The sequence below is a fragment of the Mesoplodon bidens genome (genome assembly GCF_964165515.1).
Source record: "Mesoplodon bidens genome assembly, chromosome: 2".
In the NCBI taxonomy this organism is placed as follows: domain Eukaryota; kingdom Metazoa; phylum Chordata; class Mammalia; order Artiodactyla; family Ziphiidae; genus Mesoplodon; species Mesoplodon bidens.
Genome location: NC_138177.1, coordinates 2109295 through 2349558, shown reverse-complemented (window position 1 = coordinate 2349558; position 240264 = coordinate 2109295). Strand labels below are relative to the sequence as shown.

The 240264-nt window shown below is 59.1% G+C and overlaps 5 protein-coding genes across 10 annotated transcripts; 2 read left to right on the top strand and 3 right to left on the bottom strand.

Annotated features, from left to right (window-relative positions):
- Nucleotides 1–6021: 6021 nt before the first annotated feature.
- GPR25 (G protein-coupled receptor 25) lies at nt 6022–7170 on the top strand (the record flags this gene model as incomplete). The annotated part of the gene is made up of 1 exon (XM_081224975.1): nt 6022–7170. The coding sequence occupies one exon, from the start codon at nt 6022–6024 to the stop codon at nt 7141–7143; it is 1122 nt and encodes a 373-aa protein (XP_081081101.1). The 3' UTR covers nt 7144–7170.
- Nucleotides 7171–22656: 15486 nt separating this feature from the next.
- INAVA (innate immunity activator) lies at nt 22657–43632 on the top strand. 4 transcript variants are annotated; one of them, XM_081225419.1, is made up of 10 exons: nt 22657–22896; nt 30147–30295; nt 31101–31225; nt 31616–31732; nt 32306–32522; nt 36686–36739; nt 37596–37776; nt 37954–38112; nt 39930–40530; nt 41983–43632. In XM_081225419.1, exons 1-10 carry the CDS (start codon nt 22736–22738, stop codon nt 42073–42075), a joined length of 1857 nt encoding a protein of 618 aa, XP_081081545.1. In that variant the 5' UTR covers nt 22657–22735; the 3' UTR covers nt 42076–43632. The 4 variants fall into 4 exon arrangements, with proteins under 4 accessions (XP_081081545.1, XP_081081546.1, XP_081081547.1 ...); XM_081225420.1 differs by lacking the exon at nt 22657–22896 and adding an exon at nt 28155–28234; XM_081225421.1 differs by lacking the exon at nt 22657–22896 and adding an exon at nt 28160–28229.
- A 30977-nt stretch (nt 43633–74609) lies between these two features.
- Nucleotides 74610–118775, bottom strand: KIF21B (kinesin family member 21B). Of its 2 annotated transcripts, XM_081224614.1 has the most exons (35): nt 118445–118775; nt 106165–106387; nt 105716–105898; nt 103301–103450; nt 103082–103216; nt 102656–102829; nt 102286–102401; nt 101620–101815; nt 100337–100526; nt 99404–99467; nt 99124–99324; nt 98696–98777; nt 98344–98443; nt 97109–97300; nt 95262–95461; nt 91964–92071; nt 91482–91550; nt 90874–91106; nt 90593–90740; nt 90287–90481; nt 90100–90201; nt 88741–88906; nt 88510–88561; nt 88283–88340; nt 87369–87574; nt 87216–87290; nt 85543–85656; nt 84010–84048; nt 82210–82346; nt 81265–81445; nt 80981–81145; nt 80665–80782; nt 79860–80030; nt 79222–79421; nt 74610–78202 (listed from the first exon to the last, which is right to left on the bottom strand). In XM_081224614.1, exons 1-35 carry the CDS (start codon nt 118483–118485, stop codon nt 78145–78147), a joined length of 4842 nt encoding a protein of 1613 aa, XP_081080740.1. In that variant the 5' UTR covers nt 118486–118775; the 3' UTR covers nt 74610–78144. The 2 variants fall into 2 exon arrangements, with proteins under 2 accessions (XP_081080740.1, XP_081080741.1); XM_081224615.1 differs by lacking the exon at nt 84010–84048.
- Nucleotides 118776–131176: 12401 nt separating this feature from the next.
- Nucleotides 131177–190862, bottom strand: CACNA1S (calcium voltage-gated channel subunit alpha1 S; the record flags this gene model as incomplete). Its single annotated transcript, XM_081225318.1, has 44 exons — nt 131177–131428; nt 131546–131674; nt 131853–131944; nt 132680–132765; nt 133890–134140; nt 134808–134936; nt 136270–136394; nt 136642–136743; nt 137494–137596; nt 137918–138014; nt 139011–139138; nt 140128–140287; nt 140886–140977; nt 141669–141734; nt 141869–141997; nt 142817–142873; nt 148581–148664; nt 149316–149426; nt 150706–150864; nt 151272–151473; nt 151892–152038; nt 152255–152307; nt 154340–154447; nt 154707–154794; nt 155206–155312; nt 156558–156617; nt 157389–157518; nt 158125–158257; nt 160994–161063; nt 161754–161847; nt 162332–162446; nt 162767–162887; nt 163789–163996; nt 164468–164693; nt 166650–166810; nt 168580–168661; nt 169088–169233; nt 170914–171017; nt 172264–172469; nt 173823–173975; nt 174100–174242; nt 176301–176440; nt 189027–189132; nt 190711–190862. 44 exons carry the CDS (start codon nt 190860–190862, stop codon nt 131177–131179), a joined length of 5607 nt encoding a protein of 1868 aa, XP_081081444.1.
- Nucleotides 190863–208695: 17833 nt separating this feature from the next.
- Nucleotides 208696–220745, bottom strand: TMEM9 (transmembrane protein 9). 2 transcript variants are annotated; one of them, XM_081225862.1, is made up of 6 exons: nt 220695–220745; nt 220148–220249; nt 219015–219106; nt 216147–216255; nt 213667–213798; nt 208696–209596 (listed from the first exon to the last, which is right to left on the bottom strand). In XM_081225862.1, exons 2-6 carry the CDS (start codon nt 220211–220213, stop codon nt 209450–209452), a joined length of 546 nt encoding a protein of 181 aa, XP_081081988.1. In that variant the 5' UTR covers nt 220214–220249; nt 220695–220745; the 3' UTR covers nt 208696–209449. The 2 variants fall into 2 exon arrangements, with proteins under 2 accessions (XP_081081988.1, XP_081081987.1); XM_081225861.1 differs by lacking the exon at nt 220695–220745 and adding an exon at nt 220432–220663.
- Nucleotides 220746–240264: the final 19519 nt, after the last annotated feature.

Here is a 240264-nt window from a genome sequence, read left to right as displayed (position 1 = left end):
GCTGCGGGGAGGATGGTGCTCGGGTGACTGACCCCTCGGCGCTGAGGCCACTCAGGACATCACCCCGCTTATCACGTTGCCCCGCGACACAGTCCTCTTCTCTGCGAGGCCGCCCCGCTGCCCGCACCCGGGACAGGATGCCACGGTGCCTCAGGTCATGCTGGTTCGTGTGGTAGAATTCATCCTCTCTGGTAACGTGAGGGCGGTTCTCAAGGAAGCAGTGCGTCATTTTCTTCTTGTCTTTTGTTACCTGACAGGTGGGGCATCCACCCCGTGGTAGGAGGGGCAGGATGGGGTGGGAAGGGCAGGTGGGAAGGGCAGGACGGGGTCGACAGGGCAGGGCCAGGGGCAGGACGGGGTGGGAAGGGCAGGGTCAAGGGCAGGATGGGGTGGGAAGGGCAGGGTCGAGGGCAGGACGGGGTGGGAAGGGCAGGGTCACAGCACCAGGAGAGCCGCCCCCCCACCCCCACCCCGCTCCAGTTCCTACTGAAATGACTAGAAATGTGCACCCACTTTCCCACCCCAGCTTTCAGTGAAATCACTGGAAAGTAATGGCAGGTCCTAGCGAGCAGCCTGCGTGGGCTGAGTAATCGCTACCAACAGCTGTGACTTCCTTTCCAAACACGTTCTGGGGTCCTGGTCCTGCCGAGGGACTTCCCTGCCGCCCACTGTCAGGTTCCTGCTGCCTTGTGTGCGCCCCGGCCGTGGAGGGGATGGAGTCTCCCTTTCCTTGAAAGCCACCCTCTGCCCCCGACCCCCCCACCCTCACCCCCAGGCCGGCAGTAAGGTCGCAGCCCTGAGGCGCTTTCACTCTGAGTCACCTCGGCGCACCTGGGGTACACTGATGCCCCTTCCCAGCCACCCAGGTTTAGTTCCCGAGAGTGTCTGAAACAGTCGAGCATGTGACACACTGCTCGCCCTGGCAGCCAGGGTGGGGCCCCACCCCTCGGCTGGGCAGGCTGCAGGGCAGGGGCAGGACCGCCGCCTTCCTTCCCTGGACACCCCTCCCTGCCCTGCACACGCACACAGGCACACATGCTCGGATGCACACACGCCCACGCACAATGCATACACAGGTGCACACACGGGCCGTTAACCCGTCGACCACACAACTGGCAAAATGCCACCTGTCTGTGCCTCAGACCTGTCAGCATCTGCAGCAGAAGCCCCCTCACCCCGTGGAGTTCACCACCCATGAGCCCAGGCCCAGGGACCTGTGGTGGTCGGGTCTAGAAGCCCCCAGATGGGGATGATCCCTTGGTAGTTTCCCAGAGCAATTCCAAATCATTACCCACCACCCACTGTGTGCACAGAAAGCAAAGAGGGGCTGGGGCTGGGGGGCAGCTGAGCCTGGCAGCTCCGGGTGGCGGGGAGCCCTTGACCCCCCTGCTCAGACCCTGCTGGAGCGGGGGCCTTCCCCAGGGCTCTCTAATGTAATCCTCACCCGCTCAGGGAGACCCTCTCCCACCCGCTCTAAGACACGGGAACTGGAGCCCAGCTGCACACAGCTGTCAAGTTATAAAACTGACGTGGGAGCCAAACTCAGGTCAGTAACAGCCTGACCTGTTTGTTCACTGGCCAGAAGCAGACACTCGGACACAGCATGTGAGGCGTGTACATAATGAACTTGACATCACAACACAGCAGGGTTTTAAAAAATATTTTTAATTTAATGGTGTTGGGAAAGTTCAACAGAAATCTAAAAAGAATGATTACACTCTAGGTGGATTTTAAAAGGTACAAAATTTTAACAAGAATAGAATTGAATGTTTTTAGATCATCAGAGAGAAAATAACATCCTAAACTCTGAAACTGCTAAAAGCAACACATGACTATGGAAATGTAAAACAAAAAATTAAAAATCGCTAAGAAAAAGGTCTGGAAAAATATTTGAACCAAATGGGACAACGGTTTATCCTAAATAAATAGTTCATACACATTAATAAGAAATACAAAAGATTATAATACATGTCTGAAAGACGTAATTAGGCAGTTCACATAAGAGGAATTACATCTAGAAAGATTTTCAGTCTTGTTGTTTTCAAAAAAATGTAGATTAAAATGAGGTACCATTTGACCTCATTACCTATTAAAGTGGAAAAATATATTTTACTGATGAATATCTCTAACAAGATTGCACTGAACCCGTACCCTCCTACAATGCCAGATAATGACTGATCACTGCAAGCATTTGTATCAAGCCAAGAAAATGCTCATAGCCTTTGACGTTCACGAGGGCATTTATACCCTGAAAACAGTGTGAAAGGAGAACAAAGCCCTAAGTGCAGTTATTCATTACAAATCTCTATAACAGCAAAAATGACTGCAAACAACCTAAATGTCCAAAATTAAGGGATTAGAAAATTCAGCAACATAGAAAAATGTGAATTTGCATGAATTGAGAAAAGCAGACTATAGAACAGGGCACATTGTGATTACATACATGCCTCTGAAACAGTTGTGTAAAATATATGTACGTGGAGAGCATCTGAAATGGAAGGTTGACAAAATAGAAAACCCAAGAACAATGGGATTACAGACGAATTCTCCACTTCTGAAAATGTCTTTCACTGGTAGGAAAGAAATGCACCACCACGTCACGCTTCACGGGGGCTGGGACGCCTTTTCTTATTCCACGTTCTGCGACGTGACTGTGGTTTTTATGATGAAAAAGGCGAGATAACTTTCAAAATTTTTCTGAAAGAGTTAAGATGATTATTTGTACAGAAAATTTAACATTGAGGGGGAAAGTGGTAAGAACTTAAATATACAGCCCATAAAGGGCCAGAAATAAAATAAAAATACTCCTGGAAGCCATCTAGTTCAAAGCATTGGATATTTTACTTATTAAGTATCTCCTCTGATCTCAGGCTTGTACCAGTCGCGGTGATGGCGAGCCTCCCTCACCCCGGGAGCTGATAATCCCACGGGCAGGGTGAGGCTGACCCAGGTGACCAGGCCACCCGGGCTCCAGCCGTGCAGAGGGAGGAGGGCCCGTTGGTGTAGGAAGGCCCCCGGGTGGGATGGAGAGAGGGAGGACCATTTCCTCTCTGCTGTGTTGACACCCATCAGCAGTGGCCTGGATTCTCAGCTGACCGCGATGAGTTTCCATTAATGGACTGTTTCTAACCCTGCGGGGGGTCCCCTGAGTGGGGGAGGAGAGACCAGTGTCATGGAGTTGGCCTTAGTCACTGAAGCCAGGCTGGACACGTGGCAGGCCAGGCCCAGAGCGGCGCACCCAGCTCTGGCCTGAGCTGCTTCCTGCCACCAAGAGACGTGCGGAAAGGCCCAACGCCCAGGCCCTGGCAGAGAAAATACGCCATGTGCTCGGGACCACAAGGCCACAGCCCAGGAAACAAGAATCTCTGTGTTTTTAATAAACAACCCACTGTGCCTCCCCTCCACCCCCTGCCTCCATGCCCCTCTTGGTCCCCTTGCCCTATTCTCTTTCACCTGGAGGTTTCCGGCCGTTCATCTCGAGCTTTCAGAATCATGCCCCATCTATGCCCCAGGCTGAGAGGCGCCCGGGCAGCTCTGGGCCTGTCCCTGACTGTCCCGGGCTCCTGCAAGGCAGCACCACCTCTGCTGGCCTTCTGGGGAAGGAGGCTGTGGCCCCCAGCCACCCCAGGACGAGAGCGTCCCTCGCCAGCAACCACATGAAAAAACATCAGAAAAACCGCTCCACATCTCCCGTGGCCCCTCAGGTGTCCACGCTGTATGTGGGTCTTCAGGAAAAACCCAGGCTTGGGGGCTGGGATGCTGTGGAGGGCTGGGCCAGAGCCATCCATTCCCCGGCCTCTTCCCTTGCTTGCCTTTCCCGTCTTGTAACTGGCCCAGGAGAGAAATTCCTGACCAGAACGGCGTGGACACGCACGCCCACCCCTCCTTAGGCTTTGCCGCCCCAGGGATCTCCATGGACCAGAGGGGCCACAGCTAGGATGACCTCATGTCCCCATTTGTGCAGAACGGGCCAGGTTGATGGCCCAGGTTGATCGTGATAATGCTTCTTTCACTCTCAGAAGTGCCTGTTGTGGATCAAGAATTATTCCATCACCCCACCTCAAATCAACATGAAACGGAATGCACACACAAGCCTCCCCGTGGCCCCGACCTCAGTGGACGGGCAGCGCCCGTGGCGCTCCCCACTGGCTGTCCAGGCCCAGCCGGCTCCTCTGCGCTGAGGTCCTCGATGCCACAGTTTTCTTGAACGGATCCTCTCCTTTCTGTCCCCTCCTCCAGTTCCCAATGTCTGACCCTCCCTCTCCCCAACACAAACAATGACAACAGCCCACGGTGGGGTCCCCCGGCTGGAGCTTCCCCCCGTCCAGTCCACCGTTCTGCACTGACCTGTGCAAAGCAGATGGGGGGACTGCCCTCCTCAACATGTCCGGTGGCTCCTACGGGTGACATCCAAGTCCCCTGCTGCTTCTCCTGCGTCCCCTCCTGCCACCCCCCTCCCACCTGGGCTCTGCTGCTCGAAGAATTCACCTTTCAGCTCCTTTCTGGAACTGACCTCACTCACTCTTCCCATCAGAGGCCGCTGCTCCCTCCCTCGTCTGGGCTCCAGGGGGACTTTACCATTCCCTCCAGGCCATCTGACCTCTAGCACGCTGGCCACTGCACGTCCTGCACATGGATCTGTCTCCCTTGCCTCCTAATCAGTGACCCTCCAAGGTCAAGAACGGCATCTCTGCGACGCCCAAACAGGGCCTTGCACACGGAGGAGCTCGCTGTAACGGGACGGCAGGCTATAAAATGCATAAATAATCCACCTCAAAGTTTTAACGCCACATGGCCCAACAGTTCATTCATTCCTGGTGACGATGGGGCGGGAGCTCTGGGGGGACACACACACTGTGACATCAGTTGCTACACAGCAGCTCATGGGAGGAAGTCTGCTAAGAAGAGTTGGGGCCTAACGAGTCGTCAGCATCCCCGCGCACCCTTCCCCATCCCCTCCCTGGCCCCACCACCTCCTTCAAGGCCAGGCTTCACGCCCACCCTTCTCCGTGTATCCTTCCCCACCTCTCTCAGTCCACGAGGGATCTCGGGATCTCGCCCTCCTTCTAAGCTCCTGACTCCTGATTTAGGACAACTAATCTGCTGCTGAGTCAGGTACCATCTCGTGTCATCTTTTGTACTGAACTTACATCTGTGTCTGGCTTAACAGGTAGGTTTTGCCGATGCAGGAAGGTGGGGGGGAGACCTGGGATTTGGATTCCAGGCTCTGCTGCTTTCATCTGGACAGTCTGACCCTCCCTCTCCAGGGTCAAACCCTCCCTTGTGGCTCCCTGGGAGCCTGAGTTGGTCAGAAAAGCCACTCTTTGGGCTAAGGCACGCGGCCCAGCATCTCGGGGAGCTAACACCATTTGAGGGCCTGGTGGCCAGTCCCTGATAGTAGGTAGGCCCCCCAAGGGCAGGCTCCCCGCAACATGCCCGCTGTGCACAGATGGCAGAACCCCTCTTTCCTAGAAGGCAGGGGAACCGCGGCGGGAGACTCCTCCCCAGATAAAATCCTCACCCCTGGTCCTGTCTCCTCACAGAGACAGACAGCAGCGGGGAGCAGGGGCCAAGCGGGGATGAGGACCGCCTGGGGCTCTGAGCGCCCCTTCACCCGGCCGCCAGACCCCTGAGACGGTTGCCGGTCTTGGCTCATGAACAAAGAAACCGAGCGACTTATGGAGTGGGGCAGGCTAGGCTCCCAAGGGAGGCAGGGCGGTGTCCCAGCCCTGGGGGCTTTTCCTCCAAGGACCCAGCTGGGAAGCCCCCCGCCCCCAATCATCGGCCACCGTCTCCTCCCCAGGAGCCTGCCTCTCGCCCCTCCCTCCCCTCCCCTCCCCGTCCCCCCTGCTCCCCTCCCCTCCCCTCCCCTCTTCCTCCCCCTCCTCCCCCCTCCTCCCCCACCCCTTCCTGCCCACCCAGTCGCCTCGGCCCGGGGGTGACAGGAAGGGAGGTGCTGGGCACCGGCCGTGAAGAGCCACCTTCCCTCTCGACGCCGCGTCCGCCTGGGCCTCGCCGGCCATGCGCCCCACCGAGCCCTGGAGCCCCAGCCCGGGGACGGCGTCCTGGGACTACTCAGGGTCGGGCGCCCCGGAGGAGCTGGCGCTGGAGGAGGAGCTGTGCGCGGCCCGGGACCTGCCCTACGGCTACGCCTACATCCCCGCGCTCTACCTGGCGGCCTTCGCCGTGGGCCTGCCGGGCAACGCCTTCGTGCTTTGGCTGCTGGTCGGGCGGCGCGGCCCGCGGCGGCTCGTGGACACCTTCGTGCAGCACCTGGCGGCCGCCGACCTGGGCTTCGTGCTCACGCTGCCGCTGTGGGCCGCGGCGGCGGCGCGGGATGGCCTCTGGCCCTTCGGCGAGGGCCTGTGCAAGCTCAGCAGCTTCGCCATAGCCGGCACGCGCTGCGCGGGAGCCCTGCTGCTCGCCGGCCTCAGCGTGGACCGCTACCTGGCCGTGGGCCGCCCGCTGGCCGCGCGCGCCCGCTGCACCCGGCGCTGCGCTCTGGCCGTGTGCGCGGGTGTGTGGGCCACGGCGCTGGCGGCCGGCCTGCCCTCGCTGGCCTTCCGCCGCCTGCGGCCGCTCCCCGGGGGCCGCGGCAGCCAGTGCGCCGAGGAGCCGTCCGACGCCTTCCAGGTCCTGAGCCTGCTGTCGCTGCTGCTGACCCTGGCGCTGCCCCTGGCCGTCACCGTCGTCTGCTACTGCCGCGTGTCGCGCCGCCTGCGCGGGCCGGCGCACCTGGGCCGCGCCCGGAGCCGCTCGCTGCGCATCATCTTCGCCGTCGAGGGCGCCTTCGTGGGCTCCTGGCTGCCCTTCTGCGCGCTGCGCGCCGTCTTCCACCTGGCGAGCCTGCGCGCGCTGCCGCTGCCCTGCCGCCTGCTGCTGGCGCTGCGCTGGGGCCTCTCCGTCGCCACCTGCCTGGCCTTCGTCAACAGCTGCGCCAACCCGCTCATCTACCTGCTGCTCGACCGCTCGTTCCGCGCGCAGCTGCGGCGGCGCGGGGCCTGCTGGCGCGCGGAGCGCGCGGCGCGCGGGGGCAGCTCGGCGTCCTCGCTCTCCCAGGACTACGGCTCCCCGTTCCGGAGCCCGGCCCGCAGTGCGGGCCGAGCCCAGACGACGAACGCCTCCTCGGCCGTGGGCCCATAGCTGGCCAGCCCGGAGGAGCGCGCGGAGAGGGGCAGGAGGCATAGCGAGGTGGGCCGCCCCCAACACCCTACCTGCCTTCCCCGGACCTGCCTTCCCGAGCGAGCGCGGAGAGCGGCTCCGCCGGCACCGCCTAGACCCCCCGGGTCTCCTTCACCAGCTTTTCCAGAACCTCAGCGTTTCGAACTCCCCCCACGCCAGGCCTCTGAGACCAACTCTTCTCCCGCTCGGCCCCGTGGGCACCTGGGCTCTTTGTCTCCAGCCCAAGAAAAGTCCTGAGAGATGGAGCCGACGGCAGCCCGGACACCGCAGGGTCCGCCAAGTAGGGGGAAGGGAAGTGGGCCTCCCTTCTCTGCCCCGTGGGTGGGAGCACTGGCCAGGGCCCCCAGAAGCCATTCTTGTCTTGGGCTCTGTTACCTTTGGTCCCTGCAATCGCCATTGCCTTCTGAGAAATACCTCCTCCAAGCCAGACCCTCTCGCCCCTCACTTTCCAAAAACTCCTACAGACTGTGAAACCGACAGCCCTTTATACTCAGCGGTCTTGGTGCAGAGTTTGCTGAATCATTAGTCACCATCAGTTCAGATCTTCATTTTCGAAGCTCGCCCAAGCGTGGGAGCCAGCCCTGCTGTCGGCCCCCCCAGCCATTCCTCCTGAGTTTCCCCAGGAGCCCGGGCCTGCCCCGGTTCTGTATCTTCTCCCCACTCCCAGCAAGCAGCAGGACTCACCCTGGAAGTTATCCTGGACCTTCCCTCTGGACACAAGGTTCCGGCATCTCTCGTCAGGTGTTTGGATTCTCTCTCCCCCAGCCCGGACACCAGGCCCTTCAGTGTGAGTTCCCCTTTCTCAATAAACGTTCTCGCTGGCCTCGCCTGACAGCTGTGTCTGTCTCTACTTGAGCAGAGGCGAACGGAACACTGGGTCAGACAAAACTCAACCCAGGAGTTGAGGTTGACCTCAAAGTGATCGGGATTTGGAGTGAAGTCAGGGACCGAGAGAGTTGATCTCACCGTGGGCACAGCAGTCCCCCAGGAGGGCGGCGTCTCTTTTTATTCTCATTATTTTAAAGGATGCTTCACAGTTTGAAGGTTTCAGAGAGAGAAGAGAAAAAATAAAAAATAAAAGATTTAAGGTCATCTGCCAGCCAGGTGGCACTTCAAAGAGGAAATGTGTCATTGTGATTCTCAGATCAGCACAGGGCTTTTTTTCCTACCCCTTTTGAGACCATCCAGTACAAATGTTGAGGGTGTCCATTTTCTGACTCTGTGACATCGTTTGAGGTTTCTGGAGGGGTTGAAATTTCAGTGTTTCTACTTTTAAGAGGATTTGGCCTGAAGAAGTGTCAGTCGTTGCGGAAAGGAGCTCAGAACTTCTCTCTGAGGGCCCCCCTCTCTGCCAGACCCCCGGGCAGGCGTGGAGTCCAGTCTTCGGGGCTCATGGGTTAGAGCAGTTCAAACCCGCCTGTCAGCGGCCCTGGGAGGCCAAGCTGGGAAGAAGCTCACCTGGGCACGTCCTCCCCATGCACCCGAGGGAGGCAGGCCTTGCAGCCTGTGGGGTCGCCGGGCTGGCAGGACCGAGTCCAGACACTTTAACCTTGAAGCCCTCGGTACATCGGGGCTCCCCCCATCCTCACCCCATCGCCCTCCGAGGCAAGAGATGACCGTTTCATATGATGAGACCTCAGCTTACAGCAGAAGCACTTTTCTGGGCTGTTCTGACGGAGCCCCTACCTGGACCCCTGTCACCCTGCTTCTCCCGACTTGCTGATGAACTGAGTTCCCTGAAGACAGACAGACAGACAGAAAACTCCTCCATCTCCCCCCAGCACAGCGGTTATCAAAACTCAGCATTTCCCTCCCGCTGCTGGGAGATTGGAAAATGCTGATAAGTGAAAAGAAAAAAGGGGTAACAGAGTTGCTTGTGTTAAATAAACACCCACACACTTCAAGGCTGGAGGATATAAAATAATTGTTAGCCTTGGTGTTGTTGAAGCAAAACATTAGGAACCACAGAGTGCTTTGGGTAAAAACTACCTTCTGTGCTTTGCTTTCTCTAGCCCCAGTTAAACGCCACAGGCGTCTCTTCTCAACTAACGGGAAGCCGTCCGGTTTCTCCCTGTTTTTGTTGTCCCTTCCTTGAGAATGCGAGCTCCATAAGCCAAGGGGGTATGTCTGTTTGGTTTGAGGCTGTGTCCCCAGTGCCTGGTGGGGAAGGGGACACGCATGAACCCCCTGTGGAGGGAATGATCATCGGGACCCCATCGTCATCCGAGATAAGAAATAACGCGAAGGGTAAAAGCGGGGTCTGTTGCATGGTATTAATGATCTACAAAAAGGGCACACAGGAAAGGGCTGTAGGAGTGAGGGAGTGGTAGCCCCTTCCCCTCCATTTCTGTGTCATGAAATTTTCTGTGAGCTTCTTTTAAGGTCAGTGAACAAAGAGCAGTCACAGTGCCCAGTGCTGGAGGTGAAGACGGAGCCGGTCCTGACCTGGCTCAGTCCCGGCGGGGCCTTCCTTGGGCATCTCTGCCAGCTCCCTCCAGCCTCTGGTTCTTCATCTGAAGGATGGAGGTGGTTCTATCTATTTTGCTCAGGCACCTCACAGATCAAGGGAAATCACATTCTTTTCTTTAAACTATTCTGTATTGGAGGATAGCCGATTAACGACATGGTAGTTTCAGGTGCCCAGCGAAGGGACTCAGCCGTCCAAGAGAAATCACGGGAGACCCACCCTCAGGATTAGCTGGGTCCAGGCCTGGCTCCCCTCGCCCCTCCCCTTCCGAGGCTGCCCCCTCCCCTTGCCCGAGTCAGTGGCCTGAAGAGGAGGACGGGGTGGAGCTGCTCTGCGTTGTTTAAAGGTCAACATCTGGGCAAAGGCTGGGCACATCGGCCTGTGTGACTCTGATTTGAACTTGTGACTAATTCTGGGCTTTCTTGGGCCCTTTCTCAGGGCACCGTGTTGTCACCCAGGCCCCTGGGTGAGTGATCTGGGGAGTTCATGGGAATGGCAGAGCGGGTGAAGCCATGCTTAGTGAGATGACTCAGCCCCACTGTCACTCTGGACATGGGGAGGACATCTCGTTTGTCAGAGCTCATGGGGTCTAAATGGTGCCCTGCCTTGGCTGGGTGGCCTGCAGGAAGCTACTCACCACCCCCGCCCCCATCAAGACCCCCGCTCAGTCCAGTGGGGCAAAGGATGGAAAGACCCGGGAGCCAAAGGGCAGGGACGCTGGGCTCGCGGGAGGGAAGGAGGAAGCGAGGAGGTGAAACCACTCTCCTCCTGTTGTCACCAGAGTGTTGGCTGAGTGTGCCATTGCATCTCTCACGAGAGTGGGCGCCGTGTGAGACCCCTATGTACGTCCATCACAGGCCTGCAGAGCTGGAGGCCCGTTTTGCTCATTCCAAGAGGAGGACAGGGAGGACCAGACCCAGGAAGTCACCTGCTTAAGGTAACAGCGACCGCTTGCATCTCTGCAGCACAGCACACGTTTGTAAAAGGCACATAGACATGCTTTCCTTGGTCCTCATGACCCTGGGGCAGGCAGGAATGATCCGTTCATTTTATTGATGATGGGGCTGGGCTTGGAAGCAGCCTGGTCAGGGTCGCAGACCAGCAACAGTGCAGCTTAAGCCTCTGTCTCTCCCTCCCGACTTCTCTGGACCCTGTCACCCACTCCCGTGTGACACCCAGCTCATGCCCAGGGATGCCGAGGCCCAGGCTCTCTCTTACAAATTGTAAGTTTCCCCCCCTGATTGTTTAAGTAATGCAGGTTCTTTGTTTTTTTAAAAAAAGGAAATTACAGGAAAATATAAAGAAAAATATGGAAAACATCCGTTATTCCACCGTGAAGATACCTTCTTTTTCTGTGTATATAATAATACACACGTACATTGTTTCCCAGCTAAATTGGGGTCTTCCCTGGTGGTCCAGGGTTAAGACTCTGCGCTTCCACTGCAGGGGGCATGGGTTCAACCCCTGGTCAGGGAACTAAGATCCTGCCTGCCACATGGCCAAAAATAAATGAGTAAGTAAATAAAGTAAATCAAATTAAAATAAATAAACAAGTAAATTGGGGTCAATCTGTATGAGACCAAAAACTGAGTCTGTTGTGTTCCCAAGTGTGTACCCAGTGCCTGGCACAAACTTGGCATTCAGTAACAGTTTGTTGAATATATGTTATATACGTTATTTTGTGGCCTGCTTCCTTCCCTTGCAAAATGCCATATTTTATCAGGTCGTTAAATATTATTCTAAACATCTTTTTAAGGTTACATTACATCATTATATGAAATGTAACCGCATTTATTTAACTAAGCCCCTAAACTTTTTTTTCAGGTTTTCATTCTTTTACGTAATTCTGTGATGAACATCCTTGGACAAAAATCTTTATATTCACTTCTGATTCTTTGTTCAGGACAAATTCCTAGAAGTGAAATTATTCTTCAGAGATTATGAACAATTTAAGACTTTGGTACACTGTGCCAAAAATGTTGAAAAATTTACATTCTCTCTGGAGGTATGCGGGTGCCCGTTCACCACACACTGAAAAAACACCAGGCGTTATTATCGTAAAAAAATATTTGCCAATTTGGTATCTGCCCAAGTTTAAAAGAATACAATATTACCATCTTATTATGTTATTTCAAATACCTTTTTTATACAACATATTATTACAATATCTCTCTGAAGTAGGTGTTAAAATAATGGCTAATATTTATTGAGCACATACTATATGAGAGGTGCTGACCTAAGGGTTTTATATCTACTATCTTATTAATCCTCACAACAACTTTATGGCATGTATATTATTCTCCCTGTTCACCAGATGAAAAACTTGAGCCTTGAGAGTTCATGTAACTTGCCTTAAAGACTTGTGTTATTACCCCCACTTGATAGATGGGAACTCAAACACCAAGGTCTGTTGACTTGCCGAGGTCACGCACAGGGCAGGACTTAGAAAAGCCCATATCCTGGTCCACAGCTCAAGCCATCCTCCACCTCCTCTAGTTTGCTAGTGCCTGGCTTACCCTGTTTCTCACCAATTAGCCCTAAACCAAAGGGCGCCCTGGGGTGAAGGCCACCATCACTGGCCCTGCTTCTGTTCTCAAAAGATCAGGGCGATGCTTAACTTCATGTGTCAGCTTGACTGGGCCACCGGGCGCCTGGGTGCTCGGTCAAATATTATTCTGGGTGTTTGGGGATGAGATTAACATTTGAATCAGACACTGAGCAGAGCAGACGGCCCTCCCTCACAGAGGTAGCCTCGTGCTTCCACTCAAGGCCTCACTAGAGCACAAAGGCAGAGTCAGGGAGAACCCACTCTCCACCGACCAGCTGAGCGGGGACGTCAGGCTTCTCCTCCCTTCGGACTCAGACTGGCACTGGGACCCCTAACATCGGCTCTCCGGGGCCTCCAGCTTGCCTAGTGCAGATCCGGGACCTCTCAACCTCCATAACCACGGGGGCCAGTTTCTTTGTTTTGTTGTGTTTGGGGTGGGGGGCAGTGGCTGTGATGAGCATGTGGGATCTTAGTTCCCTGACCAGGGGTCAAACCCGTGCCCCCTGCATTGGGAGCACAGAGTCTTAACAACCGGACTGCCAAGGAAGGCTGGGCCAATTTCTTATAATAAACGTCTTTATATATATTCTGTTTCTCTGAAGAACCCAAACTAATACAACCAGGGTCCCCTCAGGAGATGAAGTTCGGGCATCCGGTTAAGAGGGGGAAGGGGGCTCTTCCCAGGCGTGCTGGGCTCGGGGCCAGGATGGGGAGAAGCAGTGCTAAAGCCCACCCCCAGGGCTGCCTGGGCAACCCCACAGGCGGGTGGAAGGTGCTGGGCTCTGCTGGGCAGAAGCCTCAGGCACTGGCCCGCGAAGCAACTGAAGCAGCTGCAGTGTCTGGGAAGCTGTGGATTGCCCAGGAAGAGGTGCCAGACGAGGGGTGATTAATCTAGCTCGCCCTGCTCTGAAAATGACTGTCTTCGGGTGTGCATCCTCCCCGTTTCCCCTGCCACACAGATACCCTAAAACAAGCAGCTCACGCCCGGGCTGTCCCTACACCAGATCCCGTGCCCGCAAAGTCACAGCCCCGGGTAGGGTCGCAAGTTCGCCCAATTCTTTCTATCTTTTCAAACAAAGTTTCGGTTTTTATGTAAGCCACTGCCTCGGACCTTCTCGGGTCTCATTTTCTAAAACTGTGATTACTATAAAGAGAGACAAGGCCCCATTCAGAGTAGAACAGCTCCGGATCCTGCAGCCTAAGTGCACTCATTTTCCTTTTCTGACCTCCTCTCCCCAGCCCTTCTCCTGTCATGGTCCCGTGTTCCGTTACTGCAATCACAAGGTACTCTGCTTTTTTTCCCCGGAAGGTATTAGAAGCACTTTTCTTGGCCACCACGTAGATGTCACAGTGGTCCTTTTGAAGGCTCCGTCCGGGGCCAGGCTGCGTGTAACTAGCGGGGCTCCGCTGTCAAGACCTTGCACCCCCACTCTGGTCGGTGTGTGCGGTGATCACCTCCTCCTCCTGGTACAGGGCTGGTTTGAACGTGGGTCCCAAACCCCCTGCCAGCCGGCCCTCCTCGGGGCTCCCCGCCCTCGGGCCCTGTGTGACCCATGGCCTCTGGGGGCTGCCTCACCTTCTCAGGGAGCATCAGCTTCGGGGACAAAGCACTTTGAAAAGTAGCACAACAACTATGTAACCAGGTTTTTGACAGAATTACCATGATTCTTTTAGACCCTAGGCGCTGATTGTGAAACACGCCAACAGCTCTCAGCTGCTTTCTCCCCGTCTTTGCCCTGTTATTCACCTCAAAATCCTCATCCTAAAATGGGAATCATGCTTCTTATCACAAAGGGAATGTGAAAGAGTGAGATGTGGTAATATGTGAAGTGCTCGGGACTATCTGACACATATTAAAAAAGCAGTGTATGTTTGCTGTAATTATTGGGAGTAAAAAACCCAAGAAAGACATTCGTTAAATGGAATTGAGTCATACCATCGTTTTGGATTTCTCTTCTCAAAATCACTGATTCAACTCATTTTCATTTTGAGTTTACTGTGTGCCAGTCAGTGTGCAAGGCCACAGGACTACAGAAATGAAAAAGACTACCAGCTTGCCTTCATCCGCGACATAAAAAGCAGCCGCATAGCACAGGGAGATCAGCTCGGTGCTGTGTGACCACCTAGAGGGGTGGGATAGGGAGGGTGGGAGGGAGAGAGACGCAAGAGGGAGGAGATATGGGCACAGATGTATATGTATAACTGATTCACTTTGTTATAAAGCAGAAACTAACACACCATTGTAAAGCAATTATACTCCAATAAAGATGTAAAAAAAAAAAAAGATGGGGATGGTAGCCTCACTGGCATCAAAGAAGGAAATAAAGCCATGTGGACCTTTAATTTCGGTAAAGCTTTATTTTTCTTTTCCTAGTTCTATTTTCTTGAAACTGAAAATCACACACAGCGTTCTGTCTTGTGACTGAGTCGCTTTTGCACATCACTGATTTCCAGGGTGTCAGTTAATCCCATGGACCCTTCAGTGAAAGCCTATGAGTAGACCCAGGACATTTGGTCCCTCCGTCCGGGGAATGTCCTGCAGAGGCCAGAGCATTCCCTGCAGTGGGAGGGGCTGAGAGCCTCACCCACGGTCACCACTCTGCTGAGGCGCTGTATCCAGTGCTGGACAGTCGGGCAGCTGCAGGCAAGACCCCAGCACTGGGTGGGCTTGGGAGACGGGGCCTCTCTGGCCCCTGTCAGTCCAAAGAGTCCACAACCCCATGATTGGGGGCCCAGCCTGTTCTCCAGAGACTAATCTAGTTTATTGCTTTTTAAAAATATTTAAAATATCTTATAAAATGCACCCATCAAAGGCTAGAAGCATGTATCCATCAATTAAAAATTAAAGTCAAGGCAAAACCATCCACATACACACAAACTCAACCATGCCATCCGTTGCTATACGAACAAACCCATCAACAGGAGGCCAAAGACAAACGACTGACATCAAATCTGCAAGTAAAATTCATTTGTCAGCCACTTCATAAATGCTTTTTGTAAGAGCCTGTTTCTCTGGGTCCTACATGGAGAGAGCCACATATACTCTGTGCTCTCCGACGTTCTACCAGGAAAGACACGTGAGCAGAGCCTGCCGAGGGCTCCGCAGCATGTGGTATAAATAGGGAGGTTATTGTAAAATCTAATAAACCAGTGTGGACGTCTTCTGGGGGTTTTCTTGTGTCACAATCTGAGTTGGGAAAATGGATCACTAAGAAGTAAATTGCTCACATCATATGAAATGTATTGCTTTTTAAGAGAAAAAAATATTTTAATTAGACATAGAAAATCTCCTTTTGCAGCCTCAGTACAATAACTGACTCAGGCCACAGTGATGGGCGTTTGTTAGATAAAAAGATACTAGAACCACTGGAATGGGAGCTGATGGGGGCTGGACATGTCACCTCACAGATTATCTCCTAGTGCCAAGGGGAAAACACAGTCTGATGGTGGAGGATCGCTGTCACCCGGAATCCCATGTCAGCTCCATATCATTGCTGTAAGAGAGGCAACCAGAGGTTACCTGCCTCTGGGAGAGGAGGGGGATGGAGCATCCGACACCATCTGTGAAGTGTTCTCACCCAAAACAGAAGCCAGAATCCCAATCAAGGCTTTGCCGATAACTTCCAGGTTGCAGGAAATGTGGGGTTAGGAGCAAGTTAAACGCAGCAGATGAAACACAGAATGTAGGCCATTTCACGAGGCAACTAACCCAATTTCAAAAAGTCACTGACACAATTAAAAAAAAAATCAGGGTGGGGAGGGGACCCACACAAGATTAAAAGAGCAGAATGCAACGTGTAGGCCTTACTGGATCCAGATACAAACAGACTGACTTTAAAAGACAGTGTTGGGACAACGGGAGGACTCTGAAGGGACTTGGTATTAGGTAATATTAAGGAATTATTGTGATAACGGCCACATGTTTATATAAGAAAAAGGTGCAGTTTTTTTTTGTTTTTCTGAGATGCGTTCTGAAACATTTAGAAGTGATAGGTTACCAGGCCTGGGATTTTTCTTTAAAATATTTCACTAAAGAAAAAATAAACTATGGAAATACAGGGAAATGTTGATAATTACTAAGTCTAGGTGATGGATAAAATGGGAGTTCACTATACTAGACTCTGCTTTTACTAATGTTGGAAAGTCTTCATATTACGTTTTACACTATTTTAGTGACAGAAATTGCACATACACAGGGAATGCATTTTCACAACGAAAAGCTCACAGAGAAGTGGTAAAGCTTACGTCCCTCTGTTCTCTCACCGTCCCCCCCGCCCTGTTACCCTGTGGGTGCATATTAATGGCTTCTCAATTTCTTACCTACTCCTGCTGGAAATCCCAGCTCTTAACAGTGGGTAACATTATGGAAATCACCCAATTTCCAGCCTCCAAGACAACAGTGAAGTTTTGACGTTCCTTGAACAAACCAGGTGGCATCTCCCCCCGATTCCAGCCTGGGACCTTCTGCCCGTCCCGTCACAAGGGCCCAGCCAGCCTGAGCTCCCCCTGGGGCCTCTCGGCCACTCCACGGAACCCACCCACCCCCTACAGAGTGCTCAGAGCACCTAGAACACTTTGGTGAGTGCATTTATGAACAAATCAGTGGAAATGCATTGACCTAAGTCGCCAGGTCACAGGGGGTGGGGGCAGGAGTGGCTGGAACCAGTGCTCTGAGGCAGGTGCCGAAAGGTCACACGCAGCGGCGTTTATGGACCATTTCGGCAGCATCTGACCTCAATTTAAACCAACTTCCCTTCAAAACACTCCCTTCCCTTCCATGCTCATCACTGAGGAGTTTAAGAGATGCCAAAGATGTGAGGCACTAGTTTGTTTTCAGTTAACCAGTGCCCAGGCCGCAGGCCCGGCGGCCTGGTCACAGGAGGAGGTTTGCCTTCTGAAGCCTAAAGCTGCTGAACCACAGGAAGTGGAACTTGGTCACCGGTAACAGGTTTGGAACATGAAAGATGCAATTATCGTGCAGAAATATTATTATTTTTTCCTGAGAATTGAGTGTGAGAAAGAAGAAAACCTTTTTTTTTTTTTAAGACGAGGAATGTCGAAAAACATCTTCTAACAAATCACCGCCTTCCTGAGAGCTCACTCTGTGCAGAGGACATTCTACCTGCGCGGTTTCATTAGCCTCATCACGGCCACACGCGTGATCCCATCACCACCATTTTACAGATGAAGAAACCGAGGCTGTTTGACTCCAAAACACATGTGTTTTAACATCTCTCCTAAATGATGAACCTGAGCCACTCTGCACGCTCGCACCTGCCAGGTAAAGGGATGCAAGGGCCCCGGGGGCCTCCAGCGCTATTTCAGAAGCACCTCCAGCCCAGGCCTTTGAAAAGGGCAGGGGTTACTGGAGTACTGGCGATAAGCCAGCCCTGGGCAGGGCACACCACCCCCAGCTGCCCAGTTCTCAGCCTTTTCCGGGGGCAGCACCATGGGGTCCTGCGGGTGGGTCTGCTCCCGGGGCCTGGGATTCTCCATCACACCTGCCCACCCAGGGGCCACATGGGTGGGGGCCGGGTGGACAGTGACCACTACTTGCCATCTGACAAGCAGACATGCTTTCCGGGTGGGGAGCTTGGGGCAGAGCCGCCCTCTGGACCCACCCTCAGGACCCGGGTGTCTTCTGGTCTGGATGCTGGTCTCTGCCACGGTGGAAAGCTCCCAAAATGCCTGTCTCCCCTTGTTCTGGTATTTAGCTTTATCTCTGCAGTTGTATTATGTTTAACACCATTCACTACCTTTTCTTAAGTTCCCAGTTCTCTTTGCGTCTCCAGAAAGGAAAGGGGGTCCGGCCAGAGAGGCCAGGGCGGTGGGGCAGGCTGGACACGTGGTCCCACGGCGGACGCAGGGGAAGCGGGGCCAGGGGCCTCGCGGGCGGGAGGCGAGGCAGAGACCCTGATGGATTAGAGCCCCAGGCCCCGGCTGGCTCTCCATCCCTGTCCCCCAGCCGGCGCACGGAGACCGGAGGCTCCGCCGGGAACTGTCGCCCCCTGGTGGTCGCGGCGGGGGGAGCAGGGCCGGGGATCCTGGTCCAGGCAGTGCGCAGGCCGGGATGGAGGGGCTGGAGATGAAGCAGAGAAGGAAGAGAGAAGGCACAGGAAAAATGAAAGAGGAGAGAGAGGGCAGGCGGGGAGGGTGCGGGGCGGGACCCTAAACTCTGGAGAGAAACCAGCGAGAGCCGCCGGCCTGGAGGATGCCGGCCTCTTGGGCGGTGGGTCCTTTCCCCGCCCTGAGCCTGAGCCCCAGGCAGCAGAGCTGCCCTGCACTGCAAGCAGCTGTGACTCCTGTCTGTCCCCAGTGTCGGGGTTCCCTTCCCTTGAGAAGAAGTGGAATGAAGTCCCCTGGCTTGGCCCCAAAGTCAGTTGTCTGCGTTTCGCAGAGCTACTCACCAGTCTGCGGTCGTCCGGACTGTTCTAGCTTCTGGCAACCAAGACAGAGGCCCGGGGCAGTGCCTCCCCTGCACCTGCCCCCGCTGCGAGCTGCAGGATGCGGTCAGGAGAGGAAGCAGGGCCTCAGCTCCGAGTCATCCTGGAGTCTCCAAAGTGCTTCTGGCCGAGGGCGCCGACAGGGCACCGTCTGGGCCACAGAGCAGGGGGAGGGGTGGGCAAGGGGAGCCGCATCCTTTCTGCCGGGCCTGTGGCCCCAGGGGACGAGTCAGCGGGACCAGGGCAGCTCCCACTGGGCAGGGAGAGGTCTGGGTGAGCCCCCTCCACTGGGGCAGGGGTGTGAGTGGGTGGGTTCAGGGTGCAGAGAGGCCGCTGCCCAGCCACCAAAAGCCCCTCTGATGGCTGATGGAGGCACGCCCTTGCCCCCTTCAGCCAAAGTGCGCAGGAGGGAAGGCTGATCCGGGCTTGGTGGTCTCTCCCAAACTGCACCCACCCCTCCCTCCACGGTCTGAGCCAGTCAGTCCCCAGTGAGGGCCCGGCTTCTGTTTCCAAGCCCAGCAACTTCCAGTGCCCCGGGCCTCCTGTCCAAACCAGTTTCCGACTCGGGCTCTTAGAGGTGGCGGGTCCTGGAGCAGCACCTTGCACTACAGCCCAACGCACGTAGACATGGTTTGCTTGACCCCTCTGAATTTTTTTTTAACTATATCTTTTTAAAAAATTTTATATTAAATTCATTTATTTTTGGCTACGTTGGGTCTTCGTTGCTGCATGCGGGCTTTCTCTAGTTGCAGCGAGAGGGGGCTACTCTTTGTTGCGGTGCAGAGGCTTCTCACTGCGGTGGCTTCTCTTGTTGCGAGCACGGGCTCTAGGCGTGAGGGCTTCAGTCGTTGTGGCACGCGGGCTCAGTAGTTGTGGCTCGTGGGCTCTAGAGTGCAGGCTCCGTAGTTGTGGCACAGGCTTAGTTGCTCCGCGGCATGTGGGATCTTCCCGGACCAGGGATCAAACCCGTGTCCCCTGCATTGGCAGGCAGATTCTTAACCACTGCGCCACCAGGGAAGCCCAGGCGCTTCTGAATTTTTAACAAGAAAATCGAAGGTGTACCAATCTGATTTCACATAGAAAATGTGGATTTCCAGCTTCGTCTTTGAAACAGACGCCTTTTTCTTATGACCACATTTGCAGTGATGGCCCCTTGAGACAGAGCCTGAGTGTGTGAACTTTGCCTCCATCAAGCCCTCCACAGCTGCCCCGCCCCTGCCATACACAGCAAGGCCGGGTGAGAGCTGCAGTGACTAGAACTCTTGTCCCTGACATGCTTCATCCCTTCACCGTGTCCGTCTGGTCCCTTTACGTGTCTGGAGTTTTTCGGCCACAGGTTAGGGCTATGGAATCAGAAAGGTCTACCTCGCAAAAGCACATCAGTCCCTTACTGGTTGTGTGCCTTTAACCCAGCTTGAGCTTCTCTGGGCCTCAGTTTCCTTACCTGTAAATGAAGGTAACAGTGTTGCTGCAAATCTCAACCTACAAGCTCAGGCTTGCAAGACACATATATTACTTAATTTATTTTAAATCAGTTTGATTCTGTCCTGGGCCTGCTGGGATGGCAAAAAATTGCATTTTCTCATGCAGTATCCTTGAAGGCTTAAAGGAGGCCGGAAGGCAGCCATCCTAGTTGCTCTGGCCCCCGGGGGTCTCTTGTCGCCAGGGCTCCTGCCCCCTGGACGCATGCAGTGAAAGAATCTGTCAAGGCCAGAAATGTGGGGCCCCGCATCCCAACCCCCATCCCTACTGAGGTCTCATCACCTCCCGAGTCACCTCGGGTCGTCTTCTTTCCCGTTCCCAGTCTATCTCCCCTCTGTGTCCGGGCCCTCAAAGCCACATCCCTACCCTTGCTCCTCAGGCCCCCTGGCATTGTCTCAGTGGGCCCAGGGCTGAGGACTTCAGGAAGCCACTGCCTCCCATCCAGAGAAAAGGCAGGGGTGACTGGGAGGGGGAGGGGCTACAAATCAACATTTCAACAAATTATTCCATCGCATGAGTAATAATAATAATGCTTACCTTTGGAGGTACTTTACGACCTGTCCACCCCTTAAGTGCTCCCAGAATTTCCTCTCCCCGCCCCCATCCTTTCTCATCCTGCACACCCTTCCCGGATCTCACCGGGTCCCGGAGCTGCGGCCCTGCCGCGGCTCCCGAGCCCTCCCTGCAGCCTGGCTGTTCTCAGGACATTATAATCCATGCCCTAAAATGAACACACGTTACCCTGAACTCAAGCAGACCCGGGAACCCCCGGGTCCTCCCCTTCCTCTCTGCCAACACTTTAGTCAATCACTTACAGAGTCGGACTAGGTCTTGCTCCCAAATAGCTCTTGACTCCCCCGGTCCCCCCAATGCCACAGCGTGAATTCACCCCTTGTCTGGATGCCGTCTCTCCACGGTTCCCCTGTTTTGCAACTCTCCCCGCGCCAATGGCTCACACACCAAAGTGACGGGAACGTGAGTCTGCCCAGCTTGTCCTCGGATGGACGGTCTTCGGTAGTGTGATGGCTAAGTGTATGTGTCAACTTGGCTAGGCCACGGTACCCAGCTATTTGGTCAAACATTATTCCAGATGTTTCTGCGAAAGTATTTTTTTTTAGATGAGATGAACATTGAAATAAACAGTAGACTCTGAGTGAAGCAGATGGCCTGCCATAATGGCGGTGGGCCGCACCCACTCAGGTGAAGGCCTGAATAGCAAAAAGACTGACTTTAATAAAGAGGGAGCTGGGCAAGCAGACGGCCTCTGGGCTCGGACTGCAACTCCGCCGGGTCTCCAGACTGCCAGCCCCACCCTGCAGGTTGCGGACCTGTCAGCCTTTGGAATAGGAATAGCGTGGACCAATTCCCCTCTCTTTGTGTGTACACACACACACACACACACACACACACACACACACACACATGGGGGATCCCCTATTGGTTCTGTTTCCTGGGAGCTCTTCCTCAATTTCAAGATAAAAATCTGAAATCCTTAGTCAGCCCACATGACTCTTCAGCCAACTTAGCTCACCTAGCGCCTCAGTACAAATTGGAAAAAGCCACCGCCTCTGGGCAGATGCGGCTCTGGCCAAGGCCCACGGCTTGGTGGGTGGAGCCTGGGTGAGCTTTCCCTCTTAGTTTGGTGCACAACCTGGACAACCACACGGGGCGGCCTTGCTTCCTGCCGGCCCCCTGCCTGCGGCTCCAGTCTTCTAGTCCCTTGCCCCTCCTCGCCCCACACCCCAAGTCCCCTCAGCGCCTAGACCCTCCTGAGCTCCTTTGCCATTTTGCTTTTGCGCATCCCGTCGCTGCTGCCTTGGGCTCCTCCTCGCGCCCCGACCCCCAGTTTCCCCGGCATGGCCTCCTCGGGCAGGCTGTGCGGTCCTCAGCTCGGTCAGGCCCCCCCACCCCGCCCCCGCCTGGGTGCTGTCGGCCTTCTCTCTCTGACCCTCTTGCCAAGTGGTTGCTCGGCTATCTTGGGGATCCCCGAGGCCCTTTAACTTTGATCCGCCGGGACGGGCACAGTAGGTGCTCAGTGTGTTCCCTGAACCAGCGGGTGAGTGAATGAATGACGGGCGGGGCGCCGGCTCGCGGTTCGCTGCAGGAGGCGCCCCCTCGGAGCGCGCGCCTCCCTCTCCCGCCGCGGCCGCGAGCGGCGGGAGGGGGCCCGGTCGGGGCCGCAGGGGGGCCGGGAGGCGGCGGGGCCTCGGCAAGGTGGGGGTGGGGGTGCGGAGAGCGCCCTTGGGGGTGGGCGCGGCACCCCCTCCGCTCAGTCCGGGTCTCCAGGCGCGGAAGCCGCCGGGCCGGCCGGAGCGCGCGGAGGGAAGGCGGCCCGGGTCCGGGAGGAGCCTCCCCCGCCGGGCCGCGGGAAGTGGCGGCGCGGGGGGGGTCCCGCCGCGCGCGCGTCCGGAAGCGGGAAGAGGGGGCCGGCCTCGCCCCGCGCCCGGGTCCCCGCGGGACGCCCACCCCCGCGGGCACCTCCCCGCCCCGACGCGCGGCCCCGCCCCGGCTCCCGGATCGGACTCCCGGGTCCCTTCCTGCGTCTTTCCCCTCTTTCCTCTGGGCCTTGGTACGCCCCAGGGGACAGATGTCTTGGGATCTTTAACATTTGGGATGCTGCAAATGCCGAAGTTAAATGAAATACCTCCGGGGAGGGGAGGCCGGGAGGAGTCGTGGGGGGAGGAGAGCTGGCCTGGACGAGCAGGTCCCGAGGCTGCGAGGCGCGCGCTGGGGGCGCGGGGGCAGGCGGGCGGCGAGGGATCTCCATGGGACAGGTAAGGGGGAGCGCCGGGGCGCGACGCGGGAGCCGGGGGGATCGAGCCCCTAACCCACGGTCTTCCGCCTTAGAGGAGGGGGCCCCTGCGGGGAATGGGGGGAATTTGCCGGGGGGTGGGAATTCCGAGTTCCTACCGAAAATGCATGTTTCCGTCTCCTCGACCTTTCTCCTCCGACCTTCCCCACGCCTGTGGATCCCCTGGCAGGTTCCGGGAAGGCAGACAAAAGGAGCCGAGTCTCGGGCCGCCTGGACGCGGAGGGCGCGGTGGGGGAGGGGAGCAGGGTGGACCGGACAAAGGGGCTTTTTGAGGAGAGCCTAGAGGTCTGATTCCAGGGCGCATTCCAGGCCGTCGCGGAGTCCCCTGTCCCAGCCCGCTCCACCATCGCTCGCTGGAGGCGAGCACCTTTCCCACTGGGAAGGGAGGAGAGGGGAAAGAAAACAGTTTAAGGAACCATCTCCCGCCCCCCTCGCCTGGAGGGTCCCGGGGTATTTCCCTCCTTTCTCTTTTCACTGTTTTGGCTCGAGCAGCCGACCATTGGCTCCTTAATTGTTTAAGTGAAATTGTAGGAGCGCCTGAGACTCTTCTTTGCTGGGTGCTGGTTGGGGCGTCAGGTCGGGCCCTTGCTTTGACTTCCGATCTCATGTATCACAGGAAACTTAAAGGAGGAACTTAAAAAAAAAATAATGGAGAGTGGATGGATGCAGGAGGTGCAAGAGTTCTCTGATTCAGGACTTTTCCTTAGGAGATGAAAACCCTAAAGAGATGCAGTGTTTTTCCTTCTTTCAAAGGTCAGATTCCAAGTGTGTGGGGAAACCCCACTTCCTCACCAACTGGTGGTCTTGGTGATGATGCTGTGGAGTTGGGGTTTGGGGCACTGGCTGGGAGCAGGGGGCGGAACCCCACCTTCTCAGCAGGCCTCTGGAATGCCCACTCTGGATAGTTTGAATTGAAGGGCATGGCGGCCAGGGAGATCCATGGCCTTGGGGTTCTTGGGAGAGTTGGTTGGCTGGTCCCACTCCAAGCCTCAGATTCTGCTGGGCTGGGAAAAGCTGCATGTGAAATTGAGGGAGCAAGGGGTCTTTCAGGATCCCAGAGGATCAACGCGGAGATTGGTCGGTCCTCCGTCCTTCTCTCCCTGAGCTCAGAGATGGGGGTGGTTACCTGAGGGCGGGATTCTTAACGGGGTCCATGGGCACCCAAGCATCTGTGGATAGCATTCAGAGGGTCGTGTACTCGGATGGGAAGGGTTTATTTTTCACTAACCTTTACTGAAATTTAGCATTGCCTTGAAACCATTGGTAGTACCTGTGATTTGCCATTAATAGACACCACAGAGGGCTTCATATCACAGTGCAGTTGTGATAGCTGTCTTGAAACCTGGTTTACCATCGGTCATGAAACATCGTTTACCATCGTCATTGCCACGGAATTGCCCACTACTAGATCCTGTTTAATGTTAATTAAGATACATATATAGATTACTATGTTTTACTGTTTTTAGAACTGTATTTAATATAATCCATTATCTTAGTGATTCTCTTCATCTTATTTTATGCATTAAAACATATGCTATGAGTTGATTCTAGAAACTTCCATCACTCCCCCACCCCTGGAGCTGGGGGATGGGCAAGGTGGAGGCTGGGTGCCAGCTTCAGAGTCAACTCCTCTGTTTGTTGTGGGAAGACTGGGACAAACCTGTAGGGGGGAAGGGAAGGGCTGCCGGCTCTTTGGGAGACCCAGAGTAGGCCCTCCAGCACAGGGGGGCTGTCCCCTGTTGGGGCCCCTCAGCCTCAGCCTAGGGAAAGAAGGGGGTGGTCAGCCTGGAGGGCTCAGGGCTCACATTGTTTGGACAGAGGGTGTGCACAGGAATGTGAGGGGAGATGGGTGTGTGTGCAGGGGGAGTGAGGAGACTGCCTGTCTTGGTGACACAGCTCCACAGAAGGTGGTTGAGGGGGGTGACTTCCTCTGTCATCCCTGCCCCGGGGGCTGGGGCTGAGGAGGTGATCTAGGGGCTGGGGAGGTGGTCTTTGGGGCTGGGGAAGTGGTCTTTGGGGCTGGGGAGGTGATCCAGGGGCTGGGGACGTGGACTAGGGGCTGGGAAGGTGGTCTACGGGCTGGGGAGGTGGTCTAGGGGCTTGGGAGGTGGATTAGGGGCTGGCGAAGTGGTCTTTGGGGCTGGGGATGTGTTCCAGGGGCTGGGGAAGTGGTCTTTGGGGCTGGGGACGTGGACTAGGGGCTGGGGAGGTGGTCTTTGGGGCTGGGGAGGTGACAAAGGGCTGGGGAGGTGGTCTTGGGGCTGGGGAAGTGGTCTTGGGGCTGGGGAGGTGGTCTTGTTGATGGAGAGGTGGTCTTTGGGGCTGGGGATGTGGTCTAGGGGCTGGGGAGGTGGTCTTTGGGGTTGGGAAGTGGTCTAGGGGCTGGGGAGGTTGTCTTTTTGCTGGAGGGGTGGTCTTTGGGGCTGGGGAGGTGGTCTTTGGGGTTGGGAAGTGGTGTAGGGGCTGGGGAGGTTGTCTTTTTGCTGGGGGGTGGTCTAGGGTCTGGGGAAGTGGTCTTGGGGCTCGGGATGTGGTCTAGTGGCTGGGGAGGTGGGCCTGGGGCTGAGGGGTGGTCTAGGGGCTGGGGAGGTGGTCTAGGGGCTGGGGAGTTGGTCTTGGGGCTGGGGAGGTGGTCTAGGGGCTCAGGATGTGATCTAGGGGCTGGGGAGGTGGGCCTGGGGCTGGGGGTGGTCTAGGGGCTGGGGAGGTGGTCTAGGGGCTGGGGAGTTGGTCTTGGGGCTGGGGAGGTGGTCTAGGGGCTGCGGATGTGGATTAGGGGCTGAGGAGGTGGTCCTGTGGCTGGGGAGGTTGTCTAGGGGCTGGGGAGTTGGTCTAGGGGCTGGGGGTGGTCTAGGGGCTGGGGAGGTGGTCTAGGGGCTGGGGAGTTGGTCCAGGGGCTGGAGAGGTGGTCTAGGGGCCTGGGAGGTGGTCTAGGGGCCTGGGAGATGGTCTTGGGGATGGGGAGGTGGTCTAGGGCCTGGGGAGGTGGTCTAGAGGCTGGGGAGGTGGTCTTTGGGGCTGGGGAAGTGGTCTTGGGGCTGGTGAGGTGGTCTAGGGGCTGGGGACGTGGTCTTGGTGCTGGGGAGGTGGACTAGGGGCTGCGGAGGTGGTCTTGCAGCTCAGGATGTGGTCTAGGGGCTGCGGAGGTGGTCTTGGGGCTCGGGATGTGGTCTAGAGGCAGGGGAGGTGGTCTTTGGACCTGTGGAGGTCGTCTTTGGGGCTGGGGATGTTGTCTAGTTGCTGGGGAGGGGGTCTTTGGGGATGGGGTGGTGGACTAGGAGCTGGGGAGGTGGTCTAGGGGCTGCGGAGGTGGTTTTGCATCTGGGGAGGTGGTGTTTGGGGATGGGGTGGTGGTCTTGGGGCTGGGGAGGTAGTCTTTTGGGCTGTGGAGGTGATCTTTGGGGCTGGGGAGGTGGTCTACAGCCTCAGGAGGTGGTCTTGGGGCTGGGGAGGTGGTCTTGGGGATGGGCAGGTGGTCTAGGGGCTGGCGAGGTCATCTTGGGCTTGGGGGAGGGGAGCAATTGGAGACTTGTGAATGCTGGAATCCCAAGGTGAGGGGCGTGGTGAGAAAAGGAGGTGGCGTTAAGCCTTGAGTGGTCTCCTTTGTGTGCAGCACTGTCTGTTTTCTTGCATCCTGGTGATGGGTACCAGTGTCTTTGGCCCTTGCTTCCCCCAGTGAAACAGGCTGAATTGCAAACTGTTGGTTTTGCTTGGAGGTCAGTGGCGCGGAGACCCAGAGGCTCATTTCTTGTAGGGAACAAGTTCCAATTTGGTCTCTGGCCCCCGGTGGTTGGCGAGTGAGCTTAGACCCCGGGGTCCCAGTGGCCCTCCTGCGGACTAGGGAGAGGACTGGGGTCCAGGTCAATGCGCCCTGGGCCCTGTGGAGGGATGGTTGTAAATGATAAACAGGGAGGTGGCGGCCATTATGGTCCTGGAGGGAAATGTGTGTGATCACAGCAGCCTGGCCTGTTCTGGGCCCCCAGAGCCGCCCCGTGTGGAGCTCTGGGGTCACAGCCCGGCCCGGGAGTTTCTAATCTGATCTGGCCTTGGCCCCGCTTCAGGGTCTGGGGAGCAGGGACCCTCCTTGTCAGCGTCTAGGTTTCTCACTGGACCCTCCTTGTCAGCATGTAGGTTTCTCGCTGGTGCTCCCCACGCGCCAGAACCTTCGCCCGCTCTGGGCGCTGCGCGGAGCCGGAATCTGGGGCGTTGGGCGGCTCAGCACAGGGCACGGGGGCCCTTGAGGCCGTGAAGCCCTGATCCCCGCTGCCTTCTTCTGAGGTTCCTACAAGGGGAGCCCCTTTCTCCCGCCCCCTGCGGCCCCCGGAAGTGCAGAGGCCCGGGCTGCCTGTGGGGCAGGATTTGTTCTGGGAAGGGCTTGCTCACCCGCTCCGCCCTCTGACTCAAGTCGGAACAAGTAACCTGGCTCCCCTGGCCGGGCAGCCTGGGAGGGACACAGGCGGGACCAGGGGAGGGACAGCCACCGGCCCTCGGCGTGAGGGGCGGAACCTGGTCAGAGAGCACAGGGTGGCCTGGGACACCCTGAGGAGACATGCCAGGCCCCTCGGTCCCCTGACTTGGGACCAGGGGGCGTTTCCCGGACTCCTGGACTAAGAGCTGGAAGCAGGTGAGGGCGGGGCAGCTGGAGCGGGTCTTTGGGTCGAGGGCAAGCCGGCCTAGGGGTGGGGGGCCCAGCAGTGGCCGTCAGCCGCAGGGCACAGGGGTGATGGGGGGTGATGGTGGGCTCGGATGAGGACCCGGCGCTGTAGTTCCGAGGCTGCAGTTTCCACGGGCGCGGGGAAGGCTGGGACGAGAGAGTCCCAGGGCCTCTCTTTGGGGCCACACTTGTGACGGGACAGGGTCCCCGTGGCTCAGCCGGAGGGAAAGTGCACGGCGCTCTCCTTCCTCCCCTCCTGTCCTCCTCTGCCTTTTCCTGGGGACGTCGTTGCATTCGTTCGCTTGTTCTCTGTTCTCTGGGGTGGAGGGACGGGGCTTGCCACCTGGGGCTGCGGGTCTGGAGGGCACGGAGGGGTTCCCATGCGGAGGGGCGGGGATGTTCCCGGAACTGCCTTTATCTGAAAGCCATGCCTTCAACACCCACGGGAGCCTGCGGCCCCTGGGACAGGGTCCCCGACGCCGGAGGGCCACCTCCGGAGGGGCAGACGCGCGGGCTGCACATGTGTGGGTCCTTCCTGCTCAGCCTGGCGCTCTCCAGATTCAGTATGGGGACTGGCCGGGGCCCCAGGTACCGTCCAGTTTTCACCGTGCCTGTGAGGACGGGAGGCCCAGCCAGCTGAGGTGAGGTGAGCTCCCCTAAGATCATACAGGTGACGGCAGGATCCAGGCTGGGATCTGGGGCCTCCAACCTCCGGTCCGCGCCCTCTGCCCTACTTGGAGCAGGCCTGCCCCCGAGCCTGGCCAGAGGGAGGAAGGAGCTGAGGGGGCCGTTCTGCCGGGCCACCCCTCGGTCCCCGCAATTCCTGCTCACTCTGCAACAGGCATGAGAGCAGGGCTGAGTTGTCAGAGCTTCCCAAGGCAACTCCTTAATGGTTAATAATTAATTAGTAAGTGTGAGTAATTGATGGCTCCCCTCCCACGTCACCCCCTCCCTCGTCCAAGCAGACGTGCTAGGACGGCCTTGCTTCCTGGCTCTGGCGGGGCCCTGCCCCTGGCTGCTGGGGGTGCCCACAGGCTGCCCAGGGCTCTGCAGCAGGCGGCGGGGGAGCTGCCTGTCCTCTGTCCGGCTCCATCCCCGGGAGGGATGAGGGTTTGGGAGGGTGGACCAGGCAGAGCTAACTCACACCAAGTACCCTGGTCTCGGTTCCCAGAACATGTGGCCAGGCTCTCTCCTTGGCATCTTTGCAAAGGCCCCATATAAACTGTAAAAAAAAAAAAAAAAATCCTACCCTCCACTCCCTAGACTTCCTTGGAGAACTGAAACTCCAAAGTGCAGGTACCTATTGTTTTCAGGGCGAGGTTTTTAACTGAGGCCCAAGGTGCTCTGATAGGCTGTGCTGTTTATGGAGGTCTGTAAAGCTGTCCATGGGCAGAGAGGTGCTCCTGGGGCCTGGCCGTCAGCGGTCCCTCCGCCAGGGGCCTGGCTGCGGGCTCAGCTTCTCTCCCACTGGCTGAGGAGCCCACCTCCCCCACCCAGCAGTGGTGCCCTGAGGAGAAGCAGGATAAGCTCCAGACAGAGACTCCGAAGGACTTTTGGCTGACTCAGGGAGGAGGTGGCTGGGCTTTCCTTCCAGGCCTCCTGCCTGGGCCCCGCCCGCGCTCCCCACTCTGGTTCTAGCCAGCCGCCGCCAGGCCCCGGCCAGTTGGGACCCTGAGCAGGGGTGCAGACTTGGCGAGGAGAGAGGGGGCGCCAGCGGGTGCGGCTGGGGTGACTGCTGCCGGCAGACGCACACCTGGAACTCTACCTGAGCTGCACACGTGCGCCCAGCCCGGGCAAGCAGAGTGGCCGTGGTCTCCTTCCCACCTTCGGGCAGCTTCGGCTCTGGTCACCCCTCCAGGCCCGGCAGCACGCGCCCAACACACACGCACGTGCGCGCCGCCTCGCTCCCGGCTATGGGGTGTGGGGTCCGGGCCCCCTCCCCTTCGAGGGGCCTCCCAGGCATAGCTGGTGGCCCGGGAGTTGGCTCACGGCTTTGGGCACCTGCCCTCGGGTGGACCGCCTGGTGCAGACAGACAGCAGGCAGCCTGGGCTGTGGGCCTCGGGACAGGGCCTGGCTGAGTGCCCAGTGCCCTCACCCACGGGGGGCGGCGGGATGGGTCTCGGGCTGAGGACCGTCAGCCGCGCCTCCCTCCTGGCACAGACGTTTCCCCTCCCTCCTCTCCTTCCCTTCCTCCTTGACTTGTCCTCCCACCTTTTTCTTGTCCCCTCCTTTTCATCCTCTCTTTGCTCCTGTCCTCATGGTCTTTCTCCCCAGTGTCGTGGTCCCTGTGGCCACCACTGCTGTCAACCCCTGGGCTTGGAGGCCTCTCTGGGAAGGAGGCGGCAGGGGGCCAGGCTGGGCCCAGGGCAGGTGTGCTGGAGAGGCCCACAGAGCCTTCTGTCCGCAGCGCCCCTAGCACTGACACCCCCATCCCAGACTCACTCCCTTGGAAGCACGGGCCTCACGCCACATCTCCCGCCCTCACCCTCCTGACTCAACAGCTCTGTTTGGAGGCAAGGGGATTTACATGTATCATTTTTTGTTGTTCTTTTAACAGCTGGGGAAACTCCAGGCCACCTGCACATCCTGGCCCAGGCTGGGAAGGGTGTCGGCCCCTCCTCCTCTGTGGCCCCTCCTCCCAGAAGTCCACCATGGACAGCAAGGATGAGGTCAGCGACACCGACAGCGGCGTCATCCTGCAGTCTGGTGAGGGCTTCGGGCCCCCTGACCCCACCAACTCCTCGAGCCCCAGGCTCCAGGCCCAGCCAGGCTGAGGGGCCCAAGCGGGGCGCGGGAGGGAGGCCACTGTGCGGCGAAGGGGGGTGCAGACCCTGGAAGGGCTGAGAGTTTTCCTCCCGGGGTGGGGGTCTGGCCTGGAGTGTCGATCCTATCTGAACAGCTACCTGCCGTGTTCAGCTCTGGCCCCATGATTCCTAAGAAGCTGAAAACTCTTACCTGGTTCCCGTAAAGGGGCTGTGGCTCAGGTTGGCCCGAGCTGGTGGGCTGGTTTGGACAGAGGGAGAAGAGGCACGTGCAGTGTGTGTGTGTGTGTGTGAGTATGTGTATGTGTGCATGTGTGTGTATATGTGTGTGTGTGAGAGTGCATGTGTGAGTGTATGTGAGTGTATGTGTGTGTATGTTTGTGTGTGTGTGTGTGTGTGTGAGAGAGAGAGAGAGAGAGAAGGAGGAAGAGGAGGAGCAGACAAGGAAGAAGGCACCTGCCGCGGGTGGCGGCTGGGAAGGGACGGGCGGGGAGGACGGGGCTCTGACCGCAGCCTGGCCCCCACCGCACACGGCCGAGGGGCAGCCCGTTCCTCCGAGCCGTAACGGTGCCGTCGGGCCGCCGGGGGACATGCCGTCTTTCGGGTGTGACACGGCCTGCTGTGGCAGCCGGCCTGCAGCCTGAGCGGGCGTGAGGCCGTCTGAGCGCGCGTGTGCACCATCAGCCCAGGGAGCGTCCTGCGGCGCCCGGGACAGGCTCCCCTGAGCGTGCGCCCCTGCCCCGCCGCAGGCCCCGACAGCCCGGTGGCCCCCGCGAAGGAGCTGACCCACGCTGTGCGCAAGCAGCAGAGGGCCCTGGAGGAGCGGCTGGAGGCCTGCCTGGAGGAGCTGAGGAGGATCTGCCTGCGGGAAGCGGTGAGGCTGGGCCCCTGCTGCACACAAGCGCGGGCTTAACCCCAGGGGCTGGAGCCGCGTGCTGGGCTGTGGGTGCCGAGGAATGGGAGCCCCAGTCCTGAGAGACTTCCGGGGGTCAGACGGGGCACCGGGTGGCACAGCAAGGGGACAGCTCTCCCTGGCAGGGCCCAGGCATATGGCCGGGCAGAGGAGGGGCTGCAGGGAGGTGCCAGGCCAGGGCAGATCCCCAGACGAGGGACAGCCCTGGACGCTGGGACGCGCGGAGGTGGTCAGGGGCCTCTGGGGAAGGGCGGACACAGGTCACCCAGGGCCCGCCGGACGGGCTGTTCCTGCTCGGCCAAGGGCTGGGTAGGTGGAGAGCGGCTTGGCATGAACTCACTTCCCCCGCAGGAGCTGACGGGCATCTTGCCCGCAGAGTACCCCTTCAGGCCGGGGGAGAAGGCCCCCAAGGTCCGCCGCAGGATCGGAGCCGCTTACAAACTGGACGAGTGGGCCTTGCACAGAGAGGTGAGGCGCTGCAGGGCGCCGTCCCTGCTCCCCGAGGCTGGCGGCCGCGGTCCCCAGGCCTTGCTTCTCCTCTGCAGGGGTCTCTGCTCTAGCATCACACAGCTCGGGCCGCTTGGCCCCGCGTGGACGAGGGGCACCCGCCAACGTGTAGCCCACGTGGCCTCAGGGAAGCCGTGCCAGCGCCGGAACCGGGAGGGCTGGGCCCTCAAGGGAGGCCATGGGGCTCAGTCCCCTGTGGGCAGAAGGCCAGCCGAGAGCGCAGCTGGCCCGGAGAGGCAGTGGCCTGTGCGGACAGGTCACTCCGGCTCCTGGGACCGTCCTCCCCTTTCTCAGCACGGGAGGGGGGCCGTGGGGTGGCTTGGGCCCTTGGGTCCCTCCCCGTGGTGTGACGGGTGGCTCGTCTGCCCGGTCCCCCCGGTGGGGGGGAAGTGTCCACCTCAGTCCCTCCCCGCCTGGCTCGGGGTCAGGCTGCTGCGTGGGTCCCGGGCCAGTGGCTCGGGGGCCTGGGCCCTGGACGCCGCCGTCTGCTGGGGGTCTGGGCCGTTCGGTGTCGCTCACTGCATCCTCCCCCAGGACCCACTGAGCAGCCTGGAGAGGGAGCTGGCCCTGCAGCTGCAGATTGCGGAGGCCGCGCGGCGCCTGTGCCGGGAGGGGAACCTGGGCCGCCAGGCACGCCGGCAGCGGAAGCACGCGGTGCAGCAGGAAGAGAAGAAGCTGCGGGACCTGCAGCGCTGCCTGGGGGAGTGGCAGCGAGGCAACGGGGCCCCTGCCGCCCTGGCCCCAGGCCCAGGTGAGCAGCAGCTGGTCCCAGACCCATCTGGTCCCAGACCCATCCGTCCCGTCGTAGGGGGAAACCTGCTTCCCTGGTCCGCCCCACCCCATCCTGACCCGTGGCAACCCCACAAGCCTCAGCCCAGTCATCGCCCTTCCCCTGAGACCCTCCCCATTTCCTTAGAAAACAACCCACTCCTCCCTCGAAATCCACGCCCTGCAGGAGACCTCCCGGACCCCAGGCTGACCTCAGCTTATCTCGAGGGCTTGTCCAGCCCTTCTGATCCCAGGCCCACAGGGCAGGTGGTCCTGTGAGCTCAGCCGAGGGCCCGCATTCTGTGCATATCTGCTCGCTGAACTGCTGCAGGGCCCATGGCTGCCGGTGGATGCTCTGGTGAAGTCCACACCCATCGTCCCTGAAGTATCTAGAACCACCCAGTTAGGACTAGGGCCCCGCGCTCTGTTCTCTAGTTACTGTGCCTCTTAGTCTAGTCCCTGAGCCCGGGGGCCAGCGCCCACTGACTGTGCGGCATCTAATGAGTCGTCCAGGCCCAGGTATCAGTGGACATCATGCGTCCAGGCCGGTTCCTCTTCCAGCAAGTGGTTCTGGGCCCTTGCGTGTGGCTTTTTCTTTCTCCTGACCCGAGCCCAACTTGTCAGGTCAGTCCTTGGAGGCCTCCCTTCAGTTCTGGTCCCAGGGCATGGGGCTCGCCCTCCCCCAGGCCTCTCCTGGGTCCCAGGCCTCCCGTGCATGTGAGGGAGCTGGCACAGGGAGTTGGGCCCTGGGCTGAGCTGGATTTGGGGCCTCCACCTGGGCTGCCCAGCTCCCACCCCTACCCCTCAGGTCAGTTTTGTGCCAAGGCCGCCTCCTGCCCCGGTTGGGCACGTGGCCTCTAATTTAGGGTGAGTCCAGACGCCTCCCAGGTCCTCCCCGGCAGCCAGCAGTGAAGGATGAGGGAGGAGCTGACCCAGTAACCCCGGGCGACAGGGGGACCCAGGCAGGACGGCCGACCCCCTGGCCGACCGGCTCCAGTGGAGAGGGGCCTCCGTCCCCCTCCGTTCCTGACAGGGCCCAGGATGCCACCTCCCCTTGAAAGGCAGCTGCTGACTTGGACACGGAAGCCCCTGAGGGCTCGTTGCTGTCCTGGTGTCAGGGGGCCGGGGGACTGTGCCCCATCTGTGTGTCTCAGCCGCTCTTGTGTCCCGTCTGGCCTCACACCGCCCTGTGGGCTCCTCTGACTACAGGCCTGCGGTGTGGGGTGGTGGACGGTGTGGGGCTGTGGCTCTGCTGCTATCATTGCGACGATGAGGCTGCTTGTTGGTAGTGGGGAGCAAGCCAGGACACGCCTGGGGCTTGGCCAACCATCCCCGGGACGGGGCACGTAGTCCAGGGGAAATAGAGCTGTGGGGAAGGGGCCTGGCCATGCGACTGCTTTCACCCTCCTGATCAGAGAGGCAGGCTTGCTCTCCACCTGCAGCCCTGGCCTGACCAGGCGAGGTCCTGGGTCTAATGTCCTGTCCTGACCAGGCGAGGTCCTGGGTCTGATGTCTTGTGTTGATGAGGACTGAGGTCCTGCGTCTAGTGTCCTGTGTCGATGAGGCCTGAGGTCCTGGTTGCAATGTCTTCTCCTGGGAGCCCAGGAGGAGGTGGCTCTAGACGGGTAATTCCTGCTCTTGGCTCATCTGCCCAGCTGGGCTCGCCCTGAGAGCAGGAAGTAGAGAGGGATTAATAATTAACTAGCAATAAAGATGTATGAAAAAATAATTAGTAGCTGAAAGGTGTTTTGAATTAAAGAGGAAAAAAAAAGCAAACAAACTAACCAAAAAAAAGTTAGAAAAATCCACCCACCCTCTTGGTCTCCGCCCAAAGGTTACTCAATTTGGAACCTAATTATACCAGGTGACAAGTCATTAGCTTGTCCTCTGCAGGTGGTGGGGAGCGGTCAGCTGCGGGACTAATTGACCACAGGGAGCCTGATGAGAAATGTCCCCCAGCACCGAGCTGATGTAACAGGTGCTCAGGACGTATTTGTTGATTAAGCAGCACCCGTGCTGGCAACGCTGGTAGAAGTTCTTCCATGATGAAATGTTCCAGATCTGTGCTGTCCAATATGGCAGGCACTCACTGCATGGGACTGTTGAGCACTTGGATTGTGACCCGTGTGGCTGAGGAACTAAAGTTTTAATTTAATTTAATTTAAAATAGCCACATGCGGCTAGTGGCTGCCGCACTGGATGGTGCAGCCTTTGAGGATGCCCAGCGTTTGTGAGTATGGCCTCTGCCTGGGGTGTCCCCCTGCCGCTGCTGGGCCGAGGGCCGGGCGGAGTTCAGCAGGGCTGTGGGGCAGCGTGGCCAAGACAGTGAGCAGCCCTCATGAACCACCTGTGATTAAACAGCCGGGGGTGATGGCTGTCTTCCCAGACCACATATTCAAACCCAAAACACATGACTATACCCAGCCCCCGACCCCGGCATCCCTGGACCGTGACAGTAACAGTCCCACAATTTCTTCAAGTTGACATTTGTGAAAAATAAACATCTCGGTTCCCCAGCTTTTTGTAAAAGATCAGAGGCTGGGAACCAGCATTAGGTAAGAGTCTCCCCAGTTGAACCTTAAAGCACAGGCTGGTGTGAGCTGAGCGAAGCCCGGGCTGCTCCGTGGGCAGCTGACCCTGCATGGTTTACAAACTGCTCCGTCTGTGTAAAGGTTCTGTTTCATTTAAATTGAGCAAGCGTTGACAAAATTCTGTAAAGGTCCAGGGAGTAAATGTTTTAGGCTCGTGGGCCATGTGGTCTCAGTCATTACTACTCAGCTTGGCCATCGTATCATGAAAGCAGCCAGACATTACGTAAACAAACCCATAGTTGTGTTTCAATACAACTTTATTTATAAAAGCAGCCAGGAAAAAAAAAATGTTTTAAAGGGACTTCGCTGGTGATCCAGTGGTTAAGACTCTGCTTCAACTGCAGGGGGCACGGGTCAGGGAACTAAGATACTGCATGCCTCGCGGTGTGGCCAAAAAAAAAAGGCAGCCAGTTAACTGGATTTGTCCCACAGGCCTGCCACCAGCCAATCCCTGTTATAGAGGATTTTCGGATGGCTGGAATCTGAATCTACTTTTCTTAGAATTTTCTGGTTAATGACCTCTGCATGAAAGGCCAGCTAACAGGAGAGCCCATAAATGGTGGTGGTGAAGAGTCAGGCTCTGGTCGGACTGTCTGGGAGTGAACCTGACTCAGCCACCTTCCGGCGGTTTGACCTAAGCTATGTTACCAGCTCCTCCAAGCCTCTGTGTCCTGAGCTGCTACATGGAGATGGTAATCTTACCTTACACGGTTGTTATGAGGGTCACGTGAATTCATGTATATAAGGCACTTAGAAAAGCCCGAGAGAAATGATTAGCTATTGTTAGTTTGCCCTCATCCGTGTTCTCAAATGTAGTTGAAAATGCTTTGTGAGTTCCATCCGGGTCATGTTAGGTGTAGACCGAGTATCTGAGGTTTCAGTGTTTTAAGGACAATGGCAAATCTGAGTCCTCCGACTTCCTGGGTCCCGGCGCAGACTGCTGCTGCCCGTGCAGAAGGGCCACCCGCCACGGCCTCAGGTGGCTGTCCTGTCACCAGGGAAGGACCTTCCCGACCCAGACGGCCAGACTCTCACTCGAGTTGTGAGACCCCACGACCCCACAGCTGCGGTTCCCAGTCTCACTGCTCTTGATGCTGGGAATGCAGGGGTTCTCAGATCTGGGGGGCTTGAGTTGTATTTATGGTATCAGAAGACTATACAAAAGTGAGCAAAAATCTCTTTACCCCAGGGGCCTTCCGAAGTGACTCTTTGCCTTCCCCTCCACTGCCTGGAAACCCTGCCAGAGGAAGGCCTGCCTTTTTTTTTTTTTTTTTAAATAGATGGGGAAACAGAGGCCCAGAGCATTAAAATGGCTTATTCGAGGTTACAAAGCTAATGGCAGAGCCAGGATTAAAATGGAGTTTCCTGTCTCCTCACTCCTATTTACTGATTTTTATTTTCTCCTTCCAAGTGATAAATTCACACCTAGCACAGTACTGGACACACGGTTAGGGATGCCGTCTGGAAGGGGGCGGGGCAGCTGCTCAGCACTGCGGATGCCCCAGCTCTGCGGGGGCATCTCCTCACCTCCTCCTCTCTCCTTTGGCCTCCCCAGAGCTCGGCGCCTCAGATGACAGCTCCCTGTTGGACGGGCTGCTCCGTGAGGAAGGTGAGAGGGCGGTTTAGGGGCTGTTGTGAGCGCTGGGCTCCTCCGCGAAAACTCGGGGCTTGGGCGGCGTTTGCTGTGAGTTCTCAGCAAGCTAAAGGAGGTGGGAGCCGGGCTGGGCTCAGCGTCCGCTCCGCCGGGGATGCCGATGCCTGTGCGCCCTGTGCATGGGTGAGAGGGGGGATGTGCTGACGCTTTGCTGGTCCAGGTGCTCAGTCATCGTGACCGGGAGGGGAAGGTGAATCCAGCAGAGCCTTGGGCCCCGGGCCTCCCTGCCTCTGCCTGGGACTTAGCCTTTACTTCAATACCCACCCGTCAGAGCCTCAGCCATCGGGCCACGGTCATTGCCCTTTGTGAAAACAGGGTAGCACTGAGGGAGAAACCACAAGTTCATAGATTGAGAACCCTGGTGACAAACCCTAACGATGCTGAGGGGTCAAGGTGGACCAAGAGGGTGGTGAGGTCCTGCCCAGGGGAAGGCCCAGGCCAGTAAGGAAACAGCACACGTGGGCACAGCGTGAGAGGAAAAATAGGGAAACAGGAGGTTAGCTGCAGACCTGGCATCAGGAGTAAAGGTTAGAAAGGGGAGTCATGTGAGCCAGGAGAGTCAATCTGGGGAGGCTTCCTGTAGGAGGCAGGTATAAAATGGAGCTGTAAGGTGTAAGTCTGAAAGGAGAATAAAGTGTTTAGAAGCATCTGGGCCCAGAGCCATGGCCTGGCACAGCCGGACCAGCAGCCACGGGAGGGCGAGCCAGGCGCAGGCCACGGAGGTTCTAGTTGGGCGGGTTCCCCCCACCCCACTGCCCTCCCGGGCTTCCTTCACCTGCAGAGGCATCTCAAGTGCCAAAACCTCCCCCAGAGTCCCCAGATGCGCCTTCCCGCCCTCTCCCGCCCCAAACCCTCGAGGGGCTGCAGCCAGCAGGCCTTGACACGGGGGGCCTGGAGCGGGCGCCCATCCAGAACAGCCCCTGGAAGGAGACAAGCCTGGACCACCCCTACGAGAAGCCCAGGAAGTCTTCCGATCCCGGAAGCGAGTCCAGGTCAGGAGGGGGAAAGGGAGGGCCAGGAGCAGGCGGGATATGGGGGGGGTGCACAGCGCAGGAGACCCCCATCCTGCGTGTGATGGTGGGAGGCGTGAGTCCAACCCTCTGCACACCGGAGCCCCTGGATGGAGGCATTCCTGCTGCTGACCTGTCTCCAATCCCTCCAATCTCCAGCAGCCCAGCCAGCACCCCGCAGGATGGGCCCAGCACCCCCAGCCCTGCCTCCTGCTACGTGGTCCCCATCCGCAATGTTCCCGAGCAGCGGCAGGGCCGCATCAGTGCCCCGGCCACCCCTGAGATGCAGGGCAGGAGGGGCCAGTCACAGCCCCTGAGGTAAGAGACAGGCCACCCCAGTAATGCAGGGGGTGAGACCCACCATTGAGAATTTACGTTCGGAGGGTGGTGGCTTCCAGAATTATGTGGGACACCCGTGGGTGACACATGGCTTGTGCAGTGGCTTCTCCTTGGGATCTTTTCTTAAGCACCTCTCAATAGAGGCTGCGCCCCAACCAGCAAAGCCAAGGGCGAGTCACTTGTGAAGCAAGGTGTTTTCTTCCAAAGACTCTGGTTTTGTCTCTGCACAACCGGATTCCACTTTTCTCCCTGTCCCTGCAGACTCTCCTGCGGGAGCAGGAGTGTATCTTAGAAGATACTTTTGCAGTTGTCTGTGATTGTTTTATTATTGGTCTCTTGACGATGGACGGGTCACGTTTTCAACTGACATATAGTTGATTCTCATTACTTGGGTAGTTATGTCCTGTGAAGTGCAAACGCTGAACCACTGCTCCTGGGGACACACAGGGTTACAGCTTCTGGTCACAACGTGTCTGTAAACTGATCAATACGTAACCTTGTTTTATGGGGTTTCTGTTTAAAGACACCTTATCTAATACGTACCATCGACTCATTAACATTGAACTCAGGGCCAACAGCCCTAGATCTCACGCCTGAACGAAGCTCATCTAACACGTTATTTTCTCCGTAAATCACGTCCCAGCTTCCTTGAGCTCAGGACACCAGACGGTCCTGCAGCACCAGCTTTGGGGCCATTTTAAACACTGAAATCACCAACAAAACGCACAAAAATATGAAAAGCATGATACTAAATAGACTGTGGGAATAGTATGAGAGCTGAACCCAGAACTCAGAGCCTCAGCTGGGAAAGCCTGCTGGGCAACTCAGAATTTTCACCTGCGTGTGTCCACACATGACCACAAAAGCGCCGGGAGTGTTGATTTTGAGGCCACAAATCAATTTGAGCAGCAGGTGAATCTGCAAATACAGAACCCATGAATAATGAGAATCCACTAAATGCTCCTTTCCAAGTTCCCTGTTTGGTGCTTGTTTCGGTGACCGAGTTATGACAGGCAGTGTCGGCCACACCGTCCGACAGCCCAGGGTACCTTCAGGACGTTGCTGGGTTCTTCCGTCAGGTTAACTTTGCTTCTGGGCAGCGCTGGGCTGGAGTCCAGCAATGCATTTTATAGTTTACATACTGGGGGGCCTTTTTTACACACAGGGCCTTTGTGCAGATTAGTGAAAGGCGCCCCCTCTGGACGGACAGGCCCGCTCCCGGGGTGCTGGCAGAGGGAGGCTGGATTCCAGCCCCGCTGGCTGTCCGGAGCTGGTGCCCTGGGCAGGGCCACCTGCGTGCGGCCACCCTGTCCTAGTCGGCTGGGGCTGCCGTACAGAGCAGCGCAGCTGGACAGAAACCACCGCCTCCAGACTGAGAGGCGGCAAGTCCAGGATGCAGGTGCCCCAGGGCGGTTTCTCCTGAGGCCTCTGCCCTTGGCTGTAGAGGGGCCCGCCCTCTCCTCCCTTCATGTGGTTGTGACCTCGGGGCGGGCCACACGCCAGCTTCACGCCTTCACCTCGGATGCTTGATGGTGTCGCCCGTTCAGATTGTGTGGATGAAATGCCACTGGACGCCCCGCACCTGAGATGGCTAAGAACAGGAGCCAGCTGTGGCCTCCGTGACCCAAACCCCAGCGTGCAGTGGAGCAGTGGTGTGGGGTGCAGGAGGGGCGTGTAGGGTGCGCCGGGCCAGGAGGCGGTGCGCACGTGGGGAGGCGTGGCCGAGGCCGCGCATGCGCAATGCATTCCCCGCGGCCCAGGCAGGGCTGGCTCAGCGCCCCCTCTTCTCTCCATAGGACCGACCACTTCCGCACAGGCCCCGACGGTAGGGGTCGCAGCGCCCTCCCACGCCGCCGCCCCACTTACTACACGGTGACGGCACCCGCGCCCATGCCGTGCCCCGCCTGCCACTCGTGCTCCGAGGACAGCGGCTCCGACGCCTCCAGCCTGTCGCACCCGACGCCGCCCGGCAGCAGCAGCCCCGACATCTCCTTCCTGCGGCCACTGTCCCCGCCCGCGCCGCCCCGGCCGCGCGTGCCCCGCGGCCCCCGACTCCGGCCTCCCCCCGCCTGCCTGAGGGCCGCGCGCTACCTGGTGCTGGCCGAGGGCCGCCCGCCGCCCGGCCAGTGGGGCGAGTGGGGCCCGGGCCGTGGCGAGGACGCGGCCGCCCCGCGCTGGCAGCGCCCACTGCCCGCCCACGGCCGCGTGGCCCGGACGCCCTCGCTGCGCGACAGCCCCGCGGGCCGCGGGCTCAGCAAGGCGGCCGTGTCCGAGGAGCTCAAGTCGTGGCACGAGCGGGCCCGGCTCCGGAGCTCACGCCCCCACTCGCTGGACCGCCAGGGGGCTTTCCGCGTGCGCAGCCTGCCGCCTGGCGCCGAAAGCTTCGCACGCACACAGGTACGCGCACGGGTCCGGCCCTCCCAGGTCCCGTGATCCGGCAGCGGGGCGCAGGCGCAGATCCTGCAGTACGGTGGCCGGGCAGCTTTCAGCTCGGAGAAATGGGCCCCAGAGCGTTTCCTCGCGGCTCTGGAAGGCTACCAGGAAGACTCCCCTGGGGGCCTCCTAAGTTGGCCTGCATGTTTTGTTCTAGAGCGCGTGTCCACGTGCGCCAGTGGAGGTGACCCTCCCAGACACCTAAGACCTTTTTTCCTAATGGCTCCACCGATGATCTACAAAACAGATAGGCCTCTATTTATAACCATAAGGCCAATCCACATCACCCCCCAGTCTCCCGACTTGAGCGCCCAGGACTGAGGGAGAGTCTGGCAGTGTGTATGCAGGAGCCAGAACCTGTGACTGCCTGTCAGCCAGCTCCCGCCCCCCACCCAGCTGAGAAACAGGGTGGCTGATGGCTAAGTGCGCAGGCCCCGGTTCAAGTCTCAGCCCTGCCAGCGCTGGGCAGGTTTATTAACTCCTCTGATCCTCTGTCACTCTTTCTGTAAAATGGGAGTCTTAAAGGACCCATCACAGAGGGGCAGTAAGAACTTTAAATGAGTTACTAGGTGTGAAATGATTAGCGCAATGCATAGTAAGTACTAATACGTAGTGTTATTATCACCTGGGGCCCCCGAGGTCAGGGACCGAGTTGGTGGGCAGCATATAGGTGGAGCGCCCCGACACGAGGTAGCACGGCCACCCTGATTTCTGTGCCCAGTTTTTTCTTTCTGGAAGAGGGGGACCGTGCCTGAGCTTTTTTTTTTTTTTGGCTGCATGGCATGTGTGATCTTGGTTTCCCGACCAGGGATCGGACCCATGCCCCCTGCATTGGGAGCGCTGAGTCTTAACCGCTGGACCACCAGGGAAGTGCTGAGTGAGCCTTTCTTTACTCTTGCTCCCTGGTAAGGAGGCCTCTGCAGGGGGTGTGCTCCAGGAGTCCCCAACAGGCTGCCTCTTTGAGACCCAAGATTCTGGCAGGGCCCAGCTGCACCTCCCTCCCCCGCCCCCAGTTCTCTGGGCTGCAGCTGGCATCCTGGGCCTGGCAGCACCCTGGCCGCAGTCCCAGGCCGCACCCTCCAGCTGACGTGCCTTTCCATGCCTGCGAGATTGGACCTGTCCTTGGCCCGGGCCCAGCCCAGCCCAACCTGCCAGACGGGGAGGGTGATGAGAAGTGAGCTGGGTGGGGGTGGGGGTGGAGCAAAGGTCAGGGTGCCTGTCACACCCCAAAGAAAGCTGGAGTGGAAATGGACAAGGGCACAGAGAGCCTGCTGGGGAGGCAAGGGCTGAGTGGCTGTGCCGGTGCTGCCACTGGTCAGCGTCCTTAAGGGACAAGGATGGTGTGGCCGGGCTTGCTGTCCTGATGTCTCTACCTGCTTTGTTCACCCACCTCTCCTTTACCCCTGGCCCGGGCAGGTGCCCACCGTGTGTGTGCTCCGGAGATCGCCTGAGGGGGCCCCCGTGCAAGTGTTTGTACCTGAGAATGGGGAGATCATCAGCCAGGTGTGACCCTGGGCTCCGGACACCGCAGCCGGCTGGCCGAAGAGACTGCTTCCCAGCGGGGCTGGGGCTGAGACCGCCCACCCTTGAAGCCCTCTTCGGCACCCCTCCCCCATCGCAGGTCGATGACCTGGAGCTGAGACTTTTTTTTTTTACCAGTTTTTGTTCAGAAGCTCTGGCCTAAGGATTTATATTTGTGGTTTGTCCCCAAGATCCCTGTAATATGACAATGCTTTATTCCCCAGAGACAGGCCTACCGGACTTGAGGCCTTGCCTCTGACTAACAGCATCTGTCTCCGTGTGCAAGACATGTGGTAGGGGACACATCCCCAGAGAACAGCCCCTGGCCCTCCTGCCCCACTGCTGCTGGGGGCTGCACCTCTATGCCCCATTTCCCAGCTCTCAGGCTGCAGGGGTGCCCGGGCTGGGGGCGAGTCCTCCCCTCTATAATGTGCTCTGTGATGCACGCACCAAGAGCTAGGTTAAAGGTCAGTGTGTCCTGGCGGAGTCTTGTCTTCCTGGGCCCTGCTCTTTTCCTGACTCCGTGACTTCCTTGTAGGGGCCCCTGTCACTGTGTGCGCCCTTGTCCTGAGGCTCCCAGCATCGACCCAGACCCAGGAGCCTTGGGTTGGAGGCCTCCAGATTGGAGCATCAGGAGGCCCTGGCCAGGAGCTGACCACCTTCTCTGGGCCTCTTGAGGGCTTGCAGGCCACCCCCCGTTCTTCTGATGTCTTTTCGTCATCATCCTAAAAACGAGCGCTTTACACGTGCTTTTGGGGGCGCCCCCTGCGGCGCGTTCCCAGGGCCAGGGGTGTCAGTGCTCCTTCCCGCACTCGGCTGTGCTTCTGCCCTGAGACCGGATTTCCTTGAAGGAGGGCAAGTCCTTGTTTTTACAGGCATGGGGACACCCGCCTTGCAGGGTGTTAATGAATCATCCTAGTGCTGAGACTTGAGGCCTGGAAGCTGGCCGTGCTAAGACCGTCCGTGGTCCCGGGCTGTCATCCTTGGGCCTTTGCTGCCGGGTCAGATCCCCGAATAGGGGTCCTGCTCCCAGGAGAGAGCGGCTGAGCTGAGGCTGGGAGGGGCTGGACGCACCAAGCGCTGATCTTCCCCACGTGGCGCCCTCTGTCTGTAGGACAGGGGCTACAGAGACAGCTCGAGGCTCTGAGAACTTTGAAGCCTGACCCAGACGAGGCACAGTTCTCCCACTGCCCGGGGCAGGGGGGCCCGGCTGAGGGGTCGCGAGAGGGAGGGGCCTGAGGGGAAGCCTGCATCTCTGTGCTCCTGGCCCGCAGCATCCTGGCTCTGGGTGCACCTGCCCCGTCGTGTTGACTTTGGGCGCTGTTCCGTTGCGGTGGGTGTCTGAGCCCGTTGCCCGCGGGCACAGCCTCTGCCCCCCGCCTCCCCGGGTCCTCGCGGAGTGCGCCCTCCATGCCTGCGAGTCCTTCGCGTTAACTTACTGGTCCTGTGTGATGCCTGGTGCACCTGAGAAGTGGCTGTGTCCTCGGCTGTGGGGCTGGAGCGGTGGGGTTTCCGTCCCAGATAGTCCAATAAAGTTTGTCTTTGTGAGGCCGAGCTGGTGAGGAAGGTTCTTTTGTGCTGAATTTCCCGAGCAGAGGGTCTGGCCAGGTCCCTGGGGGGCGGTGGCAGGGAGGTCTGGCTGTGGTGGGGGGAAGCTTTCTGCATCCCCGGGCAGGATGGAAGCAGGAGTTGAAGCTCCTTGGTCCCCCTACGCCCAGGGCCCGAGGAGCTGGGCTCTGGGGGTCCCTCCCTGAGAAGGACCCAGGGCCGCGGCAGCCCCTGGGGGTCCTGAGACTGTGCTCAGTGATGGGAGGGGCTGAGCCGCCTCGGAGGCGTTCTGGGGGGAGAAACCCCCTCTTCTCCAAAGCTGGATGAGGTCAGGGGCCGGGGGGCACTGCCCAGGCCACCACCGGGTGGGGCGGGCAGCTCGCATGGGCTACCTCCATGCCTGCCCTGCAGGGGCCGCTCTGGAACCCAGCGCGGCGCCCCCTGGAACCTCGATGCCCAGGACGGGCGTGGGCCCCAGAGCTGAGGCACCAAGTGTCAGGTGAGGCGTCCAGCAGCCCCGGGGCAGGGTGTGAGGCTGGGCAGATGCCCATGGGTGGGCTGGCCGCACTGTGTCCTCTGCCTGCCCTGGGCTCCAGGGACTGCGGCTTTGGGGGCCAGGGTGCTCCATTCTGGGGTGGGCTCTGAGGGGACACAGCCCAGGGTCTCTGGAAAAGTGTGAGCATCCTGATCTCAGACCTGAACTTCTTCCACCAAACTGAGTCGTGGATCACGGCCCAGATTTTGTGGATTCGGTGTTTTAGATGATTATAAGGAGTGAGGCCCAGGGAAACCGTAACCAGTGTCCCCAGGGTGCATGCCGAGGGCGAAGCTCCCCAGCAAAGGGAGCAACCAAGTCCAGCGAGCAGGACGGTGCGGCAGGAGGAGACGGGTCCCTGGAGGGTCCTATGGGGGCAGGGGCAGTGGGCACCCCAGCTGGGGACCCTGTGTCCAGCGTGGGAGATGCGGCCAGGCAGCGCCTTCCTCCTGCTCCCAGGCAGGACCTGGGCAGACACCTGGGGGCTGTTAGCCCCCCAGCCGCAGGGCAGAATGGGATTATGTATTGGACAAAGGGTTGGGGGCTTCAGGATTTCAGCAGTGAGCCTCCCAAGGCAGAGGGATGGGAGGCCACCTCTGAGTCTGAACCATCCCCATGCAGAGAGGTGGGGAGGAAGCAGGGACCTTCAGAGGGTCCCCACTTCCCAGGGGGAGGGAGCGGGGAGCCGGCAGTGGGACCGGAGCTGGCACCGCTCAGCCAGTTGCCTTTCCTTTTCCGCAGCCTGCCCTGGCTGCCACCCCGAGTGTGCAGATGGATTCACCTCCCAACAAGCGAAAATTAAAGGTCACCTTTTCACCATTGGCTGACCGTGTCTCTTGGAACCCTAACTTGGCAGGTGAGTTAGCCCAGGAAGGGGCTGTGTCTCAGCTCCCAGCGGCTCAGACGTGACGGTGCTTGGTTGCCCATCCCTCACTGGGGACTCATTCATCGGCATGAGTCTGCCCACTTCTGGCTGCCCAGTCGCAGCTCTGGTCTCTGAATGCCTGTCCCTTTTGAGACCTGCCTCCCTGAGGGGCCTGGAGCTGGATGGGGACCAGGACATTGTCTGGGGCTCTTGGCCGTTCAGGAGAGCCACGGCAGACCTCTGGACCCACCGGTGTCAGCAAGTCCCAGGTCCCACCCCTGAATTCCCGACTCTTAAATCCAGCTACCCTGTGATATTTCCACTTTGATGCCTCGTAGGCGTCCCAGCTGCGCTCCCTCTGGACTCCGCTGCCAGCCAGCCCCAGACTTGCCCCGCCCACTAGTGCAGTCCCTCAGGCTCCACATCTGCACTTCTGTTTTCTCTCACACCCAGCTCACTGCTCACCCTTCTTGGTCCTGCCTTCCACATACATACAGAGTCTGAGCGCTTTCTCCTGCCCTGGTCCCAGCCCCCATCACCCCTCCCTTGGGTTACTACCGTGCACCCCCAGCCACACTCCACACCATCCCCCCATCTCTCTAGTCTCAACCCAACGGCCAGGGTGATTCTGTTAAACAAAGCAGACCACCTGCCACTGTTTTACCGGGAACCTACCCAGGGCTCCGTCCCTTATAGAGCAAAAGCCAGGGTCCCTACAGCCATCCTTACAGTGGCCTCACGAGGCCCTTCTGACCTGTGCCCTGACCGCTCTGCCTTCATGGCTGGCCACTCTCCCTGCTCCCCCAGCTCCAGGCTCCAGGCCTCCGGGCTGTTCCAGGAACATATCAGGCGTGGTCCTGCCCCAGGGCCTTTGCAAGGGCTGCTCTTCTAGCCTAGGGCTTGCTCCTCATGGCCTCCAGGGCCGCTCAGATTCAGTCAATGAGATTTTCTCTGACCTCCTGTGTGTACATACATATACATATATGTGTGTATATGCATACACACAAAACTGTACGAGCAGATGCAAAAGTAACTCCTTCACAAGGACACGAAACAATGTCCCGTGAAGGGACCTGTTGGTATGTCCACACTATGTCTGTAAGCTCTGCCTGAAAGCGCGCATTTCACATAAAAGCTGCTCAATGAAACGTGTGAAGAAGAAGGCACTTATTGAGTTCCTGCTGTGGGCCAGGGGTCATTCTAAATTTTTTATGTGAATGAATTAATTTAAACATCATAACAGTGATAGACACTGATGATCATCCCCGAGTTAAAGGAGAATTTAATTTGCTCAAGGTTTCTCCTTTATTTATCATTGTCATGTGCTAATTATTATCATCATTTATTATTTATCATTATCATGCTTTCGTTCATTTAATCCTCACAACAATGATAGGGACGGTCATCCTCCCCACTGTACAGACGGGGAAACGAGCTGAGGGGCTTTAGCTCAGGAAGGTCACGGGGCTCGTAGAGCACAGGAGCAGGGCCCCGAATTCAGGCACTTGAAATGTAACGGCTGTGCTGTGCCTTTAACCCCACCCGCACGCCCAGGGCGCTCTGCGGCAGGGCAGTGAGAAATGGCCTGACCTCAGGCTTAGTGGCCAGTGTTGCTTCGGGTCCCAGGGCTGCCCCCACCTCCGTCCTCTTGCTTCACCCGCTCCCGACGGCCGTGGGTGGACAGGCCTATTCTTAGCCTCACCCCCCCACCCCCGGTCTCTGTGTCCACACCTGGGTCCCTGCTCAGAGAGACTCTCCCGAGGGTCACGCCAGCCCAGTCGTCAAGGGAGACGCTGAGGCTGATTTGGGGTTTCCAGTTCCCTCCCGTTCAGGGCTTTCTATCTGTGGCCCCTGGGGGCAACTTAAAGGACTCTCTATTTCCTTGCTGTCCTATCTCGGCCGTAAATCTCTTAACCAAGTCCCCATGTAGTTGTCTTTCCACGGAGGCTCCTGAGGTCCACCCTCGGCCACAGGCCTGGAGAAGCTAGTTCTTGGAGCTGGGGCACCCACCCTGGACCCCGACGGCTGCTGAGCCCTCTTGGCCGAGGGTGGGGGGAAGGGGGTTTCTGCTTTCCTGTTGCACCGAGAGAATCAGCCAGACCTCCCAACTGCAGGATTGCGCCAGTCGGAAAGAGAAGCCTATGAGTGTATTCTGGAATTTCTGGGACAAGAAGAGGTGGTAAGGAAATTCTCTGGAGCTTTTTGAGAGCTGCGGAGGAAAGCAGGGAGAAACGAGGGCTCACGCTTCCTTGGGTTTTGGATATTAGCCCTGGCTTGGAAGCTGCCTGACTGGGCCTCTTAGGCGGCCAGGCCACCGGACAGGTGCCGGACGAAAGTATCTGCCTCATGGGCCCCCATCCCCGGACGCCTACAGAGGGGCCGGGCCACGGTGAACACCAGGGCAGGGCCTGGGCCCGGCGTGGGGCAGGGTCTGGGGGCAGGCGGCAGGGGGGCCGCGGGCAGAGGTTTGCATGTCCCTCCATCCTAGTTCGACGTCGACAAGCTGAAGTTCCTGAGGGCGGTGGACACCATGAGTGGCGTTGTCCACGCCCAGGCAAATGACAACATGGACGATTACTTTCCCCTAACCGTCCTGGCCAAGAAAATTGAGGTGAAACAAGCCCACTCTTTCTCGGCTTTGGTCCTTCGGGGATGAGGAGGATGAGTCCCAGCCCCGGGGCCGGCGTCCCTCTCTCCGGGGAATTCTCCTGGCCCTTCCAGACATTAATCCTTGAAGAATCCACGGAGGCCTTGGTCAGCACCGTGCATCTGCAAGCCATGCTCTGCATCGCGGCCCTGAGGTTCCCCAGGCCGTTCCCTCCCCCGAGCCCCAGGGTCTCTGCTGCGGGAGCATTGGGGCTGGGAGGAGGGCAAGGCTTGGGGACTTGAGTTCTGGGTTGTGGGTAGCAGGGCCCATGACCGCCACCTGGTCTCCCAGCCTCCTGGGGTGGGATGCCCCCCAGCTTTCACTGTTAGAAAGCTGTTAGGACATCAGTGTGGGGAAGGCTCCCCAAGAAGCCGGGGCCCCCTTCCCTGGAAGGGAAGTGTGCGGGACTCAGGTCCCACTGTTTCCCGTGCCTCAGGGAGAGGGCAGAGCAGAGTCTCCCCCGGGGCCCTCGACACTAACCTGTCCTCCAAGGCCCTCCCGTGGCTCCCTCCCTCCCCTCCAGCCAGGTGAACCCGCCGCTCCACCTGTCCCAGAAGCTCGACCTGGCCAAGGCCGGCCTCTCCAGCATCATACCCCTGCCACCCATCACGCCCAGTCTGGACCGCAAGGACAGTGCTAGTCTCTACATGCAGGTAGGTACCCACCTTGGCCCATCTGCAGGGGCTGGTCTGCCCCCGAGGAGCCCACCCACCCACCGTCCTCTTTTCTCCAGGCCTCCCTCCCCTCCTCCCTGGGCTGCTCAGCGTCCCCATCTCCCCCGGGGTTGGTTCCTGCTCGCACGCAGCCCACGTCCTCCTCTCACGAGGGCTACGTTTCTTTAGTTCCGTGACAGCCCCAGTCTCAGGAGGAGACAGTCTGGCGATAAACCCACAGATTCTATGGAATTACTGGCCAATAGACTTGGCCAAATCTTCCTGAGAATTTTCAGTTTTAAAGCTGGAAGTTTCCTTGATCGAAAACGTTAGAGAACGAATCTCTGACGGTGAGGGCCCCATGGGGCTGTGTTTGTTGGCGAGAACTGCCCAGTGCCTACTGCTGCTCTCTGGCCTGCCAGTGGAGTAGGTCCGGGCTTCAGTGAGGTCAAGAAAGGCCAGCGCTTGGGAAGATGGGAATGTGGCGGCAGAGCTGGCCTGGCTCCCTTCCCCGTGGGGAGGGGTCTGAGGGGGACAGGGTGCCCCAGGGGGCTGTCCATCCTCTGACACCCCACGTCCCCCACTTGCCAGACCATCCAGGCCTTAGATGATATGTTACAGGCTCTTGTGCTGGAGCGTCTGGAGCCCAGCATGGTCATCCTGCAGAGCTTCCTGGAGGTGAGTGTCCACAGCAGTCAGGGAAATTGAAGTCCTGTGTTAAATCTGGTGTGTTGGGGGGAGGAAAGGAACGTTAGGACAGTCTGGGGGCCGCTCCAGCCAAAGGCCATCGGTCCTCAAATCTCCGCAGGTGTGACTGTCACCCGGAGACAGGTTCCTGTATCTCCCACTGTCTTCATAGAGTCTCTGGAATATTCTCAGTTACGATAAATTGTCACCCGTAGGGGTGAGTGTGAATTTGAGAAATAGCCCGGAGTCACTTGAAGCCAACTTTCATGAGCAAGATGGGAATTAATTAGGATAATATAATTTTGGATATAATATTAGGTGTGACTAAAGATAAGGAGACAAGATTGCCCAGATATCTGATTTTTTTAATTAATTAATTTTGGTTGCACTGGGTCTTTGTTGCAGCGCCCGTGCTTCTCTAGTTGCGGCACGTGGGCTCAGCAGTTGCAGTGCGCGGGTTTAGTTGTGGCATGTGGGATCTAAGTTTCCCGACCAGGGATCGAACCTGGGCCCCCTGCATTGGGAGTGCGGAGTCTTACCCCCTGGACCGCCAGGGAAGTCCCTGCCCAGATATCTTACTAAAGAACTGTGACGAGGGCCGTATCTAGAGAGGAACTGTGTCCACGTTGGGACATCGTTCTTTTGGAATGTATCATTTCTTGTATTTTTTTCATTTTTAATGATGTTTATTGTTTTCTTTCAATTTTACAAGCAAAGCATGTTCATTACAGAAAACTAGAAAGACATAAATTGCTGCCAGCTGAGGCCTCCCTCCCTGTCGTTTCTCTGGCCTCCATGCTGCGGCAGGAGGCTCCTGTTTGTCTTTAAGGGGGTCGGGGGTGTGGACTCAAGACTAAGAAGGGAGGGACTTCCCTGGTGGCGCAGTGGTTAAGAATCCGCCTGCAAAGTCAGGGGACACGGGTTCGAGCCCTGGTCTGGGAAGATCCCACATGCCGCGGAGCAGCTAAGCCCGTGAGCCACAGCTACTGAGCCTGTGCTCTAGAGCCCATAAAGCTCAACTACTGAGCCCGCGCGGCACATGTGCCTAGAGCCCGTGCTCCGCAACAAGAGAAGCCACCGCAATAGGCCCGCACACCGCAATGGAGAGTGGTCCCCGCTCACTAAAAAGACTAAGAAGGGAGGGGGCGGTGCTCCCATGTGTGTGGATGGGGTTTCCTCGCTCTCTTTCCAGATCATCCTGCCTTGCTTGGTACAGTCGGAGAAAGTGCACGAACAGTCCCGGGCCTTGGGGGCCATTTCCCACCTGCTGAGGTTTATCTGCAATTTCCCTGAGCTGTCGGTGAGTGCCTGAGGCGGCGGAAGGCTGACCCCTGCCTCTGTGCACATGGCACACCGACTGGGGCTCTGCAGGGGGCCCTGGAGGGTGGTCAGAGCACCTTTTTCTCCCCCACCCCGGCTCCTGTGAGCTCCGATCGGGCACACACACCTCAGCCCTGGTGGGGGACCTTGGCCTAGAGAGCCGGGCTGGGTCCACAGCTCCCGTTGGCTAGCGTGTCTCAGGGTTCTGGCCGCTCCTCTCCCCTGGGTGCTGACTTGGAAGGTCTCCTTTGCCAGTACAGTGCGGAGCTGGTGGGCGGGCACCTACAGCAGATGTTGAGCGATATGGGCGGGGAGGGACTGGTGGCCCCGGGGGGTGGGGGGAGGAACCCCCTTGTGGACGGCTGGGTGCAGCCAGTGTCCTCTTCCTGCAGCACATGGCAGAGTTCTCGATGGCCGGGCAGCTCATGGGCACCCTAGGCCTCTTCTGCATGAACCCCAACCAGGAGATCAGCATGGGGGCCTCAGAGGCCCTGCACTACCTGTCCAAAATCCTCGTGCTTCATAGAAGTAAGTGTTATGGGCCTGGATTGCCTCGTGGCCGTGGCCGTGGGACCCTCTGGTTCGTAGGAGTGACAAGGACGACCGTGGAGACCCCATGTGGTGCTGGGGGCATCAAGGGGCCTGCGTCCCTCGCAGCTGCAGTGCTGTACATGTGCTTTATCTGGATGAACCCGAAGTGCAGTGCTGATGCAGTGCCCTCTTTTCAGAGGTTCCAGGAGATTCTTGGGAGAACAGGGAGCTAGGCTTGCAGCCACCTGTGAGATCAGCTTGAATCCTCAGTGTTTCCTAGCTATCCCACGGCTGCTGTGACGTGTGAAGCTGGGAAAAGGAGGCTCCTTTCTCACAGAACAAACTTGGATGTCCCTGAACTAGGCTTTCTCTGCCCCAGGAAAACCAAAGATGCAGACCACCACACACACTTACAGAGGTGCCAGAGGAACTTGCAAGTCTCCCGCAAAGGGAGTTTCCGAAACTTGACTTTCTTTTTTTTTTTTGCTGTACGCGGGCCTCTCACTGCTGTGGCCTCTCCCGTTGTGGAGCACAGTCTCCGGACGCGCAGGCTCAGCCGCCGTGGCTCACGGGCCCAGCCGCTCCGCGGCACGTGGGATCTTCCTGGACCGGGACACGAACCCACGTCCCCTGCATTGGCAGGCGGACTCTCAACCACTGCGCCACCAGGGAAGCCCTAGAAACTTGACTTTTTGTGATTGAATAGGGTGTATTTCCCGGTTGCTTAGCAGCGGGTTGGGGGGGAACGCGGTACAGGAGCAGCAGCGGCTAGAGGACCAGGCACCTCACCGCCACACTCCCCCTCCACGCATTGGCCTGGCACTAGGGACCAGGGAACCCTCCCTGTTCTGCTGGGCAAACGTCATTCCACCTATAAACCCTCTTGATCTTCTGTGACGTTTGCAGGGGAAGAGGGCAGGGCGTGTTCCTTTTCCCCTGTTAAGGCCCTGCCCCTAACTGTTGGTTTTGGATCCGAGGTATGAAACACGAGACAGAGAACATCCTGAAGGGTCTGCAGAAGCATTTCCGAGCGGAATGGTTTGCCAACATACAGGATCTCACAATGGTAACCCTCGGCCTCCACCGAGTATGGGATGCCCAGATGAGGAGCCTTGGCAGGGGAGGAAGAGGGCTGGGGCGCAGAGGGGTAATCCCCGGTGCGGGGAAGGGCCCCCAAAGTTCACGGTCTCACGGACAGAATGCTGGAGGGGAACGCCCATCTCCCTCGCTGCACCTGGGTGGGTTGAAGTTTGAGGTCACTGAGAGGGTTTTTAAAATAAGGTGCAGTCCACCCTCTTCTCCACGCGCCTCTCTTTGCAGCCCGGCTTTCCCTCTGTTCACTCAGCTTGGCCTCACGCCATGGGGTAGCCAGGTGCTGGCCGGGGCCGCCTGCACTGGGCCCTGGCTGGCTGGCCTCTCCGGGGTCCAGAGACTGTGGGGACACCCAGGGTGGTACCTGACGCTGCGGAGATAGCGCTGGTTCCTCTGTCCGCAGTTCTTCAGGAAGTACCTGACCCCCCAGGAGAGGGCGGATGTGATGATGTTGTCGATGGAGGCCATGACCAACACCAGCAGGCACGACGTCCGGGCGGCTTCCAGGATGTTGAGGATGATCCTCAAGTTCTCTCTGCCTGACATTGGGAAGGTAGCCTTTCTGGGGGACTTCATGGTTCAAGGGCAATTTCGGGATTCTTCCTTTTTGTTCTGTTGTGGAACTTGCTCTCTTTCACTTCCTACTGGTTGGGGTTAAGGAATTGCAATCCTTTAATCCAGAGGAGAAAAAGTTAAAGGAGATGTGGTTTGCAATTGGGTGGAGGGCCCCACCTTGGGGAGGGGTGACCACCTGGCCTCCATATCCACTGGGAAGGGAAGAATAGGGTCAGAGCTACAGCAGGAGCCTCCCGTGGGCTCCCAGGACCAGGAGAGACCTCAGACATCCCTCCTGTGTCCAGACACTCTGTCAGGCCTGTGAGTGCTTCTTCACACAGGTGGAAGAATGCACAGCAAGACAAGGATATATCTGTATCTATATCTATATCTATATCTGTACGCATATGTGTATCTGTATATCTATATACGTAAACCTAGGAGACACTGACGTGAACTAGAGATGGAATACAGACCCTTTGTCGGAGGTGGGACTGGTTCTCGGTAAAATTAAGCCAGCATGGTGTCTCTGTACCTGTCCTTTCTATTACACCACTTTGAAAGCTCTTATGGACCGATGGATGGATTCACTGTCATTTTAATGGCCTAACCTGATCCCCTCTCTCACCCCTGACACCAACAGCAGGCCCTCTGAGCAGTTCCTGGACTCTCCTTTTTTCCCTGGCCTGGAGCGCCATCTGAATGCTCTTAGGGTCAAAGGGCTCCCCAGAGGCCAGCCCCCCAACTCCCACACATGCGAGGAATCCCTGCTGGCGCCCCTGACCCCTGGGCAGCCAGACTCTGCTGGAAGCACCGTTAGGAAGCTCACGACCCTACACGTAGCTCATGTTCCTTCCTGCACCCTGTTCGTTATTAGAACCTTGTCCCTGCAGTGAACTGGAACCCGCATCCCCATGGCTTCCAGGCCCTGACGCAAGTTGGCTTGCTGGGGTTATGCAGAATTCAATAACTATTCAGGTATTACCAGTACCAGGTGCCACGCCCTGGGCTGGCCTCAGCCACATGTTATTTTATTTAGCTCTTACAGCAAGTCTGCAGGGAAGTCACTGTTTTCTTTTTGAAGATGGAGAAAAGCTCAAGGAGGGCGTGGCCTGGATAACTGGTGTTTATTGAGCACGAGTGTGACACACCCTACACGTGTTCACTCGGACCCGTGAGGAGGGTAAACTTGTTCTCATTTTCTGTATGAAGGAATAGAGCTCAGAGAGGCTGGAACACTTGCCAAGGCCACACAGCCCGTCGGTAGGGAGGAGAGATTTGAATCCAGGCAGAGCAACTCCAGGGCCCGCACTGCCTGCTGTCCACGCGGCCAGTGGGCGGGGACGACCGGCCCGCCCTCCCTCTGTAACAGTCTCTCTGTCCCGTCCTCCCTGCTCCGTCCCTCACCCCCAGATTCCTGATCTGATCGTTATCACGCTTCCAGACACGACTCCACTCTCCCTTCCCTGCTGCCCTCTCCTCTGTGCCTCTTAAACCAGGGGGGCAGCACAGCCGCCAGCCTTGCATCCGTGTGTGGCCGCAGCTTGATGTGGGCGCCTGGATCTGACACTTCTGCCGAGCTGGTGTTGAACATCCAGAAAGCAGCGCCCCCCACCCTCCCCTGCAGGTGGCCGAGCTCACTGAGTACATTTACCACAATACGGACAGCATCACGGAAGCCATGGCCCAGGAGACCATAAAGAAGGTCCTTCACCTGCTGGCCCAGACCTACCCCGACGAGGTTATCCTGACGCTGTTCAAGATAGACGACCAGTCCCAGAGGTAGGTGAGGCTCTCGGTGCCAGACGGACAAGGCCCCAGCACTCTCTTGATCTGCTTATTCTTAAAATATACCCAATTTTTAGCACAAGTAAGTTGCATACTTACTTGGGGCAAAGTGATTGTAAAGGTAATATGGGCTTATTGCAGAAAGTTTGGAAAGCATATACATTTTTGAAAAAGACAAAAAATTAAATCTCACCCCAAGGCAACCTCTGCTATCTCTTAGGTATAATTTATAACTTGTCTACCTTTTAAAAATGATTTTTTTCAATTTTTACAAACAAAACGAAAAACACACATAAAAAAGGTTTAAAAAAATGTACGGTCACACTCATACCGTACATACCAATTTGCACACTTTTTCATTTAACACTTTATCATAGGGTTTTCCCAAATTAAAACCCTTTTGTAAACATAATTTTAATGGCCGCCTGGTATTATATTCTATGGATGTACTATGCTATAATTTTTTTTTAACTTAAAAAATGTAAAAATTTACATGCGGTAAAATTCACCCTTTGGCTACACAGTGCTACCAGTTTTCTCAAATGTATAATCACAATCATCACCACCACAATCAAGGTACAAATTATTTCCATCACTCCCCAAAATCCCCTCGTGCTGGAGTCAACTCCACTCCCCACCCCAAGCCCTGGCAGCCCCTGATCTCTTCTCCACCCCTATTGTTTTGCCTTTCCCAGAACGTCCGAGAAGTAGAATCACGCAGAACCAGTCATACTGTACAAAACAGAATCGTACTTTGAGTCTGGCTTCTCTCACTTACTTGGGGCTTTTGGGATTCATCCAGGTGGCTGTGTGTGTCAGCAGTGCGTCCCTTCCCATTGTGTGCATAGACCACAGTTTGTTTATCAGTCACCTTCTGTGTTCTTTCCAGTTCTGGGTCATTACAAATAATACCACCATAAATATTTGTGCATAGGTGTTTGTGTAAATATTAGCTTTCATCTTTCTTGGATAAATTCCTAAGGGTTGCATTTCTGGGCAATATGGGAGCTGTGTACTTAACTTTGAAAGAAACCACCAAACTTTTCCACCATGGCTGTAGCATCTACATTACTACCAGCAGCATATGAAAGTTCTGGTGGCTTAAATCCTTGTCCACACTTGGTATTGTCATTAAGAAAGATTTAGCCATTCTAACAAGTGTGCAGTGGCATCTCAGTGTCGTTTTTATTTGCGTTTCCCTCATTTAATTACAACTGATGGTGCTAGCATGGGTTCATGTATTTATTTGCCATCCATGTATCTGCTTTGGTCAAGTGTCCAAATCTTCTACCCATTTCTTGATTGGGTTGTTGCTCTTCTCGTTGAATTTTGAGAGTTCTTTATGTATTCTGAATACAAGTCGTTTTCCAGACATATGATTTTCAAATATTTCTCCCGTGTTGTGGATTATCTTTTCATTCTCTTAAGATTATCTTTTGCAGAACAAAGTTTTTAATTTGATGAAGTCCAATTTATCTTTTTTTTTTCTCTCATGGTGTCTAAGTTCACAGGTTTACCACTCATGTTTTCCTCCAGAAGTGTTATACTTTTATGTTTTATATTTAAGTGTATGACTTACTTTTATTAACTTTACCAGGTCTGATGGACGAGTCTAGGCTCAGCTTGTTGCATACAGACACCTGTTCCCAGCACCATTTGTTGAACAGACTCGCCTTTCTCCATTGAATTGCCGTTGCACCTTTATCAAAACTCAGTTGACCATTTTTGTGTGTATCTATTTATGGGCTCTCTATTCTGCTCTACTGATCTATTTTCAATTCTTTCACCATTACCACACTGTCTTGAATAGTGTAACTTTATATTAAGTCTCGAAAGCACATAGTATGTCCTCCAATTTTTTTTTTTTTGCAGTACGCGGGCTTCTCACTGTTGTGGCCTCTCCCGCCGTGGAGCACAGGCTCCAGACGCACAGGCCCAGCGGCCATGGCTCACAGGCCCAGCCGCTCTGTGGCATGTGGGATCCTCCCGGACCAGGGCACGAACCCGTATCCCCTGCATCGGCAGGCGGACTCCCAACCACTGCGCCACCAGGGAAGCCCTGTCCTCCAATTTTTAAAATCCTGTTTCAAAATTGCTTTGGCTATTCTATTTCCTTTGCTTCACCATATAAAAATTTATATGGCATTCTTATTTCTTTCTTTATTGAATTATAGTTGATTACAATATTGTGTTAGTTTCAGGTGTACAGCAAAGTGATTCAGTATCCTGAAAAGAATACGTTTTCTGCTGTTATTGGGTGGAGGGTTCTATAGATTGTCAAGTTGATTGATAGTGTTGTTTAAGACTTCTGTATTCTTGCTGATTTTCTGTCTACTTAGCATATCAATCACTGAAAGAAAAGTGCTGAAGCCTTCAAGTGTAATTATGGATTTGTTTATTTTGTCCTTCAGTTCTAACTCTTCTTGCTTCATTGTTTTGTTAGGTGGATACACATTAAGGATGACTGCATCTCATCAGTGAACTGACTTTTTTTTTTATCATCGGTTAATTCCCTCTTCGTACTTGTTAATATTCTTTGTCCTGAAGTTTACTTTGTCTAATATTAATATGTCCACTTTTTCTTTCCTTTGATTTGTGTTGGCATGGTATATCTTTTTTTCATTCTTTTAAACTATTCTGTATCATTATATTTAAAACGGGATTCTTGTATACAGCATAAAGTTGGGTTTTGTATTTTTATCCGATTTGACAATCTCTAGCTTTCAGTAGGTACATTTAGGCTATTTACATTTAATGTAATTAATGATGTGGTTGGATTTTTCCCGAGTTTTATTGAGATATAATTGACGTACATCACTGTATAAGTTGAAGGTGTGTAGAATAGTGGTTTGACTTACAAGTATTGTGAAATGATTGCTGCAATAAGTTTAGTTAGCATCCATCATCTCATATAGATACAATAAAAAGAGAAAGCAAAAAAAGAAAAAAGTTTTTATCACTGTGATGAGAACTCAGGATTTACTCCTAACAACTTTCATGTACATATATGTATATCATATAGCAGTGGTAACTATAGAGTCATCATGTTGTACATTATACCCATAGTACTTACTTATCTTCTAACTGGAAGTGTGTACCTTTTGACCACCTTTCTCCAATTTTGCTCCCATCCACCATCTTTGGTAACCACCACTCTGATCTCTTTTTCTTGGAGGTTTTCTGTTTTTGTTTTTGTTTTTAGATTCTGTGTATAAGTGAGATCATACAGTATTTGTCTTTCTCTGTGTGACTTATTTCACTTAGCACAGCGCCCTCAAGGTCCATCTATGTTGTCACAAATGTTAGAATATCCTTTTTTTATTGCTGAATAATATTTCATTGTATATGTATGTGTGTGTACGTGTATAGATATATAGATGACATAGATATGGTTGGATTTAAGTCTGTCGTTTCATGACTTGTTTTCTGTTTGTCTCCTCCATTGTTTGCTCCTATGTTTCCAATTTCCTGAATTATTTTGGATTGTTTGAGGTTTTTTAGGCATTCCATGTTAATTTATCCACTGGATTTCGACTCTGTATCAATTTTTAGTGGGTTCTTAGGGACTTACAACCTAAATTTTTGTAGTATACTGACATACCTAAACTGTCATAGTCTAAGTAGAATTAATATTTTACAACCTCAAGAAAGTGCAGATGCTTTCAACGCGTAGCTTCCTTTATCTTCCTTACTTCGTGGTATAGTTGCCACATGTATTATGTCTATACACACTGAAGAAACACCACCAAAAAAGTTATAATTTTTACTTTAACAGTTATACATGTTTTTAAACGTATCATTGGAAGCTGTCAAGGAATTTGGTAAAAGAATTCAAAAGTTATTACTAATTTAAAGAAAACCTCAGCAAATATAGAATGGGAAAAAAACCTTCCTTATCGTGATGAAGAGTATTTATCAGAAATTAACAAGCAGTCTTCATTTTCCTATCGAGAAATGATGTACTTGCAGTGCTGTGATGGCCAGAACAGAGCAAGCCCACTGCAGTCTCTCTCTTCCACTGATTAACACTCAAAACCCTGGTCAAGCACCCACTTTTTTCTCTTTGGGTTCTTCCCTTCGTCTTTGTCCCCCAAGATGCCACGTTGCCAGCAGGGACAGTGTCTTCATCTTCGCCTTTCATCTGTCCTTCATGTCCTCTTTGCTCTCTCCTGTTTCACAAAGGTCATGGCTTCTTGAGGACACCAAGCGGATTCTCCTGAAATTGCATTATGTTATTTGTAGAAGATAATTTGCAGATCTCTCCTTTTCCTCTGAGTGTGAATTTGTCAGGTCAAGAGGAGTAGGGAAGATACTCCAGGCAAAGGACAAACATAAGTCAGCGCATCAGGCAAGGCTGGAAGGGCCTTGTCGGGGGAGGTGGCCAGACCGGGCCTGGAGAGTGACGAGCTGGCTCGTGGATTACGGACTGGACATGACATCTGAGGTCCGGGGGCTGAGTGCATAATGAGAGCTTGGACACGGCCACAGAGAAGAGGGTCTTCTGACTGATCGGACACGTTGAAGTCGGGCCCAAAAGCTCTGGCCTCAGATATTTTCTCATGTCAAGTTCCTAGGTCGTGTGAACATTTTCAGAGTCGCCTCTGTGTGAGATGGCAGAGAAGAGGGAGGTCTGGAGGTGATGCAAAGATGAAAGGCATAGAAGGAGGGAGAGACGGGAGAAGGGAGAGAGACAGGTGGGGAGAAGGGAAGGAGGAAGGGGGCTGGGGAGCTGGGCGAAGCAGCCCCGAGCTCTTCCCCAGACCGTGACCTTGTGGGTGGGCTTCCCCTCTGCAGGGGGGCTCGCAAGCCCTGGGAAGTCCTGGCATCGTTCCCCAAAGGCTACGAAGTGATCATGGAGCATCTCCTGCAGAGGCTGACTCCACAGCAGAAGTCAAGGGGCCAGGAGCCCAGCTGCAGAACAGAGATCTCTCCGCTGATCGTAAGAGGGCCCGAGGAGGGGGCCGGGGGCTGGGAGGGCACGCCCTGGTGCCCATCCTAGGCTGTCCTGAGCTCTCGGGCCTCTGCCTTTTACAGAGGAGGTTGAATGTCCTCACGGCAGAGTCTCGGGAGGGCTGGGAGGGAGGGTTCTCCCCGGGACTCTGCCTTGTAGGGAAACAGAAGGACTGGCTTCTAGTTCTCCTGGGTGGGATTGGGTGAGACCAGCCCCCCAGCCCCCCTGACCTCTCAAGGGTGGCGAGAGAAGAGAACCACCAGCGCAGTTACAAGAGCACTTTAGACGGGTGACAGCCCAGACGTCGCCCTCTGCTTTCCTGGCTCACGCTGACTCATCCTCCACGCTCAGAGGCGTGGGGTTCCCGGCCAGCCCGACCGGGTGGCTGCTTGTGCTCCGAGGCTGCCTGGCATCAGGGCCCGAGGGTTGGAGATGTAGGTGACGATGGCCCCGCCTTCCTCCCACTGCAGGCCACCAGGGCCCTCCACGAGCTGCTGCTGGAGCCGAGCTGGAGGCTGGAGGCGCAGGCCTTCTTCCCCGCCCTGTTCACGGCCCTGCTGTTCCAGATCCCCCTCCTCACAGTGGAAGGGGCCACGGAGGCCGCCCAGGAGCAGCACCACGTGACCCAGTGGACGGACCCCGTCAGGTACCCTGGGCCTCGGCCGGGGCTGCGAGGAACGGTGCTCCGGGGCCGTCTCTCGGGGCCCTTGTCCGTCGCCCCCCTGACCCCCGGCGCCCGACCCGGCCCCTTCTCCCCTCTGCCGGGCCCGGGTGTGCTCCGCACGCATCCTTCAACAGCTCTTGCTGGGCTTTTTAGAAAAGACTCTTTCTTAAGTCTGGCTTTCTTGGCTGACGCAGGAATCCTGTCCCACCGCGAAATCAGTGCAGCAGGTGACACAGTGCACCTGCATCCGTAGACCTGGGCCCCGCCCCGTGCCGTCACAGCCTCCCGTGTCCCCTGGGTGCCACGTCTGTCTCGGCCTTGGGTGCCTCGTTTGTGAAATGTCGCCGGGGTCTCTGAGGGCTGCCCCGTCACCAGCAGACCGTGGCCGTGAGTGAGGTTGGGTGGACAAGCAGGTCGCAGGTGAGGGAGAGGACGACCTCCCCTCCTGCTCTCTGTCCCCCTCCCCCAGCTCCACCATGGAGGCCCTGAAGACCTTGATGAGGAGCACGGGGTACAGCGACCACGTGTCTTATGTTCAGGAACTGGGTGGCTGGGAGCTGCTCACCAGGCCTGAAAGATACCACGAGGGTGTGGCCCTGCTGGCCAGGTGAGACTGGGCCGCACCTGGCTGGGGACCCACCTGTCCTGGGGCCCCTCCACACTCAGGCCTGACCCTGGGCGCTGTGCTCCCCCCGCAGGGCCACGATCATCAAGACCTGCTGGCACGTCTGCGCCGTCTTCAGCCTCACCGTCAGGATCCTCCAGGAACCGGACCAAGACACTCACTTGACGGCCCTCGTGTTCATCACCGAGGTGAGTGGCTGGCGGGCAGGTGAGGGCGGCCCCTCCGGGAACAGTCACTCCAGGGGGCCGTGGCCTCACATTGGGCTGGGGGACATTGCTCAGGACGCCTGGTTGGTTATCTGGAGTCACAGGCCTTGAGTTTACCGGGTGCGATTGAATCTCGGCTCCGCTCTGACTTTATGGGACAAGCCGGCTCCTCCCTGCAGCCACCTCCGCCTTTTAAAGTCACTCTCGGGACTTCCCTGCTGGTGCAGTGGTTAAGACTCTGTGCTTCCAATGCAGGGGCCCAGGTCAGGGAACTAGATCTCACACGCATGCCGCAACTAAGAGTTTGCATGCCGCAACTAAGACCCGGTGCCACCAAATAAAAACGTTAAACTAAATAAAAAGCAGAAATAAATAAAGTCACTCTCTGCTCAGCTCCACTGACTGGCTCAACGTATTTCAGCCACCTGGCAGAAAAAAGGCATAAAAATTTAGAAAAAATGGAAAAGAATCTTAAAAATGACAAAACCATGAAGAATCGTGATGCCTGCAGGAAACCACTTTTTGGTCTGAGTGGAGGGGGCGTGTGTGTGCTTATCATGGTTGAAATCATTCTCTATTCATATTCTGTATCCTGTTCTCTTTAAGCATCTTCTACGTCATTACGTGGTGTTTTTGGTAAACATAAATTTTAATGGGGATGTAATATTTCATCACGAAGATGTTTTATAATTGGACATTCAGTTTCGAATTTTACACTATTGTAAATAACACTGTAATGAACATCTCTGTGTGAAAGACTTTGCCCATATTCCGGATTATTTCCTTAAATACTGAATATAATAAGTGAAGTCTTGGTTCAAAAAATATGAGTGTCTTCTATAACTTTTGAGACTAATGCCAAATTGCATTCCAGTAAAGTTGTACCAATTTACATTGATACTTCCACAGGCAGTGTCCAAAAGGAGTTTCAGGATTTCTGACTCACCACAGCTTTAAATAAGCTCCTTTTAAAATTTCAAGCCACCTGATTTTTTTTTAATATGAGTGGATTACTTGTGAAATAGCAGAGATAGAAGATTACACAGTGCTAATCCTAGAATATAAACAGATATTATCCTAGTGTGTAGCGGTGTGTTTTTGTGTAGGTTCCAGGGCATTGGTGTCTTGTCTGAGGGTGCCTCCACCTTGAACCAAGAGCTAATGTGTGCACGTCGGGGTGGCGTGCTGATCCATGCATTCAGGGACGTATGTTGTGTTGGCAGAACTCCTGCTAAGGATGGGGAGTGTGGACATGTAGGACCAGAACCCTGAACAGAAGGGGACTCCTAGCTCAGTGACAGGCAAGCATTAGAGCACCTAGTTTCTTTGGGGAAGCTGCTTCCATGCAGGTTCCTGGGCCCTGTCTGCAGAGACTTGGACTCCACGGCCCTCGGGGAAAGCCTGGAGTCGTTCTTTTTTGGAAATACCCCAGTGGTTGTTGTCCAGGTAGTCCTTGGACCCAGCTTTGAGAACCGGTACAAGGCACATGCTGGGTGGCAGGGGGGACCACCCTGGATGGAGGCTGCTCTCCTGAGGGCAGGAGTTCTGGACTCTGGCTGCATCTTAGAATCCTCTGGGGAGCTTTGAAAAATGCTGATGCCAGACCACCACTTCACCCCTCTCCCTGCTCCCTGCCTGTACGTTCTTTTTGAATTGGTCTGGGATGGGGTACAGGTATCAGTTTGTTTGAGAAGTTCCCAAGTTTAAAGCTGTCTTCTAAAAACACAGCTACGATTGAGAACCTCTTTAGAATTTCCCCAAAATGTGTAATATCCGTTGAAAACAGTGGGAATGGGCCTTCACTCATCTGCCTCCCTTTTTGGACTTTCAGGCTGAGAAGGGGGAAGGGAGGGGTCAGCATGCTGGGGAAAAGGTTAGGGGTATGGACGGACCTCACTCCCAGCAATTAAAGGGAGACCCAGTTGATTTAAACTCGAAAACCAGTGGGGATTTAGGTGCCAGCTAAGAGAGTGGGTCAAGGTCTATGACAGAGAGTGAATGGCTGTGGACGTTTCTAATGCTTCACAGCACTTTGCACCTGCCCTGTCTGTTGTTTGGTTATCCTCATCCGTTGCCCGGGCATGACCACAGCAGAAATATGTAAAACCGTCAGGGCCGTGAGCTTTTGTTCAGGGTTCTTAGAGAACAGGATGCTCAGTTATTTTAGTTCTCCCTGTAACTCTGTGAAAAAGGTGTTATTACCTCTATTTTGCAGAGGATGAAACTGAGGTTCAAAGAATCTAAGAAACCTGCTCGGCTAGTAAGTCCGGGGGGGTGGGTCTGCGTGGCCGCCTGTTGGAGATGGTGGGAAGTGCCGAGGACCACACGTGGGGACATAGATACGCATACCTCACACGTGCATGCACGCAAAGCAAGCCCATAGTGGTTAAATGCATCTGATTAGCTTTTGTCTTCTTCAATTCTATTTTAAATAACAAAGATACACATATAATTCACATAAATATGTGAATAAAATCATCTTTGCTATTTTCTTTTAATTGTAGCCTTTTTTCTTTCCCATTTTTGCCTCTCCTTCTGACCTCACCAGTCCTGGACCCACGCGTCTCATACGTGAACAGCCAAATATGCGCTCCTTCCATGTATACATATCTATATGCACATCGGTGCATTTCTTACTTTTATCCCCTGCAGTTCCCCTTGTCAAAGATGCCTCAGGGGCTTCCCTGGTGGCGCAGTGGTTGGGGGTCCGCCTGCCGATGCAGGGGACACGGGTTCGTGCCCCGGTCTGGGAAGATCCCACATGCCGCTGAGCGGCTGGGCCCGTGAGCCATGGCTGCTGAGCCTGCACGTCCGGAGCCTGTGCTCGGCAACGGGAAAGGCCACAACAGTGAGAGGCCCGCGTACCGCAAAAAAAAAAAAAAAAAAAAAAAGCGTCAGGAAGACTTGCAGGATGGCGGGACGCCTTCTGGAATCACAGCGTGTGACGTGACCCTTCAGCTGGGCGTTGGCCTCTTCAGGCCCTTCTTCCAAATCCTGAAGAGCGTATCTTTACTCACGAGCAGGAGCCTGGATGCAAGGTCGTTGAGGACTTTTCCTCCCGGCCCGTGGTTTCTGACCCTCTTCGTGTCCTCGTGCAGCTGCTGCGGTCCCCGGTCGTGGCGGCCGTCGTGGACGAGGTCACGGTCGGGACTCTGGCCAGCTGGTTCCAGCGCGAGGAGCTGGCCTCTGTGAAGCTGCTCCTGCGGGCGGTGGAGGTCCTCGCGAGGCACGAGCACACGGTGAGCCGGCCGGGCCGCGGGCGGGACCCCAGGAGACCTGGAGGCCCAGAGTGTCCAGTTGTGGACGGGGTGGGCCCCACTCTCAGGGTCAGACCGAGGAGGCCCTCGTGAAGCCTCCCGCTGAGGACAGGGGTCGGGACGTGCGCCCCTGCCGCTCCCACCCTGCCAGGGAAGGAAACAGGAGACCCTCCTGAGCCAGCCCCAGGGTCGCCCCAGCCAGCTGCGTCTCCTGGAGTTGGGCGTCCTTACCAGGGATGAGAAGGAGGTGCAGATGGGGCCTTGGGGGAGGCGGTGGTGAGGGGCTGTCCTCTGTCTTCTCCCTTCCCCACGAGGACAGGGGTGCTGCCCGACGCCTTCCGGGGAGGCCCCCTCTGCCGGCACCACCTCCGCCGCTGCCCCAGGTCCAGGGCAGGAGGGGGTGTGCCGGCACCGCTGTCGTGCGCGGTGGTAAGACTGTCCCCCTGTCGCCTGGCCCCGCAGGGGAAGCAGCTCCGGGCCCTGCAGCCCTACGTGCTCAACTGCTGCTACTCGGCGGACGGCGGCGGCGTGGCCGAGACCCTCCAGGTGCTGCAGGGCCTGGTGGAACAGCTGAGTTGGCGGCACGCCGCCGCCTTCCTCATCCAGCTTTGCCTTCACGCTCGGGCCCTTCCTGGAGGAGGTGAGTCTCCTGAGGGCCCGTCTCCCTTCTGGGCTGTCGGTCACGTAAGAGAGCTGCCAGAACCGTCTCCAAGGCCCCCGACTGGGAGGTGGAACCTGCTGTGGGGCTGCCTGCCGCGTCCCCCGGCCTGGGGAGGGTCCAGGGGGCACTGGCAGAGTCGTGACGCCACGGGGCCGGGGCACATCGTCGGGGGCCTGCGGATGGTGGGGGGCTCGGGGCTGCGTGCCCCACGCGTGCGCATGCATGTGCGTGTGTTCTCACCCAGGAGACCGAGAGTCTGCGCTTGCCGGCCTTTGAGATCTATGGGGCCCTCCTGGCCAAGGTCAACAGGCGCTTCCTCGTCTTCCCCTTGAGGCACCAGGTGCTCAACTTGCTCGTCCACCTGGTGCTCCACCTGGAGGATGTGAATGTCAGCGTGGCTCAGGTGAGAGGCCGTGGGGCAGAGGTGGGGGGATGCTAGCAGGGTGTGAGCGGGCGCTGGGGGGGGCGCTGAAGGAGGCTCCCGTCTCTGACCTTGGAGGGTGGCACTTAGAGGCTTGAGGTGACCCGACGCTTGCACCGGGCTTTTCTGCAGCCCCGGCTCCCTGGCCAGCCACCAGTGCACGGTGGAAAGCTGTGGGTGTGACACTTCCTTTCCCAGGAGGGCCCCGTGGTTCCCTGCCCCGGGCATCACTGGCCTTCTCTCCAAGCCGCTCTCTGCCCTTTGCCACTGACCAGAGATGGGCTCCCAGGGCGGGGAGGCCCCCATTGGAGGCGGCACGGCGTCCAGTGCAGAGAGGGCCCTGGACGGCTCCATGTTCTGCAGTGGGTATCCTGGCTCCGAGCCCGGGAGCCTGGGCGTGTGAACTGCAGCTGAGAAGTGCTGACACCGGCTTGCACGCACCCGGCTCCTTTGCCCGGCGAGGCTCTGACAGGCGCGTGTGAGGATGCGCTGAACCAGCACCTGAGCTGGGACGTTATCTTTGTCGGGGGCGGGGGGGCGCCTTCCCAGGGAACTCCGCGTGGAGTTTCTGGCAGAGCCGACCCTGATGAGAGGAGTGACCACCCACTTGGAGGATCCAGACTTCAGGGAAAACTCTTCTCTGAGAAACTGTTTTGGGGGCTGGGTGGGTCTCCGTACAGTAACATAGCAACTGGGAAAATCATTACCACCCTGATTTTTCAACTTCTTATTGGTAGGAGAAAGGGTGCAGGTACAGCCAAAGGACGGCCCGGCTTCCCTCCCACCCTGGGTCCCTCGGGGTTCGCTGAGTCCCGTGCCCCCAGGGCTGACCTCACCGCCGTCCGTCTCCTCTCTCCATGCCCCTTGGGGTCTCCTCCCTGCCCTGCCCTGTAACACCTTGCACTGAGCCTCCCCGTCTCTCCAGATTGCCCGGCCCGCCCTCTGCTGTACGGCCACCTTGATGGGCTGGTCAAAGCTCAAAGCAATATTTGCCGGGAAAGACGTCTGGACCATCCTCAGAGCCCTGGTAAGTCGTGGCTCGCGCGGCGCCTGCTCCTGGGCAGGGAGGCCGGGGCACCCAGCCGTGTGGGTGTTTTTCCTGCAGCTTCTGGGTTTGCAGTGGTGCGGTGATGAGATGCCCACTGGCCGTCCACTCTGTGCCCAGCACCTACATGTGGCTCCTGCCCCACGCCGCTCCCATTTCTTCCTGTCTTAGTTGGGGAACTAGGCACACAAATGGATCATTTTTGAGCAGTCAAGTAAAGGCTGAAAGAGAGGAATGTACTTCGTAGTGCAAGGGGGCGCGCTCAGCCCAGTCTGGGAGTTGAAGGAAGGCTTCCTGCAGAGGTGTTCCCTGGGGGCAGTGGGGAGTGGAGGGCGAGGTAACACTGCGGCAAAGGGCTGGGCTCAGGAGTGCAGGTGAGGTGCCGCCCTACAGGGGGGCGTGCAGCAGTGGGGCAGGGCTCCCACTCTGTCCCCAGGGCCTGGTCCACCTCATCTGATAGGATTTGCTAATGGGAAATAAGGGCAGGAGAGCCCAGCATGTGGGGAGCTGCAAGTGGCTGGAATCATTAAAGCAGGAGCAGAAAACTCAAATGCCTCCGGGCCACACAGGGAACATCAACCAGAGAAGCAGGCCGGGCGGGTCTGGAGGGGCTGAGGGTTGTGGTCCAGCTCCGGCAGTGCTTCTCCGCCTCGTTAGAGCACGTGTTCGATAACAGCCCCTTACTATCCTGAAGTGAAATGTGTGGGTAACATCACCGCCTATACAGATTCCCAAAGTAAAGAGATATAAAACCCTAGCTCCAGAGGAGAAATGAAAGTACTTTTTCATAGAATGTAACATAACACGACGTGATAACGTGGCAGGATGTGACCGTGATATAAGCATGGCCGTGCCCGGCCCAGCGCCTCTAGGAGACGTGATGTGGGGCCTCCTGCCTGTGGATGGACCGGCTACAAATGCAGGTCGTGTGTTGGGGACGCAAATAGAGACCCAACAAGTGTTGCCGCTGGTGATGTGACTTCCAAAGTGATGGACAATTTTTGGTGAAGTTCTGAAAATGTGAATTACAGTCTTGCTTTGATCTATATTGTACCTGCGTCCCTAGAAAATCCAGTGTGTATCTGAACCATAAAAAGTACTCTGTGTTTCTATAAAAGACAGAGTCAAGTTCTGGGCACAGATGATTAGAAAGAAGGTTTTGATTGCACAGGTATCAATGGGACATGAGGAACTGTGTCCTTCCCCTCATCCTCTCAATAGTTCCATCCATCCCTCTGGGGATGGCACAGCCCCCAGCTGAGAAGGCTGAGACCCGCTGATTGCGTCCATGAGAAAACGTGGGCTCAGGGTCGCTCCATCTTCCACTTCGCTGTAGGAAGTGGAAATCCTGATTTTAGGTGCAATTTCCCACGTTTATATTGGCAACTAAGTAAGAATGTTTGAAACAGTGTGCGGAGCAGATGGAAACATCTGCGGGCTGGCTTGGCTCATGGCTGCCGGGGTGCCGTCCTGGTACAGGACCACAGAGCAGGAAGCAGGAGGCTGGGTCATACGGTTTGGTGGAGGTTGGGACACAAGAGCAGGACTTGACGCTGTAGGAAACGGGGAACCATCGAAGCACTAAGCAAGGGTCACGTGGTCGAATGGCCGCGCATTTTTGACAGACCGCCTGGCAGCAGGTCGGAGGATAAGTTCCCGGGACACGACTGGGTCTGGGCCGGGGGCCAGGGAGAGGGGATGGGGTCATGGAGACGAAGACGGGCGGGTTAGCCAGTCTTGGAGGCTGATTTGATGTGGAGCGTGCAGGTAAGGGTGGACCCCCGGGCTCCTAACACAGGTGAGTGCTGGCGTTGGAGGCTGAGGGGAGAATCCAGAGGTAGGAGCAGGTGTGGAGGGGACTCCAGTGGCTCGACTTGTACACGTGGAGTCAGTAAGGCCTGTGGGGTCTGTCCCACTGGACGTCAGACATGGGTCACTGACGCAGGGAGAGCGGGCTGGGCCGTGGGCAGGGACGTGCACTTGAACGGCAGGTGGAAGCTGCAGCCCTGAGCCTGGACTCGCACAGCGGGACAGGCACGTAGTCAGCATCGGGCTTCCAGGACCCAGGCAGAGTCTAGGAAAGAGAATCCGGCAGAGGAGTGGAAGAGGGACGAGAAGGGAGGAGCGTCACGGTCCCCCAAGAGGAGAAGCTTCAGGGAGTGATGGTGACCGCAGCACGAGTGTAGGAAGAGAGCCGCTGCGGGGGCCCGTTGGGTTTGGACCACAGGGGATGCTGTGACCTTCGCAGGTGCAGGGTCAGTGGGGGGCGTGGTGGAGGGAGGGGCCCAGGGAGCAGGAACCCAAGGGTTCCTTGGGGCGGCTCAGCTTCACCACACCTTCAACCAGTGCGGTCCCACCTTTGTCGGTTTGGGATGTAGGATTTCCAGTTAGGGTTTTTATTTGAAGAAAAGGTTCTACTGCCAAAAAAATCTGAAAAACCATGGATGTAGCCTCCTCGTTTAAGAACTTGGATGCAGAGTACAGAGTGAAAAAGAGCGTCGGGTGTAGCCAGGAAGGAAAAGCAGGAGACGGGGTCGGGGCTGGTGGTCTTTGCAAAGGGAAGACGCGTCACCCTCGCAACCTTCAAGGGAGGATACACACAGAGGTGGCGCCTTCCCAGGCGCGGAAGGAAGATAGTGAAACCCTTAACTGCACACGGCACTGTGGGGCCCTGTTTAAACAGTGGTGTAGACACCATGGGTTCTCTTGCCTCCTGAGGCAGGTGACGTGGAGATTGAAGCTTTTAAGCCGAGATGTAAATAAACGATATAGAAACAATGGAATTGGAGGGGAAAATGTGTGAGCCAGAGATTGGGGTGATTCTGTGTGAGTTTCATGCCTCCTCCAGGGAAAGTGGTCGCCGGGGCTCCATCCGTCCGGGAAGCCTTCACCGAGTAGATCAGTCCTTAGGAGCTGGGCGGGAGGGGATGCAGGTTAGAATGTTGTCACAGATGTTACACTGAGAGGATGACTCCACTGTACTCAAGACTGTCGGGGGTGGGGGAAGGGGGCGGGGCCACAGAACCAGCAGTGGGCACGTTGCCCACGCCGGCACCTCTTCCTACAGCTGAAGCAGGAGGAAAGCAAAGCCCTGTGGTTCCTGAAGCAGAGTGTGATGCTTTTCAAGAGCCCGCAGGCCCACATCCGCCAGGCAGCCGTGTGGTTTGCAGGTATGGTGGGCCTTCCCTCTTCCTGGAGCCACCGTGTCCCTGTCCTGGGGTCCTTCAAACAGCCCGAGGAGCCGGGACAGCGGGCAGATAGGGCCTGGGGTTGTGACCTTGGGGGGCGGAGGACTGTCTGCCCCTGACCCCCACCCCCTGTAGGAAGCTCCTGCCTGGGCTAAGCCACGTACTTGTGGCCGGGCAGGGAGGCTCAGAGACTGGAGGGGTCAGTTCGATCACCCGAGGAAAAGCATCTTCAAGGCAGAGGCTCCCCTCCCCCTCCCCAGCCCCATCTGCTTGGGACCCTTCAGAGAAGCAGGGACGAGGTCACTTCGACTTCAGGGGGAAAGTCTGGACCCGAGGCCAGTTGTGGGAGGGCCAGACAAACAGAAGGCGGGAATGCCGGCGGTTTGGGGCAGAGGCATGGAGCAGGTGCAGCCGGGGCCCCATCGGTCCTCTGTGCCCCCCGCAGGCCAGATCATCCAGACCCTGAGCGAGGAGGAGGCCAGCGAGGTGGAGGAAACCTACGCAGGTCAGTGCGGCCCCGCGGCACACCGCCCCTGGCTGTCAGATGTGGAGCTGGGGTTGGTGGGGTAGGCTCAGAAATGAGGGAAAATGGGCAGACGGGCTCACAGAACTCACCACTGGGGAGGACTGAGGAAGGAGCTTGTCTCCGAGGCATTAGCTTTGGGGCTCTGGTTGGGGCCCTCCCATCCCCCAGGTCACTCACCGTCCCTCACCCCGCTGAGCTCCAGCTGAGCTCCAGCCGTTCATCGGCCGGGACGGTTCCTGGACCTCTTTGCGGGAGGGACACCGGCCTCTTCTCACGTGGGGCCACGCGGGGGCTCTCAGCGCCTCCCTCCTGCCCGGGTCACCACCCTGTGTCCCCCGCCCATCCATGGAGACACCCCTCCCTCCCGCCCTCCCCTCTCCCAAGCACCGCATCCCTGCCTGGCGGGGCTCCCGGCCGCTGGCTGAGTCCCTGTAGTCAGAGAACATCGCTCACAGCTATGCTCTGGGGCGAGCAGGGCAGAGCCGGGGAGGGGAAAGTGGGCAGGACCTCCAGGGCTGGTCCCGGGCTGGACGGGGAGCCTCAGACGCGTCTCCTGGAGCCCGGCAGGTGTGGTCCTGCTTGTGACCGGGGTGTGTGCACCCTCAGGAGGAACTCTTGCTTACATTCTACAAGCTGTCCTGCCCCTTGCTGCACAGCACCGCCCCCCTGCCCACGAGCCCCCGTCCCCCAGGCCCAGGCCCTCCTGCTCAGCACCTCTGTGTCTGTGTTACAGCCCTGAAGTGCATGCAGGAAGACCCCGACCCCGCGGTCAGCTGCCTGGCCGCGCAGACCTCCTACGTCCTGGAAGCCAAGGAGAAGATGAAGGTCACCACCCCCAGCTCCTGCTTCTGTTGCAGGAAGCCGAGAAAGGCCCGTTGCTGAGCCTGCGTCCAGGGCAGACAAGATGGTGGCGGCAGTGACTGCGGCTGGGCTTCTGAGCCCTGCTCTAGACGGGGGGGGGGGGGGCGTCCCTGCAAAGCCTCTATAATAAAGGGAGAGGGACCGCTGGTGACCTAGTGGCTAGGATTCCGGCCTCTCACTGCCATGGCCTGGGTTCAGTCCCTGGTTGGGGAACTGAGATCCCATAAGCCGTGCAGCATGGTCAAAAACAAATTTTTTTTTTTAATTAAAAATAAAAGGAGAAAGAGGGAACGTCCGAGCAGGAGGTGTTTCCTTGTCTTTCCCCTGGAGCCCATTCCCGCCCGTGGGGTAGAGCTGCCTTCTCTGCAGCGAACCTCTGGGTCCAGGCCCCTCCCAGCCCCGCCCTCACTCAGCCAGGGTCCTGAGGCCAGAGTGCGGGGACTCCGGAACCTCAGCTTGAACTGTGAACTGGGAGGAAAGCGGTGTTGGGATACAGGGGGTGTGGGCAGGGCTCCTGGCCGTAGGCAACAGAGTGCACTCTGGCTGGTTTACGCCGGAAAGCCGCTTATTAAAGGGCATCCGTCAGCTCCGGGCACAAGGCGGCTCCACAGAGCACCACTGTGGCGGTCCCTTGGCTCAGCACACCCCGGCCCAGGTGACAGCGCTCAGGCCTGGGCATGGAAAACTTGGCCACTGTCCCTCCTGCCACGCCGACGGGTCAGCGGGGTGAGCACCTACCATCTGCCACTGCCCTGCTGGAACCGGCCCTGCGGGGGGCCGTCCCACCGTCCCGGGGCAGGTCTCCGTCCACGCGGGGCCACTGGCTGTTCCCATCGCCACCACCCCGCCACCCCTCGGAGCTGGGGTGTCACCTGTTACCCCCGACCTCAGTCAGCTGGGCCCTGGGCAGAGCTCTGGATACAGGGACAGTGACCCCATGTCCTACAGAGCAGGGACCCCACGGCCCAAACTCTGGCCACAGCGAGGCGGACGCCCGGCCTGGCTCTGGCTCTGGCCCTGCAGCGTCTGGCCTCTGTCACCCACACCCCAGCCCCCGGGGACGTGTGGAGCTCCTGCTCAGTGGCCGTCTCCACCTTCCACGCCTCCCTCTCAGCAGTGGCCATGCTCCCTGGGTTATCTGGGCCTGGGGAGCGGCGGGAGTCACTGCCATGGTTGCAAACAGACCTCAGAGGCAGCGCTGAATCTCGCGCTAACCCGGCACTGGCCAGAAGCCTCTTCCACCCACCGCCTTTGTCACCAGCTGGCACTGGGGGCCTTTCCGGCCGCACCTGTTATATAGGTGGTGGTGCTCGGGGAGAGTCACAAGACTCAGTATACATTCATGGTCCCTGCCTCGCCCTCCAAAGCACAATCCTGCTTTGCTACAAGCAATGACAAAGGATTTATCGTATTATAACCTATCAGCAGGTCGAGTGCATTGGTATAGGAGCCGCTTCAGAGACAATCACGCTCCTTGCCTTGGTCAAGCCAAGTTAAGGGACTCAATAGGCAGAGACCAGCCCAGGAAATGGATTCTAGGGCCCTCTTGTCCTGGGATGATCTTGGCCACATCTGTCGGCGTCTGGGCCTCAGTTCCTTTCATCTGTAAATTGAGAGGTTTGGAAAAAACTATCTTTTAAGATGCCACCCAGCCCTGGCAATGAATGGCTCATGCCAGATTCCAAGAAGTGCAAATTTCTTGCCTGGGAAAGCCGCCTGGGAACTTATATCCTAAACGGAATTTCTCTTCTTCATCCTCATTTGTTTTCCAAGTTTTCCATAATAAACAGTTATTGGACTTCCACGGCCGTCCAGTGGTTAAGACTCTGCCTTCCAGGGCAGGGGGCATGGGTTCGATCCCTGGTCGGGGAACTAAGGTCCCACATGCCGTGGGGTGTGGCCAAAAATTTTTTAAAAAGAGGCCATAATAAGCAGTTATTACTCTTATAATCTGGAGAGAAAAATCCCACATTAAAAGAATAAAAAGCAATGTCCCTTAACTCGCTATTCCTGCCTCCCCACCCCTAAGTGCCTTGGCTTCGTCAAGACTTGAATTTGGAAAAACCACCTTTTGGAGCCAAAGTCGGGGGCCGAGGGGGAGTCCGCTGGGTGCAGTCAGCTCCAGGCCCTCCGTCTTCTGGTTTCATCCACACGTTTCCCCGCTGGTCCACAGCTGGCGATGCCCCGTTGTCACTTCCCGCAGTCGACAGCAGGCTCTGTCCTGAATGGCACAATCCTATGTGAAAGATGGCCTGTGGGAGGCAAGGGTGGGGTGAGACCGGGTGGGAGGTGGCGTGGGTGGGGCTCGGTCAACCAGCCAAAAACAACCGGGCTCAGGACCCACCGCTGCTCCCCAGGGCTGGGAGGCTCCCGTGCCCACTGCGGGGCTGGGGGGATGCATCTCCGTCACTGGCTCAGGGTCCCCCAACTTGCCAAGCCCCTTGTGAGGACCGGGACGCTCTGGGGAGGACCCTTCCTCTGCCCATGGCAACCCCACCGGTGCCATCACCTGTCACCAGCTGTGGGTCCAGATCAGCAGTAGGGCCTGTGCAGGCTGACGAAGCAGCTTGCTTTTGTATTAGGAAAACAAAGCGAAGAGAGACCCAATTGTCTTCTTAATATGGACATCAGAAAGGAAAGCTTCAGAGTGGTCGGGGGAGGCAAGAAGGTGCAGGCTGGCCCCCGAGGTGGTGGTGCAGGGGCGGGGGTGGGGGGGGGTTTCAAAAGGCAAAGGCAGGTTTAGATAGTTGCTGACAGCTCATCACTCGACCCGCCAGGATTGCTGTTCTTTCTTTCTTCATTCACTCCCACTCTCCCTCTTTAAGTGTTTGCTCAGCATCTGTGGCCACAAGGCACTGAGGGAATACAGAAAGAAACAAAATGAAGTCAGTACCCACCCCCCCCACACCCCGCCAAAAGAGGGTAAATTGTATGGTATGGGAATTACATCTCAATAAAACTGTTATGAAAATGTTTTCTTTGATAGAGCTAAACCCGACAAAGTGGAGATTTGCACACACAGCTGGTGCAGAGCATCGGGACGCTACGGACCCTGAAGTGCATACAACCCTAAGTTATATGAGCATCACTGATGCCTGGAAAACCGCGGTAACGAACAGGATCTAGTGAGTTACAAGCACAAGAGCAGCTCCGTTTTACAGTAACAACTCTGTGTCTTCCGGGCTGAAGAGCACGTTACAGGGTCGCTCGGCATCTCGGAGACGTTTTTATGTTAAAATGGGTCTTTTATGTTCAAAATAATGGGACGTATAGGCAGAGCACAGGATTTTTAAGGCGGTGGGAAAAAGAAAAGGGAATACGAGTTTTTAAGACTGAGAAGCCGTGATCTGGAACCAAACATCACGCCTTCGGTGGAGCCGTTGGCACGTGTGACCGTTTGTGTTTCTGTACCCTCCTCCTAAGCCACGAGGAACAGAACCGCATCTGGGGGGCGTAACCCGAACGGCGCCTGATGGAGTGACAGGAACGGGTGTCAACCGTGACTCCGCCCTTAGCAGCTGGGATGCTGGAAAGCCGCTTCCTCTGAGATGTTTCTCATTTCAGAAAATGCAAACACCGCCTGTCACACAGGTAGTGAAAACCCGATGGACGCCGCCTGGAACAGTGTCTGGAATGGAGCAGGCGCTCGGGAGACACTGGTGCCCTCGCCTCCAGCTGCGTACGTGTCCCAGGAGGGGACGCAGGGAGGCTGGAGGGAACTCGGCTCCCTCAGTGAGTAGGCCTGCTCCCAACTTACGGCCTGTATTGACCCTCATGCTGGGCCTGGCCCAGATGCCTGCCCCTGCCCGCCACCAGCCCCTTCCCCCCACCCCTGCCCCAGGGAGGACCGCCAGCCCAACATCTGCAGCCCTCAGGGTCACACCACACACCACAGACAAGGGTCATTCGCGTTTTATTTATGACAGCTTCTTAGAACACTCACATCCGGTCCGGGAACAGAAATGTACAGCATGAGGCTTAAATAACTTTCATACACTATGTACAGTCATCGGCAGACATACAAAACATATATACACCTGTGCTACCACCCAGCAGAGGAGCTGAACCAAATGCAACCCTGCGCCCAGGCAGGGGATAGCTAGAAAAGAGCTGGTGGGCAGGGCAGGGCTTCACAGCAGGGGTCTTCTCTGACCCCCGGCTCTTCCCGGAACTGTCCCTGCTTCCCTGCAAGGCCCTCGGGACAGGAGTTCCAAGGGCTGGACTGGGCTGTGGTGCAGCTGGGAGCTCCTCTGAGCACTGGGGAAGGGGGAGTGGAACAAAGATGCCTTAGAATCAGAACTTTCCCTGTCAACTCTATCTTTGCACATCAGAGGGTTGGGAAGGGGTTGGGAGCCAAAAGAGGAGGGGTTGTGGGGGGCAGCAGCCAAGCCCTGGCTGCTTGGGGTGCAAAGGGGCGGATGTGCTGGGTTTGGGCCACTTGGTGGGAAGGAGCTCAGCGCTCTGGCAGGGCAGGCCCTGGCCACACAACACGGTGGTGAGCGCACCGGGCGACGTGGGGAAGAACGACCAGGGGGTGTGCCCGCACCCAGCCCAGACCGCTTCAGAGGATGCCCGGGAGCCAGGCCCCGCAACGGTGGGAGAGGCCAGGAATCCCCGGCCGTACAGCAGGCTGCCAGCGTCTCCGCCACACCGGGTGGCGTGAGCAGGTCCTGGTGACAGTCCTCCCTCCAGTGGTTTGTGCTTTAAACTCCCTCCGCCCAAGCCACCCGGCCCCTGGCGGGCAGCAGGGCCGGACCATGCCTGGACCCACAGATGGCCCCCCAAGGGGTGGAAGGCGGCACCCTGACCGCCTCAAAGGCTCGGGCGTGCTGGCCTCTCTCAGCCTTCCTCTCTCCTTGGCAAGCTCCAGAGTCAACTCCAGGTGCCTCGGAGGAGCCAGCCCTGCAGATGGAAGCAAACACTGGCCTGGCTAATGCTGAGAGCAGAGGCCTGGCCCCGGACCGCGCCGAGAAGGCCACGGGCAGTGGCCGGAAGATGGTCCCGTCAGGGGAGCTTGCCAGCCAGCTTGAGAGCCTTCCCGGGGCTCAGCCCCGGAACAGGATATGGGTCAGTGGGGCTGGGATGGACCTGGGATCGAGCACTCAACAATTTGGGATGTCGGGGGAAAAGGGTGCCACTCCGGGGCCCCCAGCCCTCCAATGTGGCCTGCCTGCAGGGCCAGCCTCAAGCCTTTGGGTGGGCACAGCAGGGCAGAAGTAGTAGGACGAGTCCCGGAATTAGGACAGGCTGCGGGCCGAGCCCTGTCGGAGCGAGGGCGGCCCCTGAAGTGGGCGTCCTCGGTCTCCCGCTGGGCAGAGCCTCCTGGCCGGGTTTGCCCAGGCCGCCTGCCACCAGCCCTGCCTTGTGCTCAAATCACAACCATTTTGTGCTTCCACATTGAGGACGCTTGTGCATCGAGGGGCGCTGGGGGCCCCCTAACCATGGACCCAACCCATTCCCGAAGGAGCAGGCAGACTTCAGTGCTCTGGAGCACAGCTGGGAAAGGCTCCAGAGACCTCAAGTTGAGAGTCAGTGCTTCCCGCCAGGACAGCAGAGCCAGCCTGCCATGAGGTAGCTGACCCATAAGAAACAGCAGAAAAGGGGCAGGGACGCTGAGCACCTCTCGCGGGCCAAAGGGCCCATCTTGTGCAAGGACAGGCCTGCAGCCGCTGCCCAGTGGCCCCAGGCTGAGGCCTCCAGTCTTTTGTGTTTCTACAGTTTGTAAACAGTCATGCAGATTCTTTCTTACAGGAGGCAAGGTTGAAGATTTCTGTTGAGGTGGGTGGAGGGCTGGGGCCCAAGAAGAGAATTGTACCCACTTCGAGTGGCTGAGGGGGCTCCTGGCACCCCTGGGATGGCCCAGCAGGAGGGATTTCCAGTCCTGAAGACACTGTCCCGGCTCTGGGCGTGTCCCTGCTGCACGTCTGCTCCCCCAGTGTCGACCCCAAGTCCAGCAGGGGCCCTCACAGCAGGACGGCTTTCTGAGCTGGGGGGCAGCTCGGAGCAGTGGGGAGGGGCACCGAGGGGAGAGCACAGGGCCACCTCCGGAAGATCCAAAAGTCACTGCGTCCTCTGAACAGAGCTGGGGCTCCCGGCGCTCAGACTGAGTGAGGCCAGGAAGCACAAGACCAGTTAAGCATCAGAGAAAGTGTATAAAAAGAAAAAGAAAAAGAATGCCGATTTAACAGCATCCTGGGAGCGGGGAGTCCACGGCCCCAAGGAAAGGAGAAACTCAGTGGAGTCCATCCTCACCGCTGGCCCTACAGGGAGAGACCCTGGCCCGTGCCAGTTAAGGCTTGAACGCAAGTCTCCTGAATAACCAGGGAAAGACGCCGGGGGCTCTGCCTGGCCGGGGTGAGATGCAGGGGGACTGGGGAGGGGCCCGGCCGGGCGTGCCGTCCAAGCCCCTTCATGGTGGACAGTCTTCCGAGCTGCTTCCTACGTGGCCCACCCGGGGCTCTGGGAGTGGGGACAGCGGGCAGGAGACCCCGCGGGTGAGAAGACACATGTGGCTCTGCGGGCATGGCTGGTGTAAGGCTGCCCGGGGCGGGTGCCAGGCCCCGGCGTAGGAAGGCACTGACGCGCCAAGCGGCCGGAGGCGGGGGCACTAGAGCGGCCCCCGGGTGAGGTCGGGGACGGGCCCAGGCTGCAGAGTCAAAGGGGCGCCACCCTCCTCTGCAAAGCAAATGGGGGGGCGGCCCTGGAGGGCGGGGGGTGGATCCCCCCTCCGGGACCCCTGGCCCCTAAGAGCTGAAGGAACAAGCTTGTGGGAAGAAACTTCAAGTCAGTTTCCAGGAGGCAACAGCAAAAATAAAAATAAAAAATAAATAACTGAAGGACACTGACCATCTCCCCAAAGGAATCTTTCTAGCAGCTCCACCGTGGCCCCGTCAGAAAGGGACCCAAGGAATTACTGGGGTCCACGAGGAGTGGCCACTGGTGGCCGCGGGGCTAAGGTCAGCTGCAGGGCCAGCTGCCTACACCTGGTTTCCATGGTTACCTGAGGGCTATCTTTCTGGGCTCAGAGGCAGGTGCAGTGGCTGGGCCAGAGGATGTAGGGGAGGCCTGCTGGCCAGACGGGCATGGCGAGGGCTGCCCCACCTCCAGGACAGGCCCCCCGGGCCAAGGCTGGAGGAAGGGCGTGGCCAGCTCGGCAAGAGAACACAGGGACAGGTTGGGGGGGGGGCAGGCTGCAGGGAGAGAAAGGAGGGGAAACGCCCTTTGGCTTCACAGCTTAATTAACTCCCCGACCTCCCTGTCCCCAAGAGGGGGGAGGGGGAGGGGGCAGTATCCCGTGGGAAGGTCAGGGAGAGGAAGGCGGGCAGGAGGGCCACAGCCTCTGGCCCCCGGGCGCCGCCCCGCTGGCCCCAGCTTCCCCTCTGTGCATCCCGGCTGCTGGGCCGAGGGCCAGGCTGTCCTCTGAGCTCACTCCTAGTGGGGGCCGCTGGGTACCAGGCGCCGGGCACTCCAGAACTTCACTGTCCGGTCACTGGGCGGAGCAAGAGAGGACGGGTCAATTCTTGAAGAGGGCACGGCTGGCCACCCCCGAATGAAGCATGGGCCAGATTCCCCAACTTGCCAGGCAGGGCTGGGGCCCAGGGGCAAGCACTGCTTAGGCCGAGGGCGGCTGCGGGGGTGGAGGGGTGCTGGGCAGAGGGAGAGGCCTGTGGTCACCAAGGCCCCCCAGGATTCTTAGCACGGGTTCTCTCCGTTGCTGCTATTTTGTTTTGTCTTGTCCAGGCCTGAATGCTCCCCCTCTGCTCTCTGCCACCTGGCACCCCTCTCCTGGGGGTCTGTCCCCCGTCCATGCTCGGAAGAAGAGGGCAGGCGGGGCACTCTCGGGGCAGGCGGGATACGGGGAGGGAGAGGAGGGAGGAGGAGTAAAATAATCTCGTACCGTTAAGAAGCAGCTCAGATCGAAGTGGAGAAAGAGGGGAGAGGAAAGGGGGAGGATGAGAGAGGAGATGGGGGCGGGGAGGGTGGGGGGCGGAGAGGAGAGCGGAGGGGGCGCGGGGGTCAGGGCAGGGTGGTGGCTCGGCCCTTTATGGCCAGGACTCGGCGAGGAAGGCAGGGGGTGAGTCCAGGAACGTAATTCCACACCTTTACCCGGCAGTCACTGCGTGGGGAGAGGCAGGGGGAGGCGGAGAGAGGGGAGGCGGAGACAGGGAGCGAGGTCGGAACAAGAAGGAAAAAGAAGAGGCCGTCTGAGCAGCTGCCCCTGGGACAGAGGGCCTGGGCGTCCCCGGATGGGACCGGAGCTGGGGCTGAGGGAGGCGGGCTGCTCTGTGGTCTGAGATACCTGCACAGGGGTCAGGGCTGCTGTGTCGGGGCAGGAGGGGCTGGGACACAGCGGGTGGTCCCAGCCTGGGGCCCAGCATCCCCCGTGGGCGCTCCGTGAAGGCGGGCTCAGGCCAGGGGCGCAGTGGGGTCTGCTCCACGCCCTGGCCGCGGGGACAGTGCCCGGGACAGGGTGGGGAACAGGAGCGGAGCTCTCTGCCCGGCACCCACCTGGAGGCGCTGAAGATGTGCCTGGTGTTGGTACACATGGCATTGATGGGGCTGTCGTGGCCCTTGATCTCGCCAATGGGCGTGAAGTTGTCGACGTTCCAGACCTTGATGACGCCTGCGCGGCAGGCGCTCAGCAGCATGGGGCGGCCCGGGACGAAGGCCAGGGCGCACACCCAGTCCTTGTGCGCCGTAGGGATTTGCTGCGGGAGGAGCGAGCCGTGAGGGCGGGAAGCGGGGGCCCTGCCCCAGGCTCTAGAGATGAGTCCCTCATTCCTGCTCCCATGCTCCACCCTGAGACCCTACACTGGTACAGAGCCCTTCAGCCCTCAGAGGGGTCGGAAGAGAAGGGGGCGACTGGTCAGACCGGGGGCTGAGAGCAGACCCTTCCTGAGAGCTGCTGCCTGAAGGCAGATGGTGGAGGCAGGAGAGGGTGCCGGCTGGGGTGGGGAACAGGGGGGAAGAGGGTGCCGGCTGGGGGGGCACGTGGGGGAAGAGGGTGCCGGCCAGGGGCATAAACACAGGTGGGGAAGAGGCTGCAGAACTGGCAGGCTTGGGGAGCTCTGGCCCAGGACACAGGGCCCCCAAGCCCTGCCCAGGGACCGCCTCTCCGCAGCCCACCCCTCCCGCCCCCTCTGCACCTGCATGAGCTCCTGCTGCGCCAGGTCCCACTTCTTGATGCCATTATCCCGGGAGCCGCTGAACAGGACGTCCCCCTGGATGGCCAGACACTCGATGCCATCGTAGTGCGGGGGTTCGAAGTTGTGGGTGGGGCTGACGGTGCCCGTCACACACTCACCCAACTGAAACATCTGCGGAAGAGGGGCAGGAGGGAGGCCGGGCGCCTCACCAGGCTGGGGGTGAGCTTCCCGGGGGACAGGAACTAGGGGCAGGGAGGCTGACTCAAGGTGGGTTTGGGGTGTGAGCCTCCTATTAAAATTTTTTAATTTTTTAATAAATAAATATAACACTACTTGTACTTTAAATAAAAACATTCATCATAACCCCACTACCCTCTTTCCCTTTTTTTATCCACTGCTTCCCAGCCTCCGACCCTGTACCTACACTTGCAATGACACAACCAGGGAGCAAACAGCATCAGTGCTGACTTGTGCTTTGTGGTTTTTTTTCATATTTATTGTGTAATCACTTGTACTGCATCCCATCCTATGGGTTTTCCCTAATTTACTTGACTGTTTTTTACTACCCGTAGACATTTAGGTTCTTTCTGATTTTTCAGCATGTACAAAATCACGCTGCAATCTTGACCTTCTGCACAGACCTGGCTCCTTGGGGGTGATTTTTCAGCATAAATCCCCAGGGGTCTCATTATTTTCCATGAGTCCCAAGGCAGTGGAGGGAGAGGGCCAAGGTAAGGAGAGTAGGAGGAGAACAGAGCCGCCACCGAGCCCGGCCTCAAGGTCAAGGTCAAGGACTTGTCCATACCTTAACGTAGTGGTCCTTGGAGCCGGTCACCACCAGGTCGTGCTGGCTGGTGGTCTGGGCGACCGTCAGGCACATCACAGGGCCGATGTGGCCAGTCAGCTTGCCGACCGGCTGGAACCTGTAGGGGAGGAGAGGCCCAGGCGGGGGGGTGTTGGATCGGGGGGACCCTGGGGTGGGGTTGGGGGTCCACCCTGGGGTGAATACGCCAGCCAGGGGACTATCCCCCCTCAGAGCAAGATCGAGACCCAGGCACGAGCCGCCTGCAGCCCGGGGCCGCCCCGGGGGTCCCCCGCCCCTGCCCGGGCCCCTCCCCGACCTGTTGAGCTCCCAGATGCGGACGGCGTTGCCCGAGGCGGCATACAGCATGCTGCCCGAGGGGCTGAGGGCAATCTGGTTGATCTGGTGCTCTCCCTGGGCGCTGGTGATGGTGCGGGTGGACGCAGCCGCACAGGCGTCCCCTGAGACCACCTGGCCTGAGGACCTGCCCGTGAGGGAGAGAGGCAGGGTCAGAGGTAAGGGCTGGGCTGTCGCTCGCGGGTCTCCTGAGCTGGGTCCCGGCTCCTGCCCTGCCACCAGTGCGAGCCGGGCGGGACGACTCACGTGAGGGTCCGGACGCACTTGGCCGAGTCTCGGATGTCCCACACCTTGATGTAGGAGGTGGACACGGAGAACACGAGCCCAGACAGGCTGCAGTACTTGATGGAGACCACGTTGCTGGGGTGACCCTTCAGAGCCGCGATCTCCTGCCCCGTCACCAAGTTCCACATCTTACAGCTGCGGTCTGCGAGAAAGCGGGCATGAGCAGGGGACGGTCGTCATGGCCGGGGCCCGGGGAACTCCCGTCCCCACAGCCACCGGGGCCGCCAAGGCCAGGGGAGGTGGTCCAGGGTTGCCCAGGGGACGGGGTCTGGGGGCGAAAACGTGCTCCTGCCCGCTCCCGTGGTGCACGGACGAGCCCGGCACTTCCCACCAGGGCTTCTCGGGCAAACGCCCACCAACGCCAGGTTCCCGGAGCATCGCCAGGGCGCAGGGGCTGGAGTAAAGCTCCCGTGCCTGCCCATCGCTGACCAAATGAACAAGCGATGGCAAGCAAGTCTCGGGGGAAAACCTGGACCCAGTCAACCTCACCTAGATTCACAGCCCTCTCCCTCCTGCCTCGCAGGTATGTGTACACACATTTCCCGTTTCTCTATTAGCTGTGCCTCCTGCACAGCTGCTCTCCCTGACGGAAGGTAACGTTTTCTGGCTGTCGCTGGGATTAAGGAATCGTAGGAAGTGCACAGTCCTAAGTGCTGGGGTCGGGGAGGGGCTGAGATGAGCAAAGGCGGGGCACCTGACACGCTTCCTGGAGTTCCAGAGGCAGGTCTGGAAGGAGGTACTGGATGGAGACCCCAGAGCCAGCTAGGAGGAGAGGCCCGGGGTGGGGAGCCCTGAGCCCCGGCAGGAGACCCCACCTCCTCAACCTGGCGGCTTTGCCCGCTCTGGCAAAGGGAGCGGGAGGGCGGGAGGCCCTGACCCCACCTGGCCGGTGCGGGTTCCGCCCACCTTTGGACCCTGTGAAGAGCAGCTCATCCGTGGCGTCCAGGCAGAGGATGGGCTTGGTGTGGCCCTCGGCCATGGAGACACACTGCAGCGGGGCCGTCCGCGCGCCCCTGGCTCCTCCGACTGGGGTGATGATGCCCCTTCCCGGGAGAGAGGGAGAGAGGCGCCCGTCAGCCCGGGACCGCGGCCAGGCTGAGCGAGGCTCCCGGGTGAGGGACAGGCACAGGGGCACTCGGGCTGTGGCAGGGGCTCCAGCCACAGCCCCCCAGGTCCGAGAGCCGCGCAGACAGGGGCCTGTGGTGCAGCCTCTCCGTCGCCATCCTGAGCACTTCTGGGGAGCAAGCCCGGCCAGGTACGGCCGGGGGCCCAGAACACGCGGGAGTCCCCTCTGACGCCTGCCTGACCCAGAACCCAAGACGCACACGCCCCCAGGCCCCAGCCGGGCGGGGCAGAGGCCCCAGAGCTGGATGGGCTCCTCCGGCACCTCGGTGTCCACAGGGAGGGTGGAGGAGTGCAGAGAGGGAGGGCGCCCAGGCCGCCACGCCGGGGCAGAGACGCGCGCATGCAGGCGTGCACGTCACCTCCACCTGGGCCCCTTTGGACCAGTGTGGTCAGATCTGTGACTGCCATCTACAAAGGACTAAGTCCCTCTGGGGAGCCCTGCTCAGCTCTGTGGGAAGAAAGTGCAGGCCCCTGTGGGGAGTGGAGCTGGTATGGCCCCCCCCACTCCGCACGAACACTCAGAGACCAAGGACGCCTGTCCTGAGCGGACCTGAGGACTTCGCTACACACCAGCCTCCTGGAGGGCCTGAGGATGAGGATTTTTTCCCCACTGAGGGTCTCTGGGAACGAGCCCCTGGCCAAGCCACGTGCACGTCTGAAACATGGCCGATTCTTTCCAAAGATAGCGCCGCCCCCGTGGTCGAGAGCGTCTGACGTGACCAATGTCCTGCCCTGCCCGCAGCTGCTCAAGAGCCCCCGGACTCCACCGGCATCCCCAAGGACGGCGGTGGGACAGGCCCAGCTGTCCCCGGTGTCGCAGGCACACAAACAGCCCCACTCCCCAGCTCCCCGCTTCTGACGATGGCTTGGGCCCAGGGGAAGGAGCCGGGGAAGGAGCCCAAGACAGCAGTGGGAAGACCCCAAGTTAAAAGGATAACCCTCCGCCCATGGGAGGGGCCAGGGGGTGGGGGCGTGGCTGGCAGCCTTGCAGCCAGGGGCGTCACCCCCGGGGACAGGGACAGTGAGTGGCGGTCGCCCCGGAAGAGCAGGGGGAGCCCTCAGCCCAGGGTGGCCCTTTCCCAGCCAGGGCTCAGGCCCACCAGGTCCTGGGACTTGCCCCTTGTTATGGGCAGCGGGAGGGGTGTGTGTGTGCATGCGCGTGTGCGCGGGGCTGGCTGAGGGGAGAGAGGTCTCCTGGTACTCCTGGCCTTCGGGCCAGGAGACGTGGGCAGGGCCACTTCTCGTTCAGAGCCAAGGTCGGTGAGGGAGCCCCCGACACAGCTGAGTAAAAGCCGGGACACTGAGCACGCGCGACCCTCCAGCAGCCTTTCTCCAGGGGTCCGGGCCCCCAGGCTCCCGTGCCCCCCACTCCCACCCAGTGACAAGCCACCAGCAGCCATACCCTCCCGAGCCCCCAGCTCCAGCCTGGCGCAGTCAGAGGCCACGAAGCACCCACGAGAGAGGAACCAGGGGTGAGAGGGCAGGACGGGGTCTGGGGGAGCCACGGAGAGGAGGGGCCGCATGCTGAGGCCAGGGTGTGGGGAGGGGGACAGACAGGGAGCAGCGAGCCGTTCTGTGTACCTCAGGACCTCCGACAAAGAGGAGTCGCTGTCATCAGACCTGGGGGCAGAAAATTAGCTGGATTAGGGGGAGAGAGGGACACACACGAGGGAGCAGAGGCGGCAGCGGCGTGGGGAGGTCAGAGGGCGGTTATGCTCTGCAGGGGAGCGGAGAGAGGAGAGGGTGGCGGAGAGGAGGCGGGCGGGCCGGGGAGCTCGGGGCGGGGAGGGGGACGGGCAGGGCAGGGGGGAGACGGGCCTGGCTGGTCCCAGGATCTGGGCTGCCTCACTGCACAAGCTGGGGGCCCCCTGCCCCCTGAGCGACGCTGTGCCTCCTCCCACCCCTCCCAGGAGCAGGCCTCTCCCAGCAGTGCTTCAGGGACCTGCTGATCCCCAAGCACTGGCCCCACGAGCCGCTGGACGGTGCCCGGGAGCTGCCTCTGCACACACATGGGCCCGACACCCCGGCCACCGGGCAGGACCGGGGTCTGGAAGCCCCCGGGGCTGGGATACCAGGGCCCCACCCAGAGCTGCTGAGAGGGACCTGTGACTGTCAAGGTGTGAAGGGCCCCTGGCTGGCAAGGGGGTCCCCTGGCTGGCATAGGGGGCACCCTGGCTGGTGTGAAGGGCCCCTGGCTGGCATGGGCCGGGCTCAGTGCTGTCCTCCCACAAGGGGGGCCACGGCAGGTTTGGGGCAGGAGCGATGTTTTGCCTCTGTGAGGAGAGGTGGTGCAGGCAAGGCCTAGCGCTTTGTAGCCTGGGCTCCGCCGAAGGACAGAGGAGCGTTAGGGCCAAGGGGAGCCCTCCGGGGGCTGCAGGAAGTTGGGCGTCGGGGGTGCCCAGCAGTGTGGGGGGCCCGGAGGGGAGCACAGGAGGGCGGGGCCTCTCCCTTCGCCCACGCGGAGGCCCACAAGTCAGAGATCCCAGGTTTGGGCCCAACTCGACCGCTTTCTAGGTGTCCCGGGGCCTCTGAGCCTCATCTCCTCTTTGTAAAGCAGGGAAGGCAGTCCTCACGGCTGGTTTATATACTTCCAGCAGAATCACGTGTGTGCAAGCCTGGGGCGGCGCTGGGGGGCGGTGCCCACCGCACTGGGAGGTGAGTGTCCAGCGAGAGTGGGCAGTAGGGGTGAGCTGGCCCCACCATGTGACAGAAACGGGGTCTCCTTCTGCAGGGACCCTTCACAAGGGCGCTGGGGCATGGCCTGAGCATTAGCGGGGGTGGGGGTGGGGGCTGTGCGTGACTGAAGCTGAAGGAAGGGGCTTCAGAGAAGAATCAGAATCAGCAGAGGAGGCAGGGGCAGCTCTGGGTAGGCCCATGGGGTGCCCGACTGCCCGGGCTTGGCCCCGTGGCTTCCTTCGTGCCCTCTCCTGCGGTCCCCACACACTCAGGGGACGGGAGGGGTCCACGGTCAGCACAGAAAGGGCAGAAGTGCCGGGAGCGGGGCCAGCGCAGCATGCCTAGTGTCTCCCCGCTGCCCGCCTGCCTGCGGCGAGGACCCGCCCGCAGCCTCCCTGTCCCCTCTGCACCCCCCGCCCCCCGGTGCCCGGCTCTTACTTGTCCAGCGCTGACCCTTGGCTCTGGTTACTGGTGAGACGAGAGAAGACGTTTCGGTCATTCCGGGGCCGAGTGGGAGGGGACGAGGGGGGCGTGAACCCCACGTCTGTGGACCTGGCAGGTGAGCAGGACAGAGCAGCATCCGTTAGTAACCGCACCTCTGCCCAGGGGCATGCACACGCGGGGTCACCTGCACCACCTTCCGTCTGGTTGTAAGGCCTGCAGGGCAGGGGGTCCTACGGCCCAGCTCCTGCTTAGCCCCCAGGGGCTGGTCCTGGTGATCCGTGGGTTCCACATTTGGGAATTAATTCACCTGCTCACCAAAGCCTATCTGTCAGCCCCAAACAGTACCCGCAGGGTATGAGGACCCAAGCGCACATCTTCCCAGCTGAGGTCAAAAGCGGTGGCCCTACCTCCTTCACAGTGCACACAGCGCCTTTTGCAGTCTATTTAGTGTCCTGCTTTTCATATTTTTGTGCTTTTGGTTGGTGATTTCAGTGTTTAAAATGGCCCCGAAGATGGTGATGCAGGGCCACCTGGCATCCTGAGCTCAAGGAAGCTGGGACGTGATTTACAGAGAAAATACGTGTTAGATGAGCTTCATTCAGGCGTGAGTTCTAGGGCTGTTGGCCCTGAGTTCAATGTTAATGAGTCAACGGTACATATTGGATTAGGTGTCTTTAAACAGAAACTCACATGACGGGTTGATGAAAACGCTGGGACCAGAGGCCCCCAGGAGCCCAGCCCTGTATTTCCCAGGAACAACGGCTCAGGATTCGCTAAGTCGTGTTCACAGTGCCTTGACAACACAACTGCCACAAACAGCGTGACCCGATCTCCAGGGAAGAGGCCGAGGCCTCAGGGCGCCACCCCTTCCAGCACCCATGACCCTGCCCTTTGGAAGGTGGTTCTCAGGTTCAGCCCATCCTCCTTCCCTTTGGAGGGTCCTCACGAGTCCAGCCTACATTCCCCCCAATTGCAACTCAGTGTGTTCTCTCTGTCACGGGGGGCGGGACAGTCTGTGGGGCCCCGGGTGCGCAGATGCCCTTGCAACTCCTCCCATCACAGGCCCATGTGCAGCCACGGGCATGGGCGGCTGGACTGGAGGGAGGGACAGGAGCATGTCCCCCTCCCGACAAGGCAGGTGCATGAGGTCATCCTGAGCCCCTGCCCTTTTACTGCTTCGCTGTGTGACCTGGGGAGGCCACCAAACATCTCTGAAAATTAAGGTGACCCTGAGAGGCATCGGGATACCCGAAGAAGCCCGTGGGGCCCCATGAGTGGCTGGCCGGCTGGGGACTGTCCTCGGTCCTGCGTCCCCTCCCGGGACTGTCCTTACTCACCTACACTCCGCCCACAGAACAAGACCTTGAAAGGGGCTGAGGCCTTCCAAGGACCCCTGGCCGTGAACGGGGCTGAAGCCCACTGGTCCCGTGACCAGTCCAGGCCACTGCAAATCCACCCACGCTGAGCTCACGGCAGCCAGCAGCTTTTAGCAGCGGCCTTGGCCACCAGCTCAGGTGCTTATGGAGAGATTGTTTCCTGAGCTGCAGCTGACAAAGTGAGGAAGGGGCCGTGAGGGGAGCCGAGCGGGGCCAGATGAAAGTGTACACGACGGTCTACAGTGGGCCTCCCAGCGATTCCCGCCCCCAGGGTCTAGAACACGTCCTCACCTGACGGGCTGCCCTCGGTCATATGACTTCCTCCGGGTCAGAGGGGACGTCTCCGCTCCTCGAGACTGCCGGGGGCTGGAATGCAGGGTCCAGTGAGGCCCAGGCCCACCTCCCGGTCCCACCCATCCCCCCACCACTCGGCGCCCTCCTTACAAAGTGCTCCCTCTGGTGGGCAGGCTGATGGTCCGAGAGACCTTGTCCCGGTAGTAGGGGTCTCGGACGGAGAAGCCCACTGCGTCCTCTTTGATCTCCACGAGGGAGGCCAGGGACTTAGTGATGTTCTTGGTGGACACGTCCAGAGGGGGGCCCAGGCACTCGGCAGACACGGCCTTCATCTGGGCGGACAGCTTGGGCTCACCCTGAGACAGGAAGGGCTGGGTGGGCCCACTGCCCAAACACGATGGCACAGAACGGGGAGCTGGGGGAATTCCAGCGGGGAGACGTGCCGCCGGCCTGAGGCGGAGGAGGTGATGGAACGGCCCCGGCAGACACGACCCAGGCACGTCTCCCGAGGCTTCTGGAGAAGCCAGACCAACAGGAGATGCCTCTGCTGCCTTTCTTTAGACGTCGCAAACGGAATGCCAGGCCGACCTCTGCTGCTCACCAGCTAATCAGTTACTCAGAGGCTGTGCACAGGGCACCGCTCCCAGCCTGCAGGGCTCTCCCCTCTCTCTTTAGTGAGTCCTGTTTCGTGGTTCTGTCTAGTCTAGTAGCTGCTCCCTCAGTGTCAGGCAGACTCCCTCCTTGCTGAGTCAGTAATCCGCACACACAGTAACTAGACATCCAGGGCTGGTCTTTGACTCAGATCCGGAGGCAAAGTCTTGGTGGGGAAGAGGGTGAGTTCTGACAACGAGGCCTCGGGCTATGGTGATGTCACTACACCCACTTCAAAAGGAATGGGCTGTAACGGGTCACACATGTGGGCACCCCGACCCTTTCCAGGTTAGACCCTTCTTGGCCGCCTCATCCCAGCTGGAGGCGATACTGGGTTGGGGCCGAGGGTAGGGGTAGAGCCCCAGGAAGGTGGAGCCCACCCCCCACCCCGGCCGCCTTCTGGCGGGGCTCACCTTGAACTTGAAGTCGTCATGGCTGGTGGAGCCTTTCATGCTGAACGACTGGGAGAAGCTAAGGAAAAAGCAGACGAGGGTCAGGATGCCGACAGCTGATGTCCCGGCTCCCTGGGACTTAGGTTCGTGGTCCCAAAGAGCCCCCAAGCCCAGGCTCAGCCCTCGACCCTCCGGCAACCCCCCAATCCAGCCCCAGGCACGTGCTCGCTCCCAACCTGGAAACTCACCTCCCCTCCGAGAACTCAGACACCTCCTCATCTGTGCTGGCATAGCCGTTCTCTGCCGGGGAGGAGGGAGCCGAGGGGTGAAGCCCCGACCCCTCACCCTCCCTCCCCCCCTCACCCTCTGGGATCGGATCGTGGCTCCCGGGGAGCCTCGGGGAGGGAGGGTCTATTAGGCGGGAGGCAGGGAGCCCTGGGGGTCCCTGGGGGCCCCAAGGCCAGCCCCCCGCCCTGTACCCTGCTGCACGTTGTGGATGAGGGCCTGCAGCTCGGGATGGGCCTCGGCCCTCTCGCGCAGGGCGTCGAGCAGCAAGTTGTTCTGGGAGGGGCCCGCTATGTCTGTCTGCCTCAGCCGTCCCTCCAGCAGCCGGATCTGGGCCTCCTTCTGGGCCACCTGCAGCCCCTGAGGGCGGGGAGCGAGGAGGCCTGGCGTTACCCCTCCCGGCCTGGGGCTGGGGGGGCCCCGTCACTGCCCTCCCAGGATCTGCTTCCAACCAGACGCCTCCCTGCTAGCTCCCAGGCCCCAGCCTGTGCCCATCACAGACCTGCGATGCACCCCAGCCCCCTTAACCTACCCCCCATCCACGCTGTGGGACACACTCCCTGTTATGGGCAGAATCGTGTCCCCAAAACGCATAGGCAGATGCTGTAACCTCCAGGACCTCAGAACGTGACTGTGTTTGGAGATGGGGTCTTTAGGAGATCATTAAGTTAAAACGAAGTCTCTAGAGGGGGCCCTAATCCCTGCGACCGGTGTCCTTATATAAGAGGAGGAAATCAGGACACAGACACACACAGAGGGAGGACCTCAGGAAGGGAGAGGCCGAGTGTACAGGGCCAGGAGAGAGGCTCAGAGGGACCCGCTCCGCCTACACCTCGATCTCTGACCCCAGCCTCCAGGACCGGGAGCAGTAAACGTCTGCTGTTTAGGCCCCCTGTCCACGGTGCTGGCCACGGCAGCCCCGGCAGAGGAACACGCTCCCCTGTGTGGCGACGCAGAGCTGCAAGGGCTCCCTGGGCGGGTGAGGGGTCAAGGAGGCCAGGCCCCTGCCCCTTCCCCGAGTTGCCCCACAGGCACAGACCCCGGGGGAAGGAAGTCCCCACGGCCAGCGCTCTGTCGGGCAGAGGGGACAGGGGACCGACACAGGCCAAGGGATGCCTTCTGCTCCTGCACGATGCCACTGGCTCCACTCCTGGGTGGAGCATGTCTATCTGTTCCTGTTGCCCCACCGGAAACGCGCGCGCGCGCGCGCCCACCCACACACACACACACACACACACACACACACACACACGCTGCCCCCTCCACCTCCGCGGGCTCAGGCCCGGCCCTGCTCTGGATGGGCTCACACCAGACGCCAGGGTCGCCCCCGACGGAGGCCCTGCTGTGTACCAGGCGCCACGTCAAGCCTCTGGCCCCGTCATCTCGTTAAAGCCGCGCGCGCAGCAAGCCGTCACCCCGCTTTACAGCCTCGGCGCTCACCGGCGCCTGTAAGGGACGCTGCCGGGCGCCCGGCCGGGCCCTGTGCTTCACCTCAGGGACGGGTCCCGGGGCTGCCTGCCCACCGGCCCGGCAGGAGGCGAGCCACGGCCTACCTTGTCGATGGACGCCTTGAGGAAGTTGTCTAGCAGGAGGCGGGCTTCGGCCAGGGAACAGGAGCTGATGACCACCGACGTGTCTGTGGAGTCCAGCTCCTCCTGGACCGGGAGGCGGGGGGCCCGCGTCAGCAGGGCTGCCCCGCCCCGGGCCCCGGCGCCCTCCTGCTGCCCCGCCCACGGGCACCTTGGTCTCTTCCAGCTGCACGATGGTGGCCTGGCAGTCGCCAATGCTGTCGTTGATGTAGTCGATGTTGGCCGCCAGCACCTCGATCTCCTCTGCCAGCTCCTGCAGCCCCTTCTCCTCCTCTGGGCTCTCCGCCTGCAGCCGCTCCCGCTTCCTCCTCAAGGCCTCCTGCAGGAGGGACAGCTCCTCCCTTTTCTGGGGGGAGGGAGGAGGCCTCAGGCTGCTGCGCCGGCGGGGCAGGCCCTGACCGCAGGGAGAAGGGGTGGGGGGTGGGGGGGGACACAGCCAGGCGGGGGGGGGGCCCACCTTGATGAGCCGCTCCATGTCAGCCTCCAGGTTGACGATGGTCATCCTCTGCATGACGATGTCGACGATCCTCCGCTCCAGCGACTGCCACTTGAGCCTGGCAGCCTTACTGAAGCTCTGGCTGGCCCCCTTCTTCTGGAATTTCTTTCTGGGGGGCAGAGGCAAAGGGGCGGGGGCAGGACCACCCTCAGCCCCTGCAGCTGCGTGGAGACCCCGACCCAGAGCCGATGGCCAAGGGGACCCTGGCGCTTGCCCCTCCCAGGTGCTCCCGGCCGCCTTACCTCGCAGGGCGGCCGCCAGACACGGTGGGCATGGGGTGGTTCCCCAAGAAGTGGCTGAATTTGTGGTCCCACTGGCGCACGATGCTGGAGACGGAGCGCGCCCCCGATTCGGCCTCGGATGAGGTGGTGCTGGCCGACACCTCGGCGCCCGAGTCCAGCATGGGTGGCTTTGGTCCCACTCGGCCTGCCACCCGCTCAGACATAGGCTTGGCCAGACGCCTCAGTGCAGTAACCTGGGGGCCCAGAGGAGCGGGACCCAGTGGACAGGGTGCCCCCAGCCCGCGGAAAGGCCCAGGTTGGGGCGCGGGGCAGGGAGAATACAGGGCCGCTCCGTCCTGGCCTGGGTTTGGGACTGAGAAAGGTCCAAAGGGTCTCCAACGTGAAATGGACACACAAGAGGCTCCCCGTCCTTTTTAAAAGTTAACCACTGCGGCAGGCAGCTGGACCAGAGCCTGCAGCCCACCCCCAGCCTCAGCACTCTAGCTGAGAAAGGCCCTCCCACGGGGGCCTCCCCAAGTCAGCACGTGGCCGGGGGAGCCGGGGCCACAGGGGGGCTGCTCTCAGGACAGGGGGGCAGGGCCGGGGCCGCGGGGGGGGGCCGGGCTCACCTCCTGGGTTTTCCTCCTCAGGACCATTTCCTGCTGCCGTTTCTGGGACTCCAGAGCTCGGATCTGAAACTGCGGGTGAGAGGAGAGGCTGGGGTCTACGCTCGGGCCCTGAGCCCGTTCCACCCGGGCTGGCCCTGGAGGTGAGCGCCTTGTGCAGCTAGAACTCGCCGGTAAAGGGGACCCAGCGTTTGGGTCCCTTTCTCCACAGGGACACGTCTCTCGGCCTCTTCTCCCCACCATGGGCGGGGAGCCTGGAGCGGAGGGCTGGAAGCTGCTGGTGACCTGGGCGGGGTGCTACCCCGCGGTGGGCTCGAGGCCTGGCTCGGAAGCCCACAAGGACCGGGCTGGGCTCCTGCAGCCGTCCTGCCCTCCCGCGTACGGCCGCCCCTCTCCTCTAAGCGCCACCGTCACCGCTTAGGCCTGTGTGGTCAGGAGGGGCGGCCGGGCATGCAGGGGGGCCGGGGGCCCGGGGCCGCCCTCACCTCCTGCCTCCGCTGCTCCTTCTTGAGCTGCGCGATCTCCCGGTTCCGCTTGGTCTCCGCCAGCCGCCGCCGCTGTTGCTCCTCCCGCATCTGCTTCATCAAGGCCACCTGGGACGGGGAGGGGAGGTGGGTGTTGAGGGGAGGCCCGAGGCCTGCGCGGAGGGGCTGGCTCGGAGGATGCCAGGCAGGGGTGGAAGCCACCAGGTGGCAGTGCCTCAGGGGGTCTGGGCCCACCTTGTCCACAGGAGTTGAAGATGTCCCACCACCTGGGCAACCTACCGAAAGGAGCGGCCTTACCACCAGCCCAGCCGTGCAGGGGAGACCACTCTGCAGGGTCCAGCCACGGCCCCCAGGGCTCTGCTCACAGCCCCTGGCGGTCCTCAGGCAGAGCCCCTGCCAGTGCCCAGACATTCTGGGACCAGCCTAAGTTGCTAGAGGCAAGTGGTCCTGCCTGGATGGAGCAGTGTTCTCTCTCCCACCCACAGCTGAGCTGCCGACGGGGCGCGTTCCCAGGCCAGGTTCTCACGAGGACGACATAAAAACCAGCATCATTTACTGAGCCCACACTACATGCCCAGCCCCGTCCTTGAGATAATCATACGTGACAGGCATTATCACTCTTATTTTATAAATAAGAAAGGAGCCTCAGAGAGACAAAATGACTTAAAGTCAGAAAATCAGTAATAGGTGGCCAGACTCCTGGCCCAGGTCGCTTTGCTTCAAAATCCAGCTCTTACTACGGCCGTGGGGATGGCACCAGGGCAGGTCAGAGCAGAGCTGGCGACCAAGCACAGAGCCTGGAGCTGAGTTCTCGGAGGGCTGGCCAAAGGCTCAGAGAGCATCATCCGGGAGGCCAGAGGTGACCCAGCACAACGGGAGCCGTGCGCTGGGTCCTTGTAGCATGCACCCCCCTGGCCCCAGAGCACAGAGTGCAAAGTGCACAAGGGTCAGACTCCTTCCGTGTGACGGCACCATGAGAATCAGGTGCGGGCTGTCCCTCCTCTGCCACTGAGGCCTCAGACACCCCAGGAATGTCACCAGCCTGCCCTGAGGACAGTTAAGAGAGGAAATGGCCCCGGAGGGAGGCTGGAAGGACTGCACTGGCTTCTGCCTCAGAAGGCAGGCTGGCGGGGGGGAAGCTACAGAGAGGAGGAGGGCTCCCTGCTGCTGGGCCTTTGGGGGTCCAGAACAAATGCTCCCCCAAAGGGCTGGGGCTGACAAGAGAAGCCAAGCCTGGGCTGGAAGCAGACCCAAGCCCCGCCCACAGGGAGCTACATACACACTGAGACGGCGGCCCTCATGTGGAGCCGGGGCCAGAGCCTTCCTGGCGAGGAACGTGTCTCTCTGGACAAAGGTCCATCTGTCCAACTCTGCCTGTGTGGCCGAGTCCCAGGGAGGTCATCACAGGGGTGGTGGGCTCAGAACGGGTGGGAACATTCCAGGCATTTGACAGCACAGCACCCGAGGCCAGCACTGTTCTGAGTGGCCCCTCGCCGTAGGACACCTCTGTAAACCGCAGGGCCAGCCCCTGGACTGTGGTGGGAGGGTCCTGGGCACTGGTTCTCGCGGCATCTGGTTAGAATCCTTGACTGCTGCCCTCGGTGCTTCGGACAGAAACCCGGGGCCCCTGCTGGGCACCCTGGGACAGCCCAAGGGTGCTCTTTTCAGCCTCTTTCCTAGGCTCACAAGAGCACAGTTAAGCCGGGCAGGGCGGGGCCCCCGGCTGAAGGGCTGAGCAAGCTGAGACTGAAACCCGGGAGCACGCAGGGACCATCTGTCCTTCACACAGATCCTGGGCGTTATTATATTATTTTTCCAAGCTTCAGAGCCATAGAAGGGTTCTCCCTCATAGGGCTCTACAGTAGGGTCACCTCCCGCTGAGATGACGGCCGGCCGGCACCAGCCAGGACGGCCTCGAGAGGTGTTAGTCAGGGAGCCTCCAGGGAGACAGAGTTAGGGTGCAGGCAGAGCCCCCAGAACGCTCCAGGAGCTGCAGGGTGTGCAGTGCAGCCCCCAAATGCGGACAGCCAAGGCCTTGGTCCCTCCCTCCTACCACCAGAGGGCGCCCGCCGACCCAAGTCCCCCTCTTCCTCCTGCAGCCCGGATCAGCATCTGCTGGTGGAGGTCCCACGGGCAAACTGGCTCCCTGGGGCCAGTGCAGGACAGACAGTCTGAGCAGAGCGAGACTGGCCCTTCTCCACCCTGGACAGGCTGATGGGCCCTGGATGTGTGGCCCAGGCGTGGCTGGGGACAGAGCCTGCCCAGGGGAGGTGGCTAGCCCGATGGCTGAGGGTCCGTCCACCTGTCAGAATCTGCATCATCACAGCATCACCTCTCTCCGCTGCACACTGGTTAACGCCAGCCCAGTCGGGCAGTGAGGACACAGTTACTATGGCCCCGGGTGCTTCCCTCTGTGGGACCTGTTCCCAAGGCCAGCTGTCTGCAGCTCACTGGGGTCCTGTCCCAGGGCCTGGCGCAGGGCTGCGGGGAGCTGGGGTACACGGGGGGCTGGGGCCAGGGCAGAAACGCGGACCAGGCAGCCAAGGGGATGGAGGACGTAAAGGCAGCGCGGATCTGCGGGCCCAGGCGGGAATGAGGACCCAGCCGGACCGACGGGGAGGCATTAGAGCCAGGAGCCAGACTCGAGCGCCTCAGACGACGGCAACTGGAAAAGGGGGGCAGCAGAGAACTGAGTCTGAATCCCAGCGCTGCCCCAGGAGGCGGGAGTCACTCTCCGAGGAAGTGGCAGTGACACCTGAGCTGCTTTCTCCAGCTCCACCTCGGGACCGCATGCGGGTCGTGGTGCTGGGGGACTGGCGGAGAGCCACATCCAGTCGTCACTACGTAATTATTATTATTATGAGTATAGGCAAACGTGGCCCAGGTGGGAGGCCTCGCGTGCACTGCGTGTGGACTGGAGGCCACGGTGGTGGGGTGGGGTCCCTGGGGACCCTCTCCTGCCCCTCCAGGGGGGAAGGTGCTTTCACCCTGGACAACGCACTAAGAGGACCGGGTCCAGGACCAGGATGGGGCTGAAACAGGCAATGTCGTGTGTCAAGACAAGCAGCCACGCTGACAGCAATGAGTATTTTAAACACAGTAAGTGGGTCTGAAACTACACCCCTGCCCCGCCCAGCCCCCTTTTGCCGCCTTCATCTAGGCCCCGCCCCCGACTTGGCGTCACCCAGCCCCGCCCCTACCTAGGTTTTCTTCATCTCGGCGCCGCCCCCGCTCCCACCTTGGCGCCGCCCCCGGCCCAGCCCCACCCCCCACCCCCCACCCCCGCCCCGGACCCCACCTTGGCCTTCTTCATCTCGGCCACCTCGGCCTGCAGCTTCTTGAGCTCCCTCTCGTAGCGAGACTGGTTCTTGAGCAGCCGCGCGTGCTCCTTCTGCGCAGCCTGCAGCTTCTGCAGGTCCCGATTCATCTCCCGCAGCCTCTTCTCATAGTCCGCCTTGATCTTGTTGGCCTTCTCCTCCGTGTAGCACTCCATGGTACCTGCGTGCAGCGGGGCAGGGTCTGCGCAGGTCCCTGGGCCCCAGTGCCCGGGCAGCCTGGGCTCCAGTGTCGGCGCGTGACGTGTGCGAGTCACACCCTCCTCCGCCCGTTCCTTCGTGTGAACAAGGAGGGGCTCGGACTAGACACCCAAGGGCATTCTAGGGACCTTGAAGGGGTGATTTCATCCTGAGATCTCTGAGCCCCTGCCCGTCAGCTTGCCATGAGGGGCCTGAGGACCACTCCCGCTGGCTCGGTTCCGACCCGTGATTGGAGGAAAGGGCCGGGACCAGGGGGAAGGGGAAGCGTTAGCCAGAGAAGACAGAGTGGGTGGGCGTGGGGGGGAGGAGCGGCCTGGGTCTCCACCCTTGACCTTGCCTACCTGAACTGCAGCGTCTAACAGACATGGCAAGCTAGCGGTGCAAACCCACCTCCTCGACCTCCACCCCCCCCCCCCGCAGTCCTCCCCACCTCAGTATCTCATCACGTCCTTCCAGAAGCTCCCTCCCTGGAGGCATCTCTGGCTCCCCCACCAACCAATCAACAAAGGCTTTCATTTCCACCTTCAAAATGGATCCAGAATACGACCACTTCTCACTTCCTCCTGCCCAAACCATCTCTCACCAGGACCTTTATAAGAGTTTCCTAACTGGCCTCAAGCTTCCACTTTTGCTTCCCTGACAGCAGCCAAAGTGATCTTGCCAGAATGCTTACAAGACTTACATCACACCCCTTAAAACCCCACACTTCCCGTGTCCCTCAGAGAATAAGACAAAAATCCTTAAAATGACTGACACACCTGGTCCGACATTCCTCCTCAGATCTCCTTCACTGCTAGTGTCCCCTCTCACCGTGCTCCAGCCATCGGGGCCCTCGGCATGCCACCAACATGCCCGGTGCACACCTGCCTCGGGGCCTTGGCATCTTCTGTTCCCTCTGCCTGCAATGCTCTTCCCCTCGCTCATTCTCTCCAGCACTATCTCACCGCCTTCAAGTCTTTGCTCAGATGCCAGCCTCTCAGCAAAGTCTCCCACGACCATCCTTCTCAACACGCCCACCCCCTCCCCAGCACACCTTGCCCACTTCCCTGCTGCATTCTTCCATGACACTTATCACCCCCTGACATGCTATAGGAGCTGCCACTTATCTTATTTATGTCTGTCTTTCCCCAGTAGAACGTGGGTTCCAAAATCTCGAGCATCTAGAACAAGGACCGCTCTGCAAGACGCACTCAATGCATGTTTGCTGAGTAAGTGAACAAGTGAGGGGATGAGTGAGTGCGTCATGGGATGAAGGGGCCGAGAGCCATGTGAGGAAGGTAACACTGTGAGAAGCAGACTTGTAAACGCGATCAAAGGAAACACCCAAGGAGCAAAAAATTCAGGAAGAAAGGCTGAGGGAGTTCACCTTCCCGGGCCTGGAGACAGGATGCTAATACTTGAGGCGATGGTAAAAATAACAGAAATGATAAACTGAGAACGTAGCAAAGGGACCAGAACTTTCTGACTGTGGGTCTAAGTGCACAGTCCAAGGTCAGAATGCCCCGCCCAGAGGCCCAGGTAACCTGGTGGTGCCCTTCTGACGGGGAGGGGCTCGGGGAGGGGGTGTGTGGCGGGTATGGGGTGGGGCTTCGCGGGGGCGGGGCCTCACTGAGGTTCTGCAGCACGCGGTCCCGCTCCAGCTGCGTGTCCCGGATCTTGTTCTGCAGCAGGATCAGCTTCTCCTCGTACTGGTGCTTGAGCGTCTGGAGCCGCCGCTGGCTGTTCTCCAGCTCGTCAATCAGCTTCTGCTTGATTTCGATCTCGCATGTCAGGTCGGCCAGGTCAGCCTGGTAGTTCACCTCTGTGGGGGCAGAGACAGGCTGGACCGGGGGCCAGGGGCCAGGGGTGTGGTGGAGGGGACGGGCCTTCCCCTGGCCAGCCGTGACCACTCGGTGACCAGTGGTGAGAGGAAGTGACACATCCCATGGTGGGAAGGTGCTGCCAGGTGGCAACACCCTTAAAGAGCTGCCCGGGAAGTGCGGGCCTGGGCCAGGGAGCTGGGGGGCTGGGGAACCAGGCGTCCCACCCACCTCTGCTGTGCCCCAGAGGCTGATGCCTACTCGCCGTGGACGACCTGGGAGCCAGCAGGGCTGGAGGAGGGAAGGACCCAGAGCAGCCAGCAGGACTCTGGGTCAGAGCAGAGCTGAGGGACACCCGTCCGGTTTAGAGGAGTGGGCTGCAGACCAGCCAGACCTAGGTCCAAGGCCCAGCTCTGCATCTCCCACACTGGCGGAGGCCACCAACCCTCGCAAGCTTGCTCTTTTTTTAAATTTTATTTATTATTTTTATTATTTTTTTAAATATATATTTTAAAATTTATATTTATTTTTGGCTGTGTTGGGTCTTTGTTACTGTGTGTGGGCTTTCTCTAGTTGCGGCGAGCAGGGGCTACTCTTCGCTGCGGTGCGTGGGCTTCTCATTGCCGTGGCTTCTCTTGTTGCAGAGCATGGGCTCTAGGCGCGAGGGCTCAGTAGTTGTGGCACGTGGGCTCAGTAGTTGTGGCTCACGGGCTCTAGAGCGCAGGCTCAGTAGCTGTGGCCCACGGGCTTAGTTGCTCCGCGGCATGTGGCATCAAAGTGGTGACAAAGGGAGGAGACCTAACACCTCCATCCAGGGTGGTTGTGAGGATGCAGAGGCCAGGCACGTGAAGGGTAGGGCTCACCTCAGTGCCCGGCACCCGTGGGCGCTCAGTGAGAGTTTGCTGCTGCCATTGCGTCCCTGTTGTTTCTGCTACTGCTGGTTTCACGTCTGAGTTCAGCCGGGACACCCGCTGCCCCGAGCAGTTTCTCTGGGCCTGCGTGGCAGGCAGCCCCACCCCAGGCAGCCCCGCCCAGGAGCACGCACCCTTGTCCTCGGGGTCGGAGTCCGAGTCCACCAGGCTCTCCTCGCTGCCCGAGTCCTCGTCCTCGTCCTCACGGCCGCTCTCCTCCGGCTCCTCATCCTCCTGGGCACCAGGCGCCGTCAGGAGGGGTGGGGAGTGGGGGGGTCGTGGTGCTAGGGGCGCCTCCCACCCACTCCTCCCAACAGCCTGGGCAGAGCCCCTCTGTGGAAGCCTCCGGCCCCCATCCCCCAGCTGGGAGGAGGGACGTCACCATGGTGAACAGATACCGGGAGGCATAAGGACGCAAGGACGTCACGGGGACCTGCACCCCGGCAGGGACATGGGGGCGGCCCGAGGTGGGCGGGGGACCCTCACCTCCTCGGCCTCATTGTCATCGGTCTCCTCGCTGTTCTCCTGTTGGAGTTTTGCCCTCTTTTTGAAGGCTTCCTTCTCTGGGCTGCCCAGGAGTGAAGGGTGGACCGGTTAGGGGACTGACCTGCCTTCGGTGTGTGGGTGGGGCGGGGGGGGATGGGGAGGCAAGAGCGCCTCGTCTCTAGGGCCCTGTATGGGGCTGGGCTCCGGTTCTGCAGGGATCCACTGCTCTTCCCTGGCCCCCAACTCAGAATGAACCCTGGGTGGACTCCACCCTCCCTTTGCTCGGGGAAAGCCCAGCGTCAGAGGAAGGTGGGAGCCTTCTGCCCACAAACGAGACCTGCCCACTGAGTCCCCAGGTCACCCGGGGTACGCACAGCCCCTGCTGGGCACAGGGTCCTGGGGGCCGCCTGGGGGGAGCCTCCCCTCACCTCTTTCTCCGCTGCCTGACCTCCTTCTTCTTGAGCCTCTCCAGGTCCTGCTTGGCTCGGCGGATGACCTCCGCGGCATCCTCCATGGAGCTGGTCGGGACGACCGGGGACGCGCCCAGGGAGTAGGGACCCCGGGTCGAGGCCCGAGAGAGGCTGCGACGCAGGGACTCGTTCATGGCCTCGCTCTCCAGGAGCTTGGTCCTGCGGAAGGGAACGTGGGGGGCAGGTGAGCGGCACTGCCTCGGCCCCCGGGCGCCCAGGTGCGCAGGGGCTCACTCACCGCAGGTCCTCAATCTCCCGGATGTAGTTCTGGATCAGAGCGCCGATGGCCTCGTTGCCGTCTCCTGAGGGGGTGGCAGGGAGGAAGAACAGTTAAGAGGATAATAAGTTCAGCGAGGACCTTAGCTCTGAGCTGGTGGTCTTGTATCAGTGCCTCCTTCAGCAGGGCCTTTTTCAGGGAGGAATCTATCAAAGAAGGACTTGTCTGTGGGCGCAGAGACACACAGGCGCAGCTGCTAACAGCGAGACGGGAAACAAGCAAATATCCATCAATAGAGGCTGTTATGATAAATTATTCGTCGCCATCACATATGGAACCCTGTGCAGCTGAAGAGAACTAAGTAGGCTTGTATGTTTTTAATATGGAAAGATCCCGGGACTTCCCTGGTGGCGCAGTGGTCAAGAATCCGCCTGCCAATGCAGGGGACACGGGTTCGATCCCTGGTTCAGGGAGATCCTACATGCCACGGAGCAACGAAGCCTGTGCGCCACAACTACAGAGCCTGCGCTCTAGAGCCCGCGAGCCACAACAGCTGAGCCCCCGTGCCACAACTACTGAAGCCTGTGCGCCTAGAGCCCATGCTCCGCAACAAGAGAAGCCACCGCGATGAGAAGCCCACGCACCGCAACGAAGCCTAGTCCCCGCTCGCCGCAACTAGAGAAAGCCCGCGTGCAGCAACAAGGACCCAACGCAGCCAAAAATAATAATTTTAGAAAAATACAGAAAGATTCCTACGGCGTAATGCTAAGTGGAAAGGGAGTCACAGGACAGTACATATGATCGCATTTTCAGAGAAAGAAAACGCCGCCCTGCACACCCCACGTCCCGGGCTAGTGTGGGGCGGAGGGCCCAGCCCGCCCGCGCCCGGAGCCAGCCTGGCGCTAACTCACCGGCCTTGGCCAGGAGCAGGTTGGCCTCCTGGCGCTAACTCACCGGCCTTGGCCAGGAGCAGGTTGGCCTCCTGGCTCATGAGCTGCGTGACGCGGCTGTTGATGGCGTCGATGGCCTCCTGCATGGCCTTGACCCGCAGGCGCAGCGCCCCGTTCTCCTTCTGCAGCATCGCGTTCTCCCGGAACAGGTCACTGTAGCCCTCGGCGCCATCCTCCCCGATCACCCTCTTGCCCTGGGAGGAGGGGCAGGGCGAGGGGTCAGGGGCGGGGTGCGGGGTCAGGGGCGGGGAGGGGGGGAGGATACGCTTCCCCACCACCCCCGCCCCGGCCCCTCCCTCGGCGAGGCGGCCCTGCCAACCTCCCAGTGCTCAGAAACCTGCCGTGGCCCCAGTGACAACAAAAAGTCCACATTTTGTGACCAGCCACTGCAGGCCACTGTGTTCTCACTCCACCTCCCTCTCCACCGCTCACCTTCCCGTCTCCCCAGACACGAACCCGAGGGTCGGAACCCAAAGGGCCCGGTGGGCGGCACGAGGGAGGGCGGCAGTCTGGGTGAGACCACGGGGTGGGGCGGGGACTGGAGCCCAGGGTCGCCCGCAGTCTGAAAGGCACAGCCACTCGGGCCACTCCTGCCAGCTCAGCGCCAGATCGTTACATCTTCAGATTTTTAAAGGAAAACGGAAACTCCCTGATTTTCAGAAAGCGTGGTAACTACGTTGCATTCTTTTAAAGCAAAGGGCGAGTCAAACCAAAACCCACTTGTGTGCTAGGTTTGGGCCAGGGGCCATAGCTGGTGACTTTTGCCTTAGTCACACAGAATGGGATGCTCCCCCAAAGGCACTCGTTTTTCCTGTCTCTGTTCCTTTGCACGTGGCTTGTCGGCATCCTAAGACACCTGCTCCACTTCCTTTTGCTGGTATCTCATTCATTCCTCAAGATCCATATAAAAGGTCCCCTCCTCCATGAGGCCCTCCCTGACCACCTGAGCAAGGAGGGCCAACCCTCTCCCCTGCAGCATCCCCCAGGCACGCTGGACCACTCACGTGGTCCCCATCAACTCTCCTCACTCTGTGCCGCAGCCCAGAGTCTTACCTGGTCCAACACGGCATATTCAGCAGACGGGAAACCCCAGCAGAGCGTCTGCCCTACACATGAGATCTATGCAACCAGGGGTGTGCTCTTCCTTCTCTTATATTCTAAGCCCTGAGGGCTACGACTTCGTATGCACAGGTCACCCACCAGGTGAGCCTGGCACTGGCTGCCGTGGTTGGCACATGGCGATGCCCAGGGCGCACGGAGGCCGGGTTGGGGGGGGGGCCCGCTCACCGCCTTGTACTCCATCAGCTCCATCTGCAGGCGCGCAATCTCGGCCCGCAGCGCGCTGATCTGCTGGCTGGTCTTGTCCTGGTTCACCACCACCTTGTTCTTGATGTTGCGGGCTCGGTTGGCGTATTTGAGCGTGTTGAGCGTCTCCATGAAGTCCCGGTCAGAGGGGCTCACGCAGGCGATCATGATGGTCTGGCTGGGGAGCATGGGGGAGGGGGGTGGGGAGTGATGGACGAAGGCATGGCCGGCCCAGGAGCATCACTTCGGAGCAGATCCCGCTCCCGCCTGGAAGCCCTGAGGACCTGGGCAGAGGCTGGGACGTGGGGATCCGGACTACGTAGCCCGGTGGTGACTCCACCACTCCAACAGGGGTGACCACAGCGAGGGAGGCCGTGATGTGTCATCGCCGAAATCATGGCCCTGTGTGTGTCCTTAGCGTCCCCGTTTATTTTCCCCTTTGGGCTCTAGCACCTCCTTTAGGACTATCCCTCCCTGCTGTGCAGACGAGAAAGCTGGGTCCGACCGTAGTGGCCGACGGGCACCTCGAGGCCTGCGGCCCACAGGGGCGGGAGGGCCCCCTGTCCGCTGGGCCTCTGGCTCCAACCCTCCCACCAGCGTGCCCCTGCACCTTCACCCCTGCCCCTCCCTGGGGTGGTGGGCAGGTACCTGTTGCCGCCCAGCGAGTCCTGGAGGAGCCGGGTGAGCTTGGAGTCCCTGTAGGGCACGTGCACCACTTTCTTGCTCTGGTCCCCCAAGGCGCTGATCACATTGCCCAAGGCCAGCTGCGGGAGAGGGGGGTGGGACCAGCGACTCGTGAGCCGCAGGACCTGCCCCGCTGACCCCAGCAGCCCTCAGGCTCCCTGAGGGTTTAAAGGCAGATGTGTGATGGTTGGTGAGGTCAGGCAGTTGGGGACAGGGGGAGAGGGAGGGTCCAGAGGCCAGCCAGTAGTGACATATGGGGCTCCGGCCAGTAGTCGGCCCCAGGGGGGCCTGGGGAGGGTCTGAGGCTGAGCCGTGCTGGCCGCCGCGTGCCTACCAGGCCACAGTTGATGGAGATGCCCTCCTTGGCCCGCTCGCCTGTGGCCCCCGTCCGCTTCAGCCGCTCTGAGCCGGCCAGGTCCACAAAGTGAAACTTGGCGGTGAGCGTCTCATACTCGCCCGAGGGAGCGGCGCCGTCGGGAAGCCCGGTCACGGTCACGGCCTCGTTCACCTGCAGGGAAGCGGGCGTGTGACTCCCGGCCCCCGTCCACCTTGGGCTCCTGTGCTCTCAGCCCCTGCCCTCGGGATTCGGGTGCAGCGTGGCTGGGGGCTCACACACACAGCGCACCTGACTGCGTGCATGTGCCGGTTCTCCCCCCCTGAGAAAAAGAAAGGTCCGCAAGCCGGCAGGGTGATCCCGCACCCCCAGAGCCCGGGCTCCGCCCCCACCCCGCCCTCCGACACGCCGCCACAGGCTCCTCACCAGGTCGGGCCGGGTGCACAGGCGCATCTGGCACACGTGGATGGTGAAGATGGCGTGGGAGCGGGAGCTCTGCACGTTCATCTGGGTGCTGGCCGTGGTGCGCGACAGGGCGCCCTGCTTCAGGCACTGGATCAGCTGGGGAGGGCAGACGTGAGGACCAGCTGGCTGCAGAGCCCGGCCCCCAGCCCCCAGCCCCCGGGCGGCTCCTCAGATGCTCACCTCCTCCTGGGAGCTGACGAGGCGGGAGGTGACGCCCGTGGTGTAGATGCCACCGTTGGCGTCCTCGTGGATCTTGATGTTGGACCTGCGGTGGCGGGCGTCAGGGTCGCGGGCGCTGTCGAAGAGGTCGAGGATCTCCTCGTTGTAGAGCTGTGCGGGCGGAAGACAGCCGCTGGGCGCAGGTGGGGGCGGAGGGGCCCCCGGGGCTCGCTCTCGTGTCACAGGCCAGCTCTGCTTTGCAGGTGTGGAAACCAGGCTCTGGGAGGCTACCTGGCCACCCCGGTCCTCTCTGGGCTCTGGCTCCGGGATCTTTCCCCTGGACAGGGTAGGGCAGCTGGGCCCCAGGGAGAGCTATCCTGAGAGCCCTCCCACTCCCCAAGGAGGTGGCACCCAGCGCTCAGCCCTGGTGGGGGGCTAAGGACCTGGTGGGGACAAGGGGACTCGAGTCCTCACGTGGACGAACAGCATGTGACCGTGGTTGGGGCAGAGCCTGGGATGTTACAGGGCAGGAAAGGGGGGTGGGGGGTGGCTCCAGGAGGGAGGGGGGTGGAACTCAGTGGAGAGCCGAGAAGCGCCCTATCCGATCCCTATGGTCCCTGGGGACTGAGGAATGTGGGATGGAGGGCAGTCTGGGGATGCCACCATGGGAGGTGGCCTGGCCAGGGGCATCACCCCATTTCAGATGGTCTCCGGCTTGCTGACTCTTGTGTTTAGAGTTGCTGGCAGGGAAAGTTTCACCTGCTGGCATTTTCACCATGCAGGGAGCTGGAGGGACGGGGCAGCCGGTCAGCGGCCAACAGAATCCCGTGGGGGGAGGGGGGAGGCCACAGCCCTCGGACATCCGAGGCTTTGATGGCCTTAAAGGGACAGAAATACCCCACAGGAAGGGGAAGAGGAAATGGCAGGGACCGGTGCAGACGTGGGGGCCTTGGTGTCTGTCTGTCTGCTGGGACAGACGCATGGCATTGTTTAACCCCTTGTGGGTCACCCTCTGGCATGGGTTTTCTAGGTACTGAACTGCTCTTTGGGGCTCTCTATGGCAAAAGGATGGAGAAAGGAAAAAACAAAGAGATGAGGAAGCTTATAGAAATACACAGCATAGAACATGCATACACACAAACACATATACAGACACACACACACATATACACACACACATATACACACACATACACATATACGCACACATATACCTACACACATACACATAGGCACGAACACATGCAGACATACACAGACACATATACACATGCCTACACACATACACAAACATGCACCTACACACATCTACACATACATATACACACAGACAGACACACAGACACAGACACACACACATGCCTACACATACACACACATACACATATATGCACATATACACACACAGAGGCAGACTCTTTATCAGAAGCAAAAGTCTAGAAGAATAAAGAGAAACCCTCAAGTCTACAGTATAGGTCCCCTAAGGGGAAAGCAGCCACGCTGCAGGCCCAGGAGGGAGCCACGCTGGGGCCAGGGTCGGGGCGTGTGGGGGGGGACACACGAGACCTGGGGAGGGCTGGGGCCACATCTCTCCCCCCGAGGACAACCTGGGTGCAGTCTGAGCCCAGGGTGGCTCCACACCCAGCAAACATCCCAGGGCTGGGGGTCCGTGGGCTGGAGTTTGGACACTGGGGACTGGAGCTGCCCGGTCCAGGTGTGCTAGAGCAGGAGCCTGGTGACACCGGGCCTCATGAGAAGTACCCAGGCCCACCGGCCTTCCTGGAGATGCATCTGAGAGGCCCCTTGGCAGGCCAGAGGTCCCCTCTCCCCACCCACAAAGCCCCTAGCTGCCACGGTCCCTGGGCTCGGCACCCGGACATCCTCCCAGGGAGAGGCAGGGCCAGATGCCAGAAAGGCCCCTCAGGAGGACCTTCCTGCCCTGGGGTTAGAGAAGGCTCAGAGGGTCAGGAAGGACCTCAACCAGAAAGGGACAGGGCAGGCTGCTCTGAGGCTGGGGAGGACCCAGCAGAGGCCAGCAGGGGCGAGAACTAGAGTCTCACTGTGTGCTGGGCTTGTGCTTCCTCATCATCCCCTGAAACCCCTAGGAAATAGGTGTCATCACCCCCATTTTGCAGAGTGGTGAAATGACTTGCCCAAGGTCACACATCTGGTACGTGTTGGAGCTGTAATCAGTCAGGGTTTGAAGAGATCCTACAGGTTCTCACTGACTCAAGCTCCGTCTGAGGCAGGGAGCCCCTTCAGTGTCCCACCAGGTGGTCCTCCGGCTCTGGCGGGGATACTTCCAGCAGCGGGAACCTCCTCACATGCAGATGCCTCCCTGGCTCCCCAGGCTATGCCTGCGGCCCTGGCGGGGAGCCCAGCTTCCAGGTCTTGCCACCCCCATCTCCCTCCAGCCTTCCCACGAGGCCACGGTACCTCCAGGAACTGGGCGCTGACTTTGAACTCAGGCCCGGCCACACCCTGCTCCTGTGCCCGCCGCTTGCGCTCAGCGATGCCCCCGAAGAGGTGCGCGATGGCCCTCGGGATGATGCCCTGCTCCTCCTCCGCCATCGCCACGTCGAAACCGGTGCCCATAGTGTACGTCTTCCCAGCTCCCGTCTGCGTTGGCAAAGATGGAAGGAGGGCGTTACCCAGCACCCTGGGGGCGCCAGCGAGCCCCGCACCCTGGCTGCGTCCCCCTCATTTACCTCCCAGCCTGGGTCCCTGCCCGGCCTGGTCCCAAAGCCACAGCCAGCAACGCAGCAGCACCCTCGGACCACAGACAAAACTGCAGCTGCGTCTCAGCTGCTCTGAGGGTGGCTCTCTCTCCCATCAGACGGGGAGCCCGGGGTTGCAGGGGCTGTAGGTGGGAGGAGGTAGCTTACCTGCCCGTAGGCCAGCACCGTGGCATTGTAGCCCTCAAAGCAGCCCTCCACGAGCTTGCTCACACAGGTAGAATAAACCTGCTCCTGCCAGGTGTCCAGGTCGAAGACAAAGTCATAGGTGAAGGCCTTGTCCTTCCCCAGGAGGACCTGGGGCTCCCCCGGGGTGACCGAGGTACAGATGTGGCAGCCCTCAATCTTCTCTTTTGACAGCTGGGGCCGGATCCTGCCCGGGGTGGGGGGAGTCCTGGGTCAGACCCAGCTGCGGGGGGACTGCAGCCACCGTCCTCCCCGTCCTGCCACCCAGCGTCCACCTCCCCCAGGCCCCTCCTGCCCCACAAGCGGGAGGAGAAGGAAGGAAACCTAGGATGAGGGCAGCTTTGTAATACTACGCTAACAATAAGTAGCACCCCCCAAAGCAGCAGCTGCTAACATTTTATGAGCACTCCATGTATCCAATCTATGTTAAAGGTATTTTACCTAAATGAGTTCATGTATTCTTTACCGTAAACCGGCGAGGTAAGTATTATTTGCCTGATTTTACAGAGGAGGAAACAGAAGCTGGGAGAGTTTAAATGACTTGCCCAAGGTTGTGTAACGGACCGTGACAGGTCTGACTGACATTAAGCACATGCTCCCAACTGGAGCGTGTGAGTCTGTCACAGAGCGGGGGAGAGAAGGCAGCTGGCCCCCTTCTGGGGAGGCAAAGCCCAAGACCAGGCAGGAGAAGGAAGGGCGAGCCCTGGCTGCTCCTCCCGGGGCTCCATTCCGCAGGAGACCAGCGTCTCTGCCCAGGCCTGCAGGGTCTGCAGGGACCCCCAGCTCAGGACCCGCCCCCCTCTACGAGATGCCGGAGGAACAGTCTCAGGCACAAGCTCCTTCCTCTCAGGGAGCCAAGGGGGCCACCAGACTAGGCACAGCCCTGCAGAGCAGGTCCAGGCAAAAGGTGGAGAAAGGCAGGGACCTCCAGCAGGGGCACCAGCCACAGGAGGGGCCACATCCCAGACCCTGGGGGCACCCCGGTAAAGAGGAAGGCAAGTGGCATCAGGGCTAAGGGGGGGCGCAGCCTTGGACAGGGCCGTCTCCATGCGCCGCCCCTTCCCCTCTTCTAAGCGGCCACTGCCGGAGGAGGTCCCCATGACAACCAAGTGGGAGTCAGTGAGCATGCGTGTATGTCGGGATTGGCAGGGAGCACCTCCTGATGCCCAAAGTAAGGCGGGGGGTGGGCTCCGCCGCTCATGGGCTCACAAAGCCAGCCCCTCTGCCGGCCTCTCACAATGAACTGCTTGTCAGCATCCCTCTCCCTAAGCCAACATTTACTAAGAGAAGAAAAGAGTGCGAGGGCCAGGCCGGCAGGCGTCCAGGACCTTGGGGCGCCTCGCCGCAGAGGCGGGCCCTCCAAGCCGCCATCCTGTCCCTGTCCCCGGCTGTCCAGCCCCCGAGGCCCCTCAGAGCTGCAGGCCAGGTGAGGTGCTCACCTGGGCCTGCTACCTGCACTTTGCCGCGAGGGGGTTAAAGAGGCCGGGGGAGCAGGTGGTTAGAACCCCAGGTCCAGTCCACACCCATGGACGGTGGCCTTCCTTCAGCAGCCTTTCCCCTGAGGTGTGGACAGGTCCTCACACCATGGAGGCTGCCAGGTCCGGACGTCCAAGGAGGCTACCACCCCCTCCCCCCATCCAGCTGCTCCGGGCCAGGCTGAAGTGAGAATCTAGCTTCTCAGTCTCCCCCAGACTGGTTTCTGGCTGGGAAGGGAGCTGTGGATTCCACCCATCCTTTCTGCACCTGCAGACCAGAAACCTGACCTGCCAGTAAGATGCCCAGGCTGCAGCGCTCCCACCTGGACCGCCGGTGGTGGCAGCCGACACGCACGACCACACCGAGGGGGACGCTGTGGTCCCCACCGTGGACGAGGAAATGGATGGTGCCCGGCCAGTCACAGGCAGCAGGATCTGAGGCCAGGCGGGGCGTGCTCTGCTGCTTCGATGCTCCTGTGCTTCACGTGGCTGAGGGGCAGGGCCCAGCGTGCCAGCCAGTGACCTCAGAGGGGACCGGGCCTCAGGCGGGCAATCAGGAGCTCGGGCCCGGGGGGCCCAGGGTGTCCAGGGCTCCCAGGGGGACCAGGGGCCTGGCGGGGGGCAGCCTCTGAGGCCCCTCCAACTCTGCTGGCCGGCACCAGCTCCCACAGACGCCCTCCCTGCCACATGGGCTGCTTGCGATGGGATTTCTGGATCCAGTTCAAACACCATTTAATTACCACAAGCAGATGGCAATGCTGGTGATTGGAGGAAATCGAATTAGGGTCCCGGGAGCCAGTGGGAGCGGGGAGGGGAGCAGCAGCCCTGCCGGGCAGAGCCGGTTGACAAGGGACCAGCTTCCGCCCCACCCACCAGCCCCCAGACCAAGAGGGCGGCCAGAAGAGCAGCCTAGGAGACAGGGCGTAAAGGAGGGACCCCAGGTGTCACGGGGTCAGCCAGGCATTCACCCTGGGACCCTCCAGAGCCTGGCACATCCTGGTGTGGGGTCCTCTGGGGTCAGAGAGCCAGCCCCATTCTGGCTGGGGGCCCATTCTACGCACCAGTGTGCTTGGCAGGTATGATGGGTGAGTACTGCTACGCAGAGAATGGGGTACCAGCTGGGAGACAGAGGACACGGGCCCAGGGTGAGTCACTAGTTACCAAAGCCACTGACCTGGATGAGGAGGGGAGCGTGTTAGTCCCAGGAATGGGCCTTGAATGAGTAACTGGAGATGGCAGCAGAGCCAATGAAGATTGCAGGGATGCTTTCCATGTGCAGGTGCTGGGCCAGGCACCGGCCACGGACCACCTCACTTAAGAGAGGTGATGAGCTAGGGATTTCAACGCCCACTGTCCAGAGAGGAAAGTCGAGGCCTGAAGCAGTTGAGTCACACACAGTAAATACAGGGAAGCTGGGAGTCTGAAGCCTGCGGGTTCTCCACTTGTCCAGCTGCCTCCTGCCCGGGAAGCTCAATGTCTAGATGGGTACATAAACTTCCTCCACGCATCACCATTAGGGGTAGGAGGCAGCCCGGGGGAGTCCTACCACAGGCTCACACATGCGCCAGGCTGGGCTCCGGCGCCCAGCCTTCAGGGCACAGTCCAGCGGGGGTGGGCATCCTGGGGCGCCTGCCCACCACACGCTGCCCAGTGGACAATCTGAACCCAGGCCCTGAAGACAGGAGATAAAGACGGTCCCTGGACAAGCCCCTGTCCCCTCCTCCTGTGGTCCAGGAGCCCCCGCTTCCTCCTGTGTCATCTGGACGACCTCTTCCCAGCTTTAACTTTCTAAGAACTCCATCGCCCTTCCCTCCGGCAGCTCCTGTCCCGGCCCCGCCTGGGGTGAGGTCACTTCTGTGGGCTGCCCTGAGAGCTAGTGGCCCTCCGCCAGCATCACTGCCCCAGATGAGGGGAAGGAGGCTGCTTCCGGCTATGCACGGTGGCAGGATGGCACCACTCCCAGCCCTGTTCCTCCTTTGGGGCGCGGGCGGGAGGTCAGCGGTGGGAACCAGGTTCCAGGGTCTTGCCAATAAACCATGGACGCTGGGTGCTGTGGACCAGATGCAGGGCCGGGGTGAGGTGAGTGAGGTATTCGCCTCAAGTGCAAAATTTAAGGGAGCATGAAAAAAACTCACTCAGTAATCAAGATAAATCATGATTTAATGCAATGTTTGGAAACTCAAATTGGCAAACCGTGCTGCCTGTTTTTGTCAAAGTTTTGTGGACCCAACGTCCAGTATCATTTCTATCCAGAGACCCCCCTGAATGTCACCCACGGGCACCTCACCCCGAGCCCCATCCCCCCCAAAACCTCCCCCATCCCTTCTCCAGGTCCTGCATGGGGAGGGCGGGCGGACGGCCCCACTAAGAAAGGCCCGGAATCTCCCAGAACAGAGACCGGTCTACTCGCCACTCGGCAACCCGCAGAGAGGGCGGTGGGAGGGGGCGGGGGCGGGGACGGGGTCGCGGAGAAAGGGGCGGCGCTAGCGCTTCGGAGGCGGGATCTGGCCCAGGGTCCTCGGTGCGCAACGGGGCGGGAGCTGGGGTGCTGTGGCTGGTGATTTTAGTATCTGTCCACACACGCTGGCGCAGAGGGACTGCGGGCGCTCGTGGCCGCCCCCTCACGGGCTGGTGCTCCAGGCGGGGGACAGAGGCCGCCAGCCCGAGCCCAGGCCTGCGGCAGCCACTGAGCTCGGCGGTCCCTGGGCTCTTCGGGGAGCCGGCACAGGGCGGAAGGAGCGGACAGGGGAGACAGGCAGGCCCCGGGGATGCTGATACCGCCCAGGAGGAAAAGTCCCTCCCTCAAAGGGTAGCCGGCCGGAGCCCCACACCCCACCCCGTCCTCGGTGACATCGCACAAAGCCGGCCAATCATCGCCCAGGGCTCCGCCCAGTAACCTTGGGCTGGGGGAGGGGCGGTGGGTGTCGCTCAGCTTCTCAGGTGAAATCCGTCCTGCCCAATCAGCTGCCTCCGGTCCTTCCTTTGCTCCCTCATTGACCTGCCCCCAAATCTTTGCCCAAAATTCCTAGGGATGCGGCCCCCAGGCTCTTTCCCCTCGAAGAAGTCTTACTTTTCTCCAAGAGGTAACAGGTAACCAAGAACTGTTCCAGAATCCCATAAGATTCTTACAGCTGTGGTGTACGGTCTGATTCCTGACACCCTTTTCTGCTGGTACCTGGAACCCCGTTACATCTCTGCTGACTCAATTCCCCAGTAGGTAATAACCCCGCACTTAGGGAGCAAGATGCCTCTCTGCTGGTCTCTGTACCTACCACACTTTGCACACGTTCTAAGGAGGGTATCCCCCCGCCCGCCCCAATTTACAAACGAGGGCTCAGAGAGAAATTAACGCAGCTCAAGGTCACATAGCTAATTAGTAACAACGTCTTCTAGGAAGACCATCTTTCCTGGCTGTGGGCCTGAAGATTCAGTGCAGAAGGAGGGAGAACCAGCCTGCATGCAGCTGCCCACCTGTGAGTAATGTCACTCTGGGGGCTTCCAGGCTGGGAGACACCCTCTCAGGCCTCACCTTGAGGTCTTTGAGAAGAACCACAGACCCGGACTAGAATCTCCCCTCAGATGGCCACGGCCACCCATGTAACTAGTTAGTCCTTTTGGAAAAAGCCCCAGGGATATAAGCCTATCTGTTCTTTTCTCCTTCAGGACCCCCTAACACCTTTCTGGAACCCTGAATAGGAGCCCCTGGGCAAGTGGGACAGCCCAGGGAGGCCCAGAGAAGGAAGGACGCCCAGCGCCCCGTCTCGGGGTGTGCTGCTCCCAGGGTGGCCCAGATTTCACGGCCTCCCCTCCTCAGGCCAGCCCACAGTCGGCGTGCCTGGCTTCATCTGGAGCTGGGCTGTCGTGGCCTCCGTCGTGGAAGTGTGTGTGTGTGTGTGTGTGTGTGTGTGTGTGTGTGGCAGGGGACACCGAGAGGAGCCCCAGGACCTCCTGTCTGCCTGGCACACCAAACCACTCAGCCATGCCATGACCTGCCAGGGATCACCTCATCCCCGTCAGTGACACAGCCAGACCAAAGGGGAAATCAGCTACAGCGGGAGGGATTCAGATAAGCTGGCAGAAGGAACTTCCTGCCTGCAAAGGCTGTGGAGCCCTGGGAAGGGGAGCTCGGGAGGCTGTGCAACCTTCCTCCTCTGGAATCATGGTCACTGATACCACCCGAGCCTCATCTGATAAGGACAGTACGTAATATCTTTTGAGAACCTATGTGTGGAGCTCCTTTACATGCATGAACACATGTCATGTGTAAAGACCCCTCTCTACTGAGGCTCAGAAAGGAGAATCTGAGCAAGCCCGAAGTCACACACCCCTAATGGTGGAGGTGAAATTCAAACCAAGCCTGACTGTGCCCAGTCTGGCCTCACCCTCTAAGCAGCCCTGGCGCGGAGAGAGGTGGGCTGGAGAAAGATGATCCTGCTGCCAGCTGCCAGCAGGGCTGAGAGCTGTCTGCTGGGGAAGCATTTTCCCATTCTGTAGTGAAGAAAGCCAAGGCCTGGGCAGGGGAAGCAGGGGGCTGAGGACGCAGAAGGCTGCTTCCCTGCGTGAGCACGCCGCCCACCTCCCTCCGCCGCAGAAAGAGGACACCCGCACCCACTTTACCAGGCGTCCTCTCCTCCCCCTCCTCCTCCCACCGTGGCAGCCTGCCAGCTCCGGGAAGGCGGCTGGAAGCAAAATCCCTGCTCTCTCTGGGGAGTCTGGCTCCCAGACACCCGGGGGGCTTTAGCCGACTTAGCGCAGAGAAAGCGTCTTCCCGTGGGGGCCAGTCCTCTCTGAAGCAGGGTGGCAGGTCCAGCCTGGGGTGCTGGCCCTTTCAGCTGCAGGGGTGCAGTGTGGGGAGCCCCGTGACAGCCAGAGGACCCTGGTGTCCTCCCACCGGCCCTTCTCCTGGCCTCCCAGACCCTCCCCAGCCCAGCCTTCCTGAGGCTGCCGCAGGGAAAAGACTGGCTCTGAACCCCCAAACAAGAAGGCTTTGTACGGCGGGGTCAAAGGGCATGGGTTTACAGGGCTCAGCCTGGGGAAAGGGGTCTGTCAGCCCCCTCTGCCTACTTCTGCCCTCACACATCTTCCCGGGAGCGCAGGGAGTGGTGCAGACACTCAGAGGGAAACTACAGGAGACCTGGGGTTCTGCACACCGACCCTACTCCCTCCGGAGGACGCCCTTACCCCCCCACCGTTCATCCCGGGGTTCTGGCCACTGACTTCTGAGGAATGCCCGGACAGGCCGTCCAATGGGGGAGGGTGCGGGGAGTCTTATCCACACCCCCCCAGGGCATCGGGATCTCAGCTGGGCCCAGGCACCCCCAGAATGGCCGAAGCCGGCACGGGGGAGGAAGCAGGCGGGCAGAGGGGCTGGGAGGGCAGGAGCTGGAGTGAGGAGGGGCTGAGGGTGGCCAGTTCCGATCCTGAGCTTCCCAGGCCCCTGCCTGCTGTTGGCCACTCGAGCCTGCAGGACTGTGAGCCTATGAGTGGCAGCTCAGGGCCTGGCCAGAGGGCGTTTCCAGCTCAGGGAAGCCCGCTCAGCTGTGCTCCGGCATCCCAGGGCATCTGGCAGGGGTTTCCCATGACCTCCCAGGAGACGCGGCAGAGCCCAGAGCTGTGCCGGCATCTGCATCTGGTGGGGGACAGCTCAGTGGGGACTGGGCCCTGGGGACACTCCCCTGCTGAGGAATGCACAGCAACAGGCGCCTGGCCTGAGCCTCTCCCCAGCCCGCTGGCCCTGGTCCCCAGCCGCCCGGCCAGGCTCTCCTCGGGGCACCTTAACTCCAGCCTCAGGAAGGACCAGTCCGGCCTGGAGGAAGGACTGGTGGCCTCTGCCACCACTCTGATGGCGGGCTTCCACCGAGGATGGCAGAGGGATAGGGGCTCAGGCATCTGGGGGTCTGGGGATGGGGAACCCTCAATCCCTTCCACCTGCAGAGCAGCCGAGGGGAGAGAGGGAGTGCTCCAGAGGACAGGACACTGCAGCCAACAGCGCTGCCACGTGCTGTGGGCTCCGTGGCCCCTGCCACTGAACTCCACGGCCCCATCCCCCTAGGACAGAGAATTAGCCCCCGGGGTCAAGGCCAAGGCCGAGCATCCCCGCCCCAGCAGGGAGCCCAGCAGCCTCTCAGGGCCCCGCCTTCTCCTAAGGAGCTGCTGGGCTAGAGGTTAAAGGAGAGAGATGGGAGCCCAAGGACACTTGGGGGTGGGGGTGGGGGTGGGTGTAGACTTGGCTGTCCTGGAACTTCCCTAGAGGGCGGCGAGGTGGCACTCAGGCAGGAAAACAAATTCCAGGGGCAGCTGCGTGAATCTCAGGAAAGGGAGAAAGGCGGCTCCCACCCAGTGGGGGGGGGGGACTCCCCCAAACGAGGAGCACGTGGGGACAGGCAGCCCACAAAGAAGGCCCAGCCGGCCTCACCTGCCACATCTGCGCAGCCCTGTGTGCCTCCCCGAGTACCTTCCCGCGTTCGCGGTCACGGCCATGACGTGCGGAAAGGGCTGGAGGAAACAGAGGCACAGAGGTGCCCAGAAAGAGCGAATCAGCAGCCGGATGACGAGGCCACATGGAGCAGGGTGAGGAGGACGTGTTTGGAAGCAAGGGTGCCCCGGGTCCAAATTCAGACGCCTCCACTTACTGCTGTGAGCCTGTGCCCATCTCTACCATGCGCGTGACATCGCCACCTCGCGGGCCCCCGTGGGACAACGCAGGCGTGACACCTGGCGCTCAGTGAGCATGCAGGAAACGGCAGCGCCCAGCCCCTCCCTCCCCGCTCAGTCCTTCCATCACAGCGAGCTTCCTGCAATCAACCATCAATCAATCAATCCAAGGGCTGGAGGTGAATTCCTCTCTTTACCTAACAGTCACTGTGGCTTAACCCAGAGAGACACCGCTTAGATACACTGTAAGGGCTTATTTTTAAAACATTTTATTCACACTTAGCTTCTCAAGAGTCACCCTTTAAGGACGGGCCACCTTCTACTGCATCCAAACCGCTCCTCTTCACAAATGGCCAAACCAGAACAAAGCGCTGATCCCATTCTACAGTGGGTAAAACTGAGGCCCAGAAGGAGAAACAGAAATGGGGCCCCATGACCCAGCCAGTAACCGACTTCGTGGGCCCCAGCCCTGCCCTCTGCCCGCAGAGCTGTAGGAATAAGGGTGCCGGGCCCATGTCACCTCTGCCACTTCCTCAGCCCCTGCCCCCACCCCCCTCTCTGAGGTCTTCAAAAGCTGAGAGCCAATCAGGCAGGCCGGCTGGGGCGGGGTGGGGGGCACACTTCCGGGGCCTGCGGTTACCACACTGCACTTCCTGGTGATGACGTAAGCCCTATTTCTGCAGCAGAAGCCCGCCACCAGGACTCTCAGGTCTCCACTGGCCACAGGAGGCCCTGCCTGGGCCTCAGTTTCCCAGATCTGTGAACTGGACAGGAGGGGCCGCAGGGGGCACTGGTTGGCCCTGACTGGGCTTGGACTCCGCCAGAGTCGGGGCAGGGGGCGGGGAAGGGGGGTTCTGAAGGCACGGCATCCCCACCCTCACTCAGTTTTTTCTGTCTTCAGTGTCTTTGTCCCAAACCACCAATTCTCTTGATTCAAAATTTAGACAGACACTGACTAAGACTTCAGAGGAGCCTGAATCCAGGGGAATAACTGCAGCTAGAGAACCCAAGGGAGAGAGCAGGGGTGCCATCTGACTGTCCCTGGGCCCCTGGCTGGTGCTCCCCATGCCCTTTCCAGCCCCTGCCTGACCCTGCAATGTCCAGGGATGGATGTGGAACCGGCAGAGCCCCCATCCCCACCCTAGCAGACTAAGGAAGGAAGCTTAAGGAAACCAGGCAAAGATAAAGGGGAAGGGGGGTTAGGCCACACTGAGGGCTCCTCTCGGGCTGGGGGCTCAGAGCTGGGGGCTTGAAAGGGTCTTAAATAAATGCACCACGTGACTTGGCTTCCTTCCCCAATCTCAACTTTGCCAACTGGCATTTCTTAACAGCCATCCCTTCCCCTTCTCCCCCCACTAGTCAGGCCTATATTTCTGCAGCCTGGGGCAGGTCAGCTCTCCCCAGGGTCCCCCCCAAACCTCGGCCCCAGGTAGAAGCGGGCCCCTAGGCCAGCCTCGGAGCTGAGGGAGTCCTTATCGTACGAGGGGATTTATGGAGAAACGTATCACGGGGCAGGTTGGGAGTCTCGGTGCGGAGCTCAGGGGCAGATGGGCCAGACTCCAGGGTGGCCTGGGGTGGGGCTCTGGGGTCTGCTCACATGTACACCTTCTCCCCTTATCCCACAGCCCCAGGTCCTGAAAGTCGCCTCCTCTGGCTCTGTACCCCCTTGGCCTTCTCCGTGGCTCTGCAGACAAGCCAGCTTTGATCCTCATCTGGAGAGATTACAGGGCCAAGAGCCCTGGGCCTGGCACTTCTTACCTAGTCTGGCAGCTCCCGGACCTCCACCCTTACACATACACACAACCCCCCCACCCTGCCCAGACCAAGTCTGTCTCTTTCCCGGCCTCCCTGTCTCAACAGTTGGACCCAGGGCTTGCCCTTAGTTATTCTCAGTTAGATATAAGAAAGGGTTTCCAAAAAGACAGCTCAGCGCGGTGCTGGGCTAGACTCTTGGCAGTTCCAAAGCCTTGGCTCTTCCCAGCAACGCTCTACGCTACTCCAGCCCACCACCCAGTCCTTTAAGTGGGACAAGCGATTGCCGAGGGTGGGAGTGGGGGGTTGAAGGGGACCCCAAAGCCCGGAGAATTCTCCCCTACAGCCCCCCAGTGGCACCATCTGCTCCCCGTCCCAGCCCCAGCCCAAGCCAGGTCCTGTCCTCAGCTTTGTGATTAGAAACTGGGCTCTGTCCAGGCATTGTCTGCCCTCCACGGCCAGCTGCGCATGGAGGTCTGGCGTGTGCCTGGCTGGGCGCTTGGGCTGGGGTGGGAGGGGAGGAGTGGGTGGGGCCTTCACCTTCCAGGAGGCCCTGAAAGCCCGGCTCTTCTGATGCTCAAATCTCTCCACCCCTCCATCCAGATCAGCCACAGAGGCAAGGAGTGGGGGCGTCCGGCTGCCCCCAGGGCAATCTCCGTGGAAGCAGAGCCGGAGCAGTGGGCAGGCACAGTGCCCTCTGGGCGGGAAGGGTCCCGGGAACTTCTGGCGGTGGTGGCAAAGGAGCACCAGCTCTTCCTCACTCTGCACAAGGTGCCAAGGCCATGGGCTTTCCCACATCTTACGCTGCCCCAGTCTAGCCTGGGGGCCCTGCTGGCGGGGGGCGGGGGGCTTTGTTTGGCTCTCTCGGGTAAGATGGAGTCTAAAGGAAAGCCCCCTGGGAGGGGCGCCCCAAGTGCCCTCCTTCCCAGCCCCGGTTCACAGTTTCCTTTTATGATGCTCCCAGGCTCTCCCACTCTGCTGCAGCTGTCTTATTTACATTTCCCACTCCCACACTCCCACCCACACCGTGCCCTCGCCCTCGCCCCCCCAGAGGATCCTGCTGCACAGTCAGCCACGCAGCAGCCTGGCCCCGCCCAGCCAGCCCACCAGGCACCTTTGGGGCTCCTCTTTGTCTCAGGCTGTCCGGAGCCAACAAGCCTGTGCCCAGTGATGCTCTAAGTGCAGCCAGGGACGTGGGAGGAGGGCACCTCGGTCTCCCTCCCGCAACCCTAGAGCTGTGGTCAGCAGTCCCCGGACCCTCTCCGGGCTGCAGAGGGCTGGCCAGGTGGCTAGTGGGGGGGGTGGGGTGACGGCACCTGCCCTGGGGTGTTTTCCATAGTCATCTCCGAGTGACTGCCCTGGAATCCTGGAATCTGGGTCATCTACAACCCAGGGAAACCAGAGACCTGCTCAGACCCACCCTAGACCCGGACTCAGACTCCCACCCCCATCACACAGGGCTGAATGATGTCCTCCACCATCCCTTCATTGGTGACCAGTCCCAGACTGGCACTCTCCCACCATCAGACCCCCTCAAAGAGAAAAGTCCAAATCAAAAATGGAGGAGTGACATGGCGTGAAGTGTCCCCACCCAACACAAAGCCCCGCACCTCCAGGTGCCCTGTCCTCTGCCCACCTCACTTCTGCCTCTATGTCCCTTCAAGTCTCAAGTAAGTCCATGTGGCCCTGTCCCACTCAGTTCTGTCTGAAGGCCTAAGTATGGGCATCAGCGTCACAGCATCCTGCCCTCTCAGAGGTAGAACCTCGGAGACACCCCATCCTCCCTCCCCAGACGCAGCCCCTCTTGGGACAGGGCCGGCAGGCTTCTCTCCAAAGCGTTGGACTCCCCAAGGAGGGCCAAGGCCCCATCCCAGCCCTTCCATCCGTGCAGCACTCGATCTTTGTCTGCGGAACCGGCCCGGGGGCGACGTGCTGCCTCCCCAGCTGGACCAAGAGCGCAGGACCAGCCGGCTAGGGTGGATGCAGGGAAATTTCCCCCCATCCAATGTGCCCGCATTAGACAGCAGCCTGTGGGGAGGCGAAGAGGAAACACACAGACGCTCCGGCCTGGGCCAGGGCTGGGTGTGAAATACCGGATTTCCTTGTTTATTCGATTTTCTGATCATTAAGGGCTCCCAAGAGGGACCCGAAATTACCACCCAAACAAAGCCACCTCCAGCCGCCCGCGGGGCCGCCGATCCCTGCGGGGGCCGGGCCAGCACGCGGCGCCCTCCAGCCTGGCCAGCCCGACCTCCACGGACGCCGACTGCGGGTCGAGCGGCTCCCCGGGACCCCCGGACCCCCGCCCCGCGCCCACGCGAGACAAAGCCGAGTCCTCCGCGCACGCGCCCCGCCCGTCCTACCTGACGGCCACCTTGACGCAGCAGTCCCCCTGGCCCGCCATGGTGCTTCGGCGCCGGGTCCCGCGTCGATCAGGGGCGGGGGCTTGGGGGCCAATGTCCCGGGCGGCGGCTGCGGCTGCGGCTGCGGCTGCGAGAGGCGAGGGCGCGGGCGCTGCGGACGGAGGCTGCGGCGGCTGGAGGTGACATGCTCGCGGGCGGCCGGCGGAGGGCTCACCCGCGGCCGGCGGAGGATCCCCGGGGCCGGGCCCGCGCGCCCCCTCGAGCCATCGGGCGGCGGCGCGGAGCCAGCTGACAGCCCGGGCGCGACCCGCTCCCCACGGCGCGGCTCCCGCGCGCGCACCTCCAGCCCCGCAGCGCCTCCCGCCGCCGCACGAACAAAGGGGGCGGGGGCCGGCCCGGAGGAGGCTCCGCCCCGAACCAGCCCCGGTTCCGCCCCTAGCTCCACCCCCGAGCCTGCTGCACCAATCGAAAGCCCGAGCTGGCAGCAGGGGCGGGGCGGAAGCCTTTAAAGGAACCCCTCGCCTCATGTCCACGCGTTTGCTGGGGGCCTGGCTGGGTGGCCTGGGGGTCGCGGAGGGACGCGGGCCGAGGAGCTGACCGCGCCGGAGCCTCGGACCCCGGAGCCGCAGACCCTCAGCCTCGGTGGGACCCCAGCCCATTAATGCGGAAGCCGGGACGCAGAGAGGGGAACTACCGAGGTTACACAGGAGTTAGTGGCTAAGCCAGGGTAAGAACCCGGGTCTCGGGGCCCAGCACTTCTCTGCAAAGGGTCCCACAGCGCCTGGCGGTTTGTATTCTGAAAGCACCCAGAAAGCCTCCCTTCTGCATTTATTCCAGTGAATTTGCCAACCTTTATTGAGGGGGATTCTTGCTAGTGTCTAACTAAAATTCCCTCCACCTACACCCTGCAGCGTTTTAAAGTTCATCTTTGGGTTGATCCCCGGCCAGACGGACCGTCCCTTCTGTGAGACCACGGAGGCTCCAGTGACCTTTGTGACCCACAGATAACCCCTCTCCCCGGCTGGCTCACACTCCGCTTGTAGTGGCCATGGGGGCAGAGGGTCAATGTGGGAGGCCTGATCTGCCCCAGGGAGACAGGGAACAAAGGGGGCACTCAGCTCCGGGCACCTGGGTAGAGGTTGTGCGGAGGTGAGTGGGAAGGGGGTGTGGAGGGTGTAAAGGACACGGGGAGCCCCGGGAAGTTGACACACGGGGCAGTGCTGGGGGTGGCCAGTGCCGTGGGAAGTCACAGCGGCCTTTCCAGTCCCTCTGCCCTCCATCTGAGCCCGGCCCCTTCTCCCTGCCCCCCAGCTCCCAACATTGGGGCCATTCACGGGGCCCCTCACCAGCTGCCGTCCCCGCCCCCGCCCACTTCAACCAGCTCCCTCCCTGGAAAGAGCCCAAGAGGAGGACCCAGCTGCAGCTCCAGATGTGGAAGGAGCGCTCTAGGGGGGCGGGGGGGGCGGCGGGGGAGGAAGGGGAGTCTGACTCTAAGCCTCTTGCATCACCCACAGATGATGAAACCATGCCAGAGATTTTGGAAAGGGTACGGGTTAGGGGCTGAGGATGCATCTTTGGTGCCATCCCCCTTTCTTTCCCTCCCCCAACCAACCCACAGATAACTGCTCCGTCTGTAGCCCAGATCCCAGTTTGGTTTGACCTACTATGGTCAAACCAAAAAATAAAGATAATTTCTAGGGCACATTTCAACAGCAAATCAACACCGCCTACTCCCTACCCAGTCCTGATGGAAAAGAGCAGCGCCACCAGCAGTGCCCCAGGGTGGAGGAGGGGCAGGGGAATGGGGGAGGTCTGGGGGGATCCTGCACCTTTCACTAGCATTTGAACCTAGAGGAAGGTCTTTCTGGGGCCAGTAGGTTACTCCTGCCAGAGCAGGAGGCCAGCAGGGTGCTGAGTGAGATCCTGCACGTTCTCTTCCAACCAAGATAAGGTGGGGAGGAGACTAACCTTTAGGGACCAGCTACACAGACGAGGTACTTTTCATGCACGTTCTCATTTCACGCTCATCGCCTTGTGAGCTAGGCTTTATTCTTTTCCAGTTTTGCCGACAGGGACACTGAATCTCACCCAGCATATAAGCAACAGACCCAGGATTTGACCTCATGTGTCCGGTTCCAGGCTCCCAGATCACCTCCGAGCAGCTGCCCAGGGAGCACAGCTCCCCAGCTTGTGTTCCAGGCTTGTGCTCTAGGATGACAACGTTGCATTTTTTTTCTTTTTGACAACGTTGCATTTTGCAAAGCTGCTCTCCTGCCCACCAGACTCTGGGCTTCTCCGGGGCCCAACTCTGGTTTCCTGCCTCCAGAGGTCCCCTCTGATTTCCGAGAGTAGGTGACCTTCTGACTCACAGTTTCACTGCTGGGAAATGGCGCCAGAGCCGCTGTCTCCCCACCCCCACCCCCCCATCCCTCCAGGTCACAGGGTGTCGAGCCAGGAGGAGCAGGGAGGCACATGGGATGGAAGGTCAGGCCTCCTAGAGGTCAGGGCCTCAGGGCAGCTCCCTCCTGGGCCACCAGGGAGCAACAGGGCAGCTAGATGTCCAGACTCCTGGAGCTGCTGTCCCGAGGCGAGGAGGTCAGATGGGGATCCAAGGGGTAGTAAAGAGGCCTAAACCACAGCCTGGGCAGATTTAGTTACAGGGTCAGGGGAAGCCTAGGAGGGCGCCCGCCCTCTTAGTGGGTGTCCAGCCTCAGCACAGCCGTGCTTCCTCCTCAGGTGTGTTCTCACCCCACCCCCTCCTCCCGCTGCCCCTCTTCCCTTCCCTCCTTCCCAAACCCTGAGGCTTCTCCGCATCAGCTGCCTGCATGCGTATCTCCCCCCTCTTATACACACACACACACACACACACACACGCACGCACGCACGCACGCACGCACGCGCTCCCCTGTGTTTGGCCCCATCCTACCCCCTACTGGACTGCAGTTTGAGCCTCAGCTCTTGTCCCGAGCCGAGGCCCTCCCCCAGGCGTCTTGGGCCTCCATCTTCTCTCCTCATGGGAGCAGTGGGCGTCTGGGCAGATGGGACCCTGGGGAGTTGTGAGGGGAGCTCCGCGGCAGGAGGCTCCCAAGCTACTGCGGTGACAATACTCCGGCAGCACCTGGGGGCAGCCATCTGGCCCAGATCTCTCAGGTCGGCCTGGTTCTCAACCCTACAGTAACAAATCAAAACACCTAAGAGATACCCTTAAGCCCTAGAAAGCTCCCTGATGGTGGCCTTTACTTGAGTCCCTTTCTGTGGTTCTTCTTTAGCATTAGCACCAGGCATTGGCATTTGGAGGAAGTATCTGAGCGTTGACCTGGAGTTCTGGGCGTGCAGGATGCAGAGCTCCCGGCCTCCAGCTGCAGCCCCCAGCCTTGCCCGGCTGGGTTCCTGGGAGATAAGGCCTTAGCCCACCCTGCTGGCAGGTGGCCCAGCCAGAGACAGAGCCCAGTCCTGCTAGCCAGCAGGAGCTCCGAACCCCAGAGAGGGCCTACTGGGGTGCAGACGTGGGGACCTCTGCTCAGCGAGGGCGCAGCCTGACTTCCTCTGTTATGGAAGGAGACAGACTTAGCCATAGAGGAAACCAGAATTTGTTATAAATAGCAAGAAAGAGAGAACTGCTGTGGATTACAAATACCCGACAGTCTTTTTAAAAAACAACAACAGCAACACACTATTTTTGGTTTCAGATGTTGGTGAGGGTTTAATACACCACGTAACCTCAAATACGGGATCTTCGTCCATTCCTCTCTGCAGTGCTTTCTAATACGGTGTTAGAGCCAAAGGCGGGAGCAGGTATGGGCAGCCTCAATGTCCCAGAATCCTAGGGTCCCTAAGGTCATCTAGTTCAACAGCGTCATCTTCAGGTGAGGAAACTGAGGCCCAGAGAGGTGAAGAAACTTGTCCAGAGTCACACAGCAAGCCTCTGATCTGGCACTAAAAGCCGCAGAGGGGGCAGTTTCCACCACAGAGTGATAGGACCCGAAGGCCGAACACCCGAGCCTGGGCTGTGTGTGAGCTCATGATTTGCGTAAAAGTAAAGTCTGCACAAAATAACAGAAGACAGCCCGGAAGCCAGAGTCACAGAGATCTGGGTTCAGGTCCAGCTCTGCCACTTGAAGCTGTGTGACCTGGGCAAGTTCCCTAAGCTCAAAACGAGGACGGTCACACACCCCCTCATCGTGGTCTATTATGAGGTCAAAAAGGGGTAACCTGGGTGGAGCACCCAGCACAAGGCCCTGCACAGGATAGAAATGAATTTCCTTCATTTCCAGTAGAATCTCCATCCCTTGTTTTATGTGCCCCTGTCCTCTGACTGGACAGAAGGCGAATTTGTCATAAAGACTGACAGGAAGTCAGAGATGAGTGTGGGTGAGGCTGGGAGCAGGGGGTGTGGCGGTGAGGTCTGCCTACCCAAGGGGGTCCTTGTTGATCTGGGAGGAGGAGAGTTTCCAGCCTCTGCAGGCTGCTCAGTGGAGGGGCACCGGGAGCCGGGTACGTGTCTGCAGAGGTGGGAGCCCTCTGCAGAGCATGGATGCCCCTGGGCTCAGCCTCCCTGGGGGCCACCTGGCATCTGAATTTCATTTTACTCACCCCAGGGCTGCCCTGTGCCGAGGGGGTTACATGTGCTTTTTATAATCCTCACAACAGTCTGTGAGGCAAATACCGTCATTGTCCTCATTTTGCAGAAGAGGAAATGGGCTCAGAGGTCACTTGGCTAGTGTCGTGGTCATTAGCGCCTCGACCACATATTTCCGGCCCTCTGCCTCTGGCACAGGGCAGGCCGGCATGTCCTCACTCTGGTGTTAGCCGTGGCCCTGTGACTTCCTTTGACCAATGAAATGTGAGCAGAACTCACATGTATCGCTTGTAGGTGGAAGCTTTCTGCGCCCCTGGCACAGCACACAAGTTGACGTTGTTTAGAGCGCACGCGAGGAATGAACTTTCATTGTGTTGAGCCACTGAAATTACGAGCTTGCGTGTTACCTTGGCAAAGCCCACCCTACCCGAACTAATGTCCTTAGTAAGGCACAGAGCCAGAATTCTGGCCTGGAAAGATGCCTGAGGGCCCAGAGCCTCCCAGGGCTCTAGCTGCCCACCTCGGACTCACAGATGCCCCTTTGGGCTTCTGGTCTCCGTGCTGCACGGAGCCTTGTGGGCAGGTAGAAGGGGGTAGCAGCCTCTCTGCTCCACCTGTCTCCACCCCCATGATGTTTGCAGATTACTGGCTCCTGGGGACTCACCAAAGGAGCGTGGTTTCCCATCCACCTCTGGCCGCTGTGCTGAGCTTCCCTCAGCGGTCCTCAGGAACCACTAAGAAAAGCAATTAGAAAAATCCCAGGGCCTTTCAGTACCACTGCCCATTGCCTGCCGAGGAACGGTCGTGAAGCCTGGCCCTGCTCAAGTCACTCTTTCCCTCAGCCCTCACTGAAATAAGGCTGCCGCAAAGGGTTGGGTAACTGCCCAGAGACCCCAGACAGATCCAACTTGTCAGAGGCAGTGTACCAACAGCTGCCGTTTCTGAATGTGGTGCCTGGTGCCATGCAGAGCGCTTCAGAGCTGGGCCAACCTGTACGGCTCACAGCTCCCCAGGGCGCTGGGAGCAGCTATCATCCCCGTAAAACGAAGGACACCGAGAGTTGCCCAAGGTCGCACCACAAGGGCAGAGCCAAGGGGCAGAGCGGGGTTCAAACCCAAGCAAGCTGGTTTCCTGCTTCCTCCTGAGTCGGATCCCTGTGGAGGAAAAGGATGGTGGGGCCTCGGCAGCTGCGGAGCTGCCACCTGCCGCAAAGACTCGGATGTGGATGTTCTAGCAGCTTTTTGCGGCGCCAAACTGGGATGAAAGGGTAAATGTGGAGTATCGCACAATGGACGCTACTCAGCAATGAAAGGGACAGGACCACCGGTACATGATAGGGCGCGGATGAACCGCAGGATAACTGTGCTGAGTGGCAGACGCCAGCCCCAGAAGAGCCCGTGCCTTGTATGTCCAGTGAAGTGAAAATCTAGAAAGTGCAACCCGAGCCGTCGAGCGGCCCAGCGGGTGCCTGGTTGGGGGAAGGTCTCTAACAGAGTCGGGAGGGGCGGGGGAGAGGTCACCAACAGGCGCCGAGAAATCATGGGGGTGGTGGGCATAGCTATTATCCTGGTGGCGCTGGCAGCGCCACGGGGGTAGACATTTTTCAGAAACAATCCAGCTGTGTACTTTATGTTCAGTTTATTATAAGTTAATTATCACTCAACAAACTGACTTTAAAAGAGGTCACTTGCTCTGACTTCATTGCTCACACAGAGATGCAGAGCGGCTGGTGACTTACCCGGGTCACTAGGACAGTCACCTGGAGTCCTGGCCACCTGAAGGTTAGCTGAGCCCTCTGCCTGGCCCCATGTGGCCTGTGGGCTCACTGAGGGTCCCCCTCCGCCAGCAGGAGGACAGTGGTGGGGAATTAGGAGCACAGAGAGGGAAGGTGGATGTAGAGAAGGAGGGTGGACACCAGCCAGAAGCCGCGCTGGGGGAGCCAGAGACCAGGTGACGCCACAGGCCTGGGGACCCGGAGAGACGAGGCGTGGGGGTGGACCCCCCCGCCCCACCTGGTGAGGAGGGGGAGACGGCCCTAGCCAGGGCCCGAGAGGAGCCATCCCCTCCCGCTTCCTCTCGTGAAATTAACAGATAACCCCACCCTGCCCGGGAGCTATGGATTTCTGTCCCAGACGGAGCATCCTTTCCCTGGGTTTTAATAGATATTTGCTTCACCCAAAAGCTGCAGAGCCAGTGGCCAGCAAAGGAGCATTTAGCACATTAAAAATAGGAGAGGAGGTGGTGGAGGACGATCACGCAGGATTAACCTCTAAAGTGCCAGCTCGCCAAACATGCAGCCAGATGGAGGATTTTGTGGACAGTCTTGGGTGCCAGCGCCCCAGGTGGTGTGTGTGCTGAATCTCACAGGACAATTTTAGGGGAATTTCAAAGGCCCTTTGACCGTGACAGCCTGCATCGGCCTGAGGTGAAATTATCTCTTGAGTCCCTGGGGGGGCACCCCCCATTCCTGACTCCTGTGCCAGTTGACAGTGGGGACTCTTTGCCTCGAGGGGATTAGGGAGGAGGGAGGGCGTGGAGAGCCTGAAAGAACTTCCTTCCTCTTTGACTTCCAACCTGGGTTGGAGGATCCCAGGAGAAGGCCCGCCCTGGGGGGCCTTCGGGGATCTAAGTCAGGACCTGAACTAGCACGAATGCGGAGGGGAGGGGCGCCCAGGTCTGCCTCCCACCCCCAGGCCAGACTGATGAGTGCCCCTGGGTCTGGCAGAGGAGGGGTGCCTCCCAGAGAGACAGTTAAACTCACAGTGCCTGGTGCAGAAGCCGCTGGGCCCCCCTGCAGACTCTCCTCATGGCCCCCTCTCAGAGGGGGCCCCTCAGTGGTGACAGGTGCCGGAGCGCCCCCCTCAGTTTGGGCCTGCACGCTGCTCGAGAACAGCCCTGACCTGGCGCCCACCTTGTGAGACTCTCTCCCAACCGATGTGTGTGATCAGGACGTCAGGACACATATACACAGCCCCCAAGAGAAAGGCGGGGCTCTGTTCCCCAGAGGGGCAGGGGTGGGCTTGTGGTGCTGGGCAGTGGGGAAACCCACCCTCATTGTAGTAGGTTAAATATTGTCAGATGGCCGATTTGTAGACCAAAGGGGCAGAATGTTGGCCATTTCAAGCGATTCATCTAATGCCTGTTGTCTAGCAGTTTACTTAGTGTGTCTCTGGCGGTTGCCCTCCCCCCCTCCCCCCTCCCTCTCTTCCTTTCTTCCTTCCTTCCTTTTTTCCTTGCTGGGGATACAAAGTTGATAAAGAAATCTACTACCTTTGGGAAACACTGTATACTTGGAAGAAAACAAGCTGTAGTGTCCTAGTTATGATACAATGTAACAAGTGCTACACTAAAAGGGAGTGCTTAGAGTCATCAACTGAATAAAAAAGCACACGATGTGGGAGCTGTGAGCTCAGTTTTGTTTGGGGACTTACTGAGGACTGCAGCCCGGGAGACAGGCTCTCCATAGCTCTGTAGGGGGGAGTCAGCATGTATGTGATCTGGAAAAGGGGGCCGTGCACTCAGGCACACCTCTCGGTTAGGGGCTGCTGGTCACCAGGAACGGATGTTTCCAATGATGATTTTAGTGCTTTTCTAGGTATGAGAAGATGCACGAAGTTGGGCTCATCAAATCTGAAACTACATAACTCTCTGAAGGCCTGTTCTGCCGGTTCCTCACAAAGCAGGGAGAGCCTCATGGCTCTGATCTCCTTTCAGGGGGTGTCGAAGGTCGAAGGTCGGCGACGCAGCATCAGTGACTTCATTCTTGTGGAACCGGGTGGCGAGTGGCCTTCTCTAGTTGGCAGAGTTTCCTGGGGCCATCAGAGGGGCCCGGCTGAGGCGGAGGACGGAGGGCCACCGGGTGCAGAGGGGAGCTGAGCGCGTCGGGCTGCGTGGGCTTGGACGGGCGCTTGGCAGGGTGTGGGAAGGGGCTTGGGCCAGATCGGTAGCGGAAGGGGTGGGATTGGGTCAGGGATTGTCCTGCGATCCTCCTGATACTACGGGGCGCCGGCAGCTCAAGAGCAGCGTGTAGGCCCCTGTGGGACACCTGGCCTCACTGCTTCTTAGTGGGTAATTGACTTGGCTTTTCCCGGAATGGGCTCAACAGCAATACCCACTTCCTGGACGGTGTTGCGAAGGCTAAATGTGATATTGCGTCCTTCAGGCACGGCATGAACCGGCCTTGATGATGTCAGCTGTTACCATTCTCTGCATGAGGACACCGCTGGTGGAGATATTTTATTTTATTTTTTAATTTTTTTTTTTGCGGTACGCGGGCCTCTCACTGTTGTGGCCTCTCCCGCTGCGGAGCACAGGCTCGGGACGCGCAGGCTCGGCGGCCATGGCTCACGGGCCCAGCCGCTCCGCGGCATGTGGGATCCTCGGACCAGGGCACGAACCTGCGTCCCCTGCATCGGCAGGCGGACTCTCAACCACTGCGCCACCAGGGAAGCCCTGGTGGAGATATTTTAAAGGGCCCACGACTAGAAGTGGGCTGGGCTGGGTCTGCAGGTCTCACTGGCCTCCTTCTGGAACCGGGCTCCTCGCACGGACTCGGACGCTGGGCTCCACGGCCCTTTCCTCCTCTGGGTCTTGGTTTCCTTTCTTAACACGGTGGAATCTCCTCTGCTGATCATTTTATTTAAACAAACAGCCCTCAGCTCTCCCTCCTCTGAATCCTCCAAATCCCTGCATCTGACCCTCCACATGCTGCTCTGACATCCTAGCGTTTTGAATTCGTGTTCGACACGAGAATTATTATTTTGCCCTATGTATTTATGGCAGGCTTCTTTTAAAATGCTTCTGTTCCCTGGCTTACTAAACTGGATTTAAGTTCCATTTAGGAGACGGCAGCATGGCACAGGAAAAAGAAGCAATGGGATGAGAAAGCTTGGGGACAAATCCAGCCCTGCCCCTTCCAGCTGGGAGACCCTGCCCCTCAGGCACCTCATCAGTAAAACGGCAGCAGGAACCTTGGTGCAGTGGAGAGTGTCACTTGCCACCATAAGCTGTCAGTCCCAAGGCAGGAGTGGTGTGTTACTGGGATCAGATGCCAGAAAAGGGGTCAAGGTTAGCTCTGGGTTGTCGGTGCCTTTTCTAGTGACCCGTGGAGCCAGCCTCCACACCCGAGGGTTACGGCTAAGAACTGCAGGGCCTGTGGGGGGACCAGGCCCGACGCTGAGATGCTGGGCTGAGAGCCGAGCTGCCCGGCATCCTGTGAGACACTCAGCCTCCTGCCGTCGTAACCTCTGGCTTTTTCTGCAGCCAGCATCTGACAGAATCAAAACAGCAGCTGCTCACCGAGGGCTGGGCCCTTCCAAGGTCACTTTCACACCTTCCAGCAGCCTGCACGTAGGAGTTTATCCCCATTGTACAGGAGGACGGGCAGAAGCTTGAAAGGGTCTGTGAGCGCCTCGCATCGGAGCACGGAGGCAGGTGGAGGGACTGGGGGCCGCACGGGTCCAGCTCCAAGGCGGTGCTCCTTCACCTTGCAGAGGGCAGCCACGCCCCTGCTTCAGGGACCTCTCGGCCCCATCCAGAGCCGGGCCTGGAAACGCACTGGGGCCACAGCTGGGGCACCCCCTGCTCTGAGGAGGGCCTGGAACCGAGCCCAGCCTCCTTGGTCCAGAGATGCTCCAACTGAGCTCCGCACCTTCCAGAAGGCAAGGATGGCTCCCCCGGTCCCCACACCTGGCATGAGGCTCAGTGCCCACCCCTCCCCCAAGCTGCACCCCACCCCGTTTGACAGATTCCCCCTGCCCCCACCCACCAGCAGCGGGATCCCAAGTCTGCAGGGAACTGGCCAAGAGAAGCTAGGCGTGCAGCAGACAGCGCCCTGGCCAGTGCCCCCAGGCGACAGAAGGTGGCCTACCAGCCCCTCTGGACACTGGCTCTGTCGGATGGCCCGGCTGACAGGAGGGGCCTGCCTGCTCCCCCCATGGCCCCTGGCCCTCAGCCTTCCACACCCGTGTTCCTTTTGTACTTTATCTGAGTGGCCTGGTGGCCCTCTATGGAGAAACCCAGCGATTATTTGAAGGGGCGCTGGGGAGAGGCAAGATTCTGTACATTCTGACAAGTTAGAATGTCCTGCACGGTGCAGAGGAAACTGCCTGAACTCTCGGAAAGGGTGAGAGCTGGAAGCTTCCTCAGAGCCCGTGTGCACGTGGACACCTGCCACGTGGGCTGGGAGGCCCCGCACAGACGTGCCAAATGGCGCAGCCATTAGGGCTGTGGGGCTGGAGCCACGTCGCCTGAGCTGAATCGCGCCTTGGCCCTCCTACCCGCTGCGGGGCCCTGGGCACGTTACCTGTCCTCTCCGTGTCATACTTGCAAAAGGAGGATGATACTTCCTCGGTATCAAGAGGATTAAATAATTAATCTATGCAGAAGGCTTGGAGCAGGGCCTGCTGTATTGTTGGTATTCTGTACACGTTAGGTATTGATATAAGATGCTCCGGTCCCACTTGTAAATGGAAACATCCTTCTATAGACCTTTGCAGCGTACGAAGCCCTTTCACGTGTGCCCCAGGTTATCTAGTTTTTCAGCCATGCTGCGAGGTGGATTATTTCAGCTCCCCGCCAAGAGGAGGCATTGGAGGGGACAGTTTGAGCGGCTGGCTGGGTGCGGCTGAAACTGAGGAGTCAGCCTGCACCTCTGCAGGCCGATTCCTGCCCCGCCTCCCCGGGGACTGGGCAGTGAGGGCGCGAGGCTGCACCCTGAGCAGGTGACCCTGGGCGGGCGGGCTGTCAGCCAGGGCAGGGCCACACTTCTCAGCATTTCCCTGCATTTATCTGACAGTGATTGAGCCTCTCGTCTGTGTTGAAAAGTGCTCAGCTCTGGGGTTAAGGGCCAGCCTGGTGGACCTGCTCCTGCTTTCGTGGAACTTGGCCTCAGTCTGGTGAGAGACGGCAGGTAGACAGCAGGTAGCTGGACGGCGGGGGACGGCCAGGACGGACGTGCAGGTGGAGGAGGGCAGCGAGGAGGGGCGGACGGTGTCTGGGCTGGCCGAGGGCCGGCTGCAGGAGAGCGGGCTTCCGCTGGGTCAGGGGGCCGGGCGGGGAGTGAGGGGCACAGCGGGCTGTCCATCAGGCTGGTGATGGGAGCTGTGGGAGGGATCTTCTGGGGGCATCTCTGTGCAGGAGGGAACAAAGCCTTGCTGAGGGTGGAGTGGGGGCGGGTCCCTGGTGCTGAGGTTTGAGGAGGAGACAAGTGGAAATGGCTCCTCTGACGGAGACCCTGGGTCTGCAGGGCACCAGGGGGGTCATCCCCCTGCCCCGTGCGGCTCCCAGTCTGGGCGGCGGGGTTGCCAGGAGGCGCACGGGAGGCCAATGGGAGAGCTGATGGTGGGGGGAGCGTCTGCCCAGGGAAGAGGGGAGGGCCCCGGTGGGACCCCAGTGCTAACTCTGCCCCTGGCTGGCTGTGTGACACAGGCACGTGAGCCACCTCTCTGGGCCTCCAATGTGGCATCTTCAACCTGGCCTCTCCCGCTGCTGGAGAACGAGCGGGTACCGTGTGCGACCGTGCTCTGGGGCTAGGATGTGTCTGCAGCCGGCACACAGGAGGGAGTGGGGGCCACAGCCCGTGCCTCATCCTGTTACTCACTGCTCCTCGGTGGTGGGGGGAGGGGAGACGGGCACTGCGGGCCCTGCTCCCCCAGGCGGAGAGCAGGGCCCCCCTGAGGCTCTGGGGCCGGGCAGGCCGTGGACTCTGGCCAGGACGGTGGGGAAGGGTGGCTGCAGGGGACCTGCCGGGGGGCTGCCCGGGGACGTCCAGGAGCACCGCCTCCTCCACGGTGGCCCCTCTGCTCCTGCAGGAGGACGACGCAGACGGGCCTCCGTGGAGCGGGGGGGGGGGACGTGTGGAGGGTGTGGAAGGGCCCCCAAAAGAGATGAGCAGAGACAGGTGCCCTGTTGCAGGCCTGGAGGCTTTAATGTCCTGCTGGCACTGATCAGGCCTCTTTGAATGACCCCAGAAGCTCCATCCCATCACGCCTCTTGCTGGGGAGGAGAAGGGCCTGTCCATCTACCTCCAGACCTTGCGGGTGGTTCCTGTCCGTTTGTCCGTCTAGTTGCTGAGACGGGGGGCTGCCGTGCTGGGCCCACCCTCCCGCGCCAGCCCCCCACCCTTGGCCACGCTGGCTCTAAGCCCGTGGCCTTCACAGCCTGCAGGGAATGAGGGTCTCCTGGGAGCCCTGATGCTGGTCGAGGCTCCCCAGGGAGGACGCGAGGCTCCAACACCCCTGGGCACCGGCCACACCCTTCAGGGTCTCTCGTCCCTTCAGAAGCTCGGCGGCTGCCACCTCCACTTCCTGCAGTTCCATCTGGCAGGCTTCCACCAGGGTGTGGCCCGTTGCCATGACGAAGTTAGCATCAGCCGCCAAGGTGTCCAGGCCCCCTCGAACCAGAGCCTGCAGACGCGAAAGGCGGCCGGGTGGGTCTTCCCGCGGAGCCTCAGTCCCTCTCCACCCCAGGCCATTGTAGGGCCACCCCAGGATGCAGTCCAGTGCCTTCCTAGCCCCCCTCACCTCTCGGATCAGCTGGGCCATGGCTGGGGCCGGGCACCCGGGAGAACCATCCTTGGGGGGCGCTTCCTCGGGCAGGGACCCTGGGGTGGGGCTCCTCTCCTCGGGCACCAGAGACTCTGTCCCCACAAGCTGTTCCAGGTGCACAGAAGCAAAGACCCCTCAGGAATGCCGGAGCCCACTGGGATCAGGAAGCCCCGGCTCTTCAGAGGGAGCCCCAGCCAAGACCCCCAGGAAGTGGGGGACCAGGGGTCCCGTCCCTTCTGCTGTTGAATTACCACTGAAAGCTCCCCGGCCTCTGGCCCAGTACCTGGCGGGGGGCGGCAGGTGCCTGAGCTCCGGGTATCGCCCTCCGGGGCAGCTGTCCCTCCAGCCTCTCCCCATGGGACTTGCTGTGGGGTCCTGTGGGCACGGTGGGCCGAGGGCCAGAGGGGCTGCTGACTCCTGCTGGGAGCCCTGGGTCCACAGAGCTCCCCTTGGCCAGTCAGCCCCGCCCTGAGATCCTCGGGGTCCTAGAGGGTGACACATGCCGAGGCCCAGCCCACCCCAGGCCTGGCAGGACTCCCCACTGCCCATCCCCCCAACTCTACGTGCCCTGGTCCCTGTCCTTGTGGGTTTGGGAGGGGATCAGGGCCAGAGCCTGACCAGCTTTGGCCAAGCTGATCTTGTGTTTGTGTGCATGTGACTGTGCGTGTGTGTGACTGTGCGTGTGTGCGTGTGACTGTGCGTGTGTGTGTGCATGTGTGTACACACAACAAGCACCCTCGTCTCCTGTGAACTCCAGCCTCCTCAGGCCCCCACTGTCACACACAGCGGTCCAGGACCCACTGAGAGGCTGCCAAGTCATCTGCTGAAAGGCAGAGCTGAGGTGTCAGTGTGTCCAGGGCTGTCTTCAGCCGGGGTGGAGGGGTCCGAGCTTCCTGGCGTGCCAGGGAGGGCCCTTTCACAGTGCACCACCCGCCCCCGGCTCCCTCAGTCACCTGGGTGGCCCCCTTCCTCTGCCTGGGTGAGGAGCTGGTTCCCATCGCCACAGGCCCCCAGCCCTCCCGGCCGCAGGCTCCCCAACTGGACGGAAGAGCGGCTCCCCAGGCCTTCCTGGGAGAAGGTCAGCCCCTCGGGAGCACAGGAGAGACTGACCCAGGGCCCCCTGGGGCCGGCCGGAGGCTCCTCCTCTGGTGGCAGGCGTCTCTGTGCCCCCTGGGAGCTCCCCTTCAGAGTGGACGCTGAAATGGAAGCACGGCTGATGGGGCTACGGGCTCCCCCACCCCTGCCCTCTGTGGTCCCCACACCCTTTCCCTCAGGGTCTAGGACCATCGCTGTGGAGTGGCCAGCCTCCTCTCCTCCGATGTGCACCCCTTTGCTCTCTGGCCCCTCCCACACCTGCCCAGCTCGGGCCTCACACCCCTGAGGACACTGCGTCTCAACCTCGGTTGCACGTGGGTCACCCGGGAGCCCTGACATCTGGTCGCGGGGTGTCCCGCCCAGAGCCCACAGTTCTGGAAGCTTCCTCCATGCCCCTAACCAGTTAGGTCCTGGGCCCTCTGCCTGCTCAGGACCTACTCTTTGACATCATTTGGTCACAGTCGGATCACATGGCACGTTCTCCCGACAAGACTGCGATCCTCTGGGGGCTGGGCTGGGTCTGCACGTCCACAGCACCCAGCACCGCGGTGACCCCACGTGCAGGCGCCCTCCAAGACTTGTGGGCTGAATTTGAGGGGTCTCAGGCCAGAAGGGGGTGCAGGCAGCCCCAGCCTGGGAAGTAGTGGTTCCCCTGGCCTCTCCCCTGTCCCGCCCATTCCTGAGGCGGGGGAACCCAGCCTCTCCGGGCCAAGGAGACGCCCAGTCCCTGGGCCCTCTGTCTAGAATAGAAGCTCTGCTTGGAGCCCAGGCCATAGGCCACTATGGCCGAGACCCTCTCTGCTCATCCTGCTGTTTTTCCTGACACTCATGTAATCACAGATTATATTCAGCCCTGGGTTGGCGACATGGGATCCACCTGGAACCCAGAGCCAAGGGTTGAATCTTAATTCAGGTTTCGTAGGATGTGCCCTCTCCTTCTAACCCAACGTGTGCCTTTCCGGGACCCGCCAAGGCCACGGAAGAAAAGCACCTCTGGGCACTGACCGACACCGACCCGAGGCTGCCCCCTGCTGGCTATACACGTCTCTGCCGTCCAGGCCGGCCTCCTGCGCAGCAAGGCGGGGGCTGGACCCCAAAGGGCGCAAGGCAAGCAAAGCACACCCTCCACAGTTCGGGGTGCCCCCAAAGGCCCGGAGCCCACTAACCATGTCTGCCCAGTCTCACCCCAGCCCCTACATGCCAGGCTGATGGTTGCCACCACTACCTGGAAAATGCTGGGCTGTTGCCATGGTTGCTGTTGCCACCGGCAACGTTGGCGTTGGCATTGTTGGTGTTGGCATGAGCAAGAGGGTTGGTGCTTGGATGTTGAGGGAAGTCCTCCAAGAAGACGGGCGACTCCAGCTCCTGCATCTCTGTTTCAGTAAACTGGAGGGGTCTCTGGTTGGCCATGTGTGGAGGCAGGGAGTTGGTCCTTTCCAGGAAGTTGTCCACCTGGCCAAACAGGCCTCCGGTCCTCTGGGGGCGAGGAGGACAGGGGAGGGACTGAGACCAGGGACCAGGGATGGATGCGCGGGGGCTGCCACCCTGGACGACAGACAGCGCCGGGAACAAGGCCAGAGGAGAACAGAGCGGGCTGTGAGGCCGGAGAAGAGACCATCGCCCTCAGGGCGTTCTCAGTTTGATGGGGTACATGGGACACCCCTAAGAAGTGTATGGGGACCAGACACCAGGACGGGAAATGCAGGGTGTCGGGGAGCCTGGAACCAGGCAGTCTGGAGGACGGGCTCTAGTCCCACTTCCGAAAGTAACTTGCTGAGTGGTACTGGATTCAGACGGTCTCTCTGGGCCTCCATTTCCTCATGAATAACCCAGAAGGTTCAGCTGGGTGGTCGTGAGGGACCCTCCAGCTCTAGGAGGGAGGACGGTGAGACAGGAAGCAGCTGGGGCATCTGATAACCGGGGCTTCGGATGGATGGACGTTGCCTCAGGCTTGTGGGGAGGGGAGGCCGGGGAGGCTGGGCAGAGGAAGGTGGGGAGGATGTGACACCTCAAGTAGGTGGGTTGTTGGTTCAGAGTCCTGGGAGGTGTGCGAGGCGGGTATCCTCAGCCCCCCGTTCTGGGCGGCCTTTACGCTCCCTGGCCTGGAAGGCACACGCACTGGCGTGGCCAGGGCCTCACTCACCCGGAATATCCCTTCCTCCATCGCGGCCTCCGCCATGGCTCTCTCCAGCTCCTCCTCGGCCGTCAGGTCTCCCGAGATGGTGCGGCGGATCTCAGGGGCTGCTTCTTCCTCAAGGGTCCGCAGTCCGGCCTGGGGACAGAGAGGGACTCAGTGGCCCCTCCAGGCCAGGAGGGGAGGACGCACTGCTTCTCACGGCCTCCCCCGTTTCTAATCCCGGCAACCAGGGCTTCCCTGAAGGCCCAGCTCCGCCCCACCCCCTCCTGCCCATTTGATCCCCCTGGGCTCCTGCTCTGGCCGCCGGGATAGTCCAAACCCTGATGGCTCCCAAGGCATCTTCTCTAGGCCTCACAGGGGGTTTCATCCCCCGCCTAGGCCTCCAGGCTGGGAAATCCTCTCATCAGTACAGTCTTTTAGACGAATGATCTCTTCCGATGGCACGTGACATTTATATCATTTTTTGAGCTGATCAAAGTTCATATCACCAGCAACGGGACAAAGCAAGATAGGTGTCACCTGACAGTTTGCAATGACAACGCAGCATCACTTCTGGGACATTCCTGTCCAAGATGCAAGCCCTCAATCTGTCACGAGGCAACACTGCACAAACCCAGACCGAGGGACGCGCTGGCTGGGACTCTTCAAAGTGTCAAGGTCATTTCAAGGAAACACTGAGGGACTACAGACTAAAGAGACGTGACAACTAAACGCACTGTGTGATTCTGGATCCGATCCTTTTGCCATAAAAGACATTATTGGGACCACTGGTGCAACTTGCATGGGGCCTGAGGATTCCATGGGACTAATGCCTCAGTTTCCTGATTTTAGTGGCTGCATCGTGGTTACGTAGGAGGGTTATGGAGGAGAAGGCCCTTGTTGGCAGGAAATACACGCTGACCTGTTCTGGGTTGATGGGAATGACTCTCAAACGGTTCGGAAAGGAAATTTTTTTTGTATCATACATGCAACTTTTAAAATTGTGAGATCGTTTCAAAGTAAAAATTGAGATACGTTTTTGAACACACAGCCCAAATACGTGAATATTTTGTGAATGTATCCTTTAGGTGCGTTATACTTAACATAAAAAATTGAAATTAAAAACAGGCAAGATGACCCAAAGCTCTACGTTTCTTTGCGGACCCAATGGGTCCTCTCAAGCACCTCCCCTCCCCCGGGAAGCCTGTCCTCTTTGGAGACCACTGCTTTCATCTAACCTAAATCTCTCCCTTGTGTTCAGGGGACAGGACCAGGGTTTTGGGTCGTAGCAGCCAGGGCTGGAAGGGCTCCTGGTTCTTCCCTTGAGGTCGAAGCATCTTCCATCCAGAGCCGTCATCTCTCCCCCTACTCATCCCGGCTCCGTCCTGCCCTCTCTGCCTCCACCACTGCCCCCAAGGACACAGAGAAGGAGCTGGAGTCTCGAGACCATCTCAGCAGTGGAGCTCCCTGGTGCTCGGCATGGGCTTACCTGGATCTGCACGGTGTCCTTCTTGGGCCGGTACCCATAATATTCCTCCTGGCGCCTCATGAACTTCCGGAAGTGCTCCTGGATGAGAAACGTGGCGTAGAACTTCCCCACCGTCACCTCGTCATCTGCAAGGGGGGGCAACAGGGGCTGGTGGGCATCTGAGGCTGGGGTCAGCGTGCAGGCCAAACATAGCCGGGTCCAGGTGCCCCTCACACCCCCTCCTCTGCTTGCCAATGTGACCCCGATGGCTGCCATGGGATCCACCCAAGGCATTCACGGAGGGCCAGGCTGCTCTCAGACTCCCATGGGGCTCCCTGGAAGCGACCTTTCCCCTGTCCTCGGCCGCCTCTGGTCTCCCAAAGCGGCACCCACCTCCTATGGGAGGGATGAGCTGGTCCAGGAGCTTCATGCTGGTCCTCTTCCAGATCTTCTTGATGATGGTCCGCAGCTCCTCATTGGCCTGTTCGAAGTTACCTGGGGGCAAGGGACAGGCCAAGCCAACCGCGCTTGACAAAGCCACCAGCACTCCCCGAACCTCTCGCTCAGCAAACGTTGGCTGGGTTTTCCCTTGTGGCGGCTGCTTTGTGGGGAGGGCATCGCTGTTCCCCTGGGGCGGCCCGACCCTCGGGTCACATACGCACTCCCCACAGGCCTCGGCTCCCAGCACCTGGAGTGGCTGATTGCAGAGGCTCTCGCCTCCCATCCTCCCCTCCACCCTCCCAGCAGCCCTCCATCCCCCACACCCCGTGGTCTGTCCCGCCTCCTCCAGGCAGCCTTCCTGCTCCTCTGCTGCATGCCTGCGATGGTCCTGCTCACCTGGGCGGTAGCTCCGATGCCGCTGGGTCCCTGCGTGAGGGACACCCCCATCTCCTCCCCCCTCCCATCCCGTCTGTCCTCCCGGCAGGGGGGCCTGCAGGTTCAGTGGGGCCCCGTGCGAACCCAGCGGCGGTCCAGCAGATCCCGGGGGGTCCCATCCCCGTGCTCACCCCGCCACTCCCTGGCCCACCCGCATCAGACCCGGCTGTGTGGGAACAGAGCCTTGGTGACCTTTGCCCTGCAGAATTTGGGGGCTCCCGCTGTGCCCTGAGGGGCATGAGAACGTTGTGGCCATGGCCTGGGTCCCCCCTCTGCTTCTCCCCGTGACTCTTGATTCCGACCTTTAGCTCAGATTCTGGTAGAATCCGCTAGAAAACTCAGCCCCTGAGAGGAGGGGACTGCCCGCACCTTCCGTCTTGATCTTGAGCGCTGTGCGGACCAGGGCGAAGAGAGTGGCGTTGAAGGTGACGGTGCCATCGCTGTTCAGAGGCATGTTCATGCCCACCAGCCGCTGTGCAGAGAGGGGTCTCACTACCAGGCCGGGACCCCTGAGCCAGGGGGTCATCCTCACCCGGTCTGGGGCCCGGCAGGGGAGGGGACCGGGCGCTGGGGTGAGGATGAGCAGGACGCCCTCCGTGACAGAGGGGAGGATGAATTGGAGACACTGTTGAGAGTTTAGGTCCCAGGGATGCGGGGACCCAGGAGACGGCTGCTCTAAAATGATTCACCCAGTCGGGCCCTCGCCAGTGTCCCTGCCCCAGGGCCCCTGTGCCTCTTCCTCCCGGGGGTGTAGGCCAGGTGGGGGGCACCCATCGCTGGCAGCTCTGGTTACCTTACATGCTACCCTGTGGGGGCAGAACTTCCCGAAGCCCAGAGGGGGCTGGATCCTTCGCAGCAGGGTCACCACGTCCAGGTGTTTGATTCTGCCCCTGAGGGAGGACACCAGACCCGTGCACCTGGCAGCCCCACCCCGACCTCCCTTCCTGCTCAGCAAAGGGCCGAGGGCAGGGGAGCCAGGAGACGGGGACACTTCCTGATTTCCAACCATGCTTAGGGAGTGGAAGCTGAGTGGCCGTTTTAAAGAAGAAACGATGTTTGAATTCACTGTTGCCCACCACCAGGAATGGGCTCTCTTTTTTGGGGGGTGGTAAGAGGCCAGAATCCCCTCAGACATGGGATCTCCGGGCTGGAATCCGGACCTCATTTCTCCCGTGGTGGAGCTTTCGCTGGGTTTTAGTCAAGCTGCCTGGGGGCTCTTGGGATGTATTAATAGAAGTAGAGGGTATGGATCAAGGGAGGTGGAAGCTCACTTCCAGGGACTGGTAGGGAGCTGGAGACCGTGTCATAGGTTGGGAGATTAAGTGAGATAATGCATGTAGTGGTCAGCACAGCACCTGACACCTGGGAAACAGTCATCGAATGTGAGCTTACTACCTTCTTAGAAAGAAGGTAAGGCAGCTGTGCTTCCCAGTGTTAAAATGCACCCGAATGCCCCGAGGGCCAGGTTAACAGCAACGCAGATTCTGATTCCGTCATTCTGGGGTGAGGCTGGGGAGGTGGTGGGGAGGCTCTGCATCTTTATAGAGCTCAGCTTCTTGGTCAGTGGACCACACTCTGAGTAGCCGGGGCCTAAACTGCCTGGGGAGGTAGTGAGTTCCCTGCTCCTAGAAGCATCCAAGCGAAGTTGGATGACCATCTCCCAATAAAGGCAAGGGGGCTTCTGCCCTGGGAGGCTGTAGGATCCCTCCCAACCCTGAGGAACTCCAAGTCTCTGATCCGGGCCCTCGGATAATAAAGGGAGGGGCAGCCCTCTCCTTCTCGTTAGACTGGAGAGGGACTTGCTGTCGGACTCCAGGATGGGGTCTAGACCACAGGAGTGGAGGGTTGAGGGAGGGCCCAGCACAGAGCCTGCAGGAGGGACTCACTTAGCCTCTGGGTCATACTCTGCCCAGATGGCCTTGAACTCGTCCAGGTGATGAGGGCCCAGGATGGACCAGTCCCGTGTGAGGTAGTCAAAGTTGTCCATGATGACCGCCACAAAGAGGTTGATGATCTGCAGGAGGAGAACCGTGGGCTCCCTGCTCGGAAAGCCAGGTGGCACGGGGCAGGGGGGAATGGGGGTGTCCACGGGGTCTGGGGTCTGTAGCTTCTCCCTGCCTGGGCCCTGCCTCCGAGCCCTTCTGGCGACTACATCCCACACATGAGCAGCCTGTGTCACTCTGCTCCGGCCCACGCGGTGTCCTCTGCCGGGGCTCCTGGGGCTCATCCTTAAAAATCCCAACCTCATCCTCTCGTCTGCCCCCCAGAGGGACGCTGGTCTCCCCCCGCCATCAACGCCCCTGTGCTGCTCTTGCCTGTTCTGTATTGTTGGGTGTCCCTTTGAAATGCAAGGTGGCACTCAGTGAGCGCCTTCAGGGCTACGGCTGTGTCCTGCTCACCTTTCTGTCCCCTGCACTGAGCCCAGGGAACGTTAGACGCTCAAGCAAGCGTCTTAGTGAACATAGAAAAGAAAAAGAGTGCAGAGCGAGGGCCTGGGGCTGGGGGCTCTCTGTCTCCCACGAGTGCAGACAGCAGCCCTGGAGCCTCAAAGCCACCTGTGCTCTGTTTCCGAGCTCACTGCTACCTCCTTCGGGACCTCGTTTCCAGAGTCTCAGCCTCCTCACTGGGGGGCAACCGCCTCTTCCAGGGAAGAGGGAGGGGCAAACGGCTTTACTGGAATTTACTGGCTTTACTGGAATAGACTTTACTCTGTTTTAGGGTAGAGCCTCACTAAATTCTTTTGATTACTAATCGCTAACAACAACAGCAAAAAAGGGCCAAGCTCTTAGCAACTCCTCTGGAGCATGCAAACGCACTCAGAAAACGAAGCCACACCCAGGATGACCAGAACAGGGACACCCTAGCCAGAGTCCCGTCTCCTGAGTCCCTGAGCTAGGTCCCTGGAGAGAGAGAGGCGACGGGAGGCGGGAGGGGGTGTGTGTGTGTGTCACCCTGCCTCAGCGCATCTCCCTGCAGCCCGGCCGCCCCGCCCTCGGGCCTCACCAGGAAGGCACAGAGCATGTAGAAGCTGATGAAGTAGTAGTAGGCGAAGTCGGTGCCGCAGGTGCGCTCCTCCCCCGGGGCGTAGTCCGACTCAGGGTCGCACAGCTGCCCGTAGCTGCAGGCCAGCAGGATCTCCTGCCACGCCTCACCCGTGGCACACCTGGAAGGCAGGGCGCCGTGGGCCACTCACTCTGGGCAGCGGCAGGGAGCAGGGCGCCGTGGGGAGCAGGCCGGGCGCCCCTGAGGACCCCGGGTTCACGTGCTGCCCAGTGTGAGCCAGGCCCCACTGCCCTCCTGGGCTGCGTGTGGTCCCCCCCAACTCTACCCTTCGTGGGGCACCACAGGCAGGAACTGAACAAAGAAAGGGGGCTTCCTGGACAGAGGGGCAAAATCAGTCCAGGACTCAAGTCACCGCTGGGGCAGCAAGAGAGCAAGAGAGCTGACTCGGGGTCGGCGAGGCCTCCCCCTCCCCCTCCCCCCAAGGGACATTCGAGCTCCGTCTCCCGCCTTGGTGCAATGAGGGTGGGGAGATCTGCAGGACCCACTCAGGACCGGCTGCCTCCTTTTCGACCCCCAGGGCACAGTGAAGATGAGGGCCACTCGCGCAAAAACGATTTAAACAGTGGCTCTGGCTGTACGGGGGTGAGCCTCCGAAAAGGACAGCAGAGCCTTGGCGCTTCGGCGCGCTGGGCCCACACACATGAAGCCAGCCTGCCCCCCGGACTAGAGGAGGGGCAGGGACAGCTGGGGCCTCTTGCCTGAACAGCAGCAGCACGGCCTGCGGGAAGGTCTGGAAGTTGTTGTTCCGGTTGATCTGGGTCCCGTCCACCAGGGCAATCTTCCCGAGCATCTGCAGATCAGGAAGCCCGCGACAGTGGTACCCGCACAGGTCTCCCCCAGCCCGTCTCCCACTGCCCCCTACTTCCTCCAAATCCCCTCCACTTCAGGCCCCATCAGACCTGAAGCCAGACGAACTGGGCTGCAGTTGGCCCTTGCACATCGCAGGGATATAACTTTACAGTCAGCCCTTGGGCCCTCCGTATCCGGGGCTCCGCATCCACGGTTCAAACAACCGCAAATCGTGTGGTACTGTAGTACGTATTTACCAAAACAATCGCGTATACGTGGACACGCGCAGTTGAAGCCTGTGCTGTTCAAGGGTCACCTGTATTATCAAGGTTGGGTGAAGTTCTTCCCCTCAAGCCAAAGAAATCTGGAGGGGTGGCCAGTTCTCCTAACCAAAAGCCAGTCAGGGACACAATGTGGGGAGCAGGGTGCTCCAGGAGAACGCAGGCCGAGACCACCCGAACCTCTGACGGGGCCTTGGAGAGCCATCGGGCCCTTGTCCGTCTGCCCACAAAGCCTCCCCCCGCTCCACGCCCCGCACTGCTTCTGCTTGACTAACGCTGCGCCATCTGGGGACCACCTCCTTCTCTGGTCCTGCAGCTAAGCCCAGGGCTGCCGGGAGGCCGGACGGGGGAAGGGTCCAGGCTGCACGCCGGCCAGGCCTCCGGAGGCTCCCCGCCCCGCCCCTCACTCACCTGCATGCCGATGACCGCGTAGATAAAGAAGAGCATGACGATGAGCAGAGCCACGTAGGGCAGGGCCTGCGGGCGACGACGGAGGCTCAGGGCGCAGGGCTCCACCGCCTGCCCCGCAGCCCTGCCCTGCCTTCGTTCATGTTCACCGGGACCCCGCGGCCCCCGCAGAGCAAACCCCATGGGTGGGCGGGGCCACACACCTGGAAGGACTTGATGAAGGTCCACAGCAGCGTGCGCACGCCCTCCGCGCGGCTCAGCAGCTTGATCAGCCTCATGACGCGGAACAGGCGGAAGAAGGCGCTGGAGATGCGGGCGCTCTCGTCGGGGTCCTGCGGGGCGCAGCCCCAGGATCAGTCTGGGGCCGGGGCAGGGGGTGACGGCAGGCAGGCAGGGCGGGGCAGAGTGCGCGGTAGAGTCGTGGTGGGGGACTCCCAGCCCGCCCCGCGGCCCCTGCTGAGCACTCGTGCTGGCCCTCCCGGGGGCGCTCAGGGCCCCGGGCCTGCTCTGCTGGTGGTGAGGCGGGCTGGGCGCCAAGCAGTGCGTGGCGTGGACAGCGATTCTGCCCCCGGGGAGGCGGCGGCCAGGCCCGGCGCCCGCTCTTCTGGGGCTCCTGCCTCATCCCACCTCCTCCCCGAGCTGCCACTCAGCCGAGGACCCTGGCAGCTCTCCTGTCCCTCCCCTAGTGTCCACCCAGTGCCTCCCAGAAGCTCAGCTGCTCTGCGGTCATCAATTCAGTGGCCACACCCTGCCCCACACAGGGCTGTCCCAAGCCGGGAGGCCTCTGCCCACGTGCCAGCCTTAGACACTGGATGACTCCGCCAGGGAGAGCCCCCTGCCCGGCGTCCCGTGTCCCCACAGGCTTGATGCTGGTGACCTGTCACTAAGGTTCTGTATCACCCAGTTCTCTCTGGATGTTCCCAACAGCACAGAGGCCCTGTTTCCCAGGGCTCCGAGAAAGCCACTGCATCCATGCACATTCTAGTAGCACAGAGCTCCCACCCGTCCCCACCCGGACCCTCTGGGGCCTGCTTGGGGCAGGGGGCCCTGAGTGCGTCTGCCCCATGCAGTCCAGCAGCCAGGCCCGAGCATGCACGCTGCAGGGCAGAGCTGGCGGGCGAGCCCTGCAGGCTCATGCAGCCTGGAATTACAACGTTCCCGCAGCTGCCACCCAGGCAATACAGTCCCCCGCTGGAGGCCAGGAAAGTCTGTGGAGAGAGAGAGGAGGGGTGGGGGGAGGAGAGAGAGGAGGGACACGGTGGGAGGGCGGTGAGGAGAGGCGTCAGAGAGGACAGACCACATAAGAGTTAAAGAGAGAACAAGGCAGAGAGGCAGGGGGTGAGAGGCCCCTAGCGGCTGCCAGTCAGGGTCGGGCGGGTGGGTGTTGAGGACGAAGCTGTGGGGACAGTGAGGCCACAGGCTGGGGGCAAGGGAGCAAGGAGAGGAGGGAAGACCGAAGACGGGCAGGTCCCTTCTCGCCTCCAAGATGCAACCTGTGTGTCTGGGGTCTGTGATGCTGGGGCCATATGGGGGGCGGCACGTGGGAAAGTACCTGCTCATGGTCACAAGGGGAGTCACACCCCTGTCTCCTGAGTCCAGGGGTGCTGGCCAGCTCCCTTGTGCTGCTGAGGCCCTTACCGGGGTCCCATCCTCTGTGGCAAAGGCCCTCTGGGGGAGTCTGAGACCCCCCAGCAGATGCATCTCTGCCCACACGCCCCAGCTCCCCACCTGGGAGCAGGACCTAGGCTTCCATCTCAGGGCCGGGCCCTTAAAGGGTGGGCACGGGGTGCGGGGAGTGGCCTTTGTTCCTGTTTACTCTGAGCTCCTCCCTTGGGCCACATTTCAGGAGAAGCCCTGTTTCTGGAGTCCTGGGATGGGGAATCATTGCTTTATCTCCTAATTACTTGTGGGGGGACTGGTTCCCAGTATGCTATTTCCCCACCAAGCAGCGTTCTCCAGGGCAGCTTTCACCTGGAACACTGGTTCTCGGCCCAGGCTGGGCATCAGAATGCTGGGTCCCCACCCCGGCCGAGTAAGTCAGCTCCTGGGGCCTGGGCCTGGCTTCCGGGTGTAAATGCACCCCAGGTGATTTCATATGCAGCCAGGGGTGACAAGCCACGTTCCAGGCCTGTGCAGCCAACATGGTACCACCAGCCACACGTGGCTCTTTGGGTTACAGTGAAAATTACATAGACTTAGAAATTCATCTCCTCAGTTGCACTGGCCACATTTCAAGTGACCAGTAGACACTTGCAGCTTGTGGCTACTGCACTGGACGGAGCAGAACCGGGATTGCAGAGAGTGCTAACGGATGGTGCCGCCCTAGTCTGCTCCCCGGTATATACGACAGGAATATAAATCAGTATTTTAATTCAAAGTATTAACATGACTTCAAGCAAACAGTCCTGGTTAGGAGCATCTGCTGTCCCTAAAAACCAAAAGGTGACCAACAACGCCCTCGGCCCTCCTGCACCAAAGACACTGCTCTGATGTACCCCAGACTCCCCATCACAGACCTCAAAACTCCAAGAAGTAATTTGTAATTTGAGCTGAGACTGCGCTGGTGAGAAGTGCTGCTCTCAGACTCTGGGGCCTTTGGGGGCTATTTCCCAGCAGGTGCCCTGGTTTGCCCAGAAGGCAGCCTGCCCCCCTCGGCCCGCCCCCTCCGGGCCTGCTTGGATACAGGATGCTCTTCCCCACGCCTCTCCTCCCGGCTGCCCCTGGCAGGCACTCTGGGGGTGGGGGGAGGGGAACGCCTTGGGACTTCAACCTCTGGCTCTGGGACCTGCCCCTCCCTGTCCCCTGCTCCCCTCCTTCACCCGGCAGCCACCTCAGCTTCAGATCCTCAGCGAGGCCACCCTGCAGGGCTCCACCTCTGGGATCCTGCCCTCTGGCAGAACCCCCCCGCCCACACCCTGCTGCTTTTCATCCCACCCCCAGGCCTCATCCCCTCTGTCTCTCCTGGGCCAGCTCCTGGGCTCACATACTGGCTACTTGTACTGAGACCCAACGAGCCGGCCCTCAAGACCACAACGATCCTGGTATCTGACCCCTTGTTCCAGGCCTGAGGGCTGCCAAGCATGACTCCAGGGAGAAACTGGGCACTCACCACCACCCCCATCCCCCCCGCCCAGACTCAGACCCCTGCCTCCTGGCAGTGTGGCAGCCCCATCAGCTTCCTGCGGTGGGTTCATGACAGCAGCTGTCCCTCAGAGGCAAGTCACACTGTCACACCCACTGCCCTCCCTCCCCAAGGACTCTGCCTGCTCCTCAGATGCCCTCGAGGCACCCAGCATGGACGCCGCCTGCCCTCGTCCCCCACACCCTGCCCCCTTTCACACTTTGCATTCCTCACGGCTTCTGTCTTACACTCATCTTTTCCCAGGGCTCTGAATCGCATCCTTTTCTACCTCCTGTGAGACCCTAACAGTTTCCTCATCGGTCTCTTCCCTCCTCCATGCTGGCTCCACCCACAGCCTCCGTTTCCTCAAAATGAATGGGAGAAAATATTTGCAAACAAAGCAACTGACCAAGGATCAATCTCCAAAATATACAGGCAGCTCATGCAGCTCAATATCAAAAAAACAAACAACCCAATCCAAAAATGGGCAGAAGACCTAAACAGACATTTCTCCAAAGAAGACATACAGATGGCCAACAAACACATGAAAGGATACTCTACATCACTAATCATTAGAGAAATGCAAATCAAAATTACAATGAGGTATCACCTGACACTGGTCAGAAGGGCCATCATCAAAAAATCTACAAACAGTAAATGCTGGAGAGGGTGTGGAGAAAAGGGAACCCTCTTGCACTGTTGGTGGGAATGTAAATTGATACAACCGCTATGGAGAACAGTATGGAGGTTCCTTAAAAAACTAAAAATAGAATTACCATTCGACCCAGCAATCCCACTACTGGGCATATACCCTGAGAAAACCATAATTCAAAAAGAGTCATGTACCACAATGTTCATTGCAGCTCTATTTACAATAGCCAGGACATGGAAGCAACCTAAGTGTCCATCGACAGATGAATGGGTAAAGAAGATGTGGCACATATATACAATGGAATATTACTCAGCCGTAAAAAGAAATGAAATTGAGTTATTTGTCATGAGGTGGTTGGCCCTAGAGTCTGTCATACAAAGTAAAGTAAGTCAGAAAGAGAAAAACAAATACCGTATGCTAACACACATATATGGAATCTTATATATAAAAAAAATGGTTCTGAAGAACCTAGGGGCAGGACAGGAATAAAGATGCACATGTAGAGAATGGACTTGAGGACACGGGGAGGGGGAAGGGTAAGCTGGGACAAAGTGAGAGAGTGGCATGGACATATATACACTACCAAATGTAAAACAGATAGCTAGTGGGAAAGCAGCAGCATAGCACAGGGAGATCAGCTCGGTGCTTTGTGAGCACCTAGAGGGATGGGAAAGGGAGGGTGGGAGGGAGACGCAAGAGGGAGGAGATATGGGGAGATTGTTTACGTATAGCTGATTCACTTTGTTAGAAAGCAAAAACTAACACATCATTGTAAAGCAATTATACTCCAATAAAGATGTTAAAAAAGAAAGAAACTGAAGGGGGTCTGCTACCCTCTAGTAACCGCCTCCCCCCAGACTCCGGCGAAGCTGTTTCCTGAACTGGCCGCCTTGATTTCCTGGCCCTGCAGCCCTGCTCCATCCTTGTAACTGGCTCCAGTCCCCCAGTCTGCTGTCTGTCACCCCGCAGCTCACGGATGGCTCTCTGGTCCCAAGCCCCGTGGCCTTGCCAGCTGGAATGCTGCGGAGCCTCAACCCCCCAGGCTTCGGCCACCCCCTCCCTTCCTTGATGGGGCGGCTGCCACCTTCTGGAGTCGGTGACCCTCGGTTCCTGGCCTGTTTCCAATGATGCGCGGCTCGTCCGCACACGCACACCAGCACCCAAACCCCAGCACCAGAGCAGAATCGTGGAGGTGGCCCCCCATCCTTCTTCTCCTCGGCGCCTTCCTTCCCGGGGCCCGGGGCGGCACTCCCCTCGCCCCGCTGCACCTCCCGGAGCCGTGGGCTCTCCTGCCCGTCCTCACGTCCACCCCGACTCTCATGGAACCCCTCGTGCTCCAGGGGTGAACTGCCGTTCCCAGAGCCAGCCCTCCCCGGGACACAGGGTCTCCTGCCCTCTCACCCAAGGGCTTAGCTCCTGCAGTCGCCCCTGTACTGCCTGATCCTCCCATGAGCCCAGGGCGTGCTCTAATTTCTCCCATTTTCAAGAAGACTCTCCTAGGCTGCACGCTCTCCTCCACCTTCTAAGCCATTTCTCTCTGTAGCAAAAAGAGAGAACTGTCCAGGCTCACAGCCTACCCTGCCTCTCCTCGGCCCACTCCAGCCGGGCGTCCTTCCCCGAGATTCCCGGGTGACTGTCGGCCGGGCTCCCGGGAGGGACACCGACGGGCGCGGCCTCCGGACCTCCGCTCTCTAAATACCCTCTTCTCTCCGTGGCTGGTCTCACCCCCTCCCACGACTCTAAATGCCAGTTCCTCCAGTGTTCTCCGACTTAGATCCCCAGCCTGAGCAGCCTCTGCGCGCCAGGATCATAAATCCAAGCCTGCTGCGGTGTCTCCATCTGGATGCCCTGCAAGCGTCCTGAGTGGTCACGCCCCAAGCAGGACTCTTGGTGTCCGCCCCACGCCTGCTCCTCTGGGAGTTGGCACGTCACAGCAAATGGAAGCTCAGTTTCTTGGGCAAAATCCTTGTACTCACCGTGGATTAGTTTTCCTCTCACCCTGAATCAAGTTCATCAGCAAATCCTATCAGCTCAGGGCTGCAAACAGATCCAGCTGCTGGCTACGTCTCCTCCCCTGACCGCCCCCCGGGTGGCCCTTAGTGTCCCCTACAGCTTGCTGTCAGCACAGCAGCCCAAGGGATCCTCTGAGAACTGAGGTCAGACAAGGTGTAAACACCCCCGGGGCTCTCGTCTCCCCCCAGGGTCAGAAGTGTGGCTCTCCAGGGCCCCCGCCCTCTCTCTGAGCTCACCTCACCGCTCACTCCTCACCCAGCCGCCAGGCCTCCCGCTGGTCCTCAGCCGGCCCACGTGCTCCGAGCTCCCTACCCAGGCCTGCGCACTCCCCATCTCACCCCCCACCCCGCGCAGCCCACCCTGTGCTTCATGCAGGGCTGTGCTCAGTACCACCCGATGCTACCTCCCATTCCCTTCTCTCAAAGGCTCCACCTGCTTGAGTTTTCTTCATTACACGCGCTGGCCACACCGGCCACGCGACACGCGACAGATTCACTTGCACTGTCCGTTCGCACCCCCCCCGCCCCGCCCCGGGGCTCTTGTCCCTTGCTGTCCCTCTAGCCCGTGGGAGGCGCTCAGTACTTGAGGAGTCGATGACCCACCGCCTCCCAAACTGTGCCCCCTGCTTGCAGCCGCTCTCACCTCCGCCCTCCGCCTCCAGGGTAACGCTTTAGAAGCGTAGCTTTCACCCTTCCACGGCCCTGTTCACAGACCTCCGGCGGCGCCCACACTGCCGGCGACACGAGGTCTGCACGCTCCTGTGCTTCTACTAACCGGACCTCTCCGCGTGCCCCGAACCTTCTGTTTATTTGTCTCCCACCCGCGCCCTTCCGGCAGCAGCCCTGCCTGTGTTGCTTGCTCCCACCTCCTTTTCCTTCAGGAACCCCTTCAGATGGTGCCACCTCCATGAAGCCTTCCCTGACCACGCCACCCAGGGACGACCTCTCCCTTCCACTGTGGCGCTTGCTGTGGGTTGCCCGGCGCACTCATTGCGCCTGGAATCTGAGGTGTCTGTCTGCTCTACAGGACTTGTAACCCGGGGTGATGGGCTGCACGCGCAGCGGGTACCCCGCAAGGGTCTGTGGCCTCAGCCCCACCCCCGCGATGGCTGTGCCCGCCCGGTACTCACGTCAATCTCACTGAGGATGACGTCGATGATGCTGCCGATGACAATCAGGAAGTCAAACACATTCCAGGGGTCCCCAAAATAGCCCTGGGGGAGGGGCCCGGGGTGAGCTGTGCAGGGAGGGGCTGGGGTCCCCAAAATAGCCCTGGGGGGAGGGGCCTGGGGTGAGCTGCGGAGGGGAGGGGCTCAGAGGCCAGCAGAGTGCAGTGGTCCCTGTCGGGGGGATGCAGAACTGCAGGGCCAGGCAGGGCTGGGCCAAGATGCCACTTCCCACGGGTGTTCCGGGGCCCCACCCACTCCCGCTCCCCTCCCTCCAGAGCATAAAGTGGTCCAAGGGGAGGGCAGTGTGCCTGGGAACTCAGGATCTGGGGTCCTGGTCCACACGGGGAAGTCCTTCATCCCCCGCTTGAAGCCCAGTCCAGTCTGGGCCTCACAGGCAGACCTGACACGGGGGTCGCGGGTGGGGAGTGGACGTGGAACCCAGGACACAGCAGGATGCTCCCTGGCCCCGGGGGGCTGCTCTTCAGCGGCTTAAGGGAAAGGGGGCCACAAGACAGGCTCAAGGAAGGGGCGGGGGAGGGGCCACCGCATCTAGTCCTGCGGCCAGTTCTGGCGGCCTGAGCGGCCTGCCTGCCCCGGGCTGAGCAGGTTGGGCGCAGAAATGCCGGAGGCAGGGCGTCCTGTAGGACGAGGCCGTGAGGGCTCCATGGGAAGGCCTCGTCCTGCCGCAGGACTCACCCTGGCCTTGAACGCCATGAGCTTGAGGACCATCTCCAGCGTGAAGATGGTGGTGAAGGCCACGTTGAGGATGTCTGAGATGTGGTCCATCTGCTCTGACTGGTTGTAGTGCTGTGGAGGCACAGGGAGGGGCTGGGGGCCGGCTCTGCCCCTTGGGGAGACACCCCCAGAGCCCTGCTTTCTTCCTCGGGGCCCCTGCCCACCTTCCTTTAACCTCAGAACACTAGAGCCCGCTCTGGCAACGTGCAGAATCCTACCAGGTCCATGGCTACGCCCTCTGCCCTCGAAGGGCCGTGAGGGGAGGCGGAGGGGGCCGACCCTGGTCTTGTGAGCAGGGTTACCCACCCACGTCTGTTCCTGGAGGCCAGGAGGGAGGCCCCTCAGCAGGGCTCTGTGAGCGGCTCCCCCGAGCCGTTTGGGTACAGGACCAGGAGGGAAGACCCCTGGTTTGAGGCTGGGACCGCCACCACCTGCAGGTGGCACCTGAGATCACCAGGCTCCCGTGCCTGCAAGCTACCCCGGGACCCCGAGGCAGCCCCAAGCAACGCCCTCAGCCGCCTTGAGCCTCCCCTGTGACCCTCCTGAAATCGATGTCCTTGTAACATTTCCCAGGAATCTCTCACCCTTCTTAAAATAAAGTTGACACGACCCCACTTCCTCCACAAAACCTTCCCAGGTAGTAGAAGGATCTGGCGTCTCCCCTGCCCCACCCCGTCTTGGCAAGGCTGCCTGATTCAGCTGCCCACCTCAGGCCCCCACGTGAGCCGTGGCTTGTGAGCCCCTGTCCACGCTGGGCCCGTTGGCTCCGCGACTCCCTTCCCAGACCCTCCCCACCGGCAACATGTGGTCGTGTCATTGCCAGTGGCTGGGGCTCCAGGGCCAGGGAGCCTTGCTGTGTGACCCCATTTATGTGGGGCGGTAGGGATCAGATGCTTGATTAAGGCTTGATAACGACGCTGCTGATATGACTTGTCTGTAAAGTGTGCTCATCTCCTCAGAGGCACCTGCTCCCCTTTTCTTGGGACTGAAGCTGACACTGCAGCCATCTGCACCGTCCAGATGAGCAACAGCAGAGGAGAACAGAGAAGATGCTCTGTGCTTCCCACACAGCCCCGTCCTCCCGCGCAGCCGTCTCCTGGCTCCAGAACAGCCACAGCCGCGTGTGCGCTTGAATTATGGCCGTAATGAACCGCTGAGTGCCTGGCACCCGGGCCTGCGTCCAGTCCACCTCCCTGCCCCACGTGGCACCTCAGCACAGTGCCTGGCACAGAGCAGGTGCCAGGAAGAGTCTACTGGGGGTAGTCAGCCTGGAGCCCCGCTCCCCCTACCCTGCCCAGGCCCTGGCCCGCTGGGCGCTGATCTCGGGGGGCCTGGACCCCGGGGGCCTTACCTGCATGCCCAGGCAGATGGTGTTGAGCATGATGAGGGCGAACATCAGGTATTCGAAGTAGGAGGAGGTGACGACGTACCACACCTGGTACTGGTACGGGTTTTTGGGGATGTAGCACCTCAGGGGGCGGGCCTTCAGGGCGTACTGCACGCACTGGCGCTGAGACGGGACACGATGGGCAGGTCAGTGCCCAGGGCCACCTCTCCCCCTTCCATGTCCACGCCCACAGGCTGGAGAGGCCCTGAATTCAGCAGGCCAAGGGCAGCTGTGGCCAAGGGCCTCTGCTGGGCCGTTGAGGGGAAGAGTTCCACTGGGCCGGGGTTCCCCTGGAACCATCACAGCCCATCTCTAGCACGGCTCTCAGCCAGCCCAGGGGCTCTGGGCATCACGGCGGGTCCACAGGAGACCCCACCCGACCACCGTGTGCTGCTTCAGGTGGGAGATGGGTTGGAGGTGGGGCTGGGCATCCAGTGGAGGGTCTGGGATCACCCCCTGCCCAAGGGCCCTTTTCCCTGGCCTGAGCCTCGGCCCGGTGGGCGGGAGGCCCGGAGCAGGTGGCCCAGCACCTGGTTCTTGTCCAGCTCGCAGTTCTTGTACTCCGTCTCCCCCTGCTCCTGGAAGGTGACGATGACGAAGCCCACGAAGATGTTCATCATGAAGAAGGCAATGAGGATGATGTAGATGATGAAGAAGATGGCCATCTCCACGCGGTTGTTGTACACGGGGCCCTTGTCCTCCTCGTGAGCGTCAATGGCCCTGTACAGCAGCCTGGGGTGGGCAGAGGGCACAGGTGTGCTGGGCGGGGCGGCCAGGCAGAGCCAGGCTGGCAAGGGCGGGCTCGGTCCTACCGGCCGTGGGGAGCCAGGGGGCCCTCTGGACAGTCACGGGATGGAGGAGAAGGTAGGGGCCTGCCCAGAAAGGCTGAGCAGGTGGAAGGGGCCTGCCTTCCATCCTCCGCGGGATGCGCTGGCTTCCCCCAATCACTCGGGCAGAGAGGCCCACACTGTGCCACCCCTGGTCGGGCTGTCTCTGGAGCGAGCGCTCAGCACCCCGGTCCCGTGCACACGCCACGAGAGCCAGGGTGGCTGCTGAGCCCCCGCGACGCCCGGCGTGCTGCAGGGGCACGGGTGGCTCCCAGGCCCCTCCCCGGCCTGTGGCCGCGTCTCTGGGCCCCGCCCTCACTCACTCAGGCCACCCCTCGAAGGTGGACACCGTGAAGAGTGACATCATGGCCGAGAACACATTGTCGAAGTGGAAGTTGTTGTGTGTCCACTGGCGGGGACGCAGCTCGATCTGCGTGGGGTCCCCATCCTTGTATACATAGTAGTAGCCCCTGAGGCGGGGAGGCACGGTCACCGCACTGTGCTCGCGGGTACCCCTCCACGTCCTCTGGGCCCCGGGCGGTGAGTGTGGGGGAGGAGGGCAGGTCTGGACCGGGGACCCCTCCCGAGGTCACTCGAGGAAGGGGCTTCTGTGAGCCTGAGGGGCTCGGCTTCCCAGTACCCCCCGCGGAAGGGCCACCCTGCCCGCCCCCTGCCCCCCCACATACCTGCACTCCTCCTCTGTCATCTTGGACAAGTCATTGCAGCTGAAGAATTTCCCCTGCATCCAGGAGGGAGGGAGGGAGACAGGTTGTCATGGAAACAGGATGGAAAGATGGGGTGGAAGGGAGGAGGGAAGGCAGGGCCCCAGGACAGTCTCCATCAGGTCACCGTTCCCTCAGCCACCCGCGGGCTCCCCGCCAGGCAGACAGCTGTGAGGCTGGGGGCCAGCTCCTCAGACGATGAGCTTTGCTGGGTGCCCCAGGCTGGGCCTGAGAAGGGAAGTACGGAGCCAGCTTGGCCTCTGCCTCCCGCTCAGGAGCCCCCGCCCCTGCCCGCACTGCTGGGGCCCCCCATCATGGAGCAAGAAGAGGGCTGCCCCCCGCTTCCTTCTCAGGCCCTGCGGCGGTGCAGGGATGGAGCCCAGCTGGGCCCGGATGACACATCTTATCTCAAAGTTGACCAGGGGTCCCGGCACGCCCGCTCCCCCAAGGCTGAGTAGGGGAGCTCTGTGACCCTCTCTGCTGACTGCAGCCCAAGCAGTCTCTCCTTTGATTTACGTCACATATTGGGCGCCCACGGAAGATTTTGTTTCAACAAAAGGAGTTGATGGCTAGGTCTGACTGTGGCTAAATTGTTTGAATCCATAGATGCTGGTCCGGGTCCCTCAAAGGTCAGGAGAGGGAAATGCCTTGGCCAGGGACACAGGAGCAGCTGCAAGCGCGGCCACCCTGTCACTGCAGGCTCTTGCCGTCCCGACCACCTCCCCCTAATGTCACGGAGCAGAGGGTGGAGGTGAGGCAGGGGGCGTTGGGGGAGGAGCTGACAGGGGACACTGCTGCCGCTGGGCAGGTTTTGGGGCACTTGAAACCAAACGCCCAATCTAGTACGGAAAGCAAATATAGTACGGACACACGTGACCAGTGCATTACAAATGTGATGTAAATGCCACCTGTACCTGGCGTTTGACTATGGTCTGGGCAGGAACCAGAGCCTAACACACACAGGGGGTTGGGGGTGGGGGAGCAGCTGCTCACTCATTCTTTCGGGGAGTGCGTCTTGGGGGCCCGGATGGGTTCCAGGGTGAGGATGAGTCCTGCAGAGACTCTGCCCTGAGGGGATCCCAGGGCCCCCAGGCTGCAGAAGCAGAGGCTGGGGACGGGGCGGGGGGCGGCCCAGGCTGGAGCTGTGGGATAGGGCCGAGTGCAGGCCACTGTAAGCGGCTAAGCTGCCTCCGTCCAGACACCCCTCCCGCCCCTCCAGGCCAGAGACCAACAGGACCCGGTCCCCTATAGGTCCTCTGGGAGCCCCACCCTGATGGCCCTCGCCAAAGCCTGCCCCTGCCCACGGAGAGGGCCTTGTGGGGTTCGCTCCATGGCCCCCTCAAGCCCTAGCAGAGGCCCGGGCCCAGAGGAAATGCTCCATAAATGTTTGTTGAATGAATGAGTGATTGTAAGATGATGCCATTGTATGTCTAAGAATGACTGAGGTTACATAATCGTGGTGGTGCTTTGCAGGTGGGAGCACAGGGTCATGGAAGGAAGTGTCATGAATGTGGGTGGTGCCCTCAGGTGTCCGCGTCTGTGTCCTGCAGGTGATCTAAGAGCCAGAGGCATCCAGAGGTCGGCTGCACAGGAGAAGCCGATTGCCATGCGGGAACGAATAGCGGAGTTCTCCCAGGAAAGTGAGAACAGAAGAGGGGTGGCTCCCAGTGTGACACGACGGACCCCCACCCGCGGAAGCTTGCGGGAGACACACCTGCTGGCTCAGGGGGTGCAGAGGCTGGGGCGGGCGTGTCCTGGAGGGGGTGGAGAGCATGACAGTGGGCTGGGTGCTGGCAGGCCCGGCAGGTGGGGGCCTTCATCCTGGAGAGCCAGCAAGACAGCAGGTGGCCCGCAGGGCCCCGGGGGCCAGGTGGGGTGTCACCTAGGAGCCAAACTCAGGCTCTCCACAGCTTAGCCTTACCCCTATGCATTCAGGACATCTGCCTTCACGGTCTGGGGCTCCCCTCGTTTAGAGGGAAACAGACGGGCTCTTGCCTCGGCCCAAGAGCTGGAGCCAGAACTGGGGGAGTGAGGGCAGGAGGGGCTCACCTTGAAGAGCTGGACGCCGATGCAGGCGAACATGAACTGCAGGAGGGTGGTGACCAGGACGATGTTCCCGATGGTGCGGATGGCCACGAACACGCACTGCACCACATGCTGGGGAGGGAGGCCCGGTCGGCACCTCTCCCCATCCCCTCGCTGGCCCGTGCCAGCCAAGGGGCCCCCAGGGCGCAAGCCTAGTCACCTCCCGGCTTATTGGGGGCAGAGAGGGGGCTCATGGGGGCACAGCTGCCCAGCCACACCCCACTCCCATTGGGCAGAGGGGATGGGATGGGCCCGGCAATGGCCGGGCTGACTGTCTGAGTGAGGCCTGGCAGCCCTGTTCTCCCCCCGGGGTCCCGCCGGCCCCTCTCACCTTCAGCCCTTTGGCTCTGTTGATGGCCCGGAGCGGTCGGAGAACCCTCAGCACCCTCAGGATTTTCACCACGGAGATGGTGCTAGACCTGGGGGGCAGCCTGCTCAGCCCTCCGCCTGCCCCCAGCTCTCCGCACCCACGCCTGCCTACCCCAGCTCCCCTTAAGCTCCGCCCCAGGATAGAGGCGCCTCCCGGCCCCTGGGCTGGTTTCCTCCAGGGCTGCCCACAGACCCTGTCTCTCCCATCAGACTGGAGCGCCCTGGGCACCGGGGCTGTGCTCCCCGTGGGGCCGTGGAGGGGACTCCCTGCTCCTGTCCGCATGCCCCCTGGTCTCCAGCATGCTCTGCCCACCTAGCCTTGTCACTCAGTCCAGGTGGTGACAACCCAAGGGACCCCGCATCCTGGCCAGTGGTCCCGAGAGACCGTCCCCTTGTGGCTCAGTGCCCACCGACCAACAGCGGCTGGGCTGCCGCTCTGGGGCCCCGGCTGCCCCGCTCACTCGAGTCCCACGGAGATGAGGGACACAGCCACCACCACCAGGTCCAGGATGTTGAAGTAGTTGCGGCAGAAAGAGCCCTTGTGCAGGAAGGCCCCGTAGGTGGTCATCTGGGGAGAGAGGTGGCATCCTGGGTGGGGAGGACCCTGGGGACACTCCTTGCTGGGTCCTCAGGGCACTGCCCTGTTCTCTGCACCCGCTTCTGGGAGCACTGGCACCTCTCACAGGCAGCGAGGCCAAGGGAGCCCTGGGTCTCCTTCCTTACCCAGCCACAGGGGGATGCCCTGCCCTCTGCTCTGCAGAATGATACAATTCTTCCTCCTCCTCCTCCTCTCCCTCCTCCTCCTCCCTGGAAAGCATCCTAGGCATGGCTGGGTCAGGCTGAACAGCCCGTCAAGGACTGAAGGCCTTGCCCAGGCAGCCACCCCTGCACGCGTGCTGTATCTCAGCCCAGACGGGCCACTTTCTCCTCTCTGAGCACATCCCAGACATCGCTGTACAATGCGTTTGCATTGTATTGTCCTCCTTGACTGCCCCTGCTCTCTCTCTAATGAAGTCTTGTCCAATTTCAAGGCCTAACTCCAAGGTCACCACCTCCAGGAAGTCCTCCTGGACCTCAGAGAAGCCACCATCTCCCTCTGATCAATTCCTTTAATAATCGGGGCCCTGAAAGAAAGGACGGTCCTCACTTCACATGCAGCCGGCTCTGGGCCTGCTCTCCCCTCACGGCTCCCCTCTCCCCTCCTGGTCCATGGAGGTGAAGGCTGGGGTTATGGGTTCCAGTCACAGATGGGAGGTCTCTGCCCCCAGACCCCATCCCCCACCAATGATGGTGTGAGCCCAGTGTGTCCACCTTGAGAATGGGAGGGCAGCGGTGTGCTATGGACAAGGGGTGGGAGGGCCGTGAGAGGGCGGAGCTGCCAGAAACCCACCCAGGGCGACAGCCGCTTCTCTGGGATCCTAGGGGATGCCTTTCAGTCGCTGGCAACAAAGGTCCGGGAACAGATCACAGCTCCCGGGTCCATGCTTAGGCTAGTTGTGCCTTGACTGTGGAAGGACGTGCCCAAGGCTTCAGAGACACGCAGGGCGCTCTGCTGAGAGCCCCACGGGCCGCGGGCTGACTGTACCTCATGCCTCCACATCCCCACCTGCTTGCCCGCTCACAGCAGCTCATGAGCTGAGACCGCCCGGCCTCCTGGGTCCTGTGAACCTTTCCCTGCTGCTCTCCACCACCTTCTTGCTTGTCCCTCCTCCCTGCAGCCCAGCCCCTGGTGAGCACAGCCTGTGTAAGCAGCAGCCACGGCAGGTCTGGCCCCTGGCCTGGAGATGCCCTTCTGCTCACAGCCTTCACTCACCTTGAGCACAATCTCCACAGTGAAGACAGAGGTGAACACGATGTCAAAATACCCAAGGATCTGGTGACAGGGCAGAGGTCAGTGAGAGGAGGGGCAGAGCAGTGATAGTGTCACCACCATCACCACCATCACCACCACCATCCGCATCCCCGTCTCACCACCCCCACCACCATCACCACCATCACCATGGCCACTACCATCACCACCATCACCACCACCATCACTACAGCCAACACCACCATCACCACCATCACTATCATCACCACCACCATCACTACGGCCAACACCACCAACACCACCACCACCACCATCACCACTATCACCACCATCACCACCATCACCACCATCACCACCATCATCATCATCACCACAACCACCATCACCACCATCATCATCCCCACCATCCCCATCCCCACCATCCCCACCCCCACCACCATCACCACCACCATCCCCATCCCCATCCCCACCACCACCACCATCCCCAACATCACCATTGCCACCACCATCACCACCATCACCACCACCATCACTACGGCCAGCACCACCCCCACCACCATCGCCATCATCATCATCATCACCACCCCCACCACCATCCCCACCGTCCCCACCCCCACCCCCACCCCCATCACTGCTAATATCCAGCACCCAGAGCCCTGTGAAAACACTGTCCAGAAAGAGGGGGTGGGCAGCCTTGGCCCCCCAGGGATTTAAACTCTAAGCCGCTCTGGTCCCTGTAGCCACAGAGAGGACACAGTGAGCTCTGGGCATCAGGGTGAGCCGTGCGGGTGACTGAGGCTGGATGGGGGCGGGTGCCGAGCTGGCTGCCGTCACCTGGTTCCGCACGGACTCAGTCCGGATGGGGTCCTCAGCAGCCAGCGCGGCACTGCTGAGCAGGATGAAGAGCAGGATGAAGTTGGTGAACCAGGTGGCGTTGACCATGCGGTGGCACAGGACGCGGATCCTGCGGGGGGCGGGGGAGGGTCGGGAGGCTGTGAGCCGGGCGTTCAGGCCTCACCGGCCTCCGTCGCTGGATCCCTCCCTCCTGGTCAGTGGAGAAGGACAGCCTGCAACCGGGTGGTCTCTGGCTGGCCTTGCAGGGCCCTGTCCCACCTTCTGTTCCTGCAGCCCCAGTCCCATCCCGCACAAGCCCTCCCCCAACGCTCCACCCCATCCTGCGGCATCCCCACCAAGACGACGGGACAGGCCCATCTCCATCCCTGAGGCCGACAGCTGAAACTCCATGGGGACTACAGTCTGTATTTTAAAGGTGTAAAATTGCGAAGCCTGTGAGAGCTACAGCTTATCCCCTTGTCCTGCTCTTGGAAAGGAGCCCAGAGATGTGACCCCCCCGCTTAGGAGTAAGTAACTGATAAGGCTTAAAGCGTTACTTCTCCCAGAGATTCTAGCACTTTCAACTGGGCACAAGGTCTTAAGCTAAAGAAATGACTTTCTCACGGTGTAATTGTAGGCCCAGGGAGTCAGGAGAAGGGGGCCTTCTCAGAGCAGGAAACAGCCCTCTCTGAGAGCCCCACCAACCACCCTGCCCCGCCACCGAGGGGCCACTCACTTATTGGTGGGGCTGAAGATGAAGAAGGCGCTGGCTTCTGGAATGGGCACCGCCTTCTCCTTCAGCTGCAACTCGGCCAGCGGGCGGGGTCGTGGGCTTAGCGGAATCTCGGGCTCGTCTTCCTCATCATCTCCTGTGGGGGAGGGGAGAGAGAGGTCGGGGTGTCTTTCCACGTTTCACTGCTCCCCTGGCTCCTGTGCTCTGAACCCAACCGTGAACCCCCAGCAGCCAACAAGCAACACGGGGCACAAGGGCGCCAGCAGAGTCCAGCCGGGCACCTCCCTTCCTTGCAGCACAAGGGGCTGAACTGTCCAGACAGCCGTCAGGCTCAGAACCTCCCAGACGTCGGGCCAGGAGCAAGGTCTGGGAGCCTTGCTGTTGCATCTCCTGTCTCGGGGCTGGACGCACCACCTCGAATGCTCACAAGCTGGGGGTGTGGGGGGGCCCTGCTTGGCACGAGGCCAGAGTGCTGGGCCCGGCTCCGCCCCTGACTCTCACGCCAGGCAGGCTTCTGTGCCTCCTGAGTGTGAGACCCTCAGCTCGCGACATTGACGAGGGGCAGGAGGCCTGTTGAGGTCAATGGACTCGGAGCTTCTCTCCTGGGGCCGGGTTCCAAAAATCATCATTCAGGGAGGAACCGCCAGCCTGAAAAGAAATCACTGCTCTTTTCTTCCGGGGCAGGTGTGGGGTGGGAGGGGCTGGGAGGGGGAGAGGGCCCCTCGGGCTCATTTGCTGAGTCTCAGGGCCTTGTGAGAGGGAGCTGTCCCCCGAAGTCCTCGGCTGCAGACTGGGGGCACTGTGGGAAGTTGGGGTGCCCTTTCCTTTGTCCCCTCACCCACAGCTGTCTCCTGCCGGCGCCTGGCAGGGTTCTCCTGCTCTCTCCACACGGCGGCCCCTGCAGGGTCTCCTCCCGAGACCCCACTTCTTCCTCCCAAAGAGCATCCTCACGGGACATTTCCTGCCTCGCCTGGGACCAAGGGCCCCAGAGACACATTTTATGCTTAATCGCAGAGGCTGTTAATTCTTAGAACTCGCGTATTTGCTTTCTTTCTCTGCCTTAATTCTGATTTTCTCCGTCCACGCGCACTGTGTTAACTTCGTTGTGCATATCTTTCATTGTCAGCCATTTCAGATTATTTTTGGAAAGAAGCAAGATAAACACATTCAGCCCCCTTGGTAAGAACGCTCCTCCGCAGCCCGCCCCGCCGCCCCTCCCCCACCACCCCCTTCTCCCCAGCCCCTGCCCCTCCCCCACCTCAGGTTTCCTGGCTCAGCATCTCCCACCTGCACAGCGGCCACTCCCATCTACTAGGAGATGGTTATTAGATGAAACAGATCAAGTCGAATTATTCTAAAACCCAAATGTCCCTTCTGGCAGGTATTGGAAGAATTATCATTAGTCTTATCTATACCAGCTCCATCCTCCCCACATTTTACTTGGCAAAATCCTTGCATATTTTCCTTTCTTCTTCTTCTTCTTCTTTTTTTTTTTTTTTTGTGCATTTCTATAAGGCTTTTTTTTCAGTTTTAATATTTTTTTATTGAAGTGTAGTTGATTTACAATGTTGTGTTAATTTCTGCTGTACAGCAAAGTGTTCAGTTATACATATATACACATTCTTTCTTTTTTATATTCTTCCATTATGGTTTATCACAGGATATTGATGAATGGATAAAGAAGATGTGATACACACAGACAGACACACACACACAATGGAATACTACTCAGCCATAAAAAAGAACACAATAATGCCATTTGCAGCAACATGGATACAGCTAGAGATTATCATGCTAAGTGAAGTAAGTCAGAAAGAGAAAGACAAATACCATATGATATCACTTATCTGTGGAATCTAAAATATGACACAAATGAACCTATCTATGAAACAGAAACAGACTCTCAGACATAGAAAACAGACCGGTGGTTGCCAAGGGAGAGGGGGTTGGGATGGAGTGGGAGTTTGAGGTGAGCAGATGTGAGCTTTTATATATAGAATAGATAAACAACAAGATTCTACTGTAGAGCACAGGGAACTATATTCAGTGTTCTATGGTAAACCTTCATTCTATCTATTGATTGCCTATCGGGTGCCAACACTGCTATTTGGAGCACAAAGGGTCCCCCTGGAGCTTAGAGTCACTGGCGCAAACAGATGCTAATCAGCTGATTCCACAAGTAGACATGAAATTGCACCAGTGACCCAGGTCTGGAAGGACCCAGGAGTGAGCTGAGAGAGATCGACAGCTCTTGGGCACCAGCCTCTCCCAGGTGGCCTTTTAACCTTCACCGGCTTGGGTGCTCCCTTCAAGTGTTCCCTCCTTGGCACCGACCAAGAGGATTTCTGCTGCAGCCGCAGGCTGTTTGCACCTACGAGACGTGTGTAGTGCATTCGTGGCTGTGCACCATCCATCCCCCTCCCCTCCACCCTGGTCTCCTCCATGTGGATCTTCCTCGTCATCCCCTGCGGGACACGGACCGTGAGCAGCCTGCCCACCTCCTGCACCACACAGGTGGCTACACCCCCCTCTGTGAGCTATCCTGTGTGGCTGGAGGGGCTGGAACAGAAGACGTGTGTGCCCACGAGTCTCTGGGCTCCTTGAAAACCAGGTCCTTAGCCCTGAAGCACACAGCCAGTACTCAGTAAATACTGGCTGAATTAATTGAAAATAAAATGTGTACCTTTTCGCACTGTGTGTATTGTAAGGAGAGGCAGGCTGGCAGACGGCTCATTTGCAATACGAGGTACACAAGGGATGTCTGAGTCCCGATCTCCTCATGGATGGGTCCAGGTAGGGGACATACAGGAGAGATCTCGTCCCTGGGGAGAAGTCACCCCAGCACACCCACCCCGGGTCCCAGGACTCTCACCTGGGAAGTCGGCTGACGGGTAGGGGTCCTTCACCTCATTGACATTGGATTCAAACTCATCGATCTTCAGCTGGAGGAAGGAACACGATGAAGGTGAAAACCCAAGCTGTGGTTCCCACCTAATGAACATTGACTGGAGGGCCATGTAGGTGTCAGCTCACCTAAGCCTCCCTATGGCTCAGGGCGGGGTGAGGCAGTGGGTGCTATTATGGTCATTCCCGTCTTACAAAGGAGAAGCCAGGCGCAGAAAGGTCAGCCAGGCTGCCCAAGCTACCAGGACCCCAGCTTGTCTGAGCCTGAGCCCCTCACCCCTGCTTAGTTCTTGAGAGGAGAGTGGACTGCCCCAGGCCAGGACTCCTGCTCTGGGGGCCAGTTCCTGCCCCTCTGAGCTCTTGCTTCCTTGGCTCCAGGAATGCGGAGCAGGGCCAGGCTGACAAGCGGGGCAGGGCTAGAAACGGGGGGCGGGGGAGGCTGGTCTGGGCAGGTCTGTGGGGAGGGGGACACCCTGACTGGGGCGGAAAGCTGGGACTCAAAGGAAGTCTGGTTCCTGGATCGGGGCGTCTGTGTCCTCAATACAAAGGATTCCGTGAGACGGAGCTGCCCTCACCTGGCTGGTGCCCTCAGCTGGCTGATACCCAGGCAGACAGCCCCTCTCCTGCCTCCCCCTGCCCCCCAGCATCCTAAGGCACCAGGCGAACAGGGGACTTTCAGAGGCCCCTCCCTGTGCGGCCCCTGAGAGCGCCCCCCATGACGGGCTCACCTTGGCCGTGGTGGGGATGCCCTCCCCCTTGGGTTTCTGCTCCAACTTCTTGGCCACCATCGACTTCTCCTCCTCTGACTTGTCTGGGAGCCCCCTGGGTTGGAAAACCAAGAAAGGCCAAAGTGGAGGCCCAACTGCAAGGTTCTGGGGGACCCGCCCAGCCTGAGGACACTGCAGGCTGACCCCGTGCCCACGGGCCGGGTGCATCGCATCTTCCCTCCGCAACGGGGGAGCAGGACAGGCGTCCGCCCGCGGCCGCGCAAACCCAGGGGCCGTTGGCCGGTCCCAGAGGAGGGTCCCAGGCCACAGAGGGTTAAACGGCAAAGTCACAGGTGCCTGAGGCTCAGCAGAGGGAAGGGACTCCCTGCAGGAAGCGTGGTGACAGGGCGGAGGCCCAGCCTGCCTGGCTCTGCCCTCTGGGTCCCGCCTGCCGACTGGCCTCCCGTCCTGCCCCGGGGACACCTCAAGAGACTCAGCCGGCAGCCGCTGCAGTGGTTTGGCGTCTGCTCCTCAGGGAGCTCCTTGCCCAGAGTGGGCAGAACCCGGTAGGTCCCTCCTGCCGGGCGCGCCCCACTCACCTGGACATCTTCCTGCGCCTCCGCTCCTCGGCCTTGGCTTTCTGGGCCGATGTCAGGCTCTCCGCCTCCGCCAGGTTGTCTACCGCGATGGCCAGGAAGACGTTGAGCAGGATGTCTGGGGCGGCCCGCTAAGGAGCTCAGCTGGTGCGGAGGGACGCCTCGGGGGTGGGGGCTTGGCAGGACCTGCCTCCTCCCGTGCTCCAGGCTCCCCATCTTTCTGGGACTGATTCCACCCACCTGTCACCAGTCACCCTGTGTTTCTCTAACCTCCTGCCGGAAGGAAGTGTCCTACAGCTCTACCCGCACTGCCACCTGCTGTGTCCCACCTCCCCACCCCCAGGAGCTCCCCAGCAGAAGGCCTGGGCACCTTGACCCCGCTTTACGCCCAAGCCCCCTCCCCAGGCCCTTTTCTGTGCCCTGCGTCTGGGGGGATACAGTTGCCGCAGACGAACAGGATGATGAAATAGATGCTGACGAGCATCCCGGGGTAGGTCGGGCCGCCGTAGGCCATGATTCCGTTGTACATCACGGAGTTCCAGTCCTCACCTGTCAGCACCTGGAAGGGGAGGGAGGGTGGGCGATGCAGAGGGACTTGAGGGTCTTCTCTGGGGACTGCACTGTCCGAAAGTCCCCTTCCAACTCTGCCCCCAGGCCGGTCCTCTCTTCATCCAGGGTGAAAGTCCCTGCCCTCCTGAACCTCTTCCGGGGGGCTGAAAACCTTATCGTTGGCTCTTCGGGGCCAAGGAGCTTGATTGTGGCGTCAGGGCTTCCCCAAGCTCTGTTCCTAAGGCCCAGGCTTAGCGGTGCTGCCCACACTGGACCCCTGCCCTTCCGGCCCCCAGAAAGAGTGTGAAAAGCCAGGTGCCTTGAAAGACAGGATGCCCGACCCGCCGGTGGGGTGACTGGAAGAACGAGGGTGACACCATGTGTAGGGCCGGCCGGTTGTCACAACTGCCTTCCCACCGGCAACACCGAGGTGGCGTCCCCTGAGTCCTGGCCCGACAGAGAGGAGCATGTGTCTGCTCTGCGCTCAGGCAGCTCATTCTGGAGGCCAGCTGTGGCTTTAGTGAGCGTTGGCTGAGCCTTGTCCCCGCAGTGGGAAGTGGTTTGTGCTCCTCTGCGGCTTTTGCAGCCTTGGGGAAGGACAGCCCGCCTTGTCTGACCTTGTGCTCAGAGATTCTAGTAGCATGTGGGAGAGAAAGCTCCCTGCCCACCCAACTCCACTCATTAACGGCTGCCCTACTGTGGGCCAGGGCTCTGCTGGGTGAAGGGACGAAGACACACAGGACACCCTGGGCACAGCGCCCAGCCTCCAGAGCGTGGAGGAGACAGACACGCGACTATGGCCTGGAGGGGATGCGGGGGCCCAGAGGGTGACGTCAGATCAGGGAAGGCTTCCTGGAGGAGGTGATGCCCGATCTCCAACCGCAGGCAGCGGGCTTTTTTTTTTTGCCTACCTGGAAGACGCTGATGAGGGCCTGCGGGAAGTTGTCGAAGTTGCTGCGCCGCACCTCTGTGTCCTCAAAGTCGTACCTGCCCCCGAAGAGCTGCATGCCCAGGAGGGCGAAGATGATGATGAAGAGGAAGAGCAGCAGCAGCAGGGAGGCGATGGAGTGGATGGAGTTGAGCAGCGAGGCCACCAGGTTGCTCAGGGACGTCCAGTACCTGGAGGAGACGGGCAGCACCCCCCGGCGTCCCTGCAGTGGGGGCGGCGTGGGGGAGGCTGGGGGCTGGTGGGAGGCGTGGGCCGGCAGGGCTGCCTGGATCCGGGCTGCACACCCAGCTTCCCTCCGCCAGAGCACAGATCTTGGTCTGTCATTTCATTCCGTTAGTAGGACGGCCATTTAGCTGCTGGTGCCACCACTAGACTCTGAACCCCACGGGGGTGAGGACCACCCCTTCCTGTGCAGCCCCGGCCCGGGCGGCCGCCCCACCACTGCCCCCTTCTCTGCTCCCCTTGCATCTTCCTTTCCTCCCTCCCGCTCCCAGGCTCTTCTTTTCCCCTTTCTTCCCTCTTTTCCACACCACAGACAATGGTGAGAGGTAAGAAGACCCGAGACGCCCGAGGCGGAAGGCGGAAGGTGCTTTCTCCTGCAGAGGCGCAGGATGGGGCAGTGCGGGCAGGCGGGCGCTCACTTGGTGATCTTGAAGATCCTGAGGAGGCGGATGCAGCGCAGCACGGAGATGCCGAGGGGTGTCATGGCCCCCGACTCCACCAGCAGGATCTCCAGGAGGCCGCTGCACACCACGAAGCAGTCGAAGCGGTTGAAGATGGACATGAAGTACTGGCGCAGGCCCAGCCCATACATCTTCATCAGCATCTCCACGGTGAACAGGGCCAGCAGCACCCGGTTGGCGACTTCTGCAGGGTGGGCCACGCAGCTCGGTGTCACTCTCCTCCCTGCCCCGCCTGCCTTGGCCAAGCCCTCCACCCTGGACACCCTCCCTGCATTTTCAGGGCATCTTCCTTTCCCTGCCCTCCAGATCCAGGAAAACCTGGTGAATTTTCACCATTGGAGGAACACAGTCTAGATTTCTAAGAAACTAAACGACACTGTGTTCGGTAGGTCCACCCTCCTCACTCCACCGATCAACCGTGAGCATTTTAACCCCATTTCCCTGATCTCCCAGAAGCGCTGACACTGTTGATCAGCCTATTGCTTTTTTTTTTTTAAACTTGCGGGATCTCAGTTCCCTGACCAGGGATCGAACCTGTTCCCCCTGCCGTGGAAGTGCAGAGTCCTAACCTCTGGACCGCCAGGGAAGTCCCCTCTTGCTTTTTCAAACGTTCTCTTTCCTTGGCTTCCAGGATGCCACATCCTTCTGCATTTCTCCTGCTTCTCCTGTTTCTCCTGCACCCTCTCTGCAGATGCACCCCCACCTCACCCCTGAGTGCTGGACTTGAGCTGTGCACATGAGTACACACCGTCCTCTGGGGATCTGGTGATGTCTTCTAAGACCACAGCTTCGATTGCCATACCTGCCAATGACTCCGGATTTTGACTCTTCAGCCCAGACTTCTCCACTGGGTCCCAGACCTACTTTCCATCTGTCTCCTCAACATCTCACTGGGATGTCTCAGAGGCACCTCAAACTCAACATGCTCAAGTCTAAGCTGATAGGTACTGCCCATCCTCCTCCATCCCCCCAAAATGCCTGGTCACTGACTGACTTCCCCATCTCAGCAAGTGGCACTATCATCCATCTATCTGCATAGGCCAGGAACCTCAAATTCATCTCTGACTGTTCTCGGCGGGCACTGTTCACATCTTGTCCACATTTGGTCATTGACGGCGCATTGACAATGCTTGGCACATTCGAGGGACTCTCAGGAAGACTGGTTGCAAGGAATAAATGGATGGATGGATGGATGGATGCAGGAATGGATGCGTGGATGGATAGATAGATGAGTGGGTGGATGGATGCATGCATGAAAGAAGGAATGGATGCATGGATGGATAGATGCATGCCTGGATGGTTAGATGGATGGATGGATGGATGGATGAATAGATGGATGGATGGATGGATGGATGAATAGATGGATGCATGGATCAGTGGATGGATGGATGCATGCATGAAGGCATCTGATCTGTAGCATTGTTTCCTATCTCCTTTCCATAGAAGAAGACAATCTTCTTTTCTATTTTCCTTCTTTTATCTCTTTCATTATTTTATTTTATTTTATTCTAGGTCACACTGTGTGGCTTGCAGGATCTTAGTTCCCTGACCAGGGAGTGAACCCAGGCCACAGCAGTGAAAGCGCTGAGTCCTAACCACTGGACCGCCAGGGAATTCCCTCTTGCATCATTTTAAACATAGTGTCTTCCTACTATCCAGCCTCCCTTCCTCTGTAATCCTCCTGTTACCTTATATCTACCTCCACTCTTGCCCTCCCTATATTGACCTGACATCACTTATCAATATCTGCCTTTTCCTCCGGCTCAGGAAGCTCCTTGGTGGCAAGAGAGGTACATTCCTTCTCCGTGTGCCCTGCGTTCTTTTCTGGGCCTTACCCAGGGTATGTTTGTAATACATAGTTGGTGAGAGATTGCTGTTTCTGGAGTAGAACTTGAACTTGGATGCATGACATGCTCAATTACTGGTCATCTGTATGTCCAGTGTCTGTGATAATTTGCCCAGACATCTGGCGAGCACCTGAGGTGTCTCCAACTTGTTGCTGTTATGGCCCCTGGTAATGCCACGAGGAAAAGAGTGCCACTGCCTAGAAGTTCTAGAAAACAATGTCGACATCTAATGACTTCTTCTGCAAAACCTGAGGTGCCATTGGCCAGCACTGGCCATCAGCCGCGTGTCTCACCTTGCAGGTGGGTCAACCAGAGAGGCTGGTGGTGGTGCTCCGAGGCAATCGACAGGGTGTTGAGGGCGACGATCAGGATGACCAGCCAGTAGAAGACCCTGGACTTCACCGCATCGTGGCACTTCCAGCGGAAGACGCGGTTCCACCGCCTCCACTGTCGGCTGAGAAGGCGGGGGGCGGGGCCAAGGCTGGGCTACATCCAGCCCCTCCCCAAGGCCGCCTTCAGGCGGCTCCAGCCACACTTAGTCTCACCACCCACTCCCTCCTCCAGCCACATGAGAGGGCCAAGGACGTGAGCTGCAGAGACAGATTGCAAATCTTGCCTCTTAGAGCAAACGTCTTCACCTTTCAAAGGAGAATAGTGATGGTGCCGACCCCGGAGGGAATTAGAGACGGTGCCCGGCGCAGAGCAGGGCTCCGTGCGTTTCCACCTTAATTAAAGCAACACTGCCCCGTTTTGCCCGTCATAAAGGCAATTCGTGAACGACGTGGTCATACCTGGTGTAGGGGAGGCAGAAAGGCACCTCCCCTGTCGGATCCACCTTGTGCAGCGCTCACCAAGGTTAGAACCTGCGCGCCCTTTGGCCCAGCAAGCCTGTTTCTAGGGATCTGCCCGGCAGACAGGTTCACCCTTATGCACAACGGTTCCCTGTGGCACTGTGTGTATTGCCCCAAACTGGACAGATTACATAAACAGACTACAACGTATGCACACTGTGGAACGCCTGACATCCAACGATACATCCAAAGACGGCGTGTGAGCTCTCCCCCCTTGCAAAGATGTGGAGCGACCTTAAACGCATGTCACTAAGTAAGAAAAGCTGATCTGAGAAGACCACACACACACTGTGTGAGTCCAATTAAACGACGACGTTCTGGGAAAGGCAAGACCATGGAGACAGGAAGATCAGCGGTTGGTTGCCAGGGCTGGGAGGTGGGGTGTGAACAGGCAGAAACAGAGGATTTTTAGGGCAGCAAAAATACTCTATACGACGCTATAACGGTGGGTACGTGTAAATTATACGTTCGCCCAAACCCACAGAACGTGCAACACCAAGAGTGCGCCCCAACGTAAACTATGCACTCGGACGATGCAGGTTCATCAGTTGTAACAAATGGACCACCTGCTGGGGATGTTGATGGTGGGGGGCGCTGGGCGTGGCGGGGGGACGGGCAGGCAGGAAATCTCAGCACCGTCAGCTCAATTTTGCTGCGAATCTGAAACTGCTCTGAAAAAAGAAAGTCTTAGAAAAATAAAAAAAGGTTTGTGTCTGCATATAGTTGCCCTCAATAGAACATTCTAAATTTAAAATGTCAGTTGCTAGTTTACGTGTGGATCGCATTCATTTATCCGACGAGCCCTCCCGTGTGCTGGGCACTGTGTTTGGTTCTGAGGTGGCAGTGGTTAATATGAGAAAACCTCATCGTGTAAAACGTGAAGACAAAACCAAAAACCACCGGGGTGTGTGTGTGCGTGCGCGTGTGCGTGTAAGAGAAAGGAAAGCGTACAAGAGGCTTCAGAGGGATACAAATCTAACTGTTACCATGGTTACCTCTTTAAAGGGCAGAGAAGACCTTCGTCGTTTCTTTGAAGTATTTCTCTATTGTTGGATCTTTCAAAATCACAGTCATGTATGAATTTGGAAAAGGAAGTGGCCAAACAGAACACACTGTCCTCTCCAGCTTCCTGCCTCCAGCTCATGGTGCCCACAGGCTAACTCCCCGTCCGGAGCAGAGGTTTCCAGGACTAATTATCCCACCAGCTCCCAGTTTCTTCCTTACGTGGTGAGTAAATAGGTCATCTGCCCAGTGCCCTCCAACTGCGCTAAGGGAAAGCGACCCAAAAGCCACCTAGGGAGGTGACCGGGGTCTAACTACATGTCTCAGGGAGTTGCGGGCTGGGAGGACCCGCAGCTGGGCAGATACTCACATAAACTGGATGACTTTGTTCAAGCCTGCGATTTCATACAGGCTCTCTGTGTCAGAGCCACCTTCATCCAAAGCCAGCTTCCCTGGGGACAGACAGGTACAGTTGGCCAGGCTTCCGGGCCCCTCTGGGCTGGACACACCTGGAAAGGGCCCGCTGACTGGGGACACCTGTGACAGCGACCCTGGGTGGGCCTGGACCCCTCCCTCTGCGCTTTCCTGAGCCCTAGAGAGCCCGCATCGGCGGGGAGGGCGGGTCACCAAGGGGCAGTGCAGCACTTTGGTACTTCGCGCTCCTGGAGGGCCCAGGGCACAGCAGGCCGCCTCCATCGCAAGGTGTCAGGCTAGGCCTCTAGGGGCTGGGTTTTCTTATCTGCAAAGTGGTGATGCTGTTCCTGCCCAATGGGCCCCCTGGGGCTGCAGCGGGGGGGTCGGGTGTGGAGGTGCCCGTGTGGGAGCTGACCGCGAGGGCAGCTCTGGGGGGGCTGCCGACCTCGGCCCGTGGCTCCAACCTTCTCTCAAGTCGTCCACATCCATGACCTCGCCCTGCGTGATCCAGCTCAGGTAGCCCCGGAGGTCCTCATCCAGCTGCTGCTTCTCCCGCAGCTTCTGGAAGGTTCCCCTGGACTTGGCCTTCTCCCGCTCCTTGGTGAATTCCCTGCAGGGGGGCAGGGGACGGGGAGGAAGACCGCAGTGGGAGGGATGGAGCTTCCTGGGGCGAGGGAGCCCGTTCTGCGGCCGGACGTGCCCCCGCTGGCCCAGTGTCGCCTGGGGTCCGGGGCCCTTTAGGGAGGCTGAGGGGCAGCCCTCTCCCCTTCACCAGCCCCGCCCTCCAGGGCCCCTCCCCCGCCCCGTTCCTTCTTTTCCTCCCATCTCATTTCTCCCGCCTTGTCTTGGGTGACCCTGGACATATGGGTTAATGACATGACCGTCCATTGCCCTAACAGATTTGCCATGGACCCTCCGATTTTCTGTGCTGCCCTGACCCTTTAGGCTGCCTGAGGAATTTAGCTCTGCTTGCAGACTTAAGGCCCTGGGGGACATGCTCCTGGGCCTGGAAGAAACCAGGCAGCAGCACTGGAAGGAAAGGACCCGAGGGTCAGCGAGGGTTCAGAGCAGCAGGGGGAGCCCTCAGCCCCCACGCAGGGTGAGGAGGGGAATCCAGCCCGGTCCCCCCTCACTGGGCTCTGAGGGGTGGGCTGGGGGCAGCAGGGTCGGCTCGCACCGCCTGCACCCTCAGCACTGCCCAGGGCAGGAGGGGCTCTTGACCATTCTGTGCCCTGGCCCCTTTGGGGGTCCGGTGAACCTATGGGTCACTCCTCAGAACAACGCTGTAAAATGCTCCAAATGAAACCATAGCTTGACAAAGGAACCGATGAGTTAAAACATAGTTGTTGAACTATAAAGTGGTGATAAAGTAACATATATGCTTCTTTATTGAATCATTAACTAGCAAGATCAGCCGCAGTCTAATAACTGTCATAATTTTGAAGTAGTAATATTTGCAACACCTGTGATATGACAAGGGCTTCCTGTTGGGACAAGTCATGGGCAGAGCTGGTACCACTTCATGAAAGGAAGCGCTGCATTTCAGTTAGACTCAAAAAATAAAGGCAAGTTCTTCCTATCCTAGTCCATGGACCCCCTGAATTCTATGTCCAGAGTGCCTGGAGGGAAGCTCCTGTGGTGGGTGATGGTGAGGCACAACGGGGCCGATGGCCACTTCCAGGCTGCCCACCGTAGCTGGGTGGAGCCGTCACAGAGAAATAATGACCATGAGTGCTCAGCACTTCTGATGTGCTGGCCTCCATTCTAAGTACTTTATAGGTATTAACTCATTTAATCCTCCCAACAGCCCTGTGAAACAGGCACTGAAATTATTCCTATGTGACAGATGTGGCTCACGAGGCACAGAGAGGTTAGGTAATTAGTCAAAGGTCACACAGCCACCAAGCAGTAGTGCAAGGGTTTAAAGTTGGGCCTCTTGCTCCAGAGTCTGTGTGCTTAGCCCGAAGGCCATGCTCAGTGCCGAGCTTCAGCCCAAGCACCTCCAGGGACAGGAGGCTGGGGTCTCGGGGCTTCACGTGGACAGAAGGAAGTGAGGATGGGAGAAGGCTTGAGGAGAAGGGAGAAAGGTGAAGACTGGAGGGGCTCCTGCCTGCACCTGTTCTCTTCCTGGCTAACAGGGAGCACGCTTCTGGCCAAAGGGGAGCCAGGGATGAGCGGGGGTTCTAAGCCACATCTCTCCGCCCACTGCCTCCCCTCCTCCCCCTCCCCCTCCTTTCCCCGCCCCCCGCTTCTTCCTCCCCTCTCTCCCAGCTGTCTTTGAGCCCCTTACCCGCTCAGGACGCCCAGCACCAAGTTGAGGATGAAGAAGGAGCCCAGCAGGATCAGGGTGACAAAGTAGATCCAGGGCCACTCGTTCCCAATGGCATCGTTGACCTGGTCCAGACGCAGGTGTGAGCCCCATCCCCGATGTGAGGGCTTAGGCCCCCTTGTCAAGCTGGCCCACGCACTGCACCCGACCGTGGGGGCAAGGAAAGAGGCCATCTGGGTCCAGAGAGGAAGCCTCTTCTAGCCTGAGGACCTGGGACTGGGCCTTGCTGATGGCTACCTGGCCGGTGGGACTGACGCCTGCCTCTCTCCAGCCCCCGGGCTCCCTGCCTGACCCTGTCATGCCGGCCACCTCCAGTCGGCCTCTTTACAACCGAGATTTCTCACAGGAAGAAGCACTAAAAAGCCTTGGCCTGCACTTGGCCGGCTCCTTCAAGGAAGCACGTCTGTGACCCTGGATGAGGCGCCGACATCTCTGAGCATCGTTCCATCTGCCTCCTGAGCTCGTTCCTCACAGGCTGCTCACGGGCGAAACAACACGCGTGACCGTCCTTTGGAACGTTTAGTAATTGGCTCCCATAATCCGAGTTTACGAGAGCTACTCACACTAATCCTTTATATTTGCAAAGCATTTGATGGGTTTACAAGCGTCCCCCATAGGCAGTGTCACCCCGCGGCTGAGCTCCGGGGTTGGAGCCGGAAGGTTAGAGGTCAATTCTTGGTCGTGTCGCTCACTAGTCCAAGAGTGGCCAAGTTACTGAACGTCTCTGAGCCTCGGTTTCCTTATCTGGAAAATGGGATCAATGCCTCCCATTGTTGGAGGATCAAAAAAGAAACGCAACCTAACTCTTGTAACACCAAACAAGTGACCTTCTCCAACAAGGGAACTTCTACAGCACTAGGTGCCCGCACTGTGGTAATTCAGTTAATGCCCCCATCGTAACTACCCTATGATGCAGATGAGGAACCTGATATCCAATCATATTTTTATGGGAAAGCAATCTTGCCCAGCAGCGAGAAGAGAGACTCAAAGGGCCCTTCCTTCCTCAGGAAATCTGAGATTCCAGGCCATCAGGAGCAAGTCACTCACAGCCAGGCTTAGGACAAGTTAGGAGAGGAGACCAGAACCCGCCGAGCTCCTGGTTTCCATCCCTCACGTGCTCTTGGGGCTGCGGACACAGGTGGTACCTCGGCCGCCCCCAAGGATGCTAGGACACACACCTGAGGCCCAGAAGGGCTCCCCGGGGAGGGGCGAGGAGAAGCAGCAGACCCTCAGCCCGGCACTGGCAGGCCCCACCCGCTCCCGGTGAGCCTGTGGTGGGGAGACAGCCGGCGGGCTCGGGCCCAGACCCACCCAGTAGAGGACGTCGGTCCAGCCCTCCATGGTGATGCACTGGTACACGGTGAGCATGGAGAAGCCGAAGTTGTCGAAGTGGGTGATGCCGTGGTTGGGGCCTGGCCAGCCGCTCCGGCACTCGCTGCCGTTGATGGTGCAGTGGCGCCCTGAACCCGTCCGGGCGCAGGGCGACGGCTTCTCGTTCTCCACCGTGGCCACGATGTCTGTGGGCGGGCGGGGGTGGTAAGCACCGGCGGAGGGGCAGTAAGGGGGCAGCAGGGTGCGGGTCTCAACATCAGTTTAAAGTCGGGGACGTGGCCTTGCTGGGAGAGTGTGGTTCAGACCATGGGGGCTGGGCCGAGGGCACGGATACAGATACGGCTACGGCTACACGGATACGGACAGGGATACAGGCGTCTGCAGGCAGGAGCTCGGGCCCAGGGCCTCACTGGAGGCGCGGCTTCTAGGGACCACAACCGACGTAGCAGATGTGATGTATCGTTTGTACCCACAGAGCTTTGTAAAAGGAAGCAGCAGCCTGGCCTGGGGCGGAGGTGTGGACCGGGCCTCACACTCCGGCTTGAGAGCTCTGTCTGGGATACAGAAGTGGGGATGCACCCCGATGCTGGGATGCGCTGGACAGACATCCAGACTGGGGTGGGTCTGCTCTTAGGGGGCGTCCCCAGCAGGCCTTAGCATCCAGGGGGCCCATGAATGGGGCTCTTATTGTCTCTAAAGCCTGCAATGTGGATGACATCTGGGTCCCCTTTTCCCCTGGGTAGGTTTGGTCTCCTTTTCTGTTCAGAGAGGTCAGCCCGTGAGAGATCGAGTGGCCCTTCCTTAACCATGTCACCAGAGGGCTCAATCCTCAGGAGGTGGGATAGGGGGCACAGATGGTCCTGAGCTTGGCGTGTGGTCCCCAGCCCCACGAAGCTGGGTAGCCCCCATCCCAGAGCGGCTTGGTAGTGCTACTGGTCAGCACTGGTCAAGAACTCGTGTGAACACCAGGCGAGACCCTCGAATTTCGTTTGAAGGTTGTGCTAGAAAGCCCCCTCCTCTCTGCCCTGATAATGGCTATGAGAGGACAGAGATTGTTATGGGGACAGGAGGAGGCTGAGACAGGGCAGATTAGGAACAGGACCAGCGAAAACGCCGTGAGAGCTGTCGTTGGAGCTGGGTTGCCTGTCCCCTTGGGGGAGCGCAGGGAAGTGGGGAGGATCCCCACCCTGTGGGCCCTGGACTAAAGCTAAGACTCCAGTTACAAGGCAAGTACAGACAGAAATTCGGGCTGATCTTGAGCCTACATCTCAATCCACAAGTGGCCAGAAAGCCCAAGGACACCAGCCTTATCTGGGGCAGGGGTGCTTCAGAGCAAGAACCTGACCGCTCACTCCCCTTGCCCCCTGACCCCAGCAGAGCTGTTTTTCCCCCAATCTCCCTTGTCCAGGAGAAACCCATCCCCAAGGTCAGTGGATGGGGGAAGCAACGACCTAGTCCTAGGGCTTCTCCACGGCTGGGTGAATCCCTCTCTGGAGATGTCCCCAGCCCTTCCCGACACCCCGGCCTGGGAAGCTCACCCGTCCCGATGAAGTAGCAGGTCTTGTGCATCTTGCCCTTGAAAAGCTCCAGCCCGATGATGGCATAGATGATGACCATGAAGAGCACGAGCAGGGCGATGTGGAACAGCGGCAGCATGGCCTTGAAGATGGAGTTGAGGACCACCTGCAGGCCTGTGGGGGGAGAAGGCGGACTTAGCCCCCCTCTTGGCCTCCTGGCCCTCCCTTGAAGCCTCTGGGACACCAAGGTAGGAGGGGGCCCAGAACTGGGGCGAGGGGGAGGGGGTCTGCCACCCACTGGGCACCCCGGACACCAGCCGGAGCGGTCTGAGCACGCGGAAGGCCCTCAGAGCCTTGACGTCCAAGCCTGCGCCTTTGCTGCTCATCGGGGCTGTGTGGCTCTGGATGAGGTTGACCTGCTCCAGAATCACGGTGAAGACCCTGAGGAGGACGAGAGGGAGAGAAGACGACCCAGTGGTCAGCTAAGCCTCTGCCCCAGGGGTCAGGGGCCCTGGGTCCCATCCATGCTCAAGGTACCGGTGGAAAGACTCGGGGAAGGCGGGAAGGTACAGTTCATCAGCCGCTAGCTCTGGTTTGGTGACGCCCGTCTGGGGAGTTTTAGAAAAAATCCCGAGGCCATGTTCAGGCTCAGTAAGAAGAGTGTTGGGTCCATTTGTGATGGCCACTCTGGGTCCTGAAGGTGGCTGAGATGCTGGCGCCGCGGGCAGCTACGGTCAGGCCGGGGGCTGAGCACACCCCGTGCTGGGTGGAGGGTTCCAGCGGCCCACGCTCACGGTGGGAGGAAGGGGAAACGCGGAGGAGAGGGCCCGGAGCTGGTTCTCCCTCGGGCTCTGCTTCACCGCATTGCTGACAAAGCCCCTTACGGTCCTTCCTGAGCTCAGGTTACTCAGATTTTGCCATTATCCATTGAGGCCTATCTCAAGTCCTTCTTTATGAATCCTTCTGCTGACATCTGGAGCCCCCTGGGCTGCACCGCGTGTGCAACAGCGGTGCGCTGTGTGGCCTTGTTCTGCACAGACTCGTGGCCTCCAGCCAGGCAGTCCGTCAAGGGCAGAAGCTGATTCACAGAGTTCTCTTTTCCCTGCTGTGCCTGAAGCAGCACTGGGCAATTAGTAGATAAGCGATATAATTTTTATTGAGTGGACGGGCAGCCTAGTGGTTAAGAGAGCAGCCTCTGGAGCAAGAGTGCCTCGGTTTAAATCCTGGCACTGCCACTGGCTGGCTGTGTGGCTTTGGGTGGGTTGCTTGACTTCTCTGCGCCTTACCTTCCTTAAATGGAGAAAATAAGAGGATTGTTGGGAGAATCAAATGAGATGGTACATGTAAAGCGCATAGTAAGTGTATGATAAACGCTGCTGTTATAATTAGGTCGTGGCTACCAAACCTTATGTTATGGGCTCAACCATGCTCCCCCCACTCCAAATGCATATGTTGAAGCCCTGACTTTTGGGGCCTCAGAATGTGGCAGTATTTGGAGATAGGACCTTTAAAGCGGTGATTCAGTGAAAACGAGGCTGTTCAGGCGGGCCCTAATTCAATCTGACTGGTGTCCTTGGAAGAAGAGGGAACTTGGGCACACACCAAGGGTGCGTGTGGATGGAGGAAAGGCCACGTGGGGACACAGCGAGAAGGCGGCCGTCAGCAAGCCAAGGAGGGAGACCTCAGGAGAATCCAGACCTGGCCACACCTTGATCTTGGACTTCCAGCCTCCAGAACAGTCAGAAAATACATTTTTGTGGTCTCAGCCCCCCAGTCTGTGGCATCGTGTTATGGCAGCCCAAGCAGGCTCATACAGGTTATTAAACGTCTGTTCTCATGGACCCAAATAACAGGTGCTCAACACAGGTCCATGGAATAAATGAATAGACGATAATAAAGCATGAGAAATTTATGAACGTCCAGAAACTGCTGGGCACTGGAGCCACTCACACATTTCCAGTTTTGTGTGAAGAGAATAAGGAGGGAATTCCCTGGTGGCACAGTGGTTAAGAATCCTCCTGCCAATGCAGGGGACACGGGTTCCAGCCCTGGTCCGGGAAGATCCCACATGCCGTGGAGCACCTAAGCCCGTGCGCCACAACTACTGAGCCTGTGCTCTAGAGCCCGCGAGCCACAACTACTGAGCCCACGTGACACAACTACTGAAGCCTGCGCACCTAGAGCCCGTGCTCCACAACAAGAGAAGCCACCGCAGTGAGAAGCCCCTGCACCGCAACAAAGAGTAGCCCTCGCTCGCCGCAACTAGAGAAAGCCCGCACGCAGCATCGAAGACCCGACGCAGCCAAAAATAAATAAATAAATTTATTTATTTTTTAAAAAAAGAGAGAGAGAATAAGGAGACCGGCGGTGCCTGGCTGGGGAGGGTGTGACCCGTGGGCGCCCCCGCTGCCCCCCCGCCCACACCCCTGCACTGCCGCACCTGCCTCCGGGCCCTCGGGCAGCCCGCTGAGCTCAACCCCACCCGCAAGCCTCACTCACCCCAGGAAGACGATGATGAAGTCTAGCACATTCCAGCCATTGCGCAGGTAGGCGTCCTGGTGGAACAGGAAGCCGTAGGCGATGATCTTCATGGCGGCCTCAATGGAGAAGATGATGAGGAAGAAGTACTCCAGCTTCTCCTGCGGGGCGAGGCAGTCACACCACGGCTCCCCGACCTCCGCGCTCTGCTCTGGCCACTCTGCGGCCTTATCCACAGCGTCCCCCACCGCCAGCTCCCCCCCCCCCCCCGCGCGTGGTCCCTCCCCAGGGGGCCTCTGCCATTTTGTGTTCCTCCTCCCACCTCATCTTCTTAGCTGATCCCTAGCTGAAAATGCCATATATATTTCCATCTGGTTCATTTCCTATCTTACTCACTGCAGTATAAGCTTCATGAGGTGTGGGGATTTTTGTTATTTTTTTTTTAATGACTTCACTTCTCAGGCCTAGAACTGGACGAATAAATGAACGGTCAGGGCGGCCCCCAGAGTGAAGGCCCCCAGATGGCTCCTGTTTGGGTGGCTTTCTCCTCCCTCATCCCGAGGACTCACAGTAGGAGGTGGGGGGCAGTCCTCGGGACTCCAGCTGGGCCTCCCTGGCTGGTCAGGGTCTTACCTCTCATGTACTTTTCTGTAACCCCCGGCCCACCCCAGCTGCCCACACCCGCTGCGGCCTGCAGGCAGCCACTTAAAGGGCACGAGCACCATCACGCCGGTGGGTGTTGGGGGTCACTGTGCCTGGACGAGGCCCCACAGGTCGGAGGCCAAGGGCTTCGGCTTAGTGCCCCCTGCAGAAGGCCTTGCCCACTCCCCCAGGCCCTCCCCTGTTGGCCAGCTCTCTCAGCCTCCCATCCTGGCCCGGTCACCCTGCCCTGTCCTCTGGGCCCAGGAGAGAGCTATTTCTGGAGAAGCAGGTCACTCCGTCAGAGCTCCAGGCTGACGCCACTGTCCTTGCAGCCATCCCAGCCAGGTTGGCGGCTTCTGAGAGCCCTGCACACGCACCCTCACCAGCGAGCCCTCCCTAAGCCCGCCCCGTCCCAGACCGGGCTGCAGCCCTGCAGGACCACAGGAGCACGTAGAGAGAACTGGACCACCGTGCTCTGGACCTCACAACCCAAGCCCGTATCACTGTCAGTCACCCACCCCCACCCCAGAAAGCCCGCCACCACCGGGCCAGCACACTAGGGAGCCATCACTGTATTGGGGCCACCCTGCTAGTGACCTGGAAGGGAATTTACTTTAATGTCCAAGTGGGTAGATGTGGAAAGCAAGGGAAGAGGTCGCCAACGGCTCATTACTATGGATCTGGTCCCAGAACCCTCCCAACTTGGTATTCAGAGCCTTTTCCTGAAAGCAAGGTCTCCCTTTGTATGTTGAGGGGGAAACTGAGGCATATATGGGCTAAGCCTGCTTTCCTTAACGTGGACCCTAATTCCTTCCACCAACTTGTAGTTCCAAAGCTTTCTCCTTCCTCCAGAAAACAGTAAGGTAGGGTTAGAATGCAAAGCAGCACCGTTCCCTTCAAGGGCCTGTGTAGGGCCACCGGTGGGAATTGGGGCAATCGCTCCACGGAGAGGCCCTGCCAAGGGCGTCCGGGTGGCCCCTGCGAGGGGGTGGGCGCAGCACGGCCACGGCAGGGCTGAGGGGGGCGGGGGTCCATTCCCCCGCAGGGCAGGCTGCCCGGGAGGCAGACACAGCATCAGGAGAGAGGCAGGAGGCGCAGAGTGAAGTTGAGTCAGCGTGTACATGCCCAAGTGGCTGCCACCCCAGGGGCAAGGCAGAAGTGGGCTTGAGGGGAGGGAAAACAGAGCCCAAAATAGCTGCCGTGCTCACAGGCCAGGCGGCCAGCCACGTACCCGGAGGGCCTCCCGCACCTGCCCCTGCCTGTCCCGCTGCCGCCTGGCTCCCAGGGAGCTCGTCGAGGGCCCTGGGGTCCCGCAGGTTCCGCGGCCCGATAGCTCCCCCGGCCCGACCCTGGAGGACTTGTAATTAGAGCAGTCTGTGTGGGAGCCCTGAGTGCGCACACCCCACGCCCCCGCCCTAGGAGAGGCAGGGGGACGTGGTCCTTCCTGTGTCACAGAAACTGTGCCACCGATGTCACCTTGGGTGGCCTCCAAGCCCCTCCGGCCTGGGCTCTTTCCCTGGCTACCTGTCCGAGATCCACGTCATCAGCCTTCCCAACCCCCCACCTCCCATCCCCGCTCCCTTAGGCTCCCCCTCCAGCGGGCAGAGAGAAGCAGGGGGTTTCTGGGGTCCTCTCGGCAGCTGTTTCTCTGGGTGAGTGCCTAAGCCTCCGTGAACCTCTGTTTCCTCATCTGTAAAACAGAGATGACGATTGCCCCCTGCCAGAATCAGCGGAGGACAGGAGACCGTCGTGTGGGAGCGTCCGCCTCGCCGGGCCCCTCCTGATGCTCAGGGGGTGACAGCCTTTCCGCACTGCATGCACTGGTTCTCGCGGAGCTGTGGTCCGAGGTCTTGTCTGGGGGCGGCTCACGGGCCTGGGCTCTGTCCGGCCCACCTCTAACCCAACCAGGCACTCCCTGCCCCAGAGCCTGCTCCTCCGAGGGGTCTCTGTCTTGGCCAGTGGCACTGAGTTGCCCAGTGGGGACAGCCGGGGTCTTTCCGGACCCCTCCCGTGGCTCTGCCCTGGGCACCTCCACCCACCCAGCCCAGGCCTTCCTGCACCCGAACATTTGCTGGATCCGCCTGCACTCTGCACCGGCCGGCCTGTCCCCCAAACTCGCACAGCCTGGGTCCCCATGCCTCCCCGGCCTGCACGACCCCCTGACAGCCCCCGTGTGATGTCCAGGCCCCGGCTCTCCCGCTGCCCCGGTCCCGTCGCTCCTGACCACAGCGGCCCCTCTGCCTGTGTCCCCAGGTCCGTCACCCAGCAGACCTGTCATCTGCCCAGATCCCTCGGGGCCCGCAGGGCGATCTCCCCCTGTGTGTCCCGCAGTCCCCGTACCACTGTGTTGCTCTCCACCACCCTCCGCCAAACTGCAGCCCCCCGAGACCACGAGCGGGGGCCCCAAGAGCGAGGGTCCCCCTGGTTTCTCTGCCACAGGACAGAAGAGGTGACATTCCCCCAACGGCAATGGGAGTTGGGCGGGGGCCAGGGGCACCCACGGGCCGCTTCCCTGAGTCTCTGTTGGTGGTGGCTAAGGGGAGGCCTGTGGCAGGACTCCCCCAGCCCACCAGGCAATTCTGATGCTCACCCTGGGCACGGCTCCCCTCCCAACCCCGAAGATCTCTGGGGTTCAGGGCTTTTGCCCTTGCTGTTCCCTCTGCCTGGAAGCTCCTTCCCAGAGACCCCCACAGCTGCTGTCTTCTTTCTTTAGGACCCCAACTCCAAAGTTGCCACTGAGGCCCTCCGGACCCCTCCTCCCCTCCCCCAGCTGTCTTCTTCCCCTGCTTGGGTTCTTTGTCAGCAGCTGTCACTGCTTGCCATGCTCTGTTTCTCTGCTTCCTTTGACTGTCCCCCCCGGCCTGAATGTACAGTCCAGAGCCTTTGCTGTGTCACCGGCATCTAGAACCACACCAGCCACGCGGGTGTCTGATGTGTCAGTGTCCCTGGCGCTGGGTCATCACCCTGGGATGAGCGACGTGGAGCCTCTGAGAAGCAGCACTTGGGAACCATCAGAGCAACGTGCCACAACCTCCAAGCACGTGGGTGGATCACAGACCAACGTGGGCTCTGAGTCCCACACGGCACATGCTGTGACGTGGTCCCGCGTGGGAGGACAGCTGGTCAGCCCATGGCTGGATGAGATTTAACAGCAACAAACTGGTCTTTCCTCACAGATTGTCTGCGGAGCTCTGCTCTGGGGCACACAGTACTGCCTGGCACACAGTAGGTGCTCCAGAAATGTTTGCTGAATGAATGCACAATGGAAAATTTAACCTCTGCCACCACATACCTCAAAAGCAGGTGTGGGGTTTCCCTGGTGGCGCAGTGGTTGAGAGTCCGCCTGCCAATGCAGGGGACACGGGTTCATGCCCCGGTCCGGGAAGATCCCACATGCCGCGGAGCGGCTGGGCCCGTGAGCCATGGCCGCTGAGCCTGCGCGTCCGGAGCCTGTGCTCCGCAACGGGAGAGGCCACAACAGTGAGAGGCCCGCGTACCGCGAAAAAAAAAAAAAAAAAAAAAAAAGCAGGTGTAGCCTCACAATCTCTATTCCTGAGAAGGTTCGTTAGCCCCCAGGCTCTGGCTCCAGAGCAGGGAAGACACGCCTGCCCCGGCCCCCCTGGCCCCCGACCTCGGGGGAGGACCATAAGCCTGTCTGTCTCTGAGGCGAGGGCTCCGATACCAGCTCCCTAGAAGGGAGGACCTTAATTACCAAACGTCCCTCCACAGACAGGCCTCTCACTGGGCCCCTGGGGCCACGCTTGGCCAGAGGTGGGCCTGGTATGTGACCCTGACCCGCAGGCCTTGCACCTGCTTCTGGGGGCGCTGGAGCCAGACCCTCCCAAAGTCCTGGGCTGGAAACAGCAGGGCTCAGGCCGCATCCCCCCCTCTCACTGCCTCTATTTTCGGGCTGAGTCCTCCCTCTCCAAGCGTCAGCTACCCCGGCCTGACTGCTCACCCGCCCTGGCAGGCCCCGGGCTCTGTGGGGAGGGGGTGGGAGTGGGCTGGGCTCCCTCCAGGGGGCCTGCTCGGCCTCAGTGTCCCTGTCTGACTGCAGAGGGACCGCACTCCTGTCCCAGGCACTGGGGCTTGCCCGACAGCTGGCCTGGGCCCCAGCCTCCCAGCCCCCGGCAGCCCCTTGGAGGGCTCTGGGATCTGCAGGGTCCACAGAAAGACCCTAACAAGCTGGGCTGCAGAGAAGCCACAGGCAGCTGTGGTCACAGGTCCTGGGAAGGCGGCCGACCCATCCCAGGGCTGAGGCTCCTTCCTTAGGGTCAAGGCACTGTGACCTGTTAGGATACAAATCTTACTGGGGGGGGGGGGAGGGGAGTGGCATTCCACTCTATTTGTTAACTCTTTAAGGCACGTCTGCTTCAATGAGCCAAAGTGGGCTTGTTTGAGGGACGGGGAGCTGGTGCCTGTAGTGGGGTGGCCCATGGTGGTCCTCACAGCCAGCGCTCGGAGCAGGCTGGCGGGCACAGCTGCCATGAGATGCTTTTACAAGTCAGTGACTGTTTCCCTCCTGGAGTCATCCCCTGTCTCACCCCTTAAGCAGATGCTGGGCCCTGTGCCTCGGGAGAGGTTTGGAGGTAAGTCCCAGACGGTGGTTTCCTGAGGCCCGACCCTGGTGTGGGAGGCATGGTGGAGGCGTCTCCCCAGCAAAACAGAGACTCACCCCAGGGTTTGGAGGTTCAAGGGTAGATCGACCTTGGGCCTGCTCCCTCACATCACCCTGAAGATGTGGCTGGGTCTGGGAGAGGTCCCTGAGGACCCCTGAGAAGGCAGGGTCCAGCCTTTCCAAGGCCCCCTGCTTCCTGAACGTGGAGACAGCGGACGGTGGCCTGGGGAGCCATATGGCCAGAACAACATGGCCTCGGCCCGGCTGGGCGAGGCCCTACAGCCCCTGCCTCTTGGTGCTGCCTGAGACCCGGGCCTGGGGCAGCCGGATGACCAGAGAACAGCCCTGACTGACGTTCCCTCCATCCCAGACGGGTGTGGGCTTAGGACCCAAACGAAGTTAGTTTCTAGGAATAAAGATGGTACTTCTTGGGCACCCCAGTGGTGGGTTGAGCTTCATCCCTACTCTGCTGCTTTTCCTACGTGCAGCTGAGGGAGGTGGGGCTCGGAGGGGAGTGGGGCTCCAGCCCACCTGCCCCGACTTGGCCAACAGCGTCTCGGGGAAGCTGGCCGGGCGTCCTGTGACCGCACCGCCCACAGGTGTCCCGGGCCCTGGCATCTGTCTGCATGACCACCTGAGCCTCCAGGTCTGGAAAATGACCTGTTGGAGTGAGGGAAGTGGCTATATTTATCCCGGTGAACTCTCACACAAATGGATGCGGTCTGAGCAGGCTTCCCCACCACCCTGCCTTCCCCTTCTCTTCCCGCAAGGAGACCAGCTCCCAGGGGTCCAGGCGGGTCAGGCGTGCGGGGCAGTCCAGACAAGGGAGCCAGCGGAGCTGAGGGTCACAGAGGAGGAGCCTCTTCTCCTGGGGTGGCTGGTGATGGCGGAGGAGGGAAAGCGGGGAGCCCACCTGGGAGAGGGTGGGAGATGGTACTGTCTTGGGTAATGGTGGTGACAACGGCTGTGGGTCATTAAGCTTGTGTGCCAGGCCCTGTTCTAGCCACACACACACAGTTCATCCTCACAGGGACCCTGAAGGGGGGCACTCTTACTCCCATTTAACAGATGAGGAAACTGAACCACAGAGAGGTTAAGTAATTTCTCCAGAATCGCTTCTGAGCGGCAGGGCCATAATGTGAATCCAGGGTCCCTGGCCTCAACCACGCCGTGCTGGGAGGGGGAGAAAGGGCACCCAGGGACCCCTGGAGGGGCTCATCAGATCCTGTCCCTCGCCCCCCAGGCCTGGGCTCAGAGGGGCTTGGCTGTGGGCTAGGAGCACTGTGAGGGCAGAGAGGGGACAGAATGGCCACCTACTCAGCCATCTCCGTGTGCCTGCCAGACACTTGTCACCGTGACGGTCCTGGGAGGGCAGCCCCCTGCTCGCCCAGGCACGGAGGAGGGCGCTGGGGCTTACGGCCTGGAGAAAGCTGCCACCAAAGTCAGCCAGAGGCGCTGTGGCTGATGGAAGGCCTGTGCTTTGCCAGGGCTCCCCCGAGACCGACCGGCTTGGGCCAAGCGCTCAGGGCGTCTCTGAAAGATTTGTTCGTCCACCATCTCGGTGCCTACGCGGTGCCTGGGGTGAGGGGTGCGGGTGAGGGTGGGGGGCTCTAAGTCCCCTCGGTGGGAGAGGGAAGGCTCCGAGCGGGGCCTAAAAGCCAGGCTCTCCTGTCATTTTGCCAGAAGCTTGTCCGGTGGCCCCGGCTGGGACGCCTGTGCCCTGCAAGTCCAGGGTCTCTGACGGGCCAGGCCAGACCTGGGGTCCGTCCGAGGGGAGGTGGAGTGGGCTGTGGCCTCAGCAGGCACATTCCGGACCCTAAAAAAAGACAGCGCCCTGGATGCCAGAGGCTTAGACAGCAGCAACCAGAGCCCCAGGAATGTGCGGGGGCTGCGGTCTGAGGGCAGGCGGGCTTGGGAGGGAGGGAGGGAGGCCCCGGAGGGGAGACAGGCCCATCCAGTCCCGCCGGCCTCCCTGCGCCTGCAGCACCAAGGCTAGCTTGACCCGTGTCACCAAAAATCATTTAGAACTCGGAAATCAGGCACCGTGTCCTTGCTGGAACCTTTGCTAACCGGTCTGGCCAAGGAGTCTTCGGCTGTTTAGGGCGGGTTTCTCAGCCTCAGCACTCCCTGTATTTGGGGTGGACGGCTCTTTGTTGGCAGGCGTGGGGCTGTCCTGTGAGTTGCAGGGGGGGAGGTGTAGCAGCATCCCCGGCCTCTGCCCTCTAGTTGCTACAGGCGCTCAGGACACAGGCTCCTCCCCAAGTCCCAGGCACCGCCAAATGCCCCGCCCTGAAAACCACTGACCTTCGGGGCTGTACCTTTGTTTGAGTCTCCGGATTCTGCCCAGTAGAAACACAAATGGTTTCTGCCTGATAGAAACCGTCATCCCATGGCCACACTTCCATTGCCCTGTGGCTAGCTCAGTGTGCCACCCGGCAGGCAGTCCTAGCCTATCACTTTTTCTCCAATAGCGGAGATTCCTGTTTCTCAAATTCTCCTTGAGCCAATTCTACCCTCCTCCTTGTTCTCTTATGCGTTGAATTAACCTCTGACATGCGTTCCTTCTATATTTTAATCAGTTTTTACTTTTAGTTTGTGGGCGAGTGATAGATAGATCATTTCTAGCCTGTCCCAAGAACTGGTAACTCTGGTCACGGCTGTTATTTTTCCACGTGGGTCCCCTCAGGCTGGCACAGGCTGGAATGGAGACCCTCCCAAAGGTTTCCTTTAATTAATTCAGTCAGGGGGTCCCCCAGGAGCAGGGCTCCTTGAGGTCTCAGGGAGCAGGTAGCCCTTCGAGGGGCAGAGCTGGACTTGCAGGGTCCTGGTCTGGGCTGGGGGCCAGCGCCCTGGGTGCTGGTCTCAGCCTTCACCTCCCTGCCCTTTGCTGGCCCCGGGGCAGCTCAGGGTCTATTCCATCCTCCTGCTTCCCTGACACATGGTGCCCCTTTGTGACCGGTGTCCCCAGCCTCCACTCGGCTGGCAGAACCCTGGGACAGCTGTGTTAGCCACTGGTCCTGCAGGCCTAAAGCAGCCTGCTCTCTGGGGCAAGTAGGGGTGGGGCTGGATCTTAACGTCTGTCCTGGCCTGGACGGGCTGCACCTCCACAGTCAGCAGAAAGTAGGGTCTCACGCAGGGAGGGGCCGGGACCTGCTGTCCTGGGACCCGCCCCCCCAGGCCACTCCCCAGGGAAGCAGAGACCACTCTCCTCCTGTGTCCCCTTCTGATGTCCAGGGAGCCACATCCAATGCCCCACTGAGGGTACAGGTCTGCCCACGGAGTCCACTGGGCATGCGCTGTGCCTCAGTTTATTCATCTGTAAAAGTGAGAAATATAATAGTGCTGCCTTGTGAGGCCGTGGAGGGTATTCAGGGGGATAATGCCCTGAGAGCATCAGAGCAGCGCCTGGCATGGAGCAGGTGCCCGACAGCTGAGGATGAAGATGATGATGGTGATGATGACGATGGTGATGATTGGCTGGAGGATGGGGCGGGGGGTGGGGTCAGGAAAGCCGTCCAGATGAGTTGGATGTTGGAAGGAGAAGAGAAGGGTTAAAGAGATTGGGGACAGATGGTGGGTGGGGTGGAGGAGAATTTTTGTCTGAAATAATCCTTTGGTCATAGCTGCTAGGGATTATACCCTTTGACTCTGGAACAACCTGGGGTCTCTGTGACCAGGGGCTTTGTGGCCGGGGAGCCCACGCCGAGGCACTGTGACCCCCGCATGATAAAGATTCCTTGTGTCGATAGACAACGTGGCATAAGTTATAAGGGCTTGACTCATCCAGAACCTTCTCTGAACTTTACGGTGTTATCCCCATTTTACAAGTGAGGGAACTGAGGGCACAGAGAAGTTAAGTAACTTGCCCAAGATCACACAGCTGTAGCTCCAGAGCCCATTGTCTGAACCACCATCGGCTTCTCCAGCCAGGCAGCTTTCAGCCTCAGTGAGAGCTGGTGGGGGCGGGGGGGAGGAAGAAGCTCCGGAGGGGCCCCCTGCCTCCCAGGGGAGATTGTTCCCAGGACAGGTGTCGAGCCTTCCCTCCCACGAGCGAGGGTGCCAGCTGCCTCGAGTCTGCACACCAGGCCCCTGTGGGAAGGCTTTCTTGCCCCCTGACCTTTCCCCCTTCACCCCAGCTAGTCTGCAGTCACCCAAAGTGAGGGAGCTTCTTTCGCCCAGTGCTCAGACCTGCAAATCTCTGTGCTGGGTGGACGCAGGCCTCTGCACCTGCACTGTCTGGGACTGACCTCGCCGTCCCCCTCCCCCAGTCCAGCCCGCTCCTCCCCCAGGAACGCCTGTCTCGGAAAGCGATACCACCATCTGCTCCGTCACCCCCTCTGAAACCCGAGTGTCACCCTCGCCTTCTTCCTCCCCTCCCCCACGCCCTGTCCCCACGCCCATCAGGCACCGAGTCCACAGATCCCCCCTCCTGAATCTCCCACTTCTCCGTCTCCACCGTCACCTGGGCCTCAGCTCCACTGGACACCACTTTCCCTGCTTCCCCACCACCAACCCGCTCTACCTGATGGCCTGAGAGATGCTCCAGATCCCAGCCCATCTCTCTCCCTCGTGCCCCCAGCCCTTTGCCCACGTGGCCCCCTCACCCAGAGCTCTCGTCCTGCGGGGCTACGACAGCCTCTGCTCCATGCCCCACCCTCATCCGGGACCCGCCCCAGGACTGGCCGGCCCAGCGCAAGACGCAAGTGCACGGCGCTTGTTCACAACCTGTGCCATTAAAGGTGCTAACATGCCTTCCTTCCGCGCTCCCTTTGTCAGCCTAGCATGGTGGGGTTTATGGCCTAGTTAGTGTTTTGTGGAGGGTGCAGACCCTCCCAGGCACCTCCCCTCCGTGACCCAGCGCACACGCCGCCCCCAGCCATGCCCTGGCTCTTCACATGGGCCCAGTGCCTCCACCACCTCCCCCATGGAGGCACTGGGCCCCGGGAGGGAGGTGGGCGGGAAGCCGGACCCTGCAGGGCCCTCTCTGAATGGGCCACGGTGCTGTCGGCCCAGGCTGGGAACAGCCACCTCCGTGGCGGTCCTGACACACCCAAGGGCACGTGTGCCAGCGCTGAGGCTCCCAGGACCACGCCCACGCTCTGCCACGGGGCCTCCCAGGGGACGAGCTGAGGGTCTGTCCTCAGCGACAGGGAAGGGGTGGGAAGTGACGGAGGGAGGACCACGAGTGCGCCCCGTCCCCGCGCCCCGCCCCCGGTGGCCCCAACTTACAAGACGTGGACTCAAAGATGAAATTATCACATGTTCTGCTGCCGCGACCCCAGAGCGTCACCCCCTGAGCCCAGGGCCCTCCCGAGTGCAGGTCACACCCCGTGGAGCCGGCCCTGCCCTCCAGGCTCGGGGCAGACGTGCCATCCGCTGGGGCCACCCTGACCACCCCGTCTCACTCAGGTTCTCCTCCAGGACAACGTCTAAGTGCACCCAGACCTTGCATGTTTCCCATTGCATTTTAACTGCTTGTTTGATTGATTGGATAAATTAATCTCTGTCAAGATGGGAATTATGTCTGTCTGGTTCACAAGTAGGTCCCCTGTACGTGCCAGGGATGTAACAGGCACACGACAAGTATCTGGTAAATAAGTAAGAAAGTTGGTGCAGAGTGGGTCCTTGGGCCTCCCTTCTCTCAACCACGGTTCTGTTGGATGATTGCGGGGGGTCCCAGACCTTCCTCAGATTCCTACAAAGCGGCCAATAGGGCGAGGAAGAGAGAAAGCCCCCATCTCCCTCCCTCCTGCTCTAACTGCCCTCCCTTCCCTCTTGCTGGCTTTTGTGGAGATCAGCATATAACTACAAGTAGAAGCGGGGAGGCCTCAGCCAGGAGCTGGCTGTGTGACCTTGAGTATCACCTGCCCTCTCTGGGCTTCACAACAAAGGGTCCCTCACCGATGAGCAACGACCCACCCAGCTCTGACCTTCGACGTGATGGTCGTTACTTTGGGAAGGTTTCCGGTCCGGCTCTGCCAGGGAACTCATCCCCCTGTCTCTACGAGCCCTAGAACTTACGCAAGCCTCCGTCACTCAGCCCACAGGCCAAAGGCGAGCCCACAGCACCGTGTGAACTTTCTAGGGCAGCCGTTTTGTTTCAAGATGGCAGGTGACATACCCACTAAAGTCTGATTCTACACGTTCAAGGAGGGTGCAGTTTCTTTCCAAAATAGTCAACTTCTTAAGGAGTTGAAATGGAACCGAGGGCCCCTGATATGAACTCCTAAAGGATGGAGCGGATGCAGGGCCCCCCTGGATTCCAGAGCATAGACAACGGACCGGCCTCATGGGGCCCAGCCTCCGAGGAGCACCTTCCCCGCCTGCCTCACCGCAGGGCCTGCCTGCTTTGGATCCCACTCTCCGAGCTTTTCCACTTATAGCCAAGCACACACTTAGAATCCCAGCTTCTCCCCAGCTCAAGATAGATTCCTATGGAAACCAGCACAAAGCAGAGGCAGAAATAAATGCCATCCTTTCAGGCCCTGGACGCACGCTGACAGCTCTCCTTCCACCCACCCCGCAGACTTAGTGCAGGAAAAGCCTGCTGAAAGGGCGGGTCCATCGGCCCGTCCCCTCGGGAGCCTGGTAAATGCCCGAGAACAACATCTCCAGGGGCTTCCCCAGGGGCCCTCGTACTGTCTCCACGTTGGTGGCACAGCTATCCAGGCCAGGTCTGAAAGTCAGAGCCCCGCGTCTGAGACCCTGGGAGAAGACGCGTGCATGGGGGTGACCCCCTGAGCCTCAGTTTCCTTGTTTTGTAATGGGTCTAATAACGTTACTGACTTCATGGGGGCAGTTACCGGAAGTGAAAAAGACAATAATGTAAATTATTTAGCACAGAACCTGGCATCTAATAAGCACTTAATAAACGCCGAGCATTTTATTATGATCTAGCTCTTGGGTAAGTCCGTCTTTTACCCCCCCTAAGCCTCAGTTTTCTCATCCGTAAACAGGGTGAGCTGGGGAGGAGCCAGGACAGCCTGATTCTGGAAAGCCCCTTCCAGCCGCGGCCTTTTCTGGCCTGTGGACTTGTTACCGGTGACGGGGTGAGAAGAGTGTGGCTCTAACACATGTGCTCTCTCTCCGTCAGACCACCCCAGAAAGGCAAGCTCCCCAGAAACACGATCCTTCCGGGTTACAACCAGGGAAGGGAACTCAGCATTCAGCCCCCATCGTTGGCCTTACAAAGCCTCAGTTTCCACATCTGTCAAATGGAACTAGTTTAGGGGCCATGGTGAGGAGGACGTGGCTTACTCTTGTAAGGACCTCAGCACAGTGCCCCTGGCACAGTGGGTACTTGCCCAGTGATGATATGATGGAATCCAGCCCGGCCAGGTTTCCCTGCAAAGCTCTGAGCCACTCAGCCAGTCCTGAAGGTGGTGGGGACGTGGGGTCTGTATCCTTGGGGGCTGTAGCTCCAGCATCATCTACCAGCCCACAGCCTGGGCAGCAGGCCGGCAGGAGGAAGGGAAGACCCATCTTACCAGGCCGAGGTTCAGAGAGTTGCTGTCGTCCTCCGGCATGGGCAGGTACACGGCCAGGGCCACACAGTTGGCGAAGATGGTGAGTAAGATGATGGTCTCGAATGGTCTGGTGCAGGGTTAAGAAGAGCCCTTGAGTGAGGCGTGGGATTCGTGGGATTAAGGGGAAGAGCGTGCTGGGGGTCTGTTTGGACTGACTACAAGGCCAGGCTGATGGGTCCACGTTGCCCTCCTGCAGGGCACAGACGGCGCCAGGCTCCTGTGGGGCACCCGCCTCCCTCTCCTCCAACAGAGAGCATCCGCTGAGACGCTTTGGGACCACGAGGCTCTGGCTCCTGGCTGGGGGCTACTCAGCCTCAAGGCCCGGGGAGTCTTAAGCCCCTGTCTCAGTACCGACCCCCTCAACCCCCCGCTCCACCGACCACCGCTCTCCCCGCTCCGCGCAGCCACGGCCAGACACGCCGCGGCGTCCTCGCAGAATCAGCAAGGGAGGCTGGGGCTGCTGCGGCCTGGGCTAAGCACCCCCGGGAAGCGGGCCGGGAGGGGTGAAACCTGGACTCTGCAGCCTGAGGAGGGGACGCTAACGGACGGTAACCGAGGGCACCCGTGGCCCCAGGGCCGTGCGCCCACCCACACAGGCCCTGCCAGCCGTTTTCCGGAGGGCACCCCCACCAGGCTCCCTGGATTTGCTGGTGAGCAGCACAGCCTCCAGGGAGGCTGACCATTAGAGGACGGGTGTGGAGGGCACTGAGGGGGAGAAGGGGCGAGGGCCCAGCTCTTCGTGCGTGGTTGGGGGATGCCCTGTACAGATGGCTAGAGGGAGACCCCATGCCCTTCCCAGCCACCTTCCCCTGCGGTTGGAAGAGAGGCGGCCTCGGGGCAGAAGACTGGAGAGGGGACAAGATGCAGGCGAGAGAGACGGGTGGGGAAGTCCTCCCCCGCCCCCCAGACAGAGGAGGGCACGAGGCTCCTGGGTGCCGCGTAAGGCAGGGCTGGCTCCTACCCAGACCTTCCAGCTCCGCCTGGGTTTTCCTTGTCCCTGCGGCTCCCTCACTCTCCTTGCTTTAGGGAACAGCTGGTGGGAGCCTGGGCTCCCAAAACCCTTCCGAAGTATTTCAAATATCCCCGAGCAGCTCACTCAGCACCCACTTGACAGTGGCCGCCCCCCTCTGCAGCCCCTTCCTCTCTTCCCCAAATCAGCTGGAAATTTTCATTATTCTTCCTCGCGGAGCTAATGCCAACATAGAAGGGGGCTCACGTCCCTGTGCCCACGTGGTGCCTCCCACCCAGGCCTGTTGTCGCAGCAGAGCGCGGCGCAGGCCCATCTCTCCTCCCCGCCCGGCCCGCTGTCGCCACCCCCGACCCCAGCCCTGTCCCATATCCCAGGGAGGCTGAGAGGAGCCCTTGACGCTGGGGACTGGGGATTTGGGCACACCTTCCAGCACCTTCCAGAGACACTACAGAGGCACCCAGGCTGCCTTCAGGACCTGGGCCTCAGCCCTGGGCCCTGGAAGCCCTGCTGGTTTCCTCTGCTCCTTGGTTGAGGGCTTCCTTCACAAAGGCTCCCAGCTCCATCCCCAGGCCCCGGTTGTCTCTGGCCCCCAAAGCCTGTGATCTGTGAGCCCCAGTCCTTGCCTCCCATGACACACACACACTCTCCGTGCAGCCCCTTGGCCCTGAAGGATACCTCCATTCCACGATGCTGATGCAGGCCTTCCTCACGGGGTTCTGGAGAGTCAAGCAGAACAAGGCCCGGGGTGGCCTGGGCAGGACCTCGGGAACGGGCTTCTTGGGCTGTTTCTTCCTCAGGCCCTCATCCTGGGGCGAGGACGGCTCCATGGCTCCCGGAGCCTCAGCCTCTCCTGCTCTCCACCCGCTGCCCTCTCTTCCCTGAGTCCCCAGTGCCCCTGCCTTGGGGACTGGCCGGCTGAGCCCCTGGGCGAGCCTGCCCTGCTGAGCCAGCCGGGGCGGGCCGGGGATTGCTCTCCCTGCTCCCAGGGAGTAAAATTAGCCTCCACGGGCTCTCTGCTGCCCAGCCGAGCTCCCGTGGCCAGGCAGCTGTCGTTCCTGCCCAGCCCAGCCAGTGACAGCCCAGTATGTCCCCAAGGAGGCTGGGGGTGGGGCTGGGGGCTCACACATGGGTCTGGGCTGGGGCAGGAGACAGGATGGAAGGTTCAAGGCTGGGGCGAAGGAGAGCTCACGAAGTGCTGTGGAGCCTCAGGCTTCAGACTAGCCCCTTGGTGTCAACATTCAACCCATCCCTCCCTGCAGGCCCAGGACACTGTCCAGAAAGGGTGCTGGGTGGTCCAGCTCAGTAGGAGTCCACAGCCCTCCCTCACATCTCTACCTGCAGCCGTCAGGCCAAGATCCTCCACCCTCACCCCATGCCTACGCCCCGTGGGGGGCGGGCTCCTGGGTGTGCCCACCTTTCCCCCACCACCACCACAGCCTGCCCCTAGCTGTGCAAGGGGCGGTGTCTATCTCTGGGACTCTGTGCCCTCCCCACACTGGCCCTGGCATGTACTAAGCTCTCTGTAAATGTTAGCTGAATGCATGAGCTAACTGAACACCCCACACACCCTGGAGGCAAGTGCTTGCGTGGGAAGGAGACAGGGGCGCCAGGGAAGGGAAGGCGGACAACGACCCGGGAATCACAAAAGCCAACGTCTTTATTTAGCCCCGTCGTGCAAACACACCGCCGGTACACCCATGCGGTCCCCACGCCCACAGAGTACAGTCTGAGGGGGGGAACACGCAGTCCTCACCCACCGCGGGGGCGGTGGGGGGGGGGAGGAAAGGGCCACACCCGGGCGTGGGGTGGGTAAGGCTCTCCATTAAGGAAGCCAGAGGGTGCCACCAACGCACACACTCCGCCGCCTCCTGGGCTGAGTGCACGCTGAATCTGGCCTGCGCCTCTCCCTCTGGGCTCCTCTGCGGGGGGGTGGGGGTGGGTGGGGTGACAAGCAAGTCCCCGAAGCGGACGCTGGCGTCTGAGGCCATCTCGTGGAGAGCAGGGGCGTGGCGTGCGGACCAGAGCAGACTCGCCTCCTGGGCTGCGCCCGTGGCCACGGAGGACGGTGCAGGACCACCACGACCGGGGTACCTCCGACCTTCCCCGGCGCGGGGCTGAGGCCCAGCCGGAGCCCGACCCCGGGGTGGCCGGCATGGACAGGGCGCGCGACCTCGCCGCCCCCCGACAGCCGCTCTGGCCTCTCTCGTGCCCCTCGTCCCCCCCCCCGCCCCCGTCCCCCCGCTGGAAGGGACGGAGCCGGGGTGGCGCTGGCGAAGGGAGGGTGCCGCGGACGCCTGAGCGCCCCGAGCCTGGGCGGCCCCAGCCCGGTCAGTGACTGCAGTCCTCCGACTCGAAGAAGGGCGAGGAAGAGCAGCACGACGGCTCGGACGAGTCGGGCGCCAGGGTGGGGGCGGCCCGGGGCTCGCGAGGCCCGGGGCCGTCGGGCGCGGCGCGTAGCAGTTCCTGCAGGTGCTTGATATAGCGGATGGCGGCGCGCAGGGTCTCCACCTTGCTGAGCCGCTTCTCGGCCAGGGCCCCAGGCAGGTGGCCGCGGAGACGCGCGTAGCCCTCGTTGACGCAGCGGACGCGCTGGCGCTCGCGCTCGTTGCGCTTCTGGATGAAGGCGGGCTCGAAGGGGTAGTCGCAGGCGCCCAGGGCGCCCGGCAAGGGTGCGCGGCAGAACGCGGCCGCGTAGGCGTCGCAGTAGGGCGGCCGGGCGGCGCCCGGGTACAGCACGAAGGGCACGGCGCCCAGAGGCTCGGCGCGGGCCGGGGTCGCCGGCCGGGGAGGGGGCCCGATGCCCAGCGGCAGGCAGCCGGGGGGCGCCGCGGGCCGGCGGGCCGCCAGCGTCCGGCAGAAGTCGTCGTTCATGGTCACCCCGACTCGGGGTCTGCGCGCCCTGCCCGCGGAGCGAGTCACATCGCCAGCCGCGGCTCCGGGCGGCCGGACTGGTCAGGGCTTCTTTTCGCTCTGGGAGCAGGCTCCGAGGTCCCCCTAAGGCGAGCCATCGCGGCGGACCGTGAGGCCTCTGCAGAGGCTCCGCGGCCACGTCTCAGAGCAGCCGGCGGGGATGCGGGGTGGGCGCGGGCCTTCCCAGGGCGCAGCCCTGCGGCTCCAGCGGGCCCCGCGCCAGGGTCTTGGTCCTCGCGGCCCTCGGGGTCCCCGGGCTGTGCGCCGCGCAGGAGAGGGTCCCGGGTGCCGTCTCTAAAGAAGAGGGTGAACATATCAATTAGGAAAGGTCTTGTTGCATCGTGAGCTCCTTTGTGTCACCCCGCCCTCCAACGCGATGGTAAGTGTCACGAGGGGAGGCAGTGGACTGCAGAAGACATACGCGCAGAGCAGGGTTCCAATCCTGGTTCACCCCTGAATGCTTGGGTGCCCTCTCTGAGCCAGTTTCCAGTCTGGAGATAATTAAAACATCCCTCCCAGGCGATGAATACTGAGTGAGGATCAAATGAGAAAAATATACCCAAGGACGCCTCCTCCAGGGCCTGCCTTCTAAAAGGTGCCCAGCGATGTCATTTCCTTTGAGGAACAAGTCTGGTCCCTCGCACCTGCCAGGGCCTCACATCTGGAGGCTCCGAGCCTGCTTACTGAGCTGGCAGTAGAAACCCCAGCGGCAGCCATAAGGCAAGTAAGGGTCGGACTCTTTATTGAAGGCAATGCATCCTTTTTTTTTTTTTTTGCGGTACGCGGGCCTCTCACTGCTGTGGCCTCTCCCGTTGCGGAGCACAGGCTCCGGACGCGCAGGCTCAGCGGCCATGGCTCACGGGCCCAGCCGCTCCGCGGCACGTGGGATCTTCCCGGACCGGGGCACGAACCCGTGTCCCCTGCATCGTCAGGCGGACTCGCAACCACTGCGCCACCAGGGAAGCCCAGGCATGTTCAGGAACCCACATGTGGCCTGGACTTTCAAAGCCCTCCCGTGTGGAGTGGCACCACCAAAGCTCTCTGTGCCCCAGTCCTCGGGGCGGGTTGGGGGGGGTGCTGAGATGTGCCTGTGATTTCAGCTCCGTGTGGGCAGAGCCTGGCAGGCTAGAGAGTCTGCACAAATGCTTGTTGGATAACGGAGAGGGAGGATGAGACCGGAAGCTGGGCTGGGAGGGGGCGGGACTAAGTCACAACAGCCCCTTTCCCACACTCCAGGATGCTCTTATTTTAGAAATAATTGGCCTGGTTTGCACTTCAGTGCCACCAACTCCTCTCACCCGCGGTTATCAGATTCCACTTCTTGTCATTTCCTCTAGGCATTCTCTCTGACCCGCCCCCTCCCCGTGTGTCCAGTGTCCTGTCGATGCCATCTTGCACTTGTCACACTGCCCTCCGCGGGAGATCTCAGGGTTCCCTGAATGAGCAAGTGAGTGGGTGCCGCAGCCCCGTGGACAGTGATGGGGCAGCGGGGCCTCGGATGCCGGGCCGAGCCTTCTACCTGACGGCAGGGCCGGCTCTGTCCCTGACACACTCAGGTTCCCGGGAGTCCCCTGCACCTTCTCGCCTTTGTCCTTTATCCGGGCCCCAGTCTGTTCCCAGCTAGCTCTGCCCTCCATGCTGAACGGAAACCGGGAAGAATCAACAGCGTTCAAAGCACTGCCCTCGACAGCCTGTGTGCGGCTGCAGGACAAAGGCACGTCCCCCTCCCCCGCTCCACAGCCTCCGAGGGCCCCCCTTGGAAGGGAAGTGTCCTTCAAGGGATGGTTCTAAAAAATCTCTTCCAAACACCCCTCGGCTCCGGACGCTCTGCTCATTCCTGACCTCACCCTTGGCTGACACGGACCAGGCGGGTCATGGGGGCCTCTCTGCCGCCCCCAGTCCTGCCCCAGGCTGATTGCCTGAGTTCTCCAGCCCCCAACACAGACTTTCCAGGCTGTGCATTCTGAGTCTCCAACCAGATAGTAAACCACCAGAAGGCAAGGCTTTCTCCCATTCGTAAGTGGTGCCCCTCAGTCCCTTGTCCAGTGCTGGGCATGTAACGAGTGCTCAAAATTATTTGCTATCAGTGCTTTGGTTTTATAAAAATATGGGATCCAGACTCTCCTCTCCTGCATGATCCCTGTCTATTCATATTTGACTTAATTATTTAAATATAATTTGATTGAGGTCAGAAGCTCATTTACATCTAATGACCATTTTAATAAATACAACTTAATATCTATTTGTGTCGATTCAATATTCAATGCCTGTTCATTTTCCTCACATGTTATTTACATTTTTTATGACTATTCAGAAAAGTCACTCAAGCAAGAAACCTCACAGCTTGACCATGTGTTTCTTGAACTAGTTCTCTTTTTACTGTTAGAAAAGGGCCGATAACCTGGCAGCGAGCTCAGGTGAGGGCACAGATACAGGTGAAGTGTGATCAGCATTTTCCTCCACGGAATGCTCTACCCTGGCGAGGAGAGGAAGGACACCGGGTAGTAGGTTATCCTCAAGCGGCCTGAGACCACGGACTTACCGACAGCATCCGTGCGTGGGACTGCCCTAGGCTCTGGGACGGAGCGGAGAACAAAACCCGTGGTGAAATAATAATAATAGTAATAATAAAATAATAATGATAATAAGAGCGATCGCTTATTACTCTTGATGTGCAAGACATCGTGCCAAGTGCTTTACGTGAAACATCGCACTTAATTCCTACACAATTCTTGTGAGGTAGGTGCTAATCTCATCCTGTTGTACAGGTGAGAAAACGGAGGCTTGTAAAGGTTAAGTTACTTGCCCAAGGTTCCACAGCTAGTGATCTCATGAACTAGTAAATGCTAGTCACCCCTCCCCCTCTCCCCCTCCCCCCGATTCTCTCACTATTTCTCCTAGAGCTTCACGTTTGAACCAGACGTTCAGAGGGGCTTGTGCTGACCTAACACGAGTACCTTACTGAATGAACTATGACTCCTGTTGACGGGGATGTTCCACCGCAGATTCTGATGATCACGCTGTTTGAGCTCCTGCCCTGGTGAGAGTGGCACCACAGGTCACCTGGGCGGTCCTTGGGACGGTAATGGCCCCTTGCAGATGCTCTTAGGAGGATGGCCACGGACTTCTGTCGCTGGGAGGGGAGGACCGAGTTTAACCAGAGTCAGGTACCGGGAGCCGTACCCCTGGGAGCGTGGTGAGGAACCCCCTCGCCTGAGCTTAAAAACACGAATACCGGGATCCTCCTTAACCTGCAGTACCTGGACAGGGTCTGACAGCCACCGAGAACCGGCCCATGGGCTCAGCTCCCAGACTGGGCCGAACCAGTTGTCGACAGCGGCACCGTGTGGCCGTGAGGAGGAATAGCAGGTTGCTGAAATTCCAGGTCCCGACTCCGTCATGACAACCCGCCCTGGGGTCTTTTGGAAAATTCGGGGTCCTGGAGGACTCCCAAGAAGAGCCATGGGGTCTCCCGTTAACATCGACTACTTTCCTCCCTGAGTGGGTGGATCAGTTCACATCACTTAAACGTTCATTATATACAGATACATAAGAGATGCATCATTAAACATATTTCGTTTTCTGCAATTTGCTATTTGGATCAGTATGAAGCAACGTACTAGCTAAAAGCCTGCTTCTGAAATAGTGCGTGGGGGGCTGGCCCCGCCCACGTGAGCACGGAGGAGACTACTGTGCTGGAGGGAGGGCCTGAAGCAATACTCTCCACCTTTCTAGGGCCCTAGTTTCTCCCGGGCAGGGCTCTTGCCCTCTGCACCTCTTTCCCGGGCCTGGGGGCAGATGTGCTCGGTGGGAGGAACCTGACCGTCCACGAAGCTCACTGACCGATGGAGCTGTCCAGGCTGCCCTTTTATGATCAAGACGTGTTCACAGTGATGCCCAGCACAGTCATATATTGTACAAGGAACGTGGTGACCCCCAGTCCCACTTGCAGCAGAGACAGTCAGGAGGCCACAAGTGGGGTCTCCTGGGCCTCCTTCCCCAGTCCTTGCTGCTCCTAATTCTGCATCAGGGGGCATTTGCCCCCCAACCACTATTAGCTACTTGTGGTCACATCCTGCCAGAGGCTCTCCCTACCACCCACCATGGCACATCATTACAACTTCTTGTTGATGGTTTCATGAGCATGGCCTGCCCACCCCAGGCCGTCCCTCTCCTAGGAGTCCAGCGTCACCCCACCCCATCTCCCCCTTTCCCCAGCCCTGCGCTCTTCGTGGCCAGCAGGCAGACAGAGAAGACTCTCCCCGGAGCCCTTCCTGACCCCATCTCCCGGCCCAAGTTGTAAACTCTAAGTGCAAGAACTCCTGTCTCATGCTTCATCTTTGAAACACACAGCCCCTGTTGCATAAATATTTGTTGATTGACACTGGGTATCCCTGGGGAGGGCTGAACCATCTTGATGGAGCAAAGGGGGCTGTGACCTCTGAGCGGGCTGGACCATCTACAGAGCAGGTAACATAATTCTCCCTTTCTAGGTTTTCTCACCGTCTTCACCGGGACCGGAGCCAGAGGTGGGGGACTGAGACCAGAAATTGGCTGAATATGTCACTTCAAGCTCAGAGCAGGGCTCAGGAAGTGGCTTTGGGAGAGGTGAGTTCACTGCCCTCGGCCTCTCCTTCCACTCAGGGGTTCCTACAGCGGACTGTGTGTGGTGGAGCTTATCGGCACCTTCATGAAGACATCGTCCAGAGCCTCTCCTACCCCTGCCATCCCAGAATGGGAGAATCTGTAAGGAAACCAAGGACTTGGAATGACAGCACCCATGGGCTTCACCCAAGCCCTGCCTCCAGGCAAGGTAGCCGCTGCAACCTTTCCCCAAAGGGCTCCACGGCCAAATACGTTGAGAAATGCAGCCCCTTTATTCAATCCCTGGAGATCCCCAGGGTGTATCTCAGAGAAAGCCCTGCAGTAAAGAAAACTGCTTGCATTTAACCCAGAAATCCCCAAGTGGACCTCAGAACGGTTTGTTGTTTTCTTTTTCTCAAGCCTCCTAACACCAAGTAGAATACATTTCAGGGAATTCTACCTTAAAATCTCCAGGATAAGCAAATGTTTTTTTTTTTTTTTTTTTAAATAAGAAATGTCACCATCTCCCTTAGGAGTCTATCTTATAGCCTGTAATTACTTCTAGGAGGATAACCTCACCACTTCCTCCTTATATATTCAACACACCCAACCAAACGATCATTTCAGAATCTCCTCGATACCACGCTGGATCTGACCAAGGAGACAGGCAGCCAGGCCCGGCGACCATGACCCCACAGAGTGCCCTTGAGGGCTGGAAACCAACGCCTCCTCTGCTGGGCAGCTGCAGGGCTTGGCTGGCTGCTCTCGGCCTCTGTGCCCCTCTGGTCCCGTGATGAACGAGGCAGTGCTATTCACGCACGGACCTCAGCCCAGAGCCCGCCTAGCCCCCCTCAGGCCCTCCACGCTGTGTTTCCTGCCACGGGGTTTGCCCCAGGCCACTGCCTGCAGCCACTTCCCGAGAGGAGCCGTGCAGAGCTCTGAGGCAGTGATGGAACCAGGTGCTCACACACGGGGACGCTCAGCTGCGACTCTGGAAGGAGGGGAAAGGCGTGGCGAAGGAAGGCTGCCATGGATTAGGTGGCTTTCGATGCCTGGCCTTGCTGGGTGCCCTGCTCTCCCGTCTCCTGTAACCCTCAGCCTGTTTACAGAAGAGGAACTGGAGGCTCAGAGAGGCTGGGACAGCTGCTCAGGGTCACACAGCTGGGTTGCAGCTCACCAGGGTCTGTTCAAGGTGATACACGAAGACCTTCTTAGCCAGGTAGGTGTGCCCAACTTTTTGGCAGGAGTCCTGAGCTTTATAGGATTTCTTGGGGGCCAGAGTAGGGGGAGGGGCTCGTCCTCTTCCTAATTCCCTTGAATGTACCCGGCATTTACGACGCTGGGGACACAGGCAGGTGTTTGGGGAGGTGGCTGCCCCCAGTCCCCAGGAAGAATATCAGGCTCCCCGGAGCACCTCACGGGCCCAGCAGCCGCGTGTGAGAGGCAGCCCCACAAGCAGAAAGCACGTTTTAGGCCAGACTCTCCTAGACTGAATCCCGGCTCTGCTTTCACTGGCAGAGGCACTGATTCTACCGACCTCAGTTTCCTCACCTGCAGAATGGGGGCAGTGACACTTCAGAGGTTATTGTAAAGATAAGAGGAAGCTACGTGGGTCACCTGGCTCCTAAGAGGAACGGAATCCCTGGCAGCTGGTATTGCCAGCACGGCTAGGGCGGCCCTGGAAAGAGCCCCTGAAGCTCTAAGATCCTGGGATGTGGCTCTGACAGGCCTGAGTCAGCAGATGCCACCCCCAACACTGCAACTGGACACAGCACCAACGCCCGCGTCCAGCGGCTCCCCAGAACCACGTCTGTCCTAGTAGACGTCCAGAGGGAAAATTCTGTACACGAGGGCCTGACCCTTTTCTCCAGTCTTTGAAGGGCTAGGGTAACACAGTTCTCTAAATAAGGTGAATGTATTCAGTGTGCGTCCTACCACCTGCCTACGGATTCACCCGCCAAACCTCTCCTGAGCCCCTTCTGGAACCCCATGGAGGGCGGGGTTCAGCAGAGGACCACCCAGACTGCTGTGCCCAGGTGGGTGGACAAGGCAGGACTGCACCTCACACCTCCGCTGTGAGTGCACTCACCACAGCCCTGGGAGGTCATCGTCCCCATGTTCCAGACGAGGAGATGGGGGCACAGAGAGGTTAAGCAACCTGCCCAAGGTCACACAGCTGGTACAGGGCAGAGCTGGGATTCATACCCAGGTACTGGGGCTCCTGAGTAAGTGAGAGGTAAGAACCAAAGGAGATGAGGAGAAAGTGAGACACCAGCGTGATGTTCTCCGTGCCAGGCACTCTTCTCAGTGACGCCTGTGCATGCACACGCTCACACATGCGTGCACAGTCATTGAGTCCTCACTACAAGGTAGGGACTAACATCACCCTTGTTTTACAGATAGGAAAGCTGAGGCACAGAGAGGTAAAGGAACTTTCCCAGGGTCACACAGCTGATGAGCTTTGAACTTGGCATTCGAGGCAAATTGGCGTACACCTTGGGACTGGCCAGGCATCCCCGTCCTGTCCAGGAACGAGTCTTTCTTAACAGCCCGAGAGAATGAGTAAACCTGAGACTCGGGAGAAAGTCTGCTCCAGACGGCGTTCCCACAGCCTCACCCCCACCCTTGCCCCCTGCTGTCAGTTACACCTCAAGGGGGAGGAAGGGGTTACAGCTTAGGTGCCAGGACATCTGAACTCTTGGCCCAAAGCCACCAATAAGTGCTAATGTGACTCGGTGGACAAGCCTTACCAAGGAAAACGGCCTCTCACCGTTGGTGAGAGGGTGTGTGTAGGAAGAGCTCAAAGGGGTCCAAAGCCTCGTGGGAGTGGCGCTGGGGGTGCAGGATGGGGGCTGGGGAAGGGAAGACAAAGGCGGGGCCCTGACCAAAATGTCCACGGGAGCCCAGCATCCAGCCCGCCTCCTGGTCAGAAGGGTGTACACTGCTGTCGAGTGCACTTCCGGTGAGGCCCTTCCGGTCACTGCCTGCACACGCATGCCCTCCAGGGTGGTTCTGAGCCCTTGGGATTCGTCAGGGCTAACTTCGAGGGAAAAAAAGAGGAAGGGAAATCATCCCATGGGCGCTGTGAAGGCACCAGCAGCCTAGACCAGGTGATTCTGCGGAGGACAGCGGCTCTGACTGGGAAATGGGGCTGTGCCTGAGCCTCCCTTGGTGATGACCGGTCCCCTGGGGTGGGGTTCACGGGCAGAGGGGGCAGCGCGGAAGCCTCCGCCCCCTGCCCCAACCCCGCTGGGCCATCAGCGTGGCCATCTCCCCACCACCCCCAGGCCTGCTGCCGGCTGTAGCACCGACATCAGACAGAGAACCGTGCTTGGGGCCCAGGTGATCGCTGACTCAGGGATGGAGGAAAGGGGCTCCCTTCGCCACAAAAGGGAGCCTCCCTTCTAGGTGACTCGCGGTGGGAAAGAAACCCCTGGGGCCACAGAATAAATGTTTGAGGTTTCCCGAGGCCCCTCCCGACCGTTGATTTGGGGCGTTTGTAAGTGGGAAGTGACCCTGGCTCCGGGGCTCCCGGAACGCAGTGACACCTCCGTCTGCAGGAGTGGGGACGCTAACTCTCACTGCTCACACACAGGTCTCATTGGGTCGTCAGCGCGTCCTACAAGGAAGGGGTTTTCAGCCCCGTGTCACAGGGAGGAAGTGGCTGTCAGGGCCGGGGCAGGCGCCAGGTGGGCCCCCAGGTCCCTCTCCTGTGCGTGCGGGATGCCCAGGACCCTCCCGGCTGTCTCATTCGTGCAGTTACCACGTTTTAGAGAGAATCGGAGCTCTCTGCATCTTGTCGAAAATGTGGCTTACGACGGGGGCTCTGGGGCCACTTCCCAGCCAGGACCGCGAACAGGCCCATCCCTCCCCAGTGGGGCGGGGGACGAGCAGCACCGTCCTGGGGGAGACCCCACCGGAAAGCATCCTCACTCCACCTGCCTGGCTCCCGGCTGCAGCCCTGACCGCACACCCGCTCTGGACGTGCACATCACCATGCTCACCTTCCGAAGCATGGCTCTGACCGCACGGCTCCCAGGGACGATCCATCGCTGCCTGGACCTGCACGCCCTCGCTGGGCGCTGAGGGGCCTCAGCTCTCCGCCGCCTCCTGCCCTCTCTCCGCGGCCCCAGCCCAGGCCTCAGCACCACCCACCTTTCCTCTCGCATCTCCCCTCCCCGCCTGGGGCTGCTTCCCTCCTGGGGCGCCAGCCCTGCTTCCAATGCCCATCCATGTCCTACGCCTCCTTCCAGAACAGTCTGGGTCTCTTCTTGTCCACAGTGCCCCCTGCCCTCTCCTGTTCTTTTCTTTCTCTTTCTCACCCGGAATGCTCAGGCCTGTGCGTTTGGGGACGCTCTCCTGGGGGCCCCGGCCTGCTCTCCCCCCCCACCTGTGTGCCTCATGCTCCCTCAGAAGAGGGGCAGGCCCGTGCCTCCCGCATCCCAGCCTGTGGCAGGGTGGGCCCTGCTCCCGGCACCCAGGGGGTGCCCACGCGTGTGGTCACCAGCGAGCATCCCAAGCTGATCGGAGAGTGTCACCGTGAAGCAGGTGCTCTCACGGGCCACATCTGGTGTCTAATGTCTGCGTGGAGCAGCTCTGCAGAGGTTCCGGGCCTGAAAATGTGTAACTTTTCTATCCAGACGCTTCCTTTGGGAGTGGGGTAAAAAGCACAGGCCCTAAATGGAGGCAACATGGGGTCTTAAGAGGAACAGACCTCGGGTGACTTGACAAGGAGGCAGGGGACCCTTCACTGGGCACCTGCCAGGCGCTCACAGCTATTTAATCCCCTCGAGATGACTTTTCCTCCCCCATTTTGCAGATGGGGAAACCAAAGCTTGGGGAGTTTAAGTGAGCTCATGGTTCTATAAATGGCAGGACTGAAAAAACAACAAAAATATTTCTCCAGCCCCTGCTCTGTGCTGGGCACTAGCGTGACCTCTTGGGTCATGTGACCCTCACTGTGGTGTGACGAGGCAGGTACCATGTAACAAGTGATGGGAGAGACCAGACAAGCCGGCGGCCTGTGGTCACACAGCGGCTAAGGGACGGGGCTGGGATTTGACCCTGGCAGCCTGCTCCAGAGGCAGTGCCCCCAACCACTGCCCTGCACACCCAGGCCCGCTCCCGCGTCAGACACGGGACAGGCTCTCCCCTGCCCTCACCCCTCACATTCAGTTCCTCTCTGGGACGCCTCCCCAAGCTGGTCCCCAACCAGAAAATCCACACTTTAGTCTCTGGATACTGGCAGGCGGCAGGCATCCAGCCCAACCCAGAAAGACGCCCCGCTGGTGGCGATGCCCTGGGCAGCTCGGCTAACCTCCCCTGCTCCCCACAGAGGTGGGTGCTGGCCCCCACCCGCAGGAGGCTGGCTGCTTTCTTTCCCAGGGCAGGTGACCGAGCCCTGCCTAGCTGTGCTCCAGGCCGGCGGAGGCATCACGATGCCTGTTACCTCTGGGGCCGCTCCTCACGCGGCGTGGCTCCACTCCGGGCCGGTGACCGGGGCCTCCAGGAGGACCAGCCAAGGTCCCGCCGTCACCCGCGGCGTCCTCGGCTGCCTCTGGCCGACTTCCCACCCCGGCACAGGAACCAGGTACACTTTACCTGACTAAGCTTCAAACAGTGACACACCCAGAAGGGGAGGGCACCTGTGATCTGGGATCAGCTCCGAGGAGGAGAGAGGGCCACCCTAGCCTCCGCTGATTGGCTCCTGAGTCCCCCAGCAAGACGCACGAAGCTCCGGCCGGAGCACAGGGCCGGTGGAGATGCTGTCCTCCAGGGCTGCCCGGCCCAGGGCCAAGGGAGGGCTGGCACACCTGGCCGGGCAACGGGAAGCGCGAGAGCCTCTAAGACAGGCGTCCGTGCAGCAGGAGGGCTTGCATCGGCGCTCGGGCAGTGCACGGGGTCCGCAGTGAGGAAATCCTAACGGTTGGGGGAAGACTGCCCCGTCTCCAGACTGGCTTTGATGATACCATTTTGGGTGTTGGGTGATCACTGTGCACCCCTGGGGCTGAACCAAGAGCTAGGATGCCAGCCTCTGCAGGGACGTGGCTCCAGGACTATTGGGCAGCTGAGCCAGAGGGGCCCTTGGAGGTCACCCAGGCCACCCTCCTTGGTGGTCAGCAGACGAAGCTGGCACCCAGCACGGGCAGGGTTGGCCCAGGACACACAGCCGGCTAGTGTGGCCTGTGGAGCGACAGCCCAGCTCTGTCTGGCAAAGCCTGCTGACCTGGGGGAGTCAGCAGGAAGGGGGCACCTGTGTTCTGGCCCCTGCCTGGTCACACTGTCGCATGTTGAGTTCCGTGCTGCTTCCTTGTGGGCAGAAGGAGAGTGGGGAGTGGGCTGAGGGGCCCACGGCACCCCTTGAGCAGCAGTTGGGAGACACCCCTGCCATGTAGACACAAACCACACCCAGCAGGCAGTTACACACTCACCCCATGAGATGAGTTACTATTCCCGCTTTTCAGCTGAGGAAACAAAGACAGATTAACTTGCCCAAGGCCACACAGCTGGAAGGGTCAGCGCTGGGCCTGGACTCAGGCAGTCTGGCCAGTGTGTCCGTGCTTGGCTGCTACGCGATGAATCCCTTCTGGTAGAGTCCAGGGTTTCCAGCCCGGGGTCTGTTTGGAGCCTGGTCTGAGCCCCCCTGCACCATCAGGCCAGCAGAGCCTTGTCAAGACCCCCTCTGAGTACTCTGTCACCCTATTAGGCCAACGGGGGCCCTGGCATCCTAAGTTGTCCACAGGGGTCCGAGCTGATGGTGGCCCAGGAACCAGCTGGCCTCACCAAACCAGCATCACTGGCACGCGGCTCCTTCCAAAACCTCTTCCCAAGTTCTGCCGTTTCTGCCATGTCTGAGTACCGTTTGCACTCAGTGTCTTCCTGATACTTTCCCTCACATGTACCCACTTCCTTCCTTTTACTTACCCTTCACATTAACATTCACAGAATCATGCAGTTCACGTGCTCGTTACATTTTGATCTAATGCACAGTAAGATGATCACGTAACTACTAGAAGAAAAAGCGCTCTTCCGGGCACCACCTGAAGTCGCCTTGCACATGTGGGCCGCCCCTGGGGAGCCACGGGCTGGTTTCAGGTCCTCACTCTCCATCTGGAGAAGCTGAGGCTCGGCCAGATCGTCTGCACCCGGTCGCACGGCGAGGAACAGCAGGGCCGGGGCAGGGCCAGGCTCCGGATGCCCGGTGGAGCCTTACCCTCCGTGTCCGCCCTGATGCAGGAGGCCGAAGAGGCCAGGGGCCTCGGGTCAGCCGGCCTCCGGCTGCTTGACCCACACCCGGGGACCGGGGGCCACAGGACTCATGGCCCCCCAGGAAGGTCGGGGCAGAACTCCCACAAGGTGGGATTCGGCTGAGGGGTCAGGGTTTCTGGAGTCCTAGGGCCGCTGATGTCAGTGCAGGAAGTCCCTCTGGCATCTACAGACCCTGCCTGGCTGGCTGGGGGTTATGCTGTCACGGTGATGATGGGAGTCAGAAGACCCAGCACCCAGCAGCGTTGTTCTAAGCGTTTTAGACACAGTAACAATGTATTCCTCACACCCCCCATGAGGTGCCTGCGCCCCTGTAGCGAGAGGCAGAGTTGGGGTCTGCACCCGGCTGCTGGCCCACAGCTCACGCTCTTCACGCCCCACCCGCTTTACTAGATGGAGGACCAGCCTTCTGGGGTTTTGGTCCCTGCCCCGCGTCTGATGAGCACTTACGACAGGCCAGGCCCCGGGCCACAGTATCATTACGGAAAAGGAGACTGCCTCGGAGAGGAGGGATATTGGAAGGGCCGAGCGGGGTCAGGAAGCCAGGTCCGTCCCGCTTCCAGGCCTGCTCCCTGGCCCGTGGGAGTTGCGTGGCACGGAATGCAGGAGCTCAGGGATGGACAGAGAAGCCAGGCCCGGGCATCCCTCTTCCGGCCCTCAGTCACCTCTTCAAGCTCTGGCCCCCCTTCAGCATGCCCAGGGCAGGGCAGCGACCCTTGGGAGCGGAGGGACGCAGGGCCTCCTGGGCACCTAGGGCTGGCACCCCCTCCACCCTGGGTGAGCATGCGTCTGGGGGGCCGTCAACGCCCCTCCAAGGGCCTCAGAGTCCCCACCAGTAACTCCCACCAATTTGTCTGGGGTTAATGATCAGAGGGGCAGGTGGACAATGGCCTCAGGAAAGCACTCAGGCCCTAGGGGAGTTCCCTGGTGGCCTAGTGGTTAGGATTCTGGGCTTTCGCTGCCGTGGCCCGGGTTCAGTCCCTGGTTGGCGAGCTGAGATCCCACAAGCCACGAGGCGTGGCCAAAAACAAACAAAAAAACCCCTCAGGCCATAGGCCATGGGGAGCCCTGGAGAGTCTTGAAGGAGTGAAGCGACGTGATCAGAGTAAAGCAAGCTCCCCGGTTCTCCCCACGAGAACCCCAAGAGAAATAATGAACTGGGCACTGGTTGTCGGGAGAGGGGAGGAAACAGATGCCCCAGCTGCCAGGACTTCGTGAGTGACCGGAAGTGGGACCTGCAGCCCAGGGAGACTCAAGTCTCCAACGAGCCCCTGGTTCCCGGCTTGAGCACCTTGGCGTCTGGTGGCACCACCGACGCAGATAAAGGAACTAAAAGCAGCCGATTTCCAGGCACGGATGCGTTTATTTTTGGACGTGCTGATTTTGACAGGCTCTGTGGGCCCCAGGAGGGAGGGTCCAGCTGAGAGCCAGGTAGAAGGTCTGGAGCTGGGGGTCAGGTCTGGGCTAGAGTCGGAGATTCTAGAATTAACGTCAGGAAACCACCAGAGGGAAAAGCCTTGGAGAAAACTTCCACGTTAAATTGTAGATTGAGCTGAGCGGTCTGAGCAGGGAGGCCCGGGAAGCCACATATCTGGGGAGAAGGATCAAGTGTCAGCGCAGCGTAAGGGCTGGGACGGCACGAGCCAAGGACGCGCTCTGGGTCCAGCAGTTACACTCACCAGCACCTCCACCTGTGGAGGGCTCGGGGGAGGGACTGAGTGGGGACAGGGAAGGGACCCCCATAGCCAGAGTCGAGCATGGAGCCCACAGATGGGCCCTTCAGGACGGGAGACTTGAGTGTGCTGATAGGCTGGGCGGCACCGGGCAACAGGACAAGCTTGGAGGTGATGGCGGTCCCAGGGAGAGGGGACGGGTGGGTTGGCCTGGAACAGGAAGCAACCTCCAAGATCAAAGCAGTGGAGATAAATAGGAAGGAAAATTGCCAGTGGGGTAAGGAAATTGTGAGATCACACCTAACGGCCTTGATTTTCCCCAGTGAGGCAAGATTTCCCACGTTAGGGAGAAGGGGACAGAAACACAGGAAGCTTGCCTAGGATGAATGCGGAAGGGCGAATGGCCCCCTGGAGGGGTGGGGGATGCGGTAGAGACGGTGAGCCTGCAGGGGCCCTGCTCAGTCTTGTGAGCAGGAGAACTGAGCTGCAGGGGCGGGGGCAGCGGGAGGGTGCTGGTAATGGGACAGGCTGGGCTGGAGACCCTTGGTTGAGGATTCGCAGGGTTAAGAATGATGCAAGGAAGCCAGAGAATGAAGGAGCCGGTCCGGGTTAGGGGGGGAGGGGGGGAGCCCAGGGGCAGGACGGCCCCTCGCTCCCCGTTCCCCGCACGTGTCGCTTGACCAGTTCCAAGGCTCGGTGCCCAGGGCCAAACCCAACAGGTTCTTCCCAGGTGGGAACAAACCTTTGCAGAACAGTGTGGCTGTTTGAAGGGAGACAAACAGGCCTTCTGAACACAACACAAGAACTTATTTCTCAGATGAGGCGGGGAACAGTTCCTTCTGGTCTCTGCTGAGCTGGCTGCAGGGACCCTGCTCCGAGGTCACTCATAGCAAGGCACCGAGGTACACCTGGGTGTAGTCATCCGAAACCAGTGTGTGTGCGAAGTCAAAGCACACTGAGAGGCTGGGTTACTGGCTGAGTCCTTAAGACACTGAAGAATCATTCCTAACCTTTTCCATTAATTTATTTTCATATACTGGGCTTATTTATAGATAACAACAGCTGCCTGCTACAGACCAAATCCTTGAGACTACCTGACAGGTCAGATCACCTGCAGGACTCAACCAAGACGCAGAGAAACAACAGTACTCGAAGTCTCCCCTGGGCAGTGTGGTTTAGAGGAATATCTGGCCATTTGAGACACCAGTTTCTGGATTGGTGACTGATAAGCTGACACATCCATTTACCCACCGTTGGAAAGCGTCCCCATCGTGGAAGAACTCGCGGCCCACCAAGGCCTCTGAAGCAGTGGGTGGCCTGGCCGGCACCAAGCGTACGCTGGGCAAACTAGGGCGGAGACGCAGCCGGCACTGGGTCCTCTGCGCGGCCACCTGCGGCCCACGTACCTCCCGTTAACCCACCGCGAGCCTCCCGCTGGCCCAGGACCCGTCAACCCCAGCCCTCCAGTGTCCCTCACTCACTTCCAGTGCCAACCCCAAGTCTCTGCTCCTCTGGAGCCCCGTCTACACATCACCCCGCCTGTGCCCTTCAGTACCTGTACATGGCTCTGAACTTGGGCACATCTTTGCAAACTGAAATGCCCACCCCACCAAGACCCTGGCTCAGGGCTCCACACGGAGCCTTCTCAACACGTTATTTGGACAAACCCCGCGGGAAGAAATTCAATCAGATCCAGCTGGGCCGCCAGGCCCTTGTTTCTGCCTGGGTCCCGGACGCACCCCCACCACACTTCTGGGACGGACGGATGGATGGGACTCAGCCCTGGCAGCCCCTGGAAGCTTCTCCTGGCAGCGCTCTTTCCCTGGCTACCCCCACCCCTCTCTGAGTACCTGCTGGTTTTCATTTGGGGAAACATATGGGCTTTTCAGTGAGCTCCACGTACCGTACCTGTAAGATACTGCCATCAGACAGTGTTCAGAGTTTCAGGGGACTCTCCCACAAAGGTGAAACACAAATAAACTCAGGATAGTTCCTAAGGGCCAGTTCACCCACTGCCCCCTGCAGGCAATGGAGCCTGAAAGGAGCAGCGACCCCGCCCAGGCCCCCCGTGGGCCCCGTCCGCCACAGCCACCTGGACTGTCCAGGCCCTGCCTCTCTGCCTGGACCCCTCAAGGACAATGCTCCTGTCCCCTCTCTGGGTCCACCTGTGAAACACTCGTAGTCCCTGAAGTCTCTTGAGATCCACAAAGTGAGACAAGTAAGACAATTTCATGATGCTTCCTTGATTTACAAGTAACAGAAGGATGACATTCCTCTCCATGCACTGGTACAATGAAATTCAGGGACAAGTGTCAATCTGAGGATAGGCGCCCAGGTGCTCAGAGCCACCGCTTGGCCTCGGGGTCCTGTGGTCCCACCAATGGCTCAGCAATTGCAGACCGGGGCGGGAGGAGGGGGCACTGCCTGGCTTCCTGAAGTGGGAGCGGGGCCAGGAGGCAGAGTACGCAGGGTCCTTGGCTCTGCCTGCCTCGATGGGAGAAGAGGAAGGGGAAGGTGTGCCCTGAGGACAACGGCCGGGCTGTGGCATCAGCCTTCCCAGCAGAGCCGTCCCGAGGGCTGGAGTGAGGCCATGCCCGGGCCGAGGAGTCGGGTTGGGAGGAAGCTGGCCGTGCCTTCCTCTCCCACACTCAGTTCCTGACGACCGAGATCCCAAGGTCTGCAGCCGGGAGGGTGGCGAGGAGGGAGCAAGGTGACGGGGTCGCTCCAGTCCCAAGAACCCCAGCCCTCCCCCACAAAGACCACCTGCGCAGGCAAACTGAGACCATGGACCCAGCGCTCTTCCTAGATCATGCAGCTGAGCACATGTCAAAACAGAGGGAGAAGGAAAAATGCCCCGGGCTTTAAAGGGGAGACCCGGAGGGTGGCACCGAGTGGGGAGAGTGGCCAGCTCCGTCCAGCCCTGGAGGCTGGCAGGCGCAGCCTCCGGTCCTGCCTTGACCGTGACCCGGCGGCACGGCTGCCTAGCTGAGCATCTTGTGCCGATCGAAGACCGTCTTCCGCTGCTCCTGCACCTGCAGCTTCCACCGCTGCTGCGCTCCCTCCACGCGCTCCAGGACCGTGTTCGCCCGCGGCCCGGAGAAGGTGGCGGCCACCACAGAGCGAGTGTCCTGTTGCGGGATGAAGAAGAGGCTTGGCACCCAGAGCCGGGGGGTCTCCAACGCCTGACATGGAAAACAAAGCCAGGAGAGCGACCCCGAAGGCCTCCCCGAGGGCCCACCCAGCACAGGGCGCCCGCGGCTGTGGGATGGGCGGGGGCCCGGGAAGCGGGGGCTCTGGTCGGGCCCGGCCGCACCCCAGACTGGCTCCTGAGCCTCGAGAGGAGCACGGAGGGTCAGCACAAGAGGACGCGATGACCCTGTCGTCCGAAGAGAGGCACCACGTGCCCCCGCGGCTGGTAGCGGGCTGCAGGACTCCTCGGCCCTGCCGGCCACGGCCAGGACAGCGGGCAGACCCCCAGGACCTGCTCTGCCGGGGCTGGGGCCCCAGCTCGCTCCCCAAAGGACAGCGTCTGGCAGGTGGAGCTGGGCGCTCGCCCTGCGTGCCCATCCCAGAGCCAGGGCCGCGCCAGCCGCCTCCCGGCTCTGCCCCGTGCCCTCCCCCCGCCCTCAGAACTGCGCTGTCGTCAAAGGCAGCATCTTCCCCTAATGACCACTTTTCTGCCTCTGAAGCGCCAGAGCCCATGCATTTCCTGCAGGACCCGAACCTGATCTCTGGGGGGAACTGGAGCCAGGGCCAGGCCCACAGCCCGGGGGATTTCCTCCCCAGCTCTCCCTGCCTCTCATCTCCTGCCACACGCCTCTTAAGGGATTAGCACACCTCTCTAAGCCCAGGGCCGCCCAGCAACTGCAACTCTGCTTCTAATGCCCGGAGCTGGCACAGCTTCTGTCGCCATGCAGCTGCCAGGCTGGGGAGGTAGGGGCGGGGGATGGGGGCGAGGGGAGGGGAGGCAGCGCGCTGGCGGCGGGCGGTGAGGCTGGCAGGTCGTCACTGCCGCCCACAGCTCTGCCCAGGGTGAGTTAGGGACGGACGCTGCCCCCCAGGAGCCCTCGGCCCGTGAGCCCTCGGCCCGGGACCCCGAGGAAGCCTCTCTGCCAGGCTGGACGAGGACCACGGCAGCACCCCAGGGGCAGGTGCCGGAGCACCAGAGTCGAAGCCAGGACCCTGGGTTCTACAGCTGGCCACCTTCTCCCGGCCTTGGCCACTTAGCAGCTGTGTGTCCCTGACAAGCCACTTGATTTCCCCAAGCTCCAACTTAGTAAACCCGGTCTTCTTAGGCTTTTGTGCCTATACTGTCAACAGGAATTACATGCGCCTGATGACCCAGTGCGGAGAAAAAACACACACACACACACACGCGCGCACACACACACACACACACACACACACACCCACCCACCACCACCCCCTTCACACGACACTCAGCATGATGCCCTCTGACGTCCTCTGCCCTGCTCCATGTCACTGTTTTCAGTGCTGGTCATGACTCAGGACCTTGTGGGTGGCGCCCCACACCCTGACACACACGGTTCGTGACCAGGAGCGGGGTACGGCAAGGTTACATATACAGTAACACGTGTAACGGCCTCAGCACACTGCTGTCAAGAGTTGGAGCCCGCGGGGTGTTCAGTCTCCTTCCTCCCCAGCAGTTCACGGTGGGAAGATGACTGTGGAATCAAACCTGGCTCTGCACCTGGGCTCTGGCCCTGGAGCACGACCCTGGCTGACACCCTGTCCTTGGAACCTGCTTCCCACCCACGGATGGAGCCTGCAGGAGCGTCTTCTCAGGGACAGTGGGCGCACAGCGTTCAACGGTGCCTGGCAGATCACAAGCGCTCAATTCACAGCCACTGTCAGTGTGAGATCCACTCCCGGAGCCCCCAGGCAGGAGGCGGGACCTGCCCTTGAAAGGTCACCAGTGTCACTACTTTTCGGATCGTCCCTTCCTTCTTGGGCTCCTCGCCGCCCTGGGAAGGGGGGGCCGTGCAGCAGCCCGGGGTCCCCCGCTTCCGCCCAGTGGGCTGTGGTCTCGGGGGACCCTGCCGAGCTGAGTCCCACGCAGCGAGGCCCAGAGACACCCACAGCCTTGCAGGAACCCTTCCTTCTCTCTCTTCAAAGGGGGCCAAACCTACACATCTAGCACAGCTCTGTTTCCATTTCTGCCCCAGCAAAAAGGCTGGCTTCCTCCTTTCAAAGGACGTCTGAGCCGGGGGATTAGTCCTGATGCTGCTGGAATCAGGAAAGGCAGCGCCCGGCACGGCACCGGGGGCCCACCGGGCCAGCCGGCACCTTCAGAGGGAGCGGGGCTTTCATCTCCTCAGCGCTGTGGGCCAGGCCCCCTTCCTCTCTGTCCTCCAGCCCCAGGGCAGGAGCTCCCAGCTACAGGAATGGGGGGACGAAGCGGAAGGGCCCCCATCCTGGGATGCGATCGACCCCCCAACTCCTGGGGTGTGGAGGGGAGCCTTCTCAAGGTCACTGAGTTGCACAGGCCGAGAGCCTGACTTTCTTCCTCTTGGGGTGAAAGCTAAGTCCCCCGCCCCGGGGGGACCTCATCCCTCTGAAGGGAAATGCTCTTCAGAGCATCTCCAGAGATTCAGCTCAGCCAGGCAGGGCCTCCTCCCCTTGCTGGCCCCAAGCCCGGGCGCCACCGCGGTCCCCGCTCCACTCAGCTCCAGCGGCCCCAGCACTTAAGCGGCCCCTCCCCACCACGGAAGAGCCCCGCTGCCAGGAAGCCTTCCCCCACTAACACCGAGGAAAAGCCAGCCCCCGGCTTCCCCCACCCCTCCCCTGACCTCCTTCTATCCCGCATCCCTGACCGGGGGCTCTGCCCCGGGCTCGGACCCTGAGGGCAGGCCGGAGGTCTGTCTACACGGGGCACCTGCAGGACCTGAGTACATTAGGAGGAAGAGAAACAAGGACGGGGCGAGCCGGGGTGCCCAGGGCGGGGCCCATAAAGAGCAGAGCGGCTTGCCCCCCCTTCGGGCTCCGCAGCCAGGTGGCACACATGCCGGGGAGGCCGCGGGGGGAGGCCGCGGAGCCGTGTAATCACGGCCCATCTCTCAGCCGCTCCCCAGCCAGGACTGCAATTACCACACGCAGCCCCTAATCATGGGGCGCTCACCCGCGCCGCTGTGCCCCCAGCAGAGCTGCTGTTACCGCGCGTTAATGACCAGGTAGGCGCACGAGATTTCCTCCTGGACAGAGACCACCCAACTGCCAGCCCCCCCCCCGCCTCCCAGCCCCAGTTCCACTGGCCGGGCGCATGTCAGCAGGAGGCCGGGGGCACCCACCCCGGAGGGGCCGTGGGGTCCAGGGACGGGCCAGGCCCCGCCCCTCCCTGGCCGTGTGCAGGCCTGCCCGGTGCGGCCGGGCAGCCCCTCTTCTCGGCGGGAACCTGCCCTTCCCAGCTCCACCCGCTGCGTGAGATGCTCTCAAGGGCGACAGCCCGCCGGCGCTGCAGCCCAAGCCTGGTGCTCTAGTGACCACTCACCCCTTCACCTCGCTCCCCTGTGTCTCTGCAGGAAGAGCCCCTCTTACACGTGTTAGCCTCCCGGCTGTGGTCCTTCCACCCCGGCTTTACGTAAACCAGGGTGAGGCCAAGCTCTCCGCACCTGCGCGCAGCCGGTCCCCAGGGCAGGAAGCGTCCTGAGCCACACCTGCCCGCAGATGCCACCCTCTGGGGCACCCCTCCTCCCTCACTGCTGTCTCGGGCACACGTGGCAGCTGTGCAGGCCCGAGGGGGCGAGCTCGAGAGGCACAGGCCAGGAGCCCCTGACACCGTCACAGCTCTGTGCACGGCACACACCACCTCTCACTCCCACAGAGCTGCCTGCGCCTCCTGTGTCCCACCCTGGGCTCCCCTGACTCTCTGGGTACACTCTCCAAGTCCACTGTCGGCCTGACACCAAGGTCTGAGCACCCACATGCGGCTGCCTGGCGGGCTCACTGCCCCTCTGCTAGGAATGCAGGGCGACAAGGAGGCTCCCCGACCTGTGCACTGAAGCTGCCTGATGCCAGATCAGGGCAAACTCAAGGCTGCCCCCGCTGAGGAAACCCTGCAGTCCTGGTGACGGGAACGGGAGAAGAGGCGACTGGAGCACTGGGGGAGGGGAAGGCGGCCCCGCCCAGGCCCCAGGGACGCCGCGTGTGGGCGGAGGGGCGGCGGGGTGCGGCCCGCTACCTCGTTCTCCTCCTCGTCGTGCAGCCGCTCGGTGTAGGCGTCCGGCTTTCGAATCAGAGGGTCCACCAGCATCAGGAAGGCCATGTACAGCAGGAGGGCGCCCACCACCGACAGGTAGACGACGATGATGACCTGCGAGCGGAAGAGACCCAGCTCGCCCTGCGGGCCGCTACCCGCCGCTCCTGTCCCTTGCCGTCTGTCTTCACCGGGCAGCGGGGCCTTAAGTGCTGGAGGCCGGGAGACCGCGGGCGCGGAGAACGACCCACTCCACCTTTACCGACTGTGCCCTCGGCGGTCGGGACCCCACAAGAGCCACCAGTTCTCCGGCAGCACAAAGATGACAGATGAGGCGCCCCCAGGAGTGGAGAGCGGGGAGGGGAATGTGCCCGGCCAGACAGGGGCGGGGGGGAGCGCCCGTCAGAGCGGGGAGAACCGAGCCCTGCCGAGGACAGCACAGGGTGACGGGGGGGGGGGGCGCTTCAGTCCCAAGAGGGCGAGTCACCGTCGGGGCAGAGGGGACAGCCAGGCGGCCACGGCCCCTCCCCCGTCAGTCACAGCAGGAGGTGAGGCTGGGGCAGAAAGACAACTTCCAGAACCTCTTACGTGCCTGGAGAGCCTCCCAAGCTGCAGTCATTTTTGTTTTACAGGAAAAACAGAGTCAAGGAAGCTAATGAGATGTTTCCCAGCGTGGGTACTCCAGGCACCTCAGGCAGGACTCCCCAGGACACTGCCCTCCACGGTCAGTAACACGCCGCAGTTACTGGGGCCACAGTCCATCTCCAAATGTCCCCCAGGGGCTGACACTCACCTGATGCAGACCCCCCAGGCCACACCGTCACCCTCAGTCCCAAGAATACTAAGTGGCGGATGCGCCTGGAACCCGGATTTACTGACCACAACTCCTATGCCTTTCTGACACTCACCTGATGCAGACCCCCCCAGGCCACACCGTCACCCTGAGTCCCAAGAATACTAAGTGGCAGATGCGCCTGGAACCCAGATTTACTGACCACAACTCCTATGCCTTTCTGACACTCACCTGATGCAGATCCCCCAGGCCACACCGTCACCCTCAGTCCCAAGAATACTAAGTGGCGGATGCGCCTGGAACCCAGATTTACTGACCACAACTCCTATGCCTTTCTGACACTCACCTGATGCAGACCCCCCAGGCCACACCGTCACCCTCAGTCCCAAGAATACTAAGTGGCGGATGCGCCTGGAACCCGGATTTACTGACCACAACTCCTATCCCAACTGCCATCCGTCGCTGCTGACCCCAGCCCCGCATCTACGCTGTGACGGGAGCCAAGCTTGGTTCACGGCCAGGTCCAGCTGGACCACACGCCTCCCTGACTGGGGCATCTTCAGACAGGGTACCGCATCAGAACCCTTGCCTGTACCCCAGGAAGCGGGGGCGGGGGATAGGGCTGACTCTCTAACAGGCTGAAGCTGGAGGGGGTTCTCTCTGGTCTCTTAGCAAGGACTAGAGGGAAACTGGGGGATTAGGAAGTGTATCTGATGAGGTCCCCACATCAGGAAGCCCCTTCCAATCTAAGGTCTTGGGGACCTGGCCCCCCAAGCGTGGGGCCAGTGGATAAGCTCAGAGGGGAAGGGGTGATGGCAGGGAGAGTGGACAGGGGAGAGGACGAGCACCGCGGGCCAGGCAGGGAGGACAGCGGTGAGGACCACCTCGCCGCCAAAAGAGCCTCAAAAGGGAAGCCCGATGGAAGGCTCACGGCTGTTGCCAAATCCCTGAGGGTTCTTTCCTGATGCTATGTCCCGATCCTTCACCAGACACGCAGAAATAAGCTTAAAAGCTGGACCAGGAGAGGCTTATGTTGGAAATCGGCAAGCATGGCCAAGCTCGCCCTGGTTAGGGTGTGGTGGTGCTGGGGGATCAAGTCTGCCTGGAGGGGACCAGGGACCAGGCCTCTCCATGTCCTCACTGTGTGTTGGTGGCCATTCCACCACCTCCCCTGAATTCACTGATGCCCACGAGAATGGGGTTCAGGGGAAGCAAGGGGGGCATCTGATGCCCATCCTGCCAGGCCCGCAGCTCTGGTGTCGCTCTGGAAGCTTAACCAGACTGCAGGCTCCGGAGGGCGGGCTACCTCCGCTCCAGCATCCCTTACAGTGCCCAAGACACAGCAGGAGCCCCGGAAATGTCTACTGAACAAATGGAAGGCGAGAAGGGAGAGGAAGACGGGAAGCGGGGGGGAAGGGGTCACCAGCCCCCCTCCCAGGTCCCCCCTGCGAGCGTGATGGCGTTAGAGGGGAGAGCGGCCCCAAGGGGGGTGGGAAGGGGGTCCCTGGGTTGCCACCTGGCCAGCCTCGGGGCCAGTCCCTCAGGCCCGAGCAGAAGGAAACAGGACAGGACAGGACGGAGGGCGGGGCGGCCCCCCACCCCACCCCCGCGCAGGCCCCCCAGGGAGAGGGGGCGGGGCGGGGCCGCGCAGGGGCGGGGCGGTCGCGGGCACCTTGATGGTGGTCGTGCTCCGCTCCTCGTACTTGCACTCGCACAGCAGGCAGTAGGCCTCCACGTCGTGGCCGGGCACCGGCATGGGCTCCACCACGTGCAGGCAGTTGCTGCAACAGACAGAGGGCTGTGGGGGCAGCCAGGGGGCTCCCCAGGGAGGGGAGGGTCTCTGAAGGGTCAGGCTGGCGGAACCCCTTTCCCAACCCACAGCCTCTCGAGGCCCTTGCCCTCCGCGACTCACGGGGTGGGTGTCCCAGTGGCACAGACTCCACCCCCACCCCACCCCAGTCCCTCGGGTCTGTCCCCGTGGCAGGCAGCGCCTCCGCCAGGCCTCCTCTGACCCACGGACCCACCACAAGCCAGTGACTCTGCCTTCTTCAACATCTCTGAACCCCACTTCCCTATCCCCTCCCACTGCTGTGTCTCAGCTGGGCCCTGCCACCAGGAGCCTGGTGCCCTGGGCCTGAGCCTCCTCTGGGAGCTGTGCCTCTGGGAGCTGCAGGGGTGGCGCCGGATGACCCACCAGGCCCTTCCAGCTCTGGCCCGGGCTGTCCCAGGGGCCCTCAGGCTCAGGCAGGGTTTCTGGCAGAGGCGCCAACAGTGTGGGCTGGCATGTCCTCCACAAGCCTCTGTTCCCCCTAAAAGTCCATGTGTGGAGGGTGTGATTTTACCTGAACCTCTGATGACCCCACTTCCAGCGCTGGGCACGTGGCTCCCTGCTATAACTCAGCCCCTGCCCGGGGAGGGGCCGCCGGACAGGGCCAGGTCCACACCCAGCACTGGGTCATCACTCCTGGGACCTCCCCTCTCCGGGGACCCCTACCAGCCTCCGAGGCCCAGATTTCTCCCTGGGTCTGGAAGGTCACTCTGGTGCACCAGTGGGACGTGTGGGTTCCCCACAGGGATGTGTTCTCTCCCCAGGGAATCAGTGAAACCGTGACGTGTCCCTTTTTGGGGATCAGTGATAGCACCTTAGGGGAGAGGGTTACGGAACGGCAAGCTGGTTTAAGTCTCTGCCTTCTGCAGGTGATGTGTGTAACTTCTCTGGGCCTCAGTGTCCTCACGGACACAACAGAGGCTGAACTTGATCAGTGTCCTTCAAAATGTGCTCCCTGGGGCACCCCAGGGCCCTCTGTGCCGGAGGGTGGGAGGGAGGGGCCATGGACGCTCCTGCTCAGCCAGGGCAGTCCTGACTTTTACACAATGTGTTTCCAAAACAGATTTGTTTGAAGCCTGTATTTTTAGAAGTGTGAGAGACACTGCACTAGCCAGCTCGGGGACTGTGTCCATAGTGTACTCCTCGGGAGCTCCACCATCAGGGCGAAGGTGTTGGGGTTTCTGCCCCTCACAGGCACGAGGACCCCCAGCATGAGACGGCAGAGCGCCTGCAACACAGGAACGTGGCCTGTGCCGCTCAGACACCCTGGCTTCACGCCCCTCCACCAGGGGAAGGCCCAAGTGTCCTCCTCGCAGTGGAGGGACCATGCGGAAGGGGCCTGAGGACACAGCTGGTCTCCTCTGGCCCTGGCCTGAGGTCTAGGATCTAGGTTGGTCTAGGACCAACCGCCTCACAATCACTTATTTAAGAAAAAGTTCCTGCCATGCCCCACCCCCCCATATTCACTGAATCAAAATCTTGGGCGGGGGGGTGGTGGTGGTATCTAACGTACAGCATGGTGACTATCATTAACAATACATGTTAACAATTATGTACACTTGAAGTTGCTAAAAGAGTAGATCTTAAATGTTCTACCACACCTACACCTGTACGGTTACCCTGTGAGGCGATGGAGGTGCTGTCTAACCTTGTTCCACAATAGATACATGTATCAAATCACGTAACCTTATACAATGTCACATGTCTGATTCATCTCAATAAAGCTGGGAAAAACAACAACAAAAAAGAACCCAAAAATCATGGCGGAGAGGGTGCTGGGACTCTGTATTTTCTCAAAGGCCACCTGGTGATCCTGACACCTAAGTAGAGGCAACGTTGACCTGGGCTCCCCCGTGTGGCGTTAACTGCTCCGCGGGGACCGGATGCAGGCATCACCGCACCTGCGCGCTCAGAGCCCTCCGGGATGAGGCGCCCCTGTTGCCCCTGCTCCTCAAACGGCCTGCACGAGAAACACCCCCTCAACTCACACTTCAGTCTGGTTCCCTGGAGCTCTCCTCGCTGGCCCCAGTCCTACACCCAAACCACACGGTGCGCCTCAGAGCACGCCAGCCCCTCTCCTGCCCTCTCAGCTGCGTGTGTCCCCAAGTCCTCTCCTTCTCAGACTGTAATTCCTTAAACCGTTCTTTGCAGGAGAGCATGTTGAAACTTGCCTTCAACAAGCTGATGTCCTTTCTCTGATGATTTTTTTATTATTTCTCTCTTTTTTGAAGTGAGGCATCCAGAAATGAATTCAAGACCCCAGGAGTATACTGTAAATTCTCTTTGTGCCTCAATCTCTGCAGCTATAAAATGGGATCACAACCCATCCCACTGCCTTACAAGGTGGTTAGACACTGGCATCAAATGACGCATGTAACAGAGCTTCGCCAAGAGCACGCAAGTAGGCGAAAGATCCCACGGTATGTGGCTCTAATACTTACCTCTCCCAGCTTCTCTGTTACCAATTCGCAGATATGAACAAACACCCAAATCAAAGCAAATCAAAATAACAAAATCCACTCCTCTGACCAGGAACCCCTCAGCTGGAATTAAAGACATGTGCACCCTATTTCTAATCGGTTGTGTGACCAGGGACAAAACATTCCTTTGTAAGGTTCTCCATAGAAACGGGAGAGCAAGCTTATCCTCCAGGGGTCCACGAACCCCAGTCAACACCCACAACCTCAAGGGCCAGCCTGGGCAGTGCCTTACCAGTCCTTCTGTGACACATTCTGGTTGTAAATGTGTCCACTGATGTTTCTATATGGTGGACAGATGCATTTGCACCGGATATCTTCAGAACTCTGCAAGAGAAAGCACATATCAGGGGGGCAGGGCCCCTGGGTTCAAGTTCTAGCAAGACTCCCAACTTTCAGTTCCCTGTTGCATAAGGTGACCATATGAATGCTCTTGACCTTTCCCCATGCCCAAGTTCAGCAGGAACGACTTCTGCAGGAAGGATGCTACATCACAGGGTCCTCAAGAAACTGTCTGGGGGCGCAAATGATACTCACGGAGGGCTACCCAGGGCTGCCACTCCCAGGTAGGGGGCTTGGGGGAGGAGCAAGCAAGGTGGCAGTCCTCGGCTCTGGGCCTCACACCTGTGTGTGTACCCGCGTCCAGCAGTCTTGGCGGCTGGCCTCTTCCCCCAACCCCACCTCCAACTTCCTAGGTTAGGATCAGGGAAGGAAAAGGCTGGGGTGAACCAGAAAAAGTGGACGTTTCCATGGAGACACTCAAGCAACCCCTCTGGAAGTCCTCCCTCCCTGGAATGGGTCAGAAACAACAACACAAAATTTTCATTCGAATTAGCATTCCCAGGAGGAAGTGGAAACAAACCCTGAGACTCAGTCTGATTCAAAGCCTCAGTGAATCATAATCTCGAATTCCAGAGACCTACCCAAACCCAGCTCCGGGCCATTACCCCTAAGGAATGGAAGTTACCTCGAGTCCCAGCTCGAGTCCCAGCTCGGGGGTGGGTCCCCTCCACCCAGAAACCTGCATCTGTGCAGACTTCACACTCCTCACATTACGCCCACTCCTTAGGCTACTGGAAGCTCCGACTAGGGCAGTGGGCACCCAGGAGCAAAGGAAGAAGGTGCTGAGAACTTTGACAACTTCCCCAAACACAGAACCCGGACTGGAATTCCTATTGGAATTCCTATCCTCCGCGTGCCAGATCCAGACGCGTGCCCCGCAGACGCCCCCTCTCCTGGAGGCCTGCAGCCTAGGGCCGAGAGAATATGCACCGACACGGCCCGAAGGGGAGTGAGGGGCCTGGCTGGAGCAGCAGCCCCCCCGGGATGCCGGGGCGCAGGCAGGGTGGTTGTGCATGGGAACTGCACCTTGTTGGCTTGGGCTGGGGGCACCAGCAGACTTCCGACCACGGCCACCAAACACAGGAGCTTCATGCTTCTCAGACTTTCGGGGCCGGCAAGATCGCCCACCTGGAAGAGAAATACTGAGGCGGAGAAGGGGCGGGCGGCCACGCAGCACCCTCGGCCCCGGAGCGAACCGCCCTGCTCGGGCACGGGAAGTGGGTGGGAGCTGGGCCCGGGGTCCTGGGCCTTCCAAGCCTGGTCCGCGAAGGCGCTTCCCTCTCCCCCAGGCCTCGACTTCCACAGCCCACCTGGCGCGCCGGGCCGCGGGGCCTCCCGGCCGGGGCCACGGGCCTCGGGTCCGCCGGACAAGGCCGGCCAGCGACCCCCATCTCGCGTTCCTCCGCCCTCCCTCATCACCGCCCGCAGCTCCTCCCGCTCGGGCCGAGGAGAACTTGGGGCGCGGAGCCTGGGAGCCCCAACCCCACAGCCAGGCCGCGGGCTCCGGACCCCAGGGCCCTCGCGACCCGCGCGACCCCCGCGACCCCAGCACCTCTTCCGCACGTCTGCTAACCTGCGAACCCCGCCTTGGCAGCACTGGACCCGGCCGGCCCCGCCCCTCCAGCTTCTATTGGCTGCTTGGGATGTCATCAAGGCCACAAGGCCCGCCTCCGCATGGGCGCCGAGGCTCCGCGCAAGGGAGAGGGAGGCATTTCTCAACCCGACCAAACAGGAAAAGGGAGCGTCTGCAAGCGAACGAGAAGCTGGGAAGGTGTGGCCTCCTTGCGGCCGCAGAATTCCACCGCCGAGCTCGCTCCTCCCCGTATTCGAAACCCGGGGTTTCGGAGGGGGCCTAAGCTGTTCAGTCTTGCCGTTTCATAGAGAAAGCACTTGATAAACAATAAGCAAGTAACGACAATAACGATAAAAGCAGATTCAAGGGCTCTGTCCTCATCCACAATTTGGAGATGTTATCTGAGTCGCATCTTTGCTGCAGAGGGCGGCCCCACCTCTCCTCCCCATCCCCGGCAGGAGGAGGAAGCGGGGCGGCGAGGGGCGGCGAGGGGCGGCGAGGGGCGGGCTGGGCCCGTGAAGGGTGCGCCCGCAGCTCCCAGCCTGGTCCCCTGGTGCTGGTTCTGGACCCGGCAGATGGAGGCAGGATGTGCGGGGGGCGGGGGAGGTCCGGACCGCTGAGGGGCAGGGGTGAACTCGGTCCAGCTGCAAAGGAAAGAGAGGGGAGTCGTCCGAGTCTAGGGCACCGATCCTGGTGAAGACACCTGGGCTTTGGTCCCGCTCTGCCACTAAGCAGTGGTGTTACCTGGAAGACACCTCCCCTCTCCCGCCTCTGCTTCCTTGTCTGAAAGGAGTTGGTTGGATGCCAAGACCCTTCAGTCGATATTTTGGGATTCCGTGGTGGGGGGGGGGGCTTGACGTGGCCCGCCCCTCCCCGCAGGTACTGTGGATTGTGGTGGGCACTTCCTGTGGGGATCGTTGGGTTTGTGTTGGTCCTTCCTACTGATATGTGTCCCTGCCTGTATCCCCTCAACCTGCAGAGTCCCTGTTTGCTGCATTGGGTAGATTTAAAATCCGCCAGCCGGAGGACCGGCAGGAGGCGCCACAGTGGCACACAGAGCTTGTGGGCTTTGGCCCTAGGCCAACCAGGGCACCAATCCTGGTTCCTCTCGTACTAGTTGTGAGAATTGGGGTGGTTGGCTTATCCTTTAGAGAGCCTCGGTTTCCACATCCATAAAATGGGGATAATATGACCTACTTTCAGGATATAACGAGTCTATATGTGCAAAGTACCTGGAACAGTGGGGGCTCTGTCAATGGAGACGGTAGCTCATTCTGGAGGTCAGAGTGGCTGCTTTGGGGAGCAGGCTGGGACAGAGAGAGGATGCCTGTCCCGTGGGGGCAGAAGGGACAGTTCAGGCACTGGAAAAACACCCTCCCCCCTCATACATCTCCTATGTGGCGGTGGAGACCTTCTTGGAGACAAAAGCAGAGGGCTGAGTCTCAGTCACCTCCAGTGCATGGTCCTCTGACACCTGACGCTAAAGGTACCCAGTGCTGGTCTCACCATCTTCACCACAAAATGGAAGCAAGGCCTCCCAGCTTCCTCTGTGCACCATCATCCTGCCCTTCTCAGGAATGCGAGGACGTGTGCATCAAATGATCTTTGACTCTGTTCCCTCCTGTCTCCACCTCGAGTCTATGCCGGCGACCCTAAGGGGCAGCCATCATCGCCCCGCTGGCATACTGCACTCTGTCCTCCTGCTTCCATCCCCTCTTCCATCCAGTCCTGTTTTCAGCACCTCGCTCACTGCTCTGTATATCGCAGGGACTCAAGACCCCTCCACCTGGTGTCTGAGCCCTGGCCCTCCCATCTCAGCTCTGGTTACCCTGCACCAGCTGTCTCCCACATTTGGCTTTGCTCATATGAGTCCTCTTGGCAGGATGTCATCACCCCCTCAGCGCATCTCTTTCAGACCTCTGCCCCAAGCGCTTCTCTTCCAGAAACTTTTCCCAGGTAGCCCTACCTGACCCAGTGCGCCTCGTTCCCACACGTCCTCCGTGGGCCCTGCGTTTCAGAGCCAGGCAATCGAGAGGAGGCTGAACCTCTTTATTCAATCCAATTCCACAAGCGTGTGCCAAATACTGTCCAGATGCCCCAGGGGACACAACAGACAAGCCACATGTGAACCCTGCTTTCAAGATGTGTCTTGTAGAGAAGGCAGGTAGCCAGAACGTAATTTAATATAGTTAAATTCTATAGAAGAGTTTCTGCACTAAAATGTTTTTGGAACGCTACGTACCCGGCACTGTGCTAGTTGCTAGGATATATCAGTGGACAAGAGAGACCCTGTCCCTGCTGTCATGGTACTTGGCATTTACTGCAGGAAAATGACAAATCAACAAGCTGTTACAATCCAGGGTGCTGGAAGCTGTGGAGAGGAAGATCTACAGAGGCCCACGGGCCAAGTCAGCCCGGAAGGTGGAGAGGATGCTTTGAGGGTCTCGGGGGCTACCGGAGCTGGGCCAGTGCGGGCCAGAATAATGCCCCCCCCCAGATGTTCATGTCCTAATTCTGGATCCTGTGAATATGTCACCTTACGTGGCAAAAAGGACTGTGCAGATGTGATTAGGGGAAAGCCCTTGGGATGGCGAGAGGACCCTGGATTATCGAGGTGCACCCAGTCTAATCAGGGGAGTCTTTAAAAGAGGAGAAGCTTTTCTGGTTGTGGTCAGAGAAAGATGTGAGGACAACAGCGGAGTCAAAGACATTGAAGGTGGAGGAAGGGGCCACGAGTCAAGGAATGTGGTGTCCTCTAGAAGCTGGAAAAGGCCAGGAAGCAGATTCTCCTCTGGAGGCTGCAGAAGGAACCAGCCCTGCTGACACCCTGACTTGAGTTCAGTGACACCTGGGTAGGACTTCTGACCTACAGAAAAGGGACATCCTAAGCGTGTTTTCCGGGGTTTTTTTGGCCGTGCCGCGCGGCATGCAGGATCTTAGTTCCCCGACGAGGGATCGAACCTGTGCCCCCTGCAGTGGAAGCACAGAGTCTTAACCACTGGACCGCCAGGGAAGTCCCAAGTACATGCTGTTTTAAGCCATTGAATTCATGGTAATTAACAAATTTAGAAAACTAATCCAACCAGGAAGGGTGGGCCAAGTTTGGCCCAGAACGCAGGAGCAGGGTGGTAAGGGGATGGCATCCCGCGTGGAGAGGGGGTGGGGAGCAGAGATGGGCTGGGAGAAGGCACATAGCAGAGCAGCATGGGGTTCGATTTGGCTCAAGCCCAGGGCTCGTGATAGGAAGGGAGGGCAGAGAGGTGAGCTGGGGCCAGACCTTCGTGCCAGCAGAGCCTGGGGGAGCTGGGGAATGAGCGGGGCTGCGGCTCGGGTTCTGGGACTGGATTGAGACCAGGCAACCTCAGGAACAGGCTCTGTCCAGCAGAGGAGGCCAATCCTGCTGCTTCCTTGTGGGACTGTTAGTCTTCATCCTGCCCCGAGTTTGGAGCCCTAGGGCTCAGGGCAGAACGCAGGCCCTGGTTTCCCTCTCCCGTACCTGCTTTTACCCGAACAACTCTGTGTCAGTTTGGCCTTAAAGGCATCGGAGCCAGAGCTGAGGGTCTAGTTTCCTCCTCACTCTCTGTACCCATTCTGGGCACTCCTGGACAGAGACTGGGTTGCTGTCATCATCCCCAGACTGTGCCCACCCTCCTGGCACCCTTGGCACGGCCCTGGTCTCCCTCTAGAACCCCGCAAGACCTGTCTGTCCCGTGTCTCGTGGCCTCAAGCTCCTATGAGATGACTAAGTTCCTGATTGTTCCATTAGCAGGCACGACTCAGCCTTCCCAGGGGACAGCCGCCCCAAGGGGTCATCCGACCGGAACAGAGAACAAAGCCCAAGGGTAGAATTCAGGCACTGTGTGCGTTCCGGGTCACAGAGGAGCCCTGACCCACCCCTCGCAGATGGCAGGTCAGGGTCCCCAGAGGCCCTGTGAGGCCGTGAGTTTCCCTGAGGATGTCTCCCCTCTGCCCACAGCTGGACTCCCCAGCATCAGGGCAAGAGGGGCAGAGGGGGCCCTGCTGACAAACACACGCCCCCAGCTGGGCGCTGGCCTGGACCCGGCCCTCCAAGCTCACCTCCTCACAGATGCGTGGCTCTCCCAACACTAAGTCAATGCTTGATCAAAGAATAACTATATTGGGCTTCGCTGGTGGCGCAGTGGTTGAGAGTCCGCCTGCTGATGCAGGGGCCACGGGTTCGTGCCCCGGTCCGGGAAGATCCCACATGCCGCGGAGCGGCTGGGCCCATGAGCCATGGCCGCTGAGCCTGCGCGTCCGGAGCCTGTGCTCCGCAACGGGAGAGGCTGCAACAGTGAGAGGCCCGCGTACTGCAGAAAAAAAAAAAAAAAAAAAAAAGAATAACTATATTTATTGATAGTTGAGCAAAACTTTGAATCAAAGTGTTATTCTATCTAAAGTTTAATACGGGACATCGATTCTGTCCAGTCTAATATATATACATACACACATGTACGTGTGTAATAACACACACACGCTCACACATATGTAAATGTAAACTGTGGACCCACTTGCTGCCGGACGTTCTACCCGCGATTACTCTCCAGGCTCGTCATGCGCGTGGCCTTGCCCTGCACCCTCCTCCCTCTGTTGCCCTGTCTGGGCTCAGCCCGCACCCCTGCAATGCTTTCTGGGCTCAAGCATTAGGGTGCTGTGGAGTGTAGGATAACAGTTCTCTCTTGGGTTTTCATTTTCTTCTCCACGTCAAATATCTTGGGTTTGGCTGGTTGGTTGTTCCACTTGCAGTGGTGTGTTAGGCAGGGTGGGGTTATAGTAAGACTCTGGACCAGAAATCATAAGATCTGCGTTCAGTTTGAACGATGCACTCCTGTCCGAGCACCAGCCCCTTGGGGCTTCATTTTCCCCGGAAGGGATTTATTTAGAATAGCAGTTTTAAAACTTTTGGGTCTCATGTCCTATGAAATAATAAGAAAAAAAATTTATGTATATATAGGTCTCTTCCCCAGTTCCTGACACAAGTCTCCTAAAATCTTTAATTTCCTGGATGATCGGATGGTCTGACATCGAGCTCCCAAACCCGTGGAATCTCCAGGGTGATGGGAGCATCTTTTGTTCTAACGAGCCAACTCCTGGTGGCCTCCTGGGTGCGGGCCGCTCCCTAGGAAGACCAAGCCATGATGAGAAGTTTGGAACTTTCAGCCCCACCGTCTGTTCTCCGGAGAGTTAATAATCGATGGTGCCTACGTGATGAAGCCTCTGTAAAACCCCCCCGAAGCACAGGGTCCAGAGAGCTTCTGAGTTCCTGACACGTGGAGGTGCAGCGAGCAGGACGCACCTGGAGGGGCTTGGAGTCCCCGGCGCCTCCCCCGGGGACTGTCCTACTCTCTCTTCCACGGCTGTTCCCGAGTTGTATCCCTGCATAGTGAGCTGGTGATCGGGTAAGGAAAGCAGTTCCCTGAGCCCTGTGAGCAATACTAGAGAATCATTGAGCCCAAGGACGGGGTGCGGGAACCCTGATCTGCACCCATTAGTCAGAAGCACAGGTGACAAGCAGGACTGGTCACCGGACCTGAAGTGGGGGGAGAGGGGTCAGCCTTATGGGAATAAGTCCTGAACCCATGGGTCTGCGCTAATTGCAGTTAGTGTCAGACAGCCAGCGGGCATCGAAGAATTGCTTGGTTTGTGGAAAACCCTCACATCTGGTGTCAGAAGTGTTGCTGCACACTTCTGAGTACAGTAAGGGAAACAAGAGTGTTTTCCCCATTTTCACAACCCCTTTACACTCTTAAAAATTATTGAGGACCCTCAAAGAGCTTTGTTTATGTCGTCATGTCTATCGATAGTTACAGCATTAAAATTAAAACAATTAATAGTTACAGCATTAAAATTAAGACAATTAAAAGAAATTTCACATTCATTTACTTGTTTTAAAATAACAATAATAAACCCATGGCAGACATACACATCTTTTGATGGAAAAAAAAACACCCCACTACATTTTCCAAAACAGAACATTGAATGAGGGCTTCCCTGGTGGCGCAGTGGTTGAGAATGCGCCTGTCAGTGCAGGGGACACGGGTTCGAGCCCTGGTCTGGGAGGATCCCACATGCCGCGGAGCAACTAGGCCCGTGCTCCACAACAACAGAGACCGCGACAGTGAGAGGCCTGCGCACCACGATGAAGAGTGGCCCCTGCTTGCCGCAACTAGAGAAAGCCCGCGCGCAGAAACAAAGACCCAACACAGCCATAAATAAATAAAAATAAATAAATATTCTGTCTTCCTTTAAGCCTCTATTACATTAGAACAATTTTTAAAAAAAGAAAGAAAACATTGAATGAGAAGAGTGGCATTGTTTTACATTTTTTGGTAAATCTCCTTAACGTCTAGTTTAATAAGAGACAGCTGCTTCTCCACTCAGCCCCTTGTGATATCACATGTCACCTACCCTCTGAGAAATGCCACTGTATGCTTGCAGTGGAATGAGAGTGAAAAAGGCAAATCACATCTTAGAACTGCTAGGAAAATAGTTTGATCTCTTGATCTCCCCAAAAGAGCCTTACAAATCCACTGGGTCCTCAGGCCACACTTTGAACACTGCTGGTTTACAAAACCCTGTCTCCTAACATTCTGTGGACTTGCTGACAATACTCTATGATAGTGTTTTTCAAAATACACTTCTGGGAATAATTCATGGGATGCTACTGTGTTGGGGAGAAATGTGGTTTCTATGAATAAATTAGTTTGGGAAGCCTTAGCTTAAAGCAAATTACATAGATGTATTTTACTGCAGGACTTTTTAGACGCTTCAATGTGGTAATACACATTGTGAATCCCTTAAAACAATACAATTGTGTATAATATTTCTCCATCATTTTGACAATAAACTCTTTCTCAGAAACATCTTGAAAGACTCATGAACCGAGGGATATACTTTGGGAAATGCTGCTCCGGTAACTCCCGGACGGTTTTCCTGAGTATTAGCAGGTCAGATTCTACCATTTGGAATCCATTTTTCTGTAAATTAAATTCTACATGCACACTTTTTGGTTTTTTAAATGTAGAGACTTTTTGGTAGTCATTTCTAGGACTCAGAGAACCTCGGATACCTAAAATTTTGGCCTCTAGATACGTTGCATTTTCCTGCAAATTAAATAGAAAGAATATGAGCAGTTATATTAGCAGTAATGTTTATATATATTTGATGAATGAATGAATAATAATTACCATTTCTTGACATCTACTACACACCAGGAACCTTTTTAAAAACACAGCAATCAAGACTGTGTGTTATTGGTAGAGGGATAGACACATAGATCAGTGGAACAAAACAGAGGAGCCAGGAATATACTCACACAAATATTTGACCCATTTTTGACCAAAGTACAAAAGCAATTCAATGGGGGAAAGATAGACTTTTCAACAAACAGCGCTGGAGCAACTGGACATCCAGAGGTGAAATGACGGACCTGGGCTGAAGTCTCACATCTTATAAAAAAAATTAACTCAAAATGTATCACAGACAAATGTAAAACCTAAAACTATAATTTTCCCCTTTTTTTATTGAAGTACAGTTGGTCCACAATGCTGTGTTAGTCCCAGGTGCACAAAACTATAATATTTTTAGAAAAAAAGTCATAAGAGAAAACTATTAGACTCTAGGGCAAGGAGACGCACTCTCAGGCTTGGCACCTGTAGAAATAGTCAAAAGCTGGAAATGACCCAGATGTCCATCAGTGCATGAATGGTTAAGCAAATGGCAGTACATCCATAGCACGGAAAGCTACCCAGCAATAAACAGGAAAGAGCTCTGGAGACATGATGCAGCCTGGATGGATCTCCAAAGATTATCTTGCATTTAACAAGCCACTCCCAAAGGGTTTCACACTGTATGGTTCCATTCATATAACATTTATGTTTATATAACATTCTTGAAATGGCAAAATTATAGAAATAGAGAATGGCTTAGTGACTTCCAGGTATTAAGGAGGGTGTGTTGGTGGATATGCCTATAAAAGGCCACATGAGGGATGCTTGCCGTGATGAGAATGTTCTGTGTCTTGACAGTACCAAGGTTAACATCTTGCTTGCGATATTGTACTACTGTTTTGTAAGATGCTAGCAATGCGGGAAACGGGGTAACGAGTGTAGGTGGTCTTTGTGTATTATTTCTTATAATAACACAGGACACAGGAAGCTATACTTATCTCAAAATAGAAAGCTTAATTTTTTAAAAGCCTACTTGAATTAGTCAAGCTGGTAACTGTACTAGAAATCTAACTCAAATGTATTTAAATTATTAAGCTACACCATATAAAGTTGCCAACATTTGACTGGTTTTGGCATGCAAAAATGACAATTTCATATGGTTCAACCTAAAACGAGAGGACTGTATTAGCTCACATACCTGGGAAGTTTACACGTAGATCAGGCTTCAGGCATGGTTGGATCCAGCAGATCAACAGGTATCCTCAGGGCTCTGTCCCTTTGTCCATCTCTGGTTATGCTTTCCTCTGTGACCTGGATCATTTCACACAGTTGGAAAGATGTTGCTAATAACCTCAGGCCTACAGCATCATGGTTTGTGGACACCAAAGAAAAAGTGATCTATCAGAGCATAGATGTGGCCAATCTCAGGGAAGACCCTAACTGGCTTTGCTTGGGTCACAAGTCGATCCATCAGCCAATCACTGTGGCCAGCGTGGTGAATAACTCTGATTGGTCAGCCTGGTTCGTGTGCCCACCTCCCTGGGGAGGGTGAGACCCTGTGATTGACTCCTATCAGGACCAATAGGATGCAGAGCAGGCAAAATGACAGATGTCTGCTCTCCTATCTAACTGATGGTTGGATGGATGGATGGTAGATGGTAGACAGCTGATAGGTAGGTAGGTAGATCTAAGATAGAAAAAGAAATAACATTCATACAAATGTTTCTGTTCATTGTTTGCTTGTTTTTCACAGGGGTGGGAAAGGGAAGAAGAGTGAATAACCTATTTTACTTCAAAAGTAACTTTGCTTGTTTAGAATTTTTTCTTTAATGAGCATGGCTCACATTTCATCACTTTTTTGAGAGAAAAAATATATATGTTCATTACTACCGGGTAATATTCAGGAAAGTCCTAGTTGAGCTGAGGTCTCCCAACAATTCTCAGAATACTCAACAGGCCTCTTTCCTAAAGTTAAATTTGTACCTTAGAGATGGAGGAAAGGGTAAGCCTGCTGCCTGGAGCCAAGCGTGTAATGCTCAGGGCGGACACAGAAAGAGAGAGCAAGCCTGCAGACAGCGTTTTGTGTCTGTAATTTCTGCCAAAGGGGATTCTTTTCACTTCGCGGGGGGGTGGGGGTGAGGGGGGGCCTCGATCGGCTAGGATGGCAGCCCAGGGTGGGTTCAGTGGTCGTAGCGGGTTGCTCTCGGCCAGTCTCCCCCAGATCACATGTCTGAGCTTCACGAGTTTCCCTGTGTCCATCTAATACTCGGCATTTTTCCTGACTGGATTCAAGTCAGCTAACTTTACGTTTCTGAGCTTGGCCTTGGGGCGCTAGTTGCCGTGACCCCTAATGGAGCTGCTGTAAGGAAGTCCTGTGAAATAGTCCAACAGAGGTCTACTCCTGAGGCGTGATTGATTTCTTACTTACGACCAACCTACCAGGGGCTTACCTGGCTGTTTAGACATCTGTAGGATAATAACATGACTTGTAAAAGTACAATTTGTGTTGTCAGAAGAATGCTAACTTTTAGGTGATTGTCTGCATAATGACTCGGACTTACTGTCTGACTAAGGACCCTCTTTCCACCAGCAGCCAAAAGGGAGAGAAGAAACCCCGTCCTGCCACGTACTGTTATTTCTTTAACTTTTTCTTTTATGGAGGTATAACAAACCTATAGTAAAGTGTATAAACCCCAAGTGTCTAGCTCGACGCATTTTTACGTTTGTAAAACTCAGGTCTCTGTACGATCTTGAGCAGGGCGTGTGTCCCGTCTGAATTTCACTTTCCCCAAACATAAGGCAAGAGCACTAAACTAGATTGTTATTTCACCAAGTGTGGCACGCGTGTGTGGAATGAGATGATTCTGCATGCATGTGGATGGGAGAACATTTTTTACTTGGATAGATATGTAGTTTTTTATTTTTTAAACTTTCGCATGAGTTGTAATTCACATACAATAAAGTGTACACATCTTTTTTTTTTAATTGTTTATTTATTTAGGCTGTGCTGTGTGGCATGCAGGATCTTAGTTCCCCGGCCAGGGATCAAACCCTCGCCCCCCGCAGTGGAAGCATGGAGTCTTAACCACTGGACGGCCAGGGAAGTCCCTAAAGTGTACAAATCTTAGTTGATGCAGGTGTATACTTGTGTAACTACAGGTATAAACCATCTCCAGGTCCCTAGAAAGCTACGTCTCCATCCCGGTCAGCAGGCATCCCCTCCCTCCCAAGGAACCCAGTGTTCTGAGCTCTGTCAACACCACCTGTTCCTGCCCGCTTTTGAACACCCTGTAACGAAACCATAGCGGATCTACTCTTCATCTGCGTCTGGCTGTTTGCGCCCATCGTCTGTTTGGGAGAATTACCTGGGTCGTTGCACAGAGCAGTAGTTCACGCATTTGCATTGCCAAATAGCGTTCCATCGTATGACTACACCGCAATTGTCCATTCTGCTGCAGGTGGACACCGGGGTTGTTTCCAGTTTGAGGCTGCTGGGAGCACAGCTACGGTGACTGCGGTGTCTTTGGAGGACCTGTGCTCTCATCTGTCCTGGGCACGCCCCTGGGAGGGGAATTGCTGGGCCGCGGAGTCCTCACACGTTTATCTTCCGTAACTGCTACCAGATTGCCAAACCAGATGTGCCGATTTCCTCTCCATCAGGACATGAGACTTCCAGGTGACCCGCACCCCTGCCCCCTGCTGTCACATAACTTTGCTTGAAAATATGGAGGTGCATCTGCCAGGGGAGGAATAGAGACCATCAAAACCTTTTTCAGATTCTTGTAGGGACTTTCTGACTAAAAGGGGGCTTTTCAGTGTCCCGGTAAACATAATTCTAAGGGAGAGTTTTAGGGGGGGAACACATTTGGCTAAAGAACTTGGAGGGAGAGCATATGCCCAGCAGACCGCAAAGCTGTGTGCAAGGGCAGAGGTGGGTGGGAGAAGTGGGTGCAGGACAAGGGCTATTTGACCTTGTGCCACTGAAATGAAGGCTGAATCTAAGCTTCGCACTTATACAAATACAGGCTCAGAGACCTGAGTAAGAAACAGGATACGCTGGTGAATAACACAGCGAAACGGGACAGACAGACTGATTCGGCAGGAGTTAGGACCCAAGAGGTCATTTGGCCCAGACCGAGGGAGGTGGTGACGGGCTCCGTGCTGCACCACAGGCCCACGGCTGGATGTTCTGTTCCACTTTACGGACTTGCCGTGAGGACAGGAATACATGGAGGGCACAGTGGCCAGGTGGGGAAGGCCTCGAAACCTTGCCACACGAGTAAGAGCTGTAGGAAGTGGGACACCGTCCTGGAACAGAGAGATCTTGGGGCGGGTGGCTGTCTGCGGCCATCTGAGGGCTGTCGGGGGGAGAGGAATGGAATTTCTAGTGCAGGACCCCAACGGTGGACACAACAGAGAAAACTCTCAGGGGAGCATCACAGGGGGTGTCTAACGAGGGCCTCTGGAGATGGAAGGAGCTGCGTGGAGAGACGGTTTTGCTGTCACTGAGGTGTTCGCACGTCTTTCGACAGTCACTTGCTGAAGCTAATTCAGGGGAATTTAGGAGTCGGATGAAAAATTGGATGGATGACTCTAAGCTCCCTTTTAACTCTGAGAGCCTGTGAGTCTGACTGTGTGACCTTGGACTTCTTGGAACCTCAGCTCTGCGTCTACAAAACTGAGGATGGATTAAGGATTCTTCAACACCAGACAAATTCACTGAGCTGCTTCCCAAGGGAGACCAGATGATGAGTGACGCGTGTTCCCAATCACTGGCTGTGACACGGGCAGTCAGGCTGTTTGGTCGTAAGCAACAGAAACCAATTGCTAACCAAAGGGAAAAGGGGGTTTGCTGGAAAGAAGTGGGGAATCCATGTAACCTAAGAAACGGCTGAAAGGCAAGGCGTGGAGAGGACAAGAGCTACAGCAGCCCTGTGGCAGGCCGCAGGGGCAAACCGTCCGCAGACGGGTTCCCCTCATCCTTGGACCACAACTCAGTACTCAAAGTCCAGGGAGGGACTCAGTCCCCTGGACTAGCCAGGTCTCACATCTGCCCCTTGACAAGAAAGGTCAGCCCCAGGTCAGCCCCCAGACTGAAATCGGAGGCCTTTACCAGGGAAGGGACGGTCAAGGGTCCCCCACGTATACCTCCCTCTTCTCTCTGGCTCAGGGTAGCACCTCAGAGCTCAAGGGAGTGAGTATGTGATACATTTCATCAGGAATAATCTTCATTCTGTTCTAGCTTATCTTTAGAAGTGAAAACTGCATCCATCTGGATGCTTGAGTTTTCACCGACAGCACACGTGATGTGTCCTCACTGTGCGGGGGGTGCCAGCGAGCTGGGAACATGACTCCCCCAGGAGACAGATGCGCTGGTGGACTCGCCATCCACAGCGGGTGTCGGGTGCCCACTGAGTGTCCAGGGCCGTGATCGACACCGAGACTATTTAAGCCGGTACAAAAATGGAAAGGTTACCTATTTGCCCCTTGTAGATGCAAAGGGCAAGTGCACCGTGTGGGGGTGAGTGGGGTAGGTTGGCCCAGGAGGATGCCTGTCTGGCCTGGACCCCTGCGGCCCCAGCGTGGCCCCCGCCCTACCCATGGACCCCCTCACACCATGACTGTCCAATCCCTGTCCCCCACCAGTGAGGCTCCGCCCATGACTGGACAGCTGGGGTCCTCTGGGGAGGTGGCGCCCCCAGAATAAGGACAGTTGTGTCCCGGGCCAGCAGCTGTCACCTGAGAAAGACTAAGATTCCCCACCCGGCAACAGCAAAGAGGCTTGTTGTGCCCAGACGGGCGCAGCTGGGATTCCCTGCGGTGGTAAGTAACCCCGGGGAAAAATGTGACAAATCCCTGGGCCTGGGCTGCGGTGGCCTCTCATCCCTAGGACTTCCTGACAGGGCCCCAGCCTGGGTCTGGCAGGCTGGCGGAGAAAGCTGTGGGGTGGGAGTCTCCTCCTTTTCCTGGAGCCATGGGGGAGCTTGCACGGTCCCGTGGGCGTCCTGGGCTCCAGCCCTGGCCCCTGCCCATCCAGAGGGCGGCTGGAAGCAGACGCTCGGGTTGCAAAGCGAGCCGGGCACAGTGGGGGGCGCTGGCCGCGGGCTCTGGCGCCGCCTGATTTACTGAGCCCAGAGGTCACCGCTCCTGCAGGCCCCGCTGATGCCAGGGGACACGGCAGCACAGAGACACTAGTCAGCAGCTTCTACACGAGATAGTACTTACTCTTCCTTTCACACCTCCAGGTGCTGTCATAACTGGAGGGACCGGCGGTTTTAGAGGATTTTGGCTCACGTTCTCAGGGGCCCGTGGGACAAAGACTCCGGGAGGGGTCAGAGACCCCGACCCCAATCTCGGAGCTGCCCCCGCTCCGGATCACAGCCTCTCTCTGGACTCAGTTTTCTCACCCGTCCAATGGGTGGAACCAAACCTGAGGCATCTCACTGCCTTTTAGGGATAAAAGAGAGACCCCAGCGAGTGTTGGAAAGTTAAAGCCCTTCAGGAGTAGAGAGGTTCCCCTGCTTGTGAATCTCACACCCCTCTCTGGCACACTTGCTAATTTTGTTTTTCAAAAAGCCTGTAATTGACTTGAAGGAGACCAACCTACCTGCTTGGTCAGAGGAGGGTAGGAGGTGGGTGTGTGTCGGGGGCTCGACTTGGTGGGAAAAGGCTTCTTATTTGCAGGGATTCTCTCGGGGATGAAGTAAGAGGAGGAGGGCGGGGAGGGTGACTTCATAAATGTCCCTGTGATCAGAGCCCTGGGCGAGTCCAATTGGAAGAGGAGGCTCCTAGCAGGAAAGTGAGGCCCAGGCAGGGTGTGAGACCTGCCCAGGGGACACACCTGCCCGCAGAGTCGCTCTGGAATGTCCTCCCTGACTGGCTTTCCTGCCCCCCCGCAACCCAGGAGAAGTCGGCTTCCAGGATTTGGGCTTTTCTCCCCAAGGGCTAGTGGAGTGGCTTCCTGCTTCCAAAGTAGTTTCGAGCCTGGCAGAGCCGTTCTCTGACACTGTCCTCAGGCCGGGGGCAGCAGGTTGGGCAGCTGAAAAGCGTTCCCTGGGGTGTGGGGATTCAGCCGGGGGAGAGCCACGTGGCACGGCGCACCCGATCGGTTTACAGCCTGCTGTTAATAGAGGCCATCAATCACGGCCAAGTGCAGCTGGCCTGCCGGCTGGGCCCGAAAACAGAGGCCACCTTCTCCTTCGGTCACCCCAGGGCCCGAAAACCCATCCCAGGAAGGAAGCTGGAACATGTGCTCCCGACCTGATGACACGCGCACACACAGCTGGGGTCTCCCTCTTGGCAGTGGGCTCCCCCAAATGCCCCAACCTGAGTAGAATGCCTGACACAGTGGCTGGCACACATTAGGTGCTTACTGAATACTTTAGAAAGGAGTCTGGTATTTGGGAGGCTTTGGCCCCAAACGTCAGGAGAGAGGGAGGGAGAGCTTCTGGGGGTTTCAGCCACCGACTAGACGGCAGATTCCCCATGGCAGGAGAGGCGTTCCACTTAGCGCAAGGCAGATCCTTCCCTGCAAGAGGACAGTGGGGTGGGGGCCCCGGCCGGGTCAGTAGGCTCAAGATGTGAGCTTCACGGTTCAGAGCTTGCTTCTGTTTCCAAGGTGTCGGGGGCCTGCATGGCTCTGGGTCCTGGACATCTGTAACACCTCTTGGATATATTAGGGTCAAGACCAGGGCTCAGGTGGACCAGCCTTCCAGGCCTCCCAACAGAGTCCTGGATAGTTCAGTGCAGAGGGACTAGGAAGGCCAGCTATCCTGTTCCAGAATGTTCTACTCCAGTTAGATTTTGTCCTACCCCAAACACTGAGCCATCAGGGCCCCTTAAGTTCTAAATCAGAGGAAGTATCTGCTATTTTTTTGCCAAATATTTATTTTAATGCTCAAGCCTAGAATAAGAGCAGATGAACAGAAATTAGGGGAAAGGATTGACTAACTGGACTGACTCTCCAGCCCCCATGTGTATGGACTTAGCCCAGGCCAGCCACTCTGCTACATATTATTCAAATATCATCTCACAATTCCCAACAACCCTGCAAAGCAGGTGTTATTTAATCCTCATTTTGCAAGTGCAGAAACGAAGCTGGAGAAGGGTTACATTACCTGATCAAAGTCCCAGAGCAGGAAATGGCAGAGCTCACTTTCACGCCTGGGCTGTCCGGCTCTAGGGGCCAGGTTTCAACCACCCAGAGAGGATGGGCCTGGAGAGAAGCTTCCAGCAGGTGGCTGTCAGACTCAGACCTCTCCCAGAGGTCGCCCCTCCAGCCGGGCATGGGTAGCCCTCCCTGGAGAGGGGAGGTGCGGGCGACCTCTCGGGGGGGACCCTTCGGACAGACAGTCCTCACGCTCTCCCTGGAGGATTCCTGGCTCTCCGACCTCACCTGCTTTTCTTTCTGCACCGTCCAGGCTGGTCCCAGCCTCCTGATGGCCGTCAGCTGTCATCGTGGGTCCAGCAAAAGAGTGTGCAAGCCCCTGCGAGATTAGGGGTGATGACGGGCCTGGCAGCCGCCAGGGCACAGGATCACTTGACAGGCATCTCTATTTCACTGTCACGAGGGCCGAGCCTGGAGCCCTCTCTCAGCTCCTGCAGCCGCCCTGGCCTCCCTGTGACCCAGCCCATCTTGTTTCCATCCAGCCGACCCTCCCCTCACAGCTGCGGTTTTCATACTTTTTGGTCAGAGCCTCTGAGCTATCCCCCGGTCATCCAGTGTCACCCCGCACTGAGGGCCAGAGGGCTAAGAAGCCCCCCACCTCTCACTGGAGGACACCCCCTCCTCCCTGCCCACCGAAAGCTCTTCTTAAAAATATCCATCCGAGGAGGTTCCCTGTTCCCCCTGCCCGTTCCCTCAGGGGGGAGGTTTCCAGGAATTTGTTGGGGGTACATACAGAGATTTAAAGTATCCCGTTCATGTAGCGCAGGGGTCTGCAGAGGGCCAGAGAGTGACTCTTTTATCAGGTCACACAAGCTCCCTTGCCACCATGCGATTCTGCCGTTGTAAAACAAAAACAGCCTTAGAAGATATGTAAGTGAAAGGGCGAGACTGTTTCCAATAAAACCTTATTTACAAAATCAGGGACTTCCCTCGTGGTCCAGTGGGTAAGGCTCCGCGCTCCCAGTGCAGGGGGCCCAGGTTCGATCCCTGGTCAGGGAACTAGATCCTGCACGCCGCAGCTAAGAGCCCACATGCTGCAACTAAAAGATCCCACACGTGGCAACTAAGACCCAGCGCAGCCAAACAAATAAATAAAATATTTTTCAAAAACCAAGAAACCAGACTGCCCCAGATTTGCCCTGGGGGCCAGAGTTGCCAACCCTGTGATAGACAGCAGTTTAGGGGAGTGGCCTGGGTGGGGCACTCTGGCTGGGGCACACCCTGCACAGCTGGGGCACTGGCCACACCCACCCCTCAGAGATCCCGAGTGGACAGAAGCCTTTGGGGAGCACTGACCAGGGTCGGGGCTGCTGTCATGGAAGCATCCCGGAATGGGGCCCCAAGGCGCTGACCGCTGGAATGAGTCCTCGTGATCTGGGCAGACAGCCTTTGCCCTAAGGAAGGAGGCCCCCAGCCTTATCATTGGCTGACACCCTCATGTGCTGCTAGACTGATGCGCTTGGAAGAAAACCCCAAGCCTGAGGTCGTGTGTGGCTGGTGAGGTGCTTCCTGTCTGCAAAGTCTTTTTTTTTTTTTTCGGTACACGGGCCTCTCACTGCTGTGGCCTCTCCCGTTGCGGAGCACAGGCTCCGGACGCGCAGGCTCAGCGGCCGTGGCCCACGGGCCCAGCCGCTCCGCGGCATGTGGGATCCTCCCGGACCAGGGCACAAACCCGCGTCCCCTGCATCGGCAGGCGGACTCTCAACCACGGCTCCACCAGGGAAGCCCCTGTCTGCGAAGTCTTAGGTGGGGAGGGGCCCAAAGGAATCCTCTCAGACAGAATGATTTCATTTCCTCTGGGGCATCTCTGTCTTTTCTACCCCGAGGCCTCTGCGTATGCTGTTCTCTCTCCCGGAACAATTTTCCTCCATCTTCTGCACTTAGCTAAGTCCTGCTCTTCCTGTCACTTCCTCCAGGAAGCCTCCTCGGATTGTTGAGCCCTGACAATCCCGTCGCTTCATTGTAATCACGTGCTTGCCTGGATCCTTGGCTAGAACATGAGTCAGAGTGAAAACCCTGAAGGCAGGACCCCAGCGCCCACCAGCATCCAGCAGCTGTTCAACAAATACCTATGCAATGAATACCTGGATCTCACTATGTTCCTCGACCCCTTGTCGTGGCCACTGCGGTGGTGGCACTGCTTCAGGCTGGCCCGTGACCACCCCGTGGGCTGAGGTCCAGAGAGGCTGCTGCAGCTCCACGTGGTGGGAGAGACCAACAGGAAGGGTGGGGGGAGGGGGAAGGAGAGAGGTTTCCAGCCTGTTCTAAAGGTTTCTCTCCTCCATGCCCATCTCTCCGCACCTCTTGGGGAAACCTGTCTGATGTCTTTTCAGGTCCCTCAAGGCCACAAACCCAGCCCCTGGGCAATGCTGGCCTGTGACTGGGGAGCAGCCGCCTCTTTTGACTTCAGGGTTCTGTGCCTTTGATGGTGGGATAACCTCTGAGGAATTCTCGGAAGGCAACTGGAAGGAGCCTGCCTGGCGGCTCAGCCAGGCCTTGGTGACAAGCAAGGCCATTTGATGGGATAGTAAAACTAGCTTACAAAGACATCGGGGCCTCCCTGGTGGCGCAGTGGTTGAGGGTCCGCCTGCCGATGCAGGGGACACGGGTTCGTGCCCCGGTCCGGGAGGATCCCACCTGCCGCGGAGCGGCTGGGCCCGTGAGCCATGGCCGCTGAGCCTGCGCGTCCGGAGCCTGTGCTCCGCAACGGGAGAGGCCACAGCAGTGAGAGGCCCACGTACCGCAAAAAACACAAAAACACAAAGACCTCGTTCTCCTCCTACCCGACCCTCTGCTCCGCTCTCTCACCTCGGAGCCCCGGAGACCAGAGCCTGACCGGCCCAGACCCCTGAACCTCTGGGTCCCCCCAGCCCCTGCCCTCGCCTTCCAGGCTGTCCCCGGGCCCTCTCACCGTCCCCAGAGTGTGGCCCTGGCAGAAAAGCTGACAAAGCAATTAAAAGCCCTGGCGGCTCAGTGAACGCTGGTGCTGAGGTGTTGAATCTCCTCCAGCCAGTCAAGGGCAGCCGCCTGGAGGTCACGCAGGAGGGAAGATGGGCCTGGCTCCCGCGGCCGCCCTGGGCTGGCCACCCACTGTCCCGCCTGCCACGCCGGGCCCTCCCCACGCCTCGTGGACCTCCGAGAACACGTGACAGCCTTTGTCCGCTCGGGAGCCTTAAGGCTCCCATCTCCTGACGCAACTCCCGAGGCTGTGTCGTTCCTGGGCAGAACCCAGGATGGGTGCGGTGGGGACAACCAGAGGAGAAGGTGGCATCGTCCTCTCCTTGGGGAGTGAAAAGGGCATGTGGCGAGCGTGTGGGGGACAGAGGGGGACGGGGCACAGCCACGCTGCCTTGCACGAGTGTGCTGCTGGAACGGCAGTGGGTGGAGGGGGAGGGGATCTGGGTTAAGAGGAATTAACCAGGGAAGGATTCTGGCAGAGAAGGGCCTTTGCAAGCTTTGAAGAATGGTGCTTGATGGAAAGAAAGTGACCCCGATTCAGGGAGCATTAAGTGACCTCCAAACAGGGCTCGCAGGCAGCAAGCGGCCTTGGGTTGGAAGGACTAAAGTCCTTGGAGGTTTGCTGGCCAGCAGGAGACGATTCTCTCCAGATCAGACCCAGGAGGAGGGCCATGGGGCACGAGAGGTCTCCCGTTCCAGGAAGGGCTCACCACCTGAAGGCTAAGTTCCCTGGCTCCAGAGAGGAGCACGGCCCGACTCCTGCTTCCGATGTGCGGGCGCCCCCGCCGTGCCCGTGAACCGCATTGCTGGCGGGCTGCCCCTGCGCCAACATCAGCCATATTCGGAAAGGCCTGTTTCTCTCTCCTCGGGGGCCCGGCCTCCATCCCCCCGTGACGCCCACCCCCCGGCCATCACCGCTGCTTCCCTCTCCCTCCGCACTCCCTCCCCCTCGCCTCCATCACGGCTCCTCCAGACCCCTTTGCCCGTGGCTGCAGGCCCTCCCCACCCTCAGCCCTTTGGCCGTGGAGTCCGGACAGCTGGGCATGGGGTGGAGGGGTGGGCAGGAGGGCATGAGCTCAGGGGCACGGCGGGCGCAGCCGTGGAGAAGATGCCCAGGTTTCATCGTCCGTCATCAAGTATGGTGGAGCTGGGCTCCATCGAATTCTGCCCCTAGAGCTTTCAGTCCAGTGAAAGAGACGCTTCAAGTAACTCCCCAATAGCCAATGACAAGCTGTGACAAGCCAGCCCACCCCATCAT

Excerpts from the sequence above, each read along its gene's own strand:
- KIF21B (XM_081224614.1), bottom strand. The coding sequence starts at position 118,485 with ATGGCGGGCCAGGGGGACTGCTGCGTCAAGGTGGCCGTCAG. Across the intron at positions 81,146-81,264 it reads AAGTGCGTCCGGACCCTCAC|GTCCTCAGGCCAGGTGGTCT; the intron begins GTGAGTCGTCCC and ends CCTCACGGGCAG. Across the intron at positions 78,203-79,221 it reads CACATCTTCAGCGCCTCCAG|TGACCGGACAGTGAAGTTCT; the intron begins GTGGGTGCCGGG and ends TGCTCCGCCCAG.
- TMEM9 (XM_081225861.1), bottom strand. The coding sequence starts at position 220,512 with ATGGGGGTCGCTGGCCGGCCTTGTCCGGCGGACCCGAGGCCCGTGGCC. Across the intron at positions 220,250-220,431 it reads CCCGCGGCCCGGCGCGCCAG|GTGGGCGATCTTGCCGGCCC; the intron begins GTGGGCTGTGGA and ends TTTCTCTTCCAG. Across the intron at positions 209,597-213,666 it reads ACGACGAGGAGGAGAACGAG|GACACTCGCTCTGTGGTGGC; the intron begins GTAGCGGGCCGC and ends ATCCCGCAACAG.
- INAVA (XM_081225419.1), top strand. The coding sequence starts at position 22,736 with ATGCTGCAAATGCCGAAGTTAAATGAAATACCTCCGGGGAGGGGAGGC. Across the intron at positions 31,226-31,615 it reads GGATCTGCCTGCGGGAAGCG|GAGCTGACGGGCATCTTGCC; the intron begins GTGAGGCTGGGC and ends CTTCCCCCGCAG. Across the intron at positions 40,531-41,982 it reads AAAGCTTCGCACGCACACAG|GTGCCCACCGTGTGTGTGCT; the intron begins GTACGCGCACGG and ends TGGCCCGGGCAG.